Below are 249,809 nucleotides of genomic sequence, written 5' to 3' on the forward strand. Positions count from 1 at the left end.
GGACAGGGTTAAATCGAATTTATGTCCAAAAGCATTGTCAGCTAATCAAAAACATTACAAGCCTTTTAAAATCTTTAATTTCCTCGCTCGGTATTGTTATGACTGCTCCGTATTTTCCGCGTAAATAGGTTTTAGTGTTATTTTGTGGGCCTCCTGTAAAGCCTCGCACAGCTCTGCACCGGTAGCAGCCGCTAGGTGTCGCTCGAGGGCCGCATATTCCCCTCCCTGAGCCTATGAAGGAAGAGAGAGAGAGAGAAAGCCACAGTTATTGTGTTGGCCTCTCGCTCCCTCCCTCTGTCACTCCCCCCCTCCTCCTCCCTTTACTAACCCTCTGACACCAGACTCTGAGAATCGGTGGAGGGGAAAATGAGGCTTTGGAGCTGAAGAATTTACAGTTAGTCGCGAAACTTTTACAAGTATTTGAGTTGCTCACTCCACTTTCTCAAACCCTATAGTCACATTTCACTCCCCGGGGGTCAGGGGGAGTTCAGAGGCAGAGGGGACCGAGTTGAGAAAACAAACACACACACACAGACACACACAGGCTCCAGATTATTAGAAACAAATCACAAATAATATCATGTCATGTGAGGACAATTAAACGCGGGATGATTAATGGGAGATAATTAGTTGCCTCCTTTGCAGTTAACTGCGTTGGCCTCCTTTTATTTACTGTGCGTAAAATCCGAAATCCTCACATTTGATTCTCGCACCAGCAGCTACATTTTCTGCATTATTGAATATGGATAAAAATGTAGAAAACTGCGATGTTTTCACTTTCTTAGCCTCCTCTTCCTCCTCCTTCTCCTCACCACCACCAGCAGCAGCAGCCAGTCTATGATCCAAGTCTTATCTCTGCGCCTCTATACATTAGCTGTGCCAATTTACATAATCTCAAACACTGAAGAGGGCCACAGAAGAACAAAGTTACAAACAAGATTAGGGCGATTTTATTTGTTCCTGCGGTTGAGCGCCGATTGTTTCTTCCAGGAGTGTTTAAGGTCACTAAGAGGATTTGAAGCTCGTTTCATATCAGTGATCTTTTTTTTTTTTCTCCTCTCTCCTTCTTTTTGAGGGAATTAAATCAACAACAATGCGTTTCTCTCCATATTTAGCAACAGGCTTGGAGTGTGCGTGTGTGTGTGTAAGCCCTGCGGGGAAACGGGGGGGGGGGGGGGGGGGTGTAAGTCCTGCAAAGAGTAAACAGAGGAGTGGGGAAGTTGGGTCGCTGCAGCCCCGGTGCCTGGCGCGCACGCAGGCGGTCCTGCCGGTGCACCTTTTAGGATGTGACACGCTGTGGATCTTTAGCCCGGGTGATTGTCCCACTAGTGTTTTCCTTGAAATGGAGCCTTTGCCCCCCAAATGAATCCGAGCGCAGCTGGCCACGTCCCCACACGGACACCGAGAGCTTTAACCCTACACTGACCTCAATTTGACACCAGCAGATGAAATGTTACCGCCTGTTAATGCCATCCCCTGATTTCTTTCTTTATCTCTTTTTTTCCATACGCGTAAAGGTGGTGTGCCCACCTGAAAAAGGGCCGCGACGTATAACTATCTTTTTCTGAAAGAGTTTAACAGTCAATGGAAGGTGTCCTCCATGGGATCATCTGGCTTGTGAACGCGCTCAGGTTCTAAGCAGGGGAGTTTAAGTTGGCACAGGTCTTGTTTATGAGGGGGGGAATTAATTTTAATTAACTACTGAGTGAATGATGATTAAAATGAAATTAGAAAATTAAACACCGACTTGTGTAATGTCGCATCAGAAGCTGTTTATAAGCGAAATGAACCCATTTCACAGCCTTAAATGTTGTTAATTACGATGTCCTGTGTTTTATAGCTTCCATTAATTACTCAAATAAATAGTTCGCCCGAGAAGGGGGAAAAAACGGGGGTCTTTCACATGTCACGTCGGTGGGAGTCGTGGCTGGAAGTTTGCATATAAGGAAGGTTGTGTTTCTGTGGAGCCGTGCATTGGACACGCGTAATTAGCCTCCGCTATTTTCACACGCTCTTCGGGGTGTTTGCACCAGTCTCCTCGGGGGCAAACCACATATTTCCACGACAAATGCGCAAAAAACGCGAAGAATTTATTTTAAAAATCCACTCCAGTGCCTTGTAATTTTATTATTTTTCTTTTTTGGGGTGGGGTGGGGGGGGGGGGGGGTATCGCACTTGTAACGGGAGATTAAACATGCATCTATGAAAGTCTCTTCATTCTCTCTGCATTTACGCTCCAGCCGCAAAACTTTTCCTTCACTGGGAGAAAGGACGCACATCCAGAATGATTATTAAAAAAACAACATTATAAGGTTCATGCTACTTACCACGGATGTCCAGAGGAGGAGGATGAAAAAAAAAACTGTTGGTGCGCGAATCAGTGTGAGCGATATTTAGCGTTTTATGTAGAAGAGAAAAAAAAATCTTCCGAGTCATAGCAGGGTCTGCCGGGCTGTGTTTACAGAGAGCAGGAGCGACTGGGAGGCGGTGGATGCCTTGGCTCTGTGCGCACCGCTCTGCAGCTCCTTCCCGGGGTATTGCACGTTGAAATGTCCACACAGCCGTTTGTCAAACCCTGCAGTGCTACACTTCCCACCCCCCCTCTATGCCAACAAACATAACAGTTGTCACGGTTTCATTTATTAACTCCTTTTCTCTCCTAAAAAGAAAGACCCAAAAAAAATTGGCTGAATCTAACTGCTATTTCTGCAATCGACTCCCGAGCAGGTCTGCCTTTGGTATTTTTGTTTTGCTGGGAGAGTTTATTGACCCCTCCACAACAGTAGCCACAGCCCATCTCCCTGAGCGTGTGTCTACTTTAATCCTAACCTGTGAATAATTAATTTTCCCACCATCAAAAATGTCACGGAGCCATAAATGGAGCCTTTATGTGAGAACCTATCAATAAAGCCATGATGCCATATTAGCACTGATGGAGCTAAATATTAAAGGGGATAGATGGCCTGCTTCTGTTTTGTGCGTGTAAGTGCTCAGACTCCAAAAGGAGCTTCAGTGCAATCGATGGCCGCAGCGTTGCTCCTCCTCTAAACTTCAATCTCCTCACATGATTGATGATCTAGGGGAGCTTTGATAATTGACTACTCTGAGGTAAAGGCACGGATTTCTATCAGGAGAAGGTATTGGACGACAGAAACCTACCAAATTACTTTCTCCACTTTTTTTTTTTTTTTTTTAACTTCCTCTCCCTCTTGGAAAAGTTCATTCGGGGATTAGAGGGGTGCTGCGTGCCGTTTAATTTGCTTAATACGACCATAGCAATGACTAGCTGAAACATTAGGAGGATGTGGGCACACCGACGTATAACCACACAACTGATAACAAGTACGCATCGTTCATAAGATGTCGTGGTGAATTCAACCGCAGGTGCCTTTTATAATCTTTTGTTTCACTATAAGGATGAAAAATAATCATTCATTCTTTTTGAATCTCCCCCCATGTGATCATTGTGCCGTGCGTAAAAGTTAGCCTGCGCCGTGCGTAAATCTGCCTAAAAATGAAGTTTTAAGCTGTAAATCCCACTTCATGCAGTTTATTTCCCTCAATGTTGTGTCAGTGTAACTCGGAGCAGTTGCAGCCCAAGTGTCCGCATTGGAAACGGGAAAAAAAAAAAAAAACACCTCCCTCATTCTGCCCTTCTCTGCTGTTTCTTCTATAGGTTTCTTCTCGGCGAAAGGGAATTGGGTGGGAGTTTGAATCTGCTTTTTACCCCCAGTGAGGAGTTGAAGCCGTCCCTGCGCCTCGCACACACTCTGCATATCACAGGAGTTGGTCTCTCCTCTCTCTTTTCTGGAGCTGCTGTAGGACTGGCTATGGCCACCACGACTTCCGGGATCCGTCATTTCATTCGCCCACCGCTCAGCGCTGCGAACTGACTCTGTTTCTATAAGCAAGCTAGCAGCCAACCTGCCAACACTCGCTGACACTCACTCATCCCAGTCTCGCCAGATAGACGAAATACCTACGGGGGGAAAGAAAAGGAGAGATCTGAGTCGCAGTCTCTTAATTTCTCCTGCCTTTTTGCCTCCTCTTCTTCTTCTTCTTCTTTTTTTTTCCACAGTGATAATAAAACAAGATAGCGATCTGGAAGCATTAAAGGAGACGCGGACTTGCGGGATGAAAACGGACTAAAAAGATTCGTCCTTCTCTTGAACATCATCACCAACCGTCATTCATTCATTACCTTGACAACCTCTGGCTTTGATTGACAGCTGGAGTGGCAAAAAGCCATGAGACACGACAGTTTAGTTACATGCAGGTTGTTGATGGGCCGATTGTAACCTTCACTTTGGCGCATTTTTGCCTTTTTTCCCCGAGGAAAGAGGGAAAACGAGAAAAATTGCAAAACTCCTCGATGCTACGCTCTCGACTGAACCACACTGGCGAATAGGAGCATTCGCAAAGTTGGTCGAAAAGAGGAATCCGGCCACTAAATCACTTTCTAACCGGGACTGGGATATTAAATATACGACAGATTCAGGAGTTTATTGGAGCGCAGCCTGATGGCGCAAAGGGTAGGTTTTTAAAATCTGCTACACTTACCTGCTCACTGTAGGGGAAGCCACCGTGTCGATAGAACCTCTTGTCCGGGTGGTGGCGAATTCGCTAAGTATTCATATCAAAGCAGCGATATTTGACATTTTTGCAGCGGCGCCCTTACTCCTCAAGCAGAGTGACAGCCTGCGCCTTTACCGTCCGCCTGCACGGAGCGCCGTGGAGCAGTTTCACAGGAGACTCCGAACTAGTTCGCTCTCTCCACTCGGCAAACTCTCTTTCGGGAAGCATCTAAACTCATAATGTTTTTGGTAAATGACAAACCGTTTCACATATTACAATATCTGACGCTTTTTCCTCCCTGGCTGCAGCGCGTTTTCACAGCTACAGCGCATTAGTTTTTCCTCCTTTGCGTGTATTCAAAAAAACGAGACGGCATGCTTGTTTAGTTTTTTTCTCCCCCCCTGTACTTTTCACATTTGTGTAGAAAGTAACCGGGCAGCCCGCTGACTTCTGCTCTGATTTGATCCCCAGTACGATGAGCTGGCCCACTACGGTGGGATGGACGGAGTCTCGGCGTCCATGTACGGGGACCCGCATGGACCCCGGCCGCTTCCCCAGGTCCACCACCTGAACCACGGACCGCCGCTGCACGCCAGCCAGCACTACGGAGCCCACGCTCCCCATCCGAACGTTATGCCCACGAGCATGGGCTCTGCTGTCAACGACGTTTTAAAGAGGGATAAAGATCAAATTTATGGGTAAGGTTTTTTGCACGACCAGAATACGCGTGCACACGTTGTTGTTGTTATTATTTTATTCTCTAACTTTTTTTTAAGCGTTTCTGTAACTTAGTTTAGTTGGAGTTTCTCTCCCACCAGTAAATTTAAACCGTGTTTAGTGCAGGAGTGACCACAATTCCGGAGCTCTATTGTCGGTCAGGGGTGTTGTGTTGATGTGTAATTTTATACGCATTGCAGAAGGCATCGTCAAGGCTGCACTGAGTAAGAGTATAAGCCTCGAGCTTGAAATACAAGCTATAAAATAATGTGGAAGCTCTTTGTGCTCAGCCCTAGCCAGAACGTCACAGACTGCGTGGAAGTATAACAATAATAATAATAAAAAAAACATTTTCAACATCACAACAAATCCACGTTAGAAACTTTGCTTTAATATTTCAGAGCTCGGTTATTTGTCCAACCTTAAATACTCTTGGCTCTTTTTATCGTTCTCGCTGATACGTGCAGTAACTTGTCAGTTTTGTAAAACGCTATTTGCAGTAATACACACAAACACACACCCAGCGCTTTATTACGCACCGGCGTCTTTTTTAATTCTTCAGCTTCGAGATTATTCTCAATTAAAAACACAGAAAGCGTGTTTTAGTCTTGAGATGTTGCTCGACACCACTTGTGCGCATGAAAGTGTTATAATCCACAGTGTATCATTATAATCTGGGATGTAGCAGAGCAAATCCACTTCATCTCTTTGACGCACATGTGGAGCAGAGTTTACCTTCATTCCGAGACTGACACACATTTAAATGACGTAAATTAAACAAACTAACACCAGTTGTGTGAAGTTAACAATTTCTTAAAAATAGTGTTTTTCTCACTTAGATTATAGATTTGACCGATAATGTATTTTAATGATTTCCACTGACTGTTTGTGTCATGTTGTTAGAAGTTAGAGTTTTACACATTTTTAATTCCCTCTGCGTCACTGTTCGAACAACAGGCCTATTAAGGAGGAATAATTAAACTCCTCGGTGCCTCACTAAGCCTCTGGAAAAATTATTATTTCACTTCCAAAATTTTCGCAAACTGTATAATTTCTCAAAAGTCCACAGCAGCCACTGTTTCCTGCGTGCGTTTTGTATTTTGTGGAGTTTTGTTGACTTCTCTGCTGTTCATAGTCTGCACTGCAAGAAATGTCAGTCGATTCATGATAGTGCAGTCCAAAAATCCTTCATTTTGTCAAACCGAGAGATTGAAATATATCCGGATGTGTACTCAGCCTTTCTTATGAATCAATACAGCTTCTAAAAAGAATAATCTCGAATCCAGTTTGACCTTTTTTAGTTGTTGTCTGCCTCATTTTAAGAAGCGTTCACGTAGGAAACAGTAAAGAGACGAGCGTAGAAAAAACAATAGAGAAATTTGTAAAATTATCTAATCCAACTGTCTCATCGTGTTTTACTTGCTTTAGGAGAACTGATAGATATTTATGGGGAAAAGACAGATACGCAGGTTGCTTGGACATTTCTTGCAGTGGGCTTTGTGGAGCCGGTGTGCCGCTTGTGCTCAGGCTGTGTTTCCCTTCTTGCAGTCACCCTTTATTCCCACTGCTCGCACTGGTTTTTGAGAAGTGTGAGCTGGCGACGTGTACTCCGAGGGAGCCCGGCGTTGCAGGCGGCGACGTCTGCTCCTCAGACTCCTTCAACGAGGACATTGCAGTCTTTGCCAAACAGGTCAATTTTGAAATATTAAAAAATATATTTTTTCACATATTTTTAGGATGTTGTGGCTGCGTCATGGCACATGGTTGTCTGCCCGCCTCATATTTTTTTGCAGCAGAAAACTTTCTTATAATAAGGTTAAATGATAAAGTGTGTGTTCTGTGCAAAATTTACGTTTGTGTCATTTATAAAATTTGGAGTTGCATTATCACCATCAGGACGTGACAGTATGGATAATTACGCACACATTACGCACATCTCAAACTAACTTTGACATTTGGTGTGTGTCATTTTTAGGTCCGAGCAGAAAAACCTTTATTTTCATCAAATCCAGAGTTGGACAATTTGGTAAGCTGCACTCTTTTCTTCTTTCTTTTCTTTCTGTGACCTCTCTGCCTCTCAATGACCGCCGCTTATCGCTGCGGTTGTATAGCAGCCTCCACCCTGCCTTGTTTAGTGTGTGTGGGGGGGTCGGGGGGGTATACACTCTGGAGTGTCCGCAGCATCCACACTGTCAATAAAGTGAACGTATGATTTAAACTTCCGCACACATGTCAGATCAGCTCCGGAGTGAAGCTGTGTGACCGCATGAGCCGCTGTCATTGTTCCCTTCCGACTGACCCAGCTGACCATGCAGTGTGTAATGACTCCAAAAAATATGTATTCTTCTCCCGGGCTGTCTGCGGTGCGGGCTGCTCCACTGTGTGATTATGACGAGTGGATGATCATATCATGTAATAATATTAATCCTGCACACGTGTAAAAAAAAATATATATATCGATTGATTTGTGATATTAATATTTTTTTTTTTATCACATTTTCTCCCCTTTCAGATGATACAAGCCATACAAGTATTACGGTTTCACTTATTGGAATTAGAAAAGGTAAATATTGTGAATGTTCCTCTGAGCACCTACACACACACACACACACACACACACACACACTGTACTTTTTAATGTTAATGGAGCTGATATTATTAAAAGTGCATGTGTCCTTTAGCAGGTATTACAAAATTAATAAAACCGGCATGCATTGCATTGCATTGGAAAGTTTCATATTTTTTTCAAGTTTACACAAAATATGCCGTTTTATTTAACCAACTATTTGTGCAGCAGAAGTGAATATTGATCAGTGGCGCTGCTTGCCCTCTTTGCGCACACGTTGCACACTGTTATTGATCCGCAGATTTGGTTTCAGCTGCTCATTATTTCGCCGGCTTTAACGGCATGCTCTTTATTTCTTGTCGTTCAACTTGTTGCTGCAGTCTCCCGAGAATAATAAGCACTGCAACAATTTCACTATTGTTTCCTCGGCCGACCGATAATGCCCGCGTTAATTGGAGTTATTCTTGGACTTGGCTGCATGGAGCGTTTCCCCATCCTGGAAAAAAAAAGGAATAATCCACAAACAAAAAAAAGAAAGAAAGAAAACCAACAACGGTGTCTTCTGCCCCCTTTTGTGTAGGTGCACGAGCTCTGCGACAATTTTTGCCACCGGTACATCAGCTGTTTGAAAGGAAAAATGCCAATAGATCTAGTAATCGACGAACGGGATGGCAGCTCGAAATCAGATCACGAAGAGCTCTCGGGATCATCGACTAACCTTGCAGATCACGTAAGTAACGCAACCCTCTTGTATTCATTGTGTGTGCTGTGGTGGTGTGCATGTGTTTGTGTGTGTGTGTGTGCTGCTGCTGTGGAGAGCACGAGCACGACTGTAGCTTTGAAAGTATAGGAGGAAAAAACCCAGTGGGATTTGTTTTGATGCTCCTCAAAACGCACAACTTTTTGGGGGACTACTTTCCCCTCCGCTCGGCGCGTGACCCCGCTGTGCCATCAGCAAATAGAGCGTGCTCTGTTCCTGCAAGGAGAAATCTGTCGATCGATGCTCTGGGGTCAAAAGCTATGATGTGATACAATAGACTGAGTTATTGTTTTAGTCTTTTGATTAGGGGCGGTCATGTGTGCATAATGCGTCCGTGCTTGTGTGGCTCCAGTGTGTGTGTGTGTGTGTGTGTGTTTATGTGTGTGTGTGCAAGGCGCTGCCGTGCGTAATGGAGAGTTGCACGCTGAAGGAGAGAGAAAAAACGTGAGGCAATTATCTGTTACGCAGGTTTAACATTAAAGCAGGGTATCAACGGTAAGCTTTAGCTTTAGGCCAATATTTAAAAAGAAAGGGGCTTTATATTTGGGGCTGTGGGAGCTGGATATGGCCTTTGCGTAAAGCTGTGGATTTTTTTCGTCTTCCTTTGCTTGCAGAGGTGGAGAAAGTGGTAGCCTATTGAAATAGATCTCAGGGCTAAAGGCTTACCATCAATGTCAAGTTCACAAGGCATATGATGGTTCGTCTGGAGGCCTTCCACTGCTGTTGATGTTAATGTGTTTAATTGTTTCGTATTGATTGCCGTGTGGTTGCTGCTCTGCACCGGCTCTCTCCTCTGCTCCCCGCTTTATGGCTGCAGGCTCCATAATGCTGAATTCAATTATATGCACCTGAAGTACAGGAGCTTTAAATTTGAGGATCGATTCCCTCTGTTTTTTAAATCGTGCATTTTTTCGGTGTAATAAACACGGGCTCTCCTCGCTGCGTGGATCGAGCGGACACGTGTATTATTGAGTTTGATATCTGGGAATTATTGCGTCCTGCGTGCGTCGAGCTGCACTGTTTGGGTGGTGGGGTAAAACAAGAGAGAGAGAAGGAATGAGTGCAACAAAGTGACTAGTTAATATCTGCGCAGCACAAGGCCAAGCCTATTAGGAATTAAAGCAGATTTAAGTGTTATGCAGAGTCACTGCGCTGCATCTGTTGGGTCTGGCTGGAGGCCTAATAGCGTCGGATTCCCTTCTGAGAGCCCCGGCGCGTTCACAGGGCCACGCAGCGCACCGCACCGCACAACAAGGTGAATTCAAACACAATTGTCTGCGGGGGGAAAAAAAAAGAAGAGAGACGCCGACGTCGGTCTGAGAAACGACAATATTGTGGCCCTCCAACACAAGTGCAGAAATGAGGCATGCTGTTGTTTATGTTGCAGAGATTAGATAAACTAGCCTGTTTAGTTTCATGGCAGATGGTTGATACTCAAGCCAATTTCCAACGGTGTCTCCCCCTGTGCTCAGACACTGCTGCTTTCTTTTTACTTTGCCATGGGTCCACTTGTGAGGAATGTCTCTCTCTCTCTATATATATATATATTTATATATATAGAGAGAGAGACATTATATATATATTTATATATTTATATATATATTGATAATTAGAGAATTAGATGTGCCAATAAAGCAAATCAGCAGCAGCAATAAACAAAAGGAGGCAGCATGACAAGCCATTTGTCTTGATGTCATTTGGACTGACCACCTCATTAGGTGTTTAAGTTTTAGGGGCGTTAATTCACTGATGTGGCACCAGTGAACTTTTTTATTGCACAGCACCTGTAACTGCTGGGCTGGATTTGAATAGAGCAGAGATAAAAAAAAAAAAAAAAAAAAGGTTTTTGCTTGTTTGCTTTTAGATCTGTGTCTGAGCTGAAAAGTGATTTCAGACACTGACTTATGTTAATCTTTTAAATAAATAAGAATCCGGCACCCTAGTTGCACAATATGTTTTCTTCATTGAGCATTTTATGTTGTATGATATAATAATTGCACAGCCCTGCACAATATGTTTAGTTTAGGTTACGTTTTACCAACCTAAGCTCAGTATTTTCTTATATAGTACTGATAAATTAGTTAAGCACTCACAAGCCTTGTACTTTTTTCTTTAATCGGATAATTCTTAAGTGTGTTTCTTGCCATTAATGTTTGTTTGAAGCAACTGGGATGCCTGCATTTTCCTCAGGGATCAATAAAGCCTCTATCTATAGTCAAGTACAGTGTGTGTATGATAATATTTGCAGAAAGTGTAACTGTCGAGGTTAAATGTCAACAGTGCAGTCGTGATCTCAAAACCTTGTAGGCTGGTAAATAGTTAACGTCATCGGCAGTCGTATCCACGTCCAATTAAAAAAGCCTCCATGCCCAAAATGTGTTATGAATATTGAAAACAATGCACAAAAAAAAAATGCAACTGGCTGCAAAACTGCACCACCGCACGGTAAAAGCAACATTTCTCTCCTGCTTGTCCTGATTTATTTATTTTATTTGTTCGTTTGTGTTTGGCTCTATTTTATTATTCATCTCTGTCCTCGCTGCTCGTTGCGGAGAGGGGAAGGCAGTTTCATAGTTAGATATGCTAATTTATTTAGTTAGAATCTCTCACGTCCATTTTTCTTTGCTTTGATATACATTTTTAATATAACGCCCTGGGCTACATCTCATTTGGCGAAAGTTGTTTTTTCTGGAGATGATGAGGCTCTTCACTGTGAAGGAGGCAGCCCATTGAGCTTGTTTTTATGTATGTGTGTGTGTCTGCTTGTGTGTGTGTGTGTGTGTCCTCTTTCTGTCCCCCCCCTCATACCTGACAGAGTGGAGCGTAATAAGCGCAGTTTTATTTACACTTGAATGCTGCATTGTCTTAGAGATGATTGGATTATGCTGCAGCATGAGAGCGAGATGAGGTCTTTGCTGACTCTGTTGATTTCCCCGTCTTCGCTCGCGGTGACTGTCTCGACCATTCGAGCCCACCCAGGGCTCGGTGCCCCCCCCCCCCCCCCCCCCAAGATAAACCCCTGTCCCGTTTGAAAAAGAAAGGAGGAAAAAAAGATGTATTACATATGAAAGGTGATGGAGGGTGAGCGGTGTGGATTTGCAAGCGGTTGGTACAATGTGTGTGTTCTTGTCAGTGGTGTGCTCGCTCTCTTGTCTTTTTAATTAATGAATACAATTTCTTTCTTTTCTGTGCTACATCCAATTAGGGAGGCAAATAGAATTAATGGTGTCTGAATATTATCTGTTCTAATGAATTAGCCTTTGTGGCGTCTCGTGCTATTGTGCTGCTTTCCCCAGTCAAGCTCACGCATTTAACAGAAGGCTTCTCATTTCCTCCGTGCATATGCTTATGGTGCCTTTTGAAACTGCTTTTGAATCTCTGCACACTTGCAGGTTTGTTATACAGAGCGTCTGTGGGATTTGCAGGACCCGGCGCTGTGTGTTGGAGAGCTTTGCTCAGGGAGTGATAGTAGTTCCCATGGAGGTAATGGTGACGCTTATCTTGACTTTGCATGGCTGGAAAGGGAAAGAAGGCAGAGGGGGAAAAAAAAGAGCTTTCTGTTTACATTTGATTCTGAGCTACAGGCTCAGGGCGCAGCCGGCCATTGGTCACATGTGGTGATGTCACAGGTTCAGTCAAAGTAATGCAATCGTTCATCTCGTCCCCGTGTTGTGATCTACTGTGTGTATGAGCTGGGTGCTCAGTAATGTCCTGTTTTTGTACATCAGCGTGCACGGCGCACACACACACGGCCCTCTGCCTCCGCTCTGTGTGGACGGCGAGCCCTCGGGCCGAGCTGGCCTGCTGAACCGTGGAATCTCTCCCCGTTCTGGAGGTGTTCTAATTCAACTAGCTTTGTTCTCCTCGGGGACCAACTATGTTTGGATCTCTCCCTCTCTCTCTCTCTCTCTCTCTCTCTCTCTCTCTCTCTCTCTCTCGGTGCATCGCTGACTTGGACCGCTCTGTCTGTTCCACACAATTGTTTTGTGATGGTGGGATGTCTGGCCTTCCATTTCCTATTTGATTAGTGTTCAGAGACGGGGCCCTGTTGGCAGGCATATCTAATCATCGCTACCGTGGCTGGAGAGAGGCTCGGGCTCACTTGTTGCGTCTCACACGCTCCCAGTGCAGGGAGGAAAAACTAGTCCCTCAGCACTCACGTTGAGATCATGAGGAGCTGCATTGAAACACAACATATACAGCTAATGACAGTAAAGACATATATTTACATACTCATCTGAAAGCTCATATTCTTTATGAGTTATTTGTTAAAAGGAACAGATGAGAGTGGAATTATCTGTAATGACTTGTCTGTTTTATATTCCTGCCACTTCATATTTGGGATGTGTCATTTTGATGTGTGCCAAACCCATGAATCACAATAGTTGTCAAATATTTTAAAATGTAATCTCTTCTTTCTGAGAAGACATATTTGCACATGTAATGTGCCACTCTTCACGGAGGTTGTTTGTTTTTTGCCTCAGAGAAAGTTTTCCAGCATCTATGCAATCAGTCAACCCCCTCACGTCTGTTGAAACAGGCTGCAGTGAATTATTAGCTGCTAAATTAAGGTGTCTTTATATATCAGGATAATTGAGGGTGTTGTAAATGCTCAGCTGTTCAATAGAGGTGCACCTACACTTCTCTAAAGTGCCTGTGTGTAATTACGAGCTCAACCCGACAAAAAATGTGCAAGGAGTTTTTTTTCTTTCTATGTTTACGCCGTGTGGCAAGATGCGTCTTGAAATGTCAGGTCGCTTTTTGATTTATGGACTAGTGTGTTTCTGTTGTGTCAGCGATTCCGCACACTCACACACTCACACTCACACACACACACACACACACACGACTAGCCGCTCTCAGCCTACCTTACACTGCAGCTACACCAACACATTTCTTCCCTTCCCCTCCAGGTTCCAGGGGAGTTTGAGGGAAATTCAATGATGCCGCTAAATCAATTTTATTTGAAATTCCTAGGGATGTAGGCAGAGTGCAGTGAGGGAAGTGAGATTGTGCCAGGCAGGTGTTTGTAAATGAGAAACAGGGGACAGGAGCCGAGGAGACGGCAGCATTCTCCCGCTCTCCTGTGGCCTGGCTGCACTACAAGCCTTCTCCCCCATATTGTCTCCTGCTTTATTAATTACAACTTGTGTTATCAGCCGCCGGTCGCCAACCCCGGCAAACAGAAAAGGCTGCCCCTGGAGACCACGCTCCTTTTGTATCTTTTTCTCTATCTTGTCCTCTTGTGTTTGTAGGTGTGTGTGTCTGTGTGTGTGTGTGTTTGTAGGTGTGCGTGTTCCTGCCTGCACATTTATTTGAGATTGCTTGCTGGCGTCCTTCTCCTCCTCCTCCTCCTTCTCCTCCTCCTCCTGGTAACACTGCTCTTTAACACAATTAGTGTGGCATGGAGTGAACCATGTTTGACTCCTAATTATGCCCAGCTTTAGGGAATAGTCACATGGGCTAGAGGCCTTTTTCTTTTTTTTTCTCCTCTTTTGATTCTTCCTCTATGTTTTATCGAGGACTTACTCATGTAGGTTGAAGGAGTCTGTTTGGGTGACACGATTCTTTCGTTTCTTTTTTCTCTTTACAACTTGTTTGAACTTTACCAGACCCACGGGGATTGTGTGTGTGCGTGTGTGTGTGTGTGTGTTTGTGTTGTGCGGTGTCTGATGATGCACCCTCCCTGGCTCAGAGAGGCCCGCTAAATTATTCATGGGGAGGAAAAAGGCTGTTGCTTTTGTCGCCTTGTTGAGCGTGGAAAGTTAACGCTGTTGTTTTGATATTTTTCGTCTCCTTCCGCAGACAGGGTTGTGAATGAGAGGTGACTTACAGGTATTACAAAAAAAAGGGTAGTGTGTGCTTCATTAAAAAGATCCTCGACATGGATAGTTCCCTACCATACACTGCTTTATTATTACCGGGTCATATAAAGTGCTGCGGTGTGCTTTTTGCCCCATAAGAACCAGACTAACAAAGCTGTATCTATATCCCTGCACACGGGCCCATTAAACCCACAGGGTAGCAAATCACAGCAAAATATCATTCCCTTTAACACCATTAGCTGAGGTGTCTTTGAATTTAATTTAGTGCCCGGCACCATTAAAAATGACACATTACTCCGCAATGATAGCTAAATTAAGTCCTATCGATTCGGCTGTTGCATTAAAACCATGCTGTGGCCATTGCTGGCAAGTGTGTGAGAGAGAGAGAAGGAGGGAGAGAGAGAGAGAGAGAGAGAACCAGTGAGCCAGAGTGTGTGAGAGCAGTGAGCGTAGTGGTTCAGGTCTGTCTCACGAGCGGCTGGCAGAGTGTGTCTCACTGTGAGGAAGCAGAACCCAGTCATTTTCTTCTCCCGGAACAACAACAGCCCGTTGGGCTGCACAGAGACCAGCTCTGCTTAAACACATTATGCACCCGAGGAGTCTGGGATATTTTCTCTTTTACCTCTGCTCCTGTGTTTCATACGACAAAAGGCAGAATTAAAGTGGGCCAGACGTTTGATGTGCTTTTCCCCACATTATTGATTTCACTCGGATGAAACCCGGCTGTGTTGAGAGCAACAGAGAACCGACCATATGTTGATCACTGGCACATCACAATCAGCCGGCGACACTCTCCCCTTCCGTTCACTTGAACCCCCCCCCCCCCCCCCGCACGGTGTTATTGTTCCCCCCGTCTCCTTGCCCCTCTCCCGAGCGATTCTCCGAGCTCTTTATCCCGATTGCCATTCGGCGAACAGCTGACGCTGAGAGGGCCTCGAGTGGAGCGGAGGGTCTGAAGGGCCTTGTGTGTTTCTGTCTGCTGCTTTCGGCTCCGAGCTGTTTAAGAAAACAGAACCTCCTTCCCCGAAAAACTTAGCAGATAAAAGGGCCTCGCTCACGGGCACAGCAGCAGCCTCGCCTCCGCTGCAGAACAAGCCGCAGCACATCAGGACTGCGCACCCAGGGGAGCCTCAGCAAGCCGCTCGTCTCGTAGCCTCTGCATCCCGGCAAACCTCCACGAGTCTGCAGGCCCTATCCTGTCTGTCCTCCTCCAGTACAACTCACTCTGACTGGGGCAACAAAGCAGGCGGGCAGGCTCCTCTCGGGCGGGGAGCCGAGGGAGAAGGAGTTCATCAGGAACACTACTGAAGTTAGACAAAATGGTAAAAACGCTCTGTTTCTTGGGATAGTCGGTGGCGTGTACATTTTTTTCTTTCTGCTTCTCCGTATGTATATATGTGTGTGTTTGTGTGTTTGAGGAAGGGAGAAAAAAAACACAACCCCAGAGCGGGAACTGAGAAGTGGGTTGAGGTTTGTGGGGAGCCTCGGTGCAGGCCTGTGTTTGTTTGGCTTGGGCTCGGCTCACGGGGGGTTTGCTTCTCCTGGGCCCCAGACGACGCCGGGCGGCCGTGGGCCAACATGTTGTCATCGTGCTCAGGTGACACGTTAAGCCGGGGAAGGCCGCGTCAACCCTGTCCGAGAGGGGTAGTAAATTACGTGATCCCCGTCTATCTGCTCGGATGGCAGAGGAAACCACCCCCCCCCCCCCCCCCCTCCAGCCTGCCTTCGTGTGGCACTGATAAAGCCTTTTCCTGTACAGTCTCAAAACCCTGTTTCCCTGTGTGCACGGACAGGGAAGTGGGATTGACCGGGAGAGAGGGGAGGACGAGAGAAAAGGAGAAAAAGAAAGTCGCCCTGAAAGTTTTTGGAATTTGTTTACGGCCCTCTCTTTGAAGCCGGCCGGCCTGAGATTTAACACTCTTTTCTGCGTGTGTTTGTATATAGAAAAGAGAGTGTGTGTGCATGTGTGTTTACACGTCTTGCCCTATTATGTCATTAGCATGTGTGCGTAAGTGTATTCCTGCAGGCCTCTGTGGGCGTGTGTGTACGACAGCGAGGGCGTGGACACATTTTTGGCAGATTAGCAGGAGAATCACTGTCATATCTTATTTTCACTTCTGACAGTGGTAATGATTAATGGTGGCTGTGGTGTGTTTGGACTTTTTACCTCTCTCTTTCTCACTTGACGCGGAAGTCTCAATTGGTTCTGGTATAAACGAACTGCGCCGGGCTCGGCCATGTGTGTTTAGACAACCACTCCGGAGTGCTCGGCTCGCAGCGATCAAAATCAAACGCCACATTAACGGCGCCGCGTTTTGCTTTCATGCATTAATGAAACACTTTGATTACACTGTTTTGACTTATTGCCAGATGCTTTAGTGCATTGGCTCCTTTTCTGTTCATCTGTTATTACAGTGGCTTTGTTGATTGTCTGCTCGCCCGGGGCTCTTCGCCCTGCCGGGGGAATGTAAGCAGACCAAGGACCCTCACCCTCATGGCGACTCATACAGATGTCACTCTCGTGTTTCCACCATTCTCACATGGCTCCTCTCTCTCTTTCTGTGTCCCTTCTCCCCCCCTTCTCGCTGCTCTCTTCGCGGTTTGGACGGGGAATGTGGATGGATGCCACGGATGGATCCCACGCACTCGCTTTTTCGTCCCTTCTGCAAAAACCACAGAACCCAGCTTCCTGGAGAGACCACGATGACGCCACCTCCACACACTCGGCCGGCACACCGGGGCCCTCCAGCGGGGGACACGCTTCACAGAGCGGCGACAACAGCAGCGAACAAGGTGAGCCGAACCCAGAATGCACCGCCACATAGAGATAAGGGCACAGATCCACACAGGACATATTAATCATCGTGCGTGAGCGGAGTTGCCAGCAGTTCAATTTAACCCCATTTAATGTGAGATCCACAATGAATAGGTGGCACATCCCCTCTATACATGCACACCCCAGTGCTTCCTACTCCACGTGGGATTATCCTGTTTTTTGACTGGCGTCCATGTCAACACGTAGTCACACCTAAAAATGAACACGCTTATCCACTCTTGCACCTCGAGTGCAGCAGCCACAACAACCTCGCGAGGGGCTTTTCCAGAATGTTGCTATTTGGAGAGCTCAACAAAAAAAAACCTGGTGATTAATACTATGTTCCTGCCAGTTCCTGCTTCCATTTAAACCGTTTCAACTTTCTGCTCCCTGCACAACAGCCCCCTAATCATGTCTCAGTCAGCCCTGTGTTATCCCGCACACGACCTGCCAAACAGCAATAATGCGTTTAAAAACAAATGCATTTGAATTTGCTACAGACAGTGTGTGGAAGTCACAGTCAACCGCCTTGTGTTTCTGTCATGGTCTGTATCCGCTTTGACATGTAAATTATCAAAAGCACATGCTGCTAGTTGAATTCGGAAGGTGAGGCCAAACATCAGTGCATCGTGCGATCGGGATTGTTTATTAAACGCAACGGCTGCCGGAGCTAAAGAACAGATGATGAGCTCCTGGCCTTTCCTTTCTTGTTTTGAATGCACCAAGATCTCCTTTCACTGGAGGCACAGTGTGTGTGTGTGTGTGTGTGTGTGTGTGCGTGTGTGTGTGTTTGTGGATCTCCCTCTGTGTCTGTGCATGCCCTCTGGCAGTGTCCAGGGCTTTGCATGAAATTTCATCACACCAGCTACACACACACACACACATATAAACACACTCAAGCACTCCGATGAACGGGTACACCAGCTATCTGGTGGTTGCTGGGTCCGTTCCTGGCTATCGTTTTGCCAATAAGCGATCAAACGTATCGATGGGGACGTGATGGCCGATGGGGGATCTGTGGTGGGGCTGTGTGAATCATCTCGTCCTCCTCAGACAGGAGCGGTACCCGCGGCTCCTGAAGCATTACTGACCGCAGAGGGGGGGGGGGGGGGGGCGCAGCAGACCTCTGTGGTCGGCTGGGTCAGGACCGGTTGGATTGTAGGAGGATGGCTCGTGCTTGGATGTCTGACCAGATGTTTGTCTTACGGTTTAATAACGGGACACATGGATCGATCCTGATAGGTTTTCTCTCCCACAGTCAAAAATAGATTCTCCTTAAAGTCCAGGTTTTCATGTTGATCGAGGATCTGGAAGTAATCACGTAAGTTAAAAAAAAAACGCAGGTCAGAAGACAGAGCGTCGGGGTTTTTGCACTCCTCTTTGCAAATGCAAGCAGCATGGAGGATGGAGTCTGCGGGAGTAACGGTGAGGGGAGGGGGTGTTGGGGGGGGGGGCGTAGGGGTGAGAGAAAGAAATGCACTGCCTATTGATTATCTTACACACATAAGTACAAGTGACCTGTAATCCACAGAGCACTTATCGACTCCTCTCCCCACCGTATCCAGTAACAGCGGATCAATACGGGCCTAAGACAGTTACGGTACAGCACCGCGCACTGGGCCAAACGTAGACCCCCGGCCAACGTGGACTGGATCAGGGACCAGGGGCCTGACCCGCGAGGAAGAGCGCTAAACACTTGATCCACCAGTTCAGAGTTACAACAGAAAATACACGCCGCAAAGAATAGAGTCTGAGATTTGGGAAAAAGAGCTGTTGCAGTACGGAGGTGAAACGAGCAGAGGAGGTGAAAAAGTAGGCAGAGAGAGAGAGAGAGAGAGAGAGAGAGAGAGAGAGAGAGAGAGAGAGAGAGAGAGAGAGAGAGAGAGAGAGAGAGAGAGAGAGAGAGAGAGAGAGAGAGAGAGAGAGAGAGAGAGAGAGAGAGAGAGAGAGAGAGAGAGAGAGAGAGAGAGAGAGAGAGAGAGAGGGAGAGGGCAGCTGATTTAATGGTCTAATGAGGCCGTCCTCCAGCCAGTTGTTTTGTGTGAGGCATGCTCTGACCTTTCGCTCCGCTCGGGAGCCCTGCCGCCTCATTTTTCACATTCTTGCAATTACGTTAACGCTTGAAGCGCTCGCCGACTCCCGACTCTGACCCTTCCATTCTGACAGAGCCTTCCCTCCCCAACCTCTCCACCTTTTCTTTTTTTTTTTGTCTTTTTCTTTTCCCTCCTCTCCTTCACTTCCACGGCGCTCCTTGCTCCACGCATGAACTGGCCTCCCTATCTCAATACATTTCCACATAAAATTTGTAGTCCACACTCTGGAGTCCGCCGAGAAAACGTGAAATGTGTGCTTCACTTGGGTAATGGGGTCTTTAACAGCTTGGCCCCTGTTAAAAGGGGTGACGGTGCGGATCAGCTGAGGACGACGGGATAGATGCGAGATCGAGTGAGAGGAAGGCGAGAGAGAAAAAGAGTTTGAGTTCAGTGGGGCTTCTTTTTTCTTTTTGGTTTCGGCTGCCAACAACAACATCTACTTTCTTCCCCCCGATTTTCCATCTTGAAAAGGCGGGTCGTGCGTGTGCCGGTGGCTCGAAAAACATTTACCTCGAAAATTGATCCAGAAGCATCAACGTGTTGAATCTGTGACTCCGGTCTATTTGGTAAATATCTGAAGGTGGCCAAGTCAAACTGTCTCAGCGAGTGAAACACTTGTTTCCTCCTTTGCCTTCGGCTGATGTCCGGGGATGCACAGCAGAGTAAAGTTTAATAACACACATAAGCGCTGTATGTGTAGTTACACAGCGTTGTTGTGAGTCTTTGCCAAAAATAAACAGTTTAACAAGTGCACAAATATATATATGGCCCCTCTCGTGGAATAATTTATTGTCAAGCTATAAAGCAGGGTGAAGCGTGGTCATAGCTGTTAGTGAAAGGTGCCAGTAAAGGTTCTGACACACACGAGAAAGTATTCCAGTTTCAGAAAAATACTTAAATGTGTGCAACCTCTCCCCTCCCATCGTTCACTACAAACTTTTATTTTACACGTCCCTTTTTTCTCAGTATTTCCCTCCGGAAAAAAAGCAAATGTGAATTATCGCCCACAGGGCAAATTCTGCTCTCTCACCCGCTGACTCTCGCAGAGCGACTCCCTATGTTCCGGCTAAATAAACAAGTACCGGCGGGTTAAAGGGAGATGGTTCAGACGGTAACACACAATAACGTCATTGGCCGTGTTTGCACATCATTTTGATTTAACGGCCCCCGTGGAACTCCTCCAAGCTTATCTGGAGACATCAGAAACATCGGTTGCAGGGAGTTAAACTTGATGAATGTGCGTGCCTCAAGATAGCGCACGTCTCCGAGCAGGTGTCCGCCCAAAGTGTGATGGAGCAGCGTGATGAAATGCTCTGCACTTTTGCCCACACCAAACATGATACAGTCAAATGCACTCAGTCATGAAATGTAAATCTCCTGCACTGAATCAGCACGGTAGGTAATGTCCCCCCCCCCCCCCCCCCCGCTGTATGTGCGTGTCTCAGTCTGTGTGTGTGTGTGTGTGTGTGTGCCTCAGCTCCAGTCCACACTTGTAATTATTAGCTATGCATGAAGCCCAAATCCACATTGACATCTTGAGTGGGTGAGCAAAGGGGCCTTTCTGTACAATTCCCTGATTCGACTGTAGCTGGAAGAGGCTCAACAGAAGAGAGGAGAAAAAAGCATTTTGTACATTTTCTCAGCAATTGAACAATCCCCCCCCCCGCTCTGCGGATAGACAGACTCCCCAGAGAGGCCGAGAGAGGCAGAGATGGAGCAAACGGGAGGAAGAGAGGGAGAGCTAGAGTGTTCGGCTCCAAGGGAGCATGCTTTGCTTGATGGAGTTGTGGTACATTTGTGTGTGTGTGTGTGTGTGTGTGTGTGATTGTTTGTGTGTGTATGTATGCGTGGGGAGTGTGGTGAGCTCCCTTGGCCCTCGCCGGGACGCCCCACTCAGCAAGGTCTTTGTGGTTGAGCTTACTGCAGAGAAAGGGGAGGGTCATTCCTGGTGGGGACACGACTCCCAGTGTCCCGCCCAGAGAGCCCCAGCACGAAACGATGGCCTGTTGAATCGGGCATTTTTTCCACACCTCCATTTCTTTTCACAGCTACACTTATGGCTCAAGGAGACACACAACTGAATGAGGAGAAAGACAGAAAACTAAAACATTTTAACCACAACAGAGACAAACTCCACAATCTCAGCTAAACGCAAGATGGAAGCCTTGTAGCAGTTTAGTAGCTAACTGTATATTGCAACTCTGGAGTGATCAGTGAGGTGTGTCTGTGTATATAAAGTATACAGTGTGTGTGTCTGTGTGTGTGTGTGTGGGCATGCATGTAGCCGGTTTCCCTCTAAGTGCCTGTTAGAGTTTAATTTAGTGTAGTAATTAAAGCTGAACACTGCCCCATAAACAACAGATAAACAATAAAGCAGACCCAAGCCCTGCTGTTTCATGGCTCTCACTCCCAGCTGTTGGAGCACTGATAATTTTTACACAGTGCCCCCACCTCACCACAACACAATGCTGAAGCAACAAGGGTGTGTATGGGTTTTAAATGTGTGTGTGTGCGTGTGTGTGGGCAGGGGCCGAAAGACATAAACACACAGGATATGTCCACTTCCCCTCTCAAAAAGAAAACAGTGAGGTCGTCAGAAAGTTTAGCGGCCTCCTACAAAACCAGCTCACTGGTCCTAGAATACAGACATCATGCAAAAAGTACCTCTCCATGTCAGGGATTCTGGTGGAGGAAGTACTCAAACTTGCACACATTAACTCAAGGGAAAGTACACATAAATACACAAAAACATACTCTGGTAAAGGAAAAAAACTCATTATTTTTTCTATGTGAGTAACAAGTATTAAATGTAAAAGTATGTGCTAAGCCTATTTTCTAATGCAACGCTCTACTACATCCTAAACTGTGCCAATTATATATTGTATATATACACTAATTTGTAATCATATAAAAAAAATGTATATTTAGAATAATAACATAAGAGATCTCCAGCTTGGTGTGTACAGCACAATGCTGTGGTCCATAACTTATTTACCGTCCACTCAGACAATCCAGTAGCGTGCTATGCAGTTCTTTCTCTCACGCGAGAACTTCTCCTTCACTCTCTGTACCTGTCACTCGGAATCTAAACTACTTAAGTACAGTAAATGTACAATCGCAGTAAAGCACAGTAACAGAGTAAATGTACTTCGTTACATCCCACCACTGCAGTGAACACAAGTGGAAGCAGGCGGCACCCAATGGAAAAACAAGCCAAACACTTATATGTGTACAGTACACGTGTCATGGTGATAACAATGGCTGCAGTGTTTCTCAATCAGCTACTGTGTGCACTCTTAGCCTTGCCGCTACATGTCAGGCCCATGTTAGTCAGGTGCCTGTTGTGAAAACAGTGCAATATGTCTGTCTGCCGGTTTGTTGGGAAGGGGTAGGGCCATTGTTGAAAGCTGAGAAGAGTTGCTGCGGAGGGGGAGAAAACACGGCACGGAGGGGATACTTTCATGATCCCATTAGCATAAGAGAGGCTAAATTATTCATGTGGAGTGCTTAATCTATAGGGAAAAGTATAGTTAATGCACATAGTTTTAAAATGGATCTCTCCCTGCCTCTGCTCTAACACCAGATTCTTGCTGGATTCAGCATTCGCGGGCATTTACGGGAACGGCTGTCACTCTGGCTGGTGCGCGCACACACACACACACACACACACACACACACACACACACACACACACACACACAAACATACACACACAGACATGGTATGTGTGGGCAAACGTGCACCCTTGCTTAAGCGCTGCTGCACTTCAGGCTGTTTCAAGGGGCTCTGCTCTCAGGCTCATCCCCACTCTCCATAAGTCCCTTTCTCATCCTCACCTCTCTCTTTCCCTCTCTCTCTCTTTCTCTCTCTCCCCCTCTCTTTCCATTTATTCCTCCGTCTCTCCTTCTCCCGCACCCCCTTCCTCACACTCTCTCCCCTCACTCACCCTCCGTGTCTCGCTCTCGGTACCGCAGACTACCTGGCCCTCATCCAGAATGTGATTAAAGAGAATGATCAGCTCCCTCAGCTCCCTCCTTCCTTCCTCCTCTTCCGCTCTCTCCCTCTCTCCCTTCTCTTTTTTCTGTCTTTCTTCTGACCCTGTGCTCCAAGACTACAGATCATGAGAGAGAGAGAGAAAAAAAAAAGCAATATGAAAACAGCAAAAGAAAAGAGGCTGAAAAAGGATGAGGACTGCCAGTAGATGCAGCTCCCCTTCCAGTAACACTCCTCTACCCACAACACCACCACCACTCTGCCCCTCCATCCACTCTGCAGCTCCAGCTTTCCCGCTCTTCCTCTTATCGTCTCCTTTCCACCCTTTCCTTCTCCCTTTCTCCCTCGCCCCTCCGCCTCGGCTCTGACTGGGGCCTGGTCCCTTTGGTCCGTAATCATGAACAGGCCCCCGGCACGACCCGGCCCAACCCAGCCTGGCCTAGCTTGGCCAGGAACTGGGTCCTACACAGCAGGAAAGGCACATTAACTGGGTCAGCCTAATGTGCAAACTAATGTTTGGAGAACATAGGGAAAAAATTACCCAGATTATTCTGACAGCAGCTGAGGAGAATGTCTGTTTTGCGCCATTAAGGCGAAGCTTGGGGGAGGCGTTTTTCTTTTCTCTCTCTGTCTCTCTTCTTTTTTTTTTTTCATCTTTCTCTTTCTCCGAGAAGAAGATGAAGACCAGCTTATCTGGGAGTGAGTCGGGTACAATTAAAAAGCAGAAAGGAAACTGTTAAAGGGAAGTAATCATGATTGAACTACAGTTAGAAGGAGGAAGACTTTTTTCTCTCTTCTCTCCTCAAAGGCTTGGACCAAAAACAAAGAGTGCAGTGCTGTTGTGTCAGTTCATTATCCAGTGGGTTTACACACCCATGTTCCACTGCTGATTACTCCAGTGTATAGTGATGATGAGGAGTGCACACAGGTCTGATGTAGGATGGCTAAAAGGGATTTGAGCGTGTGCCCCAAAGGGCATTTCCTCGTCCATTAATGCTGCCGCCGCTGTATTTTCACAAGGACGCCGGCTCTCGGCTCTTTAAAGGGAGAGTGTTTTCCCAGGAAATGTTCCGTCTTGTTTCAGCAGGCTAGCCTGAAGGGGGGTCAGCCTGGGAGTCACCCTTAAGAGGTGATAATCCAATTGCTCTAGTCCTCACCCGATTTGTTTTGCCCTCGTCTGGCTGCGTGTGTTTGCGTGTGTGTTTACAGAGTGTGTAAGCATGCGTGTGTGAACGTAATGGACGTTGAGTGGGAGATGCCACCGGTTTCTTCTGTGTCCCACCCGGGGCCCCGCTCCAGATCAGAGAGGGGGTTACAGGGGCCAAGTCTGTCAAAGGCACACCTGCGGGGAAACTCCGAAAACCCCCGACTGCCCGCTCACACTGACCCGTTTTAGGTGTGCTTATTTGGAGTTTAACCCTGACTTCAAATGTTCCTCTCCCTCTCTCTCCCTTTGTGTTTGACCAATGGGCCTTGCGCTCTTTTTTTTTTTAAACTTTCTTTCCATTCTTCTGCCTCCCTTGGCTCTTTAATCTCCTCCGCCACACCCACCCTCTCCATTCTCCTCCCCCTTAATGTCCGAGCCCCACATCACAGCAAAGGTCCCTCCCAGCAGACGGCACGCAGTCGAGTCGAGTGGCTTAGCAAGGCCGGCAATAGCTTGTTCACTTGCTGTGTGGTTTTCTATTCGTGTAAACCGGGGCTTACACAGGGCGGCGTGTTGGGAACCGAGCGGCGCAGCTATACCCTACAGGTAGTGCTTTAACCATGCTGCCACGTCCAAGAGAGTGGGAGGATGATAAAGGAAGTGTGTTACAATCCCAGAGCTTCCTCTCTGCCGCTGATTTTCACGCGCACATCTTTCACGTTTATGCAAAGCTTTTGAGGGCATTATGCAAGATAAGCTCATTTTCTAGTCTGATTCCCACTCTAGTACATGCTTTAATGACTCTTAAAGCCAAGGGCTGCTTTTTTAGGCATAATGGCAGTTGCGGGGTCTCTCGGTTTCCACGTAGCCAGAGTGCTTTTTCCACACCTGATCACTTTTGTTCACCCATTTTATGGCTATTGGGGCGCAGGCGGAGGTGAGCGATTCGACAGAGGCTGGTGCCATGAGCCCTAATGTTTATTGGGAGCGAGCGTCTAATAATTTTTGATTACCCCAGAGGAGGTATTAGCCATGTTAGTCAGCAAGGATAATTTCTTATTTACATGCCCCAAGCAGTGAACACTCTGAAGGAACACTGGGGCTAAATGCGCAACAAAACGAATCAAACATGCCAAACGAGAGGCTGCATCCTGGCTGGCTGCGGGGCTGAAGCATGAGAAAACCTTCATTATGCATTTACCATAATTCATTTAGAGGGTTATCAATTTGCAGAATACAGGGGGGATGTTTGGAGGGGGAAGTGAGAGCACCATATCAAACGCAGGAACAAGGGGAGGCGAGATGAAAAGGAGCGAGATATTCGAGGATAGCTCGGTGCCTGGGTTTAAAAAAAAAAAAAAAAACTGTTGTTCCAATTACACACTTTCACATGTTCTCAGGCAAAACTTACATGTTAAATGCTGCAATCTCCGCTCTTATACCAGGGTTACGCTCCGCCCCCTTACAAAAGAAGCACAAGCCGATTTCCCTTTAATGAAAGCCGTTTGGCTCGGGGAACCCTCCTCTCTCCAGTTTATCTGTGGAGACCGAGGCTACACGGAGGTGTTCAAATATCCTTCAAATATTGTCTCTCTGTTCATTGAGGGGCTGCTCTTTGTTTGGCCCCTGCGCCGCTTACTCCAGGGTTTCTTGTATCCGTCTCTCCGTGTGCATTTCAGGACAGTCACTACATGTTTGCCTCTTTTTTTTTGCTCTCCCTCTCCTGGCAACACGCAGCGAGCAAAGAAAAAGACCTTTAAAAGCATCTTTTCCCTGCGCCACCAGGCAAGGATGACTAAGGCCCCGTTAGAACAATTGGAGGAAACTTCGGGAGACGGGGAGTGTTTAAAAGAATGAAAGCAGGCAGAAAACACCACTATCTGGTGATAGCCAGCGCTCGCTCACATTATCTGAAAACACACAAGAAAAAAACTCCACCTAGGAAAAACTCACTCTTTAGCTTCATTGAAAAATAAAACAATGAGAACAGAGACCGCAAAAAAAACCGACAAAAATAACATTTAACATTTTCCAAAGTGAGGAGGGGAAACGCTGCATTGTTTAGTACAAATGCTTACTCCCAGGGATGCAGTCCTCAGACAACTGAGTGTCTGCAGTAGACATCTGTGAAGCCTGACCCTGTGACCCCCGGTAAGAATGCTCTTAAGGTGGGGGGGGGGACTGCCTTTACCACTGCATCATGGCCTACAGGACAGCCCAGCAGCAGCACAACAAACACAAGCGCTGCACAAAAACAACACAACACACAAACAGTCAATGGGAGAAAAAAAAAAGTGGAGTAAGTAAGAGTGAGGCAGGCGAAAGAGAGAGGAGGAGAAACAGTGGAGAAAAGAGTGATAAGAAAAAAGGCTGAGAAGGAAAACGCAGATGGACTTGCTTTGGATTGTGCCTTGCAACCCTGCCCGTCTCCCGCCCCCCCGGCCGCCCCATGAGATCATTTTCATCCTTTATGAGTCAAAGGGAAGCCAGGTTGAAAATGAGAGGTTACACAAGCCAGGGCCCAAGCCCTCGGAGCGAGAGAGGAGAAGATCCCCGCTGCAAGGGCCCTGCTGCTATTCAAAGCACCTGCCATTGTGTGGGCGCCCATCCAGGCCCATTGTTGTGCAGAAATTAGTCGTGCTCCCTTTGGCTCCCTTCGGCTTCCTTCAGCTCCAGAGGCATGCGGCAGACCCCCTTGTTGTTTCGGGCTCAGATACATGGCTGGATAGATGCGTGGCCCCGGCTACCGTCACCACTGGCTGTGGCCCTTTGGCCTCCCTCCTGCAGCACAGTATCATTCGGTTTTGTTTCTCCATCCAACAACAAGGCCAACATTCCTATAGTTTTATCCTTCTTCCTTTTGTACTCCTACTCTCTTCCCTTCCTTTGGTGTATATGCTTATTGTTCTTTGGAGCACCCTCATTATACCCATGGTTATATTTGAAGGGCCTCTCTCTTTGATTTGGGTCTCGTGGGGAGCGAGCGGTGGGCTGGTGGGAGCTGTAGGGTCGGCCCAGCTCTCAGGGCTCCCCAGCCGGCGTCTCGGAGAGTGGGGCTTGGGGGTATTATTGGGCTGGGCACCTCCGCAGAAGCACTGGTGCTGCTGCTGGTGGTGCAAGGGGGTGGGTGTGAGAGGAAAAATTGAAAAGTCAATAAGGAAGGCCGCAGAAAAAAAGAAAGAAAGAGAGGGTGAAACAAAAGGAGATGGAGAGCTTCAAAAAGCTGAGAGCAATGGAGCGCTGCTAATTAATAGCATCAGAGGAAGCGCCTTCCCCCCTCCTCCCCTTTCCTTCTGGAACTTTAATACTGCACATTAACTTGCAAGGCAGAGATCAAGAGTTCACATTGTGAGTCAGGTCCATCCCACTGCCCGGCCGGCCGACAGCAACTACCACTGTGAGGGAGGATCAAGGAAATGTGTCATTTAGAAAAACAAGCGATGCGAATGGTGGTCCAATGGAGACCATGGTTTATTGTGACATAAGGTTCTCCTAATATCCATTTGTAAATTAAATGGACAATATTTTGGAAAACCTATAGTAAAGCAGCTTTTTTTTGTATTTCTTGTACGACTGTTTTAGAAATGTCCAAACGTTCTTGGTCATTAGGTGCATTTTCACAAGCAGTTATTTCTCAGCATTTTCTTTAGCAAGGTGCTCTCTCTCTCTCTCTCTCTCTCTCTCTTCTCTAGTTTTAATGCAGCTAATCAAAAGCCACGGCCCAGGAATGTGATGAAATACGATTTTTTTGGTGGGTCAGCACAGCAGAAATGGCGGTAATTTGAACCCGGGCTTTGCAATTTGTATTTTCTCTCGGCGGTAATAGGCTCCTCTCTCACTGTTCTTGCCACAGCAATTTCCCACTGCCGACAGCTGTCAAGCCCCTAAAATCAAAATTAGTGCCATGGAATTGGGCCTTAATGAAATGACCTGCTGGATTTACCTTAAGCAGCAGGGCGGACAGTCAATACTAGCCTCATCAAAACCCCCTTTCTGCATGCTGCGGTTCCATTAAGGAAAGGAAATAGTCTCGAGTAAATGTATTAAGCACTACTTCAACCTTCTAATTATATTCTTCCCCTCTACCTTCATAATTCATTCACTCTTTCGTTAGTTTTTAATATTGAAAAAGGCTTTTAACCGGCTCTTCTGTCTTCGTGCCGTCGCCAATTATTTGTCACTATGCATTACAGGAATGTCAGAGGACTCCGTGTTGTGTGTTGCGGTGGTAAATGCGGTGATGTACCATGGAAACTCACTCCCTCATGTGTGCGGAGTGTTTTCATTGTGGAGAGGCAGCATTTTATTCCATGATATCATACAGAATAATATAGCTTTAAACATTACACCACGGAATCCAGAACTGCGGGGCTCCCTCCCTCCCTGCCTCTGCGTCCTATAGAACGAGCAGAATGTGTGCCAAGGCCCAGTGGAGGACAGTGGGCCCTGGTTATTGACTTGTAAAGGAGCCGGTAGGTGAGGGGTCTTGACAAGACATGAGCGGCTGACTCTCTTGTAAAGCATATCTGATTTCTCTGCTAGTTGGCTCCCCGGAGAGCCGCGCTCTACCCTCTGTTGATCAGGCTCCTCACTCACGGCTGTATGGAAAAACGCTGCGATAAAAAGAATGAAAGAGTGGTTTTGCGCGAGGAGACGCTCCCGTTCTCCGCGCTGTGATTCCCTGTTAGGGTGAGAACGAGAGCGAGCGAGGAGGGAGAACGAGGCGAAGGAATCGGCGGCGAGGTGAAAGAGCCGCATCCGAGAGCACATGTGTCATCTCGGTGTGCCAGTAGAACACCTCTAGGAATTACTGTTTTGCTTAACGTGGTCAATATGAGCATCTGCATGTGTGTAGAAATAACATGGATGTGTATAGGCAAGAGGGCGAGTATCCACCAGGCCGGATCCAACCTCCTCGCAGATCTGACTAATTTATGAGGGTAAACTGTGCTGACAGAGAGGGAGATGCAGGTGGAGGGAGGAAGTTTTCATTGACTCTCCAGAGCCGGCCGAGCCAAACCCCCGCGAGGGATCTCTCTCAGTTTGAACTTTATCAGGGGCTACGCTTAATCAATACGCCATCGGAAAAAGAATTAATTACTAAAGCAGAATAAAACAGCCGCATTTTAAACCAAGGATTCATCAATTCTGTAATCTCTTGGTTACAGCTCAGGTGTCAGGAGGCTCATTTCGACTCCATGTAATGAGGAACTGTGGGAGTTTACCCCCGCCCCCGTCTGTCCACCCTCTGTACCTCGCCGCTCCTGACCCCCTCCTCCCAATTCCAACCAGTTACTATCTTATCCCTCCTTGTCAAGACGTTTTCCCCTCTCGTTACCTACCTTTTTTCACTCTTCTACCTTGCCCCCTTGCCCCATCCTTAATATAACGACTGTATTTCCCCTCGCCCCCGTCCCCCCTGTCCCCCACCACCACACGAATCCTGCTACATTCCCTTCCCACCAAATTCCTGTCTTTGCGGGGATGGGACGAAGGGGTATTAAACTTGAAATCTCTGGTGCGAAAGCCGACGGGAACGGGACATTCCTGCTGCTGCAGCCATCGAGCCGGACATTCCTCCGCTCAGTCTGGGACACCGCTGATGTTGCGAAAGAGACGGAGGGGCATAAGGGATGGGGGGGGCGGGGGGTTTAAAATAAAAAGAATAACTAGCTCAAATAGTGAAAACAAGTATTTTTACTGCGTAAAACCAATGGAGCGTAACAATCGGAGGAATAGCTTGGTCTGAAGGAAGTCGATGGCGTATGGTGAACACATTTAGCTTCTCAAGGTGGGCAGACGAGCCGCATACAGGAAGTGGTGTCCCCCGTGTTAAAATAACCTTGGCCGCACTGTTACCACCGCACGCTGCCGTGCACCCTTCACAGCCCTTGACCCCGAGCCCAAAGCCCGTAAACCGACCGTCCTTGACTCGCCATACTGGGGGGAGGGTGGGGTGGGGGGGGGAGGATTTCAAGGCAGGTTGAGAAGGGGTTATGGGTGATGAATTGGGTTTTTAGTGAGCTCATTAGGAAGCCAAACAGAGTTTAGACTGGCGGAGCGGGGCAACAGCACAGTAATCAGTTCTGCTCGCTTTGTTCCCTGCCTCTAGGACATTTGTGTGAAAAAAGAAAAGGGGGAGAGAGGAGAAGAAGAAGAAGAAGGGGGGAAAAAAAAGTTCATGGCATTTGGCTGATGAGAGGGCTGCTGAGCAGAGGCTACAATCTGATGGTTGACTTGTTGATTTGTAAACCTTTTAATCCATTTACTCCACTGCACCCCCCCTGGCTATGCATAGAAGAAAAAAAAAAACTAAACTGCGCTTTGATGCCACTGTCCATCAGGTGTGGCGAAGATGTCTGTAACAAATCCAAGTTTTCCTCCACTCCCGGTAGGAGAGACAGTGATTTTGTTTGTTTGCTCTTGACCTGTAATTGAGGGTGGAGAACCACTGCCGAGGCCTAGTAACACATCGCCTCAAACTGGGAACACTGCTCTGAATCTCTAAAAACCACACGCCCTTGTATCTGGGAACCTGCACACAGCTGCTCTTTCAGGCGGTTTAGGTAGAAGACTTTGATATACAATAGTTCCTAACGGGGATTATATAGCCATTTCTTCCCTTTCCTCTTCAGATCGAACCACATGATGCGTTTACGTGCTCTCCATCGCTTTGTTTTTTGTCTTCATCTTGCGTTCGCCCACATTATCATTCCAAAGCAGAGCAGTCCTCAGGAAGCAAATAGTGTGGAAACAGCTTGTTCTACTAATGATCACGCTTGTTTCAATTCAACATAGCCCGACTAGCTTTCGGGAAATACCTATTCTTTTAATATTTAATGCAGCATCAAACCGTAGGATTTTAGGTGCGTGTTCTCTGTGGGCACCCGGCCCTGTTTTGTACCATAACAATTATGAATTATATAGGGAGTCATATCAATATACACAGCTTTTAATAATTTACGCAATTTCCACCACCAAGAATAGCTCCGTTGCACAATATTTGGTAAGAAGGACGAAGAGAGGTTTATTCCACACCGTCACATCGGCGGGTTTGTGCCTTGGTTTATTAAGAAACAAGGAGGTGAACCGAGAGAACCTGCGAGACCAATTAGCCCCATTCGATTTCGAATCCAGGGGATGTGTGGCGGAGGCGGCGGCGGCGGTTTCGTCGGCTGCGTAGAGGGTGGGTGGAGGCGGGGTGGAGTTATCAGGGAGGCAGAGAGTGTGAAATGTCTGGTGGAGACCCAAAGCCCTTCATTAGCCACTGATCTCTGTCGGCTGAGTGAGGGGCAGTCATGGGCATCACAACTCCCTCTTAGTCCAACACCCCCCTCCCCAAAAAAAAGAGCGGGGTGAGGGGGTGGAGGGCAGCTCCCCCATCCCCTGCAATTTAGCCCTTTGCCATTCATGCAAATTGGGTCCTGACATCTGCAAGAGCCTGCCTCCTTTCTTTTATACATCTTTATTCCATCTCTTCTCTTTGGATCTTTTTTTCCCTCCTCAAATAGGGCCCCCCCCCGTTTGGACGGCACGGCCTCGTCTCAGCTGACGTACATTCTTTTAAACATACATCTGTGTAAAAACTTTTTCCGTGTGTTCATAAACACATAAAAATGTTACGCAGCCGAGGGAAAGTTTGAGAAAATACAAGATCCCAGGAGGCACGAGGAGTTATTGTGCCGCCATCGAAGTCCTAATTTACAGTGCAATAAGATAATCGTTGTTGTAAGGAGCAGGTTAATCACACTAGTAATTAATTCAGTCCAGAGTCCTTCATAGCAGTGCATACTTTCCGCATCCAGCACTAAAGTTTTAGGTTCTTGGCAGATGATAATCTTCTGAAAGGATCAAGAGAGTTGGAGGCAGTAACCAGGCAGCCTGCACCGCCCCCCCCCCCCCCTCCCGCCCTCTCCTTTCTGGACGAAGCCCTCGTCTTTAGCTCCGGGGGAGAAGCTGAAAGGGGGAGTGTGGCTTTGCTCCAGCCCATATCTTAGGTTAAAAGGTAAAATAGCCTAACTGGCTGTCAAAAACAAGTTTTACCTCCAACCGCCCCCCCCTCCCCTCCCCTCCCCTCTCTTTGTCTCCACTCCAGCCTCACCCTCTATGGTGGGGATGTGCACGGTGGGGTCAGCACTCTGCCTGTGAGAGGAGAGAGGCCTTGTATCAGTGGAGAGGCGATAGTTATCTCCGGCATTCCAGGGATGACAGAGAGATATCTGCCTGATGGCCGGGTTAGGGGGCTTAGAGAAGGGGTGGAGAAGAGGGATAGGAGAAGAGGTACAGGAGTTGTTGAGCAGCTACCCCCCCCCACTCCCCACCACCCCCATCCCCCACTCAATCACCCACCTTCCTTCCCTCCCTGCCTCTCTTACTGCCTGACTGCCTCGCTTCCCCACACATAGAAAAAAAAAAAGCCCATCTAATTAGAAGCTCTTATTCCACTTCATTTAAGGGAACACTTAATGATGTGTTTTTGGGCCGAGACAACTACACATTACTTCTCATGCAAAAGGAACCACTCAGTCGTGGCACCGGGATGCAGATACAGCTGTGTTTGGGATGGAGGTTTGTCCTCGTTTCTTCCGGGGTGTCGGGGCTTTTTGGAAGAGCAGCGGAAAAGTGGTCATCTGTTTCTTCACCTTTAGCCGGTGTCCTGGTGATGGTGGGGGGGGGGGGGGGTAAAGAGGAGGCGGGTCGTGACATCTGAGTTTGGCAGGGGAGACTCGCGAAAAGGAGAGAGTTTGTTGTAATTGCTCTGACAGGTTTTAGGGCTGTTAATGACTACGACCCGAGCACTACCAATTTGTCAGCATGCTTGCTGTTTACTAAGCTGTTGTTTTATGGTCCGGTGCAAGGGGCTGCTGCTTGTTTAAGCTCAGATCAGGAAATAATCAGCGTAAAACACCGGCTGCAGCGGTGCACACTAAAACAGTTCCGTTTAGGGCCCTCATCTACTGTATGGATCTGAACGAGCGCAGCAAACCATATGGCGTGTGGTCACACAAAAACACAAACACGCTGATAGGCTGCTCCGAAATTGGACGCCGGAGTGTGTGTTTTTATCATGAAAGAGATTATGTTCTCCTCGTTAACACTCGCCTGCGTTGCATGTTATGCGAGCGTGAAGCATATTGGTAGCATGTGGTTATAGCCAGAAGACCTGTAATCCCCAGTCGGCACAGAGCAACAGAGGGACGGCCATTCCACTAGTGTGAATAGAGCCCGACGTGTGAGTGTGTGTGTGTGTGTGTGTGTGTGTGTGTGTGTGTGTGTGTGTGTGTGTGTGTGTCAGGAGCATGTGCTCCCAGAGCCAGCAAAGACCCCTTCGTAAATCCAGGGTAAATAAAAGGGGTAACCAGACGGACAAAAGAGGAGCCCCCACTGCTTCTCTCATTCGCTGCCATTTGGGGGGGACTGAATGTGCTAAACGCCGCTTATGTTGGCTGAAAAGTTGAGGAGAAAAAGAGGGAAAAGGGAGGCTTCTAAATCCCCCTCTTCTTTTCTCTTCATTCTCTGCAGCCAAGCCTGCGGGGCTGGAGGTGGTGTAATAGGAGGGCGTTGGAGGGAGGGTTGGAGGGCCCGGGTCACTATGGTGCGCTGAGGTAGAGGAGGCCAAAGGAGCCTCTGCTCTACAACAAACCTCTTAGCTTCTGCTCCTAGCTTCTGTTCCTCGTCTCCGTCTAGCTGTCCTCACGAGTTCCTCGCCCGTTCTCCTCGTTTGGGCGAGCTCGGGTGAGCACTCTGACTAGTTTGGGTTGACAGGGGGGGCGTGGGGGGTCTGCTGTAATTAGTCACTTTAACCACAGCTTCCATAAGCCACTGCCTCTACACTCTTGCTTCATTACCCTGAAACAAACGCCGGGGCCTCCCTGTACAAAATCACCGCTCTGCCTTTAGAATAACACACACACACACAACATCCAGAGCCTGTCTTCCTACCCAGTGTATAAATGGTATAGGGACCAGTAAGTCTCAAGTGTTATTTGATAACTAACCACGATTGGGTTTGAATGTGTTTTCCAGCTATTGACAAGTCATTATTCATTCATGCGTGTGTGTATATCGGAATGATTGAGCAGCGGAGGGAGTTTGTTCTTGGCGTACCGATGTAGGTGTTACTCACGGTAATATCCATAATGCTTGCAGGGCTGACTAGACCTCAGCGGCTCCCTCAGGGCCAGGGTGCCTCCTAGACATGAAGCATGATCTCCAGAGTCGTTAACGCCCCCCCTCCCCTCCAATGTCCCACCTCACTCTCAGCGGAGACTGCGGGAAACTTTATGGTAAACCAATTTTTTGTGCGATTAATCCTGAAGCGACCCTGAATGTGCCAACGTTAGATAAGCAGAGTTGCAGTGTGTTTACAGTCCTTTCCCAACCCGTTAATGAGCTCAGCCCTGAGACCAATTTACTCACAGGGAGATATATCTGAATGCATTTTTAATAACCACCCACTGGTGATGAGAGAGAGAGAGAGAGAGGGAATGTATGTGAGCGTAATGCGCTCGCGGACTTGTGCTTGTTTGTTCGCCTGGCGCGCTCGTTCACTTCCTCACCCTTGTTGCGGGCGGCCATTGTCGTCCATCTTGCCTGATTACACCTCCCCGGTCACCATGCGCGTGAAAATATGCACAAACTTTCATTGCAAGCACTTTAGGTCAAGATATTGATAGAGCTGGCGAGGGAGAAGGGGAGAGGAAGAAAGTGAGGGAAGACAGAGAGAGAGTGGGAGAGAGGGAGGCTGTCTTTTTTTTTTTCTGTCTCCAAGGGCGCTGCTTTTCCAAAAGTGCCTGGGGCTACACTCCAGCACCTCGGCTCCCCTAGGCCTTTCGGCTGCCTCCTAATAGCCAACCCCCATCTGTGTCACATGGCCAGATGATGGGACGCTTCCCCCTGCTCTGCCCTGCACGTTTTTTTCCTATCCCCCATTTTTTTTTCAGAGTGCACATCCACGCAGGTTAGAATGGCAGAGTTGCCAGGGAACAGTCAGAAGCCATTAGCGTTTGGGACAATTTGCCCTGCAGCGTTCCTTCTCTCGCTCATAAGAAAGGAGTGGGGGTGGATGCAAAGCACCAGCTCTCCTTTAGATGTAATGAGGTTGTGGAAGTTGGGTCTTCTTTATTCTTTTTCTACTCCTTCTTTTTTTCTTCCTGCTTTTTTTTTTGTTCCCCTTTCTTTCATTCTTTATTTCTTTTGACCTTCTGTCCACAAGGGAGTTTCTTATTTCTGCACGCATAAAGTAAATCTACAGCGAATATCAATACTGTACTCAAATGTGCTGCTTGAATGCCACACGTCTAACCTGTGCACACACGACAGTGTCCGCGAACAAGTGAGAGAAAGACAGAGGGAGAGAGACGAGCTGAAAGGCTTGGAGTCTGGTTTCACCCTTGCGGGCTAGGGCAGGAGGCAGCGAGCATGCTGGGTAATGAAGTGACAGGTCAGTCTGTAAATACGCACGGGTCGCTCTGGCCCTGGCCAGGGGGGAGGCTATCGCATTGCAGTGAAAATGGAAACGTCAATAAAATTAATCTGCCAGCCTTTTGGCCACTGTGTGGTTCCATTGGATGAGCCTCACTGCTCACAGCGGGAGAGGGATTTGGAGAGTGGCTCCAAAATCAACAAAAAACCTTGCGGCACACAAACAAACAAGCAAAGTGTATCAACATTATCCAGTGGAGCTCAAAGCAAAGCAACAAGGGGAGGGCGGGCAAGACTCACAGCTCACTAGTTGTGTTGTTGCCGAAGTTTGGAGGCGAACCGGGGGAGTGCGAGTGCACTTCCGTGTGGGTCGCATTTCTCAGGAAGCCCCTCGCAGTCGGAGCAGGCCACAGTCAGACCAAAGTTTATTGTTTTAGGCTTTCCTGGACAAGGATTCGTACTTAGCCCGGGATTTACGGCATTTGCCGCTAATGAATGCCCGTTCTACAATTACAACACCCCGAGCTTGTGTCACCGCTCCCATATGTCCTTCAGAAGGGCTATTGCTTCTTTAGCTTCACACAGGGAGTGCAAAGTCGGCACTTCTCTGTTTTCCTCTTTCGTGTGGCTCTGCACTAATGATGTGGAAGGAAAACACTGTGCACAGACAGAGAAAGAAAGACAGAGCGGGAAGAGAAAAAGAGGGAAAACAAGGGGGAGGAAAAAGAAAAAGAAAGTGGGTATAAGTAGTAGGATGAGAGGCCCCTGCTGTCCTTGTATTCTTCATTTATTTTGCATTTGATTACGCTACCAGTCGGATCCTTTTTCTTTCCCCCGTCTTTAATGTTATTAGTTCAAATATTTATGCAAGATTAAGGCTTGTATAGGTGGTTGTGATTGATGCCTCCCCAAAAACAGGAGGACATGCGGGTCTGAATTTTGAGAACGTCAGGGTCCTTCTCTGCCTTGGTGGAGGAGTTTTTCAGATACATAATTTAGATGCCCTCAAGGAAGGCTTTCAAGGCATTTGTGCCCGGGGGCAAGAAAAAATAACTATGACTGTTAAAAGTAAATCATTTTTGCTAATGCACAATTAATGCCGGGGAAGAAGGAAAAAGGCGAGGGGACAAAGATGGAAACTTCGATTTAAAAGAGAAATCGTGCCGGGGTGTGTGCATGTTTTTTCCTTCCTGAAATCAAACGCTGACGGACATTAATGCAGGCGAAGCCGCCGCTGGCCTGTCATGCTAATCTAGTGGCGGAATGGGGAGGGGCTGCTGCGAGGGGAAAGGGAGACTTAAGAGAGTCAGGGTATGGGATGGGGCTGGGGCTGGAGGGGGGGGGGGCAGACGAGTCCATTATGTGCATCGAAGTGCAACAATGAACCCCCCCCAAATTACATCCCTACTTTAATACTTGTGTGTCTCAACTGTACGCCCACGAATGATCATCTCCTTTGAGTTTTGTTTGTACGCGAGTGTCTCTGCACGCGACATGAATCCATGACTGCCTGTGTGTTACTGTACATAAGTCCTTCCTGTCCCCTTTGGCTCTCTTCCCGAAAGATGAAAAAAAAAAAAAAAGCTCTACATTATGTCAAGCATGCAAATTTAATTGAATTAATGACATGAGTCCAAGCCTCCACGGCCTCTACTGTACTTGAAGGCTCCTCGTCCCTTCTTTCTCCTCCCTTCCCTCCTCCTCCTCGTCCCACTGTAGAAGTGGAATGAGGAAACTAGTGTTTCAGTGTCCAACCATAACATTGGAGTCATTAACCCCTATTCCCCTCTGCCGTGCTCTGGAGTATAGAACAACTCTGCCAGGCCTCCGAGTAAACCCCTGGCTCTCTGTACAGGCCTTTGTGTAAGGCCACTTAAATCCCCCTACCTCCATATCTACACTACATAACACTGGCTTTGCCGCGGCAACTCTCTCGGCCTCTGTACGCTGCTTTCGGATTCCCTCATATGTATCTGTGGTATTTGTCCGTTTATCCATCTTTCATGGGCCTTAAACTCGAGCTTTGACTGTCTGCGCTCGTGTTTCAGCCTTGAGAGTCTGGAGATCAGGGTGTTTTTTTTGTGTGTGTGTCAGTGGTGTTGTGTAGGATGTTATTTAACCCTGGGTTTTGTTTCCGTCCAGGAGATGGCTTAGACAACAGCGTTGCATCACCTGGCACAGGGGACGACGATGATCCAGACAAGGATAAGAAGAGGCAGAAAAAGCGTGGCATTTTCCCCAAGGTGGCCACGAACATCATGAGGGCGTGGCTATTCCAGCATCTCACGGTAAGCGCAGCCGTTACTTTGACACGTGTATGAAAACAAACCCAGATGGACACACATGCAGAGCCAGAAAAAAGGATGCACACACACACACACACACACACACACAAACAGACACACAGCTGTCACACAGTCGTCACTGAGGGAGAGAGGGAGGGAATGATGGCCGTGTTGTGATGCTCACCTGTCAGCCACCTGTCAGAGGGACACAGTGACCAGGTCAATCTAATCAGTTTGGACTGTTTACTCTGCTCAGCACACTTTGAGTTAGAGAGAGACGGCCTAACCATTTGTGAGGATGTAGCACAGTACGAGACGAGCTGCCTGTTTGGGACGGAGGTGTCTTTGCTGAGGGCGATTGAGACAAAGACAGTTGATCACTTAATGTCGAATATGTTTTAGTCTTAATTTTTACCATTACATTTTTTTCTTAATTTTATGAAATAATGTGAGTGTGTTACTTTAGTATCTAAGGGATTTGTTTTAAATTAATTGTTTTGGTGTTTAATTGGTTAAGGGGGCAGAATCGTAGGCTTCCAGCTATGTTGTCCCTTTCAATTCTTTCACTTGAACATGGTGAAGATCAATTTCATGCGTCTAAATCTGGTTGATTTGGTGATATTGTTAGCTCTTACTTGAGGTTGAGATGGTGCGTGCTCATAGGAAAGATCTTTATAGCTGAGAGGAAACTCCAAACAGTGCAGTCACACAACCACTACCACATTGGATGATATATTCAGATGCCGCAGTAAATCAAACAAACACAAAATACCCTCTGCTTTGCTGTTTTCTGTCAAGTGTTGAAGCGGGGGTGGACCACATGCCCCCCCACCAACACCACCACCACCACCACCACCACCACCACCGCCCTGTTCTATTGTCAGGACATTATCAGAACATCAGTCTGTATTGATTTTGCAATACAGGTCAGATTTCAGGAGGAGGTGGCCACACCAGGACACATAAGCTGCTCTCGGAGCACGTGGCTCCCTGTCCCAGAGATGGAGGGACAGTGCAGGGGGGAGGGAGAAGTAGAAGGAGAGAAAGAGAGAGAGAGTGGAGGGGAGACTTAGTTCAGAGCTCCAGCTGTATGGGTCCATCCACACATTTAAGAAGGTCAGTGCCCCCTGCACCCCTCCCCACGCCACCAAACAGGGCCCACTCCCCTTCCCAAAGCCCCTGTACCCTGATTATCTAACCAAAAGCCCAAATAATGAGTGGCCAGCAAATACGGCCTAATTGAAAGGGCTGTAAATCCATTACATATTGGTCCGGGATAATCAGGAGTGCTTTAATCACTTTTATCTATTCAGGAGCAGTGAAGCTGCAATAGCAAAGCCCTGAGCCTCGCAGGCCTTAGCGGCTCCACCACGCCAGTCTGCATGCTTATTATTCTCATCATTATCAAAATGACTTCACAGCTGTTCACAGCTCCATCGCTCCCTGACTGGAGACCTCTCACCAAAAAGCGTACACACACACACACACACACACACACACACACAAGCTTCATTCAGAGGCTGACGGCGGGAGAGTTTCGATTCTCTCTCTCTCTCTGCTTTAGGTCTTTTTCCTCCACCGAGCTCGCAGTGGAATACCTTGTTTGTGTATAAAGGGAACAAACAATAAAGCCGAAATGGTTTATTTGAGTGGCATTTAGTGCACGTTCATATTCGCGTGCACATAAACACACCTTATGTCAGTTTACAGTGGAAGTTTTCCTGGTGATTGGGACTCTCTCCTGGTGAAAGCCTCACAAAGCTCCAGCGCTCTCCTTTCTCTGCAAAAAAAAACGAGAGAGAATGACGCATACAGAGCGTGTGGAAGAGTGGCCAGCAATTTTCTTTTGAATTGTTTTAAAATTGAATTGAAAGAGTGGAAAGGAAAAGGAGGAGCTGTGGGGGAAGCAGAATGTCGGGCACAGGCACGTTTTTTCGGAGCGCTGGTTAATTTAGAAGGAGAGGAGCTTTCAAGGCCCTCCTTTTCTCTGACCCTCTCCTTTATCACATCCCCTGCTTATAGATGTTCTCTCCAATCTTTATTTGTTCCTTTTGTGCAAAAGCCCTGGCCAGTCTTGTACAAATAATAATCCCTCCCTTTTAACCTGCCTTCATTTCTCCACTGAGGAAGAGGACTAATTGAATTATCCCCCTTCTCTTCTTCTCACCATCCAGTTCTCTCCCACCCGTAAACTCTCTCTCTCTCGCTCGCTCACACACGAGCATGCCCGCACACACACACACACACACACTCACGCGCCCATTAGCCATTCTCCTTTCTTTTAATTTGTTAAGCAAATGTATTTGCCAGTGCTGGATGCGTTTGTGTTAGGATGAATTCTTGGGGACTTTGGCCCCTGAATGGCCTATAGCGGCATTCTGCCATTCACGCATTCATTAACTGAGAGGTGAGGAGTGAAAGGAGCGGCCTCGCATTTTCTCAAACCGGAGGGGCCAGCATGGAGCTCCTCTTCCACGAGCCACGGGGGTCTCCCTACATATGTTCTCAACATCCAGCCATTGTCGCGTCCCCTGAAAAGCTCAAAAGGATAAGACCCCCCCTTCAGACGCCGAAAAACAACAAGGGCCAATAGTAACAACTGTTGGCTTTTGGATTCAGTATAACAAAATTGCCCTCTCCCCCGCTAACCCCCTCCCACCCTCTCCCCCCCCCCCCCTAGCCTCACACCCGACCTCACACCCTCTTGAGAAAACTCGCAGGAAGGTTTTTTTAGTCAGGAGAGTCACAAGTTATTTCAACTCATATTAACCATAAACTGCACTATTCCAACGGGACATATTTTGAGTAGTTGGTGCTATAAACATGTGGCAAACTCCACAGTTACTCCGTGAAGAGGCGGTGAGAACTCTGACTTATCTTATATTGAGGCCATATGCCCCGTGCACTAGAGAGCATGTGATCTGGCAGCCTCAGATGCCCCATATGCCAAGCGGCTGGACAGATCAGCTGGTTTTAGCTGGCAGTAAAGGGTCAGACCGTCTCTCCACTCCCTCCTTCTCTCTCTCTCTCTCTCTCTCTAATACCCCCCCCTCTCTCGGTCTCCATGAGGTTCTGGATGTCTTCCAGCCACATTAGTGGAAGGGAAATCCCAGAGTGTTGGTATAAGCTTTTCAATACGACAGGGAGATTATGTTATCAGAAAGGTAAACTTCACTGTTAGAGGTAAAAATGTTCTGCTGCGCTTCAAATCGCGTCGGGCTGCAGAGTTCGGGGGGAGGAAGAGAGAGATGGACAGGAAGATAGAGGCAATGGAAGATAGCAGGAAGGAAATTATGAGGGGGGGGGGCAAAGAGAAAGAGAGATATCGAGTAGGCAGTGATGGGATTTTTTTTTTCTTCTTTTTTCTAATTGTTGCAAAAGGTGATGGGCTTTTGTTTGTCAAAAGCAAACTTCAAAATCTACAATTAGCCCCTCGGTGCCCCCGGCCTTCCTTCCCCTCTCGCCCCCTGCCAGCCCCCCCGCCAGCCCTTACTCACCCCTGTAAAGACAAGGGTCGGCTCCGCAATGAAAACAGGAAGCACTCAGATACAAAGATACCACTCTGGGCCCTGGCCTTGTCTTTTGACTAGTGTAAACCCTCAAACACCTATGAAAATAAATAAGGGACCTCGGGAGCAAACTGGGCCCAGTTGGGAGCACACGCGTGTTTGTGTGAGCCCGAATGAGGGGGGGGGGGGGGGGGATTGGGGTGAGAGAGCGAGAGGGAGAGTGGTCAGTCAGACGAGTAAGTAGGTAGCCCTCTCAAGCATCAAGCGTCTCAGATTTTTGTGCCGGGCCACCCTTTGGCTTGGGTGTTTGGGGAAATGCTGTTAAGCTGCTAAGCCAGGTGTATTGGTCCCCTGGGCTCCTTGAAAGGGGAAGTGATACACCCCTCGGTCATTTGGACTGTTGAGCAGTGGAACTATATGTTCAGATAAGAAATACTTATGTCGGGTTTCTAAATACACACTAGTTATTAATTTTGTAACTTTTTTTTTTTTTTTTTACAATATTTCTCGAGTGATCTGATAAAATGAAAATTATTCCCGTGGCCTCGTGAAACCTGTTAAAACAGTTGCTGGCCTGAGCGAGGGGCACATCCCACTTTGCATGGAGAAGAGTGCATTGTGCTGCAAACATCATTAGATACACTAGCAACTCCCCCCACCCAACCTCTCCGCCCCCCCACCCACATACACACACACACACACACACACACTCGCTCCCAATCCAAGCCCAACATAGCATTAGTCTCCATGACAACAGGGTGTCATCGTCAGGTCGAGCCCTCCTATGGGAGCTGCTCTCTCGACCGCCCTTTATAGACGCACATAAAAGAGCCAACTAGGGTCATTCACGAGACATGGGCCCGGGCGAGGCCGAACCCTGACAACGGATGTTTGTCGCGTACGATAAACAAGTGTACAAGTCGATCCCCTTTCGCAAAAGGAGAGGGCATGTTGTTTGTGTAGACTAAACAGGCGGCCCCGTAGTGTCCCTCAGTTTTGTTTAAGCTCCTCTAGTCCTTCTAATCCGTGTGTGTTGTTCCAGTACAAGCAGCATTTAACTGGTGGAGAGACACACATCTGCAAACAGTTTGAAATACCAGGGCCCTTCCTCCTGTTACGTCGCTACTGCTCGGAGCTGTTTATTCCATATTGCTCATCTTTCCAGAATGGCAAAGTACTTTTGAAAATTTAGCTTAACTCTAGTCATGTAGTGTCATTATATTTTTGATTTATTTGGATTTCACAATGGTGGTGTTGCGAAAGAAACTTTTTTAAAAGTTGGAAAAAGAATCCTAAGAGAAGTTGCTGCGATCTTTGTTTCAGTGTTGCACATTCAAAGCCTGTTTGCTTTTCGCCTCCTTGGGGTTGTTGTGTGAATTTTGATGAAGAGGCGGTTGAGACAAAGGAGGAGGCTGCGAGTGAGGGGGGGGGGGGTGTTCAGGGGGTAAGAGCAAGGGTGGGGAGGGGGTAAAGAGGGGGCTCCTAAGGGTCACAGAGGTGGAAGCCTGGAGGAGGCCCACACACTAATCTGTCATGTGCTCGTTTGCCTCGGAGCCCAAAAGTCAGCTCTCCACTCACCCGTGGCAACCCGGGCGACAGTTTGGTTCACCGCCGCTGACCAAATGTGTGACTATCAGGAGGAGGAGAAGAAGAAGAAGGAGTCATCATGTTGCGTTTCAGGACAATAGCCCCCTCGCTTTGTGCGTGCGTGTGTGTGTGTGTGTGTTTGCAAAACAGATCTAAGTGACAATATGACAGGATAGTTTGGCCATGTTAAGCACAGGAGTCATTGAAAGTCACTGATAATGACTGCGGAGGAGATCTAAGGAGGGGTGGGTGGGGGGGTGAGGTTTGGTGTCTAGCTATTGTCTTGTCGGCTGTGTTGTAGCGTTGGCTTGCTCAGCCGCCCTGGGGAAGAGACACAAGCCTCCCCAGTCTGCCATCTGCTCTCCCAAAGAGGAGCTGCCCCCCCCGACACGGACGGACCTCACACTCCTCTGGAATATCACTCGAGTGAAATTCTTCATCTCACTTTTAGTTCACCTTCCTCATTAACAAATTGTCCCTACGTGTCAACAAGATGCTTTTTTATTGAGGGAGAGTGCGGAAAAACTGAATGTGAGTTAATAAAGGGGGGGGGGGGGGGTCCAGTGACTTCCCATTTTCACAGGCTGTATAATTATATGACAGGCCGCATTGACTCCTCGTCTCATCGCCTTCTGTTGGCGCGTTGCAACTCTGAACTTGCACAGGCCTTGTTTACAGTGTGCGGTGCCTCTCCGGAGCTTCAGTGCTGCACCAGAACACAATAAACCCTAATTTGTTTCACGCTCCGTCTTCAGACCTTTCCCACTTTGCCCCCTGGTCCAAATCTGTCGTAGTTCCACTTCACAGCCAACGTGGATTTATATATAAAGCTTGGCACATTAACCTTTCAGACGCTGAGACAAGCTGGTGAGAGGAGGAGGCTCTTAAGCAGCTCCTGTTTTAACTCTTTTCCGCTCCTGTGGGCTCGCTTATGCTCCAAATGAGCATTGTGTTATTGTGCGTATGGAAATGCAGGGATAACTGTGTAACACCCACCGCTGCTCCTCCTTCCACCTCGCGCTCTCTTCCTCTCCCCTCCCTCAGTTTTAATTTTCATCCCTGCTGTTTGCATCTTAATGCAGGTTGTTAAATGAAGTAGCAGAAATGAGTGCTTTCGCAAAGGGAGTGTTTACGACACGCTCCCAACTGCATGGAGGTGATTAAGCTCTGTGCACGGTGTTTGCCAACGAGGGGAAAGAGACACAGCAGCCTGCATCATATTCTCCAGTAAGACAACAACAAATTAGAAGAAATAAAGGAGTGATTTCCCAATTTTGATGCAATGGGCATTTCTTTAAATCAGGTTTGAGTGCGTTGGCGTCCCAACAGGAGTTTCAGTGGCCCCTGCAGAGGTGACTGCACATACCCCGACCGCAGCAGAGTACAAACAGAGCGTGGCCCGTGGAGGGCAGTGGGATTTATACACTAACAGCTCTGAGAGGGAGAGACCCTCCCTAGAACACACATGCACAGAGCTGAGGAGACTTCTTAAAGGCCCTACGCTCCACTGAGAATAGGCCCCAGCGCGGCACAGCGGCGCAATCCACTGCTGTAGTCATAACATTGATCCGCTGGCTGGGACCCGCCTGAGCTGACTCTGAGGGAAAGAGGGCTGAATGACGTCATGTGCAATCAGGGACTCCACAAGGTAGTCTGTGATAGCATACATGCCCCTGGTGGAAAAGCAGGGTTATTAAGATAGTGGTGGCAGATTCGGTGCCATTCTCCCATTTTCTACACTTCCAGGGTTATCTTACTCATAACAAAATGTATAATAGGATTTTGGTTTCACATCTTAGAGCTAGTTTCCTCAAATTACCCCTTACCCTTCCTGGGGTACCGCCCTGCAGGCTAGCCTCAGCTCCCCACGGGTTGATTGCTGGGTTGTGGCGAGAGCTGCGAGAACGGTGGCTGCTGCTGCTGCGGCATGCCGGGGACCACGGAGGCCAATGAGATTCGGCTGCAGGCCTCCGAGCTGCCCCGACGTTGCTTTGATATTCATATCACACCGAGGGGAGAAAATGCAAAAGGGGAAAACGGAGCAGCACAGGCATTGAAACGGCAAACCAGGCCGAAGGAGGGAGGGAGGAGGCAGGGGAAAGAGGAAAGGTGGAGCGATGGAGGCACTGAGTAGAAATCAAAAACAGACCGTGTGTTGCACTGTTTGGTTTGTCATGGGACTCTGGCTGCATCAAATCCCACTCCTGCCATTTTGTGTGATTTTTTTTCCCCCCCGCTCCCCTCCCTCGCTCTTCTCCAATGCATGCTTTTGTTTTGCCCAGCGCTCAGTCCAGGGGCAGGCAGTGGGATTCCTGCACAGTGGGGTCCTTATAACTGGGAGCCATGTCTCTTGTTCTCACCTCTTCCCCCCACTTCCTCACCTTTTCATTTTTTCCCCCTCCATTGATATCCTCTCTTTTCCCTCTCTGAACATATGGACTGGTTTTTAAGAGAGAGCCCAGTCCACATCAAAGCCTGAGGCTGAGCGGGTCAATTTGTTACTGCTTTACCCGGCTCTTCCCCCTCCACTAGCCTCGGTGGACCCTCCCTGCACCGCAGCCATTTACCCAGAATGCTCCATTGCCCAGGCAGCTCTGCCTAGCATATATATTGAGCCATGTGTTGTCAGGGTCTGTTGTGCAGATAGAGTAGACCCAGTTCATGTCAGAGCTCTTATTTTCTCTGCAGCCGCATTACCCTGAAGATCATGTAAAGCTATCTATATATAAGCATGTGTGATAGATACCAACCGCTGTATCACAAAAAGCCGATAAGAACAAACAGATGGAAAGAGGAAGAACAGAGCCATAGAAAGAAAATCAAATAAAGAAATAAATAAATGTATAAATCCAAATCTAAGCAGAGCAGGCCTTGGCTCCAGATGTGAATCTCTCTGAATATTGATTGTGGGGGAAAGCCAGTCCCCCAAATCCCCCGGGCTGCTGCGACTGACATACAAAGCACCTCTCTAAAGCCCATAAACCAGCTTGTACAATTATTTAGATAAAGAGGGCGACAACAGCAGTGTATGCCTCCCAACCCAGAACCTCCTCCTTGGCTCTCATCCTCCTACCACCGCTCCTGCTCCTCCTCCTTTCCCTCTCTTTTTTTTTCATCCGGCATGAAGATGAAGAAATGAAAAAGGGGGGCAAATGTGTAATTAGCCACACGGTTCTGAACCCTCCTTAATGTTCATTACTGAAACCAGCGGCAATTACTAGTTCAAAGGGGTTTAGGGCACCCGCAGCCCGCATAATCAGTCGCAAATTAAGCACCGCTCATTTGTCACAGCGCAGCACGCATTGCATGTATGTGCACACAGACACACACATGCATGCGTGCTGTCAGAGTTGAGTCATAGACAGGCTGACAGGCATCAATTTCCCGCACAGACACAAATCTAAGTTGCCCTAAGGTACCGGGTTAGGTCGCCCAATCCTCTTACGCTCTGATGCTTTGTTTGTGCTACGAGACGGTAAACAACAAACACCTTCACCTTAGCTTGTTTGTCATTATACAGTAGCCGACTAACATTCATCCTCTTATAGGTGTCCTGTTTGCACTTACAATCCCCGCCACCACCTGTCCTTCTTCCTGTTTCCATTTTAAGTTTATTTATTTTTTAAACCTCTATCTCCCTCTGAACCCGTCTCTCCCCACCTGGCTGTGTGTCTGCAACACGTGACAGTGTGTGTTTCATGTCTGCCCCCGGAGGTGTATCTCGGTTACCTCTGGGGCCGGGTCACAATGGCTAATCCTGTCTTCAGGTGGCTGTTTAGCACACTGAGAGGAGAGCTCGCCGAACCGGAGGTGAGCTCCTGTTACAGGACTCCCTGACCAGGGGTCACCTCTGACACTGTCTGACACACACATGTACAAGTGCGCGCACACACACACACACACAAATACACAAACATGCATACAAGTCCTGGCAGATAGGCACATGCAGGCACACACAAATCTGCTATTCACACACAAACACTGTCACTCAGACACTTTGAGCCTGCTTATCGATCCCAGGCGGCTCAGCCTGCCTTTCTCTCCCCCCCTTGTTCTTCTTTATCTACTGTACTGCGTCTCTTCTCGTCTTTCTTACTTCTCTCATTCCCAGATAGGTCAGAGCCTGTTCACATTAGGATTCCCTGATATGATCTCCATGAGGACGTGCTCCGGTGGCCATGCGTTGCTTGTCCTGCCCGGCACCCTCATTGTTTAAGTTGCTCTCACACAGGGACACAGTCGGGTCTCCGGGGAATTGAATGGAGCCCTATCATGTGTGGCTCTGCCGCGGCATAGTGGGAGAGGGAACTCATTTTTCACTGGGGGAATGACATCCATCTCAGCAGCCAAACGCTGGCTGTTTCATTAAGTAGCCCATCCAGGCAGACAGATGTGCTCACCACACAGCCATGTTTGCCTATGCAAGAGCGTGTATTAACCCACAATCCTTTGGGGGAGATTAATAGGCCACCAGCCCCTTTCCATTGATTATCTTCATGCTATTTCCCCCTCCTTTCCTTGGCTAGATATTAAAAACTAATGAAGCCTATTGAAAACGGGAACTGCAAGACTCTTCACGGATCATTTTCGGTTATTTGGACTCAAACAGAGAGGGATCTCTTTAAGGCACAGTTTGAATCGAATTAAGAAAATAAATGTGCAGAGCAGTGTCGAAGAAGCATGAGGAGAGAGAGAGAGCGACTGTACAAAAGATTTGTGTTTAAGAAAAGACAACTCTATCTCTGACACATGGAGCAGATGTTAGCAATTGCAGAGCATAGCAAAGCATTCCTAGTGTTGGAACCACGTCCTAATTGCCATAATGGAGGTGGTAAGCGCTGACAGTAATGGAGTCGTGGGGATCCTTCCCCAGCAACCTGAATTAGGGGCCACTTGGCGGATCCACTTCAAGATGGCCTGCGTTTTTTTGTTTAGTTTTTTTTGTCAGAAAACCCTCGTTTTTGCGATTCACGCAAACTTTTTTTAATCCTGCTTATTCTGAGAAGATTTATCTGCAGCTTTCTCACCCCTGATACACTCTGCAGTGCAGAGGGAGAAGCTGGTGAGGGGATTTGGGTGTGAGAGAGAGAGAATGCACAGGGGAGACCTGGGCGGCAAGTGAGCAAAGAGTTAAAAGCGCCCATGTGATGGGTTCACCTCTGCACCAGGCTTGGTGAAAGGCGGCGGGGTGCTGTCGGGGAAAATGACTTCCTGAGACATTACCATCAATCACCAGACAGGTCAGGCCCCCCAATCCCGCCATCAGGATGGAGGAGAGGAGAGGAGAGGGGGATGGGGATAGAGGATTAGACTAGAGGGTCGAAAACAGAGAGGAAGACTGGTTTAAGGCTTGTTGGGGAACAGACTATTAACAATCTCTTTCTCTCACTGTCTTGACTGTTTTATGTCTTTCTCTTCCTCTGCCTATCTGTCTCTCTGTGTCTTTCTCTCTTTTCTATTTTCCGGTCCCCCATAAAACGGCTACCCAGGCATTCAGGAACAGCCCCCGCTGGTCAGAGTCCTCTCCCTGGCTCAATTGCATCATTAATTATTCCAAAGGCACTGGGCTAGAAGCAAATCTAAAGAGGGGACGAGAAATGGAGAGGGAGCAAGAGTTAGATGGGGAGACGGGGTGGACAGCTGTCTAACACCCCCAGTTGGTCTTGCTCTCGCTCTCTTTCTCCCTGCCTGTCTCTTTCTCTTTCTGTAAATGAAGGATGGGAGAGGGGAGGGACTTGGGTTACCTCAGTGAGCGGTTGTGTTACATTCCTGCGAAGGGAAGGAGTGTGGGGGGGGGGGGGGGGGGTGGTTCAACGAGTTGTTGAAAAGAACACAGACGCTTGTCAACAGCCTCCGAGCCAGGGAGCCATCAGGCCTTGCTTTAGGCCCGGAGGTCAATGACCTTGCGATGCACCCAGATAGAGTGAGGTAGAGGAAAACAGGGAAAGAGAGAGGGAGAGAGAGCACCACTGACAACAAATCCATCCGCCATACGGTACATGTCACTGCTCGTCTGGGCCGGAGGTCGGTCAGAAGCCTCAAAAATCTCCCAAATCCTCTCCTGTCACCCATGAAACCGTTGTACGTGAGCAGCGGCCGGGGCGACTCCGGATCAGCTTTAGCACTCGTGGAGCAGCGGGAAGAGGAGAGGCAGCCGGAGAGAGCCGGAGAAAACGACAAGCGCTGGCAGTCACGGCAAAATGGCCCATTAGATTTAAGGAGTAAAAGTTCATCAGCTTTATTAATGGGAAGGTATATAAATGAAGTATGAATTACCTGACTTTTATGGAGTGGCGAGAGTGAAACTGGAGTGTCTTATGATCTAATGTTTTAGTGAGCTGCTCTGAGCGCTCTGATGAGCGGGCTGCAGGGAGGAGGAGGAGGAGGGAAAGAGGGAAAGAGAGAGAGAGAGTGAAGTGTGCTGGGGTCCCTTGAGTCCAGCGGCTGGAAGGTTGCCTGATTGTTGCTAACATGCGTAGCTGATCGGGTTAGCTCGCAGACAGGGACGTTTGCAGCTTCCAGGCTTATTCTTTGCGTGTCATTAACTAGAGAAGTACAAAAATTGTCAGCACAAAAAAAAGGTCAGCCACATTTTTGACTTTGTCGCTCTTGCACACACGCAAACACAAGTACGCTGCTGAGGCCGAACACTTCCGCAGTTGCACATGCACAATTGTGTTTATAAACATGCATGCATGCACACATACAGTATGCGAGCACACACACACACACACACACACACACAAACACACACATGCTCCCCACCATCCTGTAATAAGCGGTAAGCTGAGCTAGCTGATGGTCATCCTCCCATGGGGCTGCTGGGTGGCTGCCAACTTCCTGCCTGCTTTGTCAGTGGATAAAGCCCCTAACAAACGAGAGGGCTGTAGCTAGGCAGGCCAGCCGGGTCAAAGGTCACCTCGGCCCCCGGGCAGGATTGAGCCTAAGAGCACTACAAGGAGAGAGGGAGCAGGAGAGAGGATGGAAGAATGCACTTAAAGATTGGCTGCTATTAACCAGGCCTAAAAGCTATATTTTCTCTTCTCTTCTCTTCTCTTCTCTTCTCTTCTCTTCTCTTCTCTTCTCTTCTCTTCTCTTCTCTTCTCTGTGGCGGCGGCACCTCATAAAGGAGATTTAACTCCCATCACATGTCGTCTCCCCTTTGAGCAACATTAAGAAAGTGAAAGATCCTCGGGGCATTTGTCAGTCCACACCGTCCCATGCAGCCAGCCGCCCCTGGGTGTTGAGCAATGACAGGAGATGTCTCCTCGACTCGTCCGCCCCTGTAGATGAAAAGACAGCTCGGAAGACGTGCTCTCCTGAAAGGCAGAAGAAAACGGCATTCAGTAAAAAAAAAAAAAAGAGAACAGACACAACAGGTAGGGACGGGTGCTGACTGATCAGGGTTCGGCTGGCTTTGTTCCATGGAAGCACTTGTGATCTCACATGAATGCACCTATGGTTACCGTCAGGCCCTGCTCCCCTGTCTCACTGACAGGGACGGGATCTGAAGTGTCTGTCTGTCTGTCAGGGGCCTGAGAGCGTCTCTCACCAGCGGAGGATGGAGACGGAAAAAAGAGGGAGACGCTGACAGAGACGAGAGAAAAACCTTTCCTTCCACCCCAGCTGTCCATTCAGAGGGAGAGAAAATTTGACATGGTTGACTTGAACACATTTAGCATCATTAGCAAACAGGAAGTGTCGCCTGCAGCTGTTTTCTAGCGGGGGAGGAGAAAGGGGGGGAGTGGTGTGTTCCTGCCTGCACTGTAATGGACAAATGTTGCCCAACATGTTTGCCTTTGATTTTTTGACCTGAAAACAAAAAATTGACATTACAAATGTCCTATGATATCTCCCAAATTGGCTTGACATTCCGTAGCCGGCCCCCGGGGGGGGGTTCTTGTTTGTCCTCTGTAAGTGGTTGTGCTCTTGTTGTCGTGCCTACAGGCTGGCTATTAGAACGCACTGGCCTTTCTCTGGAGAACGCCGAGTCTCAAAGAGGCGGAGAGCGAGAGACTAGAAAGAGAGAGGGAGAGCGCTTAGAGAGGTCCTGGTTGTGTATTTGAATACTTATGCTCATTAAGTTAATGCACAATGAAAGGGAGAACCGTCAAGTGGAAACTCTCTGAAGCCCATTTGAAGAGCGAACAAACCCCCTTTTTTTTTTCTCTCCCTCTCTCCCTCCCTCCCTCTCTCTCTCTCTTTCTGCGCCCTGTCTGTCCGTCTCTCGGCAAATTAATCTGTTACCATTTCAATTGAAGATCAGCCCCACTTTACTGTGACTTAGGAAGTTAAACAAAGTCTACAGAACACAATGGAGACAGAGGATAAACCTAAAGAGACCCTGTATGTTAATATTAAGTCCTTTTCCCAACAGACTTTATCATCAGGCTCGAGGTTGTGAGTGCTTTACTGTTTTTCCCATTGGTCCCCTGTGCTTTCCCAGCACTTCTTTGGAGTGGCTCGTAAGCTTCAGTGTACCTCAAAGGTGTCTACAGCGTAAATATATTTGATGTAGAACACTTATAGTTATTTAAGTACATATGAAGCTTCAAAACAAAGGGTGTTTTTTTTCAGTTCTAGTGAAATCATTTTGGAATTACAGAAACATGAATCACTTTTTTCCCCCAATTAGAAATAATATATATATATATTTGTGAGGACCATTTTAATTTAAGACTTTAGACATTTTGGCTAGGGGGTTAAGGAATCCACTATGCCAATGAGTGTCCACATTAAGATAGTACAACAACGTGTGTGAAGATATTTGTGTAGAAAATCATTTCCTTTTTTTTTTTTTTTACAATGTGTACATATGTCATTTAAACCAGTGCTGATGTTTATTCAGAGGATTAGTTCTTGCTCTTCACTCCAGCTATAGCGTGTGCTCTCCCTGACATAATGACTGACAACAGTGATAAGTGTTGTGGATATGAGCTTTTTCCCATGCAAGCAAAGTGGCTGGATTTTCTGCTTTGACGAGGCCAACAGGTTCCTAATGATCTGCTTACAGGCCCTGAAGGTCCCTCATGAAGGCAAGGACCAATTATCTAAGTCCCAGCATGCAACAGCACAGAGGACAAACCAACAGGAGATGCATTCGTAGAGAATTATGTAAAAAAAAAAAAAAAAAGCTTGTTGAAATTTGATAGGGAACAAAACCCTTTGTAGGAGCAGGATCCTTTGGCCCAGCTGAAGTCACTGCTACAAGATGTTTTAAAGGATTTCTGGAGAGCGAGCGGTGAGCATGGCTGTGTGTTGACATCAGGCGAGCCGGGGAGCAGAGCAGAACAGAGCCGGGTGCCCCTGAGCAGGCAGTTACCACAACAAAGCCAAAAGACTGGTCTGAAAAACCAGGCCAAATTCCTGCCCTCTAGGACCTGGCTTAAAGCTGGAGCGGAAACTTTGAAAGAGGGGGACGGGATGAGACCAGAGGAGAGGAGGAGAGGTGGAGTGGAGAGGATATGAGACGAGGCCAGGCGGGTTAGCCGTGTACAGTCGAGAGAAGGATCGCTGCTGGGGGCCGCGAGGAGTATGGCGGGAGAAGGAGAGAGAGAGCAGGCCCCTGCTGTAAGGATGGAGGGATCGTATTCCTCCTCTTGAAAGCAGAGGGGCAGCCGTGTGGTGGAAAAAGAAGCCATGAACTCGATTCTGACGATTAAATAGGCACATCTCTGTGGCTGCAGGCCGCAAATGGGTCCAGGTCCTCAACTGCTGGCTAACACGATGGGTTGAGCTCAGTCGATCCTTGTTTGGGGGAATTTAGCAGATTTCTCCGCAGATAATCAACAGCTTTTTGTTTTTCTTTATTGGATGAAAGCGATATCTTTTCATCGCCAATTCATTATGCATGATTTCATTCGTAAACGTTCTCCTAAAAAAGCAGCCCCCTCTCCTCTCGTTGGTCGATCCTCTAAGTCTGGAGGTGCATTGGGATTGTGTGGGAGTGATTGCTATTTAGCCTCATGGAGCTCTGTACAATCAGATGCCTATATCTCGCATATCCTCCAGGGCTCTGTCCTCATCCTCAGCCCCCCCCCCCCCCCGTTCATCCCTCCCACCTTCCTCCTGACTCCCCTCACCCGCTTTACCGTTACTGGAGCTTGGCAGACGAGCAGAGCGGTTATGCCGTAGAGCTTCTCTACAACCTTGCACCATCTCCAGTGAACATAAATTAATGGTGTAGAGCAAACAGGCTGCTGGCCGGGGTCCAGGAGCTGGCTGTAGGAGCCCAGCCAGCGATTGTTGTGGGGGGCCGTGGCAGCAACAGCAGCAGTAGTAGTACTGATGCACTGCCAACCGACCGACCGGCCAGCCAGCCAGCCAGTCAGTCAGTCAGTCAGGAGGCAGACAGACAGACCGGGGGCCCTCTTGCTCTATTAAAGATGCCGCGGGCCTCGCCAGCGAGCCTTGTATTTGCAATCATCACTGTTTTACTGTCAATAGGGCAACCTGCTGAACGCCTTTACACTCTGAAGCTCTGGAGTCCTGATTTGACTGAGTAGTGGTATGTTCTGAATGCAGATTGTGCGAGGTGTAGATACGGATGTACTTCCATTTGCTGTTATCAGGGGCTGGCATGCAGTGCGTGCGGTTTATAGGTTGGCATCATGTGAGTTCTGTTTATAAGTTGGCTGTATGTGTGTAAGTAAGTGTGTGTGTGTGTGTGTGTGTGTGTGTGTGTGTGTGTGTGTGCGCCAGAGAGAGAGAGAGATGCAGAGCAGCAGGGTTGAGTCATGTGGTATTCTCGCTTGTTTTCAGACGGTTCCCAGGAAGCGGTGTAGTTTCTGGTAAAATTAAACAAACACCCAAAAAACCTGAGAGAGAGAGAGAGAGCAGTGGAGATAGAGATGAAGTTGATGGAGATGAATCGAGATAAATATGAAAACAATAATGGAACTTTTTTTGGGGGGGGACGCAGCCAGTTCATTATTGTAATTTCGAGACGAGTAATTCTTTGCCTGGTTTTTTTGTGATGGATTTGAAAATTTGATTCTTTCATCACCGCGGAAATTTGAAGCACTTCTTTTTTATTTTAATTGACAATTGTCAGTCTATTTGATGTCTGGAGACAGAAGTAATTAACCGTATCCATTTAAATCACCGAAATCTGTCAGAGAACTGCAGCTAAAAGCCAGATATTGCTCCGTTGCAGAGTAAACACTCCTGATGGATTCGGAAAAAACTCCCAACTGGATTTATTTGTCATATCTGTTTGATCTCCCGGTAATGCCGATGTGCATTCAATCTCATTGTCATTTGTCAAAGGAGACGATTGCAACGTTAATAACGACGGCAACTTGATATTTAAAATGTGCCAATCTCAACCCCAGCTCAATGCAGAATCCATATTAAAATGTCATTCCTATATTTGATTGCAGTTCTTCCTGACAGTGAATAGTATCATCACCCTCCAGTCACTTTGATTAAAAACAAATAAGATTCCAATCAAAGCGAGCGAGGCAAATATGAAAGGAAATGCTTTTTTTGTATCTGGTCACAAACTCCCAGTAAAGACCATCAAATGCTGGCGCCACATGAAAAGCGTGAAAAAAAAACAACACAATAATTGTATAGAATTACGACTGTATAGGTATTGACACTTTTATTAGGTGCAGCGTGTGTCAAATGCATAAACACCTAAAACCATATGAACAGTAAATATGCAGATGATCCAGAAAAATCCAATCCATGAGAGGGAGTAGAGCCGGTCCTGCATCAGACCAATCATCATTAGCTATTCCTTTTGTGTTGCCATGGCACCGGGGGTAAACAGCCAATGGCCTGTGATTTCCTGGGAGTCATTAGCATGGAATAGGTTTGCAAACCCCGGCGACCTTGTGACCCCGGCTCCATCATTCATGTCACACGCTGATGATGTCATTCATCAGTGGGGTCCAGCAGCAGCCCGGGCGAGGGGGCTGGTTTTGGTGGGTGGGAAAGAAGCAGGGGGGGTGGGGGGGGGGGTGAATGGAGTTGGCCCGGGATAATGATCGGGGCTGCGGGATCTGACGACGGCAGCAAATAGGTGTCAGGAGGGTATGAACCTGATATATGGCGAGCGGTGCGCTGGAGGAGTAGAAGGGAGTCGGCGTGGGCCAAAAGGTGCAGCGGGAAGTAAGAGTGGTCCAGCGCGGTGGAGGTGGTGTTATTGTTGTATGGTGAAATGCCAGATTGAAGGAGGGGTGGGGGGTTAAGGGACCGGGGCACAGCAGATGATGGAGCCACCTCGGCTTGTAATGCTCGGCAAGCCACAGGGGCCATTACGTCCAGCGCTATCGGGGAGCACAGAGCCCATCACACCCTGTAATTTAACCAGCAGTCGGTTGCACACACACATTCACACACACCTCTCGTTCTCAGCGACCGGCACAACGTGATGGGTGTGAGCTTTTTCGCTCCTCGAGCCACGAACAAGGCGTCAGCGTTATTAACGGAGCCGTGTGTCGATTGGCGTCCGGTGCTCCACGGACCACAAATTGAGGCCGCTCATCTCGGGGTCTAATTATTTATAGACCGGCTGTTTTTTTACGTTTTGCAGACAATCCTCTTTTAAGGATATTGGCCTCGGTGTTTGTAACTGAACATATTGAGCGGATCCAAAGCTAGGGGGGGGGGGGGATTATCAATACCATCTTTGATCTTGCCGCGTGTTTGTGTTTCATCCATTAAAGAACCGTGTCGTCCTGTCTCCCCCGAGGGCAGGGAAGGACATCTCCGGGAAGAAACGCATCAGAGCACATTTAGGATTCTGACTTTATGTGTTGTGCTTGATATTTATTCACCGATTCCTCTCACGGTGGCTCTTTGCATATCAGGTTTTTTTCGTGCTCATTGGGTGATTTACGGACATATATTTTTTTTTACTGAGGCAATTAACATTAAGAGGTTACTCTGAGGTCTAAATAGCTGTTCTCCAATTTCACAGCTCCTGCAGCCTTGTAACCACTAAGCCTACCATGGCGGCTTACTTATCATGTCCCTGTGTGGGTGCGTGGATGTGTGTGTGTGTGTGTGTGTGTTTGTCGCCATTGCCACCGCACACCATTTTCTGTTGGGGGCTGAGATTTCAGAGCACCTTGCTTTAAGGAAAGCTGCCACAGTGTTAAGTGTGGGTGGCCTGCAGTCACAGCCATAAAAAGCGTGTGTATGTGTGCATGTGTGTGTTTGTGTGTGTGTGTGTGCATGTGTGTCAGGGAAGGGGTTCAGCAAGGAAGGCAGGAGGGAGAGTTCAGGACAGATCAACAGAGGATAAGGAAATGGTACATAAAAACATATTGTACGGATTGTATATGCTTGTGTGTGTGCGTGTGTGTGTGTGTGTGTGTGTGTGTGTTTGTGTGCGTGTGTGTGTGTGTGTGTTTGGGTCATACTGTACGTGCAAATGCATGGACTTAATGTTCTGTGGGGGCGCTCCTGACACAATGAGCCAAGGAGTCTGGGAATGAGTGAGGGCTGAGTCGGGTATGAGTAGAACTAAATAGGATTTTTTTTCTTTTTTGTGTGTCGTGTCTATGCGGTCAGAGTAAATCTCCTTACTCAGGGGTTTTGTGTGCGCGAGGGGCTTTAACGTCCCCACTCTCCTTGATGAGACATCTTTCTTGTTTGTTCAAACCATTCATTACGCCGTGGCGGCTGGACGCGCTGTGCCGCTGGCTGGCGTATTTATCACCGGGCTAGAGAGCTCGCTGTGGCTGACAGTGGGCGATTGATGGCCGGGCCCGGGCCTGAGAGGCTGAGGAAGCCTTAATACAATGTAAATGACCCACTCCCATTTCCAATCTAGGGTGCTCCTCTCCCGACACCTCCCTCGCACATCATCTTCCTCTATGGCTGTTGCTGTGCTTACGTTTGTGTAGTGTGTGTGTGTGTGTGTTCAAAAAAAAAAGAGTGGGAGGGATGTTTGTGTACTGTATGTTCGCGAGCATGTTTTGATTGCAGCCGAGGTCAAAGCCAATGTGAAAACCCAAAGAAAGCCCAGGAGTATAAGGGGGGGGGGGAAGGAGGTTGCGCTCTTATTACATGTTGTTGTCCAGATCCGACGAGGACGAGCGCACATGCACATGAGGATGTAGACGTGTGTATATCACGCACACTCGTACTGTACGTGCACAATCGTAGACACACGCACGGTAACTTAGATACTGCTCCGTCTCTGCCAGCCAAGGAAATGTCAGCGCCTGGCAATCAAAAAATGTATTTCTGTGGCATTATCATCTTTCCTTTGTTAATGATTTTAGCATATTAAAAGGGACTCTACGTACACAAGTACAAATCAGATTAATCCCTCTCCGCAGCCGGGGACTCATTATTTGTCCAATGTCAGCCTTGTTTGTTATTAATTGAGCACATTCCTCGAACCGCTTTTTCTTCATCTCACCTTTAATTAAAACAGGCCACATTCAGACAGTACCTGGAAGGAGCACATCCTCCTCCTCCTCCTCCTCTCTGCTGATATGAGACCTCAATTACATCAATTATTTCCGCAGCAAATGAGGAAATAGTTCTCGAGCAACTGTTATCATTTCAAGTTAAAATTGAATTGAATTAGCACGAGGCAAGCGGCCATTACGGGCTCTGTGAAATGTGCTCCCTCAGTTCGCGTGGAGGAAGAAAGCAGGTTCGAACCAGGGGATGAGCTCCGAGGTTAAAGGTATTTTGCTTTAAGGCGAGGAATGTACGTTTATGGAGCTTGAAAGCAGCTAAAAACAGGAGCATTCAGTTGTGGCAATTTAAAAGGAATTCTTGTGCGGGGATTTGCAGGTGTCACGTCTGTGAATATTTGCATTTCTGTTTGCACATGCTTGTATATATGTGTGTGTTTGTGTGTGTGTGTGTCTGTACCTCTGTGCATGCATGCTCTCCGACTACAGCGGCTGAAGGAAACACATAGTGTCTCATTTGTTTTGTTTGCGTGCGCCCCGACTCCTAATCTGGCCCTTAAAGACATCTGTCACCAGTGATCACTGTTGTTTTGTCATGCTTCATAGCAGGCCCAGGGGGAGCGAGGCAGCCCAAGGTCTGCCATTTATATCAGCTCGCGTTCTCCAGATTGGACCTGACACAAATAGTATCATTGCAGCTCTGGTCGCAGAATTACATTTTCAGGTAAAAAAAAAAAAAAAAAAAAAAAAAAAGGATCCAGGCATGTGGAGGAGATTTCACAGCATTTTGTTCTCCCAGCATTAGTCTGTATTCAGCTGCTCTCGATGAAAGAGCCGCCACCGGGATACATGTCAGACATTCAGGGAAAGATAAATGTATTCACTGCAAATCTGCACCCACTCATTCTGTGGCCAGGCATTATAAAAGGATTCTCAGACACCATAGTATCTGCGCGCGTGTGTGTAAGTGCATAGGTTCCATGTTGTTTGTGTTTGTGTACTTGAAAGTGTGATTTTATTTTTTGTGCAAGGTGCCTCACTTGTATGTGCACACTGTATGTTGTTTGTGTGTGGGCGGGGCCGGGACAGGTAATGGGGGTTATCACAGTTGACAGTTTTGACAAACTTGTTTGGCCAGCTCTGACAGGTTTTACATGGAACTCTCTCCCTCTCTCTCTCTCTGAGTGTGTGAGTGTGTGTGTGTGTGTGTGGGGGTGGACACGTGTATGCCGCGAATGTGTATGCTACAGAAAAGGAGGGGCAGGGTTGGGTGGAGGTCACGGGAAAGGTGCAGTCTTGGGTTACACAATGCAACAAGCACAGGAACATACTGAATTCATGGTATACAGTAAGAGGCAACAGCTAGGGACTAGGAGCATGTGTTTCCTTTTCCACAGCTTCTCTCCTTTACATGTGCTCACACCCGTGAATATTTATGTTAATCTGTGTGTGAGAGGCTGATGCTCATGTTTGTCTCTCTCTCTCTCTCTCTCTCTGTGTGTGTTTGCTCCTGCAGCACCCGTACCCCTCTGAAGAGCAGAAGAAGCAGCTAGCCCAAGACACAGGCCTCACCATCTTACAAGTAAACAACTGGTGAGTCAAGATTTCCTCCTCGCCCTATCTCCGCCACCAGCATCGCTCTGCCTTTCATTCTCAAAAGCCTCCGCCGCCCTCTCCCCACCAGCTAAGACAGCTAATGCTCCTAAAGTGTGAAAACCGTTTATGTACAGCCCTCCCCAATCGCGTACAGACACACACACACACACACACACACACGGGGGTGCACGCGCAGACGTACACACCGACAACCTTTGTGACATTATTATATTTAAGCTACCGGGATGTTCCGGTGTTATCGGCAAAGTGTTTTTACAGCTAAGTCAGTGGCGGTTTCACGCACATGTTATTCAGTGGAAGATATTTAAGGTAGAGAGATCATAGCCCTGTAGCCCCCACACCCATCCCGCCCCTTCATCCAGAATCATACCTAGCACCGCCACTGGTGCCCCCACAAAAGGCAAAACCTGCCTTTCCACCCCCTCCCTCGTTTTTTTTTTTTGCACAAGCAATATGGTGGATTAAGGTTTTGGTGGCCTGGCCAGCCGGGCCTTTGTAGATGGCTTAGCACATAACTGGGGGTGGTGGATTAAATAAAATGATCACAGAAGCAAAGAAATGATACAGGAATTACTTATCAAAATACTAGCCCAGGTTTTATCTCCAGCTTAATTTTGCTCAGTACATTCTCAGGGTGATGTTCAGATTAATTGAACTGACAGCTTCCTTTCAAAATTCGGGGAAGGTATTTGCACGGATTTCAGGTCTTACACAAACTTAATTATATGGAACCCCATTTTATCATTCTAATTCCATGTAGCGGGGGGTTCTATTTACAAATGACAAGTCTGTGCCTTTTATTCACAGCTTTCCTTAATATATTTATCAAAGCGGGTTCATTTACAAAGTGCTCTATCTGTTGGGTACAGGCAGGCCGACATTAACGAAGCTTTTAGGTTTATCAGACGCGCAGCCTGACAAGCCACCCGAGGGTCAATTGATTTTTTTGGTTCCGTGATTCATTTTTTTTCTCCTCATTTTTCCTGGATCACAATGAGAAACATGCCTGGAGAATTAGCCCGGGTTGTCGGCCTTATCTATCAGCCACCCCCCCCCCCCCGCCCGCCCGCCCGCCCGCCACTCCTCGTCTCCCCCCACCTCCATCCTGACATACACTCTCACTCACTCTCTCTCTCCGTTTCTCCCTTACTCTCTCACCCCCTTCGCTCGATTCCCTTCCAGCCAAGGGAAGTCAAGCTACTTAAATTGGCCACAGGAACCGCTGTTATCAGACTTTAATGCACCCTACAGTGTGGATAGCATTTCAATTACACCAGTAACCAAAGATTAGCCCCCGCTTGCCTGTTTCATGCCTCGTGCCACCGTTTCGGGACGCCACGCACCTTACCTACAGGAGCAGAAAATTGAGTTGCCTTGCCTGTGTCATGGTGATTAATGCAGAAATAGTCGGCTAACCTGGGAGGAGAGAGAGAGGGAGCGAGGGAGAAATAGACAGAGACGTAGACACAGACAGAGATAGATGTAGGAAGAGTCCGTGCCTTCCCAGAGGCCGTGAAATCCAAACCCTTGCACTGAAATGCCTCAGATCCATTTATAAAGAGGTCTGAAATAATGTCGCACGGGAGCAATGTCCTTGTGAACCCCTGGTCTTCACACACACACAGACACACACACACACACACACACATGCACGTGCACATAGGTGGGCACGGAGCCGCTGTATTAACGTTACTCCAGCTGTGTTTACAAAAACACACCAGGAATCGATTTTCACAAATAAAGTCATTAGAGAGGCTCAGACTGCGCCGGTCCATCTCTGGTGCAGTCTGGGTGTTTTCACGAGGCCGGGAGGATGCTGCCTTCCCATTGGCTGTTTCACAGTGAGGTGCCGATGAGGAACAGGGAGGAGGCCGAAGTTACAATTACACGTCTCTTTGATTCGCTCTTTGGTTTCTGGCCCCTGAGACGTCCGGCCAGGTTATGACAGAGCTCAGCCGAACGAAATGCCCGAAGAAAGAGAAAAAAAAAGCTCGTCAAATTCCTGACTGGCCCCTTGCATTGTTCTGCCGTTCTCTTTGATGCATGGCTGCTGCCACGTTACCGGCCGGAGAGAGGGACAGAAAGAGAGAGAGAGGAGAGATAGAGACAGAGAGGGAGGGAGAGACAGAGGCAGAGGATGAGTGTGTGTGTGTGGGGGGGGGGGGGGGGGGGGGGGGGGAAACGGGAGGGGATGGCCGCCGTCTTCGGTTTCCAGAGCTCTCCCTCGGGGAGAGGGATGAGCTGAATCAGGGCTTTGTCCGCCGGCACAATCGCGGCCCAGCGAGGGCACAAGGGCGCTCTGTGTGACGGTCAATAGACAGTGCATCCCGCTCGCTTCTTCCCCTCCTGCCCCGTCGCGACTCCCCGAACCAAGCGCCCCCAAACCGGCGACTCCCTTCACCTGCAGCTCACCTGTACACACACACACAACACATAAGACCCTTAGCACTGTCGTTTAGAGCCCTTTTGTCTCATTCCAACAGGAGACACTCTGTCTGCGCCGATATCTGTATCATGAGCGGCCTCACCTGTTTGTAGCCCACACCCCATTAGCCGCCTGATGTTAATAAGGTACAAAGGAAAAGGTTGAAGTCCACGCCGGCACCGGGCGGGTGTTGAGCGGATGAAGAGAAGGACTTGATTATCCTGTTAATAGTGGGCTCTGTGTGTGTATGTGCACGCCATGCACATTATTACTAATGGGACACGCTGCTCCCTCGGTAGGTACGGGGATGTTGTGTGTGTACAGTGTGTCAGGACACCATTAGTTGACCATTAGTTGGTAGCATGTTTGCTCTGCTCACATTTGAGACAGCCGGCGTCAAGTCAGCCGAATTGGGGAGTGGTCCGACGGCGTAATTGCATTTGTTTAAGATTGCGAGGAGAGGTGAGGGCCGTGTCACGCTCGGCACTCTGGGATAGCGGAGTAGGTGAAACGGCGCAGACCCGAGGTGTCTGTGTCCACGAGGAGAGCGTTTACAGTATCTAAGCAGTTTATTCCTCTGTATCAGCAGCTCCTGGTGTCCTGCTATCAGTCTGGGCTAAATGGGGCCTGACCGAATCATTTCATGTCTCAGCGTCAGGCCCAGCACGACGTGCCCTCGCTCACCGCCATAAACACACACTCACACCAGCCATCCTGCTGTTATTTACCACAGCGGCACATACACACATATGAGCACGCACGCAGGGTTATTACACGGGCCTGAGAGATGGCCCGTGTAATAACGGGCGTCTAAAAAAGACGCCCGTTTTTTTTAGACGCCGTCTAAAAAAGGAAGGAAATCGTCCCCTCATTATTCCCTCATCTCACAGGCAGCCAGTTGGTCATTTCCATGGCAGAGAGAGAGAGAGAGAGAGAGAGAGAGAGGCAGAGCAAGTCGGAGAGCGAACATGTCAGTTCTTGGCATCTCTGATGACTGACTGCTGTGCCACTGGAGCACTAATAACAATAAAGAGGGCACTAAGCCACACTCTATTTTTACTCCTCTGCCTACTCCCTGCAGCCCAGGGGGCAATACATGCACACACACACACACACACACACACACACACACACACACACACACACACACACACACACACACACACACACACACACACACACACACACACACACACACACACACACACACACACACACACACACACACACACACACACACACACACACACACACACACGCACGCACACACGCGCACACACGCACACACACACACACACACATGCAGGAGAGAGGCTCTAATTAGCGGCAGAAAGGAATACAATGAGTGAGTTATTAAGACACAAGGGCGGATCGCAGGCAACCGTTGCCCCCTGTCAGATCACAGGTCACATGATAAGAGAAGGATATCCGCCAGACGACGGCGCCAAGCGGCCTGTGCCCACTGACGAGATGAAATAGGCTCAATCTCTCCAGCCATGCGGGGCAGGGCACGGCGCACTGATTGTGTTGGTTTTATCTCTCTTTTGAGAATCCCTCTCAACGGAGAGGACAAACTCCACTAATAATAGAGAGTCGCACCGTGCGTTTATGTTTACATCGGGGTTTGGGATATTTAATCTTATTATATAGAGACTAGAGGCTCATAAGAAGATCTGAAGATGTCTGGAGTATATATGAGAACTAGCATCCTAAATAATAATTTCTTTGTAGATTGAACACTGATATAACTGAAGAAAATTCATAAATCTGAGCTGCCAGGACACAAAGAACAGATGTTGCAATAGAAAAACAATTATTATTCATCACTTATTACACTCACATTACTTTTTAAATCTTCTATATTCTCCTGTTACATCGCATCCTGCTGTCAAACAGCTAAACAGAGTCAAACTATCAAACATATTCTCTCCCCTTTCACATTCATAAGCTCTTTTCTCCCGTGTCACTCCGTCATGTGTCCCTCAGACCTCTCCGAGATTTAACGGGATCTTAACATCAGGCTCAGATGTGAATTATTATTATTATTATTAACAGTGAAGCACATTTGTTTGTCTGAGAATAAATTAAAACTAAAACCAAACTGGTTCCTCCACTCAGCAAAGCGTTTTCCAGGCCTCGCTCTCGGTCCAGTGAGACACTCAGAAACACTGGCTTTTATGAATTTTTATGATCCTCTGGTTTGGCGGGCGAACCCATTATGAAATGCAAAATAATAACTAATATTTTCCAAATGTAACATAAAGCTATGAAACCGGCCAAGCAGCCCCTTTCTTTCCCACATTCTTTAAAAGTATTTAAGTCCTATGAATCTCACAGAGAGGCTATTGAGCCCCCCCCCCCCCCCCCCCCCCCCTCCTCTAGTTCACTGCCTATTGCTCCTATACTTCCCCCTCTCTTCCTCTGGTGGGCTTGTTGACTGAAGTTGCTGGTTATCTGTCTAACTTTGACCCAGATGGAAATGTCGAGCCTTTTTTTGGCTGCAACCAGGGACTCCCGGCTGTGGCCATCTTATGCCCCTGGCTTTCTAAATATACAGCTGGAGTGTGGAGAGGTTGCGGCTGTGTGTGTGTGTGTGTGTCTGTGTGTGCATGCACGAGTGTATATGTGCGTCTGACGGGGAGAGAGAGAGAGAGAGACTACGAGGGCGCTGCCAACACAGGCATCATGATCCCTCTCATTTAGGGACCGCTAATTGGCAGTTAATTAGCCGAATTGACTCTGTTGTCAGATCCCAAGTGCCAGCCCCCCAACCAACACCCCCTGCCCGCTAAGTTCATTTGATCTGGCTGCTTTCTCGATGCCGTAATAATAATCCAATTTTATCTCTTTTGGAGGGAGAAGCACATTTGGAAGGGGAAAAAGCATATTTCCATTATTGGCAGGGGGCGAGACGCCCTGTTGTAGTGGGTTTCATTTTGTTTTTCATTTTGTTCGGCAGTTGTTACGGATCCAAATTCCTGTTCGCGGTGCAATCGAGCCCCGTGCTGTACTCACAGGAGAGGCCATGGGAGCCTTAAACAGCTGATGCTAATGGGCACCACAGTGTTTATGTGTGCACTCACACTGTATGTGCTGTGTTTGAATACACGGGCCTGGTGGAAACGCTCGGCGGGCCCACTCCCACTTTATCGGGCACTTGGGGCACATTGGGTCATCGCATGGCACGGACACCCACCGCGGCCATTCAGCCGTTGAGTGCCAACCTCTGTGTGGGGCTGTGAGTTATGAAAAACAGGTGGTGCTTTTCATTAAACTGGCACTGCCGGGCGATCGTGCACGAAAATGAAATCTTTTTTTTTTCCCACTTGTTTTCCGATTACAAGCGCAAGACTCTCCAAGGCTGTGGAATTCTCCCAGCGAAAGACGGCATGCGAGGAGAACGAAGCCAGACGAGGCGAGATAGAGAGGCAAAGAGCTGAAAGAGGCATTACAGGGAAGGCATTAGAGAGCGATGGAGAGAGAGAGAGATGGGAGGAGGGAGGTCTTTGTACTTCTCTGCTCCTTTTGGCTCTTTTATTCCTCAACGGCTTGGTTTTTATTGGTGGGTCGTTTAATAACAAGGGCTCCGCGTTTGAAATGAAGTCGGGCTGGGTTTGCGTGGGCGAGCCTCCCTTTTTTTTATTTTAAGATGGTAATTTCTGTACGCGGGGTGAGAACTGGTGAGAGACACAGAGAAGGGGGTGGGGGGGGTGGGGAGTGTGTGGGGGGGGGGGACTCGGAGGGAGCAAGAGAGGGTGAGAACGTGCGAGAGGGAGAATTCAAGGAGAATAGAAAGGGAGGAAAGTAGGTTAATTTATTTCATTTGCAGGGAGAGAAAGAACTTAAAAAAGAAAAGAAGAAGGTCGGTGATAGTGAGAGAGAAAGTGTAGGATGCTGTTTTTCACGAAACACGCAGCTTAATGCACGCGGGCAGCCACAGTAAGCCTGCTCGAATCTCCCTGTGCCTGAGGCCATCTGTGAGCAGAATAGCAATTTTATTACTTTGTCATTAAACCAATTTCACAGCAGTATTGTTTGTTAATGAGCAGCCGCAAACGAGCGGAGGTGTCACGTTCTAGAATAGCAGCAAGATTTGTGACCCCGCTTCTCCTCCGTCTCATTCTCCCAACCTGTACCTCATTCTTATTCCTCTGCTCTTTCCGCCTCAGCCTTCTTTCTTATCATCCTTACTGTCATCCTCTCTCTCTCGCTCTCTCTCCCCCTCTCCCTGCAGTCCTCCCATCTTGCTCATCCCTCCTTTCTCCCCCCCCCCCCCCCCCAACCACCCCAGTTACAGGGGTCCCTGGCCCATAAAAGGGGGAAACTGCAGAAGATAAAATGCAAAGTCTATACAGTCAAGTCTCTGTTTATGAGCTTCCATTTGCCTTTAGAGCTCATTGGGACGAATGGTTTCTCCGTGGGCTTTCAGGGCGTGCAGCTGGAAAGCCTGGGATATTGGCCCTGCTATTTAGCTCTAAAGCCTGACATGGGTGCCAAGGGCCAGCGCCAACACAGGGACCAGGCATCTGAATAGGTGCATGAGTGCTGTGGACTGTGCGCCCGATGATGAGGTCATGCATTTTTTGGTGATTTTTTTTCAAAGTTGTTCAAAGCGGAGAGAGTTTGGGATCTGGGCATTTTGATCCATGTGTTTAAATAAAAATGTCTCACTAACGTTCTTGTAGATGTTTGGAACGGCCCGTCTTTTATTTACAGAGAACACCGACTGCTCCAGCTGCTACGGGGCTGTATGTCTCTTTGGTGACGCACTCTGTTTGTGTTTTTTTACTCTGGAGATCAGTTGGGACAGATACTTGGTCTTTTTGCGGCTTATGACTGAGAGAGAGAGAGAAAGAGAGAGAGAGAGAGAGGGAGAGAGAGAGAGATTTTAAACGGAGGCCCCAGAGGATCAGACAACCTGACAGGGCAGATTTGGAATAATTAGTTTTTATCTGCGGAGGGAGATAGCCACAGGAGCTGCGTGTTAGCCACAGGGTGCTGCTCTGTGGGCTGATGTGTTTTGGACGGCTGGATGTTGTGAATGTGTTTGTCCGCATGTGTTTGGAAGGACGGGTGAGAGAATGTGTGTGTGTGGGTGGGGTGGGGTGGGGGGGTTAAAGGGATAAAGGTGACCAGGTGTAACAGAATGGCCTCGAGGGTGTGTGTGTGTGTGTGTGTGTGTGTGTGTGTGTGTGTGTGTTGGAGCAAGAGAGGACAGGAGCTCCTTCTTTCGCTGAGCTCTTTAAACTCCATGAACCTCCACAAGGTATTTTGTCTCTCTGTCCAGACATGCTCGTTCTCTCGCTCTTCTTTCTCTCGCTCTCTTGTTTTTCTTTACCTTCCCCTTTCACACTTTGCATTCCCTCTATCCCCGTCTGCGTGGATCCACGGTAACGCGGCGTGTAAATAAGCGTGCTGTTCCATCTTTGCTTTGTGCGATGTCACATTCAGAAGAACACCCCCCCCCCCCCCCCAGCCTGTTCTCTTTCTCTCTTACTCTCTCCCTCCTTTAAGACACAATGAAAGTGACTGTTTCTGGCTGTGACTGGGAGAGAGTTGTAATCACATCCCCGACAATGCCCCAATGTATTATCCTTACCTGTTGTGTGTGTGTGTGTGTGTATTTCCTGAAGCTGTGATTCATGGCCCGGTGCCCTCTGTGGCTTTGAGGTGAAGGCCAATAAGCCCATCATGGAAGACCCTATAAATCAATATAGCCCTTTGTTTGTTTAAGCCATGCTCTGCCCCAGTTCAGTCCTGTTATGGATGCGATATCAGTCGTCTGGTTGCCGAGCAGGAAATTAAAAAAAAGGGAGGGAGGGCGTCACATGACCGCCGCCGCATAAGGAAATCCCCCAAAAAATTAAAAAAAATCTTAATTGGAACGTTGCCCCAAAATCTTGCAAATATTACAAACCTGCTAATTTGCAATTGGGAGAGGTGAGAAATGAGATGGAGCCGCACACACACGCATGTACACACACTTTGATGAAGTTATCAGAGGTAGCTGAAGGAATTAGTCGCCATTAGCCAACGCTATTACATGCATAACAAGATGCAGAGATACAGGGAGAAAGGAAGGAGGAGAACAATGAGGAGTATATTACCCTAATCTAGGGTTTTCTCTTCCAGGCCTTATGAATATGTATTCCTCCCATTACCGATGATGATGTTTCAATTGGGAGTGTGTGTGAGCATGTGCAGTGTAGAGGAGGGAGGGCGGTGGGAATGTCTGTTCCCTGGTGGGGGTGGAGGGTGTCTGCCTGTAGCCCCCCGAAGACATATCTGCTCTATCATCCTCTTGTTATACTGTAAGGGAGACTTTCTTCAGCTTCCTCAAAGGTACAGTCAGAGGTGAAGGAAAAAACAGCTAATATCTGCCATTTGATAAAAAGTTTGTCTCCGAATTGAAGCCAGATATTATTTCACAACTTGTTTTTTTCATAATCTTCTTAATCCTCTAACTTGGGGAAATGGAGGCATCTTTGACAATGGGGTCATGAGTATTTTGGGGGTAAGTGGGAGACTCTTGGTTGGAGGAATCACTCGTGACTGTTCACAGGCTCGATTTCAGGGACCATTCTCTGCAGTGTTGGCTGAATTGAATTTGGCTTTTTAGTGAGACGTAGAGATTTGTTTTACTCGTCTCAGGCTGTCACTTTTGAAGGAGGCCAGTCAAAGCTGAGCTCAGTCAGCGGGGGGGGGTTTGGGGCTGATCTGAGAGGCGCAGGGCTCGCTTCAGGCCACACCGGGCACATCACAGTCCCTGTGGTCGGCTCCACGGTGTCACTGCAGCTTCTGCCAGCAGTCCCCTCCACAAACAACAGCTATTTATACCACCAGCCGGCTGCTGGGCTTCTTTCACCCTAAACTCTGCCTTTGACCGTGCCCGCACATTCTTGTTTGTTTGCCTGCGTGCTCGCCCTTATGTATGTCAAAGCAATTACGTGCAATTGAAACCGGGATTAATTATTCAACATGGGGGAGCGAGTTGGGAGCTTGCAGCGTTTGACCGGTGACTCTCGTGGTCACCAGAACCCGTTGGACGCGAACACGCTCACTCAGACACATCACGGAAAACGTGTCTGGTGGAAACACTCGCTCACACGCCAGAGACACAATGGTGGGAAGATGATGACATCCCAGTGGGGCGGAGAATCCCTTTCACAACCGACACACACACACACACACAATGAAAGACACACACATACACACAAAGTCTCTCACTCCTCAATCGTCTGGCTCCTCAATTGCAGCGGCAGCTAAACTCCGGCATTAGAGAATCCAGACAGTCTATCCACCTGGTTTAGGTGTCACTTTTTAATTGCTGTGCATTTTCACTGCCCTACATTCACGGATACTAGTACAGCATAGAGAGGGAGGAGGAGGAGGAGGAGGAGGAGGAGAGAGTAAGTGGTAAGAGCAGAGCGAGCATGTGCGTGTGTGTGTATATATTTTGGGGGGTAGGGTGGTAAAATGGGGGCACATATCCTCCTCAACCTCCCATCGGATCTACTTTTTTGACTTCTCCCAGTAATGCATTTGAGATTAAGTATCATAAGTTCACGAGTCTGCCAGCGTGTGTGTGTGTGTGTACATGCAAAGCGCTGGAATGCTCAGAAGTGTACCCAAGCATGGATGTGTGTTGCATAAGGATGTAACTGCTGAAGCCCCTCTTGATAGGCCCCCTCTTCTTCTCTTTGAGCCGAACCCATTATAGTCCTATAAAGGAGGCAGAAGAGAGACGTTTGATATGAAGCAAAGGAACTAGATTGGCCTTATTTCCTGCCTGGCTGCCGCATCGCAGACACTTGTGTTGCCTAGACGGTGCAGGCAATTGACACTCGATTTTGTTTGAAATATCACGCCTCTATCATGTCATTATCAGCTTCCCCTGGTAATCCACAAAGCCGCCCTGTTTGATATCTGACAATAAGGGGGAGTCACAGAGTCGCGGAATCTCTCACTCGATTACCAGGCAGGGAGGGAAAAAAGGGGTTGAGAATGAAAGGGAGCAGAAGACGATGGAGCAAGAGACAAAGAGAGGGTGAAAGAAATGGAGATGGGAAGATAGTGTGGAGGAGAGACAAGAGAGGCTAAAAGAGTCACACGTTTGTCTGATAGCAGAGTGAAGGGGCTGGAAACGGATTATACCTGCGCTCCCTGCAGGGACGCACAAAGGAGCCCAACAGGCCTGGCATTGTGGGAAAGAGGGAAATCTGGGCAATAGGGGTGGCACTCATCAAAACTGTGAAAATGGGGCGAGATCTTGTGAGCACACCATGTCCTCTCAGGAGGGCTGATGGGTAGGCCGGGGAAGTGATATTGCCGGAATGGTAGCTTTCTTTCATTCTCCCCCTCTCTCCTTCCGTGTGCTGTTGGAGTATCCGTGTGTGTGCCAGCCTGCCAGTGTGTGTCTGTCTTCTGCAGCTCGCTGGCCCGGCATGAAAGCAGAAGGGCCTCACCCACCCAAAAGGTGGGAAGCTGGCTCATGAGGAACGAGCGTTTCCTTCCGGCGCTGACGACCTCTGTCACGCGCTGTGCGCTGGAACCTTTGACGGAGGCTAATATTGACATGTGCTGGATGTTTTCAGACGCTCTTCAAAGCGGCAGAGAACACAGCCGCTGGTCCCTCAGCTCCTGGGCAGGCAGAGATTACCTTTCGTGCTCCTACGCCCATTAATAAAGTGTTATCTTGAGGGAGGTGGTGCAAGAGTGAGACACAAGAGATGTGGATCCTCTCTTTCCGTCAATCCCCCCCGTTTGAATGGTGAAATTCAAAACATAACAGTGTGAGTAAAGCATTCCAGGGCGAGGATGTCAGCCTCTGAGGAAAGGGGAGGATAATGAAGGGATATATTAAGGAACTGTCTGGGATAAAGAGAAAGAAGAGATGATTCCACCCTCCCTGTAACATTGGAAAACAGGTAGAGCTAGGGCAGGTTAGCCCACACTGGGTTGCTACAATAAGGTCTCTTTCATACAGGTGTGTTGACGCCTGGGGCAGACTTGGCCTCGGCCCATTCCATTCACCTGGGCTGATTTGAACAATAACTATCATATCTCTTATAAGGAGAAGGGAGGGCGAAGCGTTAAGGAGGAGATGTCTGAAAGCTGCATCGGGGCCAAGAAAACCCCCCCACTGCCGTTGTCAGTGCTTGTTGATGTTGTAGGGAGGCAAAAAATGGGCAATTTTTTCTTCTTCTTTCTTGTGATGCCCCCCCAACCCCCTCCACATTTCCACTCTCCTCTCTTCTCTCCGTCCTCCTCCTGCGCTGGAGTCAGTGTGTTTGTGCCGTAGGACAGAGTGTGGTGAGGAGACAGAGGAACAAAGTGCTGCTGTGTGGAGCAGCAGCTGCTGCTTGCCGGATCAAAGGGGCAACAAACGTGGTCTTCCTGGCCCAACGCTGCTCTGGAGGTGTTTGACGGACAGTCAGCAGCTGGGGCCGCACAGCCCGCCATGCAGGGGTCAGGCTGCTGGACTGCTAGGCCCAGGGGTGACATGCCCTCACTGGACAGGGGGAAGAGGGGAGAAGGTGTTAGATGGGAGGGTAAATAGAAGGAGAGAATGTCTATCTTTGGTTCTTTTGTTGTTGGCCTTGCTGAGAGTTACTTCTGAGATCATTATTTTATATTTGTATCCCTACACTCGTTGACATATTCATCATAATGCACGGCAACTGCTTGAAGCCTGATCTTAAAGGTAAAAGCATCACTTGAATATCATTAAGCCCCATGCTGCAGCATTCTGTCTCTTTTGGTGCTGACAGAGAATCCGACGGAGGAAAGCGAGACAGACAGAGAGTGAGCATGCCGCAGTGCTATTGATTTATTTTAATTAGCTGCTCGTTAAATCGTGTCAGTTCGCAACACAAATATATAAGTCTTTGTCTGATTTTCCACTCGAGTCTTAATGACTCGCGCTCCCTGGGTTTCAGATAGGAATGACTTCTGCAGCTCGACTCACAGAGCAACGCAAATGTTACTCATATGCGGCTGATGGAGGGAGGGGAGGGAGGGGAGGGAGGGGAGGGGGGGTGCCACAAAAGGCCAATGAGTGGAGTAATAAAAGGGAAAGAAAAACAGGTCAGTGAAAGTCCATGGAGGAGAGGTGAAACAGTGCCCCTTTGAGAGGGAGACAAAAGAGTATGGGGGGGAGGTAATACGGAGGCACCGTGGATGAGAGAACGAGGGAGCGAGGGAGAGAGAGAGACAGAGGTAAAACTATGTAAACATAGTTTTACCTCTGTCTCTCTGTCTCTAGGCTGTGCCCTAAACGTGGGCCCTCTCCGACGTTACCAAAAAAAAGAACGATCCTGCCTCGCTCCGTTTCACATCTGCACTAAATCAAACATGGGGGGTGAGGTAATGTTCGCCCGGCTTACGCCTGTTGACTCCTGTTTTAGCTTAAAGAAAGGAAGGAGGGACAGAAAAGGGAAACTCTGCCTCCGATAAGACGAGTCGCAGGAAGCTTCCTCGTTCCCGGACACCCTCTTTGTCCTTTATCTCCATCCTGGAGGAGCGACGCCTGTCAGAAAGTCCCTTTGTGGGAGTTTATGATAAACGCACAGATACGGCAGGTTCAGTCCGGTGGCACAGCTTTCTGCATAAACTGTTACAGCGGGCCTGTTAGGGCCATGTGAGCTGATTCAATCAGTGTTGTTGACACTACAGTAGATCAGCGCTCGAGGTTCAGTGGCCCCAGACTGCCCCACTGTCTGCCCGGACCATAATTAGTGTTTGCTTATACTAAACACACCCTCATCATGGGGTCAATTTGCATGCACTTCCTGGTCAAAGGACTCTCCGTGTTCTGTACCCTCCTCTGTCCGTTCTTTCCCTTTTTTGGGGGAGAGAGGATCAAACTGAAGCCTTCCTCCTTTGATACCAGTGAGCTGCGACTCAACCGCTGGGGGGTTCGGAATCTTTATTTCTGTCTGAGGCGGAAGTATGGAAGCAATGAGCTCTAATAGGAACCAGAGTACGGTCGTGTTTGCGAGCACAGTCGGGGATTTGAGTTCAGCACGTTCTCCTTCAGATTGTGTTGCATGTAATCTTCCCGTGAAGGCGGACAGGGCCCCGGGAATCAGACTGACGAAACAGAAATGTTCCCCTCACCCCCGCGCTACCCCCTCGTCCCTTGCATACGAGCCGTTACACTGGCCATGTGCAGGTCAGCCATGAAGGCAATAAACTGACAACCATTCCTGTGTCACAATATCAAAGCCCGCCTCCCTTCTTTTCGCTTGCTCCACATTTTGGAGCAGTGGGCCGCTGGTTTCCCGGAGAACATGGTTAGTATGTAGGGAGTTAGTTAGGAGACATGATTAGTGCAAACTCAACCAACGAGTGACCCCACTCGTGATTGGCTGCGTTCCCTCCGATCTCTCTACAGCAATTGGCCAGCCGAGCAATGAGGCTCTCCCTTTCTCTCTCTCTCTCTCTCTCGTTCTCTCTCTTGGCCGTGCTCCAGGGTAGGGTGGTTTGGCATGACAATCTTTTTCTCAGGGAAAGGAATGCTGACGACGGGAGTGAGTTACCAGGTGTGGCTGCGAGTCAGTTAACCAGAAACAAGTCCTTTATGACAGATTGAGATGAGGAAGCCAGAAAGAAAAAAGAAAAAAAAGAATAAATACAAGCCCTGAGTCAGAGTGAGTGGTTTGTGGTGATTGTATCTTCAACTCTGAGTAACCCTCCAGAGAATTTGTCATCATCCAAAGCTCTTTGTGTATATGACGACAATGCAGTTGGCATGCCTCATTACAGGGAGGTTTCATAAAACAAAACAAATAGTGGCACAGGTTTTAGTTTAAAATCGCCTCTACGTCCGATCTGTGATTCCGTCGTAGTATTGGACGGACAGAAGACATTTTCAGACAGCTCCACCTCATCATGGGTCCAACAACAAGAATTCCTCAGCTTACTTTTCATGACTCATGAAGCCGTAACTAAGCAAACAACTGTCTGCTTCCTGTTTACACTGGCACGCACATGCCTGGTGTACTTGAATGGTCATGTGACGCACCTTTTCAGGCAAGCTAATATGGATGGAGATTAAAACTGAGCTAAAATGCTTAAACAAAATATGATAGTACGGATGCAGCCTCCTTCTCTGACCTCCTCAGCTCCTCCCCACACTCACACTGGGTAAAACATAACATGGTGTGCTAGGCAGGGTATTTAGCAACCTAAGCAGGCACTCTCCAAAGCCCCTCCACCCTGTGTATGAGCAGATATTAGTAACCAGGGATGCCACGTCAGTCTGGCCCAGTGGAGACCCCATGTCAACTGGACTCTTGCTGCTCCGGCTCCATCAGACATATCCTGTTATTTTGCTTTGTGACACCTTCAACACAAGCAGCACAAGCAGTCATCACCGAACTCTTTTTGTCAAGATGCTAATTGCATCTGCGTGTAAACGTTTGTCCTCACGTGTTGCTCGTGCCAATTCAGGGCATGTCAGCAGGATGTGCTGCTGGACGCCAATCCACAATAACGTGTGAAGAATACGCCGACACGTACTCGCACATATTGATTGACACATGCATAATTGTTCACATGCACACTCCCCAGCATGCTTAGCCCTGCAATTACAGTGTTTTTTTGCAGACTTATTGGCTAAAGCAGTAACCAGTCGCCCACATTAAACAGCGGTGGATCGACTCCCCCCCAACCGTCGAGCTTTGTGCAGGCGCAATGCACACACATTCTGAGCTGTATCCAAAGGAATGACCTCCACACGACCCCCTAACCTTGCCTTTAATTATTTGTTTGAAGACAGCGTGGAGTTCCCATGCTGAGAGGTGCTCTGTGTACTTTGTGTGCATGTGTGTGTGAGTGTGTGAGTTGGTGGTTCTGCGCTCTTACGTTCAGCAGAGGCAGAACATAATAAGGTAGACCACCAGATGTAGATAATAAAACATGGGCTTTTTGGGTTGGAGGTTTTTTTAGCGAGTGTCCCCCGTGAGCCTCCTGTGTTCTGGTTAGCCTACGGACACACTGGCGGTGGTTGTGGTCATGTCCGTGGTGTCGATGTGTAGATTTACTGCGCGCACGTATGTTTTAGTGAGTGGATGGGAATTCGGAGTCCCTGTGGTCAACCTCTGCGTGTCTCCCTCAGGACCTCGGGTCTTCAGATCCGTCCATCAGTCCGTCCATCCGAGTTGACTGCCCCCCCCCCCTCCGTCTCTGGAGGATGCCTGGTTTTGTTGTTCTAAGCACACGCCATTAGCAGCTCACGGGTCGAGGGAAAACACTGTTATCAGGCCCGACTCTGATAATCTCAATTGGCTTTACTCAGACTGATAAAGGGTGCTCTGAGGCCACCACCAGAGGGGCCCACGGTCACCCCCCCCGCTCCCTCCAGTGCGCCGCATCGCCTCCCAGTTACTGAGGCAACTTGTTTAGCGTACAAAAACAGAACCTGTGTGTGTGTGTGTGTGTGTGTGTGTGTGTGTGTGTGTGTCTGTGTAATCTGGTGGTCTTCAGCCCAAAGGGGGGTGTTGACAAGAAGCAGGTCCATCTCGTAACTTGTGGGGAAAATATTAGAATTTCCATGTTTTAGAGAATTACCTTCTCAATAAGAGCTGATACCTTTAGCTTTACTTTATCTCACACTTGTCCTGTAAGAAGCAAGAGGAGGAACGGTTCTTAAAGGACCATTCAGGGGGCGGGGGGAGAAAATCTGAAAAACGGCACTTTGATCATTCAGCTGTGCGTAAGAGCATTACCTCTGCAGTCACTGGAAACCATGAGGGCAAGTTTAGCACCTGGGAAGAATATTCCAAACATTACGTGTTTATGGTTTGGTCCCAGAATAGGTAAGAATGCACATGGTTGTGATTTTGAGCCCCTCAGTGTGTCAAGGAAGGCCGAAAAAGCAGGACATATATTTTGGCAGCTCGAACACTGAGCATAAAGAGGGAGTGCGGTACCAGGAATGTCTCGGTGTTTACTTGCTCAGCTGGTTTTGATGCTGGTAGCCTCTGTCTCTCTTAAGCACCGCAGGTATTTCAAAGAATCAAAGAATACCGTGTTCCCTTTAGTTCAATCAGAAATACTTTCACAGTCAATAAAACGTAATCCTTATCGTCCCTTAAATCACAGAATCCAGCGTCGCATTCGTATCGTTTTGAATCCAAACCTCCCGTTCGCTCACCTCTTCCTCTGTCCCCTCTTGTCTCATTCTCGTATGGATGTGTTTCATCTCTTTCTCTCAGGGGCCCGCGGCACCCCTGCGTGGCTGCACTCTGGATGCCCCCTGGCAAATGAGCACCATGTCTCTCTTTTCTTTTTTTTTTTCTTCTCCCTCAAATGTGCATTTTGTACGTTTAACCATGTCACTTTGAGCCGGGCAGATTACAGACGTTTAAGTTCATTGGAGAAAGTAAGGGCAGGTATCAGGGCTTCATGGGGGATTAGGAGCCCAAATTGGTTCCAGCTCTCCCTTCCTACTAATGACCAGTTCTTTAGCCGTACTGATGGTGCCGTGGCCAGTACGTTAGAGAGGGCGGTGGGGCCTTTTTTTTTTTCTCTCTCTCTCTTTCTCTCTCTTCTGCTTTTTTGGAACCAGCAAAGACTCCATGCTGGACAGCTCCAGCGTGATTTGAAACCCCTCTTTAATATCAACCACATGTTGGTACCTGTAGAACAAGCCCCATGTTTCTAGCTTGGAAAAAGGGGTAGAGGAGGAAGTAAGAGTGAAACGTGGAGAGTTTGCCGGACCCCAGTGTCCAGCTTGCGTTCGACTCGTCCCAAAACATCCCATTCCGAATCAAAACGGTTGCCCCTGGCTGGTAGTCACCTCCAAATGACCTCTGGCTCCATGCTGGAAAAGCCGCAGGAGCACGGCCGGCTGGGGAGGCTTTGTGGAGCTGCACTTACTCGCTGCTGTGGCGGTGATAAAACTTCAGACAGCCTAATTGATGGGCTCGCTGACATAACAATACCTTGTGAAAGCACGGAGTGGCCCATGCCTGGTCCTCATTTCTAGACAGCTGGAAAGGGGAGCAGAGCCCCCCTACAATGCAGCCAGAGTGGGGGTCCCACAGAGGGGAATGGTGGAGGCTGGGGGGGTGGAGTGATGGGGGAGTCATGAAAGGAACCATTTGTATCCTCGGACGTTGCTAACTTAAAGCGTATACTTCTAAATTCCAACGGGTGATAAAGCCGAAGAAATAACATCGGCATGGAGCAGGAGCCGGAGACCAGATACTGTACACCGCGTTAAGTTGTGATGCCTCTAAAGGACGGAGGGAGAAAGGGATGAGCCACCATGAGGGTTCTTCTGGGCCCGAGCTGCACTTAATACTTGAGGAATGTCTCCCCGGCGCCCACAGCAACCAAACGTAATCAAAAGCTTTATTAAAAGAGGGGGGAATAGATCATAAGGAACATTAAAAGTATCCCTCGCTGGGTTTCCCAAGTCGGCGCACAATTGCCCTTTTGTTTGTTGCTGTTTTGTCGCGAGCGCCTCTCTCCCAAGGACGCGGCGGCTAATGTCGCCATTAAGTCATGCAACGCTGTTTTGTCTTTGTTGTGGCTTGTGATGAATCTGTCCGAGTGTGAATGCCGCGTGATTTAACGTTTGGTTTTTCTCCTCTCTCTCTTTCTTTCTGTCTGCCAGGTTCATCAATGCCAGGAGAAGAATAGTACAGCCTATGATTGACCAGTCAAATCGAGCAGGTAAGAAAAAACCACCCAGCCAACGTACAGTAGACAATCCGCCCCCTCCTCCTGTCTCTCCTCAGCATGAAGACGTCTTATTTCACATCCTGGCATGCACATCATGTCTGGAGCCCAGATTGTGTATCAAAGGGCTCCCTCTACATTCTGAACCCCCTCTTCTCCCTCCCTCCAACTCTTCCTCCCTTCATCCCCCTTTTTTCCATTTTCTCAATGAGATGTGTTTCGGCGGTGGCGTGGGCCGTTCACTGATTGACTCTAATTGGAGATTTCCCAGTCTAACTGGAGAGAGAGGAATATTAGCACTCTATCTGTGAATTGCTAATTGGGCACAGGAGGAGCAGCAGGAATGCTAGCAGCAATTTACGAGTTATCTTTTTTTTTTTTGCACCGTTTTGTTTTGGGATGCACTCGCTTTTTTTTTTCCTGCCGTGTTTTTAATTTCATCCCCTGAAGAATCTTATTCGTACGGAATTCAGATCATTTAAAATTCAAGTGGTAGGAGCAGGAGATGTTAAGATTTGGATTTAACGCCGATGGAGGAGAGAGATTTCAGTGGAAAGCTTCATACCATTAAATGAAGGACACATTTATTTGATATCTATTGTGTTCGGATTACAACACCAAAAAAAAAGCCTAAAGTGAGTAGTAAACATTCCTGCCTGTGATCCCGCGGAAAGATTCAGTCGCCCTAAGCTTCATTGACTGTGGCATTACCGCAAAGAAGCCGAGTAATTTGTCTCAGGCAGGGAAAAGCTGTTTTTGTTGATTAGCAAATTCCCGTCTTAAAACAGATCTCCTGCACACACCGGGGTGGAGATTGCTGAGCCACGATTAAAAAAGGATGCGAGTGCGAGTGGGCGTCTCTTTCTGAAGGCGCTGCACTTTTTGTGTGTGGAACATTTGACGGGCCGCCGCCAACATGTGCCAGTCAACAATCCTCACGGACACAGCATGACTAAACGCCACCCACTCCCCCCCCCTTCCCTCCCTTTAATCTTTTCACGAATCACAGATTATCCAAGATAATTCTGTTATAGCTGCCAGAATACAGTGTTTTCTAGTGTCTCCGAAGAGCATTAGTTCATTAGGAGCTGATTAGAAACAAAACAAGACACAAGTATGAAAATTGATTCCTACTTTATCTTATATATCGTGACAGATCAAGAGATAAATCCTTCGTAGTATTGGATTTTTCGCAGCCGTAGGATTATCTACGTGTTTAGATCGTATGTTGTGATAGACTTATTCACGCCGTGTGCCTTGATTCAACAAACTGACTGGGTGAATTTCCTGGCTCGGCAGAAATTCTTCTCACCCTGTCAAACTGCATGCTCCCTTCTCTCCTTCAGAGAACAATGTGTCTCCTGTGACTGTGGTTTTGAATGACACTGGCTTCGAGAGTGTGTGTGTTTGTGTGTGTGTGTGTGTGTGTGTGTGTGTGTGTGTGCACTTGCATGCATGCACGTGGACCCACTGTATGCGTGTTTGCATGCCACACGTCAGTCACTGCGGTCCACAAACATGAGCACAATGTCTTACAGTATGTTTGGGCTGGAGCTGGGACAATTGCTGATTGTCTGGTGTGTTTTCTCTTCTTCTTCTCCCTCCCTCCCTTCCCTCCCTCCCTCCCTCCCTCCCCTCACTCCCCCCCCCCTTTTTTCATGTCCACGTTGTGACTACAATCAGGTTTTCTTCTTGATCCTTCAGTGAGCCAAGGAGCAGCGTACAGTCCAGAGGGCCAGCCAATGGGCAGCTTCGTGCTGGACGGTCAGCAGCACATGGGGATCCGACCAGCCGGTAAGTCCGGAGCGCCTCGCCTCGCCGTCCACCCCGTGCCTGCTCCACCAGACATCCATGATGATCTGCGCTGGTCCTTCTTGTCTGCAGCGTGAGGTGTAGTCACCTCAGCGCGGCGTAGGACCCCAAGTCAGCCAAAACTATAACACTAACACGTGTTACACAACCACAATAACCAGGCTGTCTGCTGCCTGTCTTGCTTGTTTTATTTATTTTTTCTTTCTAATCTAACACATGTGGAAAAAAACCTGAAAAAGGGGTTTTGCGGTTATGCTACGCAAAGTAAAAAAGAAATAACACCACTTCCTTGAATCTTCCTCTTCCTCACACTCTCATCATTTCCCATCTAACGCTAAGCCGACCTCATCCTCTCTGTGCGTGGTTCTCCTCTGACTTCTCTGCGATTCAAACTCCTGCTGACCCTTTTGTTTCTGGTGTTTATCTCCTCTTTTAGGGCCTATGAGTGGAATGGGGATGAATATGGGCATGGATGGGCAATGGCACTACATGTAACCTCCATCTTGTAAAGCAAAACGCAAAGAAAAAGGGGGAAGTAAGTACTGGGCTCTTTTCCTTACTTTTGGGGCTGTGGGTTTTTTATACATTTCCTTCCACACACAACTCCCTTTCACTTCATCAGCACTACACCCCCTCTTACCATCAATCTGCAGCAGGCTGTGAGCCCCCTACTCCCCGGCATCAACAATTATGAGCTAGCATGCATGGCTGTTTTAGCAAGATGCTTTAAGAGGGGGAGAGATGGGTGGATGGGGGGGGGGAGGCGGCAGTTGCCATGGATGAATTGAAGACTTGGGAAAAAGGGAGGGAGGGGGCGGGGGGGGGGTCCTGGGATAGTGAGGATCCGACTTGTGGCGCCAGACCACGGGAACGACAACAACAGAAGACGGAGAGGAAGAAACAACCCGGCGTGGCATCGCAGAAATTTATTTATCACAACAGCGCCATCACTCTCCCCCTCCTGGACAGCGAATGCAAATGTTGGACATTTAGGGAAAAAATAACATCTCCTGGGGAAGGGGCTGACGGGGAGAAATTAAGCAGGCTCCAGTGAAGCGATAAAGAAGGAGAAGTGAAACTGTCCTCCGAGTGACATAAATCTGTCTGGGCGAAGGATTGATGCCCAAATTATCTTATATGCAAAGACGGGAACACTGCAGTACATTACGGGCCTGAGCGAGATATACGGGCCGGGGGTGACACGGCCGATCCTTCACTGGGGGTTTGGGTTGAGCTGTGTAAAGGGAGGAATGAGTGCAGGGGGGTGTGGGGGGGGGGGGGGGGCACACTGTGTGTTTTGATTATTTTTTACTGGAGGGAGACGATTTAAGGGGGGGGGGGGGGGGGGGCGGGGGCCGGAGACGAGCCTGACCCGAGACTCGCAGACAAGAGCAGCGCGACATGGAGATGAATTTATAAGGTTGTAGACACAAGCATGGCTGCGTCTAAAAGGAGGGGAAACTCTCTCACACATACAGATCCCTCAGTGTTACTGTCTCTCTCTCTCTCTCTCACCCTCACACACTCTATCACACACACACAATCACACACACACACACACAGCTAAATGGCGGCAGTCTGATTAAGCCGGCCATTCCGCCCGCCGCTAGTGCCACAGTGCTGACATTTGAAAAATCAAGACGTATCACATCCCGAAGGCGTCGGGGCAGAAGAGATTTTATTTAACACCTAAACTCCCTTTGCCCAATGAGGCACAATATAATAACACTTACCTTGATTAAAAGAACCCTTTATATGTAAATGGAGACTGGATTTTTCCGAAGGGTCACAGCGGCAATTCTGCCGACAGAGATCATTTCACCCCTCTGGTCCTCGCTTCCTATCTCTTCCTCGGTGTCTCTCACTCCATTTCTCTCGTCCCCCTCCTGTCGTGGCTAATGGCAGCAGGGAAAGAGAGAGAGAGAGGGGGGGGGGGGGGGGAGAAATCAGGAAGCAATGTTCCCTAAAACAGCCACACAGAGACAACATTTGCTCAGGTTGGCTAATTCTTAATACGGGGCTATATCATTTTTGAGACTATTTAATTACGTAACATACTTTATGCTTCATGACCAATTACATTAATAGCTCAATACAGAGGAATATTATCCTCTCTTGATTTGATTACACAGCCACACAATATGGTGTATTTGGTACTTAATTATGGCCAGTCATTGAGCAGGACCGCTGTGCCATAACAGGAGTGCACCGCCAGGCAGGGAGGCAGGCATGCAGAGATGGAGAGATGGAGGGAGAGAGAGGGAGAGAGAGAGAGAGAGAGAGAGAGAGAGAGAGAGAGGCCCAGTCTGTCCTCACTTATTGTCTTCAGATGGTTTTACCACTCTTGTTAATAAAGAAGTGGGGGTGTACGTGTGGGGCGGGGGTGTCTCAGATCTACTTAACGGAATGACTGCAGCTTACAAGACTGGAGATTAGCAGCTTACAGTGTCAAAAACATCTGCTGGGCCTTTTAACAGGAGCTGCTCCAGGTTATATGGAGGCGAGGGCACCACCCATCATACCCCCCCCGACACCCCACCACCCCCCCTGCATGATTTATTTGTTTTATGACCCCTGTAGTGGGGTTTTAAGAGACCCGCTCTGACAAACACGTGCATTTCAAATGAACTGACATGCAAAAGGGAGTATTAGAAAAAATGACACAGCTTTCCACCGGTGAGACCGGCCATCAATCTTGGACTTTGCTGTCTCCTCGGCTCCTCGCTCCTTTCTGCCCTCCTCCTCCTCTTCCTCTTCTCCCCTCCCTCACCGGGGCCCTCCTGTGTAATTTCTTAATTGCAGTGTACTAAGGTGGAGGAATGCAGAGAGTGAGCATGCCTAGTGACCTTGCGGCGACCTCTCCCCTCCTATTACAGCTTCTAATCCCCCAGGGGTTCACATTACAAAGCAGGCCGGCCCAGACCCAATCCCAGACCCAGGCCCCCTGGCTCCAGCGGGGACCCCCTGCTCTCACTTGTGTCTCCCCAAGGTCCAGGCCTCTGGACCAGCTATGTTCTCATACTCCAGTCCCAGGCTCCAGGAACAACAACACCCCCCCCCCCCCCCGCCATCCCCACACATCAGCCTTTTTCTTTTTCTTCCTGATTACCACAAACATCCGTGTGAAGAGTCAAACAGTGGCACTGCTGAGGCAGCTCTGTGTCCTGGGTCGTGTCACAGTGTGAGAGATGCCAGCATGCTGGGGCCCAGGCACATGTGAAGTGGAGTCCATCTTAAGGCACATCAACATACCCCTCCTCCCTTTTTCTCTTTAATCTCATGGCTCGCTGTTGTTTCCTGCTCTTGTCTCCACTAAGCTCCAAAACCCACACAACACACATCAGGAGCAGGAGATGTTTTCATTCAGGGGCGGAGCCAGGCTCTTAACGCTCACTGTCTTCGGTTAAACAGCAAACCGAGCTCTAAATTATTCAATAACTTCTGCAGGAAAACTCCAAATCAAATATGTTCACGCGTCCCCAAGAGAGAGCGCCGGCTCAGTTTGTCACCAGAGTCCGCTGGGGAATTAACTGTTCCATTTGTAAAAAGTATTAGCGCTTCGCCACATCAATACGGCTGCTTGGTTTTCCTCACATCCTCCAGGACCTCCAGTGTCTGTGGACGACTGGGGATCGTTTCCCAACCTGAGACCTGACCACAACGCTATTGGGCCTTGTAAACCACTCACCAGAGCCCGAAATAGCCCGGCGCAATAATGTCTCCCTTTACTCGGGCGAAAGCTGAAAGCGCTGCAGTCACAGACGCAGTGTCATAAAACCTCTTTGTTGTCAGAGTTGGGTTTTAAATTGAATCAAGGCCTTGTTAATGGCCTTTTTTATTAACTTGTTCCTCTCTCTCTTTCCTCCTCCCAGGTCTGCCAGGCATGCCGGGGGAGTACGCACCTCAGAGCGGTCCTGTGGGCATGAGCATGGCCCGATCCACCTTCCCCAACCCGCATCAGATGACCTCTCACCCCTCCCAGTACCGACACGGACCCCCTCTCCACGCCTACCTGCCCGACCACCCCCACGCCCACCACCCGCATCACCACGCCCACCACCACCACCACCACCACCACGCCATGCTGATGCACGGAGGACCCGCGTCGCACCCAGGAATGAGCATGTCTGCGCAGAGACCCCCTTTGCTCTCTCCCATCGACCCCAGCGCTGGAGGACAAGGCCTGGACATCCACGCCCAATAGTAGAAGGGAACTTTGACAACAGCAGCTACTACAAGAAAACAGTCACACACAAAAAAAAAGAAAGCAGCAGCTCACAATAAATCCTATTTTGAGACTATTTTTAAGAATAAGACCTTGAACCCTTTTGACCAGAATTTGACACTAAAGAAACAGAATTCCAGATGAGCTGTGATAATTCTTTTCTTCTTCTTCGTCTTCTTTTTTTTTTTTTTTTTTTTTAAACTTGTCAATTTTGTTACTTTCATCCGAACGGAGGACCAAGCTGACAAGAACACTTTGTAAAGTCTTGGGCTTTTGGTTAAGATCAACAGAGGATGTTCTGAACACGTACACGTGTGCAACGGATGGACAAGACGCACACATTCGAAGACAGACACACACACACACACACAAACACATACAGCCACACACTTCTCGCACACTCACCTACACACCGTCATAAACATTGTTCTGTACACTTTCATGTGACACGCGTGCACAAACGCTTTCGAAAATAAAAATCACTCCGGAAAAGGTTTTAAAAAAGAAACAACAGAAAGACTCCAAGAGTTATAACTACTGTAGTATAAAAAGTATAGATAAATAAGTTAAAACTTGTGCATTTTTTGTTGATCACATGGTTTATGTTTCCTGAGCTAGTTTTAGAATTAAAGGTTAACCTTTTTCTCTCTCTCACACTGTGTGTGCTCCTTCCCGGAGGAGAAACTGTCTCGCAGCACAGCACTATAAAAGAAAAAAAAGAAACAATAAGAAGATGGAACATCTCAAAAAGGCTCCAGACCACAGAGGGCAATCAGGTCCTGTCCCCCCATAAGAGCAGGGCATGATGGGAAAAGGCTGCTAAATGACACCGGATCTCTCCAGAAGATTCAGCTTGAACATTTGTCATGCCCCCTTCTTCTTTTTTCTTTTTTTGGTTCATGAATGAATGTTGCCCTGTAGGTTTTAAAGGATAAAAAAAAAAAAAAGTTCTTTGTTTGAATTGCCCAAGCACTGGATTGTGTTGGTTTTATACATTTTTATTTGAATATTATTTTATTTTTTTGTACCCTGGACTCTCGTTGGTAAGAGCCGATTGAAGGAAGCTTCACAGTGGACAAGCAGCATCCTCCGGCGCTCTCCTCTACCTGCGGATCAACTCTCTTTGCCATAAACGGACGATACTGACACACGCGTTGATTCCGTGGCACCGGAGAAGCATTTGATGGTTGATGCACCAAAAAACCTAAAACTTTAAAGAAAAAAAAAAAAAAAAAAAAAACTTAAATTATGAACTCAATGCTTTTTTGGGGGGAGGAGCGGGAGGGGGGGTTGGAAAAAAAAGCTGAGAGAATATTGTAACAAACTTCGTACAGAGTTCAGTCTATTAATTGTTTCATGTTAGATATTCTATGTGTTTACCTCAATTGAAAAAGAATGTTTTTGCTAGTTTCAGATCTGCTGTGGCATTGATATTGTATGTCCATGAATTCCTTCCTTTTTCAGCACGTGTTCCTCACTAGATGATAAGATGCCGTCTCCCTTAAGCTTTGTCAAAAATACATTAAATACTTGTATGAGGACTGTGACGTAATGTTTAAAAGGTGTTCAGTCACAAATGCTGTAATAAATATTTCATTTTTGATTTTTGTTAGATTTTTGTGTGATTAACTGGGCTCACTGTGTGATACCATTTTCCCATTTTAATCATTTAGTTATAATATTATTATTATTTTTATTATTATAAGAAAATCTACTTCTGCTGAGGTTTCTCCTTTCAATCATGTTTTAAATCTTTCTTTTTTCAAATACTCAATCAAAATATATCAATCAAGTTGCATTTTCTCTGCAGCCCCATTAGCAGAGGCTTGTTTAAACCAGGCCCATTTGGTTATTGAACAACCTCTTAAAACGACAACGACAAATGATGGTCGCAACACACACATGTATATCACTGTTGCAATTTATTTAGGCGCACAAATATGTTCCTCCGAATAATAAACAACTGTCAGATGCAAATGAAGGGAGCGAATTACACAGCAGATTTACCACCGAGCCATTTTCAGACCAAACGATAAACTACAGTGAAGTGGAGACGGATGAGAGAAGACTCCGGCCTCAAGCTCTTAAACCTGAGAGGCCAAAATGTCAAAATAAAAAAAGGAAATCTTACATTTTCTAAATACTATTTTATATGTCCTTAATTATCCCACAGTTTGTTATGTGTAGCATAAAGACTTGGTGCTATTTGAAAATACGTACTGCCTTTATAAAGGGGCCCCATATGAGCTTAATGTGGAAATGAGTTAGTTACGTTAGATAAATTCTCCCTTCACTCCATCTCTGTCGTTCAAACAATAGTCAGGACTCATCCCCAGTGTAATTGCTCCTGTAGTGAGAACCACAGCTCTCTCTCTCACACACTCTCTCTCCCTCTCTCTCTCTCTCTCTGTCAGTGACTGCTCTGCTCCTTTCTGCCGTTTTGCAGCGCCGCCTGTCGGCCTCGAGCAGCACTGCCGTCCAGGAGCCCCCAAATGGGCTTTGATAGGCCATCTCCTCTCTCTTTCCTCCACCTCTTCGCCTGTGTTCGCCCGCGGCCATCCAAGTCATAGCCTCAAACCAGAAATGACAACCTCACTTCTCCTGAAATAGTCTGTGTCCTTCTCACACGAGTTAAAACCCTCTGCTTCAATGCGGCGCCGGATTTATCTTCCTTCACTCGCTTTTATTTGTTTAAATTTTTTATGGGAAACACTGTTTATTACTGACCCGAATCCTGTGTGTTACTCTACAAATATAGCAAATCGCCTACTACAAGTTAAATGATATTAAATATAATAATAATATTACATTTATTATTTATAATAATGACCACAATAATAATAATACAATTCAAGTAGATTTTTATTATTTTCATTTGCTGCCCTTAAACTGGCCTGGCCTGCATTTTCGTTTATAAGTTGAGCTGTATATTTCTTTATTATTGTCATGTGGCCTGCTCTTTATTTATTATTTTTGCAGCAATATTTATTTCAAAATTTAACAATAGTCCTAATGTGACCTGATCATTTATTTTCTATTAAATAATGAAAAAAAAAGAAAAAACAATTCAACAGGCTGCTGACGTAAAATACATATTATTTAGAATCAAACACACATTCCCCTGTTTTGAGGCTGAGGCCTTTGGATTTATTTTTCATTTGTTTAAAAGAAGAGAAAAAAAACAGAGTGATGAAAAATACAATAATATTTTTTACAAAACAAATATTTGTGGTAACGCACAGAGAGCTACTTTTCCCAATTTCAAACATTTTAAAATACATATATTTTTGTTAGATCATTTTAATGCACGTTAACTTGTTGCAGCTTTATTTCTATTTGGGTTGTTTTGTGTTTAGTTTGCAGGTTGTAATGAAATTCCGGACTCAATACCTGCACACAGCATCTCCGCATGTGTCCGGGTTGTTCCTTAGAAAAAGCTGGTTCAGGCCTCGACCAGGGGAAAGAGAAACATGCATGTGTTTTATTGGTTTTACAGGAGAATCTAGTCAATGATGCCTCCTCGTCTCTGAACTATTTGACACGTAAAAAGTCCCTGTTTTGTGTTTCTCTCTCTCTCTCTATCTCTCTCTCTCTCTCTCTCTCTCTCTCTCTCTCTCTATCTTTTAGCTCCATTATTGTGTGGATAAAACGGAAGGAAGAAGTCCTCCGTTTTGTGCGGAGATTATCAGATGAAAAAGAGAGAAAACGTGAGGATTACTGTGGATGGAGAGGATTTTAATATTAATAGTTTTTTTTCCTCCTCTTTTCTTTTCTTTTTTCTCCCCCTCCCCCTCTCCTCCTCCTCCTCCTCCTCCCTCCCTCCTCCTCCTTCCCCCCGATGAGACAGAAGGTAGATTGCCTCTGCTGCTTTCCTTTTGCCGATTTGGTGTGACAGGGATGATGGATGATCCAGCCGAGCTAAACAACTCCTCCCCTTCATCTCCTCCCTGTCACAGCCAGTCCGGGCTGCTGCTGCACGAATAAAATAAGGAATATATTCTCCCCCCTCTGCGCTGCTGCTGCTGCACAATGCAACAAGACGCAAACCGACGCGCCGTGCAACAATAATAAAAAACAAAAAAAAGTCCACTCGCACTTTTACGCGCTTGCAGACACCGTGCGCAACAGAGGCGACATGTTAATAACGCTCCTACATTATTGGCTCTCTTTTTTTGTTGTTGCTGTTGAGCATCTGGCAAAGTGTGTGTATATGTGTTTTATAAAAGATACGTGTGTGCATCTGGTTGAAAACACGTTTTAAAAGAAAAGTTTATTTCTGCTGATTTTGGTCCTGAAAACGGACACGCACACACACATGCACGCACTGGGGCTGCAGAGTCCTTCGCTCTGCAGCTGGCTCTCCCCAAAGTGTCTCGCTCTGGGGGACAGTTTTTTAGGTTGTGTGTGTGTGTGTGTGTGTGTGTCTGTGTCTGTGTGTGTGTGTTGCCCTCCTTCTTTTTTTTTTCAACATTTCAGCACTTTTCTCTCCTCCTGCCATAAGGTGTTTCTATGGCTACGTTCTGTGGGCCTGTGTGCAGCGGGTCAGATGGGGGGGGGGGGGGGGGGTCCCTGGGAGAAAGGGCCGCATTCGGCTGATCATTTATCAATGTCAACCGCATAATGATTCTCCCTGCAGTCCCCCTATTGATGAGGATAATTACATTAGCTCAGAGTGACTGATCAATAAAGCCCGGGGAAAATGGTTTATTATAGTAGCATCCAAAAGCCTTTCTGGCTGCTTCTCTCTTTTTTCTTCTTCCTCTTCTTCCTTTTTCAAAAAAAAGAAACAACATAAAAGACAGGGTCGAGCCAACCGAACTCTGCAAAGACAATCGAGTGAGAGGCGAAAACTTCATCTGGTCACAGATTTCATGTCGGAATTTCACTCCTTCTCTCTTTCTTTTTTGCAGGAGTGTGGCTGAAGCCTGTTTGGCTCGTTCTCTTTCTGTTGTGTTGCTCGTTTGAGTTGTTTTCTCCATTTTACATTTACAACGCGTCTTTATCACACGAGGAGATATTTCAACCGAGCTCAGAGAGAACACGTCCAGTCACATGTGTCCTATATGATCCTCTTCTACTAATAGTAGAAGAGGTAGTTAAATAGCAGCTCGTAGAAGCTAAAGATTCAAAGGTTCACATTCAAATGTTCTTTTTTCCAGTTGATGTTCACTCCATTAACAAAAAAGACGCTCAAAAGGCAGCGACACCTGATGCAGCTTTGAAAAGGCCTGAGAATTAAACATTTAAAAAAAGGAAATAAGAATCTTCTTTTGTTGGTCAAGCAGGAAAATGACTCCACTGAAATAAACGAAATATAGATGGTCAGTGCACGGATCCCCCCCCCCGTGTGTGTGAGTGTGTATGTGTGTGTGTGTGTGTGTGTTATTTAATTGTCAACAACTCATCCCCTGCAGGAATGTTGCAAACTCTTGCGCCTTAATTCTCCTCGGTGCCGCGCGCCAGCTCCCATTTGCCGCTGATGAACGTGTCTGAAGGAGACAGCTCCATTATCTGTTTATCATTTATGATGTTGTGTGTGTGTGTGTGTGTACGCGTGTGCTCGTGTGTGTATTCCTCAGACAATGGAAGGAGAAAGAACTACACGTGCACGGAGCCACCGATGGCTCCTCACTGCCCTTTTCACGAGGACGACGCACACGTTTATTTATTCGATGGCATTTTGATAAATACAGAAATTAGGGTTTTATCTACAAAAAACTAAAAGGGCCTGACATATTAGAATATTAACTAAATATGCGGGAAATTGCACAAATATTGTTATGTATATATTTTTTTTTAAATGCTAAAATAAATTACTAATAAATCAAAAATATACAAATAAGTCCAAAGAGATAATTTAAATAAAATAGATTATTATTTTAGAGGCTGCAGAAGATCTGAGTTCGGCTTTTAGGGGGGATTATTTAAAAGATAGAAAATAAATGATATGGGTGAGACTCGAGCAGGACCCTCGTGCGCGTGGCCGCCGGTGTACTTGAATTAGAGGCGAATTTTTTTTTTCCTTTTCACACTTCAGTGGTGCTTGTCTTCTTAAAAATGAGTGACAGTCTCCCCCACCCCACCCTCCTCCTCTTCCTCTCCCCCCCTCACCACAAACACACACACACATACATGCAAGAAGACCCCCCCACACGCAAAAATTAATCTTAAGGATGTAAAAATCATAATTAGTGAAATAACATAGCTACAGGGGCTTGGGCATGAGCAGAAACTGGAGATGGCGGTGACCAGTGTGTGTGTCCGTGTGTGTCCGTGTGTATGTGTGTGTGTGTGTGTGTGTGAAGTTGCTGGGGAGGGCAGAAAGGAAAAAAAAGAGAGAGGGAGAATGGGGGGGGGGGGTTGTGCATCTGAGTGCAGAATAAATAAAGCGCAATAAAAAGGGAAATAGCCGCAGCTTAGTGGAGCCTTGAGCTACTGAAACCTTTATTTCAATCAGTTAAGATTTAATTAGCCGAGCCCAAGGCCTCCTCTCCATCCGGGGCCGCGCCTGTCACCGCGCGGCCCTTTTCTCTCCCCAGTGAAATAATCACAGTTCTGTGGCCCGAGAGAAGCGACGAGTCCCAAATAAATCCGCTGCTCGATTCCCTAGCATGAGACTAGGAGAGGCCGAGCAGTGAAACCATCGCCCCCCCCCCCCCCCCCCACACACACACCCACACCCACCACCACCCTTTAATCTGCTGCTGATTCGTTTTTAATTTTTATTTTGGAAAAATCCTCCAGGAAACTGCAGCAAAGTGAGACATCTTCACCGGAAAGTGTAAAAAACAGAAGAAGGGATGAGAGAGGTAAAGGAGGAGAGAGAGATAGACAGGAGGGGTATGGGGGGGTCTCTAAAATATAAAATGACTCCAGGTTATTGATTAATTTGTCATCTCAATTAATTAATAACCCGCATATAATATAGATGTTCGATTGCTCAGGGGGGAGAGAGGGAGAGATAATAGAGAGAGAATGAGGGATACAGGGAGAGAGGGAGAGGGCTGCATGGCACCCCCACCACCACCACCACACCCTTGGGCGCACGTGTTATTACAGGAGGGCGACCCCTTCTGGAGGCCAAAGTAAATGTGTTTACAGAGGCAGCAGATGTGAGACCAGCCGCCGAGACGCCTCCACTCGCAGTTCTTGCAGAACATATTGAGAAATCCCATCAACTCTTTGGATTATCACTCGTTTTACACTCAGGTAAAAGTGTCTCCAGTCATTTTCTCTGCAGCCTGTTCCCTCAATGCACTGGGATGATGAGAGCCTGACCCCCCCCCCCCCCATCTCATATGTACTCACAGGTAGAACGCTCCTTATGCATGTATTACGTGGACACGTTGATGGCAAAATCAATAAAGATGGATGGTGTGGGTCAATATTTTGCAATGCACCTGGGGACTTGTTGCCCGGCTCCCCCCCATGCCCTCAGTGTGTGTGACAGGGGAGGGGGGGAGAAAGAGAGAAGAAATGAGCAATTCATAATACACCACCGCAACATCTCCGCAAGTGAGAGGGAGAGAGAGAAGAAAGAAAGAAAGAAGGAGAGAATTTAAGGAGCTGAAGTCTTCCAGGGGCCTGAAGGAGCCGCTTCCAACGCAGACATCATTAATCACTGCCCACTTGAAGATTATTACTGAAAGTATAGAATCGGTAACCATTATCGTCTCAGATGGCAGTTAAAACCTCTCCTTATTTTTCAAAACAGTGTAATGACAGAGAGGAAAGAGAGAGAGAGAGAGACGGGGAGAGAGAGAGAGAGAGAGAGAGAGAGAGAGAGAGAGAGAGAGGAAAGACAGGATGGAGTTACTTTCCTCTGGAGGAAATAACAAGGAGAGACAGAGGTGGTCCAATTCATTATGGAGCATGGGTTGGTTTAAAAAATATAATAATAACAACAATAGTTATACCCAATACAAACAATTCATATCAGCTAGCATCTTTAAATAATAATAAGGATAATAATAAAATATAAATTTTATGATGATACAAATAATAGTTTTTTTTTTGTTTTTTTTAATAGTAAAAAACGAACTACTTTAATTTCTTGTAAAAAAAATATGAATTAAATGCGTTTATTGACAACAACAACCGCCCCCCCCACCCCCCCAAAGCGATGTACATATTGAAATCGATAAAAAAAAAGAGAGAAAGAGAGAAAGAACATTATTTGGGAAATAGAAATGGTTTGGTCTAGATGCTGTAATAATCTTCATTGCACAAAGGAATTTTCGGGGGGAAATGTCAATTTAATTAGTTTTGATTTTAAGCAGAACGCAGACGTCAATGGTTTTTTTTTTTTTTATAAACAACGATCGTCGTTATTTCTTTATTTGGTCTTTAACCCCCCCACACACACACACACACATGTGGCAGATCGAGTCCGACACAACTCGATGACATCACAAAATAACTTTCGATGAAACGTTCAAGATGCGTAACGACTGAGGAGTCGCGGGAGTGACGCGGCTCGGTTTACGTTACAAAACACAGCGCGCGGAGGAATGTAAACGCGTCCACGCTGGGACTCGAACACGAACCCTCCCTCACATGAGCCTCTTTGTTTGTGTTTCTTCATTTAGACACAATACAATCCATGACTGTTGACGTCAGGAATCCTAGCCAGATATCTCATTACATCTTTTAATTTTATTGTGAAAACCCTGATGTGTGTGTGTGTGTGTGTGTGTGTTGTTGTTGTTTCCTGCACGCCCCGGAGACAGCCACACAGAGCCCGGCTCCCTGTTAGCAGGCGGAAGCTGCAGCGATGAAAAGCAATAGCTTGTGTCAAGAACTTTTTTTAGCACATCACTACAGCTGGTGTGAATAAATAGAAGCCAACTGAAGAGGGGCAGGAGGGAGGGGGGGGGGGGGGGGGGCATCAGGCTATTTGGGTGTGGGACCACAGGGGGTTTTCATATCTCCCCTACCCCCCCCACCCCACCCCACCCTGGACAATAGAAGCCCTGTGTGCAACTGTCTCACAAGTCCAACTCTGTTTCCCAACAAGGAGCGTAAACTGTTGTCAATACTCAGATAGCCTTCATCTGCCAATAATGACAGGCGGCCGGCCTCCTATCTTATCTGTGGGCCAGGTAGCGCCTGTACCTGGGGAGTGTGGGGGGGGGGGGATAAAGAGCGCCTGGGCCAATGGGAAAGCTCTCGTCTGTCTGTGAGGAGTTAATGGAGAACGCCACTGGAGACAGGAAGTCCTCAGAAAGTGAAAAGCACTTTATCGTGCACCTGAATGGCGCGGCGTTGGGTTTCCCCTCCGAGCCGATGGGGAAAACCACATTACAGGTCCTCACAGTGGGTCATTACAGCAGGGCGACGGGGTTCAAGTGATCCATTGCATTTGAATGACAACATCCCCGTCCCTCCATTCACTCGTGCCTCCTGTGTGACCCCCCCGATGATCCCTGCGGGACTGGGGATGTTGTCAGTGGAAGTGATGACGTGACAGGGGAGAGGGAGCGAGGATCCGTCCATTCAAGGGTTTGACTCAAAGTGCAGGTAAGAAGAAAAAAGCCCATCCCACACGTGCTGCCTCCCTCACTCGTCGTGGAGGCTGCAGGTTTCTTGCAGCAACAGGTTCCCGGGCCCCGTAACCCACAGTGCATTGCAACGTGACATCATCAGGCCTCTAAAAAAAATGAACTGCAACATCGATCCCCTCGCAGGCTGACCTCCCGTAAGTCAAAAATAGACGAGTGCGGGACATGTGTTTGGACGGGGATGTATATTTACCTGTCACCAGGAGCTCAAGGACGCGGCAGCAGCAGCGAGGCTGAGTCCGGCTCCGGAGCTCTGAGTGTTCTGGGGTGAAAATGAGTTGTAAAAGTGATAAATGGGCCAAACGCTGCTCGGGCTGAGGAGGGACTGGAGCTGACACCGTGCTTTCAGCCAAACAGTTAATTGCTCAGCACGGTGAAGGCCCAACAAAATACTCGTAAAGCATCACACACACGCCCACACAGAGACACACACACACACACACACACACACACACAAAGTAAAGTCCAGTCAACCTCTTCCTCTCGTCTCCCTCTCCACCTCTTCCTCCTCTTGACGTGTGTCTGGGCTCAACGGCTGCCTCCATCCGTGCCCTTCATAAGTTTTTCCCTGCTCAAAAAAATATTATGTTGCCCGTGGCTACAATTCAATGAAATAACCAATCGCATCTGCTCCTTCAAAGATCCCCCCCCCCCCAATTAAGCCGAGTCGGTACATAGTGGAGGAGTTGTGATTCCAAGCCAGGATTTATTGTGGTGCGATGGACGACAAGACTTGTTTTGACAAACGTAAAAAGAGCCAGATCCGCTGCTATCAGCTGGATTAGAGGCTGTGATTGGCTCCTGGATTCGAGCTTCACTCTCGGCAGCCAATTGCCGGATGTGGCGCGTGCATCCCATAATAGCCGTGCTCGTCTCCATGGCCGCCGCCGCCACCCGTGCGCGCTGGCCCCGCCTCCTCCTAAGTGCACTTATTTCATAATAACCATCTTGGCGACAGCTCTCATCAGGCCATCACGCTCAGGAACAGGAGGACGAGGGAGAGAGGGAGAGCCGGGTTTTGTTTTGACTGAATCGAATCTAGTCTCCAGCCTCTTGCAGCTAACCTTCTTTCCCCCTGGCGACCTCCACCGCTGTGTTTTTCCAGTCTTTTTAGACTATCACTGGCGCTCATTCGTCTACCGCGGCTGTCTCTTCCTCTCCACCCCCCCCAGCCCGAGCCCATCTCCACGCTGGACCCTGTACCTGTACCTGTGGATGAGTGGGCCTCCTCTGGAAGCATCTCCTGTGAACAGGAGATGACACAGTTTCTGGGTCACTTCTGTCACAGTCCAAATGTCACTCCGGGGGTGGTTGGGGGGGGGGGGGCTGACCTTTCCGGTGGCCGATGCCGGAGCAGGCGGCCTCCATGCGGGCTGTCACCCCCTGTGGTTCCCACCGCAGACACACGCTCCCTTCATTTCACTGACAGAACCCTCTCCCCCCCCCCCTCCCTCTCCACCAAACTCCCCATGCTCCTCTGCGGTATTCCCCATGTCCTTTCCATCCTCGACGATGTATGTTAAAAAGAACGGGGGACAAATCAAATCTGACAAGCCAAATAGCCGCCGTAAAATATGGCTGATGTCTGTCATCTTAGCTAAACTCTGGGCGATCGACAGCCCCAAAGAAGGCCACGGACACATGGTGTATCAGGTCTCCCTGGTGGGAACTCCAGATATGCTCCTTGGATTTATTTGAAGGTGTGGGTTACAAAGCCAGCACGACAAAATGTCTTTGCAAATGAGAGCCTGGCTCTAAATGGAATACCTCAGTTAACAAGAAGCCCAGTCAACACCTTACATCCTTGCTTCTCCTCCACGCCCGCCAGTTTAATATCATCAACACACAATCCAGCCCAAGTGTCTTGTCGAGCTGCTCATTATGAGATGTCAAGAGCGGGAATATTTCATAATGCCCTGGGTGCATGTGATCACATGTCACATCAGTGTCAGGAGTGACTTTTTTACAGGGTGTTCAGAGCTGTGAATATTTTTTTGGAAGCGCCCAGGAGTGTCTGTGCTTGTCCCGCTCAACCGATGAATCACACACGCTGAACTGAACCAGCCCCACATCTCCCACACCCTTCTAAGAATATTACTGTGTCATAGTTTCCCTCAGACATACCATCTGCCCCCAATCCCGTCAGTCAAAACATCCAGCGCGCTCCCATTCAAAATCCCCCCCTGACCATTTTTCTCATGATCCATTGTTGTTTTTAAATAACAGTCTCTGATTAGCCGGCCGAGCTTCCTAAAAATGAAAAACCCAAATCTCTCCATATGCGCTTCAGCTTAGTCCGGAGAGGCTGCTTTTATTTTCCAGCAATGTTATTCAAGCCCACAAAAAAAAAAAATCCTTTTTTAATTTTAAAAACCGGCTGCTCTGGCTCTGCCAGGAGAACTTTTTTTATTTATTTCCACCGTGTGATGTCTTGCTGGCTGAGGGAGGCTGAGAGGATCCCTACTAAAAGCACCGAGCTGCCTGTGGCAAGAAATGGGCCGGAGTTCTCTTCACATAAATAACCCAGAAGCATGGAGGAAGTCCGTTTGGTGGTCTGCTGGAGGGATAGAACCCTACCCTTCACTCTCTCTCTGGTTCTGTCCTCCTTTCCTCTTCTCTGTGTCTCAGTGGTCGATCCAGCAGCTTGGCCGAAGAGACATAAAACAGCAGGGTCTGGAAGATGATTGGGCCAAGATGTACATCTGAGTGGAGAGTGGACGTCCAATAGCCCACGGCCCAGGGCCAGACAGAGCGGACGCTGTGAACTGCATCAAACAGGTCTGACACATGGGAGTCGAAGATTTAGGAATCGTAACCAGTACTTCGATGCAGAGCAAAATATGTAAATACATCATTGTGAATGTTGTTTCTTGTCAATATTGCTAGAGGAAACAAAAAAAAAGATTAATAACATGCTGTATTTCTACTTCTCACTCAATTGAGTCTCTGTAAATCAAAAGCATTATTATGAAAAAAAAATACAGTATGCAGAGTGTGATTCTGTCTGGACGCCTCTCGAGGATCAGATTTCCCCCCCGAACCGAGTTGCTCCTGGCCCCAGGAAGCAACCTCTTCGCTCTGGCCTTATTTGGAGAGCACTCGAGTGCCCCATTGTTGTGACAAGAACAATGAATCTAAAAAGAGGAGGGAGACAGGGGGCGAGGAAAACAAGATATAAAGACATCTGGCTGTTAAAAAATCATCAGATGGAAGCTGTTTTCTCTGTTTTTTTACACCCGCATCATGGAAATCTGGTCAGCTGACGGCACAGTCGGCCCGTAGTCTTTGAAGCGGGTTTAAAAAAAGCCGTATTTAGTTTGCATTGTGTGCAGAACCTAATTTATAGGAGTTGACCCTGGCTCCTCGTTTGTGCGACAGACATCTTAGAAAACAATGGCAGGAAGGCTTGAAACTTGAGAGGAACTGAATCTGCTGTTTTCCATTTTTTTCCCCTCCTGTCCTTATTCAACGGAGAATTTTTTCCCTCCCCGAGTAAAATGGCTCTGTTTTCGTGTCCAACAGGAGCCATAAACTGATGTCTAAGCATTCCACGGCCAGGCAATAGGGCCTGTTTAACTGGACACATGGGGACAGTTGTTTAGTACCACATGGAGCGGGGGGGGGGGGGTCTTACAGAGGAAGCCATGGCCGCCTGGCGACCCTGCGGTGACCCAGTGGCCTCCTCATGGAGGGATCAAGGCCTCGATGGCAGCCGGCTGAGGGTTAGAGGTTTAAGGGTAACAAATCAAGCAACACATTCCATATCTCTCTAACTGTGTGAGCAGTGCATGACTGTGCAGAACAAACTTAGAAATGCTTATTTTTAATTCTGCACAGGGGGGGGTTCTCTTTCTCTTCAGCAGCAGGTTTGGGGAGGATCTGTTTCTGCGTCTTTCACCTGAGCTCTGCTGGGATTCTTCTCTCTGCACGAGCAGCAGGTCGGCTGTGAAGTCTCCTTTAATATCAGGAAACTCAAAAAATCCATTCTCTGCTTCACTCAGTTTCAATACTCCAACGGTTAGGAGGCTCAATATCGTGTAAAATGATTCTTATAAAACATTCTCCTCGGCTGTGGCAGGTTCTTCACCCCTTCACTTTCTTCCCTCTTATCGTTTTGAGTGCAATAAAGAGGAGGGCAGGACGGAGACCCCCTATAGGCAGTGCATATCTGCCTCTAAAAGCATCACTCAACTTTATGTTCACTTCTGGTTCCCCTAGCCCAGCTGTGTTTCTTCCATTAGTATCTGCTCATAAAAGGTACTGGGATTGTAAAGATGTGCAACACACCACTGCTGGATGCTCACTCACCTTAAAATGGAACTCAGGCGTTTCTATGTACCTGTGGATACTAACAGAGACGCACAGTTTGTGATGTTAACCTACATAATGAGAATAGATTCAATTTTTTAACTATCAAAACTTATTTATTAATCATTTACATACAAAACGTCATCCTACATGTTTTTTTGCATACATCATTACAGTGTAAAATGTGATATATAAAAAAACATGGTTTAATACTTTTCAATTTGGGAGGGGGGGAGTGTACTATTAGCATTTTGGCTCAACAGATGATTTAATCTATTTAACTAATAAAGTTAGTTAAAGTTAAAATTAACTAAGCTAATAAAGTAAAAAAGTATTTTTTTGTTGGTTAATGACAATGATTAGAAAAATAGTGAGAGTTTTTCCTCATTTTAACACAATGCAAAAACAACCAAAGGAGAAAAGCAGCCACATGAGTTTCTGTGTGAAAACCAATACAACAATTAAAGATTCACATTAAATGAATCTATAGAAATGTAAAAGTTGAGAAAGTGAAAGTTGAATCCACCCGAAATACACCGCTACAGTGTTTTGATATTGGTGTGATGGATTTAAGCCGTGATGTGAGCCCTCGGTAGATTCTCTAATGTGAAGTGAAACGGGTCACAGTGAGGTCAGCTTTAATCAGAAATGATCCTGCCCCCCCCCCCCGGAGAGGGAGTGAGAGGGCACCGAGTGACGCAGGTGAGAGACAGGCGTCCGCGCTGACCGCACCTCGCTTATCTGCGCAAATGTAACGGAGGAGGAAAGAGTGACAAAGGCCAGGGCTTTGGGTGTGATAAGGAAGGGCCCGGTGTCCTGCTCTGGCCCCGGCTCTCACCCTGGCTGTCCATCGCACGGGGCCATCCAGGGGCCGGGAGCCGACCGCACACCAGGAAAGCAGCCAAGAGTGTGTTTCGCACACAGGTATGAATCTGACCCGGTGCTGTCAGATACACAGAGTGCTGGTGTGTATTTACATGTGGTGGCTTTGGGGCATTGAACGAGAGGAAGAAAGGGAGAGACAGACGGAGACAGAGGGTCAGGCGGAGTTCAGGGCAGTAGTTTCACACTGCAGGAAAAACCAAATTGCTTCTGGATCTCGGTATCCACCCCTGTACAGTTCAGTGTTCCAGCCCTCCACGCCTCCTTGTCTTCCTCTTTCTTTTCCTTCCATTCATCCTCCCATCTTGACTTGTTTGGGTGTTGTTTTTTATGTTGCTCCACTTCTCATCTTTTCTCACCCTTTGTCCTTATTCTGGCTCTTGCGGCGGCTGGTCCTGCTGGGCGGTCGGGCACAGGGTGGCGATGTCTGTAGGGAAGCAGTCTTTAAGCAGGATCCCTCGGTCCCTCTGGCAGTCCAGCTCTCCGATGAAGCCGTACCAGTAAATCACGAGGCCCGGACCAAACCTGCGGTGCAAAACAAAAGGAAACAAACGCCGGGTTCTTGTTAGTGCATCATCGCTGTCGTCTCGGAGAGTTTCCGAAGAAGCTATCAATGAGCTGCTGTCAAATTCAGATCCACAAAATGCTTCCAGCTGTTGACTTTGGAAGCGGACATACAAGACATACAAGACAAAGAAGAAATACAGGAATAAGTCAGAAAGATGGGACAGCAGTGAGATTCATCTACGAGAGATAAGGTCGCTGAGGTATTTTACTTTGATCACCGTCCAGGAAACATGTGCTGAATCAAAAAAAGCCGCCAGGGAGATTAGGATCTCTCTGACAGGGTGATACACACTCGATCACATTACAATGGCAGTGAAATAACAATAATCCAAAATAACAAAGCTCTACACCAAGGCCTCCGGACGCCGTCGTTCGAAAGCCTCTGGCACACAGCAGAGCACACAGAGTTCAAGACACAACTCGGAGACTTAAACACAACGCATCTGGAGGTTAATGCTAGCCGCTCCAACTGCGTCCAGCTGTTTCATTCACGTTCACTTTGAAAGATTAAGCAACTTTGCCTTGGCTGGAAAGTTTCGCAGTTCCTAGGAGCAATAAATAATGAATTTCCAAACAACGGAGGAGTCAAGTTCAGGCTATTTGAAAGTAAGGTGTGATTTTTTCTGGTCTTTCTGTCTCATCATCCTGCTCCACGGACACTTCAGCTCCCGTGGACCTGAAGATCATCTGATAAAGGTGCAGGAATAATCAGAAAATTCTTCTCTGGGAATGTGCAGCGTTATTTCACCACTTCACCTCACAATGGCAATAAATCATCTTTCAAGCTATTTATTATGCCCCAAAGAGCCACTGGTGGCCCCTCTCTGCCTCATATAGATCATACCTATTCTTTGAACATTAGCTGCCATGCATAAAGACATGTCACAGTTGAACTCTGAGTGGAGAGCTCCTCCGTTACCATGTGCAGGACCAGATTCGGGGGGCTGACAGTGCTTCAGTCCCAGACACTCTATCCTTAGACAGTTAACAATGTTGTGGGGCCTCCGGAGACTCAGACAGGAAGCCAGCTAAAGGGCCACGGAGAGCAGCAGAAGTTCAGCTCCAAGGTAAAGTGCATAAAACCTTGAAGCGGTGATCAATCATTTCATATTAAATTACCGACTCCAACACCCTTTGTTGTTATATTTTAATTACAGCTACAGGTATCTTTAGTCATTTGTGTGGTCATAATTCATGGTATTATAATAAATACCTAGAAGGTTAACCTTACAACTTCGACAAGGTATTTTAAGAGCATAAATTATGAACCCAGAGAGCAAAAATCAGCTGTTGTGACATTGCCAGCTATATGTACACATGTACTGTTCTGCGTCGGCCGGGGGCCTCGAGGCAGTGCATGTTTTACATACAGTTCTTGTATGGAGACAGACACATGCATGAAAAAATATGTGACTGTACACGCACACCACCCCCGCCCCGCCCAACCCCCTTGCAGCGGTACATGCTCCTGCACCCCATCCCCGCATTCTGGGTTTTACAGTGTGTGATTTACGGCCCTGTATCTATGAGCAAACAGGCCAAAGCTAACAGCCCTGGAGAAAGCTCACAGATGCATGCTGCAAGTTCACCGCAATGTCACACACATAGCTCAGCGTCTCAGCGCCGCACAAAGCCCGAGCACCCGACAACTCTCATCGTTTTCCACGGCCCACTGCCGCCCAACTCTTAAAATGGTAATGTTATGGAAACAAAACCTAAACATTTACATTAGATGACTTTAGAAAAAGGGGTTATGCTCTTCTTTTATATTCAGCTGGCGGGCTGGATGTATTTCCTGTGCTCTGGATGGAAAGGTGAGGTGGGAAAAAAGGGGAGAAAAAAAAGAAAAGAAGAGAGACCCGTTTGCTCAGAGTGGAGAGGGGCAACCTACTCGAAAGGTCAAAACTGTACATCAACAGATAAGGTGCTGGTGCACGATACATCATGTCGGGGGAGGCCGAGCACAAATTGAAACAAGCAAAATTATAAACACAAGGGAGCCATGTCACCAAGGCCTTTCCATACACTAAGGAAAATAAATGGACTTTGAATCCTACTCAGAATTAATACAAGTCAATGCAGCGCGGACCTTGAGGTAGAAACTTGACACTGGGAATAGAAACACTAACAAAGACGGGGAGGGGGGGGGGGGGTGGGGGGCAGTTAGGAGGCCAAGACTGAGCCTGATGGATAAAGGATACGATTCTTAAGAAAAAGTTCGAAGCAGCATCCAGATACTGTAAAAAAAAAAACAATTATAATAAAAGGATATACAGTGTGGTACCTTATATGCTACTGGTCCCTCTGAAGTTTGTTTTTCTGTAACACTCGAGGAAGTGGACACCAGTTCAGTTTGAATTTGTGGGCAAATTATAGTTTATTACGGGGGACGGCTCATCTTAACCTGGCGTGTGCTTATTAAACACACACACACACACCACCTCGGAGTCAGAGTCAGCCATCTTCCAATAAACACCTAACTATGTAACGAGTTGGGGAAATTGTTTGTAAAACGTCGCTAATTTTAACACGGGGGCCACTTGACAAGCCCGGGCGGGGAGAGCGGCTGCCAGCCGTGCTTTCGCTGGTGTTAATGAGCGGGTGGTGGTCGCATTTATAGCAGGTGCCAAACGGCTTACTACCGCAGCCTAATGAGAGCAAGGCACTCAGGAACCGAGAGCCCTGCATGGGGAAGAGGGAGTGTTGTTAGTGTCTGCCTGCAAACACACAGAGGTAGGGGCAGAAGGAAAGCCCTGCATCTTCAATGCACAGCTCCTACACACTCTCTGAAGTGTTAAAATACAAACTTTTAACCTGCAAGGAATGCGAAACTCGCAAATTTATTCCTACCCTTCTCATTTTCTGTGAAGTCTAAGGTTGCTGGAGGTCAGACGGCACAACCCCCCCCCACCCCTGAAAAAAAATCTCAAGAGTTGAACATTTCCATCGAACGCACACATCAAGGTTAATTTGTTCTGCCACGTTTGGTGAGAAAAGACTTTGCTAAAACCGGGGGCCGAGCACTTCTGCCAAAACACATTACACGACATGATGAATTATCAATAAAAATCAAGATGAATTTACGCTCGACTTTAAAACCCCCTCATTTCATTTTACATGCCACACAGACCCTTTTCAAACAAACGCCCGAGCAAGGATTTAGACAGCGTAAGCCTCTACCTGAGGGTGAACTCTGTGTCTCTGAGGTTTCCCCACAAAGACCTCTTTGTTTTCAGCATCCATACATCAGGTCGCAAGGTAGGGCCACTAAAGCGCTGCCAAACATTAGCTTTAGTCAGTCATTCCTCTGCTTCCAGGTAGGGAACCGGCTGAACTTCTTTTGAGACAGAAAGCACAGAGTGATCGGGGGGTGGGGGGGTTACGGAGGAATAAAAGTCTCTGTGTGGGAGACCGGGCAACTGTGTACACAGCAAGAGAGAGGAAATGTGTGTATAAGTGACAAATGGCCTGTTCTCTCTGGGTCAGCCTCTGCTTATAGGCAGCTGCCTAAAGGAGTTTGTTTACAGGGTCAGATAATGGTGGTGTAATGTGTTTGTATGTGTGGCCTTTTAGATGAGGGAGGGTGACCCAGGGCCTGCACACCAGGTAATACGGCTCTGTAGCTGATCAATGAACCTACAGCTTGTGTATTTTAATGGCCTTGCAGTAGCTGTGTGTAACAAATCTGAAGATTGATCCTAATTTGCTCACAAATATTATATTTAAAAGGCTGACTCTGCCTGGAGGTATGTCCTCAAACAGGGAGGTTAATAATCCCTCTGTACATCCCATTGTCTGTAAGTAAGAGGAGATGAATGGAGGAGTTCACCTCCCACAGACAAGTTATTTACATGAGTCCATCTAAGAATAGAACACCTTCTTTGCTCCCCTCCTCCTCCCCATTTGTCTTTACGGGCTAAGAAAAGTTCAACGCTTCTCAGGTATGTAGAACACAACAGGAGGTGGGTGTCGCAAAGAGCTGTGCGTCGCCCCAAACCTACACCAGCATTGTAATTAAGGCGGAAGCGATAGAGCAATAAAGAATAAAACATCTTCAGCCAGGTGTAATTCTCACGGACGTTTTTATGCTTTCTATCGATGGGGTATGGAAATGGAACGTGGCGCGGATGTGGTTCCTCTTTGTCACTGTTGGAGGTAGAGAGTGTTTTATGTGCAGGGGTGTGGAGGTGTAACGTGTGAGCTTGAAGGCCGTGGGAGGTCACGTCCAGTCAGTCTGTTGTGAGTTGCACGTTAGCTAAGAGCTAATTTACGCGGCACCGAAGCAGGTTAGCAACACCAGGAGAGGCTTCCAGTGCTTTATCCACAGCAACCTGCTCGGAACGGGACCTCAAGTCTCTGAGCCAACAAACAACTTTTAACTTGAACCTCTTTTAGATAATTTATGATAAAATAGTGGAAGTTCTACTGACTTAGTGATTAATGATGACATCTAAATTCAACAATATGGATTTCTTAACAAATCTTTCTCAAGTTTTATGTACGAACCACGAGTAGCACTATTAAATCAGTTGTACTTTGTACAATACAATAACAACAAAGATGTTATATTTTATTCTATTCAACAATTATACTTTTATTCAAATGCCAAATCAATTTTGATTCCCATCAAATATAATTATATAATATAAATTAATAATGTAAAATATAAATTCTCCATTTTACTTTACATTACAATTTATATTACAACACTTATACTATAAGCCTAGAGAAAACAAATAAATAACCTGCATTCATTTATATTTAAAACTTATATCTAGCCTGAAATAAAGTACTATATATATATATAAAGTTTTTTTATAAGTCAACATACAACATTTAATTAACATACAAAACTGTGATGGCATTTAATTAGAAGCATTTACCAGTTTAACAAAGCTTTGCATTAATGTTGTTAAATTTTTCCTGAACATCAAAATGTAAAAACATGTTATTTATTTCCATTATGTGATTGTTGTCCGGACCCTGTTCACCACCACCACTGTACTTTGTGAATCTGTAGTGTTTATCTCCAACTAACGAATTATCACTTTCTCGGAACTATCTCCTCAGCCACCCTCTCACGTCAGCTAAACTCTTATCACATGACACACACCACACACACCACCCACACACACAATCTGACACTCTACATCAATCAGCTGATTGATTACTTGGCTAATGCCTGATTATGTGAATGAACCAATCAGCCTCAATCCTAACTTATTTTGATGAAACAATTGTGAGGCATAGAAAGCACAGCTTCCCAGCACCATTTGGTCCTGGTTAGGATCTGTTTGTACAATATCATGCTTCCCAAACATCCTCCAGCCAAAGGGAGGGGTCTTAATCAGTGTTTGGAACTCGTTAAGTCCCTTAACTGAGCATGTCGCCTGCCACATTAGCAACACATATCTGAGGAACAAGTGTGTGTTGTGTGTGTAACGTGCGCTGGTCCCTTTTAGATCTACGGCGTCACGGTCCAATGCACTTTGACACACACTGGTCTGCTTTGGATGTGGAGCGAAACCAAACAAGGTGTGGTTTGGCTTTGTCTGTTTAGTGTTCAGAAGTGGGTCCAAGCAGCTCTGAGGACACTGCATCTAACAAAACAACCAACGACAGCTCTGTGACGACACCAGGACGACCCATGTTAAAGTTAGATCAGGGTTCTGGAACAACTCGTACTTGGAGACAAAGACTTCCTGTGCAGCAGCCCTGTTTCCCAGTTTCAATCACTTTTAAATGCGGACCTCATAATAGGGATGTGAGAATAAAAAATGTTCCGTCTCTGTATTATTCTGTGGCAGTCTAAGGGTTAACATTCAAACGGTCAGAGCTCACCTGATCTCTTCTCAGATATCGACTCACCATCCTCTATAATGACCCTCTATATCATGAAAATGGCTTTATCTCTCCAGTTATGATATACTGAGTGGGTATTCATTAACGCTTGATGCTGATATTATTAAATTCTATTATGGCAGTGAATGGTGTCTCCTCTGCAAGTACTGTACTGAAGTCATGAGTAGGCAAGAATCACGTCTTTGAGTCTGGACGACTATAAATATATTTTAAATGCACATACAAGTTCGAGAACTAAGATTAGCTTCATTAAATATAATATAGGGAGCAGGAATAACAGAAGAAAATGTCTCTGAGGCTTCTATTGTTTTGAGATGAGGCTTATTAGTCTCCAAAGCCAAACACTGGCCACAGTGCTAATTTGGAGATCTGTCTGGAGAGTCCCTCTTGCCTTTGATGAGTCCCCATGTTTGTAAGTTCTGCTTGGAGACAGGAAGCTCCCTGTGGTGGCAGGCGAGCGGGCCGGGGGCTGGGAGGCTGTGCAGACAGAGAGGACTCCAGCGTCAGGGGGATACATGCTCCTTTAACCTGTTATTGTGAACTCCCAGCAGCCCAAGCCGATAATTGCCACCTGTCTCTGGGGAAACACAGTCAAAAGCAGGCAGAAGGACGGCCATTTTGTGTCTGCCGCGCCTCTTTGGCCCGGACGGCCCTGGTCCTAATCCTGCCCTCCTGGCTAATGTGTTTTCAATTTAGGATGATCCCCTTCTACAGGCACAGCACTAATCAACAACAGTTTGTACTGTAACCCTATCTGCCCTCGCAAGGGCAGCGTCAGCCTGACTGGGCGCCTGCGAACCTGATGTGTCCAGCGGAGCAACAGTGTTGTGTGTATATGTGTGGATGATATCATGTTTATAAGCGAGGTCACAGGATGTGTGTCTGATACATGACTGTTTGTTTCCACCTATGCAGTTGAAATATAAACACCCATCCAGATGCAACACAACAGCACCTACGAACTCTCACTCAAACGAGTTGGACTTGATGCTACATGGACTTGTCTTTATACTTGTCCTGCTACATCCTAGCACTGCATTTGACATCATCTATAATAAGATTTTATACCGTGCTGTGGGTTATTGGGATTAAAGGAAACACACTAAGCTGGTTCAAGTCATACTTTTCCGATAGATTCCAGTTTGTTCATGTTAGCAATGACTCTTCCATGCACACAAAGTTTAGACATGAAGTTCCACGTGGTCCTGTTCTAGGATTGGTATTTTCCACCCTATATACACCACCTTTAGGCAATAGAATTAGGATGTACCACATAAATTATCATTACTATGCAGATGACACCCAGCTGTATTTGTCTGTGAAGTCAGATGAAACTGATCATGTGGTCAAACTTCAAGACATTTTTTTTTACTCATGAATTCAGATAAAACTTAAGTTATTGTACTTGGCCCTAAATACCATTATCTGGCCTCCAGCTCTACTGTGAGGAACCTTGAAGTGATTTTCGACCAGGACATGTTCTTTGACTCACACATAAAAGAAGTCTCTAAAAAGTCTTCTTTCACCTGTGCAATATGAAGGAGATTGGAAACACCCGTGTCTCAAAGGAAAACTGAAATGTTGATTCAAAAAGCTGCAACATGAATAATGACAGGAAATAGAATGAAAGTCACTACACAAACTAATACAAAATGTACTTATTAATGCAAATTAAAAAAAAAAGCTCAGGGCTCTATTTTAAACACCAATGTGGAGGGACTTATTATTACTCATGATTATAGGCAGAAATATTACCGTTTTCAACAAAACCACGGCTGAAAGTTATAATGATTGTGTTTCTTCTTAAGTTAATATATAAGGGCACTTTACTATTTATGTCACATGCAAATGTTGCAAAGGACCTTGTTCTTACATTCTCAAAAAGCCACACAGTCCCTTCTCAGATATCAATCAAACATCTTAAACTCTGCCGCCACTTCAGTCGATGCTGAAGTAAAAGTTAGGCATGGAAAGGCAGGTGTGAATGTTTGTTGTGTAAAGGCCTTGTAGCCTCTGGAGTCCGTGAGCAGAACCCTGCCACAAAATTAGAATGTGGCCTCTAATGTCTCCCTGGGAGAAAAAGAGGCCTGGCTTTCGTCCAAGTCAGCACCTTTGGAAGTGCAGTCGTGTTACCACCACTAAATCAACATGTCAGCACCCAGGCCAGTGAACTTCTTCACCCAGACTCAACCGCTTACAGCTACCTCACACACCTAATGAATTGGCGTGAATGCCCATCTGTCCGCCAAAATGAAAAGGGGAAACTAGATATGAAGAGGAAAAGAAAAAATAAGATTTCCCCTTGTTCTGGCTGTTGCATGGAATATTTTTTGTAAATATTACCATTAGCACCCACTGAAAAAACAGTGTAAGTGCTCTTACGTGAACAAAGAGCTGCTGTGACAATCTAGCAAATGTCAGGGTAAGGTGTCCTCCCCGTCAGCCTTGGCCCCTGGGTCCAAAATGGAACTGTCCCAGTTTGGGGGCGAATTTGGAGACGGACACAGGCGAAGGACCACAGAAAGCTGTGTGCTTACTCTGCAGTCTGTTTACATTCCTGAGGGTAATTTTAGCCCCTGGGGGGGGAGCAGAGCAGGGAGGCCGACATGTCGTTGGGGCTTGTCAGTGGTCGACGGGCCAGCCGGCGCAGTGGCGGCACCTGGACATGTGGGTGGTACAAACACACAAACACACAGAGCAGACAAACCCCTGGAACTGTTCTATGTGTTTGCCACTCAATTATTCATCAGCTTTAGTATTACGAAATGTTTTTTAAAGAACCAGTTGGCATCTTCCACCTAATATCAATGGGTACTCTGTGAGTGGCCTGGACCACTGAACAGAGACAGAAGCTGTCGAAGACGCCTCGTGGAAAACCACAGGAGTGAGGGTGTAGCAGTGCTAACTGAGCCCACCACAGAGCACTATTAGCTTTGGACAACACAGGATATCCCCAGTGTTTTCACTGATGATCTGTGGTGCAAATCTAATTTCATTGTAGTTTTAAAAAATTTGCTATGCAAACAAAACAATAATCCTAGCTCAAGAATCTGCTGAGGGCTTCTGTGTGTGCGTGTGGGGATTTGTCTTTTTATTACTCCCAGCCCAGAGTGTCCCTTCAAAGGGCAAGAAAGCAAGATGTCCATGTGTGTTTGCGGTGTGAGTGCATGTGTAAGAGAGAAGGAGGGAGAGAGACATAGAGAGAGAATGAGAGAGAGAGAGGGAAGGAGGGAGAAAGAGAGACCCAGAGCTTATCGAAACTAATTAGGCGAGGGATCAGGATGGAAGTTAAATACTGGGCTACATGTAATGAAAGAAGCAGAGTGGGGGACATCTAGGGGTCAGACCCACACCAAACAGTGGTCCTCGGGCAATCTGGTATTGATTTTCACTCGTTTGGGGAAGAAGGTGCACGGGTGGGAGGGAGCCACGGACAGAGAAAGAGAGAGAGGGAGAGAGGCAGCAGGGCAGAGTCTAAGGGTCTCATGAGTTGTCAACTTGACAGTTTAACCCCCTTTTGGAGGAGAACAAACAAACAGAGGGATCTCCTGGGCTGACAGCGTTGATCTGTCATAGCGATGACACTGCAAAGCCCCACACAAGGCCCACACAGGAGAGGAGAGGGAGGGTGGATAGATACAGATATGCAGAGGCACATTCCACAACCCTAAGAAGATGGGACTGTGATCTGATGAAGATCTGGCAACCCTGATCTACAAATATCTGAAGCTTGATTATTTGGAAATGGAAAAAAAAAGTCAAGATTTCCATTGATTTCCTTAAATTTAAGAACAAGTCAAGACAACATATGTTCTATGATATTCCTTATTAATGGTTTTACTGTAAATAGTAGTAATTTACACACAGGCAAAAGAGTAAAGGTGAATCAATCGCATCAGTTACATTTTAAAGTTTGTGCTTCTCTAATAAGACTGTACGGGTCACAGTCAAAAACCCACACAGACACACAGATGTCAGCGCTCCTCCCTTGTCACTCAAACTTTGAGGGCCATCACCCCGAGCACCTTCCCTCTCATGTCCTTAAACACTTGAAGACCCCTTTTCACTTTTCCCCTCAGACCGCCTCATCGCTTTGTCACATTGCCAAAGGGGACTCCATTAGCCTGGCCATGCACAGTTCCCCCAATTCACCCGAACACACACACACACACAAACACAGAAACAGAGCGGCAGAGAGAGGGAGAGGGAGGTTGATGCGCACAGCTCAGGCTGTCCACATCAAATTAGAGTGGCCCCTATAGTCCCTATTACAGCCTGGGAATGCTCCATCATGATGGATGCTACGGGGTCCCTCACTTGTCAGCAGTTGTCAGACAGAACGGGAGTCTGGATACACACAGCTGACAGGTAATCTTAATGTCTTCAATTAGCCCAATTAGGCCTGTCATAAACAATTCGAAAAGTGCTCGACCAACACAAACAGATAAACGCACGCACAAGCGCACACAGGCACACACACAGGCACACACTTACAAAACAAGGTCTGCGGGGTATTAATGAGAAGGGTAATGGATATATCAGTGGACGGTTGACTTGTCTTTTGTTTCAAGGAGGGGGTGTGTCCCCGGCCCTTGCTCTCAGCTGTGCACTGCTGGCTGCTACCTGGTCAGTTCAAATTGTACTATCTCCTTTCATTAGCGCATCGCCGGCTGAGAATCTGAAAGGCCGTGACAAAATTCATTTGAGACGAGCCGGAGCAGATTGCCTGAAGCAGGTGCTATAAGGGAGATAAAACAAAAGCAGCACGTGTGTGAAGCTCCCTGTGTGTGTGTCTTACCTTTGTGTGTACGTGTGCGTGTGAGCGTGTGAAGGGTTTGTCACGGTCTTCACATTCTGTTCTTTTCCTTGCTGTGGTAAATGGGTAATGACACAAAAGTACTTCTGGAAAAAAACAGAAAAGAAACAGGGACCAGAGAGGAATCGGCCCAGTGCACACTTGGAGTGTTTACAAAGCTGTGGCGAAATCTAAATATTGTTTCTAGCGTGACTAAATAGGCCAACACCTTTCAGTGCTGAGGATGTGCGATAGCTAACATTGTTTGATTTGGGCTCTCCTTTACAATATCTTATCGCGGAGCAACGGTGACACCCACACTATATCATCAGCGTTTGTCCTCTAACCGTTTCTTTAAATGCATCTATTTGCATTCACTATCAATTTCTTTCTCTCCCGGGACGCGGGACACGTTTCAGGAACTGTGAGGCACAAGCTAATGTTTAAAGCAGAGATTCCACAGTTTGCAAACACAAGAGCCGCGCAAAGTTAGCATCAATATTTGAACAAGAATTTGACATCAACACTGCCTTGATCTTATGTACAGAGTCCCTGAAATGCCCCACATCAAGCAGCACGCTAACACGTCGAGTGCGGCACTTACACGCTAGTGTGAAGGCATACAGGCCAATGTTGTACAAAGAGAGAAGAACAAAATACAATCAACACAGAGGAATTAATTCACAACCAAGGCTATATACTGAATGGTGAAATCCCAAGGCACCTTTTTTCTTTTTTTTATCATTCAAGGAGTCAAACTGGGACGAGAAGACAAACCAACTGATATCAGAAAAATCTGTGATGGACCTCTAACTCTACGTCTGATCTTTACCTCAAATGACGGCTGGAATGCCATCTGAGGGGGAGAAAAAGAAGGAAGGAAAGAGAGAGAAAAGCCGTCACCGGGAAGTTGTAATAGGAAATTGCTCTTGGCAACTATTTGTTCAAGCACCAGATTTTTTTTCGTTTTTATGCCAACCCAGCGAGACCCCATTGGAAAACAGGGCAGGTCCCCCTAATGAGTAATCTATTTCAAAGCAGTCGTGTCTGGGCATGACAGTTTACTGAGAGGCTTGAAGAACTGGTAATTACCAGTGTTACGGGGCAATTAATGCATATTACACTGCGGCACTCATGGTGGTGACTGTCAGCTCCCCAATAAAAATGAGCACTCTTCAGCTAAAGGGTGACATTAATTGGGCCCTTAATGACTATGCAGAGGAACCAAGCCAAATAGGAACAAAACAGGGGACTCACTCTGACTCCAGCAGAGGGCTGAAAATTGGACTAAAAATGAGATTAATTGCTGTTTAGAAAAAAAAAGAAGGGAAAAAATGTGGCGAGGGGAAGGCGAAGAAAGAGGTTGGAATTATAGGGTGCAGAGAGCAAGGGGCTCCTCTTACAAATGACAAATCAATTAATTATTTCATACTGTATTTTCTTTACATTAAAGGCACTTGGAATACGATTTTTTAAACACTAATAGAAGCTAACAAATAATTTCTATGCAAAGACAAAGTGGAGTAATGTGGAGATTCCCTGTTCTTTGTTTTCGTGGTTGCTCCAGGCACGTGTTCATGTTAGCGAGTGCGAGTCCCTGCATATGTTTATAAAGTGAGATAGCGCTGGGATATATTTGGCAGTGAGGTAAAAATGAAATCCAAATGGACACGCTCATTTTTGCCACTTCAGTTCGTTGTGGTGTCAAAATACTCTAAACACAACAAGTGACCCAACATGGTGCTGTTTATCCAGACACACCGGAGCTACACCTTTTTTTCCCCCCACAGTCCGGGACACACAGCACAGCTATTCTGCCGATGCTAGCCATGCTAACTAGCTGCTAAATGAATGCTGCACTCTGGGTTTCAAAACCTATACAATAGGTTTTGAAACCCAGAGTGCAGCATACTGACAGGAGCAAAGTCCACGACGGGTAGGATACATTTGTGTAGTTTACACTGCAGCTAACTAGACCATTTTTGTTTTGTTTTTGGTTAGACGATGAAGCTTTTGTTAATGTCCGAGGTTGATGCTGTTAGTGCGACATCTAGTGGTGGTGAATATCACACATGTAACCTTTATTGAGTGCAAACAGGCTTCAGGCCCATTTTGAAGGCTTTGTCTTGATATCTTGTCCATTGCATAAACAGCTACACATATATGTTTCACCCACACAGAGTCATGGTGCATAAGCTCAATATACTACATTAATCATTTACATTTATGTGAAAAGGAAAATACGGATAGAAGAAGTATATATAGTGTCGATGTTTTCCATAATATGCAAGCAAGACATCATCTTCAGAAGCAAGTGGTGAGAGTTTCTGAGTTACACACTTTCCAATGAAGCTTAAGGCCTTAAGTTAAACAGTCAATAAAACATTAAGCAGGGCTTTAATTAAAGTAAATCTGCCAAATTGCAGCCCTTCCACCCACAGAAATGTTTGTGTAGATGGAGATCAAGGATGTGGTGAAGCTATGAAGTAATTCTGATTAATGTTGCTAAAGCTAGGCACGTACTGAACGCCACCTGAATATGCAATCCCCCAATCATAAAAATATCAGCATGCAAAACATGCCGTCATTTGCATACATTTTTGATTTTGGATTTCCTTGCTATTTAAATATGCAGTTAGAAATAGTGCAGCACTGCCTCTTGCGCTGTCACGCTGCACACTCACACTGTCATTGGTCCTGATAGAACTCTTCCGCTTCAAAGGGAGCTTTGCAATGGAGAAGAGAATGAGCAAATATTTGAATTGCAAAAACACATCATCTACCGAGGGGAGAAAAATTCAAGATAACTTTTTTTTTAGAGTTAAAGACACCCCCCCAACCCCCAGCGAGCTAACCCTCTGCACACAGCACGTAAAAAGTCAACATATTCATAGTGTAATTTACCGTGTCCAAATTCGTGTAATGGGATATGACACGTTTTAGTGGGGATTGAGGGAAAAAACTATAATTTGAGGTGAGAACCATAATATGTTTAAGCTGCCCCTGTTTTTAACTGAGATGCAGCACACAAATCCAGGTTCTCAGACAACCTGACATGGGTTTGATTACAGACTGAAGTGTAATTAACTACTTAGGTTATCCTCTAGGCTGAGAGAGCAGCACTAGCACCCCTACAAGCAATATTTAGATTCTGCAGAAGAAACTATTCCCCCCCCCCCCCCCCCCCCCACGATGTCAGCAGCCATTTTATAGCCATTTACAGGCAACCACTTGAGAAGATTCTCTGATGTTTCTTTTTGCAGAACTTAGCATAAAAAGTGCAATAAATAATCTTCACGAAAAATCAGTAATATGACTCATAGCATATCTGAAAGTATAAGCTCCTCAATTCGATGCCAGGATAAATAGAACATTTAAGCCAAAATGTACAAGTCTAGCCACGAAAGCCATGAACAACATTAACAGCAATAAATACCCATCTTCAGACATCTGAAAAAACACCCTATTCAAAAACAGGGGAAAACACTCGTCTCCTGTGTTTATGATTGTAAATTTATTTACCACAGGTTCGGTGCTACCTTGAATTTAAAACAGGGGGGGGGGGAAATGTGAGCGTCTTAAATACATACTCAGAAAATGTCTGGGACACATGGAGAATTAAGTAAGAGGCTAAATAAACTGTGGAAAGGGAGGTGACTGGCTACTGGTGGAAAGAAACTCAAGGCTACATTTCTTTTAATAAGCGAGTCAAAGCTTTCAGTGTAAGAGAAGTAGTTTATGGACTCCACAGGAGAAGTAGAGGATCAATTTAAGTTTATTGGGTAACCTTGATTTTACAAGTGATATCTAAACATCGGTCTTAAAATGCTTATTCCTTAACACACAGTTAGCACTACCTACAACACCTCAATACACACTGTCCACATCACTCCACCCCACCAGTCCAACCCTCGAGTGGCCTCCACTCCGTGTGAGCCGCCTACTTATGAGTAGACAACTTGGAGACAGGCCTGAGCAGAAATCAAACCTGAATGATGGATAGCTTTACTGCACAATGACCTCTGTCACTGGGTTCTTGCCCTAAATCAATGCTGGCGATAAGGGCCCTGCACCAGCGCTCACCTTGGTATGTTCACCAGCAGACCTTATCTATGGCAGGAGGAAGTATGAGTAATAACCAAAGACAAGCTACGACAAAACCACTAACCCCGCCTTGTCAAACATAATTTACAATGTATATTCCCTTAAGCCCCCCCCCCTCCCCCTGCTGCTGTTAAAATAGTAATTATGAGAACCAGAGAGATTTGGGACTGAGTGTTTGAAAGATTAACCTGTTCTAGTTTGGTTGGAAGGCTTTGCACAGGTTCTTATTTTAACAAGGGAGGCTCGCAGACCCGAGGACTGACATGCCCTGGTCTTGATACGCTTTAGAGCACACACATTCAAAAAAACAAGATGAATAAGACAATTTAATTTCAGCGCTGTCAGGCCTGTGCGGAGAGCCCAAACTTTCGGTGATGCATGCGAGGAGGGGTTGGAGGTTAGAGTTGAGAGGAGGGTTGACAGGAAGTAGAGGCAAAGACTTTATGAAGATTACAGCATTGAGAACTCCGAGACCTCGCGGTAGTTTTTCATTTGACTGTGCACGTGATGAAGTGCGTGTGTGTGACACAGAGAGAGAGACACGGGGAGCACAGCAAGAGAGCGAGCATGCTTCCAGGCAGTTGCATCAAGCTGGGGAGAGAGGCCGAGCATGACATCAAACGCCGCAATTAGCTGACCCCTTTCTCCTGGAGTCACGGTTTGAAAAGCTCTGCCTTTAAAACCGTGATTAAAATACATTTGCTTTCTCATTCAAAATGACATTTGACAAGGTTAGTAATATTTCAACTAACTGCAAAAACATTCTTGTGGCTGTAATCCTTTTTTTCCATCACTTTGCAGGGGCGCAGGTAACCTCGGAGCGAGTTTCCCATGAACCCAGCGCAACGATTTGAAAACAAAACGGCCGGGGGTGAAAAAAAAGAAGGGAAGAGCAGTTCAAAGTTTCACTCAACAGTGTTTTGTTTCACCCGGGCAGTCGAAGCTAAATGTTTTGCAATCATTATTCAGAGAATTTATCCCCTTTCTAATTCAACCACAACAAATATTTAAAACAGAGCCGGTAGACTTGTCTCTGACCACAAGCTCCATCCTATAGCACAGACTCAAGGGGGGAAGGGGGGGGGGGGAGAGAGCTGAGGACTGTCAGCAGCTAGGGTTTCTCACACTGTTAAACCCCCTCATCACCAAATTACGTGAGGTGTAGTCTGTAGTGCAGTGGTCTGTACAACAGAAAAGTAATTGAAAAAGTTAAATATGATTTGATTTAATGGTAAAAGACAGTAAATATACATAAATAGTATTTTTTCAAAGGGTAGATAGTAGTCAGAATCAGAATCAGAATCAGAATTCTTTTTATTGCCTTGTATATTTTCACATACAGGAAATTGCCTTGGTGTGGTTGGTGCACTTTACAAACAACAATATAAAAACAACAATATAGAGCAATATAAACATCAATATAAAAAACAACAATATCGAAAAAATAATATATACAGTAAATGTGTTGTGTTCGGTTTTAAGGTGCAAAGATTGGTGGTAGTGCCAATAATGTAGTGTTATAAATTATGTGCGAGGGTGGGGGGGGGGGGGTCAGCAGAGTCAGTGTGATGGGGGGGGCTTGTTTGTGAGCCCCACTGCCATGGGGAAAAAACTGTTCAGGTGACGCGAGGTTTTAGTCCTGACGGCCCGGAACCTTTTCCCAGATGGAAGTCTCTGGAACAGGTGGTGACCGGGATGGGAAGGATCAGCGATGATCTTGCCTGCTCTCTTTCTGGTCCTGGAGTGGAACAGGTCTAGGAGAGCCGGCAGGTCACAGCCGATGACCTTCTCAGCTGACCGAATGATCCGCTGCAGTCTGCCCTTGTCCTTGGCAGTGGAGGCAGCGAACCAAACGGTGATGGATGAGGTGAGGATGGACTCAATGATGGCTGTGTAGAACTCAACCATCACTTTCCGCGGCATGCTGAATTTCCTCAGTTGCCGCAGGAAGAACATCCTCTGCTGGGCCTTCTTGGTGATGGAGGTGATGTTCTCCGTCCACCTCAGGTCCTGTGCTATGATCGTCCCCAGGAATCTGAATGACTCCACTGTTTTAACTGGGGAGTCGCACATGGTGAGGGGGGCGGTTTGGGCTGGGCTCCTCCTGAAGTCTGCCACCATCTCTACAGTTTTTGAAGCGTTCAGCTCCAGGTGGTTCTGGCTGCACCAGGAAGCCAGGCTGTTAACTTCCTCTCTGTAGGCGGCCTCGTCCCCATTGGAAATTAATCCAATAAGGGTGGTGTCGTCGGCAAACTTCAGGAGTTTGACAGAGGGATGGCTGGAGGTGCAGTTGTTGGTGTAGAGGGAGAAGAGGAGAGGAGAGAGCACACAACCTTGAGGGGCTCCAGTGCTGATGGTCCGGGTGTCAGAGACAAGCTTCCCCAGCCTCACGCGCTGCTTCCTGTCGGTCAGGAAGTTGGTGATCCACCTGCAGGTGGGGTCAGGCACGCTCAGCTGGGTCAGCTTGTCATAACATTGTTTTGGAATCGATTTAGAGTTTAAAAAAAAAAGTTTTCGTAAAAGGGCTGCAAAAAGTCAGCGAACTTAAATAAACAAGATGTAACTGGTGTCTGGGACGGTCTTTGTCAGGGAGCGGTCCTGGCAAAACAAGCTGAAGATAAGCCATGAATAACGTGAGGGGGATCGGAAACGGTCAAGCCAAAAACTCTTGAGTAAAGTTAATAGTTTTCACATCCATTCCAGTTGCAGCGGAGGAGAATGTGAAGTGTCGGGGCCGGACAGGGAGCCAGCCCGGGCTTAGGCTGCAGCTGCGCTCAAATTGAAGTGGCACTTTCTATCAGAGGCCCTTTCGCCAGACAGCTCGGGTCTGCCCTTTCACTCATAACCTCCGTGACACACAGACGCCCATTACAAAAAATTAGAGTGGTCATTTTAAAACACACAGCCGTCATCGGAGAGACGGATTCCGGGTTTCACATGGCGGAAGATTCATGGCGTGAACGTGCCAGCTGATAGAGATATCACTCAAGATGAGGAATACATCCCCGCGACATCTCCCGGGCTGACGTTCAAAAAGGGGGCGGCTCCAAATCCCCCCAAAAGTCTGCGTGGAGTTTTTTTTTAATTTCACTTGTGCAGAAATGTAGGCCTGCTGTTATCTTGCATCAGTCTGAAGGAAACGGATTGGGTATCGTCTGTTTCAACCTCCCGCCCATGATGAAACGTTACATCGACAGCGGACACAGTTGGAATTTGGATCATATCATTACCCTGTTAACTCTCTAAGCCCTTGTCACAAAGGTTTGGTTTATGGTGGACACACAACAGAAAAAAAGAAAACATTAGCATTATTAACATAGGAGAGAGGGGGAAGAATACATTAGGAGTCATATTGAGCACACATTTGTCTTAAAAAGCATTCCCCCCCCCCCGATCATTTATATACCTGACAGAGCTTGTGGAGACAAATCTGTTGAACTGATAGATCTTGTACATTAACTCCCAGAATTGATGAGCAAAAAATCAAAAGGTCAGCACTTGGACACAGGCTCCTCATGTGTCTTTGATTACACACTCCCACCAAGGGATAGGCAGGCAGAGATGTTTAAGCTATCAGGCAATCAGACCGCCGAGAGACGTGAAACTCAAACCAGAGACGGGAGAGGGAGAGGGGCGGCCTGGGAACAGAGATGGGGGGGAAGAGGGTCCTGATGAAGCTCTTTAACAAATGCCAGGCCGGTGCGGAAAAGACTCAGATGTGCTTGTATCTCATTCAGTGTTTCTGGCAACAATGCACTGAAGTGAATTAATACTGAAATATAAAGCAAAGTTCACAAAAACAAATATCTCTTCATCTGGTGTTTTAATTCGGTTCCTTAACGGCACATCAATCACAAGTGACTGCCACGAGGTACAATCAGATAAAGGTCTTACGTACAGAAACAAACAATTCAAACCATATATCAACATTATTTTGGGAGACGGATGAGGTCATGTGGCGAAAGAAAAATGTAAAAATACGGTCTAAGCTAAAATGAATGATGGGCACGAATTAAAAACAGCATAGTTTGGCGTCATCTATTGTTGAACAGATGCAGCCAATAAATGGGATTTTACAGGTTTAAAATATGTATTTTTTAAATTACTGCAGGTTGTCACAAGAAAAAAATAATCTTTCTCCTTACACATAGAAGTGCCACAAACTAGTACTCCACTCATTCGTCTCTATCTTGACCTCCACCAAGGACGTTATTTATCAGATAGTTAGCTGGATTATGCAAGCTGGAGGGATCACCATGAAATTTGGTGGAAGGATGTGGAATGGGTCAGGGCAAAATCATTTTTCCAAAGTTTAATTGATTTCCAAGAGAATAATTAATGGATCTTGATAAAAAAACGGACTGATATTTATGAGTGTGTGCAATTTGGTGCTGATCCAAATAAAAATCTGGATCTATTGAATTTAATTGTGGTTCCACAAGAGGACAGTCGGCGGAGCCATGTGCTATCTGAGGGACACTCTAGTTTTTTTTTATGGAATTACATTTATACTAGCTATTTTGGTCCTTTTCTCCAGTTTACTTGATGGTGGAGACTAGAAAGAAGTCTGAGAGCCACACAAGAAGGTGGAATCAGTGGAAAGGATGAAAATAAGCATGGGTGGTATAAAAAAAACAACAAGGTTATGTGAGGGACAGCAGGTCTATAAAAAGAAACCTACTGTCTAGGTTATCTATAAGGAACCACTTATCACAAGCAACCAGCCCCAAACAGTGACTGATGGGCCTCCACAGACCATGAGTACCCCGCACACTATCTGGTACACACAGAGCTGCTCTTTAAACACAAAGGCAGAATTATGAAGCATTGTTTTCTTGGCTGTCACTTGGTTAAAAATATTATATTTATTTTCGGTCAGAGGAGAAAGAGTGTGTACCGGGGTTTTTTTGTGCCCCAAAATACACACAATGTATTTCTGGTCAATGCATAAATAAAAGCTAAGAATAACCGTCAACCATAAACCATTAATTTGTGGCATGTAAAAGACAAATGATTTAAATCAAAAAAGCTCTTAAAAAGGTTCTATTCAAAATTGTAATTATACCATTAAAAATGAACACCAGCAGCCTGTACCGTACATGAAGCTATGCTTTCAGTGTGATAGGTCAGCCTAAGAAAAACAATTAAAAAAGAGAGAGAATATCAAGTAAATCCTTCTTGTAAAGCTGTTGCCATTTTATATTTATTTTTAAGGAACTAGAATATGCATTTGTCTTCAATCCATGCGACACAGAGAAATAAAAGCCCTCTTCCTCTATGTCCAATGCCATTCTTTAACACACAATGTCAGCATGTATTGAAGGCTGGAAATATAAAAGACCAAATTGTTCCCATTCAACTGGGAATTTGTTCTTTTTGTCTTGGTCTTATTCATTTCCCTGTGACAGGCCCCAGGACTCATGGTCCAGTGCTCTCCTCAAGCTTTGGTAGGACATTGTGGGATGAATCTGATGACTCCTGCACCCTCCTTCATCCCCGTCTACAGAGGGGTCAAGATGCATCTAAGCCTTTTCTAGTTGAGCAGCATTAAGATGAAGCAGCTGCGAAGGTGCACGAAATTAAATATTTAAAAAAAAAAACCTCATGAACCAAAGGTCCTAGAAAGCATTAAATGATTGTGTGGCAGCTTTATGTTTCCTGAGATGAATGTGTTTTACTTTAAGTCGTTGTGAAAGATTGAGGTAAAAAAAACCAGAGCACAAATTTTGTATGACAACTACAATTATTTTCCCATTATCACCATCACTGTAACTTTTCTGCAGATGTGAAGCTATTCCCGAGTGAGTGCAAACCGGCCTTGGTGAGGCATAGCGAGCATCATGCACTTAGAGCAAAAACTATTTGTCTGGGCCGTCGCTGTGTCAGAAAAATATGACTTTGATATTACACATTGACTGTGATGTAGACCCTGGACGTCTTTTGGGGGCTCAGGCAGCTCTATCGAAATTTCTCCTGTTAGACTCGAGTTTAACAAAAGCTCCATCTAATCCCTGCCCAACCACTTTCTGCGTGTTTGACAAATGGTCTGGACTTCTCCCTGGAATGAAACCCAGAAGGTCAGCGGAGAGGTAACGAGAAGAAGAAGGAGGGGAAAAAACCAAGTGACACTGAGAAAATGAGGAGGGGGCGGTGGGCGGTGGGGGGGGGGGGTCTGTGAGTCTGATGACATACGTCGTGAAAGCTGACAAAAAAATGTACATTCATCTTTTTAAAAGTTCCGTAGCAAAACAGGAATTCGTGGAGCGGACATGCTTGCACCCCATTTTACTCCAGGCTTTCTTCTCCATCTCGCAGTGTCACAGGCGAGGGGAAAGACAGGAGGAGGGCTATATATATCGCCGGGGTGCCGCTTTCTGTCCGGCTCCTCGTTCATGCACACAGCGGCCGTGTCAAAGCCGCTCTCACACTCAGTGGTAAATGACAAATTTGGATAATGCACAAATACAAACCTATAATAAAGAGCAGACATAGAGGCTTAGCCAGAGCTAAATCCTGAGGCTGCAGGAGACCTGAGAGTGCGGATTACACTCCAGACGCCTTAAACAATGCACCCAAATGTGCATCCTTAAAAGCATGAAATCCTTGAAGCATCAGCGCCGGCTTGTCATTTGCCATTAATATTCCAAGTTGCTTGTGCTTTGGGGGCCAGCACTGCACTTCTATGTGCTGATGTGCCCTAAAACAAACACTCGCAAAGCCCTGAAGGAACCACCATTGTGGATAGCTATTTTTTTCTAGCTGTGGAATATTCTAAGAGAGGATGTCATAACAAAGGAAACAATAAAAGAGGCCACGTTCCTGCACTGCAAGGGGTATCCATAACTATAAATAGGAGGAAGGCGATGTCAGAGGCGCTTACGCTTTACCAGGAACACTGATGTTTGTTCTTTCACAAAAAAAAGGAGGAAAATTAAGCTCCAACTAAAATTTCCCATGCATAAAAACTCCACAGCCTTGAAACCTTGTAACAGTGAATGCAAATAAGCAGCAAGAACCCATCACCATGAAAAGAGCATTTTCTTCATCCAGGAATTGTTTACCTTCATTAACATTACGAAAAAAGGCAATTTTGAATTTTTCACTGATTTCCTAGGAAAAAAATTCATGCATCTTGATGAATAAGATGTGGAATATTCAGGGGACTGATAAGATATGACTCTTATAAGTATGTGCAATTTCATGCAGCTGGTTTGAATTGAAGGACAGTTAGGCCTTGGTGGAGCGACGCTGACTGCCATTGTATTTGGCTGTTGCAATTGAATTTCGCCTGGTTCTTTGTGGTGCACGTTATTTGACAGGAAGGTGAGGTGAAGTATGGCAGGGCACAGGCCTTGGAGGTGTCACATTGTCACCCCCAGAATCGCCAGTGCTTGTCCTCGGGGACGGCCCTGTTGTGTCCAGCCTCATTGGATCAGCAGCAGGCACGGCCTGTGGGCGCCCTCTCTCAGGTGACATGCCCTATTTTAACTGTCTCTATGATGGCCCTAATGCTAAGGCTGAGGCCTATATCACATGCATTCACATTCCTGGCTATTTGCAAACATACAACTATTCTATATTTCGACATATGGGGGGGGGTCTCTGTGAGTCTGATGACATACGTCGTGAAAGCTGACAAAAAAATGTACATTCATCTTTTTAAAAGTTCCGTAGCAAAACAGGAATTCGTGGAGCGGACATGCTTGCACCCCATTTTACTCCAGGCTGTCCAACTATTCTATATCGCGACATATGAACAAATGCCTTATCTCTATTTAACAAGCTATACTCATAAAAGCTAAATATCTGTAAATCTGAGGCTCCAGGCGTAAAGCCTTTTAAAAGATGAAGAAATAACCAGATGGATTTAATAAGGGTTGTCTACAGCACATCTCGTCATTAAACTCCACTAATTAAGCATTCCTGCTGTCACTTCTCTGGAAAGTTCAACAAAAATGATGGACATGTCCATTTGAAAAAATGTACAATATCTCGAATCCAAAAATTAATTTGATGTCACACACGTGGATTGATGGTTCTGAGGTTATACCGTGCAAAATCTACAGCACACAGTCCCAGATATAATTGGAAAAAAGTTCACAGAGAACTCGAGATGTCTAATTGCAGCTGTGTCAACGAACATAAAACATCCCATAAATCAGATTCCTGTCTATTCATTAGCCGGCGTGTCAGCGAGCAGATTAGTGATGTTGTAGGAACAGTCTGGCGAGTCTTCAGAATGGGTTTCTCATTAATTGTAGTTCTGCTTCCATTATGTTTGTCAAAAAAAAAAAAGTGTTAAAAGAAAGGACAAGCACTAATCTCACTGGCACTGATTTGAATGGAGATCAATATGCACTTTTTGGAGCCTGAGAATCCTCTGCTGGTAATTATGGGAGGACATTAATCAACTAAATTACAACGGAGCGTGACTTTCAGAATTGCTAAAACAAAAGAGCGAGATGAAAAACAATGCCTGTGCGTGCATTCGAGTCTCAACAAATTTCCAAGTGGTCAAGCCAGATGATGTATAATGGCAAACCCCAAAGTCCTCACCCCCCCATTTCAAATGAGGGAGAAATGAGGCATACTGTCCCATTATATTGCTATAAATCATTTTTTGTGGCCGGCTGACAGCTTTTTATCAGATCTAACCTTTTCAAGCCTCCATTAAGAGTGCGGACATTTTCAACTCTGACACATTTGCAGTTTACGAATCTCACAGCTGATTTGCTTTGGGGGGGGGGGGGGGCTGACGTACATGCTCATTTCCACAGAGGCCGTCCATTGTGTTGGGCCAGGTGGGATGGGGGGAGGGAAGAATGGGAAACAGTAGAGGGAACGGACTCTGAATGTTCTTATTTGACTCAATATTAAATGTTTTTATTTGAGACAGTACAGTGTGAAGTAGATTAAAGACTGATTCACGCTATTGATCCTTTTATGACACACTGTGGAAGCGTGGACGGGCAATCAGGGGCCGGCCACACAGTTCCCTCATAATTTAACAAATTAATAATGTTTTAGAGAAGAGATGCTATGACACTTTGAAACGAAGACTAGACAACCAGGAAGACTAGCATTACATCAATTTGTGTTCGTGTGCATTGACAATGGAAAACCATGGACGCTGGAAACAAAACGTGTTCATGTGCTCAGAGCATTTAAAAACTTCTTTCCGATATTTGCATAATAACAAAGAAAGAAAAAAATCGGACGTGACATTAAATAATACAAAAATCTGTATTGACAAAAAAAAACTGGTGTTAGCCGATTGGAAGAAATTGACCTGCATTAGCTACTCCTGTATGAAGAGCTGATTTTATATTGATGTTAATTACTCTATAACTGATGACGTCTACAACTACCAACATTTTTGCCTAATATCCGATTAGTTGTCCTGTTTAATTGTTTCTTCATTATGAACAATGTTCTTTGTTGAGAAAGGCTTTGGTGTTAATACTTTCACAAAATATTTTCAACTGTGATGTCCATGAATCAATCTATTTATCCATCGTTCGAGTGATAACACTTCGCTGGTGTCTTTTGTCTAATACATTTCAGATTGACAACAAATACCCAAATCTCTATTTCTGCAGAGTTTCTGCTTGATGCTTTACTTTGCTGCACAGATACGAAGCGAACTCAACATATAATTGTCCTGGTGTGAGTATATTCTTTAAAGCGTGTGACAAGTTAAACAAATCAGACAAAATACTAGGTAGAACTTCAGCTTGTAAGACACTAGGAGAGTTATGGAGGGGCCTTTGCCAACCATAATTGATTTAACTACACCATAATCAAGAGGGGGCAGTTAAGTTGGTACCACGCAAGGGTCCATATTTCATTACATGCTGTGTTTAACCTTACCCACTTCTCCTAAAACACACAAGAGGCTCATTATGTGTTTAATATTCACCAGCAGGTGAATAATTTTCATGCAACTCTGATAGTTGGGCAAGATGGATAACTCAATTATCTGAACATCCGTCAGAGCAGAGGGCTCGCTGGCTCTGGAATGCCATCAGCTAAGATTGATGGCTGGAAGACACCGAGAGCTGCTGCTTCGCCATCTCATCCAGGCACTGGGCCTGAACACAGCGTTTGATTCTGCTGAGGACCGATTTTCTCTCCGTCCCCCCCCCCGCCTTTTCCTCTTTTTCCTTGAGAGCATTGTAGGTGAAGCGTCATTACCCCTCACTCCACTCAAGAGGGGTTCATTATGGGGTTAGTGTGTTGGCAAGACTATTGTTTAGATGATGAATGCTGTTGATGAGAGCTTTGGAGAGAAAATTAGTTATGTCTTCTTTTTTTTTACGTCTACAAAAACATGTCCCCGTGCTCGAGGGCAAAGAAGGAACAATTAACACAAGCAACGGGTGAAGCGGTTCAGTTAAAGCAAAGGGGGAATTCACCAAAAATAAGCAAATCACTGGAAACGTCAATCAGTGGGAAATGGAGTAATTACAAACACCGCTGTGCAATTCCAAGGCCGGTCAAAAGGGAAACTGAAAGGTTTAGAGTCAAGCAGTGAAATCTGAGTTTGAGGAATGGACAAACAGCCTAAACAACAGCCCTTCAGGCGCTGCGTCATAATCTCAAGCCAGCTAATGAGAAGTGAAAGCAGGATGAGGTCACCGCATCACTCTCTTGTCCCCTGTTTCTTCAATGGTTTACATTTTTTTGGGACCACAAAAGTGGTAACCCCCCCCCAAAAATAAAAATCACTGCCTTCACTTACGTGCACACACACGCGTGTAAACAGGACGACAGGGCATTAGCTCTAACAATAAGAGAAAGACGAAGCACATTTGGAAATGTCAGCAGTAAATGTCAATTAAAAATTACAAGGGTGCGGGAAAAGGTAGGGTCTGAAGGGACTGACAGATTTTCTTTTCATTTTTTGACACGACAATGTTTATCTGACCGAGCTGCCGGCTGACATGATGGGATCTACTTTGACAGTTCCTTAATACACTCGGACAAGCTTGCCCCAGTGAATATCAATGAAAGACACCCGCGAGCAGATATATAAGGCTCGGAGTAAACCTAACCGTCCAATCAAGCTGTTAGTGTTCTGATAGTTTGACCTAGTGTAAACTAAAGCCACGAGGAACAAAGAGGAAGCCCGGAGACAGATAAAGGCCATTTTCTGCAGTTTAAACAAGGAAAGCATGTGAACTTATACAGACACATATTTAGGGAGACATCAAATCTTCATGTCATTTAGTATTTTTTCACTAACCATGGTCTACGACTACTTTGGCGCATAAACAAAGCCTTTTCTACATTCACAAACTTTCTTAAAGGGATATAATGAGTCCTAAAAATACATTTTCATATTCACACCTCTATAACTTTTAGTTCCTGATGGCAAAAAAATAAAGTAAATTTAAAAAACAGAGTGCTTTCCTTCTGGGAGCAGGCCATTTGTAAATCAAACCATGTAACTCAGAGAAAATAAAACGCATCATTGATCATGACCTTGACCTCATCCTTCGCATTTTAACTACTCAGTGATATTAGATGAGTCATCGTCTCTGAGAAATCAAATAATGGTTCTGCCGGCAGCTTCTGAGTGAAACCAGGAGGTCAGTGTATCGTTTTCTGAACATAGAGCCATTACTCCCTCAATGATTGTTTAGCTATCTATGATTCAAAAACTTTCCTGTAAGGTATTGCAACTTCACATTTTTAAGATAGTTCTTCAGAACTCTGACCAAAGTTAGAAAGTTTCTAGTGGTTCTAGATTTTTCGTTTTAGCATTAGTTAAACTAAACTTGTCCAGATACTGACCTATCTTAAAACCATTTTATTTTAATTTAAATACCATATGTTCCTGTTTGTGATAAGAAGAGGCTTAAATTACAAGAGCATAAAAGAGAACAATCAATTTTCAAAGAAAATGAAAAGAAGGTGATCTACATCTGGATAAAACCTGGTATAAATAAATCTTTCACTACCTTATCAGTGATGGGCAGAAAATCGAGGGATTATTCTGGGTTGGGGATGAATGCATACAAAACCACACCATGACAATTCATTCATGGCCAAACACTTTCTTGTTCTGTGTTGCGCTCTTGATAGATTGAGAAATCGGATCCAAGAAAACCCAAACGAGACAGAGAATGAGAGTGTCTAGCTGTGCCCAGGGTCTGAAACCTCCTGGCGCTTCAGTGCCATGTCACAACATGTCAGCTGGCCGTCATGGCTGACGGGAGCCTGGGCCACAGTGAGGTGAATGGAGGCTGTGGGGGCGACTTTTCGAATTTGGTGACTGGAACTCTGTGCCACGGGAGGTAAGAAATATAAAGAGCATGTGTGACCGACCCCTACTCTCCTCACTGTGTGTGTCACTCCACCAGAATTCAGTTTGAGCGGAAGCCTAAATTATTTGGATAATGGCAGAAGAAACTTTTATATGACAGGTGCTCATAGCCAATATTCTTTTCTGTGATTAAAAAGTGAATGGGTGACCTATGCCCTAATTTATTCATAGGTTGGGACATTATATGGCATTTGCAGCCTTTAAAAATATAAACTAGCAGATGTATTACTGTAGGAGAAGGAGCTTATAACACCCACGCAAGTCTCTGTTCTCCAGAGACAGTGAAATAAGTCTGCATGTTGTACTGCTTTTTCATTCTAGATGTAAGAAACACACATTTACATTCACACACACACACAGACACACACACACACAAAGACACACACGTCTGTTGCCCCGAGGTCAGACCACAAGGGCCCGTTCCTGTCCAGACGTTCTCATGACAACAGATGCAATGGATTAATCACCCATTTCCCAGCTTTCCTTTGAAAACAATATGTGTACTCTGGAAAACAATCAGGCTCCCAGGCAGACCATTCAGGCTGTAAAAGCTTCAGTGACTGGCTGGATGTGGAAGTAGCGTGATGGGCCACATGTACTACAGAGAAGCGTGGGGTTAGTGCGGCCTGTGCCAAAGAGGAAGTGGTTAGCGTTGTAAGACTGAGATATGAGTCGCATTTATAGAGCCGATTGTTGGTTTGTGGTCCGAAACGCAGAAGTTATAAACAATATGCAGTCTGGGAAAACAGTAGTTTCAACATTCTTTGGTTGATTCAGATAGAGGGAATAAAAAAAAAAAAACAATACAAAGAGGTGAGAATGAGAAAAAGATGACTCGCCTGTTCCAGTAGCTCCAGAACTGCTCGTTGAGATAGGTGCGATGACTGTAGTCGTCTCCAAATGAGGCTTTGCTCTCAATCCAGTGCACGATGTGTCCTTCCACAGCTTTTAATAAATAAAAACACACGCAAAAGGCTCAGTAAACAGGCGGGCAAGAACACCAACACAAGCAGGATCCAGATGTGGCAATGACATTTGCTCAGTTTATTATTTACTATGATTCACAAAAATCAAAGAACATCTGGCATTAAAATGACAATGTTTTGACAATTGCATAACGCTCTTTGAGGTTAAACCACCCAAGTTGTAATAATGACATTTATGATGCAAATACTGACCGATTGGAACCTCCAGGATGATATCAGGTGTTTTATCATAACCCATGGTTCTCAGTTGGTTTTCATCTGCAGGAAATAAAAGAGCAGAATAAGTTTTACTCTTCACTGAACAAGTTTTATTAAGTAATCAGATCATCGATCACAGGCTACTGACCTAACTGCATTCAGCAAGGTGCCGGTAACAAAACCCCTCATTGTGAGCAAAGCAGACAAAATAACAGTAGAGGACAGGAAGCACGGTAAGACCATTAACTACATCTGCCACATATTCGCTTTCATTGCACAAAAACACATTAAAGCCCAGTTACAGAGTTGCTCTCCAGTTTTGCAGTTTGGCAGGGCTTTATAAAATATATAGCAGGAGGACAAGGTTGGCATTATAGCCTCTGGAAGCCTGACCCCTGCCTGCAAACGCTGCAACCACTGTCCTTGACTTCTGGCGTGCTTCAGCCATTATCCCTACAACACCTGATTTCTCCATTAAATCTCAGGCTGACCAGGTCATTCGGTTCCAAAAGGCCTGCCTCTTTGTCTCCAGCCAAGCTCAACTAATGGGGCGTGGAAGGGAATTGAGGAGAGATGGAGGGTGGCGGTGTCGGTGGTGGTGAGGAGGTAGCGTCAGCCAAGGATGGAGAAAGAGAGCCGAGTGAGGTCAGGGAGGCTGCCAGAGGCCTGCAGTGGGGCATCCTGGGCGGGGTAATGTGTGTGTGTGTGTGTGTGTGTGTGTGTGTTGGGATGGGGACCTCTATTCACTCCTACCAGGCTGTTGACATTGTCATGTGGCTCTGATCGCCTTTTTACATCACCTTTGATTAAAATTAATGGGCCATCCCTGCTGTTGGGTAGCTTCTTTGCAATCCATTCATCAGATGGGGTGAGGCTGCCTCCGTGGCCCTCGTGCCCCCCGAACTCTGACAGTTTTAGAACAGTCCTCTGTGCAGCCCTTGAGAAAGGTCAGCACTCCAGGTCCAAATAAATGATATGGTCCTAATGACACAGGGAATGACTTTTATCCTTCATCAGTCATCTGACCTCGGGGATGGTGATGATGGGCTAACTGGGGGAGGGGGACTGATTTAATATTATTGGAAGAAGACAATGTTGGAAGGAAAGTATATTCAAAAAAAAAATCTGAAAATATAACTGGTCAAAATATTTAGAACCACAACCATGTTGAATTACGATTCTAAGATACTAGTGAAACATTACGATTCTACCTTTATTCTTTAAATATTCATTGTAGCCTGGTGCATAGTTGATAACAGCTTCTGGACTCAAATCAATAGGTGATAACATCCTGTGCATCAGTCATGTCCGGGTTTTCTCTTACTTAGCTTACACAAAAGACAACACTGACCGAACCAAAGTGACTGAAAACAGGGGTGGACAAGGAGGTCAAAGGTCAACTTACCCAGAAAGGAAAGGTTTCTCTCGTTGAGTTTGTCCCGCAGCAGCACCTCATGCTCTTGTCCAATGGCGCTGAGAATAGAGAGTCAAGGATTCCAATGTACAGCACAGTACAGTAACAGACGTATTTTCTATCGAACCATAGACATGCTCAGACCTTTACTGAAATAAGGGTACTTCTGAAAATACATAGAGCTTTGAGGTGTTTTACCTGGATAAAGAGGGTTGTTTAATCCATAAAATTGTGACTTTTTGAGACTTTTAATACTTTTAATATAGAGAGAATGATTCCACCAGTTTTTTTTTACTTTATTTTAAAAAACAGTGTCTTAAAACTAAATAAAGGATTTTGCTGCAAAACCAATTACGAAAAAGTTGATTTTTATAAAGCTTTTGAAACAAGTTCATTTTGACATGTATCATAACTGCTATAACAGCAATACTGCAATAGCAGATGTGTTTCATGTTTTTAAAGCAAATAGAACTTCAAGGGATTGATTTCTTAGTGATTTAAAGACTTGATTCTTTGAGGAAAGTTTTTTTTTTTTCTCAGTTGTCCAAATTAAGGATCTGCTTTTTCTCCCCCATTGGTTTACTATGCAAAGTGAGAGCCATTTCTCTTCATGCCGATGTATAAAGTCTCCAGGTCAACCTTAATCCGCTTTCACAACAAATCTCCAAAGTGCATTAGCAAAATGAGGAAAACGAAGCACATGCCAATTTGGCAAAATGTACAGAGTGCCTGGACTATTGCTGCTCCACTCATTCCTCTAGAATCCCTGAGAACAAAAATGCTTTTAGAATAAATGCCATTTTTCATCAGTACGCAAGATGCTTGATTCCACAGTAAGGCCGGATATCATATGCATAACTTGCCTACTCCAAAATATATAGAGAAAAGTACTTAGGCTATTGTATCCTCAACATACACTAATCACTTAAAAGAGAAAGAACTAAATTTCTTTCTCATGTGTGGATGAGCTCTTTGTGAGCACAGAGTAGAAGGGCAGTGACGATGAACTCTGTGTGAGTCACTGACTAAAAGAGCTGACAAACAAAAAAAAGTAGAAAGGGTATGTAGAAGGAGGGCAGGATGGGACAGGGTTCAGCGGCTATGAACAGAACAGCCCAGCCCCGCACACCAAAGCCTGGACAGACATGATACCACACAGGCTTGCACACTCATTCAAATAAGTCTCCTCCCACTGGAAAGAGTTGGTCTGCCACACAGCTGCTTCCCCTTACACAGCCTGGACTGCAAGCTTTCTCCTATTGTCAAAGCTAAGGCGCTGGGTATTATTAGCTGTAGCTGGGCAATGGGAAGGGAGAAATAGAAATATACAATTGAATTAAACATATATATAAAAAACAATATGCCATTGAAAATGTGCAAGTTGCCCAAAACTGTGAGTGAGAATCCTCAAATGTAAAAAAATATCAAAAAAATATCAAAAAAAAGAACAAGAAGAACTCGGGGGTTATGGATGCTAATTCTTTTTTCTTGTATCATAGAACATTGGGTCTGATCCACTGTGTGCACATGGAGATGCATTTATATCAGTCTATCCTCCTCCTCTTTCCTCCATCACCTTCCAGCCCCTGTATCGGTGATAGCGGGATGGCAGGCAGAATGAAACACTTCCCCTGTGAAGCAGAACTTTTATGTCAGGTGAAGCCAGACACATCTCATCCCCTTCAATAGCTCCTCGTCAATTTCAGGCTTAAAATTTTATGGGATAGGATACTGTTTGATGCAGTCTACCAGCGGTCCATAACAGCAGTCATTTATTGTGCACTGAAAAGAGGGGGAAGAAATATTATGGCGTGCGAAAAGGGTGGGAGGGAGGGAGGCGAGGTGAGGGAAGGAAGCCCCGTACAGTGCGCTCCGGGAGAGGAGAAAACACATGAGAAGCAGGCAGATTGGCAGGCATGACCGCCGGCTCTCACGTGACCTCATCAGCAAACCTGAGCGGGTGAAGCCGTCTGTCAGCCGGTTACGACGTTTAAAACCTCACTGTACATACACAGTAGGTTTGTAACACGGAATTGGACACAGGTAGTTAAAAACAAACAATTAAAATAATTTCCTATAATATTTTTGCTTAAATTTCATATTTAAAACGCTTACCTGGTAGATGTTCCTGGCCAAAACATGATCTGGGATTAACGATGGCTCCTTAAGCATACTGTTGAGGACCGTTTTAGAGGCTGAGAACAAGAGAGAATGGGACAAAAGTATAAAAATCACATAAATATTATGATGTAAATTACATCAAACATTATTCTTTTTCTAGAAGTCTCATTTCTTGCAAACGTAAAAGAAAAGAAAAAATCCTGCCAAAGCAAACTATTAAAATATGGAGACAAAGCCCAGGCATAGCCCACTGTAATTCACCATGCCACTGCTAATGCAGTATTTTCACTCTAGCACATTAGATGGCCGTCTGTACAGATTTTCTATATATAAATGTTTCAGTCCAGAGCACAGGAGCACCATGTAGTTTATCTATGTTATGAACGCCGACTATTCTGCATCTCTCATCCCTATTCCTGCTCTACTAACATTATAAATCAGAGAGGGAAGCCCGCTGGATTGATTCGCTGGTACTGCAACAGCAAAGAAAAAAAAAGATTCCTTAAATCATTTCTTAAAAAGATCGGGATTAAATGGATTGTATCATTGTGTGACGAAATGGTTGAGGCACGCCATTTTAGTGATATATATACACACGTGGTCCCTGACAGACTTGCAGCAATACAGACAATACAAGGAATGTTTCTATTCACATTTCAGGCATGGATGGTGCCTGTGCCAACACTGCACACAGACTCCCAAGCTCATCGTGAAAACAGTGCATAACATAACTGTTAAACACTGGACAGGTTTATTTGAACATTTATCAAAATGGCTCGAAATGTGACTTAAATACAAAAAAGAATGGATGGGAAAATACATGAGTGTACATTTTACAAATGCTGACTGGATCATTAGGCGTCTCATTAATAGAAAGGCATTTAAAGGAACGCTAAAAAAAAAATCCTTGAGACCCTGCTCTCTATTCTGTCTTGTCCCTTTGCATCTCTTTCATGGGCATCACTCCTTCTGAAAACCATGGAGGACAAACAGAGCTCTGGTCCCTCATCTACCTTATGACGAAATAAAGGAGGGTGGAAGAAGAACAAAGCACATTTAGCGCTCCCTCCTCTATTTCCGTTTCTTCTTCTTTGTCTCCATCTTTCTCTGCCACCTCCTCTCCATTTCAACCTCTCCCAGCGACGGCGCACTCCCCCAGCCCATCCCATAACCCCGCGCTCCTTCTTAGAGCTGCAAGGCACACAGGGCTGTGCTTTATTTCTTTGCTCATTTTTCTCGGAGATTGGTACCTTCACACGCAGATCCATACCGTGCTCCCGTGCAGCGCGGGCGGCGGTGAAGAAAGAGGGTTATATTTTCCCCTTGAGTTAGGACACCTCATGACAAATGATAATGGATAATCAATAAAGCGGGAAATATGAGGCAGCAAACTTTATGAAGCCAGGAGACATATTACTCCCCAACAACACTGGTTTCCCTTAACAAAGTCACTACTCGACTGTGCCTAATAATCTGAAGGAAAATCAAAGGACCTGCAACCACATCAGCAATATTGGCAACTTATTCCCCTTTAATGGCATTTTGATTGATTTTTTCCCTCTTCCTAATGGTTGCTTTATAGATTTGACGCTGCTTCTGCAAAACAGTAGTGTGTAATAAACCTCCCTGAAGGCAAACGGCAGCCATTAAAGCTCTTGTCTTACTAGCGCTCATAATTGAAGGTTGACCACCAAACACATTTTGGTCTCACGTGAAAAAAACACACACAAACACACTCCCTACACTGCTCTCTCTCTCTCTCTCTGTCTCTCAAACCCCTTGATGTTTTTGGTGGACGGCCATAACAAGTGACAGGATCCCTTTCTACTGCTCTTTCCGAGCGATGGGGTTAAAAATAGCCATAAAAAGGTGACCTTGGCGCTGACATTGTAGAATTTCAGCCAAGCACTGACCTGATGAAAATGGAAGGCCAGGCCGCTAATAAATCAGGATGCTTTTAAAATGAGTTTACCCTAATGCTCATTCATCACGGGCTGTAATGCCATTTGCAGGCCCAGGATTCGCCGCTGTGCACAAACACAGCAGTAAATAACAACAGGGTCCTAGTATCCCTCGCATCGTTGCAGCCTCCAACATCAGCATACATTTATTAAAGACATCCCCGCCTTGCACGGCAAGACTCCTCTATGACACCCTGAGCTCCTCTCTGCCACACACACACATACAGCAGGCTCTTTAAATACACCCTCAAAAGGCACACACACAGACACACACGCACATAAAACGCGTGCAGAAAAATAAAAGCATAATCTGAGGAGCAGCAGACACGGGGAGAACAAAGCCCTGCAGCACGACTTTGCACCTTGTAAACATTCGCAAAATTTACTGTAATTGTCCCATGTTGGTATAAATTCTGACTAAGGTACCGTATCAGATCGTCAACATCTGAGAAGAAGAAACAAAAGCACACACACACACGGAGAGAAGAGGAGAATAATAGATGTGAAAAGCTACAGCCTCCATCGGGATTCGCTAAAGAAAACAACCCAGTGTAAACAAATCACGGGCTTGTTTTCATATGCAATTCCAAAACAAGATAAACTATATCAAGCAAGGTAACAGCAACATAACCTTGGCTTGATTTGTCATTGCTCATACTTCATCATTTGAAACGGCTCTTCCTCTCTCCACTAGGGTGAAAAAGTCATTATCTCAAACACAAAAAAATGTTGAGAAACCTCATTAGATCGCAACATTTGTTGAGGGAGGGCCGTAATAAACAGTAACGGATGGCGATAGTTATTGCCCCTGACACTGATGAGCTCCTCTGCAAGTTTGTTTATTAATTAAAAAACCCACTTTTTTTTTTCCATGTGTGGGGGGGGGGGCGCTTACCCATTTCCTCTCCATGCCCCCCTTCCGCCCACACTCCCCGTGCACACAAGCCATTGAGCTGTGGAGGGGCACTCGTTCATCAAACTTCATGGAGCAAGGGAGAGACAGGTCCTGATAATGTGCGCCGCTAAAGCTGATTTTCCATGATGAATCTCGGAGCATATAAATTGGCTAATATCTGAAAACATTTACAGATACTAGAGGAATTGACTACTTGTGGGACATGATGGATGAGGCTCTCCGACGCCGGCCGACAGCTCTGCAAATCTCTGCGGCTGCCTAAAGCCCTCATTTGATTTTCCAATTTACTCCTTTTAAATTTATCCTCCCGTATTGAAAAAAAAAACAGAGGATGGGAACGAGAGAGAGAGAGAGAGAGAGTGGGAGATGAGACGAAAGGAAGAAAATAAAATGTGTTTGTGTGTGTGTTTTTTTTTTTAAGATATCTGTGGTGGTGTGTATGTGCTGGTTGATGATATGAGGTGGTATCTCGTTTGCAGGAGGAGCCCAGTCCCTGAAGAGGTTACTGGGGCAGAACTGATCTGCTTCCACCTGATTCTCCCTGATAGCGGTGAGATAGAACTCTACGCTTGTGTGTGTGTGTGTGTGTGTGTGTGTGTGTGTGGCAGTAGTAATAGCAGATCTGGGAAGGTGCTGCTATGAAGAGAGGCTGCCTAGGTCAGGCCATTAGACTGTGGCGGAGGCTGACTGGAGCTTCTCTGCTGAAAAGGGAGTAATTAGTATACTTGTCAAGTGAAGTGCCACGCTGATGCTTACCTCCCTTGCACCCACCCCTCGCAAGCATACACAAAAGCACAGAAACACTCATGCTGCCTTCGCCTCCTTACTCCCTCCCTTCTGGCTAATGAAGTGCCCTTGCTCTCATTATTTGAAAGGAAGGCTACATATACACATCGGCTCCGCCATAGCAGAGAGGTGAGGGAGAGAGGAGAGGGGCACTTGAAGACAACAGAGGAGGAACCCGAACAATCATCGCGGACACCGAGTTGAGATTCTACTGGGTAGAGCGTAATAAAATATCAGTTATCAACACGTCTGATCTGCAAAACACTGAAGCTATTATGAATTCTGTCAAGGAACCAAAGGATCACAGTAGACGCTAACATTCTCACAGTGTTAACATCAAACACAGGACATTTATAACCTCGCGTACAAGGCTTCTGTAAAGGAATGTGACAATAAATCTTAAAGGCGGTCGAATCACATAGTTACAAAACATGGAGCAGCAATCTAATCTGGAGCTGGGCCTTGGGAAAATGGAAAAGGTCAAATAGCTGGCAAAATTGCCTCCTCAAAAAAGTATGTCTAAATCTAGAGGCACATCAACTCCTGTCAAAGGAGGAATAGAGAGACAGATGAAGAGATAGCAGGGAGGGGAAGAGAAAGAGCAGCAGCTCCCCCAATGTGGCTGTTGGTGACTTTGAAAGTTAGTGGTGTTGAAATGACAATATGCTTTTTTTTTTGGTATTATTTACAAAACCCATCAGTAGGCTGAGACATGTAGTGAACACACGATGCAGGTTTAATCCAGTTTCTGTCCACATCATTTGTGTCAACTTTAACATTTGAATTCATTTTGACATTCAATTCTTTTTTGAGTAATTCATTATTATGATTTTTTACAACAAATTAAATAAAGTTTTTTGAACAAAATGAAAAAATTGAAATACATTTTTTCTTCAATTAATTTCTATTAAATTGTGTTATCAACAGTGGTCTTAAATTATATAAACTTTGTAAGGTATAATTTGTTTTTCACAAGGCAAAGCAATTTGTAAACATAGATATAGGAGGTTTAATGACTAATCATTTTATACCTTTTTATCTATAATGGGACATTTCTTGTAGAAAGATACTGGGGAAAAAAAGCAATAAATAACTAATTCATGCGAATAAATGCTTTAGTATTTTTCTGTATATTCTATAGATTGCCCTTACTATCGAGGTTGTAGTAAATTACCTTAACATCATAAATGGTGCGGCTTGCTGGTGACATGCAAAAAGTGGAGATAAAGAGCCCAAAATTCCCATGTGACCTTTCCTCACCCAGCACCCCGTCTGTTTTCATAAGACAAGGAGCATTATGGATGTTGATATCATATTCAATATGCGATAAAACTGCTTTGAATGTATCGATTTATTTACCAAAGCCAGATAGATTTCATTCAGCGTGACTGATGCTCCCTCCAATACTGTTGCTGCGAGCTGAGACTCATCGGTGGTGCCGTCATGTAGAGGTGTATAGTGGTGGTGGAGGTGGAGGTGGAGGTGGCGGTGGGGGTGTGTGTGGGTGTGTGTAGCTATTGGGAAGGAGGGAGGGAGGGAGGAGTGGTCGAGGAGGAGGAGGAGGAGGAGGAGGGGGGGGGCGCTACAACAAGAGAGCAAAACAAAACAAGGAAGGGACAGAAAACAATTTAAAACTCTGTATTGATCCAGCAGTAGTGATTGTACATATATTCCACAGTCCCATAGGCCCCATTCCTGTGTCTCTTAAATGCAAAGAGAGAAAGAAGGGAAATAAAAAAATAAAAAAGGGGGAAAAAAACGATGGTGTAAGGCAAAAGGCAAGCCACTCACCCAGTTGGGGGTAATGTCCCTTATATAGAAGTCTATTGATCTTTGCAGTGCGCCTGCCTGCCCTCCCTCTGGAGTCCGACAAAAGCACACACACACACACAAAGACATACACACACACACACATATACTCATGCACTCTGGGGCTTGTAGGGGGGCATGACAGATATGCCTGCCAATAGCACTGAACCAACCTGTTAGCTAATTGCCAACAAAGACAATTATCCCTGCATTGTTTCATAATGGAAACACATTAATGGAGTCTAATATACACATGGGGAGATTGGACGCTTTGACCGGGCAGCCCATGTGGGCAGCGATTCATCTGCAGCGGCCAGGCAGGTCACGGGGAGATTGCAGAGAAGCTCTTTAAAAACAAAAGTCACCCTCACGGCCACTGACTTTACAACAGGCGACAGTGGAACGGCAATGTCAAATGAAATCTTCATTTAAAAAGTATCCCAGCAGATAATGGTCAAACTATTTTACCAGATGAAATCCTAAGTGAATTTTAATCTGATCTAAATCGTATCGGATTTTCTCACAAAATATGAATCTGTGACTATCCTGTAAAAAGCCATCTTGACTCGGTACAATCGCTTTGTACAAGAACCACGACCATGACATTGCTCCCTAGCCTGCAAAAGCTGAGACGGTTACAACAAGATGGTTACAACACTGTTTTAAAATTAAACAACGATCATCCGGGGAAGTTTCATCGGCTACAAATCCATTCCGAACAATAATAAAGCATGCTTTCACTGTATGGAGATGGAGGGATGCGATGTGCCATTATCTGAGACGGAGTGCTCCTCCTGGATGAATGCCCTGTTCTACAAGCTGCTCAGACTAGTATTTTGACAGGCAGTGGATAACGGTGGGTCCAAAGCAATCACATCTTTGACTTTGACAAATGGCTGTGCTGTGGCGAAGTTGAAAATAACACACATCCACTTTAATCTCTTTCTTGATTAAATTGGAAGCACGTCTTTTTGACATCACGCGATTCACTCTCAAAGCACTGACTACTCCGCGGATACACACACACCCAGGCCTCAGGATATGCCTATTTTTTGGTAATCCCAGGATAAGATAAGAGAATGAAAAGAGAAAGGGAATTAAATAATATCAAACGCAAGTTTAACTGCCAGTATCTCTCCGGAATCATTTTCCCGGAGATACAAGAGATGTCTGGTCAGGAAATGAATATAACGAGAATGTACACAAATTCGGGACAACGTCTTTGACAGGTTTAGAAATCGTCTCCATGTTCATCAGCGGTGCCGAGGAAAGGTTTGGTTTTCCTCAACTCACTTTCCGCAGTAGTCACCAGTATGGACAGAGTAAGAGAAGGGGATGAGGTGAGAGAAGGCAGAGGCAGATGGATGCATCGGGGGATGGAGGAGGGCAAGGGGAGAAATCAGGGCTGTTATAAATAACACTGATGAGGTGAGCTAGCATTGATCCACACCACAGTTGAGAGGTGGGTGGTCCACACAGTGCTTAATTGCCAGTCATGTGCCCTGGGATGCAGCTACCACTAAATGTGGTCTGTGTCTCATTAGGCTTGGACAGGCTGAAAATACAGCAGCTAGAGCAGGAATTGGGACTTAAACAGAAAGAGATTCAAAAGACAAAGTGCTACAATTAAGAATGATGGGGGGAATGATAGAAAGGACAAAATGGGAAATGGAAGAGTGTTACTCACGCAGTCCACCCTCCAGGTCCTGAAGGAATCTGTCCAGGATGATGCGAGCCATCAGTGCAGGAGACAGATCCACCTTTTCATGGATTGAAAGAGAATTAACCTTAATAAAAAACAGACTATGGCGTCAATAGGGACTTAATGCAGCTTCAAAACATAGGGATAGTGGAATTGTTATTCCTCTCTAGAGAACTGCTCCATTTACAAACCTTTAGACTAAATCCAAATATCTAGCAGGACGTAAAGGCATATTTCAAAGAGCCCAAGAATATGGCAGTGAAATTACACAGCCAGTCTAACTTGGGCTGATGTCACATGGATAATAATGATTGTAATGTCTCTAAATTATATTATTACGTTTTCAAACCTTGACCCAACTTTCGACAATCCCTGTGCAAATTGGTCTTTGAAAGCCTTGCTTTGCAATAACCTTTCCCACAGGAACAAGAGATTGCCTATTACGCAGCCAAGCTACCCAGCTGAATTGCCTATGCCTCTGTCAAACGGACAACTGTAGTCTCTCATCTTGTATGAAAAAGCAGTGCACGCTCTGCCCAGGCTGGAGACAATGTAGAGCTTTAATCATCGAATGATCACCAAGGCAAAACTGTAGTAACCAACAGGACGCACCAGAGGGACTGTGGGAATGTGCTCTTCAGTAGGAAGGAGGGAACCTATGGCTGCTGCACTCTTTGAAGTCAAAAAACCCTTGAGAGGTGTGCAGGGTCTCGGTCTGTGCGCAGGGAGAAGCTCGGACAGGTAAAAGCACTAATGAATGATACAATAGGAGACAAACTGACTGCTTTTCACAATGGAAACAATGGAATTCTTGGTTGTGATGCTGATAGCGATTTTACAGATTTGACGGCCGATAAAAATATGAATTTTAATTAGAGCACGTCCGAGGTGGATTTTTGGGGGCCAATGTTGATAGTGATATTAGGGAATAATTGATGCACTGGTAATGATCCATAAGATGTCATTTTCAAACCCTTATGACAAAGGAAATTAATTTGAGGCTTAATATTTTATAGTTTAACTATAAACTTTATTTGAAGTAACTATTAATAAAAATAATCCACAAATACAACCAAATATTTACAACTTTAAAAGAAACAATGAACAGATTTCTTAAGGTAAAATGTTTATATAAATACACATCGTTTCTGCATTGTTTACTCTATAATAAAAAATGTTTTAATATCAGTGCATACCCGCAAACATAAACACAGATACAATATATAAGTCTCATTTCGGCTGAATTTATGGTCAATCAATTGGTTGTTCTGCCTCTAGTGTCATTTACATGGTAATATCGTAATGAGTTGCACAAAATAACCAAGAGCAATTCTGATGACCTACACAATGAGACGATTATTTTGTTAAATGAAGAGGAATCATAAATGGAAGCCTGTCCAGGCTTTGAAAGCATGACTGACCGAGCCTCTCATAGAGGATTAGTTATCGCTGTTTGTTTACTTATAGGAAAACTTTTATTTCATAGAATAAACTATTCAGAGAAGATGTGAATTTATGTTTAAAAATTATGTAGAAAAATTACTTTTATATTCTTTTTTCAAGTAATATATTTTTGTGTTTCCTTTTTATTTAACGTCATTAATAAAAACAAATCTGGTTAAACTCTAAAACATAAAGCTTTAATAAAATGTCTTTGATAATGATCTTATGACAATACATATCAATGTAAAAAAAAACTACACTATAAGGAATATCTATATGTATATCAAACTATATTTAAAGTATTGCTTTTGATCTATTTAAACAATATGCTGAAAATAAGCAGACACATTGAGTTATTCACGACTAAATTTCCCAGCCTCGTCAGTGTGTAGGGAATTAAAACATTGCTTGAAGAGTTTACCATTTCTAAGTCAGTTTGTTATGAGACACAACGCACTTGCAGCCAAAGATCATTTTTTCTCTTGTTAGCATAATTGGGGACTAAAAGTGAATTTGCCCTCAGCCTGTAGTGAGAATGGCGCGTTTCATCTTCTCTCTGATGCTTCCTGGTAACGCTGGGAGCAGCGAGGCTTCTGTCTAAACATTGTCTTTTTACCCGGAGTAGTATTTGTTAACATCTCCATAATATTGCACTAAGAAGGCAGCTTGTAAAAAGGCTAAACATGTCTATAATAATTAAGGGGTGAGCGTGGAGTTTATATCTTCATTAAGACCTCTGATAGCATTTCAGACTTTGCATCTGTAGCCTGCAGCTAGTCGTCTCTCCTCTCCCCAACACTCCTCATTTGCTCTCCCCATCTTCTACTCTCTTTGTGCTCATTGCCTTGCTCTCCGTTCACACCGTCGGAAAACAAGAGAGCGTCACATTCCTGGTAACCTGCATCAGGGCTGACACATGAAAAATGGCAACATTACCGACGCTGGCCCAGGCTGAATAAGGACCACCTGATTAGTTCAGGTACTTGCGTCTTCCTAATTTTCATATTAATCATGAGTCCATCTCCTCTCTCAAGTCAGACCACAGCAACTCATGTGTTTCACATGTGACTAAAATTCACAGAGTGTGAGATTCCTGCTGAAAATAATTATTGTTCAGTAAAATTCTGGTTTATTAGCCCACGAAGCCAATGGGTGTCACAGACTATCCAGCACAACTGTTCCTGCTCTTAACCCCGAATGTTGAAGCGACCTTTACATAAAGATTCTTATAAAGCAAAAAAGGTTGAATTTAGAAACCTTGTTCATGTACTTCTTCTGCAGGCAAAAAAAGAAACCCATGAATAGTTTTATCATTGTTAATAATTTCCCTCTGTTGGAGATATATTGTCTCATAAAAGGGATGAAACTACATCAATTAGCGATCTGGGAGACCATGAGTGCTTGGTTTAAATGTTAAGTAGCATATTAAAATGACAGTTAAATGGTTCATAGACAGTTATCTCTGAGCTGGATTTAATCCTTTGGAGAAAAAAAAAAACATGTGTCAATTAAATGGAGAATGAATAATGGCAGTTAGCTTTGAGGTGCCACTGATGCATATGAACTACTCTTATTTTAGAAGAAACCCTCAAATCTCATTGCCTGGTGTAAGCACCGATAAAAATTTAAATGTGCATTTAAATATGCTAAAAAGGTCACACAGCTCATTCGCACAATCAAAATGGGAGAAAACGGCCACGACTAGCATGTATGCAAATGGGAATACATTTTAAAATGCAAGACTTTCAGTTTGATTTAAAACCATGTGATAATCTTAAATACATTGTATTATATTATAAATAATGTAAAGCAATAATTCAGCTAATTTAGCTTCACTGATTGATTATTTGACTCTAACTTAATGGAAATAATAATTATTATAAATAATTTACCGACATACTAGTAAAAGATGTAAGAAACACAAGTGGCTATTTTATAACAGCCACAAACACCCGCTGCTTACTATTAATCCTAATACTTGGATTCAAGTTCACATATTATGAAATGTAAGTTTACAATCGCTACTACGTCAACAAGAGTTAATTCTCCAACCAGAGTAAAGTCAACAACTGATGAAGAGAGGGATTGACCACTGACCCCGTCCTCACCTGTCCGCAGTTTGCGGCAACTCTGCCTGAACTGCAATTTGCTAAATTACATGATAAAACGCAGAAAGTATTTTCACATCTGCCTAATAGCAGCAACTTAATTACATCAAATAATTGATAATGAAGGACACTATTTTACCAATTTTGATAATGACTAACAGACGAGTGGAGAAGGGGGGGGTTGTTATCAAAACTGCAGCCTACTTCTATCCGTCCATTTAGAGAAAGAAGGAAGAATCAAAGGCAGGAACAAAAAGAAACAGAAAAAAACTAAAGGTTATCTCATTACCTCATTGGCCAACTCCAGCAGGACAGGAGCAGTGGGATGTGCATTGCTTTCACTTAGATACCTTCATTATGACAAAGAACAACAGCAGTGAGACAAAAAAAAAAACAACGCGGCCCACAAAGGCAGACAGAAGGGTAGAGGGGACTAGACCAGGCTAGCCAAGACATGCTAATGTCCCTGATGACTTTGCCCTGGGTGGCATATGGCAGGCTTGGTGCGGTTAAACAGCAGCGCTTGAAGGGCTTCAAATTTCCTTGACGCCAGACACGCATTTGATAGTTAGTTAACCCCTGCCGCCCAAAAAGCCTTTTTTCCCTCGCCAGCAGGAAAACAGCAGCTCCCCCTCAGATCCTACCCAGATCCTCTCTGAGGTTTGTTGTTGTAAGTGGATTAGAAGTGCATTATCCAGCCTTGTTTTCCCCAGAACAATGGCCTAATAAGCTAGATAAAGGCTAATTGTAATATGCAAAGAGGCAGTCCCTCTACAGTCTGTTTTTCCTTTTCTCTAATTTATCTGTATTCATGGAATTAAAAGATAATCATCCCATCATAAGCCTGTGTAAGGAAAATGTCCAAAGGCTGGTTATTTACTTATTTTCTTTCGCTTTCACTTTGACATGGAGAGCAGAGCTTTAGCTTAGCAGGTGCAAGTGGAGGTCTGGAATGAATCCTGAGGGTGGCGATTTGCTTAAAGGAGATTATATCTGTCATGGTGGCCCACCTACTCTCATGTGACTTTGGCAAGTCCCCTCCACCGTCACACAACAGGCAAGACAAAGAGAACACACACACACACAAGTGGGAGACAGATAAAAAAAGAACAGTGAAAGAGATGAGGGGAAGATAAACAGACAGCGGGGTAGAAGAGAGAATCACAGTAAACAATATTAATACAGCACCTTTGGTAGTGGTTTTCAATGACGTCTGGGGCGTGATGTCTTGAGAATGTTCTTTTGGTTCGTTTCTGTCACAGAGATCACAAATGTAAATAAAAACAACAACAACAACAATACAATATTATTTATTAGGAAATTAAAGCTTTACATTTTACATCCATTCTTAAAGCAGACCAGTTCAGCCCTGGCTCCTCTTACATGCTCTGTTGTACATGAACAAGTGCAGGAGAGTGTAGGATCTAGGGTCAGAGTCATTTAATTTCAATAAGTTGGTAGGGGTCACAGTGTGCCGAGGCCACCTTGTTCAGACCCCCATTCCCCCTCCACCCCCCTCACTCCAAACCTTGTATTCATTTCCCCTTTTTTCGATCAAACAATGACCCTATTCCACATCCCACACTCTGACATTTCCATGCAATTCAATTGCCATTTCTTCGCTGAGAGGGTGGAGGACGGGATAAAAGAGGAAGAGCATTGGTTAAAAAACAACTTATTTAAAAACTACTACACACAAAAAATGTAATTCCACAGAGACGTGCAGTGTGACTGACACCTGTCAGCCGGATGATAAATGACTCCATTTTCTGCCTGTGCTGCCTTCTGCCACTGGCAGCAGCGGCCATTTATCATCATCCGCTGTCAGCCGTGGAAAGCAGCAGTGACAGTGCGAGTCAGCAAACATTTAGCACACGCAGCCACACTACACGGGGAAATTATTATTGTCAGAATAATAATGGTTTAGCATAATTTATTACAGGTCCACCAAATAAGCAGGGGCTAGATGTTATTAGACAGATGGATGGGAAGGCTTGGCAGACATCCACTGAGGCTCAGGCAAGCAAGGGCCCTCAACGTGAACGTGAGGAGGAGGAGGAGGGGATGGTGGTGGTGGTGTGGGGGAGGCGGGGTGAAATAGACGTGGGTACGGTGGGGGGGGCATCCTCCAAACCAATCAGAGAGCTGGCAGTTCAATTACAAAGAAATAAAGGGACATTCATCATTCAATTAGGCACCTGTCAGGGCTCACAAAGGAAGAAAACTTCTAACCTGGTACTCCAGGGAGAAGATGCTCAGAAGAGTGGACTGCGAGAGACTGGAACAAATAAAAGAAGGACAAAGTTAATTACCAGAGTGCATTGCACAGAGACAAAGGGAGAAGGGGGAGCTTCAAAGCCGGGGCCAGATGCCCTGTAATCTAAAAGAACATGAAAACAAGTGTGGCAAAGTTGTTCCAGATGAACACCTCTGACAAAGGATTCCAGCCACGATGGCGTGGGGGTTCGAGAAAGGGGGAGGTTGTGTGTGGTATGAGAGACGAGAAAAATATAGCCCGTTTTTTTTTCTCCCTTCACTCACACCATCCTCCTGTTTCTCTCCAGCACCGAAAGCTTTACTGTTCATAACTAGAAGTGCAGCAAAACCATACAAATGCAAGACTGCATAATAAACATGGAAAAATTAGAGAGAAATCAATGACATTCCTGGAAATAATGAATAGGGTTCAAGTCCATTCGCTGGGGGGAAAACACTGCATTCATCAGCACTTACACTCCATGGGTCAGTAGATATTTCCTCGCAGAGCTGACCGCTGTGAGCGTCTGCATTTGTTTGTGCGACCACTGAAGCAATGCCCAGATATGAGAAAGTTTTTCCTGCCTCACCGTCGGTGCTGGCATACGGGCCGTTCGGGAGCCCTCCCACTGCAACGCATGGGCTTTGAAAATGGAAACTTTCACTGCAGGAAGCTCGGACTCCCAGGAGTCGGTCAATTCCATGGGTTGCCATAAGCTACATTCATCTCCAGCTCCAGTCAATGTCAAACACCTGGCAGCGAGGCAAACCTGGAAAACAGGCAGCTCCTACAGGGACTCGCAGCCCCCTGGATATCCCCACCCAGCCCCCACAGCATCCTTTGGGTTGAAGATATTTAAAGCGGTGACAGATATTATTCTAATTGGATGGTACACACCTCCGCCCCGCATATAAAACAAACATAAAGATTCAGCAGAGGCATGAGCACACACATACAACCTGCTCTGCGGTGGTCTCCAGTGGGTCCGTGTCTCCATGTACTGCGCTCAGTACATTTGATTGTTAAATTTAATGGACTTTTCGTTACAAGTCACCTGAGAACGGTATGTAAATACTGATGTGGAGTCGATGCTTCCAATCTGCATTGAAATATTGAGCCCCGCATAGGCCTTCAACATCAATCACTATAAAACCATGAAATAACCATGTGGCATGTAAACAAAGCCAAAGGAATCTCAAACAGTGATTTCTGTCTGAAGTCCTAGCCTTGTGACCATATCTTAGTAAAAGCATTTCAAACCGCTGGAATAGTTTAGCACTTTATAATCACTGAACCCACCAAAGACGTCATCATGGGTTCTCCAGATGGCAGATTTAGAACCGTTTTAATGCTCTGGCTGGAGAACAACTCTGTGAATCTCAACCCGTCACAAAGATGAGTCGACTACAAAGTTACAGTCACACAAGAGGAGGACAGAAACGTTTGAAGTAAAAGGAGCAAAGGGGAGGGGGGGGGGGGAACAGTCAAAAAAACATTGCCACCTCAGCATTAACTTACAATGATGCTTGGGGATGAAGGGGGCCACTGCAATTAAGTGGGCCATTAAATGATCAACTGTCAACGTGTAGACACTTAAGGGGAGAAAAAGAAAATTCTTCCACACTTCAACCTTGCACCTGAGCATTTCAGCAACATTACAGCCTTATTGTTGGCATGGGACCATCGCGATCCCCCCGTCGGAACAGACATCTGTTAGGCTTTAAATGGATTACTCTCTATAATGAGCATGATTACTGCCTAATTGCTTAATCTATACCCTGTTAACTTTAAAAGGGACATAAACTGCTCTTAATATCTGGGAAAACATATCTGTTTCAAAAACACTAAAACTTTGAAGCCTTTTGTTTCTCTTTCTCACCTTAATCAGTTTGTGCAGACAAAAAAAAAACTGCACCACAACTTCTGAAAATAAGTCACAAATTGAAATAAGCTAAATATTGTGAGATTTGACGAAACATAAAGAAATGAGGGCAATGCAAGGAGATGGGCACATATCTGGATGCAAACCAAGAGTTGTCTGCGTTTTATTGGGTCTGTCAAGTTTTACACTGAGCTCATATTGTATAATGCCCCTTTTTCTGTTTGACAGACATTAATAGTAAGTTATCGCAGGCTTTACATTAATGTATATCCAACCTGTGCTCTCCTGGGCACAGTATGCTCACTCCATTCTAAAATATGGAGCCAAGTGCAGTGTTACAATGGGGATCTGATCTGCCTGCTGAACAGTAGCATTACAATTTCTCTGTAATATATCCACGTCCTTAACTCATGATATCAGCATTTAAAGAAATTCAAGCCGGGCTCAGTGGTTATAAAAACAAACCAAAAGGAAAAAAATATATATTCAAAAACCAGATTAATGCTTTTGTCTTTTTTTTTGCATTTACCAAAAGCCAAGGTATCAGATTTATACACACGAGAGCAGCAGGATAAGTGTCTGTGTAATTTTATAAATAATGCTCTGATAAAAACTTTCTGTTTGTGATGAGGTTACAAATAGACCCAAAAGAGAGTGTTATATTAATTGAAATTGTTTAAAATCTTAAGTTTTCCTTTTTTCTGAGAGTTGTCTGATGTTAAAACTGGAAAAATTACCTAAAAAACAACTAAATAGAGAAGGCTATATTTAATTTATTTAAATTCAATGTAAAAAAAAAAATCATCAACCCCTGTCGTACTCCTTGGTTTAATAATTTGGTTTCAGCCTTGCGTTCAGTTATTGAAACGTATTCCAGGAAATAAATAAAACCTTTGAAAATCCAGTTCAGAAAGAGTCTGTGACATTGCAGCACATTCCTACAACCTACGACCTCTATGTGGGAAGAAAAAAAAAGAATAATAAAAATCCCTCCCTCCAGGAAATAATTTAGAACATGGGGAAACAGAAGGCTGGGAGACAGAAGAGTGGTTTGGGAATCATTCACTCTCAACCTAATTACCCTTCCTTACAACATAAGACGGAGCATTAATATGCACTGGCACCCAAAATAGTAAAGCAGCAGATTAAATTAAAAACAATTAGGGACTTTCACTTTGTCACTGAGCTGGTATGCCTGTCTGGTCAGAGCTTCAGGCTCTATTAAGCTAGGCTATCCACTGGTTGTGAATCTGACAAATTCAAGCTTGAGTGTGGAATTGCTGATCTCTGTGTGCATTCAGAGTGTGTCAGTGTCTTGGGCATACATGGCGGAAAAAAGCCACACACACAAACACACATAAACTCGCTGGGAAAAGCCTGGAAATTCCCATCGACCTAATTAATAGGATATGGTTGAAATTCTAGCTATCAATTATATTCAGAATCTTCCTATTTACCAATAATTAATTATAAACAATAGCTGTAATTTAGGTAATGAAAGCCACCTGGCTAATGGCATTGGTATCATGTGCTGCAAGGGTGCTTAGCATTTGGTGGATCTGCATGCAGAGAGTGTTGCATGGCGGGACTCTTCGGGGCATAGCCCACCCTTTTAGCTGGAGAATGGGAGCCAGTGGGTCCATGCGACTTCCAAGCATTTAGCTATTGAGGGGTCGGTGTTCTGGGAAGTTGATACATGAAACTTATCAATTAAAACAAGTACGATATATTTACATTTCTCAAGACATTGTGCTAAAGACTGTGGATATTGGTGAGTGCAAACCATGGGCGGAGTCACAATTGCGCTCACAGTGACACGTGGATGGTAAGTTATAGACCTTTTAGAGTGGGTTATCACCAAGCTGGCCTCTGACAATGTAGATTGTCTTTTCCCAGTAGGGCTTTAGTTTGCATGGACCTCCTCCTTCAGCAACATTGCAAACAAGAACCCGGTCACCTGGTTGAAGAGTCACACCTCTTTTCCTTCTGTCATAATAATGTTTGCCTTTAGCACTTGACTGCTGGCTGTTTGTGCTCGCTATCCTGTATGCATCGATCAATTTCTCTGACCATTTTTCTGCGTACCCTGTTTGCATTTTTGTTTCTTCCTCTGCCACCAACCTTAAGAGAAGGTCAACAGGAAGTCGTGGATTGTGACCGTATAACAGAAAATACGGAGAGCAGCCTGTCGACTCGTGCTTGGTACATTGTACGCATTAATGACGTGGGGCAGGTGATCTTTCCAGTTCTCTCTCCTTAAATGCTTGAACTGCCTCAACATCTTTTGGGTCCACTCTCACGCAATCTGCAGACACCAGCCGACAAATGTACCTGATCTTGTTGCAAAATAACTCACACTTTTCTGGCCTCAACTTAACCCCTGTGGTACTGTAGGGCTTGAAGTACATGTCACAGCAACTCAAGATTGCTCATTGAAGGAGCTCGAAAAGCAGAGGACATCATCAAGATATGGAATGCAACACTCATCCCTCAGCGTGTCAAGCATTTCCTCCATGCTTCTTTCTGCTGGTGTGTTTGACAACCCGAAGGGTATTCTGACCCACTCGTATAACCTCAGGTGTCTGGAACCTTCAGCAATAAAGCCTTGGTGGTAGGCTTTCTCATGGTCTAAGATGGAAAAACGGCTGTAGCCTCGACTTTATGGACATCAGCCCTTACTGTTGTAGCCTGTGGTGTCTCTACTTGTTGTGTCATTTCCTCTCCCATTCCTATGACTTTGGTCTCTTGTTGGATGGAGCCCAACAGAGTTCACTTTGGGAGGGTGATTACATGCTCAGTGTGATTGGAGATGGGCATGTGAACAAGAGACCACCTCATCTTACTGATCTCTAAGAGGCCTTCCCCAACGCTCAGCTGTTCTAAACTTGGACTTTCCTCTGGGGATTCATATAGAACAACAGGGTTAGAGGGGTCAAAGCTAGGTGGTACTCTGCACCGTACACAGAATTTTTTCTCAGCTGTGATAGTCTCACCCTTGTCTGTTGCCAAACTATTACACCCTGAAAACTCACAGAAATTACCGTTTATGTAGTTAAATCAAATATTTTGGGGCATACCACAATTGCATCTTTTATTCATGAAGTCCTTAGCCTGACATGAAGTTGTAAACTCAGCACAGCTTCTCCTCTTTCTCCTCTCTGCTTACACACTTCATTCATCCCTTCACCCTTCCAATGCTCATCTAACCACATAAAGCTGGGGAATTAGTTTGCCATCCTCTCAGCCTTCAAGGGTTGTGCCCCTAAGCCCCAACTGCCAGTTTGTGTTTTGTTCGATATGGGCAGTCAGAAGTGTGAGGCCGTGCACTGGAGGCCGTCAGGGATGCCCCCACAGGCTCTGCACTAGATCAGTCTCTGGGTAATGTCATTGCCACTTCGAGGCTGTAAAATCGCTGTGGAATTGTACCTTCACAAGAGCAGCAGCAGAGCAACTCAGTTGATTCAACGGAGATAACAGTGGAAATCAAGAGTTAAATCCAGCCATGATGCATTTAACTTGGATTATCAGAGATTTCAGAAATCCAAGTTCACATTTTTAAAAACTTGATTCAGGTGAGCTTTAATAAAGACTTTTGAACTCCAAATAAAAGTGTGAATTTTCAGGCGAGATGGTGGACGAATATATCTGTAAACACTGGCTACATGGCTATGCAAAAGCTGAATATGATATTTGGTGTAATTTAACTACACAAATATATCAAATCTTCTCATAAGAAATATTCATGCACTATTATAATATACCAAGTCGCAATCGGTTAAATTTTTTGGGTGTAAATTATTACAAATGGATCTCCATTTTTACACTGTGTTCTAGGCTGTAAATGATAGGCATGTATTCAAGAAATAATACAATAGAAAAAAGCTGTTACAATCTCTAACATCTTTTCTTCAGTTCCTGGGATATAAGTTAAACAAAAAAGGATAAAGAGTGCGCTAGTTTAATGCGCCGTGCCTGTTACCAAATCCCTGGGTTTAACCAGCGTGTTTAAAAAAGGAGAGATAAACACTACAGCCACAATAAATAATCAATGAGCAACTCCCTAAGCTTCGTCCTGAACCGAGATATTACCATCAAAAACAAAGTGTCTGCAGCCAAGAAATCACCATATCAATGGCACATGCCACAACAACCCTGCCCTGCGCTTTCCTTCCAAAGATCATGGTAGATAAACCCCAATAACAGAGAAATTAACAAATGCTTGACATTTGCTCAACATCCATTATTCTGACACTTCTTCAGAATTTCAAAGGGCTGAACGCATGCTTAATCAACATTCATATTCCCAGAGCGAGCCCCAGCACCATATTGCAGCCCGCCTCAGTGCTGATGAAAACGGCACATTAGGGCCCGATTCGAAAAACGTTCAGGGACTCCTCAACGGGGAGCTCTGAGTGTGTGTGTGTGAGTGTGTGTGTGTGTGTGTGTAGCAGAGAGAAGCATTGGTTGTGTTTAGAGGGGAGGGATGCTTCAGACTTTGTTGTTTTTTTAAAGCATTTTCCAGAACAGAGGCATCTGCCCCCTTTCTGCAAACCCTTTAACTTTCATGACTCTGAAAGCCATATGAGGTGTGAACTGAATGGCGTTTTAAAGCAGGGGGGGTAATCATTACATCCAAATTCATTCATAATATAGCACAGAAGGACACAGAGGACTCGCACAGACCCTCCCTCTTTCTCTCGCCCTCCTTACACACACCCTCTCTGGGGACAAAGGGTGGAAGGACTGGGGTCCCCTGTAGACCCGGGGGAAGCCAGGCAAGGCCTCAGAGAGCATCCCATCATTTCCAATTCTAATATGTGGCAAGAGAAGGACTTGATGGGGCTGATGTCACATTTTCCCTCACACCGGCCTGCGATGAGCCCTCCCCACAGCCCCTCCATGCTAGCCACGGTCCAGATACTAGACAGGACACCGGGCTGGCTAGGAGGAAGGCCAGAAAGAAAGGGCACGAATGGGGGTTGATATTTGCATGTCCCTCCATTGTGAGTGGGGGTAAAAAGTGACAGCACCGTGTCCAATTCTTTTCCCCCCAGAGCAGCTCGGGCCCGGCAAGAGAGGCCAGGCTGACAGATGACTCCCAACATCTGTGTTATGCAGCCGTTACAGATGAGGGACTCCACATCACAATCTCTCTCTTTCTGTCTGTCTATAGGACCCTCCTTCTCTCCTCCCACCACCCATAATCATAGCACAACAAAAAGGATGACAGACGCTCCGTGGAAATTACCCTGAAATGGCCTATAACAATAATTTTGTCCAAAGTTGAAATGTTCCTCCCTTTGAGTCCTCAATCAAAAGCAATGATTATTAAATGGTTTGGTTCTCAATACAGAATTGAAAGAGATGAGGATAATGGATTTTCCCTATTGAGCAGTATCATTAGTACTGAATTTGTTCAAAATTCACATAATAGTAATAATAAATAAATACAAATTTAAAGTTTAGGCAATATAGTTTAAATATATATCAGCATCTGAATTAAAATATTTTTTCTGACACCAATAAATAGCTTAACTCCTGTGAAATAATTAAATAGATGTTCATAATAATAATATGATGTAAAAATACTTCACATCATTATAATAAAAAAATATTATATTGCTATTTAATTACAATTTGCTCAAAAGTCTTCACTTACTTATAACTTAAAATGATCACATGGTACTGTTGTATCATTTAGATATTATTTCAATAATAGATACATTGAATTATAGTCCAGATGTAATTCCAAGTAACGTTCATTTCAATACATTACCTGGGAAAAAATGTAATATATTGACTGGACAGATCTTAGTATTAAAAAAGTTAGAAAACTGTTTATTTAGAATAATTGGACACTCTGACCCTGGTCGTAAAAAAAGGAATCTACAGTTCACTCAACATTGCTGGAAACATTTAGAAATGAGCTATTGCAGTGCAGCAGTATGTGATATCCCATCCCCATCTTTTCTAGATCTCTGGCTATTATAACCCAGCCAATCTTTTGCCCACCCCTTCAGTACAGGGCCGTCCACAACAAACCCTCACCCCCTCCTCCAGATCCCCCTGCCAGCCCCAGCCTGGCCAATATTTACGCAGTGGCAAGACTCCCACACAGTCCGAGGGGACAGGAGGGGTGTGGGGAGGGGGTGGCTGACTGCCGTGCCTGACCGCATGCTAAGAGATGATGGATGGCCTAGTCGATATGTTATGTCTTAAGAGCCTGATTTCCTGCCAGTCCAATCACTAACCCTCCAGAGCCCAGCTCAGCTGATTGGACAACCAGAATAATTTCGCAGGCTGTGAAAACACTGCTGCCATGCCTGTCTGTCAGGCCCAGTGACGAGACTCAGGGATTTTAAAGTGCAAGGGCCTCCCCAAGATTGGTTATGGTGAACGAAATAATAACAATAACCAGCAAGACTAAACAAAAGAGCCAGCACCTCCGGGAGAGAAGAATCATGCAGAATTATTGGAATGGAAACACTCCAATGTTTTTCTTTAATTATTACACACACCAGTACCACTTTTCGAAGAATTGGCATTTAGACTGTTTGTGAAAGACAGTTTGGATTAGAAAACCAAAAGGTGAACGTAGACTCAAAATAAACATGAAAACGGCCTCCTAGTGCTGCTGCCTGAACATACAGGATATTGGATGCACTTTACATGCATGATATATTCTGTAAAATGCTGACAGTGAGAACAAAGGTTGGCTCAAGACCCACTGAGTCCCCTTTGGGGAACCGATACCTTCCTCTAGATTGGTGATTATGGCCCGATGGAAGTAGGAAGCTCCAAATACATATGACTTTGTAAGTGACCTCCACGGGATCAGCCGCGCTGTCCTGGTGTCCGGGTTGGCCTTGGGGGATTACACGTGTTACGTTCAATAAAGTGAGGGCCCTCAGTGTCAAGGAGAAAGGCAAACACAACCATTAACCTCTCGCTTCGATTTCCCGATGTGCAGGCGCTGCATGGCATAGCATTGGCTAATGCTGCGGTGAAAGCCTCTGATGAGACCTGTGTGGAATTAATTACTGACCATAACAAGAGAATTAAAAGGGATTATAAATATTTAATTATAGAATATGATAAAAGAAAAACAAGAAAAAATAATGTTGCTCAGGAGAGTTGATGGACAGAGAGTTTATAAATGCAGCCCTGTATTTGTGTATTTAAGTCCGATTCAAATTTTTAGCCTAAATGTGTTTGCGTTATGATCACTGCAGACATTTAGGCTAAAAACATGTTGATATGGATGTGTTAATGACTCAGTTTCGAGTTGAATTTGAATTTCAGGGTTAACGGACACTTTGATGACACAAGAGGTATTTTTTTTCGGTCGTTTATTTACATCTGAAGAATCTGTCACCTTTTACTTAAATTGAATTAGTTTTTGTGGACTCAAACACTTCACCCATGCCCTCTATAGCGGCATAGTGGTGAGTAGAAAATTAGTGAATAGTAATTTTGGGGGATGACCTATCCCTTCAAGTTACTCGTATGTGTATGAATGATTTTCCTTACATTGAGTTGTGTATTTTCTGGACTCACTGAATGAAAAGGTAGAGATTGTCAGGCACATCAGATTTGTCTGTTGTCTCACAATCACACACATCTGCAGAGGCTGCACAGTAACAGTTCAACGTGTGACCACTTACTTTGGAAATCTTTCCTTGAGCATCTTCATGCATTGTCGGGTGGGTCTCAGCTGTTCCACGCACCTCACGACCTCCTTGTATCCAGCTCTGGACAGCCTCATCTTCTTCCCGTTGTGTAGCTGATGTGTTTACCTGCACGGACAGGACAGGGGCTGGTCACAGATGTAAACAACATGACAACTGTCAAGATCAGCTGCCTTGCTAACCAAACTTAGCACATGTTGCGGCTAACACGGACAAATAACAGCATAAACATACATGAAGCGTATCGTCTCGTCGTGCTGCTTGACTATTCAACGCGACACGTTACCGTATAAGACAAGCTGATCGATGAATAACGCGTTAGAAACTGTTGTTTACCGGTGTTTCCAGCTGCCTGTGGGTACTTCCCGGTTAGCTGCTTCCCGCTAGGAAGTTGAAGAGGAGACGTTCGTGTGAGCGGCGCGCTGATTGGTGCGTTAGTCCACGAGGCTGAGTATGCCGGCTTGCAATTGGTTCCTCTTCTTCCAGGGGGGCGGTGACCGGCTGCTCACTGCCTCTCCACATCTCTGTGTTCTCTGCAGCTGCGAGCAGGTAAACAGGCGACACACGCAGGAAGAAGAGATGGAACAAAGACGCTCTGGTTCGCTTTTACAAGAGACATGTTCGAATGCAAATGGAAACATGTTCTTAAATGTGTAAACTGTGCGGTGGAGGGAAGGAATTGATGGAGAAGAGACGGAGAAAAAAGAGTGTAATTAGGTAGAACCACTTCACAGGTACTAGTGTTACTGTTTTAACAATTCTTAATAATAAGTGTCGTTCTTCATTCATAAAATTAATTTAGAATGACAGCAGATACTTCATATGGCCCAGCAGCACGTAGGCTGTACTTGTACCTCTGAAGATACTTGGAAAAAATGATGTGTATGTATCTGGAAGTGATTATCCTACAGTGTGATGTAGTAAAAGTCTAGTATTCAGACAGCAGCTGAAAACAAACTAAATATTTAATTCACAAAAAGATGATACATGTTCCCCTGGCAGTGCTGGAGGTTGGGACATAGCATCAGTCATCAACCACTTTACTGCTCATACTGCTGCCTTTATGATTTAAGATGTTGGCCACCAAAAAAAAAAAATCTTTAAACAATTTTTTTTAAAACATGGAGCTCTTTTCACTCCCCCTCCAAAATACAACAACCTGAACTTACTGTACTAGCTGCAGGGATGTTAATGTTGAGGTTTGACAAGATGGCCTGCAGTAGGCGTCGCTGATTGAATGAAGTGTATTCTTTCACCTTTGCAGTGGTTGAATTATATGCGTGGATAGAAGATCTGCCCCTGCCTGAGAGAATATTAGTCTGGGGCTTCCTCTAAATGATTTTCCCACATCCTGCAGGAATTTGTGTGAGCCGTCCTCAGCCGTGGGCCCCTGAATGATCAACTTCTTTCACCTCAGCAGCGAAGGTATGGTGTCATATGAGCCCTGGGCAGAAATAACCAAATGAGTCCAAGGAAGATGATTAACTGTAGAGAGGTGTGTTAAAAAAGACTCAGATGTTGTTAAACGCACAAATATAATTTACTATTTAAAGGATAAATGTCTGCTGCAACACTTCTAACTCCCAAAATGCATGAATTTGTATACAAATAACTAATTTACCGTTAAATATGCAGAGTTCTATTCAAGAAAAATTATCCATTTGGTTTATAATCAATTTGGTTTCAACTCTATGATTGTCTCTATGTAGTGTTGATTTGAGATAACACTGAGATAAAACTAAAACCTTTAAGACCTTGTTTGTCAAATACATCCCTTGAGCTCAATATAATTTAACAATGTCATTGTTGCATAATTAGGCTCTGAACCGCACGGCTCAGGCTAATAGATTTTCTCTGTAACCTTCTCTCCTCACAGAGAGATGCGGCAATGTTTCTGTTATTTTATTGTGAGTTTCACATTTTCTGGGATTATTGTTGTTTTTGTGTGCAGGAAATAATTTTTATAAAAATCATTCCTGAAATTGTTCAATTTTTTACCAAAAAACACAATATCATCATCCCAAATACTTTTCCTTAAAATGTCCAATAATCTGAAGTCCCATTTGCATTATTGTGTCTGAGTCTGTGTGACAATGTCAAGTAATTCTATGTTTGATTCTGACATTCTTTTGACAATAACATCGCTGGTTTCCTCCATTGTGAGCCAACAATGCATCGGTGAACAGAAAGACTCTATCTGACCTGGGGTGCATCAGAAAATGGAGCTCATTGTTGTTGGGCAGTGTAGTATGATGACTGAGATGAGCTGAGGTCTCGGACTCTGTGCTCACCGGCACAGTCCCTGGCTTTGAAAGGGCTCACCACTCTGTGCTGGCTACAAAAGGGAGCTGTGTAGTGGGATTGGTATGGCCAGATAAGATCTGGGCCTCTGAGGAAGTCTGGTCTGATTGCTACAAAGGGCTGAGGTCAGGGGCAGCAGGAGCCGTTTACTCATCTAGGTATCAGAGGATCAGTGGTTTTGGTGGGCAGCCGCGTATGTAATAAGTATAAAAGGATCAGTGTAATGTGATGCTATAAAAAGATTAAAATCAGAAATAGGGCTGGAAGGTAGTCTACTCTAATGGCCCCAAAAGCTACAGGATTAGAGCTTTTCTGTGTGTAAGCGTCCGCTCCACACCCTCACACTGACTGGGTTTGTGTCTGCATGCATCTTTGATGGCTAGGGAGAGCCACAGTGGTCTGTGATGAGATCTGGAGGGGAGAGGGAGGCGATGGAGGGGATACAGGGAAAGGATGCAGGGGGAAAGACGAGTGCTTTGGAGGCTGCGTGTAAACAGGGCAGTGGTACACACCGTGCCGTTAACCAGCTGTGAAGACTGCTCACAGTGGGAGATGAATTTACAAAGGATGTCTCCCTCTGATATTCAGGAGACTCCGCACTGATCTCTGCTCCACTGCTCTCGGCACACCATTGTAGTGCTAAGCACTGTGCCACTAATGGCCCTTATGTACCTTAATGCCTGGAAACCATTTACATTTTGCTCACAGCAGAGGGAACGTGTGTGGCTGTGGAGGAAATGTGTGTGTGTGGGGTTTTAATCAGAAGCATCCATCAAAAGTTCTGACAATAAAAGTATCGTCATCATCATCATCATTCAGAAGATTTGAGAGTTCTTGTAATTTCCTTTACTCATCAAGCTGATTAAGGAAATTGCAAGCCATCCAATATCTTGCACATTAGTCCCTGCTTATAATGTCCACTAATATCACTCACCATACAAAGAGAGCTTTTTGTTGCACCAGACTCTCAGACATTACTCTCGTAATGTTTCTTTTTTTTTTTTTCCACTTGTGAAGTCAGTGACTGAACTCCTCCGCAGCGCAGAACTGCTCTCCAATCTTTAGGGAGTCTGGGATCTCAGCTCTAAAAGTCACAGTTTAAACATGAGGCAAGCCATAACCAGGAAATGCCTGTAGTGTTAGCAAGGTATCGGATTCATGCATTCCCCTCTGAACAGCATGACTGCCCCTGAAAATCCCACATCCAGATTTTACATCACGGGAGACAAGACACATGTGTTTCAACCCTGGCTTTCAAAGCTGTTTCTTCCATTTATTTTATTATGCTTTAATGAATTTAATTAGATGACATGTAATTAAATACAACTGCGGCGCTCACCCTGTAACATACAAACACACACACGTGTGCACGTGCAAATATATGCACACATTTGGCTGTAAATTGCTCAAAACAACATGTGCGGGGTGAACAGATTTACTGGATTAATAGGGGATTGATAATATTTGGGGATTGTATTTCACTCTAAACGGCTGCACGCGGAAACAAAGGCTGCAGCCCAGGCTCATTAATCATAGTCAACGGGTTGCCCGGGTGCAATTTGCATGACCGAGGTGGCTGCACATGCTGCTGTTCGGCCTAGGTTGCTGGATCTGCCTCGATTTGGCCAGACCGTTAACGCTGCGTCAATCAAGGATAACCCAATAACACTATGACAGAGAATGGGGGGGGGGGGGGGGGGTTCTCCTCATTACGCCACACTCCTTGCCCCTCCTTCCCTTTCTCTGTCTGCCCAACTTCTTATTTTAGTTAGCACTAATTAGACTGGCCTGATGAAAAATGGAACCATTCTGTTATGGTTTTTAATTTAGAAATATAACAGTGTGATTTATTTCAAAATAAGAATATTTTTTAAATATGTAGTAATTTCAATTATTTGAATTTTCTAAAATATAAATACACTTTTAAGGTATTTCAGTATTATCCAAATGTGAAAATATTAAGCCTGAATTGTACATATACTAGAAATCTTTCCTTTAAGCCTTTCTTAACATTTTTGGGAAAACATTCACTTTTAATCTGTAAAACTTTTTGGGTTCGTCTGTATTTTTCTGTCCGTCACAGTTAGCAGCCCCACTAAGCTTTTCTAACTGCAGATAATTGGGCTGAGGCGTGATGCAGTGAAGTTAAAAATGAAGCACAATTTCACAAAGCCGTAATCTCACCACCGGCTCCATACACTGAATTCTAATTATCTCGTCATGAACTTTAAAAAAGAGGCAATGTTTTAATGGCTTTTTAACTCCTTAAGTGGTGTCTGCGTCGTTGGGTGTGTACATACAAGCCTGTGTGTACGTGCATGGGCCGTTTGTGAGTGGCTGTGCGTTTTATTTTGCTTGTCAGACACACACACACACACACACACGCAGACACCCACCACCACCACCGCACACAGACAAGTGAATGCGGCTTGTGTCTGGTCTGGCCTCTCCACCTAGCTCTGCTGCCGAGGCTCACGCTGCGCTCTACCCCCATCCCCTAATATCCTGGAGGCATTTTTCTCATTATCAAATATTGTTTGATGTCTTTGTTTCTTGATGATAAACCATGGACACCAAACACCGGTCTGGATTGTTTAAAATTTAATTTTGGGGTCTGTGAAGTACCTGCGGAGGAGCTGGCTGGTGGGGACACCCGTGTTTTATGTATGCTATTTTTCACGCTGAAATGCAAGAGGACACACATTGAAAAACACAATAAATCCTGGAGGAGAATCATTAGAGGAATACTAGTAGTTTTTATGACCATTGTTATTCAACGCTGTATTGAGATGCAGTAAATTATTCTGTTTATTATAGGTTTATGGATTCAGCCACATTTTCAGAATAATTATGTTGTTCCTCATTCTGCGTAAATAGAACTACTCTCTATATTTTTTTATGTATTTAACCATAAATGTAAATATACCATATGTATACATATTTTATATTGTAAATATTTATTTCAGGCAATTTTAGTTTATCAAAATTATTTGCACTCGCACATCTTTTGCATATTATTTTTGTTTTGACTGCACTGGTCTTGTTTATATTTCTGTGGTAATTTGAACATCGTAAAGACAGACATCTCGCCCGAGGAATTGGAGATTTATGACGGAATCGACATTGTAAGCAAACAAATAGGGAAACAACACTCTCCCCTAATGTCAGCGTGTCAAAACTATATTGAATACTTGAAATATCTGTGTATCTAAGGCTGAATAGCAGCCATTGTATTGGCCTAATGATATTATCCTCTGAAATTTGGAGTGAAAGAAAAATGGCAGAAATGAACAGTAGCATTGTCTGCCCCGTTTTTATTTAAACAAATTGCAAGAGCAGAGACACACAGGCTGAGGGGAAGAGCGAGGCGAGGGAGAGGGAGGGAGACAAAAAAAGGGAGAGAGAGAGAGAGTGCTCCGTAAATGAAAGGTTAAGCGTCGTCCCATGTGTTTGTATTGTCAATAACTGGAGAAGGCTGTCAAGAAAGTGGAGAGATAAAGGTCAATAACTCAGGCAAATGTATTTGTATTTGTACGCTCCTGCTGCTGATAGCACAGCAAACGTCAGGACCTGTGTCTGACACCGCACAACAATAACACAAATAGTGGGGCTAGCACTCGAATAGTCATTATTATTGTTGCTGCTGGAAATGAGAGGGAACCTCGGCACATGGCTGTGACAGCCGGCGCGGTGTCACTCACACGTCACTCCATAATGAAACACGCCAGAGATCAGAACAGGCGATGATGAAGTGTAAACACAAAGAGATTACGCTGCCAGATGATTTTTGATATTTGCCTTATTTTCTCGTCTCAGAATAGATATGATTGTTATCGTGTTGTTTTGCAAACACTTAGTGAGGCAAATGTAAATAATACATTAATTAGTACAGTTTGTTGAAGTTTTTATATTTACTAAAGAACAGAAGTGTCAAAAATATTATTATTTCTACATTTACTACTTAATTATCCGGCCATACATATTTTAACAATAAAGTAAAATGCTCTTATTGTGAATTCACGCTGCCTTTTCCCAACCAGTTAAACATTTTCCACTTTTCTCAGACTAAATGGCAAGTAAATAAAATTTGTAGAAGTTGTTTCTTTGCCACACAAGGTTAAGGAGTGATCTAAAAGCTTAATTTATCCCCCATGATTCCTGTATATATATATATATATATATATACATGTGTACGTGCTCAAGTGTTATTTTATTCCAGAGCCATTTAGTGCATCTCTCTGTGGCCTTGAGTGTAATAAATGTGCAATTAACAGACTTTACTAATTCATGAGTAACATTGTGAAAACTAACGAAGGGCATAACTACTGTACAGATGCTGCTGTCATCGGTGAATATTGTTATTGTTCTGTGTTTAATTGCTGAAGGAGGAGGTAGATGAGGTGGAGGAGGAGGAGGAGGTGGAGGAGGAGGAGGTGGAGGAGGTGGAGGAGGAGGAGGTGGAGGAGGCAACATGTTTTGAATATAAGTCCACGGTTACCATAGCAAGAAAAAGAAAAAACACTGCCTCCCTACTGATAGTTACATCTAATGTCAGAGGTATGTGGAGGTGTTAACTTCGCTGGTTTAACCAGTTAGCAAACAAATGACCCCCTTTTTAAACGCACAACACAATGAGAACAGATACACACACTAATCCCTCAAGTAACACAGTGAAATCCTCTGGCCATTCATCTTGATCTTGAAAAGCTCCCTGTATTTCTGTGTCTCATTAACACACAGGCCTCCTCTTTTTATACACCACATATAATTTCTGCTATTTTAACTGTGGCCACCGGAATCAGCATTAAATCGTGTGCTTCTTTCTTTAGGGGGGGGGAGAGCAATAATTAAAGCTATAAATCATTTAAGGCAAATAAAGGAATACAGCTTTTTTTTGCCTGAAATTGTTGCTTTTCATTTTGAGACTCGGGTACATTTAGTTGTTTACCTCAGAAGGTTATTTTCTGTTGAATCAACGCACGAGCCGACAAAAAATGTGCAAATGTGTCGTATTGTTGTGAGCAGATGAATCAAAATGTACTTTAAGTAAGTATATGAAGTCCATAGGGGAAAGCGGATCCCTCTCCCACTGTCACCCTCTCCCCAGTCAATTTGTTTGCTGGCTGTGGAGCCTCGTAGTGGTTTGCATTACATATGATTATGTAAATCTGGAGCTTTTCCTGTGCATTATGGGCCAACGCGTTGTCAAGATCTTTTCTAAAGCAGTCAAGTAGCTATTTCTGAATTCTTTTATTATCGGAGAGTGCAACAAAGAAAGTCTTTTGTTCACTGTTTGCCGCACACACGCTCTCATGCATACATACACACACACACACACACACACACCAACACACACACACACACACAGAGAGACACACACGCGCTGCTGCCGTCCATGACTTACTACTGTCCCCTAGTGGTGCTCGACTCAACAGTCTCCCCCCAACTCTCCATTTCCATCAACTTTCCACACTTCCACTCACCTGACTTCCCCCTGTCTTTGTCCCCCGCCCCACCCTCTCTCTCTCTCCCTCTCTCTCTCTCTCTGTGTGTGCCTTCCCTCTGCCTTATCATGCTCAAACATTTAAAGGGTTGATTCGCTGCATTGTATGACGGAGAGCTCCAATTATGCATTGCTGTATCCACAGTGGCGTTTGCCTTCAACGGAAGGGCTCGAACCGTGTCAACAAAAACAGGAACCCTGATGTTTTGTGGCTATTGTGAGGCCAGAGGCCAGTGTCAATAAGGAGTTGTTTAGTCAGTGAGTGTCACGCCGAAACTGCAGCGAGAATGTTATCTGTGGAAATAGGGTGTGTGAGTAATAGTGCTAAAATGTGAGTCTGATTGTTTGCACCAGCCCAACACTGATGCACACAGGGAACAGCCTTAAGAGCCTTTTCACCTCTGCACTGCTTCTTTTTCTTTTAGATGTGACACACAGCATTTTAAAAAACTAAAAAAAACCTTTACGCATCTGTCGCTCTGTCATCCCATTCTATAATTACCTCTGAGTTATTTACTGTGTCGTGAATATTTTTAGCGAGGTTAAAAGAGCGCTCTCTTTATACCTGCCGATCTGGCGTTCCCTCAGGTAATGGAATGCATTTTTATACTCTTTGTTTTTGCCTTTCCTGATCACTGTTATCCCAGCCCTAATTGGTGTGATAACCTGGAACAGTGCTAATAAACAGAAGGGTAAAAGGGTCACTCTCCGGTGGCAGATGCACGGACACAGACACACACACACACACACACACACACACACACACACACACACACACACACACACACACACAGAGTCAAGTCACTCATGTCAAATGACCAATTATACATTTTATAGAGGATGGCACCTCTGGTCTCGAGTGCCCTGTCCCTCCTGGGATAGCTCTCCAATGAGAGGGCTATCACTCAAATCCAAACCACATTCATTCATTAGCCTGTTAAGATGGGCATCAATTATTCATTAAGAAGGTGGCCAGTGGATTATTTCTGTCAGCGCCGGGCCTATTGTATCAAAGGTTGATTATGGTTTGGTTGATTTAGTATGTAGTGTTGTGTGTCTGTGATCAATCAAATACATATATGATGATGTTTTAAAACAACAAAAAAAAAACTTTTCTACAGTTTTGAAGTTTGTGAAGCACATGAGCTAATTATTTAAAACTTTGCTCAAAAGTATATCAGATATAATGCTGCGTGATTCAACTTAAACTCAACTTTCTGTATGACTGTGCCGTCCTCTGGATTTATGGCTGTAATATGCTCACCACCTCTGCTTTATTTTTCCTGTCCCTCACTAACAATCTTGTGCTCACCTCAAGATCTTCCCCAGAAATTCACACTCGCGCCACTCTGTAAAATCTTTTTATTTGAGCGTTAAAAAGTCCTGTGGGGATTTCTTTTTTTTTTCTTTTCCGAGAAAGTGTGAGAGCTGTGTGAGAGCTCGGGGAACTAGTAAAAGAGTTGTGTTAAACCAGTGGATTGAAGAAGCCTGAGGTTCATTGTTTTTTACATGCTAATGGAGGCTTGAAAGTAGTTTGAATGTATAACAACTAAAAAAATAACCTAACACTTGAAAATAGGAAGCTTTTAAAAGTTTCTGCAGGCTGCACAGTTTTATGGATTTATCCTCTTAAGATTCATTTTTGCTTTGTCTATGATTTAGACTGTGTGATTTCCTACTTTTTATGTGTTCATCAGGTTAAACATCATCATAAAGTAATTTAGTCAATGGGACTTCATTCATAAAGCACCACATTTTTAAGATAAAGAGTGTTATATCTTTATCATTACCTGTCACAGAACCTGCTGCTGCACATTAACCTACTTTCTCCTGCCTCTGACCCGCTGGATGCCCTAAGAAAACTCGACTGAGTAAAGTGACATTCGAGCAAACAGGTTACGAGTGATGCAACGTTTCAGCAAATACCCATGGAGTGTTTGGGAGATTAGCGTCCTTTTACAACACATCGCGGTGCACTTGAGTTTTATGTTTGCAGGGCTTTTCTGTGACAAAGTTGAACCCGGGACTTCAGAAACGTCTTTCAAAGCTGCAGATATGGCATGTAAATACACACAGAGGAAAGAATGTTCCTTCTTAAGCAAATATTTAAGAAACGTCTTTTTTATTTCTTTTTATTTTGTGTCAAAGTGTGTTTTTTAACTATGCAATAAAAGGATTTTCGGAGGAGAAAATCTTATTTTAATTGCTTTTCATCATGAAAATAAATTTGTGTCAACATATATTCCAGCTGTATTAGAATAAACTGTTCTCCGGTGTTTGTGCTCATGGTTTCAAACACACACACACAGACACACACACACACACAATCCTATACGTCTATCTTTGTGAGGACGCTCATTACACTAAGCCTAATTAAATGCCTAACCCTAACCTAAACCTAATTCTAACCATTAAAAGTCTTAATCCCTCAAACAGCTCTTTTGAAAAGTGAGGCCCCACCAAAATGTCCTCCCTCCTTAGGGTCTATGCTCAAAGTGGACTTCACAAAGATATAAGTACAAGTACACACAAACACACACTCACAGCAATCCAAACTTCACCTAATCAGAACACAAGATCACCCCCTTTTCTGTGTGTACTTTGCACAACCCCTCCTCCCCTTCATCAACCCATGCAAGTGTTAAAGCAATATCCAAGTGTCACAATGTCACCACTTCATAGGTAAGAAACATTCATTCGGTTCAAATCAAAAAAGAGAAGTTGCGGGTGTGTCTCTGTTTTCAGAGTGGTAATGCAGGATAAACAGTGTGAGGAGGTGACAGAGCGCAGACCTTGGACTCGGGCCTGGGCGTTGAGCCACAGCAGGCACTTGCGCGTGATGCAATGACAGCTCTCGGAGATGCTGGGGGAAATTAATTCTTGCACCGTGTAAAGAAACTCTCCACAGCAGCTTTGCTTGAGAAAACATTAACAATTTTTCACAGGGATCAAAGTGGCCATCTGGTTAAATTCACAGAGGTTATACCTTATTCATGCGCCTCCTCCGCTAATCTCGGTGGATTAGTTTAATTTGCTCTCTTCCCTCGTTCCCTCAGGTTTTCGCGGCGTTCCCTCGCAGAGTGAGCCTCTCTCAAGAATGTGTCTAATTTAGTGGCTAAGAGGCAGATTTATACCTGTGCTAGTTATGGAGAAGGTTGCTCCCTGGAGAAGCCCAGATGACTGTTTACGGGCGGCCCCGACAATGCCTTAGCAGATGATGAAGCACCTGCCAGAGTTCCCCCACGTCTGTTCCGTCCCTTTCTGTCTGTCTGCTCGCCTCCCTTCCCCTCGCTTGCTTTCTTCTTCCACTCTTCCTTCCTCCACATCGTCCTCAGCCTTCCCCTCCTTCCTCGCTCCTTCCTGTCCCCTGCCTATTCTCCCTCTCGCTTTGTTTCTTTTCTCAGCAGAGCCACATCTCCGTCAGTTACCATGGAGTTGTGTGCGTTTTACAGCCGCTCCCACTGCTCTCCCCAGAGTGAGCCCATCTACTTACTCTGTCTACCACAGGGAATAAGAGAGTTTTTGTCTCCGTGTCCCTCCGCCGTACCTTCCTCTTCACACACACACACACACACACACACATACTGTATAGACAAACCGACAGCAACACATACACACACACACACATACACACACACACACACACACAGGCGAACAGAACTGTGGTCAGGTTTTGTTTATAGCAGGGAAAGGCAATATCGAGATTGTTTCAGAGTAGTGTCATCACGTGAAATGTATCGCTGTCAGGAGCAAGGTTTTATACGTCTGGGCCCTAGGCTGAGGCCATTTTGGGAAACAGAAAATATCATATCATATGACCTCCTCCGGTATAAAAGTAAACTATCAGCTGTAAATCCGATACACAACTCCAGCGGTGTGTGTAAGGAGGGAAGGAAGTGAGCTCTCTGTGGCATGAGGCTCGCTCGTGGAATGGAAATCAGCTGTTTCTTGCACTAAATTCTAAGGACGTTGCAGATTTTCATTTTTGGAATTATTATTTATAGATACGGATTGAAACGACATTTAAAAGAGAGTAGAAGGATTCAAGATTTCATGAGAGAGAATTTTTTATAAGAGGCCTGTTTCTGATATGCTTGCATTGATGTTGTTTTTCTCTATTTTTAAAAAATAAATACTTTAACAACACGAGCTCAGCACTCGTGTTTTTTTGCATCTGGACTCAAGCTGAATAGCTTTGTAACAGAGAAAGAACCGACGAAGCATTTTCTCCTTTAACTGCTCCTTTATTCAGGACGGCTCTTTACCTGGGAAAAAAGGCTCTTAGAAAACATATTTGTCAGGTTTCAAAAAGAGTAAATACAAAAACACTCAAACTACAGATGTTCCAATACCAAAAGAAGAAGTGATTTCTTTGGCAAAAAGAAAACTTCACAACAATCTGGGTGAAACAACCGTCCTTTAAAGACATGGTACCGAATCAGTAAATAGATTTTCGCACTCGCTGATCCCTGAACCGGTATTTGCCGCGGCATCGGGAGCCTTTCCGATAACATCTCTTAATCAAAGCCTTCAAAGGGTTTAATTCCATGTATTTCCTGATAGGAAGCACTTCTAAGTTTGGCTGCTTCAAACTATATATATTTCCTGCAGTAAAACACTCTGAAATTCCAAATCTCCAACGTGTCTCCTCGTGTCCATTAAGTCTTAAATCACGAGCGTTGACCAATTCCTGGTCCCGTCGCTTTAAATCCCACTTCTTCTCTTTCTTCACTATCCCGGCTGCTTTTTATGCTCAATGGGCCGCGACTCGTTAATGTATGTGGTATAATTTTGCACCTGTAATTAAGTGTCAGTTTATAAACACACAAACACTAATAATACCCTGAGCTTTTCAGGGCCAGCCCAGTGGTGGCAAAAGCCCATCCATCAATGTCCCTAATGAGGCTCCGTGCAGACAAGTCAGTGGAGGCTTCCTGGGCCGTTCAGTCTTATTTCTCATGCTCACTGTGATAACAGCCCAAATCCCCAGTAAGATGATATCAGCCAAGATAGGGGAGAAGTTAACGTGTGTGTGTGTGTTTGAGTGCAAGCCTGCCTACTTACAGTATATGTTTAGTTAGGCCCTGTTTGTTTTAATATTGGTGACGATCAATGTAGGACACCATTAAGTCCGACGTTGTTCAATGTTAATGACGTGAAGGAGAGACATTAGGAGCTGGGACAAGGTGTCACAGGTCATTTAGACCAATCAGAAGCCACCACAGGACACTAGCCAAACAAAGGTTCTCGGCTCTGCAGCAGCACCAGTGCTACTGGGACAACCCAGCATGTACGGACACAGTTGAAGCAACAATAACAGACTTAATAAGCCGGGATAAGCTGCGACCAGAACAAGGAGGAGGTCGCTCTCTCCTCTTTATAGACATCTTGTTTATTTATGGGCTCAGAAAACCCAACGTTCAACAATGAAGTTCTTATGCAGCTTATGAGTGATAATACTCTTGTCAGTTTTATTTGAAATATAGATCTCACTCTCTCTCTCTCTCTCTCTCTCTCTCTCTCTCTCTCTCTCTCTCTCTCTCTCTCTCTCTCCCTCTCTCGCTCTCTCTCTCCCTGCCTCTCTGTTACTGTGGTTGAACTGTTTAGCTGACAGACAGATCTGAAGTTTCCGAAGCTGAGGTCATGAGACAAAGTTTGAACTGGTCTCCGGGATCCAGCAGAAATTATAGGAAGTTTCTCGAAGCAACATTTACAGAATCTTTACGAGTGCTGATGATACATTTAGGGGACTTTGAATAGTAGAGGCGCGGTGACATTTAAATACCAAAAAGGTGTTCAATCTGAAAGAAGGTCAAAGACAATCTAAAGATCCTGTATCTACTAATTCCATGTGTCTAGTTCTCTGTATGTTGGTCGCACATCTCAAGAGCCGTTCATCTTATCTGCTTCACATTTGGAGCATGGATTTATTAAGGCCCCAAGAAGGTTCATTGTCGAGCTTGGTGCGATTCGGAAAACATGATACGCTCATTATAAACAAACATTTTATAAATAGGCAATCGGTGGTCTGTAGCAGCGGCGGCTGGGACTCATCAACGTATAAGTTACGTTATCGATGATGACAAAAGTGCATTCACAACGGCAATGACATTTTATTCTGCAGTGCAGGCTTCTGCATACCGAGTCGAGCTTCACCGAGCTTTGAATAAACAGGTGAACAGCTCTTTATGCAGCAGCAGTGGAGCAGCTTCAGGGTTCTGCAGACCGAGACCTGCAGCCGCTCTTTACTTGCAGCAGCTCAATTCATGCAGGTCACTTTTAAGGTTTTAGAAAGAAAGCTGCAGACCAGTCTTACCACAAAACAGGCAGTTTTAGAATGGGCACTAAAGGCTAGAACCAGCAAACACTTGGCTTGGTACGAGGTTTAAAGGTACAGTGTGTACAATTTAGTGACATCTAGTGGTGAAGTTGCATGTTGCAGCTGAACACCCTTCACCTCACCCTACCCTCCCAAACATGAGAGAGAACCAGTGGTAGCCTTCATATGTCATAAAATCTTTATAGTTGTTTGGTTTGTCCAGTCTGGGCTACTGTAAGAAACATGGCCACCTTTGGAGAGAGGACCGCATCCCGATGTTAGAATAAGTTATTCAAATATAATGGGCCCATTCTAGGGTAAGGAATACAACAATTTATACGTATATTTTATTTAGATGAAACACATCAGTGGAAACATCACTACTATTATTTTATATTAAATTTCTCCCAATTGATCCTTTCCACCTAAGTCTTACCCACTGGATCTTTGAATCCAAATTGTTGTTGGTCAAAAAGTGTCTTCATTGTGTTGGGATCACTTTCTTTACACTATTGAGCAACTTATTAATAAAAAGAGCAAACTCTACCGTACAAATAGTAGGAAAACTTTACCTTAGTTGAAGTCAACAAGTCTTGATGTGGACTGGGATAGTGTAGCCCCTCGTGACAGCCCGTTCTGTCTGGAGGCTCTCTGATGCTTTCAAGTGCTCGTGATTAGTGTGCATTAATGTAATAATAAGGAGAGACTACTCTGGATATACTTTTTAGACACCTTGATATTTTCCCCTGTATTTCTATGCATGTCAGTATGAAAGCCGCTGCAGTCGGCGTGTCAGCGGGTAATGACAGAGGAAGTGACGTCTGACAGCTATGGCCTGCCACCGTGGTTGGTTCTTTAAAAGCAAAAGGAGGTGGCCACGACTCAGCGCTAATGGAGGAGGAGAAAATGGCCGTGTCACTCCTGTCAACGCGTTATGCTTTAGACCTAGACAGTTGTTGTCGCTCTTGCAGGCCCATAATTTTATGCCATTAAAAGTGCCAAGCGGGGGAAAGTGAGGGAGGGAGAGACGGAGGGGGGAGGGAGGGAGGTGGGCTCTGAAGCGATGCAGTTGTAGGGTTTTTTCTTACCTCGTGTTCCCTTCATGCCTGATTCCCTGACACTTTTGTGCTGGAAACTTTTGGCATTTCTTGAAAGCATAAAGACCATGTTGGGGCTTTAAAGTGATCATAAAGTCAATCATGTTGGCTCGAATTACCCGGCAATCTGTGCCAGCCCCTGCTCTGTCGCCGCGCCGTGAGTTGTGTGTGGGAGAGGGGTGTAGATGTGTGTGTGTGTGTGTATTTGTGTGACCCGCTGCGTACATTAACGCACGTACTGTAAGTGTGTGGGAGGCGGGAGAAGCAGAAGTCGGGAACTCAAATGAGAAGTGATGGCGGAAGAGGAAGTTTTGTTATGCCTTAAAGTGCAGTGAAGTCAACATTTTGAGATGATGCAAATATGGTAAAGAATATTTAATCTTGAGTGGAGACTACATGTTGAGAGCACCTATAAAAAGCACAGATTGAAATTTCAACCCCAAGGCAAAAATTCCAACGCCCCGCAGGTCAGAGCAACCCCGACACTTCTTTATGAATTGCGACTAATCGAAAAGAATGTTGGCGGGAATTACTGTCACTTGTTCTGATTTGCATGCATGACAACCTTTTCATCTCAAAGAATACCAGACCCCACAAGGTCTTTACATTACGGGCAAACATATTTGCAATTATGATGAACTCCGCCAGCTTATCTCAAAAGGAACAGGTTCTTACTGATGGACAAGTAGACGTTTTAATGAAATAAACTGCTCTGAGCTGATGAAATAAAGATTGCTTCACCTCGGGGCACGCTCAAATTAAATTATCAAGATGACTGCATGCATGCAGCTCCCATTAACTCAGGTATGGCAGCAGCCTAGTCACACTGCACTTGTCCAACATGTCTCAAACTCCTTTCTACTGTTGATGATGCTCGCTGGTAGTCGGTCTGTTTCTGTCCCACAGCTCCGCTCTCTCCCTTCGAGGGCTAAAGGCCTCACTCCATTCAGAGGGATGAACTAATGTTGAAACCATGTGTCGTCCCCGGAGGCCGAGCGAGTAGACACTGCAGTGCATGCAGTTTTATGCGTGCAGATAAACATGGGCCCGATGGCTTGTCAGAAGCCCGCGGACGGAGCCCAGAGTCCTCCGCCTTAAAACAATGTTGGTGTTGGGGCGAGAGGGACTGTGACTGGCAATGGGAAACACCTGTGCCGGGGTGAGCAGCCGGGCAGGGTGCAGGGGGGAGACGGAGGTGGGGCGTGGGAGGCAGGAGGGAGGCATATAGCCGGTCGGGAAGGACACTCCATCCTCGCCAGTTGCTGCTGAGAGGCAGAGCTCAGAGGAAATTAGTTCCAGTAATGTCTCAGCTAACTGTCCCTTCAATTGTAACACAAGCACTGGTAGCAGCCGGGTCCGCAGCCTGAGGCCCGGCCTGAAGACCGTCAGTGTAACAGTCACACAACAACCATATGAGACCTTCACATAGCTGTGAATACTGCAAAGCAAACACGGTGGAAAACTGAATTTCCAAAATATGAGTTCAATATTCATCTTCATCTCCCAGTGGTATTCTTGTGTTTTGTGTTCTGATGTCAGACATTTAAAGTAATGCATTCTCTTTCCATGTTGTAACATGACATGTCTCTGCTTTGACAATCGTAGGATTTATTTTTGAATTGGTTGTGTCAGTTTTGAGATTCAGTGTATTTACTATAGGAAGCAGCATAGAGACGTATAGAAGGCTGCTGTGATTTTGGCAGCCGCACTCCTTCTGGCAGTATTTCAGACATAGTTCTACTCTGAGGAAACAGATGACCATTTTTTTATTTTCAGTTGATATATAGTCTGACTTTTTATTGACTTGAATTGCTTCAGGATATTTTTAATTGGAAAAAAATGTAGCCTTTCTGCCACCCCAGTAGCTCTTAAAACTTGTTTTCATGTAAAACGTGAGAATCACCTCTTTTATATCCGTCATTAAAAATGATCTTTTATGTCAGAATGCATTGAAGATGCCTCGCTTTCAAAGTCTAGCACTAGTTACACATGTATATGTGTTAATACAAAATCAATAATTCATTTATAGTAACGTTAAAAAAGGTGAAGTCCAAGGCAACTTAAAGACACGTCAGATTTATTGGTTTTGGAATTAAACCAGGGTATGAAAAAAACAGTGTGCGTGCAGAATAAACATGCAAATCCCAAATGAAACGCAGAATACACAACACTGCAGCAACATTTTCCTTTTCCCATCTTTCCCAGCCAAACATCTCACCCCGCTGCATATCCATCAGCCTCTCCCCTCAGTGGCCCAGCGCTCCACCCGTCAAGTCAGGCTGATCATTCCATCTCCTGCCGCTCTATCCTGAGGTGCCTCCTGTCAATTTATCAGACTCTTCCTTTTAATTTCATACTTTCCACAGTGTAAGCATCCATCTCCGCTGTCTGCAGCAGCGTTCCAGGGTTCAGAGCGTGGCAGCGCCAAAAACCAGCTGATGTGCAAGCCCACGACTGACAGGGAGAAGCGGGTTAGGGTGGAGTAATGATCTCGTGGAGAAAACAAAAAGGCAGTGTACTGTATACACACAGCTTGCAGCCCTCATTGTGTATTTTTACATTTGTGTCCATATCAAGTGTTTGGGTTGTTTTTAAATATTGAGGATATTTTTCTACGGACATTTGAATTAAAATCCAAGACACACACACTTTTAATTTCCAATGTGTAGGAGCAAATAGTTTCTTGAGGCTTCTTAGAGAGAATGATGGATAGTATCATACTTAATAATCAGTTGTATATAGGGGAAGATAATACACAGTCATTTCACAGATATAACAGCATCTACGTTCTCATCTGACATTCATCACCTGAGAGTTTCATAAGCCTGAGTATTGATGCATATTAATAGATGAGGAATCAGATGTGGTGAATGTGATTTAAAGTGAATTTCTCAAAGTGTGCATCACAGAGACTAACAATGATAACGTGCCTCAATACACTTCAGTTTATATAGATTCCATGTTACTTACAAACCAGTTATATGAAAAACACTGAAACCATAGAAGAAGTTAATATACAGTATTTTTTATAGATATTTTAGGATCTTCGTTCTGACGGTGTCCTTCGTATTGATATTGATAAACGAGAAGTCAGACGTATTGTCGGAATCAAGCATGCAATCAGTGGATTATATTCATGTTGGCTTCATTACTCATTACCTCGAACATGTGAGAAATTAAAAAATAAAGCAAATTATAACTAGATCTGACACGTAAGTGAGTTTCATCTCAATTTAGGGAGAGTCCCCCTCCTGTTAAATATTCCGGATATTTTAGGCCCATCATTTATTTATGATTTAACTCTAAAATCCAAATCGCACACTTTTCGTTTAAGTGAATAAAACACAGAGGCAAATTTCTCAAGGTGTGCGTACACTTCAGTTTATATACTTTAAACACAAATGGGTGTACATAACCTCGAAGTCTGAAACCATGTGTAGGAGAACATAATATATACAATATAGTAATTTGTTAGATATTACAGCATCTACGTTGTGATCTGACACTCATCTTATAATCCTGCGTGTTGAAATAGATAAATGAGAAATCAGATGTATTGTAGGAGCCAAGCATGCAATCAGTGGATTATATTCCTGTTAAACTCCATTGGCTTCATTGCTCTCCCCTTGAAACGTCTGAGATGTGGAAATACAGTAAATTATTACTAGAGCTGACGTGTTCGTATATCACAATCTTAACTCAGGACTCCCAAACCCTATTCTCCTCGAGTCTCTCATCCTCATCTCCTCCGTCCTGATCCCTCTCGCTCTCTCTCTCTCTCTCTCTCTCTCTCTCTCTCTCTCTCTCTCTCTCTCTCTCTCTCTCTCTCTCTCTCTCGCGCGCTTTCTCTCTCTCTCTGCGTCTAACAAAATTAATTACAGTATGTTTTATTTGATGAAGGTGTCAGAGTGAAATGATGAATGGCCTGTAATATCAAAAGATATTAAAGACACAATGCAATGAAGGACGCATCTGCTTACACTGTGGTAGTGCTTACATAGAGACTCATGTACACACGCACAGACACACACACACACACACACACACACACACACGTACACACAAGTCTCTAGGGCCACTGATATCTGGTTTCATATTTGATATTAACTTACTGGGGGAGCGATTATGGCCACAACGTCATTACCAGTGGTAGAGGGGCATAATAGAAGTGAACTTTTCGAAAAAGGTCCCATTATTTGCAGCCCGGGTCCCTCTTGATAAAAAAATTCCATATTGATACGTACACTGGTCCCCTCATTACGGCCACAGATGAAAAAGAGCATTTCAGCGTTCCTTAATGAGCGCCGTTCCAGTGAAGGTCATCGTAATGGGGTTCAACTTGCTGTTGGGAGCCAGAGGTAATATTCTAATGAGAAAGAGCCACTACACCACTCCAGTAATTCTGTAATTGCACCCATGGATGCCATTTTATTGTTGCCTGTGCAGTGCTATTGAAGTCCTTTGTTGTCATTTGCAACATTGCTTGTCCTCTCTGGTCTGATCTGGTGGTCCAAGCCGAAGCTCAGTGCGTCCACACACACACACAAACACACACACACACACACACTCAGCCTCATTACCATATTTCAAATCCACTTCAAATGCTTCCCAGTGTTTATTGGAAGCTACAGTTTATTCATTGCTTACTTATGGGTGGAGGGACATCGGAGCCACCCAGCAAAAAGAATGAATATTAACCCTGGTACTCAGCAATGTGGCAGTGCAAGGGCAGGGGGAGTAGGGTTTGTGCGTATTTGTTTGTATTTTTTGTGTGTGTGTTGTTTGTGTTTATCTGTGCATGTGTTGATTTTGAGTTAGCCTGAGTGCACGTGTGTGTCCAAAGAAAGGCAAAGAAAATCTTCATGCCTGAAGCTGTTTCTTCTCTGAATCTCCGTCTGTTCTTGAGAATAAAAGAAACGTTTGAATGTTGCGGCTGTAAAATGAACTTTATAAAGATATTTCTCAGTTTTGTTGTTGCTGCTCTCTACTTGTTGCCAAGCATGAAACTATAAAATGTTATTGACAGAGCAGAAGTTTGGCGTTGCATCTCCAGAACAGTGTCACACTCTTGATGGACAGTTCAAATTGATCCAGAACCGGAGAGATATCATCTTTTTTCTGTGTTCCGTTTAAAATCTTGCACCCTCATTTCCCCACAATGCACTTCAGCTGCAGTTAATTAGAGATGTCGGGTGTGATATGCTACTAAGTGAATGTATCTGCTGGCCTCTGTGAGGAGGCTTGATAAGCACACTTCTTACTAATTCCCCCCCAGTTTCTTTTTCAATTGTAAATCTTTGTATGTCCACACTAATAAGGTTTTGTTTTAAAACTGTGATTTAGTGTTGTGTTCATCACTTATTGTTGGGCTGATTTTGTTTGTCTCTCTGTTACTAAAGGCTGAAAAGCATCCTGGGAGTTTTCAAACTAAAATAGAGCTCAAGTCTCAGATTTCGGGGTTTGAAAAGTTGTGCCCAGGGGTAAACGTGGCAAAAGTTATGTATTTTAAAACTTTGTATAAGTCCTGTAGTCTTCAGCCCCACCCGGGACTCAAGTGACAGGAAAGTATTTATACATTTTTAACGCAGTTCCCCTTCAAGTTGATTGTATTTGAAGTTGCAGATTATATGTGGAAAAAAACAGACAGTCATAGATTGTACGAGCCTCGTGCATCTGATCCTGGATATGATTTCCTCCACCAAACTGTTTTTCTTGAGTCTCTAAATAACTGTCTCACTGAAGCATGCTGGTAAGATGAATGGACATGAGGATGGCACGTGGCAACCATCTGTGGTTGGTTGGTGGCCTGTCCTCCACGATGTCCCCTCACATCAACCACCAGACTTACTGTAGGACTTGGTCCAAAATGTATATTTCAGTGTTGTAATAAGACACAGTCACAAATTTTTTTTCTTTTTAAACACACCAGGTGAGTCTGTCTCTGTTGCACTGCACAGTAAATAGTTTTATTTGAATTATTTTAAACGTCTGTGAAGGATTGATCTTTTTCAGCACTGGAAGCTCCACATGTAGTCGTTTCCCGGATATTAAAGTGGGTCTCCGGGGGGAAGAGGAGCGAATATAGTTGAACATAAACTAAACCAGTCCTCTGAGACCTCTCCCTCTTCCTCCTCTCTCTGCGTTATTACTCCTTCTTCGTGGGTCATGTCAGTTGCGGCAGGATCCTCAAATACTTTCACGATGACTTGCGTGCACATGGGAGATGCACAACACAACTTGAGGTTAGAAGCCATCCAGCACTTTACCTTTTTTCGGACGGGTCACGAATCATCAACATTCAACTTGTGCCGTGATGAATATGTAAGCCGAGCTCACGGCGTGAACGCTCGGGGGCACGTGCTCTCTCCGGGGAATTAAAATGAGCAATTTGTCAAATTTCATTCAAAGCACTCGGGTGTGTGAAATCATGGATGAATTTCAATCTGTCTCCAGTGTCTTTGGCCCACTGAAGTATGTGGGAGAGAGGGAAACTGCTCCGATGCGATTCAGGCGGCTGTGTAAAAAAGTATGAGGGGAGTTTTAAAGGTGATAAAAAAAATGGCAAGGCAGTGAATATCATCTTGTAGATAAGACAGCCATCCCGCTTTCCACAGGCTACATCCCTTTTATTGCATCTGGCAGCGAATTAAGGCACGTGTGGAGGGGGGGGGGGAGAGAGAGAGAGAGAGAAAAAAAGAAAAGAAGGGACGATTGAAAATGAAACCCGGGGCTGAGACCGCATTCAGCCTGACTGCTTTCTTCCCTCAACACTGACATTAGTCTTTGATTCTCACATAAGATCCTCTGATGATGATGATGAACCATAAAAAATGATATAGCTCAATAAAAGTACAAAAAGGCGCGAGTTCATGGAGAGGACCTGAGGGCCATGTTAGGTTTGGTCCGTGCCAGTGCATTTCTTCTCCCTCCGCTGGCTCTTAGACATGATTACCTTGGATATTTATGGAGGAAACATTTTTTTTTTGTTTGGAAGGAGCCCGGGCTGGATGTTTGTATCTGGCTGGATCCTGCGAGGCCGATTACTGTGGCTTTTGCTGGCGCCATTACCAAAAGATCTATGACCTTTTATCTGTTAAAAACTGGGATAATATAGTGGAGTTGTCATCGCTGTCACAATAAATAGCACTGGGGAGTGTGTGTGTGTGTGGGGGGGGGACTTGCTGTGATACATTAGCGATGACAGGATTGGAAAAACCGAGCGATATTGACTCACACAGATTGAACGGACACACGAGACGGTTGCTGGAGTTTTTCCTGGTCACCTTGAGAAACATTGGATTGGGTAGAAAAAAATCACCAATGGGTCACATGGTTCTATATATCACAGTGAGAGCATGCCGATACATTGACTTTTATGTCAATACATTGCGGAAAATCAAATGCTACCTGCAGCCGAGGAACGGCACAAACGTATCAGTCCTCTTCCTCTTCCTCTTCCTCTGCCTCTCATTGATTCTTTCATCTTCTCCTCCCCACTCAAACATATCCGACTGGAGGAGTAGGTACAGGCTCCAGTGAGAGCGCTGGCTCCCTCCTCTCCAGGCAGCAAGTGATATGACTTGAGCCGTGTGATCTCCACCAGAGAAAAACCCTGATGCATACAGGAAATAATCAGGGCAACACAGGCAGGGGTTCAGAGGAATGCAAATATTTTCAGAGTGCTTAAAAAAACAATACGGCACACATGCACATCCACCAAATGGAGACCCCTCCCCTGCACCTTCACACACACACACACACACACACACTCAAACACACAACATCACACACACTTAACCACAATACGTACCCACACATCACACACGCACACAGGAAAAACAAAAAAAAAAAACAACAACCAGCCCCCTGACAAAACTCTCCCCAAGTGCATTTGCATAAAACATTAAGCTTAACAAAATGATTACACCTGACAAGTTGAGTTGGAGGAGGAACATCGCCGGTGGCAGCCAGTTACTTGCAGATCCTGCAATCATTCTCTCGTCAAACAACTGTTCCACGGCCGCCTTTGTAGGCACTGTCATGCCGCCGCGTCCCGATTAATCCTTCCCTTTTGTTTTCCCTTTCTCCCTTCCACCCCTCTCAGTCCCTCCCACAAATCCAATAAGTTGCCCTTAAATCAGGTTACCCTGCACCTTGCAGATAGGAGCATTGTGATGGATCTGCCAGGACGCGTGCCAGGCAGCATGTTTTTGTGCCGAAGCACTGTGAAATCGTACCGCTGTGATTCTGCATTATGGCGCTAAGTGTTTGTCTTGTAATGCAATTAAACGTGCATGTAAGCCGCCCCCTCACTCCCCAAACTATTGTGCGCCGCATTTAATAATTTTATATACGCTCTTTTGTGACATTGCCATTTAACCCGAGGTAAAATAGAATAATTTAGGAGGAGTATTAAAAGAATAACTTTAGAGTGTTTGCCGTGGAGAACACAAGCTGGATCACTTTGTAGGAAAAAAAAAAAAAGATGACAATCAAAACATTAATATCCGTCTCACTCACATATAAGCCTGCTGGAAAAATCCCCTCGCTCTGAATACTTTGCTGAAGGATAGCTCGCAGATAAAGAAAGAGAGAGATTATTGCCTCCTTTCATTTCTGCCCCCCTGGCAGCGGTAGGTATGGTAATACGCTTTTTGAATATTTGCGAGCATAAACTTAAGAAATGAGTGCTGATAAGGAGTGACAGCAACAGAGGCAGCAGAGATCTTCAGCATGACAGGCGATGTCAAGAACCACGGTGACGCTGTCACTGTGACAAACTTTTCAAAAGAACAATGCACACACACACACACGGTTATTGAAGTGAGCTGCTGCGAGCCTCTCTGACAGTGTTGTCCCAGCAGTTAAGAAATGGAAACATCACCTAATTATGCACGCCATTTATTTTTTTCCCTTCCTCCTCTGAATACTTAAGCCTACAAACTTTCAACGTATGTCAATAGACTTTGCAGAGCGCCTGGGTGCACACGAGCGCAGTGGCAGAATCTTCAAGATTTATGCTGTTAACTGAAATATTCCAAAATATATCAAATGAAATATTAAAAGTGTTTTCCAGGCGGGGGGGATCAAAACAAAAAAAATAACCTCAGCCTTAACCTGAACTGTCCTCGCCCGTGAACCCGACTTTCACCTCCACGTGTGACGAGCGGATTCTGTTATTGAGTCTCACTCCTCTTTTTAATCTTCGCCGTACTTTTATTAGCAACTCAGCAGAGCCTGTCCCGTCTGCGCAAAGCCGAGAGGATCATTACTTTCAAAAAGAACCAGCTGGCCCATTGTTTAGGCTCTGCCAGCTGTGTCTATTTTCATAACCCATTTTCCTTTTGTTCTGCCACACTTCCCTATAAAAGTACAGAGGCAGGAAGACAGAGTTGTATTTCACCATCTTCATGAACTCTTACCCCTTGCGATAGCCTAATGCTTAGCGCTTGTGTGTGTGTGTGTGTGTGTGTCGGCATGCATGCACGGGGTCTGCATGTGTGTCATTGTGCATGTGTGAGTGACTGCGAGGTGGAAGGCAAGGTCTGTAATCACCTAATCCAAACATACACTCGGGGAATCTCATTACTGGACCTAACAGTTCCATTTGAACCTTATCTGGTTTCAATCAGCCGCCTCTCGCTCGGAGCACGGCGCAGAAACTTGATTCCTTTTGTCTAGAAGTCCCTGGCTATCCGGGGTTCTCCTGTTTGTCTTGTCCGTCACCATCTCCTACGGCTAACGGTATTTTGAGTCCTCCGTCAGAGGCGAGGAGAGCGACTTCAGTGGCGTCGGAAAAAAAGCTGCTTCTCGTCATCGAGCGAGCGAGTAGCGGCGCGTGACATCAGCGGGTTTGCATGTGCAGGAATGGACGGCTGCCATGGGGGAACTCCCGCTAACCCCACACCCTTCCTCACAAGCCCCAGTTCTTCCCCAAGCACCCACTCCCACAGACCCCCCTCCCCCCCAGGTCCACATGCAAACGGACATTAAAACGAAACCTGACCCTGGCCCTGGAATCTGTAAGGTACTGTTTTTTCCCCCTCTTTTCTTTTTTTCCTAAACAGGGAATCCTGCAAACCTTCTCTGTGTGTGTGTGTGTGTGTGTGTGTGTGTGTGTGTGTGTGTGTGTGCGCGTGTGTGCGTTGAGAGTTAGGGTACTCAAGAAGGAGGGTCACAGAGAGGTGAGCTCGGAGCGACGTCAGCGACTGTCTCAGGAATCCCCAGATTAAAAACCTCCAGAAGGTTGAGAGTCGGAGATAATCACAGGATCTGGAATTCACAATAACAAACTGGCCATATATCTACCTGTCTCCGGCCTTCCTCCCTCAGACGGCCACAGGGTCAACCGAGTGGCTGCATTCCATCAACAGCTCTTTTTTTCCCCCTCCTCCTGTTGAGCTCCCAATGAAGTGTCTGCTGGGATCAGATATGGCCTCTGAAGCTAAAACTTTCAATTCTTTCTTCTTCAACTTTCTCCACCGACGTACCTGCGATTTTTTTCTCCACTTTTTGAAAACTTTGCTCTTGAAACGTTTTTGAAAAATGGACAGAAAATGAGAGTGTTGTTCTGAATCTGAAATGCATGATTAATGTGGGATCCTGACGTAGAGGATTCAAGGACCTGGCGACTGCAACATCACAAGCTCGGGGCTCGAGGCAGTCGTGTAGGAGCTGGGGTTAGAGGTCTGGAGCTTTGTGGCTGGGGTTAGAGCGCTTCCTCTGAGACTCTGGGGCTGGAGCCACAGGCTCTGGGGCTGCAGCAATTTCTGGGTTGAATTAACAGTTGAGCTGTGACTAGTGTCTGAAGGGGGCTGCTGGGGTCTGGTGGAGGGTCTTGTAGGGCAGGTATGATTTACATAGCTGTGAGAGAGTCCAGGATCTAAGTCTGCCCAGACCCGTCCCCGGGGAACGGTGTTGAAGGAGGTGCTGCATTGTGATACTTGTGTGATTTATGTTCCCCACGTACTCCTCCTTCCATCGCCTGACAACGTCATTATTTATTTATGTTTGTTGTGATTATTTGCTTTAGCACAGTAACAGATACTGTATATTGCGTAAAGACGCTGTGCAAACCTTGGGTTGCAGCCTAGAGATTCCACTGTGTGCCGGTCTTTCCTTCAGATCTCGTCTCGGCAGAGGTTAGGCTTTGTTGTTGCCCGTGTACCCGTCTAGACGCTGAGGAGAATTTGTCCCTTTGCTTCCTCCTCTGGTTGCTCCATTCTCAGCGAGGGAAATTACCTTACAAAGAGGGCAGGGGTTGCCGATTGAAAGTAAGATATTTCGTCAGTGCAAAGTGTAGTAAATAGCCTGAGGTTAGGAGAAACATAATGATATACAGTCCTGTCCGGAGGGAGAGTGCAGCGTGAGACACAATCAGACCCCTTGCAGAAAACTTTCTGAAATGCTTTCAGAGGATGTATTTCATCATGTTGGATTACTACAGTGAATAGCACCTCAGCTGGATGGTTATATCATATCTGTGTGTTGGTGGAGAGGCTCTGGCATCGTGCAGCAGCATTCCTCGAGCGTCGCTGATGGGGTTGCAGGACTACAGGTTATATCTAGATTCATCTATTGATTAACGTGCAGCAGGGGGAAAAAAACGAAAGTCCCTTTAAAGACATCAGCGTCTGCAGTTACACGGCAGACTGTTTAATTCCGCCCTCGCTGCCGCATTCAAATTATTTGCTTTCACAGTCGAAAATCGAACGGTTGTAAAAATTGACTTCCTGTACGGCCCGGAGAGAAATAAATTTCGGCAGTATTGACAGCAGCCAAACAAAAAAGCTATTGCCCAGCATTTAATTATTGAAGACATTGATCAACAAAGTGATTTATCTGCTGTGGTTTGGTTGAAAAGGCGTAATTGAGTCGCAGCGTTTTTGTAAAAGGCTTTTATTTGTTCATTTGGTCCGGATCAGATCGCACGATGATAACCTGCCGTCAGAAAGTGTGAGCACTTTGCAGTTTGAGTGGACGCATTTCAAAAAGTCTTCCGAGGACAAGATTTGATTTAGACACAAACAACAAAATGAGTAAAACTGACAAGGTAGTTATTTATTACAGAGGCAGAGATAAGACAAAGTGAGAACAGGCCTCAGAAACAGAATAGACACCATTGGTGAGATGCAAACATTTGTTGGATAATTCAACCGTTCAACTGATCAACATCAAACTGAGCAACTTGTGTCGCTGGGGATCCTGGGAAGTGTTTTGAATGAGTGGTTTTCCAGACCCCAACCAGTGTCATCACAGTGTCATCAAAGAATGTTTGTTTTGTGAGTTGGCAAATAGATCCCATCTCTCTCTAACTTTACTAAACTGTCGACAGGAACAATGTGGACTGAGCCGGTACTGCACTGTAACTATAACTGAACATAAAACCCCCGTCTCATCCTCTTCTTCAAAAGTGCAGCATGCTTACAAAAAACCCATGCATGATCAGAAATACCCAGAAACTCCCTCTCCCATATGTCCCCCGCCCCCCCCCGCCCCCCAAAATCTGGAGCTCCATTGCACGGGGGGGGGGGGGGGGGGGACCTGCAAGTCTTCAGCCATTTTGCCGAAATTCTCCACCTTCACCTTTGATCATGTGTTTATGCTCCCTTCAGGAAACAGGGAGTCTGCTCTTCCAGACACTTGGGCTGCTCTGTTTTGCCCATTGTCTTCCTGCAGAGCTGAGCTGAAGTTTTTAGGCTCTTGCCTCATTCATGCTCACATCGTATCTTTATTGTCGAGGAAAGAAGAAGAGTTTGACTCTGGGAGACCGTGGAAACTTTGTTGATGTGTTCCCACTAGCACCAGTGGTGGAAGAAATACTCTACTTGAGTAAAAAAAAAAGATAGAGAACATGAACTTCTCCACATAAGTGAAAGTACTTGCTTTTAATTATTCTTAAATTTATAATAAATAAAACTATGTTCAGCTTGTTCCCTCATGCAACTATATCATTATTTTACTTGGTTCTTCCAGTGAGTGAGGCTGCAGGCGACTTTGTGCTCTTTGAATGAGGCTGAGTTTAATGTTACGTCTCTGATTAGATCACTGGATCACTTCCCCTCTTATTAATCATTATTTTTAAAGCTATATTTAAGGACAAAACTATGTGAAAATGCAACTCAATACATTGTACAAAGACAATGAAGAAGAAAGATGATTTGCTGATTTATGTAAAGTCAGAGGCACCTGAAAGTGAATCTAAGAAGTACAGTAATGAAGTATGGTGCCAAAAACTAAAGTCATTTGTCCTTTTAAGTTTTCCATCTGTAGTAAAAGTGGTATTTTCTGCAGCAAATATAATCAACAGAGCTGGGCCGGCTCCCCCTTCCTCCCACCTCTCCCCCATCCCCACATCTCCTGCAGCACCACACAGAGGGAGGAGAGACGGGAGGAGCAGGCAGCACAATGTTTTCATCAGGACGTCTCCTCACTCCTGCACAGCCAGTGAGCGGTCTAATGATCTCACTTTAGACGGAGATGGGAATGTTGGGATTAATGGCATTCCAAGAGGAAACGGCCGGGGTCCAGGTTGTGTCCCCGCCACAGTTTGAGACTGGAGGGAAGAGTCGGGCAGTGGGACTGGAAGAAATTATGAGATAAGGGGGGTGAGGGAAGCTTTACAAAAAAAAGAGAAGGAGAGAGAATTGAAAGAGTGAAAGAGAGGTGAAAGGAAGGGGGTGATTTCAGAAAAAGACACCACAGGCGAAAGAAAAGAAAAAAAGCCCAAAGTGGGTTGTTCATTTTCTGGATAGATAGATCAGATGGAATGGAACCATGCGTCAGAATGAAGGCAGCTGCGCTTTTGGCAAGGAGTCCTTTGGCACACACAGGCACACGGCCGCACACATGCTCCTCATCCCCTCGTACACAATACAACACACACACACACACACGCTGCGCAGGGTAGAGGGGTCTTTGTGGACAGGTGATTGTTAGCTCCAGTATTAGCTCCGTGCTGGAGGCCTGGATGAGCTCAGCCACTGATTTTTCCTTCATTTTTCATCTCCGGGGCTTTAGCCGAGGGAGCAGTGTTTAGCAGGCCCTGAAGGCATGAGGCCTGGAACTGCTTCAGGTTACCTGCTGTGTCCTTTGCCAGATAGACATGTGTGTGTCTTCCTGTGTGCGTGTGTGTGTGTGTGTGTGTTTCCTGTTGTTATCAAACTACTTAAAACTGGACATGGATGCTGCACATCATGCACTTAGTAGATCTATATATTATTTCTCGAGGTGCATTAAGCAGAGTTTAAATCAAATATGTGCATATTAAACACACGGTTCATCCGAACTACAATAAAAGTAATGTTCTCACTTGCATCTAGTGGGATCAATACATGCAGATGTTTCTGGAGAAGACACTTTGCTTTTTAATGCATTACTCAGAAGCTGCATGGCGAGATTCCAGTAGATGGAAGTGATTAATTGTCCTTTCTTGTTGGACATTTTCTAAGCTTTTCCCTTGAATGTACAATTACGTCATTATTTATTAAGAAATGGAAAATAATGCGCTAGAATTGGCTTGGTTGCACAACAGTGGGATTTTTGCTCCTTGTTGCAGAGAGCGAGGCTCAGTCGGGCCAGTGCTGGAACAAAAATAAACTGTTATCCTTGGACGTGTCTTTATTGTACTTAGTCGCACATGCATTTATCATGAGGTTATAAATCTTTGTGAGTGAAGGTTGTTAATGACTCTGAGAGACAGAGGTGGAAGTGCTCTGTCTCCTGCGTTAGACGGGTTGTGATTCTAGTTGCAGAAGACAGACCAGTGGCTTGGATAGTACTTTACCTGGCCCAGGACTCCCCTGGGCTCACTATAGTGGACCGCTCCGCAGACTGGGGGCCCTGGCCTCATGCTGGGCCTGTGGTTTATGGAGACGCCGCATGGACTGACACTGACAGTTTGATGTCGGCGAGTCGCCTCTCGTACCCTCTCATTTCAGAGTGTAGCCACCTTGTTTTATTTGTTTTGTTAACTCGTTCCCTTCCTCTCAGCCTCTTTCATTCTCACTCTCTATTTCTGTGTCTCGTTTTGTTTAAAGAACGACGGCCGGAGCTGTCTCTCCATCTGCCGTGTGTTTTTCTGGCGCTGCAGGACTTCACTCAGGAAACACTCTGAACATCGGCGGGCAGAAATATCAATGTACGCCACAGTTGTTTAATATTTCCTTTCCTCTGTAGATATGGACATGAGGGAAATATCCACCTCCTGGGATCCTGACCCCATAGGAACTATCTATACTCCAGGCGGAACTCAGACAATGACGTTTGGAGGAAGGGGGTGGGGGGGGGGGGGAGCTATTTGTAGTCCCGGGTCATTTCCAAGGCATCAGCCCAAACCTTTCAGGGGCCTCAGACCTCAGTCCATTTTTAGTGATGAGTGCAGTGAAAATAAGCATCACCAGCAGTTTGTCTTTTTACAGCCTTGCATCATTTCCTGCCTCCCCCTCGCTTTTGATCATACTCTCTCCCTTTCTTCAGCCACACACACACACTCACACGCACACATACACGCAAACAAACTTGCACCATCCTCTGACTCCTCCGTCTTTCATCTGTCCTTCGAGCCCTAACGAGTCTTTCAGCTGAGCGATGATAGACCTGTATTTATTCTGCAGGCCGATAATTTCAGGGAGTGTATCTCCACTCTCGGGTGCCTGGGGCCCATGCCAGGGACAGATCATTCCCAGCCCCAGGCACTGTGAGGAATGGGGAAATAGTTTTTTTTTTTGGGGGGGGGGGGGGGGGGGGGGCTCCTCCCTGCCCAATTTTTTTCTGTACAGTAAATACACACACACTACACACAAGCATTACTTCATTCTCCCGTAGGCATCGTCACTGCTTGAATTTTTCCAAAACAATTTGCCGTCAAGTTATGCACATACAGTATGCATGCTCAGGCACACACACAACACACACACACACACACACACACACACACACACTCGCAGCTAATCCCATCTGCCCACAAGACGCTGACAGTCGACAAACTCCAAGCAAAAGCCCGGGGCTACCGCTTCCTACCTCCCAGCTCTGTAAACAAGGCAAAAACAAAAACTGACCAAAAAAGACAACATCATATAAATGTTTCCGCTTGTCCTGGAGTCCGGTTCAAGTGCCCCAGCAGTTGCTTGCTTTTGCACATAAACTTCAAAGTTATCAGCGAGCGGCTGTGTGCTGTGTGAGTTGCGGTGGAAGACCCATGGCGTGATGGGGGGGGATAGAGCAGCGCTGCGAGAGAAATCTAACATGCCGCTCATGAGCTCATTAATTCAACATTTGGGTCCGTATGGAAGAGACGGGGAGGGCCTATCCAAACACTGTCCCTCCGCGGCAGGGCCCTGAGCACTCTGCAGCACCCTCTATTTACTATAGGCCTGTGTTTGGGCTTGTGCCATGTAACTCTTTGACCCAGCGTGAGGAGGCTGCTGAGACTTGTTAGCATGAAGGGAAACAGTGAGCTATTGTGAGTCTCAACACAGCAGGGTTTGGCTGCCGTGTTATTTTTTTTATCATTTTCTCAACTCACTGACACGTGCGACTGCTCCTCTCCCTCTAACTTAACCCTAGTTTCCTCTATGACCTGCAGTTATTTAACTGAGAAGTATTATTTATTGATAATGTATAAATTCAAGTATATATACAATAAAACCCTAACCCATGCATCTTTGGAGTGTAATTTGGACTGAACTACACAGCGCCCTGTTTGTTTAACTTTGTTTTAGTTCGTTTCTAGGCCTACTACATGGAAAATATCGGTCTATTACTTTTTCAGTGATTGTACGGAAAACTTGTCTCCCCCTGCCCTCCTGGCTAAAGTGTACTCACCCGCCTATCTCTCTGACTAAGATTCCACCAGTGCTCCCAAACATCTCCCCTGGTGTTGACATCAGATCCATAAGATCAGCTTCCCCCCCGGGGGCAGATGGTCTTTGCAGCGGTAGCACAGCTCCCTGGATTCCTAGATTTGTGCTGGAAGACGCAGGACGAATCAGAGCACCTGTGTTCGTTTGGACATAGCTCCGCACATCACATGATCCGTCTGCGGCGGGACAGAGAGTGTGTGTGTGTGTGTGTGTGGGGGGGGGGGGGGGGTGAAGCATGGATGTCCACAGATCATCCTCTGACTGACCCTGAGACTCATTCATCTCTGTCTTCTCTCACCTCTATTGTGAGATGACATCACTCTGCATGTTTAAAGTTTTTGAAATTGGCAGCGAATCACTGGTTTCCTCATTCCTCACAGATTTGTTCATTAATATACTTCCAGGTAATTTATGTCAATATATTCTATTGTTACATTTTTGTTTATAGATTTAATAATTTGGCAATATCTAAAAGTAGCCTTGATGTAGCCACAGTTCAACTTGTTGCAAGTCTCAGTTCATAGAACAGTGTCCACCAAGCAGGTTTTGTTTTCACCACTGTCCATGTGTTTGCTTGTGAGAACTTGAATGGACGGATAACCAGGTTGCGATATGGGTCATGGAACATTAGATCTGGATCAGGGGGCAGATCCAGGACCACTTTCACTCACTGTGTGACACTTGCACTGATTTCCTAGGAAAACATTCATGGATCACGACAAAAAATAAAAAAAAATTAGGGAACTAATCTCTATGAGTGTGTTTAATTTGTTGTAGCTTGACTGAATTGAAGGGGACTGTTGGGCCTTGATGGAGGTTGGCGCTCTTTAGAGTGCATACTCCAATTCCAGATGTCCTCTGATTCCAGTTTTTAAATTAACTGTGATATTTCTACGAAGAAGTGAAACTTTTCCATCCTCATTGAGTCCTTCTGACAGTCGTGTATATTTCCATGTGCCACCGGGACATTTCCTGACTTTTTTCTGGACATCTCATACAAATCACTCTTCGATTATTAATTGTTTTAATCAGGACAGCTCGCACAGGGGGGAGGTTCGGGGCAATAAATGGTGATATTAGTCCTGAGTGCATATACAACTCCACAAAGTATATGCACTTTCTTTCATGTGATGAACTGTTACTGCTTTAAGAAAAGAACAAACCTACAGTATACCCACAAATCTGAGGTTAACCCTACAGGACTCATTGGACAGTTCAAAAATCATCTGTCATGCGATTTAATGTATTCAACGCCATCAGCAAATGAAAGCCTTTAAAATCCTCCCGTCTGGTTGTGATGTGCAGTTGTCCTCTGCCTTGTTCCTTCCTGTCACAGTGGATGACAGGTAAATGACCTCTGAAAGTGCAAATACTGTCATTCCACTGTCATAAATGCCCCCCCCCCCCCCCCCCCCCCCGTACAGCGAGAAGCAACATGCATATTTATGATGTCACACAAACACTGCCCTTACGTCACACCGGCAGGCAAACGCGCACCTCTCCATGCCACTCATCTCCCACCCTCCAGAGCCCCGGTGGCACGGAGCACCAACTGAAGGGAACGCCAGCCTCCGTCAAACACTACATGGTGAATTCCATCGAGGCCCAAAAACACCCCTTTAATCTGCCATTGGGGGAATTATTCCCAAACACTCAGCGATAGGAGTGTGGCCATTTCATCTTGTTTTGATTCGGAGGCTGCTGATGGGATCTGGAGTGCGTGTCGAGGCAGCCGAGCCTGCTGCTGTGAGGTATCAGTCATCCCAACCTGTCAGAGATGAGGGACTTTTATAAACTCTACTGATTAGTGGAGGATGGGTCCGGACGTGTTGCTGACTGACAGCTTCACCTCCCTGCCAAAGCCTTAAGCCAGGAGGAATGGCTGAAGGCGAGGCTGCGGTATTAATCCGGTAAGTGTTGGCCTCATCACACAACACAAATTCTTTTCACTGTTTTTACAAAAGCACACTCGCCAATTACGGTTGTGTTTCGAATACATACGCTACAGTAAGTGGCTGTTTTTCAGAGGCTGCTGCTTTTTACTTTCATGCTCCTGCCGGTGAGATGGGGGGGGGATAACCAGGGCGAAGTGAACAATCGGCCATAACTGGTGTGAAATCCTTTCTGGTCCCATGTGTGGTGCTCCGAGCACACCGCCACACCTCGGCCCATCTTTCCTCCCAGCGGGGGGGCCCGGCTTCCCCTGGCCAAGCAGCCAGACTTCCTGTGTATCTCGGCCATGAGATACGGCGTACAGTAAGAGCAGTTGTTGGAAAGGAAAAGGTCCAGTTGCATTGAATAAAAGCAGACAGCTGGCTGTGAATCGATTTATGTCCTTTAGCTTGTGGCTACTGTACGCATGTGTTGGAAATTAGCAAAGTCCTGTGAAATAAGCAGATTCAGGTACAGTGGGTTCAGAAAATTTGCTATGACAGAAATAATATACCTTTTCTACTTAACTCCTTTTCCTTTTGCCAGTAGACACTTTGTTTCTGTTGTGTTTCTCCCAGTGAATCATGTCCAACGTCACAAACACACACTGGAAACTGAAGAAGCTGTCTCACCTCGCTGTCTCGCCCGTGTTGCACGTTGCACCAAAGAAGATTCAGCACCAGCGTCTAGACTTCCAAGATAGAGAAGAAATTAGCGTCTCATTTCGATGTCTGCGGATGGGCCCAGAGATGATTTGACCAGAGATTGAATTTCTGATTGTAGTCATTCTTATTGCAGACAACACCCACATGTAAGTGTTTTTGTGGACCAGTGGAAAAGGGGCTTTAGGTAGCAGAGGAGCGATTGAAGCTAGTTTTATAAACGCGAGTGCTCTGGGACCTGCGCCCTTCCTAAATGCTGCCGCCTTACCTTGAACGCTGAGTGAAACTCATTCAACCCTGTTCCGCGGGTCAGCTAATAACGGGGACGCGTGTGAAAGATGCTTCCGGAGAATTGAATGTATTGAGAAATGTGTTTCCTCCCTCCCTGCACATTTCACACAACCCCTGCTGTTAACGCTGCAGGACAGAGCTCGGGCAACAGAACAGAGTCAAGCGAGGGGGGGGGGGGGGGGGGGGGTCCACCTGTGCCGGCGGTAATGAAAAGTCCGTCAAGTCAGAAAGGCTCGTGATGAGGAGACAGCTCTGCCAACATCCGATGCAGCTGGCTGCAGCTTCTCAAGGTCCAGGCTGAGAAAGCGAGGCCCTCAGGGCAGAGGGTGTTAGATATTCAATACTTTGTTTTTCCATCTCGATGTCTGTTAAAGTCAAACCACAAGGCCCACACTCCGACCGGCAGACATGTGTGTGGGTCACTTCTTCTGTCATGTTGACTTTTGGCGTGCCGCGATGTCGGCCGTGATGCAACTTTGAAAACATAGTTCAGATGTAACTGAAGCTGCCACACGGAGCTCATTGTGCCACGCCGCAACAAACGCACAACCTCAGCAGATGGGTCTTTATCCTTGTAGGTGTGAGTTGATTGACAGGTGCTTTGGAATGTTGCGTGAAGCTCTTTCACAGTTCAGTGTCGAGGTTACGGTGCATCACACAAATCCGCACTAATCGTAGCCCCTAGTAAGCTCCACCTGACAGGCAGAAACCCCACCGACGATGAATTGTTGACATGTTTTTCCGAAACCAGCATGCCCAGCACATTATTTCCCCTTAAGCCTATTCACAGTAAAGGGGAGCGCTGAAAGGATTTTGATTGTCTGCTAAAAGTATTTAATGCACAGCAAATATTTTAGACACTGCTCATGGTGCGGAAACAATACACACAGTTTCCAGCATTCTTGGTTAATCAAGCAGAGCAAAACAAACCAAGCCAGTGGGAAGAAAGGCAAGAAATAACATTGGCCGACTTGTGCGTGTGTGTGTTTGTGTGTGTGTGTGTGTGTGTGCTTGTGTGTGTCTGTGTGTGTGTGGATGATCTGATTGCAAAGAAACCCACCGCAATTATTTAACTTTCTCCGTTTTCTTTTCTTTATCAAACCACACTGAGACTTTTAAGGGTATGAATATTCATCCCATTCCACCAGGCTTGTAATAAATGATACGATCACAATAGTGAGTCTTTCTTCAAATGAAATTTAATCGCATTACACTGAAATGAACCGTACGTCTCTGCCCTGCAGGGCTACAAAGGATTTCTGGAAAAATACAATATCTTCTTTGTCAGCACTTAAGGTCTATATAGCCGTGCCTCAGGATATCCCTTTCCCGAAAGGAAGGATTGCCCCGTTTTATTTATTTATTTTTTCTTCCTGAGCTCTCATGCTGCTCATCACATTAACACCTCAGCTCCACTCCAGAGCAGAGACGCCCTCTCCTAATGGGATTAGTCAGAGCAAAGTCGCTTTTCCCTTTAACAAGAAGATAAAAATGGACATTCTGACTTTTTTGGGATCACGAACATTGAAAAAAAAAAAAATCTAAATAGACGTGCCTTCTTCTTCTTACTTCGTCCCAATTCAAATATTCACAAGAAGGGAAACATGTTCACGCCTACTGTGTTGGATTCCCCTGTGACACAGTCATAGTGATTTCTTTTGCACGGTCCTCATGTATCGCCTGACACCCGAGGCCCTTCACACATCCTTCCTCCCTGTCCCCTTCCAGATGTTCCCTTTTGATCCCCCCCCCCCCCCCCCGCTCCATCTGGCATTCTATGTCTCTCTAACAAAATCAATAGCAAGTCCATTTGCCATATCATACTGTAGCGTCTCCCCAAACTCCGGATGGTAATGATGCAATGATAACCCAGGGGTGAGGCGCATAGGGGAGAATTTTACACTGATCAATACAGCTGGTGTACAGTATGACCAGGTTCTTATAAGGATACACCATCCTCTCACAGTCTGCTGCCGAGAATATTACAGTTTTTGATATATTTTAAGAACATAAACGATAATAAGCATAAGGGGGCGTCTGGGACATTGGCACTTTTATAAATTAAACATTTGGTTATTCTTTCGGCGATCTCTGTCCTTCATCATTAGCTGCTTCGGGGTCAGTTTCTGGGTCACAGACGTGAATTGTCCCCCCCCCCGTCCCTGGACGGCGGCGGTGATATGAGCCGCCATGACATCACTCCGTTAATGCGCTCCTCAGCTAAAGGGAGTCAGAGAGTGGCCCTTCCTTGGGGAAGATTTCAGCAAAGGTCTTTTTTGCGCTGTGAGCTGCTGCAGCAAAAACTCACTTAAAGTCAGCCTTCTGCTTCCTAAACATGGATTTAATACCCTCATTAATGATATATGACAGGGGAGATCAATGCAGACTGAGGGTTAGAGCCCCGCATCTGTGTGTGTGTGTGTGTGTGTGTGTGTGTGTGTGTGTGTGTGTGTGTGTGTGTGTGTGTGTGTGTGTGTGAGTGCATCAGTGTGAGTGCATTTGTATGTTTCCATGTGTGACTGTACATGTGTGTTTGCGTGTGTGTGTGTGTGCACCACTCCGTATACTGCCTTTAATGGGTACATGCTGTTCAACATCATAGAGACTGGAGTGCCTCTGGATACATTACACCTCGTGGAGGAGAGGCAGGGAGCAGCAGGGCAGGATGCCTTTGGAGGTGGAGGTCAAAGCAGCTAATCTCACCCTTAACACACGGAGTAAAGATTGTTTTATCAAAACTGTGCTGAAGCTCCTTAGTACCGACTGTCCAAAACTCAAATTGTTAGTATCGCTTAAGTTTTGCTGTTTCATTTACTGGTGTTTATAGAAGATGGAGAGAAAGGAAATATTGATCTTGTCATCATAAAAATGAGATGTGTACCTGAATAGCAAAAATAGTCAAATTTAACAATTTAATGTTATAGTTTCATGAAAATATATACATATATTGAACCAAAATATCCTAAACAAGAACCATTAATATTAAATTGTATTATATTATTTTATATTGTCCTAAATTATATTATATCTACTTTATAATAGTTTCACGGCTGTGTGAAAGTCATGCATCTTCCAAATTTGAACAATGTGTTCCAGCTTTGTGACACAGTGTATTTCAGATAATCCTGTGGTTTTAAAATTGTTTATTCATCTTGTGAAGTACAATAAGAAAATCTTGAGCCTTTAACAGAAAGACAAATCCTTCGGTTGGTCTGAAAATCCCTAAATCATCAACTCTGAAGAGACGTGGTTTTCACCGGCAAGCAGCAGTGAAGCTCTCTGTGCTGCATGTACACACATAAACAGCACTGTGCAACCGAAGCACTATATTTACCGTGAGATGTAGTTCAGAATTGTTGTTGGCATAGCTCCATCGCAGTCAGACATTTTATTCTTGCTCTGTAGAGTTCACCGTCAGCACGCCGCCAGAGATATCCAAATAATCTTCAGCGCTGGGATTAAATTCCTGTTTACAAAGCATCAAGGTTAAACCCGAGTTTTAAAAGGTAAAAGTGAAGCACCATCTACTTGACCCCGCGACACTCTATTTGAAGGAATTCATAGCTGAGGTGATAGCATGTAATAAAGCCCCAAGATCAAAGTTTGGATTTGATTTCCAGCCAGCAGGGCTCGGTGAACAGGGCCCGACAAGCCCATCCAGCAGCCGTGGCAAGCGTTCAGCGCTTTATTTTCTTATTAGATTGCTCTCCCAGAATTCCATTTTTATCCACATAGATCTGGCCAGTGAATCACCATTAAAGGGCCCATCAAGCTGTCAGGCCATCCGGAGTGCAGGTGCAAGCGGGGGCCCACTCCACTGTAAACAAGCAGCACAGGGCCCCTGAATAATGGAAGCCTTGCGCTGTTTTTATGTTGTTCGGGGCGACTTAAAGAGATTCATCTCATGCTGCTCTTCACCAAGTTCCCTTCACAACTCCGGCCCGAGCCGCTGAACGCTACAGTCTCATATGAGGAGAGGGATAGGAGTGGCGAGGGGAGAGGGGGGGCTTGCAGAGAAAAAGGTTGGATGTGTAGAGTAAAAGGAGGGGGATAAGGTGGGGGGGGGGGGGGGGGGGGGTTGAAAGACATAGAAATCTCTCCCTACGTTCTGAAACATCAGTGCCTGAGCGGCCGTGTGCCTGGGTTAGGGCCAGGAAGCTTTTGTTTCTGGGAAGAAGTCTAAATGGAGCATTTTATGCCTGAGTGAGCGCCGACACTAAAACGCTGAGGCTTCTTCATATCTGACAGATTTTCTTTCATTACCCTCTCCCCATAATTTCTCCAGCAGTTAGAGGCCGGCCGCGGCTCTTTGTCGAGCAGCGAAATGTCCAACTTAACAGTTTGAGACACCAGACAATTGCCCGTTGGTCCTTGCCCCCCCCCCCAACCCAAGGTCAGAGAGAGAGAATGGAAGTGTGCAAGAAAAACAAATGCAGACCATAGTGTAGTTGTCACACGCTCCACTAACGCATGTGAAGGCTGGGAACCCGCTTTTTTAGTCTCAAATAAATTGCCCTGAAGAAGTGCTCGAACATAAATGTGTCCCGGGTAAACCGAGGCAGGAGGGGCATTTCTCATGATTTGAGAAAATGGTCCTCCAGAGTATATCTCATGGCGTTGAGTTTTAGTGACATCACCTCCCCATTTAGATTATTAGACAGCCATGTTCCCAGAAAGTGTATTTTTTTGTGTGCTTACTTTCAGAGAGAAGGAGAATTCAAAGTGTTACACTTATCCCAAAGTGGATTTTTCCAGAGCAAAATCATATAGTATGAGTTTCAACTGCTTAAAATTATCTGAGAAAAATCTGCCCATTATGCCCCAATTGGATAATGTGAGCCAGCAAATATGTGCTATATATAACTGTGTGGTAGTTAGCACCTTAGTGGCCTGTCTCTCAGGGTGTCTGGTTGTCATTAGGGGTGATGGGCAACAGCAGCGGCAGGTGGGACTCAGCGCTACGGGTCTGCTGACAGCTTTTGCGAAACTGTAAAAGATATTATCCAAGGGGAATGAAAACAGCGCTCAGCGGGTCTGTCAGGGGAAGACAGGCAAGTTAAAACAGATGATGCACGTCCCGGGGACTGCCCCATCGCTCTGGTGCCCCGCGACACATGTGGCTGCAGAGAAGCACTGGGTCGCCACATCTGGCCATGGGTCACCTCGAGGCTGCGGGCTGGGGCCTGGGGGGACACCAGGAGACTAAAGGAGACCTGTCAGATGAGACCAAACGCAGGCTCGCCGGCTACCGACAGGCTAAACGTGGAGAGGACCCCAGACATGTTTTCTGCTCCTGTATTGTCCCCCCCCCCCCCCCCCCATCAACCCGTCAGAATGACACCTCGCACTAGAGAGGACGGCTTTTATTTCAGCGTTTACAATATGTGGCCGACTTGTGTTGACGTTAGCTGAGGGTACGTGGTGGTGCCTCCTCAGGCGCACAACTTTAAGAGTTTGGAGATGATGTAATTATTTGAAATTTAAAAAGCAACTTTGCTGTTTTCAGATAAGATCCATTTAAACACGTGTCGGCGTATAAACATTGTCTGGCCCACTGTCTTGAAACTGACCTCAAGACAGCCTACAACAGGATAATGAGATATCAAAACACACTCAAATGGTTTCCCCTCTTAACTGCAATTGCCTGCAAAAACACACAGGTGTGATACTGCTGAGCGCCACACATCGTTGAGATTACATAAACAGCAACTTTGTTCAAAGGTTGCACGACTGTAGTCCATGAACCGGCTGGATGTTCCCTCTCCCTCTGCAGAGGTCCGGGCTTGTGGCCTCTGGCGCTGAGGGGCTTTGGAGAAGAAGAGGCCCAGGCCAGAGAGGCCGTAGGGCAACATGGGGTGACTGAAGGACACAGTGTGGGGTCACACTGGGGCTCTTCCTGCTCTGCATGTTCCATGCCCCGGCGCTCTGGAGGCCAGAGCTTGATTACTGCACTGGGATCCAGGCGCAGAGCGTTTTCATTAGGGAGAGGGCCAAGATCATCCAGGAAGGTTCCGGCCCATTAATACATTTGAAACGGCGAATGAAAGGGGGGGGGACTGTCGGGCGGGGATTTGAAAGGGGGGCTGTGGGTTATTTTGAAAGGGGAGAGCCCTGTGGAACGACCATGAGAGCCTTAGTGAATAAATACCCTGTGGATCATCTTAACCTCATTCTCCTTCTTTTTTTTTCGGTCCTCTCCCAAAGATCTGCAGCCAATTTTCCTGCAATTTGGGATAAATTGTTTGTGAAATCCATGTCGGCCCTTCCACTGGGATTCCATTCGCAACAGACAGAGAGGAAGACTCGGCTGACGGATCACTGCAGCGGGACTGGGAACAATGTACTGGGGGGAATCTGGTTAATCATCTGCTTCCTGTTTCAGACTTATGCTTTTCATACAGGACAATCATAATATGGCAGCGGCGCAGATTTGCATTCACACTTGAAGTAGCTTGCAGTGATCAAAGGAGCTTCATGCATGTGTTACCTTACAACGCGACACTGACAGATGTTTGCACAAAGCCGCCGTACTTCTGATATGTGTTTTGAGGTCTGTGGGGAACGGGGTCGACACAAGCTGAAGAATGCCGGGGATGAATTTCCCAGGTTCTGTGATACTGAACACGGTCTCCGCTCCAAACGTCTTCCCCTGTCTGCACGAGATGATACAGGAGAGATGATTGGTCTCATTATAATGAGGGTTAACAGCTCTTCATCTCTGTGTTTGGTAAATAGGATATTTCCCCGGCTATTGAGGGCTTTTGTTACCAAAATACATATCAAGCCTCCACTGCTGGAGGAAATGAAATCTCTCCAGGTTGGTTTCTAAATCAAGTCAATATTTTGAATCGTGCGCAATGGTGTTCTGATCACATTTGATTTTTCATAATCCGTTTTTATCCTAGTCTGTTCAGTTACTGTAACTACAAGTATGACTTTATTTAATGGCTGTACTTCAGAAAAGACAGTTTCAGACAGTTTCAGACTTGTGTAAAGACATTTGCTATAGTTTCCCATTTACATATGAAGAAAGCAGAGGGGGATGTTTCCAGTCAGACACATGCAAGAGGCCCGGACAGCACTCCCCACCAGAAGCTCTGCGGTACTTTTTCTTCCTGTCTTGTGTCTGTTGCATTAAAGAAATGTCATCAACATGCCCACGACATGTTCCTGCTGTGTTCTCACAAGGGCTCACTCAGATTTTCTCTGGACACTGCCAAGAACATTTCCAGATAATGTCCAGAGCAACTTATTTGGACATTTGCCTTCTCTCATACATCCCCTCTGGAAAATGTCCAGTTGACGTGTGGACTTCAGTGCATGTGTGAAAGCAGCAGAAGTCTCCGGCGGTGAGGACGCTTCCATCCGGGTGTTCAAAAGTTGCTCTAAACTTTTTTTTCACATCTCTCACCAGCCAATCAATGTATTTCTGGGGCTATTTGATTAATTGAATATATTAGCGTGAACACTGGAGACCAAATATGACCTTGTGTGCCCCACTGGCCCAGCACGCACCTCACACCCCGACCCTGCCAATAACACAACTCCCAGACTGGTCCCAGTGCAAAGTGAGCTGTTGGAGCCTGACGTGTGTTTTGTCATTGAGCCACGAACAGGGAAGAGGCCGCCGGTAAGCAGTGAGCAGTGCTCAGGGAGCGGCGGGGGGGTAGAGAGGCTCTGCGACTTGGCAGCTAGGATCTCGGGCTGTGCCAGCACAGCTGTCCGGCAGGCGTCTCCTTCAGCGCTGGTCCCAACGTGGAAGCGACGACCGATCTGTCACCGCAGCAGCCGGGCACACAAGGACACGAAGGTGTAGAGCCGGCCTGCGGAGGAGACGGGCTCAGCCGCGTGCTGACAGAGTGCAGGAGCTCTTTACACTTCACAATCTGTCCTCGTGGACTCACATGGGCTACAGACATTTAATTGGCCTGTCGATCCACAGATGGGAAAGTAACCGAATATTTCCACGTCCATATTTTTATCCATGGGTCAGATTTGAAATTACATTGTGAGTTTTGGAAGGATTCCCGACCGCACATTCTTTGTGTCCCCTCCACGTGAAGTTCTCCTTGTAAGGGCATCTGCACTTTCGCTATCTGACAATGGAAAATCTCCAAATCGCTTTAAGTTCTGAAGTACGTAATTCAGTCGACTGTTAATAACTCGCCGGGCGCCAGGCCTGTGGGATCTCTTTTGTGAGGAAGACAATAGTGAGAGAGGCGGTTTTTATGAGCAGGCGTTTCTCTCTTGTGCCAGGTTTTTGTTTACACTTTCATTATATCTCCACTATATTATCTGATGCCTGCATCCTGAGTCCAATCTCGCGGTTGGGTTTTAATCTCCTGACGCACTCAGCTCACTCGCCTCGCTGTCCTGTGCCACACAGGGAATCGGAGAGGGGTTATATTACAGCACATGAATCAAGGCGAGATGAAATGCACTCCAGACGCTTTCAGATGGTTTTAATTTATGGCGGAGGCCTGCGGATACAAAAAAATGCATTAAACGTAATCTGATCACTTTATTCGATGCTGAATTTATGAGCAGTCGGACTCTGCCTGGCTGAGTGACTGTTTTAAAAATAGACCCTGTGATAGATTACAGATCTTAAACCCTCAAACATGTTGATAATGGTATTAGCAACAATAAGAATTATGATTTATAATTTATATATCTCAAGTAAAGGGGGAAGCGTTCCAGGGAAAATAATGTAAGTGCAAGTGAGAACATACTTTACATACTGTAGTTGATAATTTAAGGCTTTGAATTAGTTTAAATTAGTTATTTCTACGAAGCAAATCTGTGATGACACACACAGCGAGATGAAAGCGGTTCAGTCACTTGAGGAACATGGTTGATTTTTCCCGGTGCCAGTTTAGCAGGGATTGACTTTCTCCGTCTCCTGTGTTGTGGTCTCTGCTCCATTGACGTCTCGATTGTAAAAAATCATCTCTCATCCCGAGTCCCCCGAGATCAAATCAATTCACTGGATATCCGTCTCTGGACCCAAACCATTATGGTCAATCTAACCCGGCAGGGCGCTTGGCTTGCACATTAAGAGGTCCACAGGCATTTACAGTGAAGTGAGGAGACGCATCAAGTTTTAATGCTCAAAGCCACAGAAACCCATGAAGGATTAGTCTGAGTCATTACGTGACATTAATGCCTCGTGGCGGAAAAAAGAGAGAAGTGCAAAAACGCTGTCGAACAAATTGTCTCCTACAAAACACAAGTGATCTGAGGTTGTTTTTAATCTTTCGCTCTGTTGAGCAGATAATGCATGGCCACAAGCAAGAGCAGATTAGCATACGATCACACCATTTGTTCCAGCACGTGTGTGGATGCAAAGACTTAGGAAGTGCATCCATCAGCAGTTTCGAGGCCCCGCGCTGAAAAACAATATTGCCTCTTCCTTCCTTCGCCTCTGACCCCCTGTGCCGCCAGTGACACCTGGCGAGCGAGGATGTTCCAGAGCGCTGAGCGATTTTTTGCGAAACCACGAGGTTCTCTCGGAGCCATCACCCTGTTCTCAGGCTTTTCACCGATTTTTTTCTGTGAAAAGATGTTGATGTTCTTCTGACAGCAGCTGGTGAACATCTGCGTGAAGACACTTTTCCCACTTCCGCTGTGAAATCGAGCTCAAATTCAAGTTTGGTGCTTCTGCGTTTCCCTGCTGGTCTCACTCTGCTCCATGGAGACACGTCTTACTCCTCTTATTCCCAGTAGTTCCCCTAATTAAATAAAAACGCTGTCACCAGCTTGTAACCCATCACAGAGTGTTCGCCTGTCCACCACTGGGCACAAGATGGAAATATATCTCAACCTCAACTCTTGAATAGATGGCCAAGAAACTTAAAGCATTCCATGAAACAGACTACAGATTCTTGCTCTAGTTTATGACTCGGACCAGTAACTCGCTTGCTGCCACAGTTCCCATTAGCAGAATTTAAAACCAGCAAGTGCAGTGCCTGTTTGAAATGGGCTGTTAGCTTGGCCTGGGTTAATGCCGGTCGCAGTAATTGAGCCGGGGGGGCAGAGTGCAGACCAGCTGCTTGACACCATATTGTTTGAATGACACTTAACTTTTTCTCAAACTCCTTCATCTTCAACCACAGATCTCAAAACCAACAGATACAGTAAAACATACAAATGAGTAACAGTTCAGCTTTTTCAGTTTTCACCTGTCACCATAATAGGAGGGGGGGGGGGGGGGGGGGGTAAGTGCATATCTGCAAATCTTTGTTCAAAGATGATGCACAAAGGCTGAAAAAGGAGCCCAAAGAATGAGGCAATTATTGTGAGGGATGCTGGTGGTAGATCTTTTCATGTTTCTCCAGCTGGGTATGGAGCCTATCTGGGAGTAATTGCTACAATTGTACCCTCAAATTGGAATTGCAAAGGGCCGGCCTGGATGTAAACAAAACCTTTAGCAAACAGCGGAGAGAGAAGAATATCACGGGCAGCCGTGTTTTGACAGGCGCACGATGAGTGTCCACACACTCGGGCGCTCGTTTACAATTAGATAAGCCGTGCTCCCGCCCGCGCTCCCTCTCAGCGCCTGCCACCCCGGCTCTCCGTCTGCACCACTGCTCGCTCTCCTTTTAATGTCAAGTTCTGAGCGCCGTTTTGCAAAACTTTCTTCGCTTAAACAAAGAGAGACTACTACCGTATTCCATCTCTTGGCTTTCTCCACTGCAAGTGTTGAAATAGTTACAAGGACTTGGTGGTTGGTTCTGTAAAGATAGCGTTGAAGAATAAAAAAAAGAGAAAGAGAAAAAGACTTTTGGATCTTGGAAGAAATTATTCACGGCCGTGGTTCAGAGGAGCGCTCGTGTGACGGGCTGTGACAAGTGCACCGCTCTGAGCACGTCCCTGCCAGCCTGGAGCTCGGTGCCGCGTGTGCCTTCCCACAGACACCATTAGCGGCTCTGAACTGGGAGAACGGCTCGTCATCGCGCCCTCACAGAGGAACAGAGGAGCCGTGGTAACGTTTCAGTTGAAGTTTGTTTTGAAGACTCGCCGAAGTGAAACATGTGATCTGAAATTTTGAGTTTTGCTTTTAGTCTGGAGTATCATGTCGTGGGCTTCTCGATATCCCTCTCCCATTACAGCTGAGGGAGGCGGATAAACACTTTTCATGTCTGCTGGTTGTTTTTGGATCAAGATTACATCTAACAAGACAAAATCCATATTTGTCTTCCAATTAGAATTAGAAATGATAATAAACCCATCAATGCGTTTGTCCAACAAGGTGATTCAAACTCATTTTTGTTTAAAAAGGATGTGATGGAAAAAAAGAACAGCATTTTATGTTTTTAAAGATGCCTTCAACACGTCAGTGGTGTTTTGTCTGTAATTGCCCTGTCCTGCGTTTTGAGGTCCAGACAAGACGGGTTGATTCTTTCAGCGACTGCAACAAAGCAGCTCTGCTTCAGGCCGAGCACGAGGACAATGACATGTCACCCGTGTACACACACATCAGAGGGAGAGATGTGACTGGGGCCGTCCCAGACTTACCATAACGACCCCGCACTTTCCGCTCATGCATGTGTCGAGATGTGTGTGCCTTTGTACCTTTGGTCTATTGTCTGTCTCTGCCGAGGCCTCCAGCTATCCAGACGAGCCGAGGAGCTGGAGCTGCGCGCGGCCGCCGACCTAGCGCCGTCTGATGGGGAGAGAGAGAGAGAGAGAGAGAGAGGGTGGGTTCAAACGAAGCCAGCCTGTGAATTATGGAGTGCGGCTCGCTCCGAGCGTTGTGTAAATTAGCCTGGTTACATATGCACAGGGCTCCTCGTGCCCGGAGGTCACACAGCAACCTAAAGACAATGGTGACATCACTTGGACGTCCCGCGCTTCTGAGCGGACAACAGAATTATCACAGGAACATAACCACCGAGGATGTGTTTTGATTTATTCATGTGGAGCAGTTTTTTTTTGGTGTCTGTTGTGGAAATTCGACAACATCCACGTCCAGGTTGTTGTTGCTGGTTCCCTCTCTCACCTCTCGGCTTTCAACTCGTCAGACACCAACTCACCGCTATCACTAAATGAGAGGGAACGGCTTCCTTCTCCTGACAGCTTGTTATTGATCTTCTTCTCAATGTGCTGTCAAAGGTAGATCTGCCAAATTGCGGGGGGGGGGGGGGGGTTGGTCTTGGCGTGTTGTGCGTCCATCCAGGAGCTGTGAGCAGGTCGCCAGCTGACCAGTCAAACGTCCGTCTTAAAGGGCGTCTCAGTTCTGACAGGGACAGCGTCAGAGGAGGAGGAGGAGGAGGAGGAAGAGAGAGCAGCCGGGGTCAGGAACAAACAGAACTGTAACGAGAGTGAGGAGTGCTGTCCGGCCATGATTGCTCCCTCAGAGGTTTAATCCCTCCACTGAAAGAAAATCTGAAATCTTTTTGTGGAAGTTAATTTTCAGCTGCCTGGTGGAGAGAACTGACAATCTGAATGGAAGTGTGGTTAGTGCAGTGAGCAGGCGATACAGGTGATCAAGACAAAAGAATAGTTTGACATTTTGGAGAATTACGTTCATAACATTTTTAATGGAGAGTTAGATGGAAGGATAGTTACCACTCTCATGTTTGTGCACTTTAGCCCAATTCAAAGGCTGCATTTGAAGACCATCACGTTACAGTGGTGTGACTGGTCTGTCCCATTTCGAAGGCTTCCTTAAAACGTGGTCGACAAATGCGTCCTTCTGCTGCTCAGCATTGGGCAGATCCATCTCGGTCCGACCGAGCTCAGGATTTATTGCACGCTGGTGTCAAAACTAACGAGTTAGCTCTGTGGGCGGCCAAGCTGCATTAAGTGCAGCCGGTCAAAGTGGCTAACTATGCAATGGTGAGAGAGGGACAGAGAGGGACAGAGAGGGACAGAGAGGGACAGGCTTGAGGACATTTTTCTGTAGACCAGACCGTCTTTCTAAGAGACATTTATGCAGTTGTTCATCTACTTGTTCATCAATATGTTCGTCTCTCTGTTTACTTTCGCTCTGGTTTATCAACTGGGTGGCACTAGACTAGAAAGGAAGAAGCATTTAAAACAAGAATCCAAAAAGCCAGGTTATGTTGCATGCCAGGGACACATATGGTTTTTGACCATGTTCATGGCGTCAGTGGTCAAACCAAACATAGTTAACCTTCTTATGCCAGATGCACCGGAGCTGTGTGTGAGCAATAAATCAAGAATCAAAAAAAGAAACACACCCTATTAATAATGACTTGTACTCTGTCTTAACATATTTTATGCTGTAAATAAATGTTGCTGCATTTCCCAGATTAATAGATAAAAAGATGACCATCACGTAATGTACTTTACCATCACTGCAACAGAACCAATACATCTCAGGAAATATTGTACCTGCAGAAACTGTGAACTGTAAATAATACACACCACACATACTTCGGTACTTTGCCCTAAATACAGTGACGTTAATGTACCTGCTCTGTAGCATGTTTGGTTCCGCTGCCGTGCATGTATGTGTGACCTATTGTTTATGAGCGGATTAGTTTCAGATGAGCTGCCTGTGTTGTCTGCCCAAGCAGAACCTGGTGAACCTGCAAAACCTTGAAATGCAGATCTGAGGCCTGTTGAGGCGCGATGGCAGCTGTCACAGCTCTGTGATAAAGTCAAAACAAAAAGAGCCCCAGCGAGAGAGAAAAAAGAGAGAGAAGAAAAAAAAAGAAGAAGAAGGAGAAGCAACTTCAACACTTTTGTGCTGAAGACACAAGAGGGTTTTTTTAGTTGTTGAGGGGGTGGTGTGCTGAATTTCCCTACTCAGCATAAAATGTGTTGGATTGAGAAATAAATAGAAACTGTGAGTGACCACTTGAAACACCGCTGCGCTGCAGGGGATTCTGCTTCCTTTGTTTAGATGCTAATATGCTGCTAGCAATAGCAATATAAAATGAAGGGGTCCTCCTCTTTGATACACACTATCCCTCTGCATCTTTTTTTACTAGCCCGGCACAACGAGGATAGTATCCCTGGGAGAGTAAACGAGGGCCTTTTGTTGCAGGCTGACCTGCAGGCACCGAGCAGCCATTAACATAAGCACATGGGTAATAATATCTAACATCGCTGCCTTCTGCTTTTGTGTCCAAGAAATAATGATGCCTCGATAATATGTCTTTGTTGTACGTACAGCATCGGGCTCTCCTGCAGGGGGGACAGCGGAATGTCCTTACATGGTCAAAGAATGTCTCCGATTCTGGGGTTTCAATCGCTTCATGTATTCATATTTAATGAAATGCTGAGATTATTTTCCAAACATGATCTGCTGCAAAGGCTCGGTCGTGAGTGACCTGGCCGCGTCCTCTGTTTGCTGTGTAAAACGAGCCTGGCTGCCACACACAGGGTCAGCGCACTGCATCACTCTGCTATGTCGAGGGTGTGTGTGTGTGTGTGTCTGTGTGTGTCTGTGTGTTTGTGTGTGTGTGGGCAAACCTTAAGTGAGACCCCGAGCTAGAAATGGACAGGAGGGGATCAAAATGAGTGATGGAGAGACAGAGATCGACTGGGAAAAAAGGAAAAACACCAAACTAAAAGCAGGGACCTTCTCAAGTTTCATTTTAATAGCACAGGGCCATTTTTCTCCCTTTACGCTAAGCACAGGCCCGGCCATTAGGGCCTCTCGGTAGAATGTGTAAACCTCCTGCTATTAAAACCACAATTTGCACTGTCAGCTCCTATGAGCCAAATCTATGACCACACTACAACCCCCCCCCCCCCACACACACACACACACACACACACACCCCTCACCCCGGCACGACTCGCACTCCCTTTCCCCCCCCCCCACACTTTTGTAACAACTTTCAGGCCACAATAACCATCATCAGTTAAAGGCGGCGGGTCCATTACACTTCCCCCTGTTCACACAGCCCTGCATTAAGCTAATATTATCTATTCCCAGAGTGGCCCCGGCCCTTCACACACACCATCAATTATTCATCCGCCTGCTCCACGGCTAATGTTTGGTCTGAATTATTTAAACATATCTTCATTTATCAATAAACATAAATGTTAAACAAAGAATGCTGATGAGCGTGAATTACACTTTGAAAAAAAGAAAAAAAAGTTTATGAGATTATTCGGATGGGAGGTGATTTATCGGAGGTGATATTCACCGGTGGTGTTTCAGAGGAAGGGGTGAGGATTGTAAAGGGAGAGAGAGAGAGAGAGAGAGAGAGAAAAAGAGAGCGAGAGGGGGAAAACTGATCTCACAGCAGGGGCGGTCATTTTGTTTATGGTCAATATTGTCAGTGCTGAAGAAGAGAAAACACATTTTTCCTGCCACGTTTCCAAAATATTGTACTGGGGCGTCATGTTGTCCTTTTTTCTTCTTTAATGAATGGACTCTTTCACACGTAAGCGAATCCAAATCTGTGGCCCAGATATGCCCCAGATTTGATGCTGTTGAAAGCTTTTTACATATTAGACCCCTGGCCCTTCCCTCGGGGGCCATTACGGGCCAAAAGCCCTGCAGTGAGAACAAAATGAACCGACCTGTTAAAAGGAGAAATGAGCAGACCTGAAACACAACTTCTCTTTGGGGTCTCGCTCTGAAAGAGAGGCCCGTCCGGCTGCAGCCCCGTTGACTAATGAGGGGAAAACAGGCCAACGTCACAGTTCTCCCTGAGCAAACATATCTGTGTGTTATGGATGACCTATGGAGGCAGGAATAATACAGGTCTTGAAGGGTGTGAAGGAGCCGCAGCCTGCAGGGGCCGGCCGCCTGCCTGGCAGACACATGTCACCTAAGATGGTCCGTGCCGTCTTCACAGTGGAATGCTGGGAATTCCTCCGCCATCGCAGAGGGGATGGCTCGGGAAGATACCCAGGAATAAAAGCCGCCTTTTCACTTATATGTCAGTGTAGAATTTGTGTGAGACAAAGAAAGAGCGATCTGGGCGTTCATGTGCATGGGGAGGATGTAGAGTGGGTGGGATTGGTTCACCGCCGTAATACTCGAGACGCTCATATGCAATCCACCTGTTCTTATTCACACACAGGCTGAATGGCCAGATTACGTTTCACAGAACACAAAGAATGGCAGCCTGCAATCACAGAGATACGAGCGGGAGCAGCCACTCATTTATAGTGACACCCAGGGGTGTATTTCTTTTACGAGATTTTAGATCACTCAATGACACTTTCCCTACCGGCGTCGCGGTCCAAATTTCGATGCCCCCCCCCCCCCCCTGTTCAGCTCTTCACCACACCACCTAAATCCCAACCCTCCACGCCGCTGTCTCCCGTGTTGGGTAAACAAGGCGGAACCCTCGTCAGCGCGGTTAAGCTGGCGGCTCGTGACAGAACGCTGAATGAGTGATTTAAGGTTTCAAGTGAGCAGCTTTCACAGTTAATTAACCTGCTGATGGCTGTGCATGTGTGGAGAAGGAGCGAGGGATCCAGGGCTGGAAGACTGTTACTGCTCATTCGCTTCTGAGGACGCTGCTGGTTCGGCAGGTTCAAGCCTGGTCTTCTCTCCTTGTCTCAAACGGGTTGGAGAGTGAACAGCACTCAACTCTTGAGCCTGGATGGTGCGGCTCTGGATTCATCATGTAAGGGGCATATAACAGTTGACCATAATTTAATCATGTTTATTTCCCCTTTGATTGATCATGATTGAATCTATTACAATGTAACCTTGGTCATGCTGTTTCCTGTACTATTGAATGAATCTTGGCCTGATGGCTTTAACTAGGCATTGTTGTATTCATGTGATCAGAAGATCTCAACCTTTGACTTTAACCCAACCCCAACCAGAGTGGGAGGGGTTAGCCAAATGTATAAAGACAAAGAGCTGTCTCCTATCCGGGTGCATATTACAAACTACACTTTGTGGTGTGCACCGTGCTCGAGCATTAAAGGTGAGAATACTGTAAGAGAAATTGTGTGTCTCGTTCCTCGTTGGTTGAGTGGGATTGTAGAAATTACCGCGACAATCACAAGTGTTTGTGATCAAACCGCTGCACATCTGTCCTGAGTGAATGGCGCACGGCTTAGTGAAGTTTGAAAACATCTCAAGTGTATTCTCGTCTTTACGTTTGGATATTGTTTCACCATTTTCACTTTAAAATCTGGCTGCGGAAAGACGACCAGGTGCTAATGACGGTAGCCCCTCGGCCTGGCTACCACTTTGATGGTTAAAAACCAGCGGCCTGTGAATTCTTTTTCCGAAGTTGCCTGTTGAGCTGCATTTAAATATGAGCTAATCACTCCCACTGCAGATTCCCTAAATACTTTGCCATTCACGCTGGGAGGTCAGGGACTGGGGGATGGGGGGGGGTAGATGTGTGCCTGATTTGCACTGGGCTGATTGGAGAAAGCACACACACTCTATCATTCACACACACACACACATACACACACACACATACTCTCACACACACCCTTTGACCGGGGAACATTAACAGTCATCAATGCTCTCACACTCTCACCAGGTTCCTTCAGAAACCTGATATGTGGCACGCTGAAAGCCGGGTCTTCACCTGTTAGCAGCTCCGGGGTCAGTGTGTGTGTGTGTGTGTGTGTGTTATTCTCCGCTCTGCCACCCAGGCAGGAGTGAAAGGCAATGGGAGGATAGTGTGTGTGATTCATGTCCTGTTAATAACAGTGTGCATCCTGACGACTCAACCAGATGCTGTGGAGACACGTGCACAGACAGGAACGCGTGGGTTCCTTTAGCCGTGCACCACGCAATTTAACGGAAACACACGTTTTTCTAGAAGATGAGTTTAATATTTGAACTGCATTTTAATACTTACACATCGTTATTTCCATCAACACTTTTAATGCAGCCAATTAATCTGGGTGTAAACGGGCACTGCGCTGACAATCGGCACAAATGGAGTAATTGTCCTGCAGAGACGGAGGCCTCACACATTCATCTGCGCGGCAGTAATGTAAGAATCTCGGCTAATTTACTTTATCCTTGAGGCAGTGCAGCAAAAACAATTTCCCAGCGAGGGCGGAGAAAAGCTTTAACAAGACCAAATAAGAACATGTACGTCATTATTGACTCTTAGCCTTTTTTAACTACTCTCCTAAGGACACTGTAATTGTCTCTCCATGTATATGAGTAGCTCCAGGAGGTTTCAGATTGCTCTTTCATGAGTTCATGTATGTGGCCGCAGTAAATTGCGCGATCTTAGGTTGTGTTGATGTGGATTGTGGGGCGATTAGGAGAATTTAATAATGGATTTCTCCTTTTTGCTTTTTCCTTGTTTAAGTCTTATAGGTTATTTAACAAATAATCCTGTGTGTGTTTGTTTTGTTAGTAAGTTGTCTAAGGTTTTTAAATATATTATTTCTTTAACATTGTAAGAGAGAGTGTTTCTCCTTGATTTCTCAGAGAGGAATTCATGGATCTTGATGAAAAAGCTAAATCAAGCAGGACTGATATTTGTGTTTGAATTTGCACCTTGAGAATTTAAATGCTTCATAACTTTTCAATAATTAAAGGTAATTAAAACCATGTCACTTTAAAAGTATCATGGTTATATTACCTTCATGGTTATATTACCTTCATCGTTTAAGTGAATGTTAAACAAAATATTTCAATATTTCACTGTAACTATGCTCTGTATGAAAGCCCCAGCATTTAAAAAATCCTGCAAACACTTGTGATATGTGTGTCTAAACTCAGAATAACACACTCCTTAAAGTGCTGGAATGAGTGAATAATATCTGGATGCACCCATATATCCATCTTTTTTCTTTTTCTACAGGGAGATGGGAATGTAGAGGAGAATGCTGATCTATGGGACTCAATGATGCAGCCCTCTCCCAAGGCACTCTGGGATGCATTTAGGACATGCATGGAGAAAACAATGGCGGGTGTATTACCAGAAAAGATAAATCTATCTCATTAATCCCTTATTCTCCCGGGCTGCGAGGCACATCTAAGGGAACATGCGGAAGCAGTATTGTACGCGTCGGATCTTTCACACAGATGGGCAGAGGAGAGGAGAGGAAGGGAGGAGGGGCCACGGTGTCAATCTGTGCATCATTAGACAGTGCAGCGATGGCGAGAGGAAGAGAGGGATTACCAAGATGTGGCTTTCACAACAAAATGATCAATGATGTCTTTGTCTTGTCACAGAAAAACATGCTCGCTCTGTCCTCGCAGCCGTGCTTTTAAATTGAGTCAGATTTTTTTTTTAACCAGCGAAACTGGAATCAAGACGTTGTATAGATCAAACAAATTATTTTCCTTTTTTTTTTTTGTCTGCATTAATTTGGTTATTTTTATTCTCACTGTGTTATGTATACACTACATGTCTATATATTCAAACTCATTTTCAGATATACACAGTATTTAAAGACGAGACCAAAAACCTCCCAGTCAGTGGTTTCTCCAGCCCGCTCTTCCCCTCGTATCTTTACTCATGCTGCATGTTCAAATTACCACCAGTAAATTCAATTGATTTCAGTCCAAAATGACATTGATTTTTGCCCATCCGAAACGGCCAGGGAGTCCATAAAACAGATACAGAGGTCATAACCATTTTACCAGCCTGTAGAATCCCACAGAAAGATTTAAGGGGTCGTGAAGGTCTGATGGTTAAAAGTGAGGCTTGTGGCGCCGGCACCGCAGAAGCACAACAAGCTGCACCGGGGATCCTGCGTGGCGAAGCAGGCGGTGTGGATAGCTGATGGCTTGAAAAAAACATATATGTGACGTTTATTTCTTTTAATTGTGCTGCAGAGAAGACGAATGGAAGTCGACTTGCCGGGGTTGAAACCTAAGTTGATTGCAAATTCAATTAGGCAAATTCCTTTGGTTTGTTGATATGTGATCCACCTGGAGCCGGGAGATTTTCCGATGGATAAGGGCTCGCAGGGAAATGCCTCAGGTTTAGACGGTTGTGTGATATTTAAAAAGCCCCACTATGCAGTGCTTTTAATGGTCAAGGTTTTATACATCACCGATTTAAATTCTTATAGACAGAATATGGGGAATGTGCTTGTAAACAAATGGATTTGTATGTGTCTCATTACGAACAATCACTATTTTGCTCTTCAACATATTTAAGGTTGGGTGAGACTGTAGAATTAAACAGACCTTATAAAAAATGAGGATTGTGCATTTGAGCAGTTTTTTGTTTTCCACTATGCTTTTAGATTAAATTCACTTTATAGATATATACACTGTATATATGGTTTTATTCTGTCATAATGCCGATATTGCTGAGCAGTAAGTTGGTTTAAAGTGTGCAGACATTTCAAGTCTACCACTGACCTTGGTGCCTTGCTCCAGGGCACTTCAGCAGTGTTAAATGAGGGGGGCAGCAATGGTTATTGATTTGCTTCCCATCCAACTTCCTTCTGCCCGTGCAGGGATCACACTTCCGTGTTTCCGGATCCTTAGTCTTGAGTGCATTGATAACTTTCAGACATCACATGGATGTGTTTGAGTTGTGTCTGACACACCTGTGGACTCACACCCACATCCTGTGCTGTTGACAGGTAAAACAGTTCTGCTAATTTATCTCACCGCTCCCCTTCTCTGGACTAAGAGCTTGAGGGGCTGTGTCTACAAGGGGGTAAGCTAGATTTCCGTCCTGTCAACCTTTTATTTCACCTGTCAGTACGGTGACGGACGTACCGGTGCTTGTTTGCCCTTCCTCACTTTTCCAGCTGCATTGGCCATGACAGGCTGCAAGCAGGAAACAGACAGAAGGCACCTTTCAAGGACCCTCAGTTGCTCTTCATGAGAGATTGTGTGATTCGAGGCAAGCACCTTCTTCTTCTTCTTCTTCTTCCTCCTGAGACATAATTTACTCCTTTAAAGAAAAAGGGGGATAGAAGTTGCCGTGGGTGGAAGTGGATTTGACAGACTGGGGTTTGGCAGTGCAGGCTTTAAAAGTGTAATATGTAAGATTTCCACCTGAAAAACTACTTCAGCTATGTGAAGTATTATTCAAGCAATATTTAAACTATCCCCTCTAGTCATCAACTTTTAAGCCCAATTTCTATGATTTCCTTTTTTTTACTTTAATGCTGTATTTGAACCAGATCAAGGACCAATATGTTAAGTAAACAGAGACCGACACAAACCCTAAACCCAACCGCATGACTTTTACATCTAACTCTAACGGTCTTGGTCTGGAACCTACAAGTCTAAGTTTAAAACCCAGCTTGAGAACAATCAATAGGACACAAAACAGAAAACTCAATAAATGAATGATTGAATAATGAATATTAAATAGTCAACTCATCGAGGATTCACAATTTAAAAAACCTACTTAAAGTACAAATAATGCCCTAAACACGATTGGACATCTTATTCTGGACTAAAAACCAGCACCGATTGGAATCTCTACAAGATGACTGTTTAAGTCAGAGATCCTTTAAAGCTAAACTAAAGAACTGCATTTCAAATACAGGGGGTTACATTTCGAATTTAGACTCAAATTCAATTAATATTAATCTCAAACTGGGACAATTTACTCTGGATCCAAGCTGTGTCAGAGAAACTACTTATTCCAGGTTAATTCATGCTACTTCACAATGTCACCGAGCTTTGACCTTTGATGGGAGACCTCCAGAGGCAGTAAATTATAAATATCCAAAATACTGGTCCATCTAAAGAAAGACGAGATGTTCGCCTCAGTCAGGCAAACAGAAAACCGAAAACCCCAAATCTGAACTCAACCCCTCTTTTCATATACTCCTCCAAATCAATAAATGTTGGTGAGAACGTTGAGAGCTTCTTGTCAATCTCCCAACTCCTTCAGGAAGTTGCTAATGGTCGCTTAAAAATGTGTGAAATCTAACCCTCTAGCAAATTTGTTCAATTGCGATATGAAAAATGAAATATGTGATTATCACCTCCCACATACAAGGCCTTTAAGAAAATGGCCCTGTTCAGCATCGATTTGGAAACCGTAGCTCTTCTGCTCAGATGTAGATGCTCGGCTCAGCCAAGTCCACATAATGACATCAGATTATACCTCTCCAAACCATGAAAATAAATATGTCTCTCTTCAGCCTTGGCTTTGAGGTTTGCGAGGCTGGAGGAGCGCTGCGTTTTGGACACGCATGAAAGGCTCGGTCTTCATTTCACTGATCTATCTGGAAGAAGTGAGACTTCCTCTCTGCAAACCACCGAGGTTTTAATGATAGATTTGTAGAACATGGAGAAGACAGCTCAGCTGGACTCGTGGCAAGTCCCCTGTGGTGAGGACTAATTTTAAGCTAAGTGGACATCAGCATCACCGAATCAGCTTCAAATGAAAAAATGTGACCAGTCACTAAGTCTTCCATGTAACTGAGTACAACTTTGAGATGATCACAACAAAATGAGGATGCTTCTGTCTTTGGGGCCAAAATTATAATCATCTTTTAAAAACGCATCAAATTGAAGTACCAAGTACATTTAAACATACAATTCATAATGGTCATCAGGGTTATGGTTACCTATTTCAGAGTCCATTTCTACGAAGCTACCCAGTGTGGAAATGCACAAAGATATGGTGCACCTTCTACCAGGTTTATAAAGTATAGCCTCCTTTCAGAATGCAGGATATTTTACGAGTATTTGTGCCCTGGAATATTACTACCTGTACTGAAAGTAAACGATTTGAGTACTTTTTTCATTCCTAGCTTCTTGTAAACTGCTGAAAGTGTAAAATCTGTTACGACTATTTCCTTAGATGAAATTAACCTACATTTTCAAAATAATTATAACTGATCGTATGGAGCAGTCAACACGTGCCTGTTTACTCCGGACCCGGCGTTGAATATTCTCTTTATGTAAATAAAGCGATGAATGAAATGATGTGTTGTCTGTGATGTGTCCATTGGCAGAAATGAGCGCTGGCTGAGGGGCGGAGTCCACGTCGCTCCCTCTCCCGTCAGCCGGCGAGGAACCCTGCACCAGCGAACTTTAGAACCAGCCTTTGTTTTTCGGTCGGCCCTCCTCCTCCTCTCCGGCTCTCCTGTCATCCTTTGATCACGTCGGGCTCCTCGCTCTCCGTCTACACCCTCACGGGTCTGACGGGAGAGGAGACGTGATTCGGGGGGCTGCACCGCGAGAGAGACAAAAGGGATCCCGTTCCCCTCGTCCGTTTCCCCCCCCGCAGGGCCATTCCTTCCATCACCTCCCAGCCCCCCACCCCCCACCCCTCCTCCATGGGCCTCAGTCAGGTGACAGTCGGTAAGAAAACACTCCTGGATTTCCCCACATACGAGGAGATAAGTCCCTGTCTATGCACTCTCAGTGGTGCTCCTCCACCCAGGACTAGGGTCAGAGCTTAGGAGGGATATCACAACCTACTTTCTTTGTCTTTCTAGGGTATAGTTGTTGCATTTTGAGGTCTTTAGCACATGACCCCAAACTGTTAAACCCCCCAGTGGCTTGTCTTCTCTTTATCGTCCCAACTATTCACTTCAAAACAACCTTAAAAAGTTGTATTTTTGCTCATCAAGCTAAACCCCACACCTCTACTCCATCTCTTTCCATTTTAGTGGGTTGTATCGATTTTTGTATTCGCCCGAAACTCCTCCCTCCTCTCTCGTCTTCCTCGAACCCAAACACAGGAAGTGTCAGTCCTCGGCTCCGCGTCTTGTGCCGCTGCCCGGGCTTTAAAACGCCCCCGAACTCTGTCAATAATATTGATGTAATCCACAGGCAGTTTTGAGTGATCCTGCTGTCACGGGGACATAATGACAGCCAGTGGAGGCCTGATTGGATCTGCAGCACGGCGAGGTCGGGCCGGCGCACAGCCAACACGGCTCGGCATTGATAAAGTGTCACAGACTTCAGTGCTTTGATTAGCCCTTCGACTAATGCCATGCTAAGCAGAAACATTACTCTGCCCCCGCTAGCTATACGGCTAGAGGGGGGGGGGGGGGGGTTGGGGGGGGGGGGGGCTGGCGGAGGGAGAGGGAGAAAATATACTCTACAGGGAAATTAACCAATGCGGATGAAATGGTGTACCAAGGAAATTCTTGGATAAATTAACAACGCAATTACATTACATGACACGCTGCAAGATGGATGAGGAAAACTTGGCTGGTATTATGTTCTGTTTTCCAAATTGCAATTTATTTGAGGGCTCTAATGGATGCCGTATTAAAACATCTTGGGCTGCGGTCAGATTTCATTGTGTGTCACCCAGACGTGATTGATGACCCTCTCTTCCACGCCCCTCGACCCCCCCCCCCCCCCCCCCACCACCACCCACACACACACACACAACCATGTCCTCTCTCGCAACCCCTTCACTTCGCCCTCCTGCGTTCCCCCTCCGCTGCTGCATTCCCAGCACATTTACTTGGGGGGGGTTTTTAAACATTAGCAACATTTATATGGATCCAGGAGTATGCAATTGATTTTCTTATCACTTAATTCCCCCGCTCGCTCCTGCAGCTGGGACGATAAATTCCGCGCCACTTGCCGAGTGAGAGTGGCGAAGTCCATCTCCTCTCCCGATCTTCTCCCTTTCTCTCAACCCTGTAGTGAGATTGTTTTTTATCAATAACGCCATTTTCCTGGAAGCCCGAACCTCTCATCATCATCTCCCTCAGATCTCCCTCTGCCTCCTCGTGCGCTTTTTGTTCCACTCGCAGCGATTCTGGAGATGAAAATATAATCGAAAGTATTTTCATTGCTGTGGCAAATGCATTAGTGTGTAAGGGGACATCTGGAACTCGTCCACAGCGCCCTCGCTCAGTTATGGGCGATATCACAGTGACTTTATTTCACCATTCATAATTACTCACAGGACAGTGAGAGACCACATGCTATCTGCTTTGAACTTTGGAGGGGGAACAGGGTTTTCCCACATTGACCTGAACAAACTTGAAGCAACCCAATCCCTGATACCCCTACCCCCCCCCCCCATCGCGCTTTCAATCGCACACCAACCCCCAAACCACCTTTCTCTCTCACTCCGAGGTGAGGGGAGTCTTCCGGGAAGGGAAAGGTTAATAAGATTCAGAATAAATCCGCGTGGATGACATCAGCGAGTGCTCCTCCAACCCAGAGGAGCACAAACAGCTTTGTTTTTCTTTCTTCAGGTTCGTTTCAGATGTGAGCAAACGGATAAATAATGAATGAGCCGCACTGACGAGACACATATTTCACTTAGCACAAATGGCTTTAAAGCAGTCGGCCTGTATTACACTCCTGATCACTGAGACGCTGAGAGGCTGCATGGGCGGGGGGGGAGATGTTCAAACAAAATTCAAAGAGCGTTGAAGTCAGGTGTATCTCCGATTTGTAAATGACCTAGTTTTCAACCAAACTCCGGAGCCAACTCCTCGCCCACTGCAGCCGGCGCGAAACTGTGTGACACATGGAAATCTGGAGTTGGAATTAAAGTTGGAAATCTGTGAACATTAATTTTGAGTGACTGGTGGAGGTCACGTAACAGAATCTCCAAAAAAAAACAAGGAAATGCAAATGAAAGCCTGATTGAGAAATACCATCTGGCAAATGACATAATACCGACGGTGTTGTTTAATTTATCTCCCGTCGAATCGCTTCCCACGCCGACAGAACTGCTTCGCCTATACATTCCTGCAGCATAGAAATGAAATGATTATTTTTACTTTTCGGGCGGGACAGGATACCATACAGCCCCCGTGAATTTCCACTTTATGGACTTTGATTTCTGGTATGCAAAACATCTGCGACGTAACTGCACAATCTAAATCCAATTTGCTATTTATTTACATATTCCCAACAGAAGTATTCGCTTTGTGGTTCGGGGGAAATTCAGCGTGACTTTTCCTTTTTCCCAGGTCTCGACGGTTCAAAACTAAAGTTCGCCTGGAGTTTTTTTTTTTTTCCTTTTTTTTCCCTGCATGGCTTTTAGAGGGTTTGTCTAAACAAAGTTTGGGGTTTGTAAATAGCAAAGGTTATCTGGCCATCGAGGCCTCCAGATGGCGGCTGAGCCAGACCACCTGCTATGGAAATGCTTTTGCTGGGAGGACTGGGTGGAAATATTCAGTCTCCGCTTCTCTCTCTCTCCCCCCCCCACACACACACATCTTTATGGTTAACACGGTCGGAGCGATGATGAGAAGAAGCCCCCTGCTCTTTCGCCCGCTCCTTTAAAAGTATTTTCCCCTCTGCCTCCTCCTCTCTCTCCCCCCGTATTGACCCCCCCCCATCACTCTCCCCAGTCTTTGCCCTCGGATCAGAACAGCTGGACTGAGGCGGGCGCTCCTGCAGGTCCAGACCTATCATGTACGAGGATGACACGTCTTTTTGAAGACGCCCGGGCTAAAGGGAGACGAGGCGGTTTCTGGAGAGAGAAATCATAAACAAAGGTGTTTTAATATGATGGTCGCCGGTGGCACAAGTAGACAAGTGGAGGAGGGCAGGGGGGGGGGGGGGGGGGGGGGGGGGGAAATTGCTTACAATACAAAACCCTTTGAATGACAGCCTGGAGACCGAAGGCATGAAACACAAACCTTGTTTCGAGAGGAATGGATTTTTACACTTTCTCCGTTGGAGTCAAGGTCCAAGTGAATATATCTTTTCTGTGTAGTTCCTTTTATCTTGTATTTTTAACACTTTGTAAACTTGTCCTTATGAACATCTTCTGCAATCAGGTAGAAACTAATCTTTGTTGCTAACAACACGGCCCCACAGATGCACAGCGCCTCCTCCCCGTTGTTTTAGGGAGAAAACTCAGATACCATATCATCCAACTGTCTGTTTTGACACTTGACTTTGATCGATTGAGGTTCAGCGTTGTGGTTGAACACACGCCCCCTCCCCCCCCACCCCCCCCCCCCCCCCACCCGTTGAGAAGTCATGAAAAAAAAGCCCCACTGTACATCAAAACAACCCCAACACGCTCTCCGCCTCATCATCCGACATGACACATGCCAGACAACGCTGACCACAACAATGGCTCCACGCCTTTGATGCTAAAGCGCCTCAGTGTTTATTTACATCGGGCAACCTCCTCGCCTGTCCGTCACTTTGGGGCGATCGAGGTCTTTGAAGTCATCGGGGGAGCAGCCGTGATGCAGCATCCGGCCCCGGCCGCTCGCGCCAAGGAGGGCGGCCATGTTGGCAGCACCTGTTGGAGACACATGGGGCTGAATCAGACGCAGACAGTGTTTGATCCGGGGGGGGGGGGGGGCAGCAGAGGATGAGCACGCAGCTGCACTGTGGTTCTTTTGTTGTGATTGGTCCGATGCTCAGTGTGGTGCCGGGATGTGTTTCGGATCAGAACCATGTATCAGCTGTCATAAAGATGGGAACTTCCTCACAAGCTTGTTAACTGTAATAATGATAATCGCCAGCGACTCGAAAAACACAGGAAATATGGAACCACCATTTTGTCATGAACAAAAGGGCGCAATTACACTGACAAAGACACACACACACACACACTATTTGCATCACACCAGCGCAAACCTACACCCTCCAAGCCCAGCCCCCCGCTTTAACCCACACTGTTAATTAAAGCTGAAAGGTTACAAAAGGTGGGAGCCAATAACAAGGCTCCGTATTACATTTAAGTTGCTTCTTATCCTTACACCCTCTCAATAATTCAGGCCTCAGAGTGTCTACAAGGAAGCGAGGCTCCTCTTGCTCCCAGGAAGCATCAGGCGAGGATCATCTGTCCGCCGGACTCAGTGTAAGTAAGAAAGTGTGGGAAACAATACATACCGGGCCAACCCCAGCCTCATAAATAAATATGGCGATTGTTAATGGGGTTTAAAATTACTCCTCCTCCGCTCCCCAGTCGACTGCTAGTGTGACCACCGGGGCATGCGAGTGCGTGGAGGCAACATGTCCCTCCAGATAGAATGTCTGGCACCATTGATACCGCACAAGGGCCACAATGCCTCCACTTCCACTTCGTCCTTGCCGTCTCGTCTTATCTCGAGACACATCGTCTTCCTCGGCCTTGTTTTGCGAGGTGGATGTTTTCTTTTCCTCCTCCACGCCTTTTTCTCTAGTTTCAAGGTGGCTGCGTAACACCAATGGAAATGCAAATAGAGTTTTTTTTGTGTTTACTTCCAGTGTTTGCTTGAGTCCAGAGCTGCTTTTCATTCTTGTGCTCCTGAGAGTTTACTGATTCCTATCAGTGTTTGAGTGTCATTACACCTGCGGCCACCAAGGCTATCGCTCTTCAGGTGTATTTTGTTTATCTCACTGCTGAATTGATTTCCCTCTGTTGAAGCTTATGCATCCAGCGGACTGATGTACCCCTACTTGACTCGTGTAAGGAAATACTGCTCAGGAATGTAAAGACACAGAATTATGCTGTATGGTGACTCTGTGCTTTAAAAAAAAATATATATATATATATATATATTCCACTTCTATTGATGCTGTTTGGAATTTGCTAGGAATGTTTTTATAATTGAAATATAATCCAAGAGCTGTCTTCCATTTCCACCCACTTGGGCTTGAAAATTTATTTTTCCCCTAATGCTGGGAGAGAGCGCAGAGCATGCTCTGTAATAGAAATGTAAACTGTCTGTGGTCCGTGTTTATACTAGCGCTGATAAACATCATGAATCCAGGCAGCATCTGGTCTTAAGGACAGTGTTTATTTTTCTACTGTATGAGAGAGATGATCCATTTCCTCCAGATTCTTTTGGTTCTGTTGCAATTTTTCTGCTTGTTCGTGTTCATTTCCGTTTCGAGTGAAGGGGTTCGGAACATGCACGGCGGTATGAACCCACTGGACAGGTTTTCAGATTTGTTGCATTTATGCTTTATTATACTTATTATTACAACAATTACTGCTATTATTAGAAGTATCCCATATATAGTCTCAGTTTGACTGAGGTGGAGCAGAGATCTTGTCTCTGCTGTTTGCCCCAGCGTGGTGTGGTGTTGTGTTTCTTGCTGCTCCGGCTCGATTGCATGCCTGTATCTCCCCCTCCAGGACAACTTGCATTATGGTCCATTTCTCCCTCAGCATTGAGGCTGGAGAAGGTAGCAGTTGGAGAGACATCTCCACGGCTCCATCCCCAGATTCTGAAATCTGTCATTCAAATCAACCGAGGGAAATAATCTGAAAAAGAAATATCCAACAGCATATGATGCTCTGTTCTGTGACAAAATCGTTCTAAGAGGAACTCGGGCAAATTGCCTGAATTCTGTTATTCCCAGCCCTGTGCTCGTCTCCGTTCCCTACTCCCCAGCGCCAGCCTGAGCTGATAACAAGTGAGTGCACTCCCTGGAATGATGGATGGGCCTTAGCCATGGGCTTGTCAGGAGAGGGTGCAGGGCCATATGGAAGTGGCATATGGAAGCTCATAGTAGAAGATGGGGCGAAAGGAGGGGAGTGACAGAGATATACATTAAAGACGCTGCTTTGCTCTTAAAAATGCAAGGTTCATCAGTTTAGTGGGGAATATCAGTCAGGAGCACTTCCTTCCACGGGACTGGAGCAGACAAACACAGGAACGTGCAGGGGGGCGCTCGTTTGGGATTGCAGCAAATTTCTTTTTGTATTCCTTTTTAAGCAAATAACGATAATAATTGAAAAGAAAAAGTTATGTGGTTAAAAAAAAAAATCCAAGAACAAAAATGAAATAATCCCAGTGGGATTCAGCGGGAAATAACTAATGTAAGGCCTCTGTTTTATATTCCGAGCATTTTGGTATTGATTCCGTGTTGTGTTGTTGTCAGTCACTTTTAATTTCCACTTTAATTTGGAGGGATGTCTACGCCCGAGTTCACCCATGCAGTCCTGTGAACAAGCATCAATTATGTCTTCACATCAAGCCATGATCAGTCTATTTTTTACCTTTCTAACTTTGCCTGTGTGCACGTGTGTGTCAGGCGGAATGTGTTCCTGTGTGCGCGTGTGTGTGTGTGTCTGTCGGTCTCTCGCGGTGCCCTGTGGAGTGTCTGTGGGCCCTGAGGAACTCTGTTTGATTGTTTAAAGCCCCTCTTAATTGGCGCTTTGTCTGCGCGCTCCTAAATGAGGCGGGACACCCACGGTGGGGGTTCCCGTAGAGACCGTGGGCCGTTTGACAGCCCCCACGGTGGGGCCTGTCCCGCAACCCCTCAAACTGCCAGCCGCATGACAGCGGCCCATGCTGCACCACCCTGGCCAATTAAAACTCAGCTGTCAGGACCAGACACTATTCCAACACCGGGTGACTGAGTGTGACTGGGAGATAGCAGAGAGTGTGTGTGTGAGTAGGTGTGTGTGTGTGTGTGTGTGCTGATGAATAGACCCCCTTGCTCCTTTGCCTCCTGTGCATTTGTTTGCATGCACTATGTATTCATTCCATTGTCATAAGGTGCATATACGGCACCAACTGGTTAGAATTTTGGAATTGTGTGTGTTTCTATGTGTGTGTGTGTGTGTGAGAAAGGTGTGTAGAACGTGCTCAGCAGAAAGGCTGCATTGGGTTACATGCAGACAGCTTTGTAATTCGGGAGCAATCACTTAGGACAAGCCCTTACACCATTTTATCTGGTCATGACTCTAGGCCAAAGTCAATACTCATAGTATAGTAATGAGTAGGGTCTAACTGAGCACGTTCTATTAGAGCTCCGAGGAGCTAGCGGGATGCCAACCTGCTTCCCCGGGAAAAAGAATCTCTCATTCTCTTTCTTTTCCGACGTTTCTCTGCTCCTCTGCTGCTCTCTCTCATCCTCTGCTCTACCTGCAGCAGCTCGCAGACCTTAGGCCTCCTGCTCATAGGTGGTAACGGAGCCTCATCCCACGCTTTTGTTGTCTCACAAACGTCAACAAATCCCTTCCAAACAGGATAAAGGGAATTATTGGCACAAACTGAGCATTTCTACCCCCAAAAAAACATTGAGAAGGTCTCTGAAGCGTGTTTTCGTATATCTATGCTTAAAACATGAAAACGCTGCAAAACATAATTTGAGGAGATTATTCTAGAATGACAAAGGTGGGTTAAACCCCCCCTTTGGCAGGATCCAGATTTGTAATCCGAGATTCCAGCGTTGGGCACAGATTCAGTTTAATCCCCGCCGTGGGGCAAAACACAGTTATTGGAAACTTCTCACCTCGTCCTAACCATGTTCGAGCATCACATAAACAGCTCACCTTCGCAATATAAAATCCTCGGCTTTCTCCTCCACAAAGGGGATCTTCTTACCTCACGGTCTCCTCATTGAGTCCTCTGCCTCGCCGTGGTAGATATGCTATATGTAGCGAACAATATAACATTGTTGAGGAGGTGCACCAGCGCTCTACCCTTGGGCTAGTCTGTGAAGGCGCGTGATTTGATTGACAGACAGTTTCTATGGGGCTAAGTAACAAAGTCAGTGTCAGAAACGGTGCAGCTGCAGATCCACCTTTCACCTGCTGTGTGGCTGAGTGGAAACTCCAGACAGTCTGTTTTTCAGCCGCCTTCTTGATGGAAAAAGTCAAAAGTTAGGGATCGATCAGCAAGCAGAGGCAACGCAGAGCAGAATTTAATTGGAAACTCGTCTTTGCACATTTTTTATTTTGCATCCAAAAGAGAAAAAAAGACACAACTCGACCCTTCATCATGTCCCCCCCCCCTCCTCACTCCCTTCATTAGAGATATCGACGCAGATTGCGCTCGACTACAAACAACGGTCACGTAACGACACGCACATGGAAAAGATACACACCCGCTCCAACACACACACACACACACACACACACACACACAGATGCACTCATCTCATCCTCTGTGTCCTGCTGCATCTGGAAGTTGCTCCGTGAAAAGTGGCTTCTTCCTGCTCTCGCTGGAAACATTTTCCAACCAGTAAAGAAAGAAAGAAAAAAAAAAGAAAGGGCTTCTTCTGGGAGCTGGCCCACATCCAGGAACACTCAGGCTTCACAGCTGTCTCGCAGCGTTTAAATGCAGCATATGGTACACAAGTACCATTGTTTCACCACTAAACACCCTGTTTTTTTCATCAGGGAAGAAAGGCCATTTAATGTCAGTTTCACTTGGAGAGAAGAAAGAAGTTTGGAAAATGAAAACTAGGCTGTGAGAAAGAGAGGTTTTTCTTTTCCCTTTTTTCGGTTATTTTCTCAGACCATCACTAATTTTGGCAGTGATGACATTTTGATTCTCAGCCTGTTAGTTTGTGAAACAACACCATCTGTGTGCTTGCCTCTAATTAGGGTAATAGCCACAAATATTACGGCAACAGTTCCTCATGACAAGCTGTTACATGCCAGCATGCGGAGCCTTCTCCTGGTTTGATAGGCACAACTTAGCAATCGCACTGATGTAACTGAGCGGCACTGCTGCATTTTAATAACAATCAGGAGACCTGGTATTTATCCCATTTGGCATTCCTCCCATGCAGTAAATCACATCTGCGGCGTTGCATTGTGCATTTTTTTTTTTTCACATCATCAGCGTATTTCTTGATTTTCTGAACATCCAGTCTGCACCAGGATATGATCCCATCTCATGAAATGGAAAAAAAAAAGCAGTATTATCATGTTTTCCACAAACAATAAGACCTTTGTGCTGCGCGTGATGAGAGCACGACTGCAATTACCGAGCTTCACCTGCCACGGAGCGCGCTTCACGTTACCTCAAAAACAATATCAGATTCATCATCAAAACATTTCATTTCACGACACACAATGCATCACATTATCCTCTCAATCTCCTTACTTCATTTTCTCTCCCCCGTACCATTTCAACCCCAAATCTGACATTAACAAATGGAAGTTAATTTGCCTCCCTCACAACACGTTATAATCAGTCTAAAGGTTAATGTTTCTGCTAATTTATAAATGCAGGATGGCTGTCAGCGTGAGGGGGAAATGGTTTTGAAAGGCCTGACATTGTAAATTAAGCCTGTCAGATCGTCTCTCTGTGCCGGCGGATCAGAAGATGCCGCAGTCTATGATGTCAGACAGGCAGGCAAACAGCCCTGGGGGACAGAGCTCGCTCCCTCACTTCCAAACACCGGAACGCTGAGAATTGTGTGGCTTCGGAAAGGTAGCTTTTGGACGAGAAGGGGGGGGGGGGGGGGTCTCACCTTTAGGGGGGGGCTGCTCTGAGTGGTCGCGGCTCCCTGTGATGTTGATGGCTGATGAGATTTTAGCTAATTTAGGGAGACTTGCAGAGGAGGATCATTGGAATGAAGATGTCATGCGTTGCCAATGCAGTGCATTGTGGGAGCATGGCAGCCAGACTCTCAGACCATGTGTCTGTGATAAATTTGCACTGTATCCCTTTGTCTTTTTTCTAACCACTCCAAAGAGAGAAAGGAAAATAAGCTCCGTCTATTGGCATCCTCGCTCCCCAGATTAACTGGGTAGTTAAAGTTAGTAATGAATGGCATGTGTGGAGGAGAAGCCTCTTTTTGTCTCGTCCCGAGAGGGTCAATGATTCAGGACTGGGTGGGACCAGCTACCACTAAATCCATTAGTAGATTTGTGAAGCGCTCTGTAACTAGATTCTAACTAGTGATTTACAAAAGTGTGCGACTCCAGTGCCGTTAGAAAAATAGAGGCAGTTGTGCAACGGCTGTAGTTGCAGAAGTAAATTTCGGATTTAATTTCTCCATTGACAATTCAGAAAATGATTACAGAGAGAGTTTTAAGCCCGGAACCAGGTCAACCAGCTAGCAGATGAATCGTGACAATAAAATGTTAGTTTTTTGGAAAGCAGAAAAAATAAGTACAAGATATAGTACACAATTATTTTAAGAGCAAAAAAACTACGTATCCCATCTATCATTGCAATTGATCCCTTTCCAACGACTTACAGCGTTTCTGCTTTAATTTAACAATGTTATTTTCACACCTTATTTATCATCTCTAAATTAACGCTGCATGTTAGAAAGAGGAATTATGGTCGCTCTGTGGTAAACGCAATGTAACACCGAACCATCCAACCAAAGCCAACGTGTTTGCTGCACTTGTGGTTAACATTTCCATGGTAACCGCAAGCTCCACCAATCAGAGATGTCGCTTTTACACCTGAGGATTGTGGGTAGTGTTTTATTTCTCATTGACACTGCTAATAAAACATGTTTCTCCTAGAACACAGATGATATCATTTGAATTTGTGTTTTCTATAGGAGCTAATAATGTTTCACTATCTCTTAGTCTACCTTGGATGGTTAAAATATTACGGCTAATTATCGAAGCCTCCCTTCAGAATTAAATGACTAAATTATTACCTCTTGAACCAGACTATTGAGCTCTATAAAGACTTTACACATGTGCATGTGGCTGCTAGGAAATGTTTCTAGCAGCAGCACTAGAAGAGATTAGTCGCTCCACTTTCTTCTTCTTCTTCTTCTTCTTCTTCTTCTTCTTCTTCTTCTTCTTCTTCTTCTTGTCCTTGCGCCCCTTTAATATTCACATCAATGTTACATTTCTAAATGTGCCTTGCGAGGCAAACAAAACTCCCCAAAGCCAAGTTCACATCAACTGTCTTCCCTCTGGAATTGCTCCATTCATGCTAAGTGTTACGGACCCTTGCGGGATGGAAAGAATTACAGCCCTATAGCAGAGCCTATAAGCCAATCAACCGTTGGTGGGGGAAGGCGGGGGGGGGGGGGGGGGGGGGGGGGGGGTTGCAAGGGTACGTGGGAACAGCCCAAGCTCTGACAAGCACCAATCTGGTCCCGCTGGTGAGATGATGAGGCCAAGAAGTAAGATCCAGATTATGTCAAACCTGTGGTAGAATCTCCCCTCAATGAAAAAAGGAAAAAAATAATTGATCCAAGCGAATTTCTTTCCGCAGTGGGAGGAAATGACAACCGACAGATTAGACATCTTCCGCTGTAATCTCTATAAAGCTGGCCAAAATAAATCTCTCCCTCTTTCTTTCTCCCTCTCTGTCATCCCATAACAACCACACACACACACACACACACACACACACACACACACACACACACACACACACACACACACACACACACACACACACAGACAAGCCAAAATAACCAGAGGAGTTACCATTGCCACAGATAGAGAGTGGCCTGGACTAAGTGGACTCTTGTCCGTCAAGCATCCGTACAGCAGTTGCATGTGTGCATGTGTACGTGCGCGTCTCCCGTGCAAAAGAGAAAATGCTGGTCCTCTCCTCGGCCATCATTACTGCAGCCTGTCAGGACCCAGGTCTAATGGTGTCTCACCTGACAGCTCCACAACTTTGCACCAAATAAGCGGGATAAGGGATGGGGGGGCAGGAGAAGGGGGGGGGGGGGGGGGGCATTGGGAATGTGGAAAATAACAGTATACAGTTAATATTAAACCCTTACTGTTTTTCAATGTGATGAATTAATGTGATTTAAAGACAGAAATGTCCTTACTCGCTTGTATTCCACTTACAAATACACATGAATGTTGGTCATGATGGTGCCGAGCTTTCCACTGACCCTGAGTCTGTTCAGTCTGTGCTTTCTCCATTTGTCCTTTCCCTGAGAAGAATGTGCAGGTGCAGGTTGGATTTTTTATTTATATTTTTGCCTCATCATCCATTTCTTTTTCAGTGTAGAAGAAGAAAAAAGGAGTGAGGAATATAACATTTGTCTGGCTGGACGGAGACATCCAACTTGTAGTCATATTCAGTGCGTCATGACTTTTTATTTTAGCTAGGTGTGCTGTGTATGTTAGCGCCAGAGATAAATCTCATTGCACCTTCCCTCTATGCCATCATTAGTGGAGGACAGAGGGTTTTTTTTTTTTTCTGTTGGAGCCTGTATATGTCTGGTTATGTCTTTGAATTGACATTCCACACGGCCTGCATGTCCCTGAGCTCCGATGACCCCGCGCTGGGGCTCCAGGGCCCCGGCAGAAGGGCCCGAGGTGACTCGACGCTGCTCCGAGGAGAGGCACGTTCAGAAACACACACAGAAACCCAGAGTCACACTGTGTGTTCAGGCACAAGCATGGACGCCTCCATTCTGCTCTCAGTCCGGTGCTTGTTCCACAGATGATGAAGCATTTTGTCAACCAGCTGGAAAGGTGTTATTTAATATCCTACAAAAATAAAATCTTCATATTATGTTCCATGAACTATTTTGCTACAGCGAGTGAAAACGACGAAAAGGTTTCAAAATGTTATCATCACAACCTGAAACAACAGGAGGGACATGAAGTGGCGAGCTCCAGTACTAATGGCATACTCCCTTAATAAATCACTCTGCGCCCAACAGCATGCACACGCACACGCACACACACACACACACACACACACACACACACACACAAACACACACAAACACACACAACCAACCTTTTACTCTGTATTCTTGCTGCTCCACAGCCCCACCCAGTGTAGAACAAGAAGTGCATGACAGTGCTCTCTTGGACATGAGGATTTAATAGGTGACCCTGGGCTGCGTGCTGGGTCCCCCCCGCTGCCTGGGCTCATCCAGCCGTAAAACGAGGCGCAGGCAGGACCCGGCTGGTAATGAGAACTGGCATTTTGCTCAGGATAACCTCGGGAAAATCGCTTCTATAAATACCTTCTATAAATAAAAGTGTACCTTGGCCCAAGACTGTGTAAGGGGCTTTCTCTGAAAAGGTCATCTGTTGCCCCGACTCCGCCGCGACTCACCGCGCTTGTTTTCCCTCCTCTCTCATACCTCTTCGTCTGCCTCCTTTTTTTTCTTTTAAGGTCTTTGTGTTTATTAACTGCACAGAATATAGTGCGTAATCATTCATGTCACGTGACCCGTGAAGGGTTCCTTCATCCTTCTCGTGTGTGTCCTCTTTCCTCTAATGGTCCCGTGTGTCCTTGACCTTGGTCGGGCCTCATCATGCGTCCTGGAGTGAGAGGAAAGGTGAGAAACACACAGATTCAGCATGTTAAAAAGTGAGGCCGAAAAGTAACGGGTGAACTCAGCAGATTTGCGAACGTGCGAGAGGAACTGGTTTTGGGGTTAGGTGCACCGGCCCTGCGTGTCAGCACCGTGTCCACGTCTCATTCATCAGTGCCTCATGTAATCTGTCAGATTGAGGTGGAGCCTCTGTGTTCTCCGTCTCCTTCTAACTCAGGAATCTGTGTCACATTCTTCCACATATTCAAAAGTGCTGACTTTAACACGGCACACCACTTCATTCTGCTCCATTTTCAGGAGTCAAAAGTACTGTTTTCTTTTCCCAGGACCCAGGGTCTTTCTTTACCTTCAACCACATGATGATGATGATGATGAGGTTTCAGCAGCCCTGACAAAAGCTGCATTCAGACACGCATTGAAGTTCAGACGTTCACCTGAAATGTTCCAGAGGGGCTTCACATGGGAACGCAAATGTCTGGGGCAGTTGCTACCAACATTTCCCGGAACTTTTTCTGGAAAAAGTAAAATGCCTGAGTGAGCACATGTGAGAGGACAGCAGAAAAACGGTAGAAAGATTAAACTTACATGCAACAGATATCTCAGGAGGACTAACATGCACATAAAAAGTAAAGAAAGAGACGTTTTGAAAGTTGTTGGCGATGAGGGGCGGCACAAGTGTTGACGTCTTACCAAAATTAATTTCTGTGCCTAAACTGAACCAAATCAGAACTGTAACTTAAAAAAAAAAACCTGAGATTTTCTTTATGACAATTCTCAAGGCTCAGAAAAAGCTGATAGATGAAATGCTTCTGTCTGTCATTCTGAAGGACGTAATGAATATTTCCCTACTGAGGTCAAGGCCACATTGATTCCTTCCAGTGAACCGTTTGACTCCACGTTTGCCGTTCTTGAGTTATTCATCTAAAGTTATCAGATCAGGTCTTTTTACGGGATGAGATACATGAAAAAGCAGAAAGCAAGAGAACTGCTCCGTTCTTCTCAGATCATGAAAGGATTTGACTGTTTGTGTTTTTTCTTAAGACGATATACAGTAATCTATTTCAGTGCAGGTCGGACTGAAAATGAAAGTGTGGCGTGACAGGCTCAGCGACTGTTGCATGAAACCATTAAATGCTCTGACAGGTCAAATAAAAGTCCTGATATTCATCCCTCTTTCCCTCCCTCTTTCTTTGTGGATGCCAAGGACTCTCTCCCCCCCCCCCCCCCCCCCCCCCCCCCCCCCCCCCGCAGGTCACTACTTAAACTTCACTTAACCTCCATTTTCCTGCCTGTGGGCAACTTAAACTGATTAGCCTCGACCCTATGACGACTGACCGACCTCCCAACGCATCCAATACCACTTATTGATCAATATTCACATTGATCCAGCCCCCGCATCCCCCCCTGTGGCCGGATCAAGGGCGAATGTTTCTATTGATTTGACCAGATTAGGTAAGACAAAAGGTTGCTAAATCAGTTTAGACGCAGCCGGCCGACGGGATATGACAGCGAGCAGCATGGGGATTTGCAGCCGGGATTAGATTTGATGAGTGTTAACTGTGGAATTGATACAGCCGTAGCGCCGTACCGATCGGCCGCTAATCAAGTCACACGGTATGTTAATGCAGTCGTGCTTGCCCTTTAAACGCACGAGACTAAACCAATCAATTTATCTGGCAAACCCAACCGCCGGCTAGATCGAATGCAGATAGGGGCCTTTATGAGTTACAGCTCGTGGTGATGATGGTGAAACAGGAGGAAGCCAGTGCAGTGGTATATTAATATTGGTTTCAGAAACATAATCCCCAGAAAAAAAGCTGTGAACAGCTGCAACTCATATTGTTCACTTATCTCTGGGTTGGCAGTTCTAGCCCCACATGTCAAAGTGTCCTTGAGCAAAAATGCTAAACGCCAAAAGATAGTTAGGCCCAGTGGTTGACTGTGTTTGAATGTGTTTGTGTGAATGGGGGAATAAGGGGCAGTGCTTTGAATAAATGTGTGAAATAAATGCATTCATTCCACCTTTAAACATAAACATGGGTTACTTTTCATAGATGGCATCAATAGCTCTGTGATTCGGATTGAAAATTAATAAAAACTAATTTGGTAGCATGGATCATTAATCATTTATCTAAGCTTCGTGTCTTTGCACTGTGTGAGGAAGCCGTGTTATACCAGAGGAAACCCAGACATATATGCAGTGCTAACCGCTGTGCCACCATGCTGCCCCCACAGTAGTTTCACTCTCACGTATCACTTCCATGTTTTCCCTTGAAACAGAAAAACAAAAGTCTTAAATTTCACTTTGTTACAGACGTAAACTGGGTTTATTGGGAAATATGGCATCGAACCCGACCGAGATGTTATTTATTTCCAGAATTGCGATGACAACTGAAGGCAATGGAATTGACCAATTTGTATGAAATTAGCTCAGGAGACGTTGCCTGAGCTGCCTTGTTGCCTGACTGCAGGTCCGGCTCTGAAGACGAACACTGATACTGTTTGTTCTCCACCGCAGGAAAAGACAGACAGTCAGAAAATACAAGCTGTTACACCGCCGCAGACAACACACTCACATATGCATTCACGTAGTGTGTGTGTGTTTGTGTCTGTGTGTGTGTGTGCTGTGCATGCACACCATATCTTTTATTAAGCCATGGGAAAACATGCTTCCATCCCCATGAAATATTGATGTTGTGAGTGGGATAAGATGAGTGAATAAGTCATGAAACACTGACACACACAACACTCAAAGAAACAGAGAGCATGCGGACATTTGCAGTGTGTGATGTGTGAATGTTACCACAGAGAGTAAGAGTGCAGCGGAGAGAGAGAGAGAGAGAGAGAGAGGGATACAATGAGGGAGAGGAGAGGAGTGGACTGTAACGTCAGTGGTGGTCTTTTTTTCCAAAAATGAAAAACGTCTTCAGGAAGTGGGAAACCAGAAGTAGATGTGGTCGTTCCCATTTGAGGTCTTTGAGGATCACTGACACTGAATAGACCCCGTTCTGTTGCTTTAAAGTGGTTTGTGATCACTATGTGCTAATGAGAAGCTATTTTCACTAGAATAAAGATGTTTTATCCATACCTCTGCTTGGCTGGATGTGTGTATGAACTGGCAGCGTCACGATGGACAAATCATTCCTGGTGGACCTCTTCTCTTTGAAAGCTAAATGAAAGATCGGGCTTCACAGACTGACACTGGCTCTAAACGCTGAGGAAGTCGGCTCCTTCCCTTTCCGCTGTCCCTGGTGGTGTCATTTTGAAAGCATCCCTTTTTTTGGGGGTCAGCGAGTTAATCCCCAAAATATGTCCTGCCAGAACCTTGCCATTTATCTACGTGGGTATTCTGTGTCGAGCTCAGCATGGCTAATTCTCTCCGGGACTCCCCTCTGCCATTGAAAACCGACCTGACTGGCAAACTCGCACATTATCACCGCGGCCATCTGATCCGCCTCCTCTCATCTACTTCCCTCGTTCTGTTACAGGAGCAATCTCCTCGTTGTAAAGTGCCAAAAGAACAGTGGGTTAGGCATTAATTACAATGGAGACGTCACGTGTCGCAGGACTGCAAATATAACTTGACATATAGCTTTGATTTAATTACGGGGGAAACCATTACACCAAACCGTATTGTCTCCATGCAACTTCTCACTTGCCCCCCCCCAACAGTTCCAATTGAACCTCTCCCTCTCAAGCGCCTGACGTTCTAAAAAGAACCTACCGTCAAGCTGAGATCCATTTGTTGCTCATACAAAATCTAAACCCACTTTCAATAAGTCCTCCTTAATGCAATGTGTATTTTCCTTTGTATCAGGCCTCGCGGTGGAGAAAGAACTCATGGGCCTGTCAAGTGATATACAGGAGTTGAATGTGGTCATTTATAAGGAGCCGACTGGAGCTTGGGGGGGGGGACGTGAGAAGCCATTTTGGTGCTGTCAGAGGGTTTTGTGGCTCTAAAAGGCGGCGGTGATGTGCGCTGACACTCGGGGTCTTGTACGGGGCTTTTAAGAGCTCTGCGTGGGCACTCGCTGCATCACACGCCACCGAGCCAGACAAAAACATACCTGTCACCAGCAAACACTGCTGCTGCGCCACTTAAAGAGGCTCCTGGCTGATTCCGTGCCAGCAGAGGTCTTGAGGTGACTCTGTGACATTGTTGTTGTACACTAAAGATATTTTTTTTTGGGGGGGGGGGGGAGCTGCTGGACTTTGAGGCTGTAGTTCTGCCCACGTGAAGACTTTTGATTTATTTTGTTTGAGTTAGACTTCTCCTTTTGCGTTACTGTTTGTGCTGGTGTGAAAAGTTATCGGTCACACCCACTAATCTTTTCTTACTTAAAGATGGAATATGTGACCATTTAAGAACAACCTTTAGAACTCAACTGCTTCATTCAAGGGGATGGGACATGTCATTTTGGTCGCCTTTTAAATTCCTTCATATTCTTTTTAATTAATGACAACTTTTTCCCGTCTCTGCTGTAACCTCCGAGGCAAACATCGTATGACAGAGGAAAAACACTCTGCTAGCCAGTTGGCCAGTTAGCCAGTTAGCCAATGGTATTGGCCACTCGAAATTGCTTACTCGCTGTGAAACGTGAATAAAACTTTATTACATTACAGATTGCATGATCATATTTTGTGCCTTTTCATCACGAATGGTGGTGAGGAAGACAACTCCCATGATCCCACACTGCTTCACGACATCATCAGACAAGGTATTTGGTTGTCGTTTTGATTGACTGACACCTGGTAGCCAAATGTACTTATTTTACATTGAATACATTATCGGCCTTTAAAAATGTGCGCTACACTTTTTCTATTTGGCACAATTTCAACCTTTTCGTGAAGTTCACCTCTCGCCCAAATTAACTCTCCCTCATTTAATCCATTGCCTTACAGGAAGGTCATCGTGGACAAAGGAGAGACAGTCCTCCATTATGCCCCCCCTTACTTCCTTCCCTCCCTTGCTTTCTCCATCCCTTCATCCCCTGCTACCTTTATTTGCTGCCCTATTAACAACTGTTACTGCAGCTTTAATCACGCCCCTGTGATCTCCAGGAGTGGCGGGCACGTGTCATCTCCCTCCCACGGGAGCCTGGGTAATTACCAGCATCCATCCAAGGGCCATTGCTCCTGTTCCTCGGTCGCAGTGGCGATAATCACACTGCCGCCTAGAACATCTGTTCCTTGGGCGAGGAGTCCAAGTGGCCTAAGCCTGTCACGCCATGCCTTCCTGTGTTAGGCTTGACCTCTGACCCCACCCATGGCTCCGCGGGGCTAATTTGTTTACTCTGAGAGACGAGAAGGGACAAAGCGAAATCCCACCAGAATGCAAAGGCTTCGAGGTTTGAACACGGATACTCTGCACATGTTAATAGAATTTACTGTGTCTGATCATTGCTCTCATTTCTTTGCTTGTTCCTGCTCACGTACAGGAGGATTCTTATTAAACAGTTTTTGCCAACAACCAAAGCCTTTAATTCTGACTTCCCTTCAGATCTCTCTATTGTTTGGTTATTTTAGATTTAGGTACTATAGACTGTTTATAAAGACAACATGACAGATCCCCACTATGTGAAGCTGCCTGGTGGTTTGTTGCAGTATAGGTCATAAACCCTGACTCCTCCATGTTAGTTTAAGGGACATACATGTGCCAAACTAAAAAGTCAAAGTACACGTAAAAGGCCTTTTTTTTTCTCAAAGATGTTTATGTTCATCTTAAGTCGTTCTTATCAAAACGATGTGTATAGGTCCAATAGGTTGGTTTTAATTAGTTATATGTGAAAAGTCATGATTTGCAGCCGAGACTGACTCGTGATTGGTCGAGCACGTGCATCGATGGGACCTTGGATGCTGCTCAGCACCACGATCATCACTGTGCAGACTTATTCGCCGAATTACTCAAAGGTTTAAGATGACGTTCTGGATCTAAGATATTTTTGCTTTGTAGAATGGGAAGAAGAACCTTTTATGCATATTTACAGTCTATGTTCTGAATTTATCCTTTTCCTCCTGTTTTCATATATTAAAGTAAATTGCGACCATCCCCTGTTCTCAGTCTGTAAAACACTGCAAAATTATGGTAACTTTCAATATAAGCTCGTAAATTCAACATGAAATTGGACTCATATTTCATTGATTCCTTCGTCTGGTTCTTTGTCTGAGTGTGTCCTGTACAGGAGGTCAGATTTAGAGCGGGTCTGTCTGATGGGAATATTTGCCCAAACTGGACTGAGGTTTTGCAGCAGAGGAGGAACTTGTCCATTTCCATATTCCTCCTAAGTGCAGCACTCTGCAATCCCTGGCCAAGTTTTCATGGGAATAGAAAGGCACAGTTATAGAGCGGGAGTCAGAATTAGGGAGCAATCAGCGTTCAAATCCTCAGAGACTATAAAGCCATTTCCCTCTTTCTCGCTGATGAGTCCCAGCAGCAAGTTTTGCAAACTTTTCCCATAATGAGTGCACTTGAATTTCTCGGACCACACTTACGAGAAAAACAGGGAGGATTAAGCGTGGCCCTGGTAGATGAAGGGACGCGTAGCGACGCTAAATAAAGATATATTGCATATTTGCAGCGGATAAGGTGGCAGAATATAAAAAAGCATGCAAGGCTTAAATAATGAAAAGCTTTCTGATCAAAGGGACGGGAAAGGAGATGTATTTAAGCAGGTCAGAATCTTTAAAAGCTGTTTTATTTATGCATTTTTTAAAAGAAAGTCATAGTCAATATTTGGCAGCTGTGACATTAACGAGCAACGTATTATAAGGGAGGGGGATTCATAAATATGCATAAAGATATTAGTGGGGTGTTAACAGTAAGCACCTGTCTACTTAACCGTGACAGGAACTCTGTGAGTGACTTTACAGAGACGCACCCCCCCCCCCCCCCCCACACTCCTCACCGAGCCACATGTGTCCTTCTTTACTTAACGTCGCCTCTCCCTGCCTGTGACAGTACGGCTGACAACCACCGCTTGAAAAAAAAAGAAAAGAACGAACATGTTTTCAGAGATGTCAACCGGCGATGGTGGAAGCTCAAGGTTAGAGTTGCTCTCTCATTCGTTGGCTGCCGCATCCGCCAGCCGGGCCGGGCCGCCTGCCTGTTCCTCCTCTCCACTCTATGAATATTGGCTATCCACATTGTGAAATTAATAATGCATTTTCGGTCCCCCCCCCCCTCCCCATCTCGGGGTGCGGAGAGTTGCTATCGCATCTGTCAAGGCGGCTTCCAAATCCGAGCTGCCGAAAAGTCAAAGGGGTTATATGCATGTCTATTTTTTTTGTTTTGTTTTGTCAATTTGAGGTGAGGAGCAGTCAGGGGCTTTTACTTTGTGAAGGGGGGGGGGGGGGGTCTTCTTACACTTGGCATGTGCATAGTTATGTTAGAAGTTTTATTAGTGCAGGTTAATCATCAGTCTTTTTCCCCTCAGATATGAAGTGTGAGGGTTTGCTGAATATTCTTCCTCCACAGTCACAGTAAATGCAAAAAAAAATAGGTTGCATGTTGAATGTTGAGTTTCTGCAACAACATAAATCATTTGTATTTACTGGGACCAAAATCTAAACTGTAAAGTCTCCATTTTACTTCACAAAACACGCTTAATAAAAAAAGAGACAATTTACAGAATTCTTAATCTGGTATTTTGTTTAAGCGGCTACATAATGTCCCAGCACCGTTTTTATTCTTATCCTGTCCATCTCTTGTACAGTAAAATGTGTATTATTGTGTCTAAATCTGAACTCATTATAACATTTACACTTTACCAGACACTGTATATAACCAAGTGAAGCCAATGCGCGATGGTGGCCTGGTGTCTTGCTGCAATAAGGTCCTAACTCCTGCCTCCTCCATGTTAATCAATTGGACATGTAGCTTTGAGCATTCTTAAAAATATTGTTTTTCCTCAAAGATGTTTAGTTCTGATCACACGAATGTTCATTCAAGTGTTAGTTTTGCGATTAGTTTGGATATTTGATGTTAAAAAATGCAGTGAAACGTCACGACTGTTCATTCCCAGTTGTCCAAATCAGAAAAGAGTGGATTTGTCTTTTGTTGACGGAGGAGAGATAAAGTGATGAGAGAGTGAGAGGAGGGTATTGAAACAGAGATGGACACGAGGGAAGAGGAAGTCAAAGTGATCTGGTCAGTGTTGGGCACACGTCTTCCTGTCACATGCCATAGGACGCCAGGTTCAGACAGACGCAGGACAACAAGGTGCTGCTGTTAACCGCTACCCTCCTTCTCCCCTGCCCTCCCTTCGTCCTCCCACCCGCTGTTTCCCTCTGCGGGAGTCAGGCCCCCTCCCGGGGCTGATGGTGGTTGATCGGAGCGTGATGGCAGAGAGAAGGAAAAAAAGAGGGTGGGTTAGGTTTGCAGAGACTGAGGGCTGTGGTGGGTCAGAACCCAACAAGCTGTGCAGGGAGGCTGTGCTCTCTCTCTCTCCCTCTCTCCCTCTCTCTCCCTCTCCCTCCTCTCCCAGCACCAGGTGGCGGGCCTTGTCTTTCACCACCTGCTCGCCTGAACCGCCGGTCTGCCTCTGCTGCACCATCACCACGTGTCATTCACGATATACTCTCCGACACACGGCCGAGACGCAGACGTGTGGAGGACACCGAGGTCGGTAAACAGGCCACCTGACCTTGCAGGTGCACTCCTGCTCCCTGTGCCTTTCAATTATCTTTGGGGACTTAACATGCACACACAGGCTCGGTTCACGGTGGTAAACGGTATAAAGTACCTTTAATCTGCAGCTCACAATACTGTTTCAATATTTAAGTGGTTTTTTCGAATGTAGCTTTTTTTCTTCTTGCCCTTTTACAACACTGGCTCCTCACCTGGTTTATCAAGATAAACATCCTCAGCTTTACTGAGGCTATTTTCTTGTCTTCCCCCCCCCCCCCCTTCCTCTCTTCCATCCACTGTGTTTGTTCTTTCCTGTGTTTTGTGCTCTTATGAAGACGGAGCGAGTCGGGGGCCTCTCGGTGCCACGCGGGACCTCCGGGAGCCAACCTTCTCAGACTTCTGGCTAACCTTCATGTTCGATCAATAACCCTCTATAGAGGCTCCATCTTTGGAGTTTGTTTGTTTTTCCGTTCTCCTGCTTGCCGTACCACTTACATCACAGCTAAGATGATGAAATTGATGAAGCCTGATGCTTTTAACCCCTACGTGAACTGGAGCCTTTCAAAAGTGGGGGGTGGGGGAGGCAGATGAGACTAAAAACAGCATAGAAAAGAATCTTATTGTTTTCCAGCTGAACTTGGCTGCTACATGTGGCTCATGTGTTATTGTTGCAACAAGCTGCTCACAACCCCAGGCCTTGCTGTGTTTTCCTTCTCGGGATATTATCTTATCGCTCACATCTTATATTTCCTCTCGTATCTTAAATTATGTCTGCTCGGTTTTGTCGCCCGTGTTTCAAATGAACTGTTAAGTAGCAGGAAGGTCCCCCCCCCCCCCCCCCGCCCTCTCGCTGCGAGCCATTCGATACCCCAACGAAAAAAAAACTACCTTGAGCCTGGAAGATGGATGGACCCCGCTGCAGCGACAGAGGTCAACGATTTCCCTTCCCATGTCAGCCGAGAAGTAAACACCAGGACACAGGCAACTACTTCGGCTCGATGTCTGGACCCCGCGAGTTCTGCTGCACAGCTCAAGATCCCTATCTCTGAGAAAAAGAAACAAGCGCCTGGCCTCCTGGTACTCCCCTCCCTCCATCCCTCCCCTCCTCGCCCCGCGTCACCCCCCCACCCCGTCCTCTCTGTCCTCGTACCTTCATTACGCATTTTTTTGTTTATGCTTGGGCGCAACTGTGGCTGCTCCTGATGGTTTGAGGTCAGGCGTGACTGGCCACGGGTTACTCTGAATAAATACACACGGACTAGCCAGGAAAGAGCGGGTAGGCTGGGGCTTGCCGCCAAATCACCCTTGATTAATCAGCCGACGGATTCAGGGTGACTTTTTGCGTCCACTCCCCCCCCCCCCCCACGCCCCCACCACCAATCCTTCCCCTTCCCTCCGTCGACCCCCCATTCCCACCACTAAACCCCAAAACCCATGGAAGGCGATGGAATCAGGGCAGTCCAGGCAGCCGAGCAGATGGAGCTTCGCCACGCGGTCCTGCCCCTGCAACAGACACATCTAGCAAACACTTGCATGCACATACTTAGAGATATGCATAAGTGCACAAGTGTGATTGCACATGGCACCTTCCCACCGCTCCTCGGACCAACAGCTTGTGCTCTGGTACTAAAGTGACAGTGAGATGGCAGTGGAGGAAGAGCACATGGCCTGGTGTCACACTGCGGAGCCAACAGAGTGAAGAACAACAGAATGGGGCTCAAATCACTCACTAATACTTTTTTGTAGAATTTGCCATTTTGTAGTGCTGTCCTAATGTTTTTGTGAAACATTTTTTATACCCTGTAGTTTCCCACAATGCATTGTTAAAAATGGTGTACAACCAACAGGTACCATCATGCAATGCAGTTGTACTCGAGGCGTTGACCGGAAGAAAAGTGGCAGAGAAACAAAAGCAGAGGGCAACACGTCTTTGCCTTCGCTCACTGCTGAGGATTAAGACTGTTTCTGTTTTAGCATACGTCTCTAATGTCTAACATTATTGTTGTTTAGTTGGCATAATCATGCGACACCAGAAAATGCATAGTATTGTCCGAAAGCATTTTATTTCTTCTGCGGGTAGGGTATAGTGAATGAGTGGATGTTGTCGAATAATAATAATAATAACTAAATAAATATCCTAATTCGTGAAGCCCTTTTTAAGACTCAAGTTCCAAAGTGCTTATCACAGGGTAGAATTTTTTATAGTGGGATATCCCAAGGCAGCAAAATAAACCGGGATCATGAGATAAAAGATAAAAGTGACTGACACTGACTTGGCCGGTCTGATTCCCTCAGGCAGGTCAGACCAGAGCCTTGGGGCCTTGACAGCAAACACGCTCTCCCGTTTGGTTTTCTCTCCACAGCAGATAAAAGACTGCCGTCTGAGCATGACAACTACAAACTGGCTCATGTGGTACTAAAGGTCATTAAGGTAACTGGGAGTCAGGCCGAGAACAGACTTCAAAGTAATCAATAAGATATTTAAATCAAAAAAGTACTTTCCTTTATTGCATTTATTCTTCAAAAACTGCATTTTTTTCCATCAAATACATTTTTGTTGAAGTGGAGTTTGAGGTAATGTTACAGTGGTTCCACTGCAGTTGTGTATGAGCACTCTAGACACAGCGTGGTCGAGGCCTCCAATTGATCTTTGATTCGAAACATCAGTACAAACAAAAGCTTTAGACACAGCCGGCTGCAGCGGTTGATTCCATCACTCACCGCATCTCGTTTCCTCTCCTCGCCCCTCTACCACCCAGTCCAACACCACAGCGCGGGAGCACGCGCCAACCAGCAACTCCCCTCCCCGCCCTTGCCTTGGCTGGCATCATTAGGGGTGGTGCTGTTCTCTCACCTGTCAGCTCCACTCGACCATGGATCAGTAGAGCCTCAGCTGGACCATGCAGACCCCTGTCACTAGCCCTGACCCTGCCCTCTCTCCCTGGCTCCACATCCCTGCCCCTCACCCCTCTCTGCCTGGCCTGGCCTTGAGGCTCATGCAGCTCCCGACCCGCTGTCTAGCCGTCCCCCCCCCCCCCCCCCCCCCCCCTGCTCATGCTGCAGTTCACGCTCTCAGACCCAACTCTGGACCTGTAGCCCCCGGCCCCTGTGCCTACGTTGCCCCCGGCATGGATGGACCTATCCTAGGGCAAGGTGTGGCCCCGAGTGGCACGGCTGTCCAGAATACAGGTTATCAGCTCTGATCGCTGCAATAGACTTCTACCCAAACCTGCTGCCCTGAGGGGATGGAGAGATGGAGGAACAGAGAGACGAAGAGAGAGAGAGAGACTGATAGTAGATTGCGCCAAAAGAGGAAGCTGATGAGTGAGGGGAGGAGGAGAGTAGAAAGGGAGAAAAAGAAGGGAGGTATAGGGATGGAGTTTTGCCTGGAGGCAGGGATGAGGCAATGAGTAGCCCTCAAAAACCAGCAGGCAGTTGGAGACCACCACAGGCACTTCTACAGAGGCAGAACATGGGGCTTTCAGGTGTGTGTCAAACACTAACCAGCATGCTCTCTGTTCTCTGGTGCTGCTCCACAGCGACATGCTTTAGCCACCCCATGGATATCCTCTGGAAAACGCAGCCCAGACAGCTGAACTGCTGTGTTGATGACTCTTTGACTCTTTGACTCTTGTCGGCTTTTCTTCTCTTTTCTTTTTTCTGCTTTTCTCCTCATCTTTTAGATCCTGTTGTAGTGTTTTTCTCTCTGTTTTTTTTTCCAGTTATTCTGAATTAGCTTGAGTGGTTCTGTCGACGCGGTGCCATATCGCTCCCCACTCCAACAGATTTCATATCTGTTGCTGGACACCAACTAAAACCAAACCATATGCCACCAATTGCTGCAAATTAGCCCGGATCCAGATTATCAGCACTAAAAAACCTGTCCGAGTTTGAAGCGTCATTAATTCTCCAGCCGTTTTGTTTTGCAACGAGATTGCCAAGCACTCAGCGAGGGCTGGTTTGTTATTGTGGTCACAGACATTGTAATCAGGCCTCAATAATCACACTTCCAGAAGCGGAATGCGCCTGGGGCCCGCGCCAACACGCTCTAATATGGGGCGCCGTGGGCCGCTAGCCTGCAGACACACAGAGCTGGCAGATGGAAGCCGCCATTAAACACGGACAATCAGAGAACACAATCACTGAGTAAGACGTTAGGCACAGAGAGGAAGAGGGTAGAGGATGTACAGACTTACTGTAGCTTTACTGTCATTAAATGATCTCTGAATTATCCTTTAATGTGATTGATGGCGCAGTTTAAGCATATAAGACTGAACATATGCAGGTTGATAGAGAAAGGACTCAGTCTGACCAATACGCTTTAATAGGTGATTTTAAAGGATGAAGGGGATCTAACCTGCCTCGACTTCTAATGCAAGACATCAGATTAAAATAAAGGTAGTTTGCCAATAAATCAAATGTGTTCTGGCCCAAAAAGTCAAATCAAAGTCAACTTTATTGTCAAATCTGCCAAATGTACAGGACGTAGAAGCGATTGAAATGCCGTTTCTCTCTGATCCTCGGTATAAACATATAGGAGACAGAGCATATAAGTATGCAAAAACAGAACATTTAAGTATGCAACATATTAAGCACTCAAAACATAGTACACAGTTCGACATAGCATGCAGTCATAAGGTTCAATGGTGTCCTTATAAAACATGTACTAGCAGAATGTTGCAGGTTATCATACTGGAAACCATGTCACCCCTTAGCACAACTGCAGAGCTGTGCAGCATTTTTTCTGCCAAAAATAAATGAAGAAATCTGGGATAAGTTTGTCATGGGATTTTCCCGAAGCCATAGTGATTCATAGTTTAGTTGAAAACCAAATAAAACATAACTTGGGTTGTTCTTTGAACCGTTGACAGAGTCTGAACTGATATCGTAAAGGACAGCCAACTTTTGAAACAGCCATGACGTTGTCTGTTAGAAGCAGAGCTCGCTGTGGGCTTTATCTGGAGAATCATTGAAATCTGGAATCTAAATAACCCCCGGCCTGAACTTCCTTTCAATTTCACTGTAAAACTGTGTGGTACAAATACAGCTGAGTTTCACTGACAGATAGAACAAGGTGTCATCTGCAAAGCAATAAAAGGCAACAGTGTGTTCACAGATTAATCAGCCGCTTAAAACACGACCTGCTAGTGGACGACTTACCAGAAAGTGTGCCGCTCGATCCCAGTCTTCCCCGTTCTGTTTGCTGAAATGTAAGTGGGCAGGATGGTGAAGCCCAAACTGCCCCTAACGGCTGTGCAGGTAGTGCATGAGTGATTTGGGAAAGAGAGAGTGCAGCACATTGACACACTGTATGAATGTGTTTGTACAAATAACAAGTGAAATGCTTTGAGTGGTTATCAAGGATAGAAAAGCATCAACACCATTTAACAGCATTTGCAGTGAAACTTTGAATACTGTATGCAACGACCTGAAATGAACCTGACTGATTTTCTTGGTTTCTCTTTCTTTGTCTCTCTGTGTCTCAATCTGTCTTTGTCTCTCGCTCTTTCCTATAGCCCTCTCTCTTTCTCTCTCTCTCTTCCAGACTTACATCCCATTCTCTGTGTTGCCGGAGTCCCTTTTCCTTGACTCTCGGAACGTGACTGCAAGTGCTTCCTGTTTCACTTCCTGACTGAAGAGGTGTTGGTGCAAGGGTACTATAATATAAGACACTTCACTGGGCTCTGCCATCTTGTTATTTTTCTCACTGTATTTCATTTATAGCATCTACTTATGTTAATGGGGGACATAGAAGAGTGAGCAAACAAAGAGAGCATGTCAGTCACAGGACCACGGACCCAGAGAGAATGTAATGAGGCCACCGGTTAAGTGACACCTGAATGAACCTGACATTGTATGTACAACCTCCGCTGTATCAGACCATCAGCACTTTTCTAATCAGACATTTCAATTTGAAAAAAAAGCAACTCTGTAAACTGTAAATCTTTCTCTGGAGAGCTCCAGGCTTCTGTGTTTCCCTTTCTCTAATTGTCCTGTGTCTGTGGATCGTAAATCTCTCAGAGAAGAGCCATTAGCAAAAAATGGCTGGCAGGGACTCAGGGACACTGCAGGTCCATTCACGCTGGGAGGATGTCCAGATCCCGACTCAAAACACGAGTGTGTGCAGTTGCAGTCTGTTCTCTAGGGTCACATGACAGCATGTCTGGCTTGGCAGCCCCACTTTTCATGTCAGCAACTAGTCGGGCCGTGTTTGGGATTACTGCGGTCAGAACGGCTTCCTTTCCCAACTCTAAGAAGAACCAAGTTTTCACATGATAGGCTCCCTGAAGGTCATCGTGTTCGGTGTAGCTGCTTTACAAAAGGTTTACAATCGATTATCCTCTTTTAAGTGTTTCAGGGCAGTTTGTGTAAATAGTATTTAGTTAGTGCGACATTAAAGTGATTTCCTGTTACAAGCGCAGCAGTTTGTTGACGAACATGGAGAGCGACGTGGCAGGAACTGGCATCACGCGACACAGACACTGGAAGCAACATCTTTGCGCCACGCCACATGTGACAAATTAGCTTTGTTCCCATGTGGGGGGGATTATCTTCTCCGCAGTGCCTCTTCAGTGTTCTTTTCTGAGGAGGAAAATATCATCTTTTCTTTCTCTAAAATGTCCCTGTGCCTTTAAATAGATATAAGTACTTCCCTTCCATCTGTGAAGTGGACAGTAACATTATCTTTTTTTATCATCACTGCAGAGTAAAAACATCTTTGAGCCTCGACTTTTAAGACGCAGAAGTGAGAATTCATTACTTATCTATACAAGCATACGTTAATATTATTATAAATCATCTACGAGCCTAGCTACAGAGGTGTAAATGACCTTAACCATTTCATTAAATGTAATTAAATTGAATTAACATTAAAAACTCATGATTTCTGGCTCCTTCTTCATTCCACAAGTGCAGATTAGATATGAGCCACGCTGGATCTCCTCTGTGTTAAACACATACTGAGTACAGTATTACAGAGTTAATGGGACAGATAATTGACAGTGAACCATAGGAGGTTAATAATAGATGCTTAATTGACTCCTATCAATTTGTTACACCGAACATCACTGTCTGAGATCTCGTTCATCCAGGGAGCAGAAATATTCCCGGTGATGGCAATATTTCCTTTTTATGATCAGCACTTATGTGATACACAAAGACAATGAAGTGCTGTACGAGCGAGAGCAGCGCAAGACTGGGAAGGAGAGAACAATTCAAAACAGATTAAAGAGACAAAGAAAATATATTTATAGATTAAAACAACACATGCACCTTGAGGACGAATCCTATTTCTATGCGTAAGAGTATTTGGTTTCATAATTAATCACATTATTGTGAACACATGTACCTAAATGAGACAAACCAATAGATTTAGACATTGACCTGTGTTTCACACTTACTTCATTAAAATGTATCAGCTCTAAAGATTATACACACATATTTGTGTAAACATAAATTATTCATGTAAGTGTGTTTCAATATTATAATATATTATTTATATCATTATTTATAACACACGTTGTCCAAGGCCTGTTATATCTAATTTATTTATATATAATTTATTATAATAATTTATTTTTTTATGTTTCACCCTTGTCCATTTGTTTGATTTATAGCAAGATTACGCAAAAACTACTGGATGGATTTTTACAAAACCGATGTGTTACAAGCCTTTTTCAAATTTTCCTTGATTTTTCGGGGAATAATTATTGGAACTTGATTGAAAAAAACTGGCTTATTAAAGGGACTGATATTTTTTGTTTCTGTGCAATTTGGTGCTGATCCAAAGAAAAACCAGGGTCCAGGGAATTTAAATGTGGCTTTGGTGGTATTCTCTACTGAGTGTTATTCCAATAAGAAATATGTGTCATATACAGCTGCAAAGCCCCATTTACTGTATTTGACATACCTGAAGCACGTATTTCTGGCTCCGGTTTATTTAAGAAAGCACAAACCCCAATAATCGACTTCACACTCTGCTGTATTATCTGTCCTGTTAGTGTATATGTTCTCTGGACACTCAGACTGACACGTCCAAGTGTTTCCCACCGGAGCATGAACTCGTCCGTCAGCGCTGAGGAAGTGAGGGCTTATTTGTTTCTGACGCCACCAGGCAGAATATGGCGGAGCTGGGTCTTCAGCGTGAATGTGTCAGCTACTGTCCCAGGGCCCTGCCAGTCTCTCCTGACTCTCTGGAAACCCCCCGCTGTTTACACAGATCTGTTTCACCTTTCTCCTCCTAAACAATTAGCGTGCGAGCCAAGAGGAAACCCGTCCTGTGAGAGATCCAAATTCCAGCCTGCAGCTGTCGGACAGCGTGGACCTGGACCTGGACCTGGACCTGGACCTGGACCTGGACCTGGACCTGGACCTGGACACAGTCAGCACCTTTCTAGCTGTACAATTTACATGTGCTCTCCTGAAACTGAATAACGACAACGTCACATACAATTTTGATGTCACCTTTTCAGCTGAGAAAAAAAAGAAAAGAAATCGAAGTCAAAACAATTAAACAGTAAATACCTTTGTCTTCTCCCTGGTGCTATCACTTTAACTCATGGTAATTTTATGCACCGGAGACTCATCGACTCATAATTTAAATGAATGTAAATAGTGTGCATTGGAACACAGGGTTGGCCGTGCGCCATGCATCACTCAGAGGACTTAAACAGTTTGAGAGCAGACTGATAGATGAACCTTTCTGGAGATATGTGGCTGGATGGAGAAGGGAAGGCTGGGAATATTAATCATAGCAATTATTGAAAGTGTTTTTCGCTGACATCATCTTGCGGAGCCATATATCAGCCGGGAGCAGCGTGCTTATGACTTAGTGATACAGGCTGAGTGGAGGACATTGAGCTGTAAAAATTAGCAAGTTACCCCGAGTGAAAAATGAAGCCATCAGAGAGCCGTGAGCAGCCGGCGTCTGTTATTCCAAAGAATTGGTTTCAGGGAGCGGCCTCTGTGGATGTTATTGTTTGTGTCGTCGCCGTCTTCGCCACGAAAATGCGTTCCTCATCAGATTCACATCTATTGTGTCGGCCCACTTGGTCAGAGTTGCTTAGGAAATACGAGTCCGAACAACAGCTGAATAGCGTATCATTTCCACAGGAAACGAACAAGACGTACAGACATGACTTGATACAGACGCAAGCAATCCAAAAATATTAGATAAGTGTGTGTGTCTGTGTGTGTACGTTTGTGTGTGTGTGTGTGTGTGTGTGTGTGTGTGTGTGTGTGTGTGTGTGTGTGTGTGTGTGTGTGAGTGTTTAGACTTCGGTGTCCTCTTTGTTCTCCAGCAGGAAGAAGCAGATACCAGACTCTTGAATCTTTGCTCTCAGGGCCGGGAGAGACTTCCTTCTGTGGAAGTGAGTAGTTTTCAATAGAATTAGCTCACTCTAATTCATACAAGGACACGTAGCCCACTTATTATGTATTATATTTTCCGTAAAACACCACATCATATCATATTTAACAGATTTTCACATCTCCATATCAGGGGGTTGATCCAGGAATTTTTTGTTGCTTTTCTTTAACATCCCAAGACTTTTTTCAAGGTTTCCACCATTTTCCAGGGGAATGATTCACTGGTCTTAATGGAAATAATTCAAAAATATTTAGGGAACTAATATGAACCAGTGTGTGATATTTTGGGGCCGCTTGATTGAATCTAACGGGGCTGTTGGGCCTCTGCGGAGATATGTGCTATTCTAGTTATGTGTCCTTCATGATGTGTTCATCTACAGGTGTTTGGATCTAAAGTACGATCTGAAAAAGAAAAACTTAACTTTGAAAAAAATAATGGCGGTTGACTTCTTGAACCGCACCAGAAAAGGCATTAATGCACATTTCTTCTGTGTCCACTCAGCTGCTCGACGGCAGTGAAAGAATCACACACTTCTTTTTATGTGACACTTATTTATATACTGCACCGCTCCTTCGTCATGCTCCGTGTAAGCCCCGGCGCTCCCTCCATCCCTAAAGTTAAGATGCTGTAAACACACTGCGGCCTCTCTCCTCTCTTTTGGGCTCCCCGGGTCTCTTGTGTCCCTCCCGCTGCTCACAGCTGCATCGGCTCCTCTGGGCAACCGCCCAACAGGCTGGGAGTCTGCTGCCCTGACCCTGAACCCTGGATATGAAGGGTTAGCCAAGGGCCAGTTCAGAGGCTGAGGGTGGGTGTGGTGGCGGAGGTCAGGATGGGGGGTGGGGGGGGTGTACAGACAGCTATTAAACACAACAGAGGAAGGCCCATCAGGATGTGTCTTTTATAGCTTGCTGGTACTTGAAGGCATCAAACCCCACTCCCACAGATGAGAGCCAGGCCAGCAGATGAATCCTGTAAGGCTGGAAATGATGGGGTCAGGGTTTTTTTTTTTTACAAGGTCAGGTCGAGGTTAGTGGAAGGTCAGGGACTCAGTAATCCCTCCTTTTCAGCCGAGAACACTGGAAGTGTGTTAACTCTGACACACCTCAACACAACGCAACACAACTTAAGGACCTGGATGACAGAACAGTTAGACATTTTTCACTTTATTACCTGAGTTCAAAGAAGACACTGATCCTGTGCACTTTAATGCCTGTTTGGTGAATATGATGCCACAACCAGATGCTGTTTAGCTTAGCTTAGATTAGCTTTGCTTATCATACAGACTGGAAACAGTAGCACCTCACCTGGGCTCTGTCCAAATCTTTGACTTTGTTGAAACATGGACGACATGACTGCTCCCCAAAAGTGAGGCCAAAGCCCCTCGATGGCCACCTGGTGGATGGATGCAGTACAGGTCATAAATCCCATCTCCTCCATGTTTGGGGATAGGACATGGACCGAACTAAAATCTCAAAGTAAACGCCAAATACATTTTTCTCAAGTCAAAGTATAAAACTACATAGTTCTTGGTAAGTTGGTTTTAATCAATTATTTGTTGCTATAAGAATAGGGCCAAACTTCATGATTTACAGCTGAGACTGACTCGTGATTGGTTGAGCATTTGTATTGGTGGGAAATAGCCACCACATCCCCTGATTGCTACTGTGCAGACTCTGGCTCAAAATGTGCAAGATGAATGCATTGGTATCCAGAATATTTTGGCTTCAATTCAGAATATTTGGGGGAAGTGGAGGGCCCATCTTTACATAGAGTCTATGGGCCAAAGTTTAAAAAATCCCCCTGCCTTTGTATAGATTAAACAAGCAAGATGTAGCTTCTTAGTTTTCTGAGCTTTAGGAAGGCTGATAGAAGGATGGAGCTGCCAAAAAGCCCTGATTTCAGGAGCTTTATCGTGAGAAAATCACATCTAACAGACAAATCATAAACAAATACGGAAGTTGTGAAAAGCAACATGCAGTTATGGTCAAAAGTTTTGTTGAAAATGTCCTTTTTGGCCACTGAGGGTAAAAGCTGCAGCTTTTTAACACACCATCTGGGAAAGTCTTCAGAACAGTCTCACAGTAACAGTCGCATTTAATGATGATATGTTGACTGAGATTGTTGATTTTCTAACCACAGGGAAATTGGAGCTCAATGCCTCACCGCAGGAATGCGTTAAAAAATGCGTGGTCCCAAAATAAGTTAGCGGACCTAAAGTTTCTTAAGGTAACCTGCGTACACAAACAAAAAAAATCTGAATCCATGCATCATCATCATCCTCATCACCCCCCAGGTGACCCTGTCCCACCGACCCCCCGGCGACCCCTCAACCCTCCAGCCTGCGCCGCCCAACGCCGCCTCACTCCTCGTTTCATTTTCATTACGGCCCTCCTGCGGGGACTTGAACTTGTCGCCCTGCCTGAACTGAGGCGACAGCTCACTAAATCACTGCCTTTTAGTGGTGCTGCCCCCTTTTTTATACACTTTAATCACCCGACTCCAGTAACCAGGAATATTGGGCCCAGTGTATGGACCTCTCCTCATAAAAGACAAGGCAGAGGCCACTGATATGCTTCTCATGGCGGAATCGCTGCCAGAATTCAACTCGTTCTTTGCTGAGACGGTGGTGGTGGTGTGGAGTGAGGGGGGGGGGGGGTTGATGGAGGCGGGCGCTCTCTCTTAGGGTGACAATCAATCGCTCAGGATCAACAGGTTTTAGGCCGTAAACCTGAGGTCATCTCCTATCTCGCCGACAGTTTCTCATCTGGCGAAGCCGCTGTTAATGCTGGTGGGAGGCCTTGGATTTTGTTTGTTATTTATGGTTAGTCACAGGTTTAGAAATGGTTCTGAATGATCGGATGCCATCTTTCACACCAGGCCTGTCAGCGCTTTAAACTGGTTAACCCCCTGTGCACCGGCCGTGGCTGGGGAAGAAACCCACAGGCCGGTAATGTGGGCGGAGGCAGGATTTATTTTGAGAAAGATTTTAATGTACAGATTGATTCAGTCTTTTAATGATTTTCTCCTTTTGTCGTCTACATATACACAATATCAGCCTTGATCGATATCCTCTCTCCTCAATGCTCATCCCTCCACCGTCCTCCTTCTCCTCCTCTCCCTGCATTTCCTCGGCAGCCCCTGAATCAATCCCCATCCTCCCCGAGGAAACCCACTTCGTGCAGCAGCAAGGGTATTTAGAGCCGGTGTTGACATTGGACAGCGCGTTAGACAAATATCCCCAACTCAAAAACCACAAGACAAATGGCAGACCTGAGTTTCGCTGTGTTCTGGCACCGAGCTGGCTGGTCTGGCTTAGAAGCTGCGGCCGGCTATTCCCGGAGCACAGGTGACGTCTTACTGCAAAGGGGGGGGAAGTGACCACTAAGGAGGGTATGTGGACATATGAAAGAAAAGGTGGGGGCGGAGAGGGGGGGTGGGTTAAAAAAAAAAAGATGGATCAAAAACGCGAGGAAAAAAGAAAGACGTGTGATTAATGTTGAAAATGAAGGAAGCACGAACCGCAGTCAAGACCAGGAGCAGGATATGTTTGAGAATGGCATTATCACATGGGGCTGAAAAAAAATAAAAAATGGAAATGATTATATTTAATTTTCCGGTGTAAGGAAAGTAAAATCATTTGTCTCTGGAGACTTCATGTGAAAACCAGTAACTCCTGCAGGTGGTGGCTTTGATTATGGATGGACGTTACATCATTTTCAAGGTGGAAACAAACACACACACACACACTACGCACATAACCACACGCATGCACACCCGCCCAGACGGCACACACACCTACCCCACACTCACTCTTCGGGAGAGATATGGGGCCCGTTTTGACAACCGCCAAGTCGACTTGGCATCGGCCTGGACCGGAGTGATCCAAGAAAAGCAAAGGAGACCCACGAGAGAGCTGGGGCTTTTGTGTTTGCGGAGTGTCACACTTCATCACGGGGGAAACCCATAACAGGCCCAGGAAGACCTTTGAAGCTGTGGGAGGGGTGTGTGGGAATCGCCTCTGTGGCTACCTCTGATGTCAGGTCCAATATTCTGATTGCAGGCTATTTCCTCGATTAGGATCGTGTTTGTCAGATGAGAGGGAAACTGTCCGAGGATTGTATATCAGAGAGCAGATGAGCAACTTCCAGCATCCCATCGGACAATTAACAGAATACACACACTGGCTATTGTGATACTCACTTGCTGTATTTATTTACCAGTATAATAAGTTGCAAACCCCAAAATATTATACTTGAAATATTGATAATTTGTATCTGATCTATGTTGAGCAAATGCTTTAGTAAATGTGGGTTTGACCATAATATAAAACTATGGGTACTCTTTCTCTGTTCATAGTTTTCATCACTTGATCTGTGTTTCTCAGCAGCTAGGGCCAAATGTCCAGTGGTTTGGCTTTACCAGGACCATCGTGTCTCTGAAAACCATTAGACTAAAGATCTTGGATGGGGAGGGGAGTTTGGCGGCTGGGTCAGGTGATAGCAGTGCGTGCAAGTTTGCTTTTGCTGCCTCATAATTAGTGGAACGGTGGCGTACTGTAATGGACCACATCCTCTTGGCCGGGAGCTTCAACCACCGAAGCCATAATTTGATTCTTGGATGCCAGGGGAGGGGGGGGAGCAAAACAATTTCAAATCAAGGAGAAATATTCAGGAAATGACATTTGTACTCGGGGATGATAAGTTGGTTTATACATTGGAAAGTTGATTTTCCTGAAGCGCTGGAAAGGTCGGAGAGTTTTTTTTTAATTCTGCAATCCTGAAACGTGGAGTTTTTTCAATCAGGACTATAGAGGGTTCATATACACACACACCCTTTATCACTCATGAGCCAAAAGCTGTGTTTTCAAAGTTCATAATTTCTCGACTCTACGAACGCTTACTGTTTGTTGGTCGGTGGGTCAATTCCCCACTTTGGTCCAGACTGAAATATACCAACAACGACTGCTGAGTGCCAGACGTGCACAGCCTCCAGAGAACCAATCCCATTGACATTGGCAAACCCACCGTTTTTCCTCCAGAGCCACCAGCAGGATGGAATTTGGGGCTTTTAGTGAAGTGTGGTGGCATCTATTGGAAGCATCGCCTCTCAGGATGAATTACTGGACCTTTGGTGATTCCTCTGACTTTTCCATCTAGCACCACCATCAAACAAAAAGCTAATGTGTCAAATAATGTAGTTTATGTCCAACGTACCAAACTTTTAAGAATATTCAAACCCTTCAGATGTATAAAAGATCAGAATAAAAATTATTATTGATGTCACCTTTGACTTCAAAGTCCAGGGGAAATTGAGTTACTCGTTACAGAAGTTATAGCTTTTGATGAATCTTGCTTATGAACAGAATAATGGACAGCAGGGAAAACAAAACCTCTTTGGTGGAGATAATAAATACAAGTAGCTCTGAATCAGCATCACCACTTTAGAAATGAATCTGAAAAGCATAATTCTGAGGAGACATATGCATCATTTAATAAAAGGTATCAGCTAAATGATCTCAGAGCCTTCACGAAGGAGCAGCAGCCCATGAGGCACGATCCATTTCAATGCTTTATGTACTTTAGAAGCCAAAAGGGACCCAGAGAGGGAGAAACACTGATTTTCATTGAGGGGGGGGATATGGAGAAAAAAAAAACTCAATTACTGTTTGCAGACTGGGACTGTTGCTACGGACGGTGCCGTGATCAAACACAATTTGGATCAAACCACGACTTTATTTTCACATTCTCTCACATTTCCAATCAAGGACCGATTAGCCTCAGACATTAATGAGCCCACTAATCCATTTGGGCCCCTCGTGATAACAGTTAATTGTCTGTAAAAATGTGTACAGATCCCCGTTTGGGTTGTTTACTAACTGATTTGGATGTGGTTAGGCCCTAAAGAGGCATCATTACGTTGATAGTTCTTTGGAAAATGAGCCCCTGATGGAGGCAACACCGGAGGAGGAAAGTTAAGAATACGCAGGGCCGCGTCAAACCATCGCTCAATTGAGTGCAAATTTATCACTATCTTAAGATAACATTTGGCTGTCATCTGCCCTCATTACACTTCATCTGGAATTAGAGTTTTCTGTTGTGCTCAATGTGCATCAGTGAAGAATGTTTCTTTCACAGAAAACCTCAAAGATTTGAATTGACTCTGACTCCGACTGTGAAGTCCAGAGGGGGAAACGATGCATGGAGAGTGGAGGACGGGATGGCGGAGGCAAGGAGCTTAATTTGGATCTGCGTCCTCTGTGTCCTCTGTGTCCTCTGCTCCATGTTTGTGGCTTGGTTCTGATCTAAATCCAAATTACAGTTAAATTCAATTTCGATTTGTGGAGTCGGAAAAATAATCTAAGTTGGCCCGGGCTGTCGTAGAATGTTATCCTTGACAGAAGTTATGAATGTTAAGTTAAATGAGATCTGAGGTTTCTGCTGTGAAGTTCGCTGCCATGGTTCTTCAGATTTAAAGGTCTCTCACGGAATGAAGTCTTACGTGTTGATATTTGAAACTCATCGGCACATTTATGCCTAAATATTTAGTATCTCTTTAATGTAGAATCGATCCAAAGTATATTAAAACAAAACTGTTGTAGTTTGAGTACGTCTTCTGTCAATGATTATAAAGTGGTGGGATGTATTAAAGTACATTTACTTTGTAACTGAACCTAAGTAAGTTCCTTGTGAATAAAATAAAAGTTTTTCGATAACTTAAGTAAAAAACAATGGAGTGCAATTCAATAATATACAATACCGATGAGTATTAACTTAACCCCCAATTATCAAACTGAGAATTAAAAAACCCGTGGACAAATTTGATTTCATCTGAACATCCTGGTGAAATTCTTCATCATACAGTACATAGTACATTCAAACATAAAAATTCATGCTTTAAACTTTGCCTGCTTACTGGTGCATGTGGGACCAATACAAAGAATTAAAGATTTTATTGTGTTATTGTCTTTTTTTCTGGACACATTGCTGACTTTTTCTTTGCAAA

At 45.5% G+C, this 249,809-nt stretch overlaps 2 protein-coding genes across 11 annotated transcripts; one reads left to right on the plus strand and one right to left on the minus strand.

The window, feature by feature from the left end:
• The first annotated feature begins 3,721 nt into the window (after window positions 1–3,721).
• meis2a (Meis homeobox 2a) lies at window positions 3,722–85,050 on the plus strand. 8 transcript variants are annotated; one of them, XM_062397740.1, is made up of 13 exons: window positions 3,724–4,532; window positions 5,047–5,273; window positions 6,841–6,982; window positions 7,268–7,318; window positions 7,805–7,855; window positions 8,439–8,588; window positions 17,122–17,236; window positions 38,058–38,203; window positions 59,197–59,273; window positions 77,348–77,406; window positions 79,096–79,206; window positions 79,661–79,759; window positions 83,097–83,236. In XM_062397740.1, exons 1-12 carry the CDS (start codon window positions 4,521–4,523, stop codon window positions 79,717–79,719), a joined length of 1,200 nt encoding a protein of 399 aa, XP_062253724.1. In that variant the 5' UTR covers window positions 3,724–4,520; the 3' UTR covers window positions 79,720–79,759; window positions 83,097–83,236. The 8 variants fall into 8 exon arrangements, with proteins under 8 accessions (XP_062253721.1, XP_062253720.1, XP_062253724.1 ...); XM_062397742.1 differs by having other exon boundaries at window positions 3,729–4,532; window positions 79,117–79,206; XM_062397741.1 differs by lacking the exon at window positions 3,724–4,532 and adding an exon at window positions 4,587–4,823.
• A 12,369-nt stretch (window positions 85,051–97,419) lies between these two features.
• On the minus strand, window positions 97,420–153,523 carry cdin1 (CDAN1 interacting nuclease 1). 3 transcript variants are annotated; one of them, XM_062397834.1, is made up of 11 exons: window positions 153,103–153,234; window positions 143,532–143,577; window positions 142,488–142,552; window positions 141,589–141,649; window positions 137,734–137,806; window positions 130,569–130,648; window positions 130,186–130,235; window positions 128,445–128,512; window positions 127,034–127,099; window positions 126,695–126,800; window positions 97,420–98,724 (listed from the first exon to the last, which is right to left on the minus strand). In XM_062397834.1, the coding sequence occupies exons 1-11, from the start codon at window positions 153,201–153,203 to the stop codon at window positions 98,568–98,570; spliced, it is 873 nt and encodes a 290-aa protein (XP_062253818.1). In that variant the 5' UTR covers window positions 153,204–153,234; the 3' UTR covers window positions 97,420–98,567. The 3 variants fall into 3 exon arrangements, with proteins under 3 accessions (XP_062253818.1, XP_062253816.1, XP_062253817.1); XM_062397832.1 differs by lacking the exon at window positions 143,532–143,577 and adding an exon at window positions 153,463–153,523 and having other exon boundaries at window positions 97,422–98,724; XM_062397833.1 differs by lacking the exons at window positions 141,589–141,649; window positions 142,488–142,552; window positions 143,532–143,577; window positions 153,103–153,234 and adding an exon at window positions 138,361–138,756 and having other exon boundaries at window positions 97,422–98,724.
• Window positions 153,524–249,809: the final 96,286 nt, after the last annotated feature.

Source organism: Platichthys flesus, chromosome 10, assembly GCF_949316205.1.
Source record: "Platichthys flesus chromosome 10, fPlaFle2.1, whole genome shotgun sequence".
Classification (NCBI taxonomy): Eukaryota; Metazoa; Chordata; class Actinopteri; order Pleuronectiformes; family Pleuronectidae; genus Platichthys; species Platichthys flesus.

Bases quoted from the DNA above. Each gene is read 5' to 3' on its own strand.
- meis2a (XM_062397736.1), top strand. The intron at 17,237-38,057 runs GTGAGCCGAACC...GTTTCCGTCCAG, and splicing joins CGACAACAGCAGCGAACAAG to GAGATGGCTTAGACAACAGC. The intron at 59,274-77,347 runs GTGAGTCAAGAT...TCTGTCTGCCAG, and splicing joins ATCTTACAAGTAAACAACTG to GTTCATCAATGCCAGGAGAA.
- cdin1 (XM_062397834.1), bottom strand. From the start codon at position 153,203: ATGAGGCTGTCCAGAGCTGGATACAAGGAGGTCGTGAGGTGCGTGGAA. The intron at 143,578-153,102 runs GTAAGTGGTCAC...TATTTGTTCCAG, and splicing joins CTCAAGGAAAGATTTCCAAA to TCTCTCGCAGTCCACTCTTC. The intron at 141,650-142,487 runs GTGCTGTATTAA...GTCATAATGAAG, and splicing joins ATTGAAAACCACTACCAAAG to GTATCTAAGTGAAAGCAATG.